The sequence below is a fragment of the Acomys russatus genome, chromosome X (assembly GCF_903995435.1).
Source record: "Acomys russatus chromosome X, mAcoRus1.1, whole genome shotgun sequence".
In the NCBI taxonomy this organism is placed as follows: Eukaryota; Metazoa; Chordata; class Mammalia; order Rodentia; family Muridae; genus Acomys; species Acomys russatus.
Window position 1 is genome coordinate 123,777,589 of NC_067169.1, and position 230,774 is coordinate 124,008,362.

Sequence of the window (230,774 nt, forward strand, 5' to 3'; positions counted from 1 at the left end):
TCTCAGTGTTGCCCTGGAGAACCAATCCTTCGCTACTTCTGGCTTCTATGGTACTTTCACCGCCCCTACCCATGAAGCATGTACTCCCTTTCCCTCTCCCCAGTACTCCTGGCACCTCTGCAGACCTGAGGCCGTTCCTCCGGTTTTGCGTGTGGAGACTCAAACTCAGCGCCCTGAGCAAGTGTCCCACACCAAGCTACAGCTTTGCGGGTCTCCGGTGCCCCGGAGCCACTAATCTGCTTTCTGCCAAGGCGGCTCGTGCCCAAGCTGGACAGGCCCTGCAGGTGGAATCCTTCAGTAATGGGTAGCCTCTTTTGGGTACCCGTGTCTGCCCCTTTCACTTAGCGTCCTGGATTCAACACGTTTCCCCCAAGGGACACAAGTTTCTTGGGGCTCCCCCACGCAGCCGCTTGAACCAGGGCTCCTGCATTCCTCTCCACAGCCCAATAATAGGGCACTGTACACACGGGTCACTTTACTCCCTCATCTGACAGTCGACACTGGGGTGACTTCCTCCACCTTTGGAGAACAGCACAAAGATTTATTTCTCTGTCTGCTTAGGAGAAAAGAGAGCTTCATAGCTACCGAATTGGCAAAAGAATATTTTCCAAAAAGTGCAGCAGCGGGAAAAGAAAGTGGCAGTGGTGCTGTCCGGAAGTGGACACATGGCATGATGTGGAGGAAGGGAACTCCTGTGGTAATTGTCGCTGTCACAGAAGTTACAATTATCTGGGAGGTGGTGGCCCCTCTGGGCCTCTCTCTCTCTCTCTCTCTGTTTGTGGGCAGTTTTCTAGGTTATGCTAGGTGATGTGAGCACACTTCCTGCCCACTGTGGGCGACACTGTTCCCTAGGCGGGTGATTCTGTGTGGTATAAGAGTGGAGGATGGCAATCCCAGTACAAGCATGAACGGATTCATCGCTCTTTTCTCCTGGCCGAGAACACAGCGTCATCCGCTACCTCAAACTCCCCATACGAAGGAAGCACTTTTGCAACATGGTGGACGACAGTGGTGAGCAGAAATGAATCCTTCTGAGAGTTGCCTCTGTCTGGGTATCTCGTCACAGCGACGAGGAAATCACTTAGAAGGTAACCCATGGTATTGTAGCCTTCTCACAAGCTAGGTCCCACCATGAGGAGAATGCTCTGAAAATAATTTCAGAAAAGAAACACTGGCAATCACATACACATTGATTTTGACAGACTTTTCCTTTAAGGAGTTTGTCAGGACATACCCTACTCAAAGGTACTTTAAATTAGCTGTTGTTAACACACGTGTTTATACCTGTTCATTAGCACTCTATTTATTTATTTATTTATATTCGAGTCAGAGTTTCCCTGTGTAATAGCCTTGGCTGTCCTGGACTCGCTTTGCAGACCAGGCTGGCCTTGAACTGACCTTGATCCTCCTGCTTCTGCCTCCAGAGTGCTGGGATTAAAGGTGTGCGCCAACACTGCCAGGCTTAGTGCTCTTCTTGAAAACTCTACTTTATTTGGGGTCTTTAGGCCTCAACCTCCCTTCCAACCTCTCACTGCTATCTGGGAGAGAGGAGGTTACTAGGGAGTGGGGGCCCCTTTACTTCTTCTGGCTGTTTGAGGTCGAATGGTCTTTGGGGCTATTCCGATCTCTGCCACAGTAGACACAGCCAGCCAGCAGTCTCCTAAAGGCCGCTGTGTTCCTCTGCTCCAAACCACCACACCGTCCGTCCAGCTCTGGTCTCTTCCTACTGCTACGGGCCAGAGGCCGATACCTCCTGCCTCGCCAGGCTCTCTCTGGGCTCTCATGTATATCCCCAGAGCCTTAGACCACGCCCTCTCCATGCAACCAGAGGAGGAAGGCCTTACCAGCTGGCTAAAGCTGCTCTAGCCAGGAGAAGGTTAGCAGCTCTGCCCAAACTGAAATCCCACACCTGGGATTAAAACAAAAACATATTTACATAACACAGCTGAGTTTACAAAGAAACCAAAACTCCCACTACAATAAATAAGGAAGGAATTGCTTTTACTTCATTTTGAACTATTACAGTTCGTCCAAATGACTAACCAGAACTTGAACAAAGCATGTGTGAGTTATCACATTCGTATGCAAATAATTATAAGCTTGCACCTGGTAGAGATCTCCCTGCTTGAGGAGAACTTGCCAAGATGCACAACACTAGCTAATTCCTATGTCACAAATTCTCTTGTCTTTTCCTCAGTTTTTCATGGTGCTATACACTTGGGCCCTGTCTTCCAAATTCTAAAAAAGCAGTCCATCGCAGATTAGCTATACAAAAATAAAATATGCTCAGCAGGTATAGGATGTGTAAATTTTCTACTCTCATGTTGAACAACAAAACAACAACAACATGGGATTGTATAAGGAAGGCCTATCATTTGAAAGCCTCGTTGGAGGCTTGTGAGAAACCTTAATGTTTAAGAGCGCTTGTCTCTCTTGCAGAGGACCTGGGTCCATTTCCAAGAAAAACACAGATACACACATAAAATAAAAATTAATGATTATTTTAAAAGTCTCTCTCTCTCTCTCTCTCTCTCTCTCTCTCTCTCTCTCTCTCTCTCTCTGTGTGTGTGTGTGTGTGTGTGTGTGTGTGTGTGTGTGTGTGTGTGTCTCCTATTGTCTCGGTCTCTCACTCTCTCTCTCTTCATTGTGTGTTTCGAATCTTTCCAGTACACCAACTACTGTTTTAAAGGTCACCCCTTCCTATAGAACAGTGATCTATGGTTTGGGTTTCAAATGGGTGTGTTTATTATGTACATAGCAAACAAAAGTAAATATATATATATATTTATATATAAAATATATATATATTTGACCTACGGCATATAAATAGAAGAAACGGACAGCAACACATCATCAAGTCAGGCACTTAGAATATTTAGTCGAAAAGAGTAAGGCAGCCTGGTTAAGAGAACAGAGGTAACATCGTTAAACTTGGCATTTAATACACCCACCAGGAATGATTGGAAAGACCTGCTGAAACAGGCTGGAGTTACGGATCAAGAGGGTCCTGGGCAGAACATCCTTCCCACAGACCAGTTTCCATGTTGCAGGCACTTTATACCGTGAGGGGGTCAAACGTGGTGTTACTATAGTAACCCTTGTTGGGCATGCTTCCCCTTGTAGCTATCTTAGGGATGCACGCGTTGTTTTGGTTTTTTGTTTTTCCGAGACAGGGTTTCTCTGTGTAGCCAAGGCTGTCCTGGATTCGCCCTGTAGACCAGGCTGGCCATGAACTCACAGAGACCCGCCTGTCTCTCTTTGTGCTGAGTGCTGGGGTGACAGGTGTGCACCACCCCTGCACGCGGTGGTCAAAGGCGCTGGATTAAGGATGCATGCTTTTAAGCACCCACTGCTGTTTGTTGCTCTCTTTTTTCCCTGACACAGAAGAAGGGTATCTAAATCAAGGGTCTCAGAGGACACTTGACATAAGCCCTGGGCAGTTTTATTTTAGACTTGGCTAAGTACAGTACAATTTTGGGGGAAAGTTCCCAGGTAGCAGTCATCTCCATTCCACGTGTAGAAGGAAGATTTGGGCCTAACTGCTCAGAAACTCCTTTGTAGCGTGCATGTGACCTCTACCAGGAGGATGGGTTCCCTAGAGTAGAGGCTTAGGGTCTGCTGTGGTTTCAGTCATACAGACAGTATGGAGGTCACCAGGAGATAAAGTACATTTTGACCTCTGTCCTGAGGAAGGGTTGTTCTGACTGAGAAATAAGACTAAGGAGGAAGGTCTAGGGAGGGAGGGTGTGAGGTAAACATAATAGCCTGGGAGAGTCGAGTGTGGCCTGGCCCTGCAGGTGGCACAGATCACCAGGCTATTAACCACAAGCAGGCCCAGGCTTCCATGTGGAAAACAGGTACACACCTCCCTTCTGTTGAAGAGACAAGCCAGCATGCATCACACTCCTGGCTTCTATAGTGCTTGTCAGGGACTGCAGAGACCTTGTGCCCTCTGCTGCCTGCTTTGCCATTTTGGGTGAGTGAATCTCTGCACTTACCTCAGGTGTAATTTTTTGGTCTCTCCTGCACAACTGGTCTCCCAGGTTGCTTCTGAGGCATCCAGACTGAGAGTGGGTAGGGATTTCACCTGACTGTGCAGCAGGGCTCAAACATGAAGTGCCCAAACATGGCTCCAGTGAGCTTGTTGGCCACCAGTGGGTTGGCGTTTGTGTCTAGACAGCAATATCGGGTCACTTGGTTTGGGGGCTAGCCCAAGTTGGTCCTATGCCAGGGACAAGAACTCAGGAAAAATGGCTGAGATTGAATGGCCACTGGGTTGTGGAGAGCTCTGCATTTGGCCAGAGGAATGGGGCAGAATGTGACTGCTCCTGGTGGGCTACTGATGTCCCCGTCCCGCCTCCTCCTTGCTCCAGCACTAGAGCCAGGACACATGGCTGCAGGCTGTGGAGTCCTGGTCCCTGTGTCCATTGCAGTCATGAAATTCTTCTCTGTGTCTTTACTATCCATTCACTTCAGGAGTCCTGTCTGGCCCAGGAAGGTTCCAGGCATGTCAACCAAGGACCTGGAAGGCCATACAGAGAAGTGCCAAGCGCCCAAGAGTAGATTGAACTCTCCCATCAGATGACTTTCAGAACTGTGATGCTGTTACCCCTGGTAACACCTAATATGGGGCATATAGGGCTGGGGACAACAGAGGGGACATCCCACTACTCTTGGGCAGGTGGAACACTGGGGCAGTGGGGAGAGGCAGGGAAGACAGGACACAGGGATATTCTGACACTGACCTCTAGTACTCAACATATGCTGTTCTGTATGGCAGAGATGCAAGGCTCACAGAGCTGTTGGTCCCAGCCAACATGTCTCTGAAGAAGCCTGTGGGTCAGAGGGAATATCCCTGTGACCCTGGTACTGAGAGAGAGAATTTTTAATTAGAATTAAAGCAACCAGAACAACAGAGCTTTCTAACTCATAAGCTCAAATAGTTGAGATGCAGGTCAGCAGGTTTGCTAGCCCAAGGCCCCAGATGATAAGTCACAAAGCTAGGAAACAAAGACCTATTGAGTGTTCCAGGGACCTGTTGGCCATAAAAGATAGGGAGGGTACACAAGGGCAAATTCCTGAGAGATACGGGTACCGGACATGATCGAGTGAGTAATGAGCCAAGACCCCTCATCCAATCTTATGGTGTTTGCTTAATCCCCTTTGAGGCCCGCACACAATGTTCCACGTTTGAGTTTAACCAGATGTGTTGTTAGCTCAGATAAACACCTACCCTCGGGTTCCGAGGAAACAGGAACTGAGGACTGCTCCTGTGTGACTAAGTCCGACCTTACCTCAGATCTGCCTACGCAATTTGCTGATGTTCAAATGTTTAAAACAACCAATCGTGTGTGGCCGTGCCAAAACTTCCCACTCCCCCCAACCTTTGTCCATATAAACCCCAAACCCCTGGGCTTCTGGGTCAACCCCTCTGTCTCCTGCGTGAGATACGTGTCGACCCAGAGCTCTGCCAATAAACTACCTCGTGCGTTTACAGCAAGACGGTCGTTTGTGTGTCTTTGGGTGCGCGCCATTCCAAGGCTTGAGTGAGGGTCTCCTTTCGGGGGTCTTTCAGTACAAATGAGTGTACCCTAGACTCGCACTGAGCTGAGTCTCCGCTGTGTCTAGTGGAGAGCCATGGGAACATGAGTTCCTGGGGGGATGCTTTAGAGCCGTTGGTGGCCATGGGATCTAGAGTGAAACTGTTTCCTGTGTGGGCTGATGAGCGCAGCACACTTCATTTACAAAGGTTTGCCCTTTCTTCTGGATGCAGAAGACAACCCAGCAGATGATATCAGTGAGATGGGCAGCTGTTCCTCAGGATCAGACTTACAAGAGGCCAGGTGATGTCTTAAAGGAACATGGGCCTGTCTGACCCATGAGGTAGTTTCAGTGTGGTCATGTGCAGGCATACAAAGAAAGAGTTAGGCCTTTGTTGGAAAATGGATCCAAGTGGAGACCGTGGTGCTAAGCAACACAAGGCAGCATCAAAGAGACTGCTGTCACCTGTTTTCTGTCACTTGAGCATCCTAGATTACAGATAGGCCCATACAATGATACAACCTGAACTCAGAGGGGAGACTGGGAAGAGGCAGGCAATACACAGTTGAGGGGAAGCCTTGGGGGCCAGGCGTTAGAGGCAGACTCTGGAGTTTGCACATGGTCACATGGCATGAAAGTTGAGGAGACACTGTCTTGGTGATACAGGAGGCATAGCAGGTGGGTACTGAGGAAGGATGGCGTGCAGGATCTTGGGTGGGTACACCTTTATGGAACCCAATGCCGCCATCGGGTGAATGGGTTCCGGTAAACAGTCAGTATAAAAACCCCTAAACTGTGCCAATATGTTCCAGGCTCTTCCCGGCTTTTTCCTCTAACTGATTTAATGTCTCTGGTTTTATGTTGAGGTCTTTAATCCACTTGGACTTGAGTTTTGTGCATGGTGACAAATATGGGTCTAACTGCATTTTTCAACATGTAGACATCCAGTTAGACCAGCACCATTTGTTGAAGATGCTACCCTTTTTCCATTGACTAGATTTGGCTTCTCTGTCAAAAATCAAGTGACCATATGGGTGTGGATTCATCTCTGGGTCTTTGATTTGATTCCATTGATCAACCAGCCTATTGCTGTGCCAGTACCATGCTGTTTCAATTACTGTTGCTCTATAGTACAGCTTGAGATCGGGTATGGAGATTCCTCCAGAGGATCTTTTATTGTATAGCATTGTTTTTGCTATTCTGGGCTTTTTGTTTTTCCATATGAAGTTGAGAATCGATCTTTCAATGTCTTCAAAATATTGTGTAGGTATTTTGATAGGGATTGCATTGAGTCTGTACATTGCTTTTGGTAGGATGGCCATTTTTACTATGTTAATTCTCCCAATCCACGAACAAGGAAGATTCCTCCATCTTCTGATGTCATCTTCAATTTCTTTCTCCAGAGATTTAAAGTTCTTTTCAAACAAGTCCTTCACCTGCTTGGTTAGAGTTACTCCTAGATATTTTATATCACTTGTGGCTATCATGAAGGAATACATTGGCACAGGAGACAACTTCCTGAACAGAGTACCAACAGCCCAGGCCTTAAGGTCAACAATTAACAAATGAGACCTCATGAGGCTGAGAAGCTTCTGTAAGGCTGGAGACACTGTCAAGAGAACAAAGTGACAGCCTACAGACTGGGAAAAGATCTTCACCAACCCTACATCTGACAAAGGTCAAATATCCAAAATATATAAAGAACTCAAGAAATTAAACACCACCAAACCGAATAACCCAATTGAGAAATGGGGCTTGGAACTAAACAGAGAATTCTCAACAGAGAAGTATCAAATGGCTGAGAAACACTTAAAGAAATGCTCAACATCGTTAGTCATCAGAGAAATGCAAATCAAAATGACTCTGAGATTCCATCTTACACCCATCAGAATGGCTAAAATAAAAAATTCAAGTGACACCACATGCTGGCGAGGATATGGAGAAAGAGGAACACTCCTTCATTGCTGGTGGGAATGAAAACTGGTACAACCACTTTGGAAATCTATCTGGCGCTTTCTCAGAAAAATGAGAATAGGGCTTCCTCAAGACCCAGCTATTCCACTCCTTGGAATCTACCCAGAAAATGCTCCACCACACATCATGGACATATGCTCAACCATGTTCATAGCGGCCTTATTCATAATAGCCAGAACATGGAAACAGCCTAAGTGTCCCTCAGTAGAAGAATGGATAAAGAAACTGTGGTACATTTACACTATGGAATACTACTCAACTATTAAAAACAAGGAATTCCCGAAATTTGTGGACAAATGGATTGAACTAGAAATGATCATACTGAGTGAGTTCATTCAGAAACAGAAAGAGTCAAATAGTATATACTCACTTATATCGAGACACTAGCCCAAGGGGCATGTCCCATGAAAGTCTTCACTTACCAGGAAAGTGGGTCAGAGGGGAGGACATCCTATTGGGACTCTAGGTGAGAAAAGCATGGGAGAATGGGGAAATGGAAGGATCCAGAGGATCCTAGAAATCCCAAAGAAGAACATTATGATGGGCGGATCTATGGCACCAGCCAAGGACAATATGTGCAGTAAACTTCGAACCCCTACCCAGACCTACCCAATGGACAGGACATTCTCCACTGTTGAGTGGTGAGTGAGGTCTGACTTTCATACAAACTCTGGGGCCCCATTTCTGATCAAGTCCCCTTGATGGGGAGACCTGGTGGCACTCGGAGGAAGGATAGCAGCCTACCAAGAAGAGACTTGATGCCCTATGAGCATATACAGGAGGAGGAGGTCCCCCTCAGTCACAGTCATAGGAGAGGGAAGTAGGGGGAAAGCGGGAGGGAGGGAGGAATGGAAAGTTACAAGGGATGGGATAACCATTGAGATGTAATATGAATAAATTAATAAAATATTAAAAATAAATAAATAAAAATCCCTACACTGCCAGGACAGGACACAAAGCCACTGCCTGAGGAGAGGAGACACTCCCCTGGATCTGCCTGCACCTGTCAGGAAACAACACCCTGGATGAGGTTGTTACAAGTTGCCCTACACCCAGCCTGGGGTGTGTTTCCTGGGGATACAGCTGAATTTCTGTCACCCATGCTCCACGAAGTAACCCTTACCCATGTGCCCCTAAGCATCTGCAGTGAACTTGTTGGCCCATGGTGACAGTGTGAGGAAAGGAATAAAAGCAGTGACATAAAGAGAGGAAATCCCGACTTCCCTCCACAGGAGCTCTTGTCTCTCCCATACAGCATGCCTCCCCTAGCCTTCAAAGCAAGCTTGGGATGTTTGTCCGCAATCAAGGGTTCTGTGTGCATTTTCCACAGGGAGTCCGTTGAAAAGAGGATACAAGATGTCAAAGGTATGCCTGAGCAGATCTTGGCTGGCCCAGGACTTTCTTTCCAATCCCACAGCCTATGTGTGCATGGTGAGAACGTGGTCACTGAGAGCCAGCAGGACTCACGTGACAGTTATGTCTCTCAGACGATGTTTTTGAAGGGTAAATTGTCATTTGGCCTTCAGGGGCTACCTTTAACTGAACACTGAGGTAGCTGCTGTGAGTAGGGGAATGCTGTAGCTGTGGGCAAGGTGGTGGGGGAGAGTTCCCTTCTTCCTGCACTGCTGAGGAGTGGGTGTCAGTAGAGAGAAAGGGCCAGCAGGTAAAGCTCTGCTCCTTGACTTACTGCACAGGTGGCACTCTGCATTTCAACAGCTGGATTTCCAGTTGTGAATTAAGTCATTTTTCCCGCCTTGGCTTTCCAAAGATGCTCTCTTCCAGGAACCCCTGCCAGAGGAGGGCATGGAAAACAGCCTTTAGTCTGTATGTATTTATGAGCCTGTCAGGGGACGCTGAAGGCAGCACACCATGGACCTGGAGGAAAAGTGTGGTCACATGCAAACACCATACATGCCACACTGGTTTGTTTTCTGTCCTCCTCGGTAGCCAAGTCAGTGGGTCACGTGCCCCTCAAGCCCGGGCACCTTTGATTCACTCCTATAGGTGGCCCTAAGACAGCATTAGTAGAGAGGCATCGTCAGTTCTTAGCCAGTGTGCACAGTGTGCGAGGATGTCTGGCAGCACTGCTCTTTCTGATGCCGAAGAGCTGCTTGGGTGGGTGTTGAAGTTGCCTATGCAATTCTTTGTCAGCGGTGGTCGTCAGTCAAGCACGATGCCCCATCATGATGCACTTAGGAAGTGGAGGCAGGAGAATTAGGAACTTTAGGTTGGCCTCAGTCACCTATCAAGCTTGAGACCAGCCTGAGCTACACAAGACCAGTATTGCCTTTTCCATAGATATATTGTAAAACTCATGCAATGGTATATTTCTAAAGAGTAGATTGTCATGTTAAGAGATATATTGAGATCATCTGGGAAGCAATAAGACGGACTAGACAATTGTATTGTGCATTTGGGATGCAACTTGTAATATGAGCACCTTTGTTTTTGAAATAGAGTTCCTTAAACCATCTCATTTACCTACTGTAATAAGTACTGATAATTATGTGGCTGCAGTCTTCTGAAGATTTTAAGAGTGCAAACTCTGACCTTTGAATGCAAGGGATATATATAGCTTCTATTCCATGAAGATATGGACCTGTAACGTGCAATACACTAAACTTCAGTTTTCACATTGCCTTCCTCCAATTTGTGATAATGATACATTAAGTAAATTCTTCAAAATATTTTGCTGAATGTTTCAAAAAACACCCAGTTAACAATTCATAATTATGATTATAATTATGTTATATATTATATATAATTTATAATTAATAAGTTGTTATTGATATTGGTCCTCATAGGCTGTCTCACACCAGGCTCAACCACTCAATAAGAAAATAAAAGATGTTAAACTAATAATGGAAAGCACAAAACTGAGGTCTATTTATTCACATTGGGAAGTGTACAAAGAGATTCAGTCAATCCACCATTCCCAGGTAATGTTGGGGTGCTGAAGTGAGATTAAAGTTTATATAGAAACCTAGGTATTCATATCTAAGCAGTGCCAGTTGAGATGTGCCCTTGCCCATTACTGAACCAACATTGTCTACTTCATTCTCATTCTGTAATGTTGTCTGACAAGTGGTTAGAACTCAATGGAATCTCTTTCTTGAAGAGAAATTTCCTTTCTGGACATGGCTTTTTACTTTTTTCACATTTCCATTTCTTTGGTGTTCATTATTTTACTAGACTGAGTATCAACTTGAAAGACACAAGTGTCTATTTAGAATATTTACATTTTTGCCAGGCATGTTAAAATAGGAAAAACATATATATCATGTATCCAAAAATTCAGGAGTAAATGTACACTATTTGTGTATGATGTTTACATCTTCATGTTATTGAATAAATATATAGAAAGTAGTTACAATGTAGAAGCAGATTAACATGTCAACATATAAACGTATCTACTTCTTTGATAACAGCTAAAAGGCTACTTATTAACCAATTTTTATTTTGCACATTAGAACAAACAATTTTACTTTAGTTGTGTGATAATATATCACTGCTCTTAAAATTTAGTGAAACACCTACAAAAAAAAAAAGAAACACCTACCTCAAAAATCTTTTTCATTACACATTTTTATTATTGATTATATATGCGTTTGTGCATGTGTGTGTGTGTTTGTACATGCCAAAACATCTTTGAAAGTCAATGAAACACTTATTAATTTTTTTCTCTACTTCCAACATGTGGGTTCGTGGAGTCTAATTCAAATAACTAGGCTTATCAGCAAGCACCTATACATTCTAAAAGAGCTCAATAGTCTACACATCATGTTTTAAAAGATGAATTTGAACAGTAGATCATGCAGTCCTTCTGCATTGGCAATACATCTCTAACAGAAAAAAATAAGTATATTAACTGTGACATATAAAGATATGAAGGATGAATAATGATGTTTTACAAAAACAAATTTTATTGTATTTGCTTACATATATTTTTAAGTAATGAAGAAGTTTTTTATATGGACATAAAATGTGATATACAAGTAAATAGAACCAAAGAGAGAATGATTTAAGCAATGTGAATAATGTAAATAAGAAAATTGCTTGAAATTTTCATTTGGATTATCACTTCCCAAAAGACATAAGGGTTCGTTCTTTTGAAAGTATTTTTATGCAGTATATTCTGATCATGGTTTCCCTCCCTCATTTCCTTCAATATCCTCCACACCTCACCACCTATACTACTCCACACTTCCACACTTTTTTCTTTATTTAGAAAATAAACAGGTCATTTAAAATGAACACATAATACATATATAAACAGAGATAAACAAAGAAAACAAAAGAAACACATACACATTCAGGCACACACACACATAGAAGTACATAAAATCACATAAAAACAGAAAATTGGAAACTGTAATAGGTAAGCAAAGGACAAGTAAGATTTTAAAATATGCTTATTCCGAAAACACTATTGAGTTTATTTTGTGTTGACCCTCTGCTGCTGGGCGTAGGGTCGCCTCTAAGGGTAGTTTGTACACGAAGGGTCAGTCTGTATATAACACAATAGGTGGCTTGTTTCATGTGGCTTGTAAGGTAATAGGAAGTTCTCATGTGCCTAAAAATCTTCCCTCTCCTTTGGGGAGGTGTTGTCCTTCTCCCTTCCAGAGACCCTGGTTCTCCACTTGAAAGTCTCTGCTGTCACTTAAAGACTCTCAGAAGAACAAAAATCAGTGGGGTGGGGGGCATCCCTGTGACAGGGCAAGCTCCCTGAAGTTTATAGGGATGACCCTGCTGAGACTTCTTGCAGTGGGGACTAAGGAGCTACTTCTTGTGGCCAGGAGGTACTTCCAGTGGAGCGACGGGGACAACACCACACCATAAAACCTTCAATCTAAACACTGTCTTGTCTACAGTAAGTGTAGGGATAAAAATGGAACATAGACTGTGGGAATTGTAAACCAATGACTGGCCCAACTTGAGACCAACCCCATGCAAGAGAGCCAACCCTGACACTGTTAATGATACTCTGTGCTATGCCTGCAGACAGGAGCCTAGCATGACTGTCTTCTGAGAGGCTTCATCCAGCAGCTCATGGAAACAGAGGCAGAGGCCCACGGCCAAACAATAGGCTGAGCTCGGGGAGTTTTGTGGAAGAGTGGGAGAAAGGACTGAGGGAGCAGAAGGGGTCAAGGACACCACTAGAAGACCTACAGAGTAAACTCTCCTAGGCCCATGGAGGCTCACAGAGACTGAACCACCAACCCAAGAGCATGCATGGGCTGGACCTAGTCCCCCTACACATATGTAGCAGATGTGCAGAGTTGTTAACATGTGGTTCCCCTAACAATGGAAGTAGGGGCTGTCTCTGACCTATTACCTGTCAGTGAACCCCTTTTCCCTAGCTGGGCTGCCTTATCAGGCCTCAGTGGAAGAGCATGCTCTTAGTCTTACTGCAACTTGAGGTGCCAGGGTGGGTTAGGTATTCCTTGGGGGGTACTCTCCTTCTCTGAGAAAGAGAGGGAGGGTGGAGAAGGGAGGCATTAGAGTGGGACTGAGAGGAGAGGAGGTAGGTCACTGGGAACAGGCTGTTAAGAAATTAAGTTAGTTAAAAAAGAATCTCAGAACGGGTTCTTAATGTGGCGTTCTAGAGCCAAAGACTATAAACGTCCTCAAAATGTATACATAATTATGTATGTCCTCTCCCTGTTCGGGAAAGCAGGTACTGTATTCTAATCAGATGCACAGGAAGATCCTGCTCTCACCACTAAAGAGTTAAGTAGCACTTCAAAAGGAAGATAAGTAGCCCCTCCCAACAGCTGTTTGTTATGTTCCTATTATTGAGATCATCACCATCATCAGCCATATACAAATCCTCCAGACCGGACTCAGGCGGACTTTTCAGGGTAGTACCACCTTGTGAACACCCAAGTATCAAATTTTGTGATCCGAATCTAGGTGTAGTTGAGCCTGTCTATCAACGGGCCCCACCTAGAGTTACAGCCCTACTTTGTTCTGCACACCATTTATGGTGGTGGTCTGAGCCACTGTCATCTTCTGCCTCAACCCTTGCAGTGGTCCACTGCAAAAAGGACTGAGCTCCTTGCTCCTGATTTAGCTCTTCTGCGGTCTATTTTCAAAGCAAAAGCACACAGCCAGAGCAATCCTTACAGGAACCCTGCCTTCTCCTTCCACAGTTCTACCCTACTTCCAGCTACAGTGAAGGCTACTAAAAAGGAAAGGGGTCACAAGACATGCTGGTGCACTTCCCTTTTCTCTCACCTTCTGGTCCCATCTCCTATGCTTTCCCCATCCCTCAGATTCCCCTCATCTCCTACTCTGTTGTTTTGATGTTGCTTGAAGCCAGAGGTTCCTTCAACTGGAACCTTAGGATCCTCTCTGTCTCTCTATGTCTCACTGTCTCTGTGTCTCTTAGTCTGTCTGTCACTGTGTCTCTGTATCTCTCTGTTTGTCTCTGTCTCTCTGTGTCTCTGTCTGTCTTTGTCTGTCTGTCTCTCTCTGTTTGTCTCTCTGTCTGTCTATTTCTCTGTTCCTCTGTCTGTCTGTCTGTCTGTGTCTTTGTCTCTCTGTCTCTCTCTCTGTCTCTCTCTGTGTCTCTGTCTCTGTCTCTGTCTCTGTCTCTCTCTCTCTCTCTCTCTCTCTCTCTCTCTCTCTCCTCTCTGAATGTACTCCTTGTTCCTACACAGAGAATCTGTCCCTCAATTTGTTTTTGGTTTCTATTCTAATCCCTAGTTTGCAACAGTGCTCCCTTATAATAACGTCCATGACAGATTCTATTCTTGAACACTGTCCCTTTCTTTAACTCTCTTTGTCACACATCTGAGTCCTAAAAATGGACATGGAACCAAGTTCAGTGTGTTTAGATCTACACATAACTTTCCAGTCATATAAAAAGAGGCAATTACTTCATAACATAGAGGTAAAAAACAAATGTTTTTGGTTGTACTCAGAAAACACGATATTTATTATTTTAAAAAATCTAAAAGAATGTATTGACAGCCATAATATATCTAACCTGAAAAACTTTTTTCTTAAATAACAAATATGTATTTATATACCCTAAAACATTGTTTGTAAGTATATTTTGTGCTTGTGTGTATGTATGTGTGTATGCAGGTGGTATGTATATACTTGTAAATGTGGGTGTGTGTAGGGGATGTGCACATGTGTGCGGACCTATGTATGTATGTGTGTAAGCATGAAGTAATTATCATGTGTCTTTCTTTGACTGCTTTTCGCCTTTAGTTTTTAGACATGGTGCCTCACTGAGTCTGAAGCTTATTGATTCAGGTAGGAAAAAGAGTCAATGGGGTCAGGACTCTGCTTGTCTCTGCTCCTGCCCTTCCACCTCATGAATCTGAGGACCTAAAACTCAGGTCCTCACTCATGTGTAGCAGGCATCTCCCCAAGCCTTTGAATATAATTTTTAATTATTATTTAATATTCCATTTAGTTAACAGACCATAATTTGTTTAACCATGCTTTTATTGTTTAAAATGTAGATCGAATAACATTCTTTTTGAATAATAAAATATGTTGAAATTTAAAAAAAAGGGAGGGGGGTGGTTTGTAAACCCAGTGAGACTCCATTGGAGAAAAATTTTTTTTCCTTTGCAAGTGCTTGTCAACTGGAAATAGATTCTGAATTAGGGATGAGGGCTGATGTCCACTTCCCCTCACAGCACTCAGACCCCATCTGCCTTGGAGTTGTGCAGGTCTGTGCGTGCTGCCATTTTCTATGAGTTCATATATGCATTAGTCCTTCTCTGTCTGGAAGACACTTCTTCCTTGGTGTCTTCCATCCCCATTGGTTCCTATACTCAATACACCTCTTTTATCACATGGTTCCTTGAGCTCTGAAAGGATAAATTTGATGAGGACATCCCATTTAGGATTGATTATTCCAAGGTATCTCAATACGTGCATATTGTTTAGTTGTGGGTCTCTGTATTATTTCCCATTTCCGTTAGGAAGAAGCTTCTGTGGTCCAGGCTGAGTGTGATGGCTATTCTTGATGGTCAACTTGACTACATTCTATTATCCTGGAGGGACCATGGCAGTAGACAGGTAGACGTGGCACTGGAGCAGTAGCTAAGAGTTTACATGTTGAGACACCCACGAGGCAGAGACAGAGCCAATGAAATAGTGTGGGCTTTTAAAACCTCAAAGCCTGTCACTAAGTGATATACCTACTAATCCTTTCCAAATGGTCCTACCAAATGAGAAACAAACTTTCAAACATATGAGCCTGTGGGGGCCATTCTCAATCAAACTACCATACTACCTATAAATATAGCTAGAAAAAGACAAATTGACTTTTAACATTTGTGAGTATTAATTCTTCCATTGAAAAGACATAATATCCTACTGTTCAGAAGTATTCATAATGACCCCTTTAAAGTTAAAAATGTGTTTTGAAAATGTCAATCCTGGGATCCAAGATGGCGGCGAGCAGTGTGGACCGTGTTTGGAGGCTCCAGTGCACAATTCAGGGAATTGCACAGATTTCTGAGCCAGGAACACCAAGGTCCCCACACCACGGCAGCAGGAGTGCTCCACGGTTCAGAGGGACCAGGGTGCGGAGGACCTGCGTGCCCCTGCACACGGGAGGAGCGCGGATTTTCTCGGATCGGAGCAGCAGCAGCAGAGGCAGCAGCAACAGCGGCGGCAACAGCGGCAACAGCGTCAGCAGTGGCAGTGGCTGAGGTTTGCAGCTCTGAGCCTTCCAGTGGAGGCGATTAGTGTGGTGGCTGGTGGGAGTTGCTGCGGGAGAGGGGACTGTGGATGGGATTTGGGTCACGTGGTGCCTTGTGACCCAAACTGGACTCGGCAGAATGTTCAGCCACAGAGTCCCGGGTTCAGCTCAGTGTGTAGTGCTGTGGAGACGCTGTCTCAGCACAGCAAGCAATTCTGCCCTAGGCACTAGCTCAGCTCAGCAACAGCTCCCCTGCTGTGACACAGGCTGGGCGGGCACTCAGTTCCACCCTAGGCGCCAGCTCAGCGCAGTCGCAGTTCTCCAGCTGTGACACAGGCTGGGCGGAGCACTCAGCTCCACCAGAGGCACTAGCTCACATCAACGAGCAGTTCTGCCCAAGACACTAGCACAGCTCAGTGGGCAGTTCTGGGGCGCTAACACAGGCTGAGGTCAGCACGCAGATTCAGCCCAGAGGCCCTAGCTGGACTTGCCGGGCAGATTGGGCCCAGAGATTCTAGTTGAGCTGTGCACACAGGCTTGGCGGCTCCAAGACTCTGGCTGGACTATCCACACAGTATAGGCCCGGAGTCCTGGGCTGAATTCAGCATACAGTGTGAGTCCAGAGTCCCTGGCTGAGCCCGGTGCACAATTACGCCCCAGAGACTCGGGTGGAGCTTGGCGTGCAGTTTGGGGCCTGTGATACTAACTGTGCTTAGCAGACAGATTGGGCCCAGAGATTCTAGCAGAGCTTTTGGCACAGTCACAGCTCTAAGACTCTGGTTGGACACAGTGTGCAGTTTTAATCCAGAATTTCTGGCTGAGCTTGGCGAACAGTTCAGGCTCTGAGTCAATAACTGACCACAGCACACACTTTGGACCAAAGGCCCCTAGCTGATCTTGGGGCGCAGTCCCAGCCCCCCAAAATTCTGGCTGGACCCTGTGTGCATTTTGTGCCCAGAATCCCTAGCTGAGCTCGGCAGACAGTTCAGGCCCTGAGAATCTAGCTGAGCTCAGCGCGTGGTTCGGGCCCAGGGTCCCTGGCTGGACTTGGCAGGGAACCCAGAAGGCTGTGGATACCTTGGCCTGACCCAACGCTCATTCAGAGACCCAGAACGATTGCAGGACCCACAGCACAGGAGAGCTGAGGATCACGGGCTGTGAGGGACCAAATCGACAGTGCTAACCTCCTGCCATCAACACCAGTGAGGTATCAGATATTCCAGCCTATGGAAATCATGAGAAAATAAGTGAATCTATCATCAGATTCCCTCCATCCAACCTTGGAAGCTACCCAACAAAAACAAAGACACCAAGATGTCTAAAAGACAGCGTAAAAGCATATGCAAAAACCCCAAAAACAACATGGTGTCTCCAGTTTCCAGCTATCCCAAAGAAAACAACCCAGAGAACTCAAATACAACGGAAATACAAGAAAATGACCTCAAATCCTTAGTAAAGAGGATATTAATGGAGGAAACAAATAAAATTCGTAATCAAATGCAGGAGGACACAGCCAAACAGGTGAGAGACATAAAAGAAGCACATAGAGTGAAACTGGAAAATTTTCAGGAAAATGCAAACAACCAGATGAAAGAAATCAAAAAATAAGTTCAAGATCTGAAGACGAAAATGGATTCAATGATAAACACACAGACAGAAGAAAAATGAGAATGTGAGACCTCAGAGAAGAAGGCGAGCAACACAGAGGTGAGCTTTTCTAACAGAATCCAAGAGATGGAAGAACGAATCTCAGGTCTAGAAGATACAATCACAGATCTTGAAGCAACCATTAAGAAAAATGTGAAATCTGTAAAACTCCTGACACAAAACATCCAAGAAATTAAGGACACCATGAAAAGAAGAAATCTGAGGATAATAGGCATTGAAGAAAGAGAAGACATCAGACTCCAGGGCCCAGAAACTATTCTCAAGAAAATCATAGAAGAAAATTTCCCCAATCTAAAGAAAGAGATGCCTATAAACATAAAGAGGCCTACAGAACACCAAATAGAATTGACCAGAAAAGAAAAACTGCTCCTCACATAATAATCAAAACACAAAACATACAGAACAAAGAAAAAATACTAAAAGCTGCCAGGGAAAAGGGCCAAATAACATTTAATGGAAAACCTATCAGAATTACACCCGACTTCTCAGCAGAGACCATAAAAGCCAGAAGGGCCTGGACAGAGATCCTGCAAACCCTAAAAGACCACAGATGCCAGGCCAGACTACTTTACCCAGCAAAACAATCAATAACCATTGATGGAGAAAACAAAATATTCCATGACAAAAACAAATTCAAACAGTACCGATCCACAAATCCAGCTTTACAGAAGGTACTAGAAGGAAAACTCCATCCCAAAGGGTCAAGCTACAACCAAAACTACTCAGGAAATAGATAACTATCCCATGGCAAAAACACAACTACAGAAACGCTCAACTGGAACCAACATCAAAATTAAGACTCTTAACAGTCACTGGTCATTAATATCTCTCAACATCAATGGCCTCAATTCTCCAATAAAAAGACACAGACTAACTGAATAGGTGCATAAACAAGATCCAACATTCTTCTGCATTCAAGAAATACATCTCACCCATAATGAAAGTCATTACCTCAGGGTAAAAGGTTGGAAAAAAATACTCCAAGCAAATGGTCACAAGAAGCAAGCAGGCATAGCCATTTTAGTATCGAACAAAATAGACTTTCAACCAAAATAAATCAAAAGGGATGAGGAAGGACACTTCATACTCATCAAAGGTAAAGTCAACCAAGATGACATCACAATTCTGAACATCTATGCTCCCAATACAAGGGCACCCACATTTGTAAAAGATCTGCTAAAAAAGCTTAAACCACACATCGATCCCCACACAATAATAGTGGGGGACTTCAACACCCCACTCTCACTGAAGGATAAGTCATTGAAACAGAAACTAAACCGAGAAATAACATCATTAACCAATGCCATGGGTCAAATGGATCTAATAGATATCTATAGAATCTTTCACCCAAACAAGAAAGAATATACCTTCTTCTCTGCACCCCATGGAACTTTCTCCAAAATTGATCACATCGTAGGTCACAAAGCAAGCCTCAACAGATACAAGAGTATTGAAATAATACCTTGTATCCTATCAGATCACCATGCTCTTAGGCTGCAATTCAACAACAACAGAAATAACAAAAAGCCTACACGTATGTGGAAACTAAACAACTCTCTGCTAAATGACACCTGGGTCAGGGAAGAAATAAAGAAAGAAATCAAGGAGTTTCTGAAATTCAATGAAAATGAAGAAACAACATACCCAAATTTGTGGGATACATTGAAAGCAGTGCTAAGAGGAAAATTCATAGCACTAAGTGCCTTTAAAAAGAAATTGGAAACATCGCACATAAGCATCTTAACAACACAACTGGAAGCCCTAGAAAAAAAAGAAGCAGAAACACCCAAGAGGAGTAGACGCCTGGAAATAATCAAACTCAGGGCTGAAATTAACAAATTAGAAACTAAGAAAACAGTCCAAAGAATCAACAAAACCAAAAGCTGGTTCTTTGAGAAAATCAACAAGATAGACAGACCGTTAGCCAAACTAACTAAAAGGCAGAGAGACAGTATTGAAATCAACAAAATCAGAAATGAAAAGGGAGACATAACAACAGACACTGAAGAAATTCAAAGAATCATAAGATCCTACTTTGAAGGCATATATGCCACAAAATTTGAAAATCTAAGGGAAATGGACGATTTTCTTGATCAATTTCACTTGCCAAAGTTGAATGAAGAACAGATAAACAAGCTAAATAGTCCCATTTCCCCTACAGAAATAGAAGCAATCATCGATGGTCTCCCAACCAAAAAAAAGCCCAGGGCCAGATGGTTTCAGTGCAGAATTCTACCAGACCTTCAAGGGCGAGCTAATACCGATAATCTTCAAGCTACTCCAAAAGATAGAAATGGATGGAATATTACCAAATTCATTCTATGAGGCCATAGTCTCATTGATACCTAAACCTCACAAAGACTCAACAAAGAAAGAGAATTTCAGACCAATTTCTCTTATGAACATCGATGCAAAAATACTAAATAAAATACTTGCAAAACGAATACAAGAACACATCAAAGATATCATTCATCATGACCAAGTAGGCTTTATACCAGGCATGCAGGGATGGTTTAATATACGGAAATCCATCAATGTAATCCACCATATAAACAAACTGAAGAGAAAAAAACCACATGATCATCTCTTTAGATGCAGAGAAACCATTTGATAAAATCCAACACCCATTCATGTTTAAAGTTTTAGAGAGATCGGGGATACAAGGCACTTTCCTCAACATAATAAAGGCTATATACAGCAAGCCAATAGCCAAAATCAAAGTAAATGGTGAGATACTCAAGGAAATTCCTCTAAAATCGGGAACAAGGCAAGGCTGCCCACTCTCTCCATATCTCGTCAATATAGTACTTGAAGTTCTAGCCAGAGCAAAAAGGCAACAAAAGGAGATCAAGGGTATCCGAATGGGAAAGGAGGAAGTCAAATTATCCCTATTTGCAGATGATATGATAGTGTACATAAGTGACCCTCAAAATTCCACCAGAGAACTCTTACAGCTGATAAACACCTTCAGCAAATTGGCTGGATACAAAATTAACTCAAAAAAGTCTGTAGCCTTCCTATACACAAATGACAAGCTTGCAGAGGAAGAAATTAGGAAAGCCACACCCTTCACATTAACCACAAGCTATATAAAATATCTAGGAGTCACTCTAACTAAGCAAGTGAAGGACTTGTTTGAAAAAAATTTCAAAATTCGGAAGAAAGAGATTGAAGATGACCTGAGAAGACGGAATGATCTTCCTTGCTCATGGATCAGGAGAATTAACATAGTAAAAATGGCCATCCTACCAAAAGCAATCTACAGATTCAATGCAATCCCTATCAAAATACCTACACAATTTTTTAAAGACATTGAAAGTTCAATTCTGAACTTCATATGGAAAAACAAAAAACCCAGAATAGCTAAAACAATCTTGTACAATAAAAAGTGCTCCAGAGGAATCTCCATAGCTGGTCTCAAACTGTACTATAAAGCAATAGTAATTAAAACAGCATGGTACTGGTACAGCAACAGGCTGGTTGACCAGTGGAATCGAATTGAAGACCCAGATATGAATCCACACACATATAGTCACTTGATTTTTGATAAAGAAGCTAAATCCATTCAATGGAAAAAGGATAGCATCTTCAACAAATGGTGCTGGTCTAACTGGAGGTCTATGTGTAAAAAAATGAAACTGGACCCATATTTGTCACCTTGCACAAAACTCAAATCCAAGTGGATTAAAGACCTCAACATAAAACCAGAGACACTAAGTCACTTAGAGGAAAAAGTGGAGAAGAGCCTGGAACATATTGGCACAGGAGACAACTTCCTGAACAGAACACCAACAGCCCAGGCCTTAATGTCAACAATTAATAAATGGGACCTCATGAGGCTGAGAAGCTTCTGTAAGGCTGGAGACACTGTCAAGAGAACAAAGTGACAGCCTACAGACTGGGGAAAGATCTTCACCAACCCTACATCTAACAAAGGTTTAATATCCAAAATATATAAAGAACTCAAGAAATTAAACACCACCAAACCAAATAACCCAATTGAGAAATGGGGCTTGGAACTAAACAGAGAATTCTCAACAGAGGAATATCAAATGGCTGAGAAACACTTAAAGAAATGCTCAACCTCCTTAGTCATCAGGGAAATGCAAATCAAAACAACACTGAAATTCCATCTTACACCCATCAGAATGGCTAAGATTAAAAACTCAAGCGACACCACATGCTGGCGAGGATATGGAGAAAGAGGAACACTCCTTCATTGCTGGTGGGAATGCAAACTGGTACAACCACTTTGGAAATCTATCTGGCGCTTTCTCAGAAAAATGGGAATAGGGCTTCCTCAAGACCCAGCTATTCCACTCCTTGGAATCTACCCAGAAAATGCTCCACCACACATCATGGACATATGCTCAACCATGTTCATAGCGGCCTTATTCATAATAGCCAGAACATGGAAACAGCCTAAGTGTCCCTCAGTAGTAGAATGGATAAAGAAACTGTGGTACATATACACTATGGAATACTACTCAGCTATTAAAAACAAGGAATTCCCAAAATTTGTTGATAAATGGATTGAGCTAGAAATGATCATAATGAGTGAGTTAACCCAGAAGCAGAAAGACTCAAATGGTATATACTCACTTATATCTGCATACTAGCCCAAGTGGCATGTCCCACGAAAGCCTTCACTTACCAGGAAACTGGGACAGAGGGGAGGACATCCTATTGGGACTCTAGATGAGAGAAGCATGGGAGAATGGCAAAGTAGAAGGATCCAGAGGGTCCTAGAAACCTACAAGTAGAACATTATGATAGGCAGATTTGGGCCCAGGGGTCCCGCTCAAACTAAGGCACCAGCCAAGGACAATACAGGAGGTAAACTTTAAACCCCTTCCCAGATCTAGCCAATGGTCAGAACAGTCTCCACACTTGAGTGGAGAGTGGGATATGACTTTCTCACGTACTCTGGTGCCTCACATTTCACCATGTCCCCTGGAGGGGGAGACCTGGTGGCACTCAGAGGAAGGACAGCAGGTTACCGAGAAGAGACTTGATACCCTATGAGCATATACAGGGGGAGGTAATCACCCTCAAGAACAGTCATAGGGGAGGGGAATAAGGGGAAAAGGGGAGGGGGGAAGAATGGGAGGACACAAGGGATGGGATAACCATTGAGATGTAACAAGAATAAATTAATAATAAAAAATTAAAAAAAAAAGAAAATGTCAATCCCTCTCTGTGACTTATCAATGTCTATGTTAAGATACCCAAATTCTTCATTTTGTTCTAATAAATATTACAGTTATTCTCCTGGCTAAAGTAGAATTTCTTTTTTTCTACAACATGATATTTGTATTGTTTCTTTGGGGCTTTGGCATAACACACCCCTATCACAATCTCTTACCAGTTCTTGCCTGTATCCCAGCATCCTGTCACAGTTTTAAAGAGTTCTCCTCAATGGCTTCCTGTCTAGGCTGTTACTATTTTTATGTGGGTGTGGGATGGTTCAGAGCAGAAGTAGTAAGCATTGTCACAGAAGTTTTCAATGTCCTTCTTCTCAAATGTGCATCTGCAGTCATAGATATCACTGGAAAAAATAGCTTATTTGCTCTTTGTGAACCACAGGAGCATGGATTATGAGCTTCCACATGGTTTCTGGCTAAGCACATACCATGAACAGGGCTTCTGGTTGTCGTAGGGCCAGGACTCAGATAAGGCCCTCTGATACAGCGGTAATCATGGACATCAACATGGCTTCCAGTCACAGCCCAACATACTGACATCCACAGAGCATTAGGTGGCAATACAGGTCATGGACATTAATATAGACCTGGCCTCTGTAAGACCACATAACCAGACATGGCCCTCCTTGCAAAATAGACCAGTACATCAACATGGTCTTGGGTGGCAGAACAGGCCACTCAGATTAACGTTGCTGCACAGACCACAGACATCCACATGGCTTCAGTGATAGCGTAAGACATCAACACTGATCAAGTTGCAAAAGACCATGTACCCAGCCAGACATGGCTCTCTGTGGCAACACACACTCAGACATAACCATGGACCCAAGTGGCAGTGCAGGCCACCTACATTGATATGGCCACTGGCAGCAGCACTGCCATGTGCCACAACATGGCTTTTCGCTATAGCACAGACCATGGACATCTATATTATTTTTGGTGGTAGCTCAGACATGGCCATTAATACAGCCACATTAATGCCTTGTACCCAGACACGGCTTTGGCAGCAGCCTGGGCCTGGTCACCACTATGATCTCAGAGTGGCAAAGGTCATTCACATCAGTATGGACCCCTGGGGAAGTGTGACCCATGGACATGAACATGGACTCTGGCCATAGCACAGGCCATGAACATCCACATGCCTTGAGGTGACAACATGGTCTGGAACATCAATTTGGACCTTGGCCACATCAACACCACTGACCCACACTTGGCCCTCAACTGCATCATGGGCCACAGTGGTCTTTTCAGGAGGTCTAATCTGGAAAGGGGACTGTTCCTCCCTCATGTAGTGCTTCCATCATTGCCAAGATACAGGGTGATCCCACATTGTGGAGTGAACCTTAAATTCAACCAGAGAGTGATTATTCCACAGCCTTTTTGTCACCTTTGCACTAGTGCATCACAGAGACAGGTAACTCTTGTAGATTGAAGGGTTTGTTCTGGCTTGGTATCTACCTTTCTACTCTGATAGCATTTAGAATATCTCCCAGTACCATGAACACTATTCAATATGGGTGAAAGCACTAGTTAGGAACAAGCTCAAATTCTCCATGTTCAACATGATATGCAAGTCATCTGCTGTCTTCAACAATAGGGCCTTACCATCAGTTTGTGGAGAGAAAGTAATAGCTTTGGAAATAGCCTGAGCTGCTTAGGGGTTTCCATGGGATCCCTTTGGCCAACAACTCGATTAGATGTAAGCCATTCCAGGCAGTAGAAGTTTCACTTGGTTGCATGAGAAGCCTAGTAGGTGTTTTGTCTCTTCTGCTATTTGGTGATTTCACTTAGATTTCTTTTCTCCATGTAGATATTTGAGGAAACTTCTTCTATTTGTGGAATTTGAGGGGTAGTATGCTAGGAAGGTGAGATTTTCTTTTAGCATTTTATATCAAATATTTCATGAAGTATATATTTCTTGTTTCTGTTACATTAACTTTGGACACTTGGTTAAGGCTATTTTTTATGGATTTCTCCACAGTAAAGCTATCATAATTTTTGGATTAGAAAATGTCTTGCATTGTATGCTGTGGGAATATGCTTTAATTTACTGTGCTGTGCCTGTGCCTATTAAGTAACCTTAGATGCCCTTCTCTCTCTCTCTCTCTCTCTCTCTCTCTCTCTCTCTCTCTCTCTCTCTCTCTCTCTCTCTCTGTGTGTGTGTGTGTGTGTGTGTGTGTGTGTATTAGAGAAACAAACATTACTCTTTCAATTCTCAAGTTTTATCAATACCCTCATTTTATCAAATAATGCATTATTGCATTATTAGAATGATTTGTTTTATTTGTTATGTTGTTATATTTGTTATATTTACACAGACTATGTAGATATAGTTTTGGTGATTTATTATCAGTTAACATTAAAACTCTATTTTAGATAGCTGTTATGTTTTGGACTTATATGACTATAAATACATAGTCAAGAGCTGCAACAATTGAATATGAAAAGTTTCATAAATTATTAAAGTCAAATTCTTCATGAATATATAATAAGAGTATTATATAATTTTATTTTTAAATATTACCATCCAGAATAACAAACCAGTTATTTTTAGTTGAATTTAGAAATTATATCTAATGTGATACTGTTATTTTATTTGTCTGACATGCTAGTGAACTGTTAGTTTCCAAATAATCACATGTAAACAAATAAGCATTTAGAAAAATTCCCTGAATAGCTCTCCTGTTCTCTCATTATGCCAAACATCTGTGAGTCAAGACAATTTGTTTTCTTAGCTCATCACCACTATCTGGAGTCATACTCAAAACTTTTTTGTAAGTCATAATATAAACTATTCATTGGTGACTAATTCTAGCCATTTTCATTAACAGGTGGAATGGCACTTAGTGGTAAGCTTGACTGAATGACCCTTGGCTGCAGTTTGAAGTAAAGGGTCACCTAGCAACACAGTTACATCTTGAAAAGTTCATTCATAAGGAAAATAAAAACAAAGATGGAAAGGGAAAACATTCAGAAGAACAGTCAGGATGTTCCCAAAACAATGAGTGCTGTAATCCATTACTGCTGGCAAGAACATCAGACCCGTCCCAGGAAGCTCTCTCTGTGAGTAGGGGTCGTCGCCTCGATTCCATGGTAACATTTGTCACACAGACTCCCTGGAGGGGTCATGACAGAGGAAAAGGAGGAGAAAAAGGAGGAGGAAAGAAAGGAAGGAAATATTTAAAATTTTTCTGGGCCTTGAAGCCAGGCATCTTCCAATCTGCTCTTTCCTCAATCCCTGTTATCCTTAGGTTTTGTCTTTTCGTGGTGACTTCTTGGATGTTTTGTTTCAGGAATTTTTTGGACTTAACATTTTCTTTGATGTTTGCATCAAATTCTTCCATTGTATCTTCTACACCTGAGATTCATCCCTCCATCTCTTGTATTCTGGTAGTGATGTTTACCTCTGTAGCTCCGGTTTTCTTCTCTTAGTTCTCTGTTTCCAGGCTTTCCTCGATTTGTCCTTTTATTATTGCTTCCATTTTCATCTTCAGAACTTGAACCATTTTATTGATTTACGTCACCTGATTGTTTGCATTTTTCTGAATTTCACCCAGTGATTTCTTCATTTCCTCTCTATAGGCCTCTGTCATGGCCTCTCTAAGGGCACCAATCTTTTTGGCTGTATCTTCTTGTATTTCTTTACGGATTTTATTTGTTTCTTCCACTATCTTCTTCATAAGGAAAGATTTGAAGTCATTTTCTTGTGTTTCAGTTGTGTTTGAGTTTCCAGGACTGATTGCTTTGGGATAACTGCGTTCTGGAGATGCCATATTATTTGGCTTTTGCTGTTTGTGTTTTTACTCTGGCCTTTAGCCATCTTGCTATCTCTGGCATTGTGTGTTGGTTTCTGGTGTCCTTCACCAGAGCTGGTGAGCTGGTGAGAGCAGCTCATAGGTGAGTAGCTATAAATTGAGACACGTCACCTGTGGGGATCAGGGAATCCTTCCATGCATTAGCTGGGTGACTTGAGGTCAGATCTACTTGTATTCCACACCATGGAGTCTCCTCTAGGCTAGAAGACCTAGACTCTGCTGTTTTGTGGCCCAAAGTTCAGGCTCAGACCCAGAGCACAGGTGCACTGCAGGCAAATGTTTAGCTAGATTTTAAAGACTGCACCTGTACCTCTGTCTCAGCCTACGTGGACTCAGCAACTTTCTGTGGATTGGCTGGGTGACCCGAGGTCAGGTCCACTTGTGTTCCACACCATGGGGGTATCCTCTGGTCTAGAAGATCCAGACTCTGCTGTTTTGTGGCCCACAGTTCAGTTTGAGACACAGAGCACAGATGCAGCAAGCAGGCAGACTGCTGGCTAGACACTGGAGACTACACGCATGCCTGCAGAGACTCGGGGACTTTTCTGAGGATTAGCCAGTTGGTCTGAGGCCAGACAAACCTGCATTCCACATAGGGTGGACCCCCCTCACCTGGAAAACACCAGCACTGATGGTTTGTAGCTCTCAGTTTAGTCCTTTGGTTGTTGTACAGTCACTGCTGTGCTACTAATCAAACACAGTGTGTGATCGCTGCCATCTTGGATTTTTCTCCTTTCAGTTTTTTATGTGGTGGATTACGCTGATGAATTTTCATATATTGGACCACTCGTACATCCCTGAGATGAAGCCTACTTGATCATGGTGGATATTTTTTATGAGTTCTTGGATTTGGTTTGTATTTTTACATCAAAGTTTGTAAGCCAAGTTGGTCTGAAATTCTCTTTCTTGGTGGGGTCTTTGTGTGGTTTAGATATCAATATGACTGTGGCCTCATAGAATGAGTTTGGCTATGATCCTTCTTTCTCTGTTTTGTGGAATAGTTTGAGGAGTATTGGTACTAGGTCTTTGAAGGTCTGGTAGAATTCTGCACTGAAACCATCTGGCCCTGGGCTTGCTTTGTTTGTTTACTGTTAGGAGCGTTTCAATGACTGCTTCTATTTCCTTAGAGGATATAGGACTGTTTAACTCATTTGCCTGGTCTTTTTTTTTTTTTTTAAGACTTATTTATTATGTATACAGTTGTCTGCCTGCATGTGCCTACACACCAGAAGAGGGCACCAGATCTCATTATAGATGGTTATGAGAATAATCAGGCTACCAAGATGAGACTTGATGGCCTACGACCATATAGTGGAGGAGGAGGTCCCTCTCGGTCATAGACCTAGGGGATGGAAATAGGGTGAAAGTGGGAGGGAGGGGGGAACGGGAGGATACAAGTGATGGGATAGCAACTGAGTTGTAATCTGAATAAATTAATTAAATAAAAAAATAAAATTAAAAAAAGATAGATGATTGTGAGCCACCATGTGGTTGCTGGGAATTGAACTCAGGAACTTTGGAAGAACAGGCAGTGCTTTTAACCTCTGAGCCATCTCTCCAGCCCATTTACCTGATCTTGATTTAATTTCAGTAAGTGGTATCTATCAAGAAAATCATTTATTTCATTTAGATTTTCCAATTTTGTGGAATACAAGACTTTGAAGTAAAAACTTAATGAGACTTTGGATTTCCTCCGTGTCTGTTATAATTCCCCTTTTCATTTCTGATTTTGTTAATTTTGATATTGTCCCTCTGCCTTTTAGTTAGTTTGGCTAAGGGTTTGTCTATCTTGTTGGTTTTCTCAAAGAACCAGCTCTTGGTTTCATAGATTTTTTTTTGTATTGTTGTGCACTTTGTTTCCAATTTATTGATTTTAGCACTGATTTTGATTATTTCCTGTCATCTACTCCTCTTTGGTGTTTTTACTTCTTTTTTCTAGAGCTTTCAGGTATACTTTTAAATTTTGAGTATGAGATCTCTCCAATTTCTTTATGAAGGCACTTTGTGCTATGAACTTCCTTCTTACCAATGCTTTCATTGTGTCCCATAAGTTTGGGTATGTTGTACCTTCATTTTCATTAAATTTTAGGAAGTCTTTAATTTCTTTGTTTCTTCCCTGACCCCATTCAGTTTCCATGAGGTTGTAGGCTTTCTGTTGTTGTTGAACTCCAGCTTTAATCCATGGTGGTCTGATAACAGACAAGGTGTTATTTCAATGTTCTTTTATCTGTTGATGCTTGCTTTGTGACCAAGTATATGGTCAATTTTGGAAAGAGTTCCATGAGGTACTGAGAATGAGGTATATTCTTTTATGTTTAAGTGAAATGTTCTATAGATATCTGTTATGTCCATTTTATTCATAATGTCTGTAAGTTTCATTATTTCTATCTTTAATTTCTGTGTTGATGACCTGTCTATTCTTTTTATTTTTAATCTGTACATTTTGCATCCTGATTGTAGGTCCTCCCTCATTGCCTCCCAGTCCTTCACTCCCTTGCTCAGAACTCCCCAGCTTTGTCCTCAGAAATAGGGAGCCCTCCTCCCCTGTCATCTGACCCCAGCCTATCAAGTCTCATCTGGACTGCCTGTATCCTCTTCCTCTGTGGCCTGGCAAGGCTGCCCTGCCAAGGGGAAGTGATCAACAAGTGGGCACCAGAGTCCATGACAGTGATAGCCTATACTCCCCATTTAATAGGACCCACAAGGAGACTGTCCTGCCTGTGGACTACATCTGAGTACAGGGTCTAGGTCCTCACTATGCATAGTCGTTGGTTGGTGCATCAGCCCTCATTGTTCCGGACAGATTTGTTCATTTCATTGATCTCCTTGTGGAGCTCCTGTCCCCTCCAGATCCTTCTAACCCCCAACTCTTCCATAAGACTCTCTGTACTCCACCCTGAAGTTTGGCTGTGAATTTCAGAATCTGCTTTGATCCCCTGTTGGATGGAGTCTTTCAGAGAACCTCTATGGTAGGGTCCTGTCATGTTCCTTCTCTTTAACCACTTCCAGTGTCTAATCTGCAAATTAAAACAACTCTGAGATTCTACCTTACATCTGACAAAATGGCCTAAGATCAAAAACTCAAGTGACAACACATGCTGGCCACCATGTGCAGAAAGGGGATCATTCCTCCATTGCTGGTGGGAGTGCAAACTTGTACAACCACTTTAGAAACCAATCTGGTGCTTTCTCAGAAACTTAGGAATAGAACTGTCTCAAGACTCAGCTATTCCACTCCTGGGCATATATCCAAAAGATGCTCCACCATACAACAAGGACATTTGCTCAACTATGTTCATAGCAACCTTATTCGTAATAGGCAGAATCTGGAAAAAACCTACATGTCCCACAACTGAAGAATGGTTAAAGTCACTGTGGTACATTTCTACAATGGAGTACTACACAGCTATTAAAAGCAAGGAAATCTTGTAATCTTCAGGCAAATGGATAGAACTAGAAACTATCATTCTGAGAGAAGTAACCCAGACCCAAAGTGACACTCGTGGTATATACTCACTTGTAAGTGAATATTAGCCACATACTACAGGATAACCACACTACAATACACAGACATAAAGAAGCTAAATAATGAGGACCCTAGGGGCAATGCTTAATTCTCATTCAGAACAACCTGTCCATTTTTTAGGGTGGGGTGCTGAAGTCTCCCACTATTAGTGTGTGAGGTTCAATTTGTGACCTAACATTTAGTAATATTTCTTCTATTAATGTGGGTGCCCTTGCATTTGGGACATAGATGCTCAAAATTGAGGCTTCACCTTGGTGTATTGTTTTTTATGAGTATGAAGCATCCTACCTCATCTCTTTTGATTAACTTTGGTTGAAAATCTATTTGATTAGATACTAGAATGACTATTCCAGTTTGCTTCTTGGGTCCTTTTGCTTGAAAAGCCTTTCTCCAGCCCTTTGCTCTGTAATATTTATCTTTGTCACTAAGGTGTGTTTCTTGTATGCAACAGAATGACGGATCCTGTTTTCATATCCATTCTGTGCCCAGGCACTTCTGGCTTTCAGAGTTTCTGTTGAGAAGTTATGTATAATTTTGAAAGTAGTGCCTTTATATATTACTTTGCCTTTTCCCTTGAAGTTTTTAATATCTTTTCTTTGTTCTATACATTTAGTGTTTTGATTATTATGTAGCAGGATGATTTCCTTTTGTAGACCAATCTATTTGGTGTTTTGCATGCTTTTTGTATGCTTATAGGCATGCCTTTCTTTAGGTTGGGGAAGATTTCATCTATGATTTTGTTGAAAATATTTTCTGGGCCTTGGATCTGGAAATCTTCTCCTTCTTCTATTCCTAATATTCTTAGGCTTGGTCTTTTCACAGTGTCCTAGATTTTTGGATGTTTTGTGTTGCAAACTTTTTTGAGTTAAAATTTTCTTTGACCAATGTATCCATTTCTTCTATCATATCTTCTATGCCTGAAATTCTCTCTTCTATATCTTGTACTCATTTAGAGATGCTTGTGTCTATAGTTCCTGTTCTCTTCCCTAGGGGTCCCATCTCCAGGATTTCCTCAGTTTGTGTTTTCTTTATTGTTTCTATTTCCATTTTTCATGTCTTGAACAGTTTTATTCATTTCTTTCACCTGTTTGCTTGTGTTTTCCTGTATTGCTTTAAGAGATTTACTCATTGCCTCTTTAAAGACCACTATCATCTTTATAATGTTGTATTTAAGGTCATCTTTTTGTGATTCTGCTGTGTTACAATATCCAGGGCTTGTTGTAGTAGGATATCTGAGCTTACTGCCCTGGCTTTTGTTGATTGGGTTCTTATGCTGGCCTTTAACCATTTGGCTGCCCCTAGTGCCAGGGGGACACTAGGGATGAAGGCAGAGTTTTTGGTCAGAAAAATGGAACATAGGGGAGAAGGTGTGGTTTACTGCTGTTGGGTTACTTTAGGGGGACTTGGCAGGCAGGGGATTGTGGTGGAGGTGTCTAACCTGGTTGTTCCTGGGAATGGCAGGCCTCCTTGGGAAGGCATGCAGAGCCCTGGCCGGGAGGATGGAGGTCAGGGGACAGAGTGTAGCTCACTGCTGATGGCTGTGGGACCGGGGGTGAGTGGCTAACCTGGAAGTTCCTAGGGCCAGCAGGGCTCTTTAGGAAGTCAGGAAGAGTGCTGGGTGTTCCTGGGGCTGGCGATCTGCCTCTGTGGCTACCAGGCACACGTGTGTTGCACACACATATGTGCAGAAGTCTCATATGCATCAAGTAAAATAAAGCTAAAAATGAATTCCAACATAATTCTTCACATAAATATTTTTTTAAACCAATCAAAATTCATATGGAAGCAAAATGACCCTAGATAGCCAAGAAAATCCTGAGAAAAAGAATGCTAGAAGATCCACATATGATTTTAAATCATACCACTGAGCCATAGTAAGAGAGAAAAAGCATCATATTAGCACAAAACCGTGTGTGTGTGTGTGTGTGTGTGTGTGTGTGTGTGTGTGTGTACATTACAAAGACCCAGATGTAAATTCAAAGCTCCTTTTTGATTTTTAACAAAGATGCCAAAAACATACACTGTAGAAAGCACAATATGTTTAAGAAATAGCGATAGAAAAATTGGATATCTTTATGTAGAAGAGCATTATTAGTTCCTTATCTTTCACATTGCTCAAAACTGAAACTCTGAATCTTTTAGCAAAATCAGTTGGGGAAACACTTCCTAGTAGGCATAGGCCAGGATTTTCAGAGAAGGATTCCAACTGCTTAGGAAATACTGCCAATAGTTGAAAAGCACTATTTCAAGAAAATTTAAAGCTTTTGCACAACAAAGAACACAAATAACAAGGCAAACTACAGAAAAGGAAAGAATCTCTGAAAACTATATCTCTGACATAAGATTATATCTAAACTATACAAAGAGCTCACAAAACTAAGGAATAAAGCAAATGGCTCAATCTGTACATGGACTAATTAAATAAGCAGCTATTTCTCAAAAGATGGAGTACAGTCAATAAATGAATAAAAAAAATCCAACAGCACTATCTGTGAGAGAAATTTTAATTAAAGATGTATGGAGATTCCATCTTAATCTAGTCAGAATGTCAACCATTAATACTAAATAGACAGTCACAGTGGTATAACCCTTTGATTCCAGCACTCAGGAGTCAGACACAAGTAGAACTCTCAGACTGAGGCCAGCCGGGTCTACATAGGGAGCTCCAAGCCAGCCAGAGTTACATGGTTGGAACTCATCTCAAAAACCAAAACTAAATAAATAAAACAGATAGGGAATGAGGGGACAGCTCAGTGGCTGCTTTTCCAGGGGAACCATGTGCAATTCCCAGCACCCATATGGCAGCTCACATCTGTCTGTCACTGAAGTTCCACGGGATCCAGTACCTTCACACAGACAAACATGCAGACAAAACACCAATGCACGTGAAATAAAAATAAGTAAATCATTTTTAAAATAAAACAAACAATAACAAATGCAGGTGAGGATGTGAACAAAGAGAACCTATATTTAATGCTGGTAGGAATGCAAATTAGTTCAACTTCTATGGGAGTTTCTCAGAACACTAAAATGAGATCTCTCATATGCTCCATGCATTCCTCCTGAAAGCCTCTAAGTCACATATCACAGAGATACTTGCACATCAATATTAATTGCCACACTAGTCACATTAGCCAAGTTATGAAACCAGCATAAGTGTCCAACAACAGAGGAATGGATACTGAAAATGTGGTGTATATATACACAATGGAACTTTGACAGCCATAAAGAACAGTGAAATTATGTCAATTGCAGGAAAAGGTATGTAAAGGGGGATTGTCAAGTGAAGGGAATTAAGTCAGTGTCAGACAACTGTCACAGGTTTTCTCTCAGTTGTGGATCCTAGACTATATATAGGTATATAAAATCATGTATGTATGAATGAAATATAAGTAGAAGCAACATATTATAGGGGAATGAAAGAGACAGTGGAGTGTATACAGGGACAAGGATGAAGTCATGGAGGAAATATAATCAAAGTACATTGTATAGTATGAAAATGTCCTTATGTAGCAAAGTACCCTATGCAACAAGTACACATCAATTAAAAAAGCAGGAGAAACAATGAAAACACAAACAAACCCAAGGTTGGAAGTGAAAAGACATCTCAAAATGTAGACTGTGGTTCATGCTGGAGGACAGCACAGAACTGAGTTCTTGTATTTCCTGACATGCCTTTTTGGAAACTACCTGAACATCCTCATTCTGGCACTTCCCTCCAAATCAAGGGAAACTCCAAGAAAATATGGAGGGCCAGAGGCTGAGAAAAAAACTCAGGTACAGATAATTAGCCCAGTTTTTGTTTTATTTTATTTTATCTAGGTTAGCAAATGTGTAAGCACCTCCCTCTTCCAACCATAATAGGGTAGGGAGTCCAAAAGGGCCAGTGCAATCCAGCTATTAGGCCTCCAAGATGCGGTTGCAGACAGATCTTAGAATCCCCTGGTGGGAAATGTTCAGTCAAAGGTATGTTAGGTCAAGCATAGCTGAATCTGCCTGGATGAGGCCTAGAAATTAAAAACAAAAACAAAAAAATGAGAAGACAAAATGCTGCATGGTCTGCCCCAACAGAACAACCTGGTCCAAAGAGGAGGAAAGGGAAATTCCCAAGTCTTCGGAGTCTTCAGCAGTCAGTCAGTTAAAAGGGAGGGGGAGAAAGGTAATCAATTTGCATTTTCTTTTGATGCTGCCTTTGGTGGGAACAGGCTCCTGTCAGACTGGGACCTCCAGAGAGATCTCTAGTCTATACCCGGAGTCCCCAGAGAGAAATGGAGTCCGATGTCGATGCAACACACACAGGGATTTTATTGAGTCGATGCGCATCGAGGTCTGACAAGCTCTCTCAAGCTGCTGACCCCTGAAAGCAGGCGCAAGTGCTTTTTATATCTTTTTGTAAAAGCAGAATTTAGCAGGCTAGCTAGGAGGGGTAAGTACATTCCAGGGGTAGTGGAATATTTTTAGATACAGCTGGACCCTCAGCACAGGCTGGCTGGCCTTGAGTCAAGCTGGACCCTCAGCACAGGCTGGCCGGCCTTGAGTCAAGCTGGACCCTACAAGGGGGCCAATTAGCTACAGGACACACATAGTAATTTGATATTGATACCTTGGTTCAATAGCAATATTGCTTCCTGGACCCTCCACTCTTTACATCAGGGTATGTTCTTAGATACTACCCCTTCTTTTGTGACCCCATTGCCGTGTCATAAAGATCTTGCTGACCCAGAGTTAACTCATCCATAGGCCACCATGGCTCACTGAGACCCCTTTGTGTTCTAACATCACCAGTATGCCACCAGACCATGTGAGTCCTCTCTCTACTGCACTTTGAAGGGGCTGGTCCTGTAGGACCAGATACTGGAAGGCTGCCTCTTATGGAAAAGGCACCATGAAGAGGATGGTAATGAAGGTCTGGTTAAGGCGCAACCTGACACAGGTGCTGCCTGTATCTCGGGCCTCCCTATCACCACAATGCCTGGATAACAACTTCCTCTGATATAAACCTCCATCTTGTAGGGAAGCTTGTTGAGGTACAGGATGTTAAAAAAAAGAGAGGTGAAACATTCCATCTTGCAAGGAAGCATCTTAAGACCAGGAAGTCAAAAATAATAAAACCTTTAGACTTTCCTGAAACTGCCCAGGTCCTCTCCTCCCTCAAACGAACGTAAACTGTAAAGATTGCTCAGAGAGTATCTCAAACAAGCCAAGCCACATAGAAGAGGATCGGGCTAGGTGAGCCACATAAACGAAGCACCATGAAAGAAAACAAACAAACAACAACAACAACAAAAACCACCTGGCACCTTGAAAGAAGCTAGAGCCACCTGGTTAACTAGAAAGAGACACTTCCTAGCTTATTAAGACGAGACTACAAGTTGTGAAGTGCACTTCAGGTTTCCAGACCCGTCACCCGCGCTGGGGTGGGCTTTGGGTGGCACAGCTGTCTTTGAGTCATTTCTGCTCCTGTAACTAACCCCCACCCCAGTAAATTCACTTGTTGGTTCACCAAGTTGGATTTTTGTGGTATCCTTACTTTGATCTTTGTCCACTCCCATCTGTGGTGGAAGATGTTTATCCACATGTCCCCAGTAACAGTGTCACACCACATCTAGATACCCCAGAGCTGCACTCAAGTTGTCTGTGCCAAATTTAGCACCACCAAAGTCTGACCTCTCATCCCCACTGCACCAACGCCCACTTGATGGCTTTTCCATTGTTTCCCTGGATGAGTTCCCCCAGGACCCCCCTATGTCTGGATGAGTTCCTCCAGGACCCCCCTATGTCTGGATGTGTTCCTCCAGGACCCCCCTATGTCTGGATGAGTTCCTCCAGGACCCCCCCCCTATGTCTGGATGTGTTCCTCCAGGACCCCCCTATGTCTGGATGTGTTCCCCCAGGGCCCCCCTATGTCTGGATGTGTTCCCCCAGGACCCCCCTATGTCTGGATGTGTTCCCCCAGGACCCCCCTATGTCTGGATGAGTTCCTCCAGGACCCCCCTATGTAGTTGATAAGCCCCACACAACAGCAAGCATCCCCTGCTCCCATGACTATGCTTGACTAGGATCCACGTAAAGAAGCCTTCCTCCCAGCCCTCTGCTGCGGGCCTAAGGCGTCTATCCAGGTGGGACTTGGCCAGTGGAGCAGACTACCTTTGAGGATGTTCACACCAGCCTGGCAAAGCATGTCCCTAGGGGCACTGGTTCACCCTGCCCTCTAGACCCTGATGGGCTATCTCCACTCACGGCACGGACGTGCAGGACCTCTGAGCACCGCAGTGTTGGGGTCCGCAAATAGCCCACTGACCACTCGGACACCAGCGTCGATTCAAAACAGACGGCTTATTGTATGCACACTTCCAAACCGATCGATCCGGGACGCAGCCCAGACTGCAACCCAGGGCTGTTCCCCGGGCTAGCTAGCTTTTGCAGGAAAAGACCACCAACGTGTGCCATTTGCAGCATTCTGGCTATGTAGAAAAAGTAGCGCTGCCTGACCTTTAAGTTCGTTGGCTAAGTCCAGCTGAGGGGAACTGAATTCTAATTGTGTGTGTGTGGGGGGGGGGGTTTATGGATCCAGGCAGAAACCTTTGGGCGGGGCAAGTGGGCAGAACCACCATGGCAAGATTTTAACATGTCGGGGAGTCACTGGCCACTGAGCTCGCGCAGCTTCTCTCAATCCCAACCACTCCTGCCGCCAGGCTGAGCTTCCCCAAGCCGCGAGCTTGTTAGGATCAGTGCCACTGGCGGTGGGAACAGCTTGGAGGAATCCTATATTGAAGGGTCCCATTAGTACAGGCCACCTGGGAAGCCGCTTCGTGAAACAGCAGTCCTTTTCCGGGTCTCACAGACGCCCTCCCGCACCCCCTCCCCGAGACGCCCTCCCCCTCCCCCGTCTGGTTTAGCGGGAACCAAGCCTCGCGAGATCTTGCTTGCACATGCGCAGTGGGCCCCACGTGCTGTTCCCTGTATAAACCTACTGCGGCTTGTCGCGGCGGCTCCCTTTCCTTCGTTGGGCTGTGAGTTGTACTGTGGTGTTAGGGTCGCGGTTGGCGGCCCTGACGGCGAGAGCCGGAGTGGTCATGCAGGACCCCAGTGAGGGCCTACATGGGAGAGCAGGGGTTGAAGAAGGCGAGGATGGCGAGCGCAGCCCTCGCACCCCCGGGGCCCAGCCTAGCGCTCAAGGTTCGGCGACCGAAGGTGACCGTGGCAACTCTTCTCAGAGCGGCCTGCGAGATTCCAGTGGCCTGGCTGCTCCCGGGAGCCCGGCTGCTCCGGGGAGTCCCGCTGCTCCCGGGAGCCCGTCTCCTCCTGGGAGCCCGCCTGCTCCCGGGAGTCAGGCTGCTCCGGGCAGCCCCAGCCCAGGGAGCCCTGCAGGGTCCGGAGCAGCTGCTGAAGAGGCAGCTGTGGGTCCCCACAGCGAGCAGGTGCCACTTCTCCCTGGGCCCAGTGGAGACACTACCTCGGCAGCGACGAGCCGGCTCCTGGAGTTGTATCCTTCCCTGGGAGAGGCCCTCGGCAGGGGCTACGGGAACAGGGGAGGGCTCAAACTTCCATGGAAGGCTTTGGGGGCACGGTGCGCATCTGACTAGGGAAAGAAAGGACGGGCAGGCCCGGTGTGCGCAGGCGGGCACAGCAGTGGATGGCCACACAGGACACAGGGACTCCCTGCCTGGCGCCTGGAGGGTGTAGGAGAAGACCTGAACCACTGCGGAGGTGGGAGGTGACTGGGCTTGGTGGCAGGAGGGCTCGCTGCCAGGCAGGCCTAGGTAGGCAAAAGTAAACTAAGCAGTGGATGGATGGTGCCTTAACCGTGTCTCCTCCCAGCTCTGTAACAGTGCCTTTCCGGTCTGCGGTGGAGGCAGACATGGCCCGCAGGTCCCTGATCGCCAGTACCCGACGCCAGCAAGTGATGATTCAGCAGGAGTTCACAGTGACCGACAGTGTCCTGGCTGTGTCAGTTTCCCCCCAAAACTCTGCAGTAGGGGCGGCCTTAGGCTTGGGAGGCAGTGAGCACTCTAGGGGTGCCCTGATGGCCTCACTGGTGGATTCCCTGGAAGCAGGCGGCATGGGCCTGAACAGATCCCTCATCACTTCCCTGATGGTGTCTCTTTCTCTCTCCATTTTAGTAGGTGGACTACTGAAGACCCTGTCTTCTTCCGGATTTCCATCAACACTTTCCTTGACCACCTCTCCCTCGTGATGAGAAACATTCAGCGCCTGGAGTTTGTGGCTGTTGTCAAACGGGGACGGGGAAGGAGTCATGAACCCTAACATGTTACCAGATACAAGAAAAGTCAGAAGCGTTTTGTGGTTTGAGTAATTGTGTCTTGGTTGGATTGTTTCCCACTTCCTGAAGGAATGGGTGTTTAAATATTACCAGACAAAATAAAAAAAATCAAATATTATATTTTTTCTCTGACTTTACTTTGGACTATGGCAGAAACCTCCAGGTTGTCTTATCGGTATGCTTCTATGGAGGAAAAATTCTGGAATTTTTTTTTTTTCAGTTTTGAGGCAGGGTCTCTCTGTATAGCCCTGGCTGTCCTGGACTCACTCTGTAGACCAGGCTGGCCTTGAACTCACAGCGATCCGCCTGCCTCTGCCTCCCTAGTGCTGGGATTAAGGGTGTGCGCCTGTTTGAGTAGTCCAAAAATAATTTAAGACACTCTGGGAAATGGAAGAAAAATTTAATCACATAAGACTGGTCATGCATAACAAATCCTTGACAATGTTTTTGAAGCGCAGGTGTTTGCACGTGTATGCGCTATGTTGCGAGGGTCACACGTTTGCACATGCCTTTGTGGGTATACACATATTATGTTCTGCATGTGGAGACCAGATGTCCACCAGGGATGTCGATTCTTGGGACCTGTACACCTTGTTGCTAGAGGTCCTGGGTCTCAAGTAATACAAAAAAAAAAAAAAAAAAAAAAAAAAAAAAAAAAAAAAAAAAAAAAAAAAAACGTAGTAATAAGGTTTTCTTCATATATTATGTATGTAAATAGAGCTATAATTTATTGTATATTTTTCATATCTATCTGTTAGACTTAGGTTATATATTCTTGTGTTAAAATCTGACAGGCATTTGACATGCCCATGATTTGTATCAATATACTAAATTCTATAGCCATGACTTAGACATAATCTTCATTATAAGTAACAATTAAGGCCTTGAGTTAAGGAGTAGGTTCAATCATCTAGCTTTTGTTCTGTCCTCCCTCTATGTCCCTAAAGCTCCCATCTCCTTGCCTACGTATGTAAGATAAAGGCAGAGAGAGACATTCCTGCGTTTCCCCTAATTTTTTCTCTGTATAAGACCAATAATGACTTATAACCACCTCCCGATGAGAATAAGCATTTGTAGATCAAGTGAGCAAACAGCAACCTATACAACCCCTCTTTGAGGGAATGGGGCATCGTTCTCTTAAGGTTTCTTCAGGTTCAATTGGGGCACATAATGCCCTGGAGTGGGCCCCAAAAAATTAGAGGGAATGGTTAAGCCCTCTAGTGATTGCATTTGTGGTTCAGTTTCTAAATGTTGAGAGATTCCAGGCTTAATAGGAGATTGAAATGGTGGTCCAAATTGGATCCAAAATTTTCTACAATGTTGTCCAGGAAGCTGTCCAACTCTGATGAGTAAAAGCAACAGAGTCATCCGGGACTGGAACTAGGAGGATGCAGGATGTCAGTGTCCATCGTGCTGGGAGGAATGATTCCTGTCAGGTCTGATCCAGTAAAGTAGTTTTTTGTTTTGTTTTATTTTGTTTTTTGTTTTTTAATTTTGTAAAACTCCACATGAAAAGAAGCACAACACTGTTTAGTACTTTCCATATTATTTTCCCTATGATAATTAAATCTGTGCATGAATACTTATTCTCTTAAGCTATACTCTAGGAGGGATGCTCACTAAGTTAAGTATTTATCCATTTATTTTTTTAAGCTGCTGCATCTATAGAATACAAATGTTTTATGTACAAATGGTTACACATCGTCACCACCACTGAACTGTCTTCCTGCCCAAATTAACGATAGAATTCATGTGTGAGCCTTAAGGACAGACAAAGACCAGAGTGGGAATTTTTTGGCTCCCTGACTTTTCAGATTCGTGTAGAATAGCAGTGTGGTAATTGTTTGTGTTTCCGAAGTGGTGCCTAGATGTGCCCAAACAGCCTGCATACAAGAATCTTGCTAAACTAGCTCATTAGTTGTTATGACTGTTTTGTAGGCAACATCAGATTTCTCTCTCTCTCTCCCTCTCTCTCTCTCTCTCTCTGTCTCTCTCTCTGTCTCTCTCTCTGTCTCTCTCTCTCTCTGTGTGTGTGTGTGTGGGTGTGTGTGTGTGTGTGTGTGAAAGTCAGTAAAGGCAATTTTAATTTCTCTCGGATCTAATACCATTTCTCGATTTGTTTCTGTTCTTCGCTTTGTCTTGGGTGTCCCAGCCTATCCCTGGTTTGTTTTGGGTGGGTGTCGGGCCCTCTGAGAGACTTCCTTGCTGCCTCCTGAACGAGGAGGCTCTGTGTGAAGATGGGTGGGCACAGACTTAGGCTCCTGTCGCGCTTAGGTCGAGCAGTTAGTTACCTATGATCCTGTGGGGATTGTGTGCAGAGTGGCCTGTTCCTGGTGTCAAGTAGTTTCCTCGCATGCTAGGCTTCCAGGCCTCCAGCTGGGTCCTCTGTCCCTCTGCAGCCTCCTCATTCTACCCCGCAGGCTGCAGCTGCCCAGATGCTCACATCCATCTCCTAAGCTCTGGGTGTCTCCTGGGGTCCACTGACAGTCTCTCCCCGCAGGAGATGGGGCGCATGGTATTGCTCACCTCCTCTGTGTCCACTGATCAGTGTCCCTCTCTGACGCATATCCTGTGACTTTGTGTCCTGCGTCCCATATACTTTATGTGAGTTGGGGCTTCTTTCCAGTGGGTGGGTAGATCCAGTTCCTGCTCGTCCATATGTGTGCACAGTGCCCACTGCAGTCCCGGGGCGCCCTGACACTGGATGAGAGGAAGAGGCTCTCCGTCCACTGGCAAAGGCCTTAGTAACTGGCCTGAAGAGAATGGCATGACCCGGCTGTAGTTCCACTATATTTCGATTTTTGAGAGAGATCCACTCATCTTAGGCAAAAATTGCATTTCCCTCCGCTTGGTTCAGCTTTGTTAGTGTCGCACAGGTGACGTTTCAAACCGTTACTGCCTTCTCTCCTCAATGTGTGTCTGGCTGCTCCTCTGCCAAAGGCTGTCTATGTGGCTGTCATCCTAGCACTAATTCTTCCCCGGGTCTTGGGTTGTATGCCTTCCCTACGACATTCATTCTCTCCCAGGCATATTTCCTCTGTTTACATCTGAAGGGAAGATTCTTGCAATGTAATATCCTTACCGAGGACTCTTCTGCCCTGACTTGACATCCCTCCTACAGTCACCTGGCTGCCTTGGAGGGCAGGGGGAAATTGCCATGGCGGGACGGGAGGTTTCAAAATGCACAGTAAAAGAGATCCAGAATTTGAGGATGTTGGTGGGCGGGTGTGGGGGCGTGAGGGTGATGAAGTCCCCGGGCTGTTGAGCACAGCAGACACACAGAGAGCCATACCATTCAATAGCTTCTCTCTGCCTCCCCGGCTGGAGATAAACTGAGGCGGACCAGAGAGATGGTGAGAGACGTTGACAGCATCCTCTGGAAATGGAGGGAGAGTTAGGGTTAATCATGGTGCAGCTAGAGCATGAACTGCAAGGACTGTGTGGCCTCTCTCAACACTGGGGAACCGGGCAGGCAGGAGAAGCGTTGCTGATACTCGTCAGGGAAGGTCTTGCTCTGTGATGGCCCTGCCCCACAGGGCCCAAGGCTAGGTACTACTGAAGAAAGCCCAGCGTTGCTGAGAGCATCTCGACCTGATAATCTCCCCCATGACACTGGATCTGGGGCTCGGCCCTGGTGAGCCGGTCTGGATCCAGCCACCGCCAGGTCTGGGAAGATGGCTCAGAAGCGACAAGGCCATCCTCACTGAATCTACACTCACTGTTGTGGACACCAGGCCGATGGTGTGCTACAGCTTCTGAGTCACGTAGGTCTGTGAAGTTGAAGACCTGGGCACTGTGGCAGGGGCCCCGCATCTTCACACATCCTTTGAGTCCAAGCTATGCTCTCTTGATTCCCACAGGCTTCAGAAGCACCAGCCTCCTGTCCCCTGAGTAACTCAGGCCCAACAGGCTCATCTCCCATCTTCAAGAGGCTTATGGAACTGGGAGTGGAGAGATGGTTCCGTGGTAAAAAGAGCACACGTTGTCCTTGCAGAGGTCCTGCGTTTGGTTCACCGTGATGAGGACTAGCAACCATCCACAATTCCAATCCATGGGTCTGATTTCCCCCTTTGGCTGCTTTTGGGCATCGGGTATGGATGTGGTAGACAGACATGCAGGAAAAACACATGTATAAGATAAAATCCAAATAACAACACTCAAGAAATTGGGAAAACTAGCCTTAAGATGGATTCTCAAGTTTTTTTGAACCTCCCATAGTTGTTTATTCTGCTAAATTAGGAAGTGAGACAACTAGTAGGGCCTAGAGAGTTAGCACAGCATTGACGAGCACTTACTATAGGTGTACTTTTTCTTTTTAGTTTGGTTTCTTATGTCATTTTCTCCCTTCTCCACCCCAATCCCTTCTAACACCCCAAAACCAGGTAGCAGAAAAAGAATGTTAGTAAGAAGAAGGGTTTAGTTCTCTTTGGCTACACCCCGATTTTAGGGTCATCAGGTTCTTTGGAGCAAGGCTGAAGCCCTAAAAGAAATAGGGTTTGTTTTCTATAGCCACCTAACCTCTTAACTAAACCCTCTAGACTTACCCGAGGGTGGGGACTCTCTAGGTCTGACATCACCCTGGACCTATTTGACATGCCTTAATCTTTGAGTTTCCAGTGTTGTCTACTCCTTGCATAAGCCAGAGTTCTTGGGAGAGCAGCTCAAAGAGAAGGGAAACGCAGAACAGGCATCACCACAAAGAGGAAGTTATCCCACTGCAGGTGTTATCAGGCCCCTTCTGTCACTACCACAAGCACATGTGATATAACTTGTGTTCTATCTCAGGTTATCATGGACCACCTGTTCATCTTTCCCAGCAAGAAAACCGGCTGCATCCTGAAGCACGGTGCTACCCTCGGATAATCCCCTTTAAGATAAGCAGTGGGGTCTGACTCCAGGCTACACTGGCTCATGTGAAATAGCAATGAAAATAACCTGTTGACAGGGTTGGATTTGGAATTCTCATCGTTTGAGTTGAGGAGCTACGGCCATGCTAATTCCCCTTTCTGCCCACATCTCCAGGTAAAGCTCTGCTGTGCTGTTCTGGCTCACTTTTCCTGACAATGACTTTTGCCCCTAACCCACTACAAATTTGCAATTAGAATACTCAGATTCTGCTCTTTTCTCTGTTGGGGAGGCCAGGACATTTTATGCGCAGAAGCCCTAGAATCTGATGGTCCTAGTCACCCGGAAGTAGAGGCTACCTGGCTCTAGAAGATTCTCCATGCGCTATGCTGCTCTTACATTGTCTCTCTTTTTTGGGTGTTATACTCCCTCATCCATCGCTAACATCTTCTACCTTCTCGACAAGCACAGACCCTGTTGCTACAGTTCCTGCCCAGGGGGAAGACGTGGGCAATATCTACCCCTTCTCCAAAGGCCCCGAGGACGAGCCAAGGTACGATGCTAACAAAGTTCACTCTAGACTTGACAAACAACGAGTTTACTAAGCTTACAAACAGGTCATGGGTGAGGGGTTACTTACGGGAGTGTGGGCACTCTTCTTCAACCAACTGGACCTGGAGAGCTTTACCCAGCAGGAATGAGGACTTTCCTGTAACCACATAGATGGAGCTCCTGCTCTAATTTCCCCCAACTAGACAGATGTAAATATATAAACGTGTGGGTGTGTGCGTGTGCACATGTGTGTGCACATGTGTGTGCACATGTGTGTGTCATATCTCCTCCCTGCAAGCCCCAGCAGAATTTCTAGTTGGTAAGGAACATCTGGATGCTGTGTGTATGTGTGTGAGGGAGGTGATAGCATTCGTTTGTGTGTGTGTGTGTGTGTGTGTGTGTGTGTGTGTGTGTGTGTCAGAGGCAGGGGCTTGCCACTGAACACAGCATGTTCATCATGTGTAATGGAAAGAAGCTTCATTAATGAGTCAGGCTCTCCCTAAGTCAGGGTTTCCGTTGCTGTGATAAAACCACCATGACCAAAAACAGCTTTAGGAAGAAAGTATTTATTACAGCTTACACTCTATAGTCCATCCTGGGGAAAGTCAGGCCAGGAACTAAAGCAAGGCCGCGGAGGAACACTGCGTACACGCGTGCTCCCTGTGGCTAGCTCAGCCTGTTTTCTTAAACAACTCAGGACCACCTGCCCTGGGGGTGGCACCTGGGGAGAGGGCAGTAGGCTGGGCCCTCCCACATCAATCATTAATCAAGAATCTGCCCTAAAGATTTGCCTACAGGCAGTTTAGTGGACACATTTTTTTTTTCCTCAATTGAAGTTCCTCTTCCCAGATAACTCTAGCTGGTGTAAAGGTGACAAGAATGAATGAAAGAAAGAAAGAAAGAAAGAAAGAAAGAAAGAAAGAAAGAAAGAAAGAAAGAAAGAAAGAAAAGGCAAACCTGGTCAATGCCTGCCTTGAACTCTGAGTCCTCTTGCCTCAGGGTCCCAAGTAACCAGGGTTATAGTCAGGCACCACCATAGTGGTCTGCAGTGCATTTATTCTATTCACGTATGTGGACATGATTTAGAAAGAGGGCAACACGTGTGTTTTATGTATTTCTTATTCTTCTCTTTGTATACTGCAGCTTGCCCTCCCCCCAGTCCTTCCGTTCCCTCTCCCACCCCGACTCCCTGTCCCACAGACCCACTCCTCCTCCTCCTCCTCCTCCTCCTCCTCCCTTCAGAAAAAAGAGCAGGTCTCCCAGGTGAACATGGCATGACAAGTCACCACAAGACTAGACTCAAACTCTTGATTTTAAGCCAGTGCAGTAAGCCTTTCCTACCCATGGCACGCCTAGTCACATCAGGGGTGCCTTCGACTTCAACAGGTCAAACACGTTTTTAAATGCTGGTGGTAGCTAACACTGAATGACTGGCCCCAACTGATTTCACGTTTCCTAAACCATCTGCAATCACCTTGCAGAACTTGAGCATCTGAGAGCCAGATGCTGGCCTGCAATGCAAGCAGCCATAGCTAGACACAGACAGGCACAGACGACACGAGCACGGACCAGTCCCTCAGTCTTACTTGATTTTCAATGTTGGCAAACATTTAGCCACCCGAGGGCAAGCACAGAGACACAGTTACCACCAACAACCTCCCCCTTCCCAGTAAAGCAGCTGCTGTGGGAGTCTTTGCCCTAGGCCAAGTGGCTAGGCCAAGTGGCTAGGCAGCAGGACACACGGTGAGAGCCCAGGCCCTCTATTCCTGCTGAGGCCTGAAGAACTCAGGCACAAAGAACCTCAGGGCAGTCACCACTGTGGAAAGCTGGCTGAGCAGGGAGGAGACAGAACTGTGGAAGAGGCTGGAGTTTTCAGAAGTTACCCGACTAAAAGTGAGGGGAGAGGAAAAGTCACACTAGAACCACTGAATGCTCACCTGGGCCCACTCCTCCTCCATGCCTCCCCTCCCACGCAGCCAGCGGGCTCAGCCCCTCCTGGACTCCCTCAGGCTCCCTATCAGGCTGCCTGCCACAGGCTCAGCTCAGAGCACCCCATCCTCACAGTGGCTCTTTAGGTGTCAGCCTATGTACAATGGGGTGGGCTCCTCACAGGGCCAGGGACAGCTGCCTACTGGCCCCAAGCACTCTCCTCCCCTTCTAGAACTTACATCAGCAGGTCACTGCCAGTCACTCTGAGCTCCCTGTGAGCGGCTTCCTCCAGGGACCCCTCAGCCTGGGCCAGGTACATACGCGCCATCTCTGCATCCATGAAGGACAGGAAAGGCACTGCGAGGTCACTGGTGGGGGATACTGTTCAGGTGACTGACTTGTCTTGTTGGCCTCGGGTGCTTTCCCCACCGGCTGCCTTCTCCAGGGCCCTCGGTTCCCCCATTCCTCCACCATCCCTTCCTCCAGACGCCCCCGTCCATGCTGGGGGGACATTCCCCCAACCCGCTCCCTGACCATCTCAGGACACCCCTCGGCTGCTGTCACAAACGCCACAAAGGATACAACTCCAGGTGTTGGCTTTCCTCGTCCTCTTCCTCCTGCTCCGGATCATCCCCAAGGGCAGCTTTCTCCACCAACGTACCCTCCTCTTCAGTGCCTCCGCAACCTCGGGGGATGCCAGAGCAGCCAGAACCACGGGTCACACGGGCTTTTCTCTCGGCTCTCTCCGTACCATCTCTGCTGTCCTGGACACCAGAGCTTGGGAGGCTACTCTGGCCTCCTCTGCAGCTTGGTGTGCCAGCCGCGCCTCTGTCAGGTTCCTTCATGGCTGCTCAGGGAGGCCCAGAACCCACCACTGACACTGCCGCCCCCTGTTGGTTCTAGAATGGACTGAGGTGCCTCTGCCAAGCCTCGCCCCAGCCCTCCTCAATGTGTCACGTGAGGCGAGGCACAAAGAGCTTGGGAAAACAGGGCCTCGCGAGAATTGGTTCTGCCCAAGCTCTTCATCCCCGTAGACCTGGGGACCTCTTGATGGCCTGCGGTTGGATTGTTCAAGTGGACCCCACATCGTCCATTCCCGATAAGCTGGCCCACTCACAGGGGTCATGGAACCCCAAAGCTTTACGTAGATTAGCATGACAGTGACCATGAGTGCTGCACTCCACTATTCACGCTGCCTGTGAAACCAGGCCTGGTCTGTGTTCCAGACACCCTGAGACCTCGAGACCCTGGTAGGTGCTTTATTCAAGCTGCCTTGCCCAAACCATGTTTCCATGTTTCCTCTACACACACACGCACACGCGCACGCGCATGCGCACACGCACACGCACACACACACACACACACACACACACGCACACACACACACACACCACCTCCACACTCCACTTTCCTCTCCAGATGGGCATCACCCAAAGACGGTGCAGCACACCCCATCACAGCCCTTGTGTTTGCTGAGTTCAGAGAGACTTATCCCTCCCGGCATGCTCCAAGGGCTGGACACCGCATGGACAGCAGGAAGGGCTTGGATGGCATTGGCCCAGAAGAATCTGACTCCATGTCAGGACTGGATTCGAGAGGACAGCCAGCAGGATAGGGACAGGGGAGCTTTTCGCTATGACCACCCCTCGTGTGTGTTCTGGGGCTAGGGCACTTGATGTCACGGCAGGAGTGACTGGCAAGAACCATCTTCCAGGACAGTACAGGCTATATAAAGAAGGACTCGATGGACAGCCTGGGCCTACAGTCACAAAGGGCCAGGAGAAAGATGCCTACATTTCTGTCAGATCCAGTCCAGCCAATAACAGGTCTATGTTTGTGGCACGTCTGTGTGTCTGTGTATGCGTGTTGTGGTCTTAGGGGTTGCTTCTGGAGGGCACCGAGGAGTCACTTCTGGGTAAGGCACATCTCTGTCAGTAGTGAGAACACAGAAGGCTGGTGGAGATGGTCCAGTGTGGACAGACCCTGGTGTTGCAAACTGTGGGACGGTGGACTGATCCCAGGTGCTGGTGGTGGTGGTGGGGTGGGTGTGTTGATGCTAGTTTTTTAAACTCTATCTTACTTGGGGCATTTACTGCCTCTACTGTTTATCCCCTCAGAGTCCTCAGAAGTAAACTAACTGCAGTGAGCAAAGACCACGCCCCTCTCCGTGCCCCAGGAGACAGGCTGTTACCAGCTGGCAAAGACCACGCCCCACATGGGGCAGTTATCAGCTGTGGGACAAACTAGAGCCCAAACTAAAATCCCACACTTGGGATTAAAACAAAAACATGTTCACATAACGTAACGGGGTTTTTAAAGAAACCAAAACTTCCATTACAGGGGTCAGTTTATAGGTTCATGGCTCACACCTGTAAGTCTACCAGTAGACGCAGGAGGCTTGGTAGTTTAAAGTTTTACTTGGCTACATGCTAATTTTGAGGCCAGCCTGTGCTATGTGAGGCCCTTTCTCTAAATACAAGCAACAGAGAAAAAATTCTGTTTGTAAAGAATGACACAGTTCGACACATGAGTTCTCACACCTAGCTCAGTCTAACTTTGGTTATTTGCATATGGTTATGTAGTTGCTAATGATTGGGAAAACGGGAAAATTGGAAAGAGAGTGAGAGAGCCTGTTCACCTTGTTCTTCTGTCTGTGTGTATGGCTGTTCACTACTACACACCCTAAGAGATCGACAGTCCCTTGCTCCATGAGTGCCACCATTTAGCAGGAAATAGAATACTAGGAGACCTGCTGAGTAGAAACATTTGCAAAGCTCTGTCAAGTTATTTATTTCTCAAATTTATTATCAAAATACATTTCAAATGTATTATATTACATTAAAGCTGTAAAGAAAAAGAGAACCAAAACCCAGTTTGTTCCTTCACATGGCATCTGGCAACTGCTACTAGTGAGTTTCAGGTTCGATATGCAGCTAAGTGACTGGTGGCATCAGTTTGGCACTTTTTCCCTTGTCAAAAGTTTAACTGACATTGGGCTGACATCATATTCTATTCTTTGGACATCCCTAAGCTAGGATATGTGTGGGTAAAAAAAGAAAGAAAGGAAGGAAAAGTACAAAGCTGGTGGGGAGCTACAGGCTGAATGATTCCCAACGTTAACATATGTGGAAAGTCAAGTTATACTGACCAGTGGAGCAAGAGAGACACTGTAAAATGTGCACTCGAGAGGCAGATGCAGGCAGATCTCTGTGAGTTCGAGGCCAGCCTAGTCTTCAGAGTGAGTCCAGGACAGCCAGGGCTACACAGAGAAACCCTGTCTCTAGAATAAAAGCAACTAATAATCTTACGAGGGAGATTTATTATAGAGCTCATCTATGTCAGACTTATAAATCTGAGAGCATTTTTTAAAAATGGCACTGGTGGCAAGCCAGATATTCCATCATCTCCCTGAAAAGAAAATGGCCCTTTCTGTTGACTTGGTCAGGTTAAAATCGGGCTTTCTTTTTCCTGCCAGAGACTCCCTCTAGTGGTACAGCTGCTGTCTTGCCCATCTTCTCCTGATTGATGTGGGCTTTTCAAGTGGTGACAGTTTCTTTGGGCAGAAGACTCTGCAGAGGGAGATGTGATGAGCTTCTGGTCAGACATAGCATTCTACAATATCAGGGCTCTTGGCTCAAATATTGATATTGTTTCAGGTGAGGCTCTGCCAAGACTTAGTTGTTGAAAGATTATTAATATTTAATATTGAATTGTTATTTTAGTAAAATCAGCAGTTAGTCCTTAACCAGCTTTATACCCAAATAGCCACACAGAGTCCAGGATTTATTTAATTAGCCGATAGCACAATGCTGCGCAATAATTACTCCATCCTAAACCTCCAAGCTAGTATACTTTCCTCTCATTCTGATTTCCCACTTTATACTTGCTTTTTACTCATATCCTGTTGTGCTCGTTTCTCAAGAACCCAAAAAAATCACCAGGAGATGAAACCAATGCAAGCACATAAGGATCTTTATTTACAGCTCAAGTTGGGCTGAGACCATCATCAAGCAGTAGTATACAGCGGTGACCTGGGGCTCTGATCTGAGGGCATTTTATAGGGCCCTTTCCCCCAGCACCCCTGAAGTGGGGTTGGGGGGTGGGGTCCCAACTTGGCAAAGGCTCATTGGTTAGGATATAGAAGGGGGTCTTGTGGTTCAAAGTGTTAGGTTATGAGAGGGTCCCAGGACCTTAATGGTTCTGGCCTTCTTTGTTCTCTCTGTGGGTCACTTCCCTGGCAACCTTATCTCCTGCCGGTGGCAGGGAATGTGGCTATGTGACTCAGGCTACGGGTCCTTCAGGCCAGTCACTTAGCAGCTCTATCTCTGGTGGGCTGGAAGGAATGTGGCAAGGTCGGCCCTCCCTGCAGCTGTGCCCAGGCCTTTAAGCCTATTTTTTAAAACCTTGCCTCAGTGACCCTGAGATATAGATTTTAATTCTTTTTGGTTTCTATATTCTAGGTTTGGCTCATTCTTCCTGGTGCTTCCTGGCAAAACAGAGAAGAAACATGTTTACATAAACCTGAGACAGGAGATACTGAGAGTAAATATCACAATGCAATGTCCAGATTGAAACCAGATACTGGGGTAGAGAAATCAGCATTTGACTGAACCAGGATAAACTGTACACGGTCCACAAGAACATTATGCCAACCCTTAGTGCTTGACTCCTGCTTTAAAAAGGGGCTTCAGGACTAGACAGAGTAACTCTTTTCAGTTTATTTCCGAAAGGAGTTATACCAGTCCAAGTAATAGCAGACCCCACATTGTTACATTATACAAGCTGTGAGGTTTTGAGTTGTGTGATAAGACACTGAAGGGAAATTTTGCTCATTGCAAATAAGTCCTCATTTAAGCTTCAGAGAGTCAAAATACACCAAAATTCCACGAGCCTTCAGCTGATTATCCTTAGCCAGTTCTGTAGGCTTTGATTTTTTAAAAAAGCCTACTTTATTTTGGGTTCCTTAATGCTCCCTTACAACCCACGGACTCTAGGTAAGAGAGAGCGAAGGTTAGTAGAGACGAGGGAATTAGACCTCTTTAGGCTCAGTTCCTTAGGGCTATAGTCTTCATTGTCAGGGTTTCAACAACAAACACAGCAGCAGGAACAAGCAGCAGCATGTATCAATAGCAGGGACCAAGAGCAGCCTCTTCAAAGTTTTCTCTGCAGTGTCTCGCTCTAGGAGAGTCTAGGAGCATCTTGAATTGAAGAGAAGCAATGCAAAGCCAAGTAATGGGAAGGATGCAAAGCAATGTCTCTCTGTTTTGGGGCTCAAATATATATATACATACAGTTCATCGGTTAAGCTGCTGTGCTAAGCTTAGGAAGCAGAGGGTGCAGGCAGATGGCTGGAAGACAGGTCTGGGGAGAAGCATGCCCAGTGGTGCTTCACTGGTGGTCAGCACCAATCTTGCCTCTATGGAGCAGGCTTCAGCAGATGCCAAGGCAGCTTTGCCATCTCTGCTTTGACTGCCTTGGCTTGGAATCAAGGCCTGGCATCCAGCAGCGATTCTTCCACAGAATAAATGATGAGGCTCAGATGGTCATAGTGGAGGCATGGAGTGAGAGGGTAAGCCAGTCAACCTATATTTCTGTAAATCAGGGATTTATAAACCTTGGGCAGTGGGGAGAAGTTTGAGGGTGAATATGTGTGATTCATTGTGGGTCTAGGGGTGCCAGGATACTTAATCTACATGCAGTGGTACAATCCCTCATTTACATGCACTAGCTCCAGGCCCTATCACAAGAAGAGAACACAGTATTTAATAGTCCTATGGGTGGGGGAAGAACTTCCAGGCGTGACTAAAGGTCATTTGCTGAAGGCTAGGAGCTCCTTAGCATAGGGGGGTATTTCCAGGAATCTCCAGGTGCTTGTTGAACATGTTCTATCAGGAAAGGGTCAAGCCTGTAGCCTTCAGGCAAAGAGGGAGCCCTGCTGAGAAAGGGACTCCATTGTAGTAAACCAAGTTCAGTTGGCTATCCAGATACACCAGACATCAACTTTTCTAGCAGTCCCACACATTTATATACATATACACACATACATATTGGGTGGATGAACCAAACTCAAACAAGTGAGCTCCAACAATTTTATTTTTCTCCCAAAGCTTATATATCCCAGCAAAATCTTTCAAGCAGTACAAAAATCACAATGTGGTTTCATTCTAGTTTTCTTTCACGTGAACAATTACAATGAGTATACATAAGAAACCCATGTTCTCCAGTACCCTCACATGATTAAATGTGTTACAGATTATGGGTGAAAAACAAATTATTCCCAAGAACCCAAATACACTTGTAACCAAGCAACTTGTTATAGATTAAGTGTAAACAAGCAAGGTAAAACTTTCAGCAAGTTTCACTTTACTGGCAGGCTGCAATTTGTGGTTACAAAGAAAGAATTAATTATCTTAAAAATTAATCTTATAAAAAATCTTAAAAGGATCACAAATCTAAACTTTTATATATAAAAAAAAAAATCAGCCATCTCTACTTTAAATCCTCAAGCTGCACATCTATTCCTTACCAATTTTTATTAAATCCTATCAGAAAGCTGAGGGATGTGGGGAGCCATGCCAAATTCTGCCATGTCAGAAATCCTGTGCTTAGGCTGTACGCGGTGACCTTTGAATTGCTGAGCTTTGCCAGGTGAGGTCTTTGTGTTCCAGGCTATTCTTGGACTATTTACTTTTGAAAGAAGTAGGGAAATCCCAACTGAGAGACAGCCAGAGGATTAAGGAAGTCCTTACAGAGAGCTACTCAGTAATAGGAAGTTCTTACAGGGAGCTATTCAGGCTATTGTGTTCTTCTTGCCTTGGGAGCTAGGGAGAGAGGGATCAGAATAGATCCTGTTGACCTTGCTATATAAAGTCTTACTCCGCATTAAAGAGAGTCTTGATCAGAAATTTCTAGACTTGACTCATTATTTCTCGCATCTCTGTACCCTACTTTCAATCCCCACTCCCTCTTTCAGGTGAACCCTGATTCGATTTGTCCTGCAGGCTGGGACATGTCATTTGGTATCCAACGTGATAGAGAGAGAATTAGAAAGAATAAGGATTGATGGCGATGTTGAGAAAAGTCGTTGCGGACAGAGAGGGAATGCTTCCAGTCTAGTAAAGAGCCCTCAGAGTATGTATCCATTAGAGGCTGGAATGCCAAGAGTTGTAAACACAGGACAAGAGATGAGCAGTGAGCTCCCTTCTCCGCTTGTAAGAGTGCTAGATTTTCAGGGCAGCCTCTATAGAATGAAAACAAATCAAATAATTAAAGACTGCTTATGCTCAGTATGGACCTACTGCTCCATTTATCAAAGCTATGGTTGATGCAATAATGAATGCTAACCTTGCTCCCTGGTGACTGGGATACCTTAAGCAAAGTGTGTTTAGATGGAGGAGATTATTTGTTATGGAAAGCAGAACTCATGGATGCTGTGAAAGACTGCAGAGCTTAATGCTCAAACAGGGAATCCTCAATGGAATGTTAACATGTTAGCAGGAGAAGGGCCATTGGAATGTAATCCTAATCAAGCTAATTTCCCTCCTGGAGTGTATGCACAAATCACTGCTGCTGCTCAAGGAACATGGAAGAAACCACCTAGCAAGGGAGATCTGAGCATTAGCTTATCTAGTATTAAGCAGGGATTGGATGAATCATTTAAGGAGTTTGTGGATAAGTTACTTTAAACAGCAGAGAGAATTTTTTGGTAATCCTCCAAGTGGAATTTCTTTTGTAAAGCAATTAGCCTTTGAAAATGCCAATGTTCCTTGTCATACTGCAATTAGTTCCTACAGAAATAAAGCAGAGTTGATGGAATATAATAAATTGTGTGCTGATATTGGCCCATGCTTTAATCAAGGAGTGGCCATGGATGCAGCTTTTCAAGGAGTAACAGTACAATCCATGCTGGCTCAGCAGGCGAATGGAAGGCAGGGATGTTTTGGGCGTGGTTGGCAAGAACATCAAGTTAAGAATTGTCCACAAAGGCTTAAAGACCATAACAAAGGGAGCAATAAAACTGCCCCTGGACAAATATGAGGCATCAGAGTATGTGAGAAAGTCATACCCCACTCTCCACTCAACTGTGGAGAATGTCCTGTCCATTGGCTAGATCTGGGTAGGGGTTTAAAGTTTACCACCTGTATTGTCCTCGGCTGGTGCCATAGTTTGAGCGGGACCCCTGGGCCCAAATCTGCCTATCATAATGTTCTTCTTGTAGGTTTCTAGGATCCTCTGGATCCTTCAACTTTGCCATTCTCCCATGCTTCTCTCATCTAGAGTCCCAATAGGATGTCCTCCCCTCTGTCCCAGTTTCCTGGTTAGTGAAGACTTTCATGGGACATGCCCCTTGGGCTAGTATGCAGATATAAGTGAGTATATACCATCTAACTCTTTCTGCTTCTGGGTTAACTCACTCATTATGATCATTTCTAGTTCAATCCATTTGTCCACAAATTTTGGGAATTCCTTGTTTTTAATAGCTGACCTGGTGGCACTCAGAGGAAGGACAGTAGGCTACCAAGAAGAGACTTGATACCCTATGAGCATATACAGGGGGAAGAAGACCCCTCAGTCACAGTCATAGGGGAAGGGAGTAAGGGGAAAATAGGAGGGAAGGAGGAATGGGAGGATACAAGGGAGGGGATAACCATTGAGATGTAATATGAATAAATTAAAAAAAAAACTGCCCCTGGAGCTTGCCCTCACTGCAAGCAGGGTAAAACATTGGGCTAATGAATGCAGATCCCAGGCCCTGCCTAAGAAGCAGGGAAAAGAGAATCAGGGCCAGCCCCAGGCCCCAGAAAGCCTGAGACAAGTTGTTCCTCAGAGCCCCACAAATCTATTTCACAACCATTCAGGGCAACCCCAGGAAGTGTAGAACTGGACCTCAGTCCCACCGCCTTCACAGCTTTAACACCTGAGATGTGAATGCAAGCCTTACCTAGTGGAGTTTATGGACCTTTACCTCTAGAAATGATAGAACTGATTGTGGGGAAAGGCAGTATTGTTATGAAATGGTTACATGTACCACCAGGAGTCCTTGACTCTGATTATACAGGAGAAATAAAAATTATGACTAGCTCGCCTACTGGCATTTCTATTATTCAGTTTAAAGACCACATAGCTCAGTTAATATTGATTGCTATGCCTCAACTACCCAACAAATCTGCTAGAAGATACAGAGAAAATCGAGGATTCAGGTCATCAGATGTTTATTGTGTGCAGCCAACAAGTAAAGAATGTCCTCCGTTAAAGCGTTCTCTAAATGAAAAAGCATTTTGGGGCCTTATGGACACAGAAGCCAATGCAACAATTATTTCTGGACAGCATTGGCCTGCCCATTGGCCTAAAAAATCTACCTTTACCAGCTTGAGGAATTGATCAGTCTCAAAGCCTTGAGCAGTGCGCTGATCTGCTCATGTGGAGAGATTCAGGAGAGAATCATGGCATTGGCATGCCATATAATGTGGAAGGATTACCAGTAAATATATGGGGAAGAGACATCCTGGAACAAATGAGGATTATGATGTGTAGTCCAAATGAAATAGTTATGCAGCAAATGCTGCAACAAGACTATCTGCCAGGAAAAGGGTTAGGAAAGCATGAAACAGATATTATTCACCCTGTCTGAAATAATAGAAATTTAGGGACTGCAGGATTAGGAAGTTTTTCCTAGGGACTATTGACCACATTACATGGCATGCTGATGGAACAATCTGGGAATCAGATGGACCTGTATGGGTAGGTCAATGGCCGCTTACTACTGAAAAATTCAGGCAGCACAGGAGTAAGTGCAAGAACAACTGGCTGCAGGAGACATTGTGGAATCTATTTTCCCTTTGAATACTCCTATTTTTGTACTTAAGAAAAGACCAGGGAAATGGAGGTTGTTACAAGATTTAAGAAAATTTAATGAGACTATGCAACTTATGGGAGCTTTGCAGCCAGGATTTGCTACTCTTGGAGATGTTTCCAAGAATATTTTCAAAGTTGTCAAAGACCTTAAGGATTGTTTTTTTTACCATTCCCTTGTATCTGAATGATTGCCATTGCTTTGCTTATAGTGTGCCTTCTGTTAATTTTAAATAACCAATAAAGACATATCATTGGTGGGTTTTGCCTTAGGGAATCTCCAACAGTCCCATCCTGTGTCAGAAATTTGTAGCTACAGCTTTAAAAAGGTTAGAGAAAAGTATACTGATTCATATATCATTCATTACATGAATGATATACTTATTGCTGGAAAGGATGGACAACAAGTGCTTTTATATTATGCATTTATGGAGACCCAGTTATCTCAGTCTGGTCTGCACCTAGCTCCTGGAAATGTTCAAAGGGTGGATTCATATTTGTACTTGGGATTTTGGCTTTTTCATTGTCAGATAAAGCACCAATAGATCACATTGAGAGTGAATCAGTTTAAAGATTTTAAGTGATTTTCCAAAGCTGTTTGGTGATATAAATTGGTTTTGACCTTACTTAAAATTAACAACTGGAAATTTTCAGCCTTTATTCAAAATCTTACAAGTAGACTCCACTCCAAATTCACCCCGTGGAGCAAACAGCTGAAGCTAGGAAAGACTTGGCATTAGTGGAAGAGGCTATCTCCCATCAAATCATAACCTACGTAGATTATGACAAGCCTCTAGGGTACATTATGTTGGCCACCGCCTACTGCGGTGGTCCGGCAAGGTGCTCCCATTACGTGGGAACATTTGCCATCTCCCAATAAAGTAATAGTACCTTATTATTTGGCTGTCGTAAAGTTGATTCATATAGATCGAATGCAAGGAAGAAAGTAAAGAACCTGATTTTATTATTCAACCATATTCAAAGGTCACAGTGTGCAGCCTAAGCACAGGATTTCTGACATGGCAGAATTTGGCATGGTTCCCCACAGAGGACAAAAATGAATACAAGACGTTAATCATCAGCTTACGATCACCAGTGCAGCTTCAGCGAGAGTCACGCAGCCAGTGCTAATCTGTTCTTGCTCCCTAACCTCAAAGGGTCCCTAGCTCAACTATTAAGAGTGAGCCTTTCTGAATCTTAAATTGTGCCTCAAGATTTTCTACATCAGAGCCACTGATAAAACGCATCTTAACCTAACCATCTGAAACTATATAAATTAAATAAGGAATTCTATGAAATCATTAATTCATCTGAACAATATTATTTTATGAAAGTTCATCTGCATACTGATTTGCAGGAAAATTGCCCAATAGAATGGACTGTCACAAGAAATATAAAAGTATGGCCTAATAAATGTTTGTTATTGGGCTTACAGTTATTATGGCAGTATTTTCTAAACCCCTATCAATCAATAAAAGATACAGACACCTGTTGTATTTTAGAATAGCCTCCGTTCACCTGGGTCAGGGCAGATATTAATCCCTTAAACTACTTTCCATCTCCCTGTATCCATCCCATACCATATATTTCTAATAATTTCTACTGGGCTACCTCCCACCCATAATCCATAAATACTTGCTAATGTTGTCCATTTCCCTAATCCACGCTGATAGGGCCATGTGCTCTCTCCCTCTAACCCAGCATGGCTGTTCCATTTCCTCCCTCCTTGCTGTCAAGTAGTTACATTGTTAATTCCATAACAGCATTTACAATACCATTACTGTTGTTTTTCAGGGCTTGGACTGCTTTTGCTCTGAAGACATTTACTTAAGATATGACTAATTCTAGGTCCTTAAGTTCCACACCTGTTTCATCAACCTCTTTCTCTTCACTCTGCTTTTGGAGATTCCTGCTCCTAGGTAGGGAGCTGTTGGCAATTGATGGTTATTAAAGAAGGAAGAGTCATTTTCTTCGGGAGTGTGGCCCCTTGTAGATTGTTCATGATTTGTTGGATGGCCTTATATACTTGAACATATTAGCAGCACTAAATAGGCTTAGTGAGTTAAAAAAAATATACACAGTGTGAAGAGGAAGTGCTGGGGGATATGTGAGGAATTAAAGGTTAACAAGTGGGGGTGGATTTGATCTTAAACATATTATAACCGCGTATAAAATTCTCAAAGAAATACATTTTTTGCATTTAAAAATATTTTATTAATTTATTCATATTACATCTCAATAGTTATCCCATCCCTTGTATCCTCCCATTCCTCCCTCCCTCCCATTTTCCCCTTACTCCCCTCCCCTATGACTGTGACTGAAGGGGACCTCCTCCCCCTGTATATGCTCATAGGGTATCAAGTCTCTTCTTGGCATCCTGCTATCCTTCCTCTGAGTGCCACCAGGCCTCCCCATCCAGGGGACATGGTCAAATATAGGGCACCAGAGTTCGTGTGAAAGTCTGACCCCACTCTGCACTCAGCTGTGGAGAATGTCCTGTCCATCGGCTAGATCTGGGTAGGGGTTCGAAGTTTACTTCCTGTATTGTCCTTGGCTGGTGCCATAGTTTGAGCAGGACCCCTGGGCCCAGATCTGCCCGTCATAAAGTTCTTCTTGTAGGTTTCTAGGACCTTCTGAATCCTTCTATTTCCCCCATTCTCCCATGCTTCTCTCACCTAGAGTCCCAATAGGATGTCCTCCCCTCTGACCTACTTTCCTGGTAAGTGAAGACTTTCATGGCACTTTCTCAGAAAACTGGAAATAGGGCTTCCTCAAGACCCAGCTATTCCACTCCTTGGAATATACCCAGAAAATGTTCCACCACACAACAGAGACATATGCTCAACCATGTTCATAGCGGCCTTATTCATAATAGCCAGAACATGGAAATAGCCTAAGTGTCCCTCAGTAGAAGAATGGATGAAGAAACTGTGGTGCATTTACACTATGGAATACTACTCAGCTATTAAAAACAAGGAATTCCCGAAGTTTGTGGACAAATGGATTGAACTAGAAATGATCATACTGAGTGAGTTAGCCCAGAAGCAGAAAGAGTATAATGGTATATACTCACTTATATCTCGGCACTAGCCCAAGAGGCATGTCCCAAGAAATAAAAATTTTTAAATCTCAAAATCAAACAAACTCTCTAACTAGACAGGACTCCTAGTGGAGGGAGGGAAACACCAACCCACCCACAAAAACTTGGACCCAAAATTTACCCTGCCTATAAGATATGCAGGAATAAAGATAGAGCAGAGATTGAGGGAATGTCCAACTAATGCCAAGCCAGCCTGAGATCCATGCCATGGGAGAGAGCCAACCCCTGACACTATTAATGATACTCTGTTGTGCTTGCAGGCAGGACCCTAGCATAGCTGTCCTCTGAGGGGCTCCACCCAGTAGCGGATCCAAACAGATCCTGAGAATCATAGCCAAACATTGGGCAAACATTGTGGGACAGTGGGAAGATGGATAGACAGGGACATCACAAGAAGACCAACAGAACCAACTAAACAGAGACCAGAGATGTAATAGAAGTTTAGGTTTCTTTGTAAACTCAGTTATGTTGTGTAAATATGCTTTTGTTTTAATCCCAAGTGTGCGATTTTAGTTTGGGCTCTAGTTTGTCCACAGCTGATAGTTGCCTCATGCGGGGCATGGTCTTTCCCAGCTGGTAACAGCCTGCCTGCACAGAGAGGGGCGTGGTCTAGGACCCTGAGGAAGATAACTAGGAGAGCATGGAGAGGCAAGGTGTGGTGTGCAGTGGTGACGTGAGGCCTGTAGCAGTTTGGAGAGACCAGTGTGGCAGGCGAAGAGAAATGTTTCAGTGCAGCGGCTTGGAGGAGACTGCTTGCTGCATTTGCTGTTGATGGACATTGGTATTGTCCCCAAAGAACCTAGGCCCCCTACACAGATATAGCCAGTAACTCAGGCTTCATTGGGCCCCCTAGCAAGGGGAGTAGGGGCTTCCTCTGACATGGACTCTGTTGCCTGCCTTTTGATCACTTCGCCCTGGTGGAGCTGCCTTCCCAGGCCACAGGGGATGAGGATGTGCTCAGTCCTGATGTGACTGGATGAGCCAGGGTGGAAGGGTCCCCTTTTCTGAGGGGGCAAGAGGGAGGGAGGGTGGGACCAGGAGGAGAGAAGGGAGGGGCTATGATTGGGATGTAAAGTGAATAAATCAATTAATTAATTTAAAAAAGAAAAAAAATGAAGAAGTCAGGTAGTCAGGTTAGCACATTTGTTAAGAGTAAGTATTATATCTGTAACATTACATAACATATTACCAAATATATAGCAACTAATGATAAAAGTTAAATTTTCAATCAATTATGTAATATATATTTATATTCAAATTTTGAAAAACAATATCTTGCTTAGTAAAAAGAAACCCAACCACTTTGTATGGTTCCAACATATAATAGCACAAATGGGAAAAAAACAGGATATAAAGGAAGTATTAGAACAAAGAAAAACCAAAACAAAGCAGTGGAAAACAACCTAATTCTACTGCTCTGTGTTCAGCATCTGGGTCAAATGATAAAATTGCCCAGGTTCTTAAAGGCTTGCCACCTGCAGCACACACTTGTCTTTAGAGTGCTCCACACCATGCCTACAGGTCTCCTTGGGTGATAACCTGGTGTCTCCATTTCAATGTAGACTTTACCTTCAAACTTCACAGTCGCATCTTAAGGACTCCTTGCTAGGCCTTATTTGAGACCCAGTTATTACAAATAAGGAAAATAAATATTTCAGCAACAGAGGAACCCACCATTTGAAATCCAGAATTGCCTTCTCAGTTTGATCTCGGAAAGTCAGTGACCTTATCACATGGGCATAGAGTCATGGTGAAGCTATTACATAACCAGAGGTCTCCACCTTTTGAAAAAGGCACTTGATTTGGGTTCGCATGGTTGTATCAGTAAGCAGATGTACAACTGGAACAAGAGGGACTTTAAGGCATGTAATCCCCAAATAAGAACATAATGGTGATCTGTTGGGGGATGGTCTGATGTATTTTGATGCTAATTACTGCTTGCTGTCTCTGTGACTTTTTTGCTTAATAAAAAGCCATCCTACCTGGGCAGGGCAAAGGAGATAGGTGAAGCTAGGAGAGAGAGAGAGAGAGAGAGAGAGAGAGAGAGAGAGAGAGAGAGAGAGAGAGAGAGAGAGGAATTCTGGGAAGAAGAAAGGCTGCCACAAGGAGAAAGGAGAGAGACCTGAAGAAAGAGAGGAAGGCTGCCATGGGTTAGATGGAGGAGAAGCGCATGGCCGGCATGGATGGAGAATCCAGCCCCGATGAAGAACATTAGCAAGTATTTGGCATTATGGATGAGAGGTATCTTGATAGAAGTTATTGGAAGCAGATGGCATGGACTTGCGGCAGGGCTCCCATGCCTGCCCCACTATGGGAGGTAGTTTGGAGGATTGATATCTGCCCTGCCCCAGGTTAACTAAGGCTATTTTAAAATATAACAAATGTCTGTATCTTGATTGATTGCTAGCCAGATATATAGATAATATAGATAATACATGTAATTTAAAAACAATAGTGATCCCACAAGTCAGCATCCATTATCCAGTAACCCATCCTGGCCAAGATGTGTAGCTTTTGCTCAGTTGGTTTCCTCCTAGTCTCTCGAGTCTCGTGCAGGAAGGAAACTTACGTTGTATTTGAAAGAGATTGTAGTGGGTTGAATTTCAAATGTCCTCCACTGGCTTATGTGTTTAAATACTTCATTCCCAGTTGGAGGTACTGTTTGGGAAAGTTGGGAAACGTTTAAGAGGTGGGGTCTCACTGGAGGAAGTGTATTGCAGGGTGAAGGTGTGTTTTGCCTAGCCTCATCTCCTCTTTACTCTCTGTTTCCTAACTATGGATACAAGGTAACCCAATACTTCCTCAAGCTCCTGCTATGATTTACCAACAATGATGGACAATAAATTTTGAGTCAAAATAAGTCTTTCCTTTAATTAGTTGGTTTTTATTACGTATTTTTCCAGCACCAGTAAAATTAATTAATGCAGATGCCATAATATCTTTAATGTGTACCAGAGGTGTTTTTTTTTAATGTAAACTTTTCTGTCAGCCCCGATGTTTCTGGAATCAGGCAAAGTATGCTATACCCGATTCTTGGGCTCCTGAGAAAAAGTATAAAACTCTTGTTTTATAAGTGGCACTTGGCTCTCACAAGCCAAGAAAGTTCTAGAATTGAGCAAGGTGGCTCCTGCCAGCTAAGACTACTTTGTAATCAGGAAGACATACTATTCAGCTGATAAAGCTTCCCAAGCAAAAAGAAGATGCCCAAATCATTCACTACTGTTTTTGTCTCTTTGTTTTTCTGTATCTGCGTGTTTTGCTTTTATGTATGTCTGTGCATCACAGCATGCCTGGTGCCTAAGGAGGCCAGAAGACGGTGTCAGATCTCCTGAAATTAGAGTTGCAGACAATTCTGAGCCACCATGTGGTTGCTGGGAATCAAACCTAGATCCTCTGGACGAGCAGCTTGTGTTCTTAGCCACTGAGTTACTGCTCCAGCCTCAATGCACTGATAGATTTGATAAAGTTTAAGTCGAAGAGGTGCCGCCCCATCCATGAGCTCCCTGTGTTTTTGTCCTCTAAATGAGTTAACTTCCTTTCAATTTCTACTGGCTCAATTCTCTGGTGCATCATGCATAATTAGAAAAAACTTGGTCCTTAAAAAGATAATGATACTTTTTCTGTAGGATCATACAGTCTGCTCATAAACCATGAGGAGGTAGTGGTTGGGTAGGCAAGACAGCCAGAAAATGGAAGTATTTTTATAATCCTGTTTTACAACTAGGTCTCTTTCGTAGATAACTAGGCAAAGGCCCAAGATATATTACATATGAATTTTCTTCACTTTAAGAGAAGACCCAGATTTATGCCAACAAGGTAAATTAGATCCAAGAAGGAAGACACTCATAAATAGGATGGAACCATTCAATTGAGTAATGGAAAAAACGAAAACCTTTGCTAACATTGCCACCTAGTGGACAATAAACAGCCAGTGTCATTGTAGTGTCCCCCACCTCCCTACTCCCACCCGCAACCAGTTGCCACCCCAGGAACCTGTAAATGTGTCATTTCCAGGAACTTGTTAGGGACACAACTTTTCTCTGTGTAAGACATTAAGCAAAGTAGGTTTGTAGAAGCTTCTTAGATGATTCTGAGAAATATATACATAATTTTTGATATTCTTCCAAAATGATGAGCTTTCTTGGAAGGATGTCAATGCTATTGTAAGACAGAACTTAACTGATTCTGAGAGAACTAACTCCAAGGCTTAGGCATTATGTAGATCAGTTACATATGTTAGAGCCTAAGTACCCCACGTGACCTGAAGCATTCCTGGTGGACTCTCAGAGATGGGGTACTGAGGGTGATATGTGGGGAAGTTGTTGTTCGTGTGCTTGAGGAACTAAAAAGCAGTAAAGAAAAAAAAAAAACACTGTATTATGATGAGTTGGCAATTCTTGAACAGGAGGAAAGTGCAATACAAATCCTATTGCTTTTTTTAAGAGAATCTGTAGAAGAACGTGTACTAACACTTCCTTTAAAGGAAAAATACTTCTCTGGAGCAAATTTCTACCAACCTGCTCCAGACACGAAAATGAAATTGCAAACCTTGTCATTAGTACCCAGATGCCTGCTGACGATGTTGAACAATATAGGAAATTCTGTTCTCAGTAGGCAAAGGCCAGAGGGGGCAAGAGAGAACACATGGCTTAATACTACCAGGGAAGGAAAAAGTAGGAAAGGTATGCAAAAGTTCCTTCACCCTTACAGGGTTGCTTAAAATCTCCTGCTGGCTTCTCTTTCCCAAAGGAAAAAGACTCTCAAATAAATGCTGTCTGTTAGCAGAAGGGCCACTGAAGAGAAAATGCCCAATATTGGACAGCTTTCTAATACTCTTTGCCCTCAATGTGGTAAACAGGACACTGGTTGGCTTAGTGCCACAAAGATTAAAGGGCTTCCAGACCAGAGCCCCAGATGTTGATCTTGGAATGAGGAAACCCTTAGTCCAGTTGGCCTTTGACTTAGCCATACCGTGAATAGGCTAAAGCTTCTAATCTTATGTTTCAGGTATTTTTTTTTTTTTTGTAGAGGTGAGGCTATCAACAAGACTACTGTGACAAAAATCTTGTTCTGCCTTTATGCTGTATATGGGAAATATTTATCCATACTTTTCTAATAATGCCTTAATATCCTATCCTTTTATTGGAGCAGAGATCTATTAAGAAAAATAGGAGCTCAAATTGTCTTCAACACATTACAAAAACCTCATAATAATGTCCATAATCACCTCTCCTGAAGGCCAAAACAGTGATTTAACATTTTAAGACATCCCCATTATGTCTTTTGGCTCTCTACTAGCTATCCTGTAATATTTCAGGGTTGAGTGTTTTCAAAAAATCTAGTGGAGACTATTAGATGGTATAATGCTAAGAATGAAATTGTTAATCCTATGTACCTAGTGGCCCTGAACTCCTGTACTTTGTTAAACTCAATTCCTTCTGATACAAAATGTTTTATAGTCCTAGATATGAAAGATATTTTCTCCCTAAACCACCTCCCAAGTCTCAATTTCTTTTTTTGGCTTTGAATAGACTGGTGGACAAACTTGGAATAAAAAACTAACTTGGACTGTTCTTGGGGCTTTATAGTAAGCATCCATATTTTTAGATAGGCCCTACCAAGAAGCCTAAATGACTTAAACTGTGACAATTATTACAACTTTAGATAGTAAGTTTACAAATATGTGATGATCTCTTTCTTAAAAATAGGCTCTCCTTCCTAAAAATAGGCCACCAAATCTCCTAATATAAACTTTAAATTTCTTAGGTGACAAAGGATATCTAATTTCTAAGCCCACAGCCCACTTATTGCAGAAAGCATTATATCTAGGATTCATTTTCACTCTAAGCCATATGTTCTTTGGGGGGATTTTATTTAAGACATTCAGTCCCTTCCAATCCCTAGTGCTAGAAAACATCTTAGGATTTTTTGATTAATAATTTATTTATATTTTATATACACTGGTGTTCTGCCTGCATGTATGTCTGTGTGAGGGTATCAGATCCCCTGGAACAGTTGTGAGCTGCCATATGGGTGCTGGGAATTGAACCGTAGTCCTTTGGAAGAGCAGCCAGTACTCTTAACCACTGAGCCATCTCTCTAGCCTCATTTTTTTTAATTAATAGTCTCCTGTTGTTTTTTGATTCCTGAATACTAAGCTTCTGTATGAATGCCTAAAGGGACATAATAACTGAGCTCCCCATAGCTTGTGAAGAAAAAGAAGAACTTGTTTTATTATCAAAAGCCATTCTTGCTCAAGACTCCAGCTTTAAAGTTGCCAGAACATGACAGGCTTTTAAAAGAAAGCAGCATGGGGCTGGAGAGATGGCTCAGTGGTTAAGAGCACTGCCTGTTCTTCAAAAGGTACTGAGTTCAATTCCCAGCAACCACATGGTGGTTTGCAACCACTTGTAATGTAGTCTGATGCCCTCTTCTGCCCTACAGGTGTACATGCAGACAGAACATTGTATGCATAATAATAAATAAATAAACATTTAAAAAAAAAAAAAGAAAGCAGCATGTATATGGATTGTTTTCTTACATGTTTATATGTGTGCCACCTATGTGTTTAGTAGCTGCAGAGGCTGGAAAAGGGCATTGGTTCCCCTGGAACTGGGATTAAACAGTTGTGAGATGACATGTGGGTGATGAGAATCTAACCCAGGCCCTGTACAAGAGCAGCCGGTGGTCTTGAGCACTGAGACATCTCTTCAGGCCCCTTTTCAAATTTGTGATTCTGAATGCCATGGTTTGGCCCAAGCAGTCAAATCATGAAACAACCTGCCTCAGAAGCTCAAGGAGCACCAGGATGTGTGAAGACAATAGCTGACTCTGGTATCTTAATAGAAAAATCCCTAAAATCTCTCTGGGCTCTTATTTGCTTATTTCATACCAAATAATCTCCCTGTCAGAAGGGGAAGGATCCCATTGGCTTACGTAGGTCGCCTTTTACATTATCAAGCCTCACTGCTTGACAAATCTGAAGTCTCTTTGCATCATTATTCCATCTTCAACACTTATTTTATTTCATACCTGAAAGTATATTTTACTTAGCTTAGAGGAAACTACTGGGGAGCAAATTCATGGTTAGCCAGATGTTATAAATCAATTTTTTCTCTAGCAGGTATAACCCAAGTATTGTATGTCTAGAAACTAAAACATCCTCCCCGAAGGCATGGGCAGGCTCAAGAGACTCGAAAGAGAAACATTTTGGTGATGCCGCTTTTCAATCATTCATGCCCCAGTTAAGCAGCCCCTTGCCCACACTGCTGTTAGTATTCTCAGTAAAAAATTAGCTCACCGAGTTAGACTGTCGTGCAGTCGTGTGCTCTCTATCTGGGGTGAGTGCATATGTGTATGCTGCATCTTCCCAGGAAAAGTTTTTCATACATTATGATATAATTCCCTTGGTAGCCTAGGGGTGATATGATTCATTGGTGACAGTTCCTATATGAAACTGGAAATAAGGAGCCTATGCAACTTATCACAGAGGCCATACATCTGCGTCCCGGAACCTTGTCATAGAAGGCTGAATTATAGTCTTAACTAGTGCTTTGTAACTTGGGCAAACAGGTGACCATAAACACTGACTGTAGATGTACTTACATATTGCCATCTAGAGACAAAGTTACCTTGGTGGTGAATGTAGTCCATCAAGTATAGGTCCCAGATCTTAGCTTCACTACAGGTAGTGCATTTGCAGTGGACTGCTACCATCTAGGCAACAATCAGGAGGAACCTATGAGGTGATTTTAGGAAATCAAAGAGCAGATATGGTGCCAAAACCATGTCGCTTTTAATTCCCTCCATAGGATCTTATCTCCCTTTCTCAATTTACTCTCTGAAAGAAATTAATTAAGCTTTATGCAGAGGGTATAAACAAGAACCAGATAATCTACTTTAAATCAGAGAACCTCTGTGGTGGTTTGAAGGAGATACCCCCCCTCCCCAGAGTCTTGGGCATTTGCACATTTAGTCCCTAGTTTGTGGCTCTGTTTGGGTAGGCTTATGAGGCGTAGCCTTACCAGAGTAAGTGTGTCACTGGTGACGCTCTTTGAGGTTTCAAACGTTATGTGCTAACTACTTATCATTTGTTTTCTCTGCTTTGTGCTTACAGTTCAAGATGTGAGCTCTCCACTTGTTGCTCCAGCCACCCTGCCTGTTGTCCTGTCTGCCACCTGTGATGGTGATGAATTTTTATCCCTATGGAACCATAAACCTAAACAAACCCTTCCTTCTGTAAATTTCCTTGGTCATGCTACTTTATTACAGTAAAAGAAAAGTAGGTAATACGACATCCTCTAACTTTCCCAAACTCTTCAGTAGAAAATCATTATACAGAATTACATGAGTCTGGCATCACAGCTCATACTGAATGTAGGAAATTTGTAAGTGTTTGGTAGCACAGGAGGCTAGAAGACCTGTGATGGCTACTATTGGTCATCAACTTGACTACATCTGCAAATAACCAAAACCCCAAAATGGAGGGGCACACATCTAGGGGTTTTTGCTTAATTTGAAGTGGGAAGATTCATCTTTAATCCAGATCTTTTGAAATGGGAAGACACAGCTCTAATCCGGATCTTTTGAGGTGGGAAGACACCTCTCTAATGTGGGCCGCACCTTCTGCAGGAAGCCTATATAAGGACATGGAAGAAGGAAGCTTTTGCTCTTTGCCTGCTTGCCCTTGCCCTTTGGCAAGTCCATTCCCTCACTGGCATCAGAGCCTACGTCTTCAGGAGTCTGGTGTGTACTGAAGAGCAGCTGAGACATCCAGTCTCGCAGACTGAGCAACAACGGGATTCTTGGACCTTCCATTGGTAGACAACCATTGTTGGACTGCTGGACCACAGCCTGTAAGGCATTCTAATAAATTACTTACACACACACACACACACACACACACACACACACACACACATGTTCATCTTATAAGTTCTGTTATTCTAGAAGATCCCGACTAATACAAGATCATTGGTCAAATTCTCTGTGCTTCTACTCTTCATGCTAGTCATCCTTAGGGATCTGAACCTCCTACTTTATTGGCTCCAGCCCAGTGGCATAAGCAATAATCTAGTAAAGATTAACACAGAGTTTACATAATTGCCTCTTTCACAAAATGCAAATTATTAGTGGTACTTTTATGGGATGCATAGGGGCATTCCAAACTCCATTTGAAAAGGCCCTGAAGTATCCAAAGCCCTCCTTCAGGACATTGTTCTCTCATTTGGCTTCCTGAGATCTCATCAAAGCGAAAATGGCCCATCCTTTTAATTTTTAGATCATTCATGAAATTAAACACCATCTCCATTCCTCTTGGCGACCTGAGTTGTTTGGAAAAGTGGAACATAATAACCCTACAGCTATCCATTTAAAAAGCTTTGGCAGGGGCTGGGGAGGCGGTTCAAAGGTTAAGAGCACTGGCCACTTTTCCAGATGACTCAAGTTGGATTCCTAGCACCCACATGGCAATTCACAACTGTCTGTAACACCAGTCTTAGGGGATTCAACTACCTATTCTGGCATACATGCAGACAAAACAACCAAATGTTAAATAAATAAAAATTTTGAAAAAGCTTTGGACGGAGATTTATCTTCTTTGGAGGTCAATATTACCAATAACTTCTTTAGATTCTATATAGTCTCTCAACCACTAATATACAGAACTGATTATAGATGATGAAGCTCTGTCTTTAAGCCACATTGCCAACGGCACGTGGTGGCGCACGCCTGTAATCCCAGCACTCAGGAGGCAGAGGCAGGCAGATCGCTGTGAGTTCGAGGCCAGTCTGGTCTATAAAGTGAGTCCAGGACAGCCAAGGCTACACAGAGAAACCTTGTCTTGAAAAAAAAACAAACAACAACAACAAAAAAGCTACATTGCCTATAGTCTCAATCAATTCCAACAGGTTATCAAGAATATGGGTTACAGAGACTGCATAATAAATTAAAAAGAGGATGGTAGACACATAATCACCACTAGTTGAGGAAAGACTGCCCTTTGATAAGGTACTGGGAGAAGGAGTCAGCTTTTTTTTTTTTTTTTAATTATTCAAGCATTGGTTGGCTCACACCAGGAGAGGCCCCATCACTAGTTGGACAACAAAAACTGAGAGGGCAAGAAGGAAAAAAGTAAATAATCTCAGAGTTGAATGAGAAGGGATGGGAGCATGGAGAAGGTGGTAAGTAGGGAGCTGAAGGAATATGCTCAAAATACATCATCATTTTTTCTTAAGGAATTAATAAAATTATTGCAAAAGAGATGAGATAAACTTTTAATTTAACCAGGACAACAGGTACTAACTAAAAGGCATAGGAGAAGCAATCAGGGCCAATAGCTAACTCCTTGGAAAGGCCTTGTTTTGTATTTTCATCTTCTACAGCCATCAAACTCTGGAAATCTTGAGCTGGATTTATCACTTCTGATTTGAAAGAAAATTCCCCAAAATACTCACATGAGTTCTTGGGACAGCAAACACTAAGTGACCCAAAGTACTTGTTCAAATGAACAGATGAGTAAAGTTTTTACTGCTTGCTCCTCCCTCATTAAAAAGTCATATGGTGTTGTTTGTCTTTAGTTCTGGGAGTTAATATATGCCCATTTCTTATATGGGTCCAGACTATGCCCGAGGAAGTACACAATTAATTGTTGAATCTATGGACTCTGGAATTTATGGTACTTCTTGACTTCTGTGGTTGGTATCCACTCTTCCAAGAGATGGTTAAACCCAATAACAACAGTGCATTAGGAGGTTTTTCTTTTATCTCAAATGTGGTTGATGAATAGGATGTTTTCCAATGACCTATTACACCAAAAGGGACCAAGAAAAAAGTTTGCAAAGGAAACTATGATTGTAACCAGACCTTGTGGTTACTTTATTGGGTTCTTTCATGCACCACTCTTCTTCAGCCCAATCCCTTCCAACCCACAACACTAGGCAGGCAAGAATGTTAGAGGGGAAAAAGGGGTGCAGACCTCTTTAGACTAATTCCTGCTGGCTAGGGGCATCCAGTTCCTTGGGACAAGTCCAGTGTTCATCGAATATCTCTAACAACCAGGAATCCAGTAATAGCAAAAGCAACAGCAGGGGCCAGGACCAGCAGCAGCCACTAAAGGCCCTCTTGGGGCTCTCACATTTATACCCTCTCAAAAGTCCCCAGAACTCCAAATGTAAAATATCTTCAGCTGGCTCTATTGTGCTAGAGCACAAGACACATTATAGTCAGCTGCTGTGGACAATCTGAAGCAGCCCCATTTCCCACACCTGGGATTAAAACAAAAACATATTCACATAACATATGTGTTTTTAAAGAAAACAAAATTCTCACTTCATTTCCCCTTTCTGTTTTAAGCCATGAATTGTACTATGTTTAGTGAGAAATTATAAAGAGACATTTTCAATACACTAAATGCTTTTCAGATGAGTGGTCAAGGTTTTTTTCTATAACCTAGTGACTCTCAGCTGCTCTTATTTGAAATGGTTCATACTTTTTTGCTGTGGGGCCCCATTTCATTTCTGCAAACCCCAGGAAGCATAGGTGTTCTTTTTTAAAAAAAAACCCTTGCCACCAGAAATGGCTTGTTTGATTCTCCAGAGAAAAGTACCCATATATCTCACAGTTTCTGCACTGGACATTTTTGAGATCTGAGGCTTTTAATGGCTTGGTCTCAATTTTTTTGTAAATGGCTGAATTTACCACAATTAAAGCATTTTGACATGAAAGACATCTAGCTATCCTTATCCACTCATCCATTGGCCCCACTCATTCCTTTAATGGTCTGATAACTTCTTCCATTCAGTATCCACATTTCCAAAACCCAAGGTCTCTTCAACACTTGTCTTGCATCAAGGTCTGATACAGCTTTGTTTACAGCTGATACCAATGTTTACAAAAACCTACAAAGGCTTCTCCAGAGCCTAGTACAATTTTAGTAAATGAGGTGGACCTTTTCCCAGGTTCCTCAACTTTGCCCCAAGCTCTTATAGCTGCCAAGCGACATTGTTCTATAACAGAATTATCAAATCAAAGCTGTTATTATAGGCCAAGCAATTGATCTTTAACACTATTCATGCCCTTATTCTATTTCATTGTTCAATATTCATGAATTCCTTGCTCCACCACATTAACCATTGAAACTGCTGACCAACCTCTAGCACAGCTGTTACCAGTCTCGAGGAATAACTCCATTTTTGGTAGCCTAGTTCCTTAATATTTGTTTTACATAAGGGGAATGCATTCAGGAAACAACAGGCCTTTAAATGCTTCAGATCTACCATTTCTATCATCATAATCAAGATCAGCACCATTAACAGAAACGTGCTGTACAATTACTGGGAAAACTGATGGCAGAGCAATTGGCTCAAGATTTTCTCTCAAAACGGGCTGTTTTTCATTAACCCTGTCACCCTGAATAGCCTCTCCCTCCTCCCAGCTCCCCAACCCACTCAGGGGCTTGGGGACTTGAAACTGAAAGAGTGCAGTGCTGGGTGGGGTTGTGATCTGTCTTCTAGCCCAGTTTGCATCCCCTCTTTCATCCTTTGGGAAGCTCCTGGTCTCTTGCTCAGTCACCAGGTCTGAGCCCTTTATTCCTCCCTTTTCCAGTGCTACTCATTTTCCAAGCACTTATTCCTCTATCAGTAACTTTTCCAGTTCATAGTCAACTCAGCAACTTTTTTAAAAATGAGAGAATAGAGTAACTCTTTTAGCTTTCCCATTTCAGCCATTTTGTTTCTCAGATTTCCTCATTTCCACCCATAAAGTTTTCAAACTGCTCATCCATTCTCTCAAAATTTTTTTGTTTGTTTTTTGTTTTTGTTTTTCGAGACAGGGTTTCTCTGTGTAACAGTCCTAGCTGTCCTGGACTTGCTTTTGTAAACCAGGCTGGCCTCAAACTCACAGAGATCACTCAACCTTTTTTGAAACATAATATATGAAGAAGAAAAAGAAAAAACAAAAAAAAAAAACCCCAAAAAATCCCCTCTGGAAGCAGAAGAGAACTCAACAGAAGCTCACAATAGACTTTTAGTTGATGTCCTGAATACGAATATTCATCCTTTCTTCCCTTGCCCCTTCCTCTATGGTATTAGAAGCTAAGTTTCTCATTCTGCCTAGCCACATGTCTGGGTGCCACTTGTAACCAGGATTTTTGGCTACTTATTTGAGTACCTATATCTACCACCTTTTTCCAACCCAACCCCTTCCAACAGTCAGCTGCTATGAAGCAGTCTCATATCCCATGCCTGGGATTAAAACAAAAACATAGTCACATAATAGAACTTGGTTTTTTAAGAAACCAAATTTTTTTTACTACATATGATAACTAAAAGAAAACTCTCCATTTTATGCTAGGCATCCATCTTGGTACCCACTAGTCTCTGACTCCAGGCCCTGGAACCTAAGTTTCCAGTAACCCTGACTCAGTGATCGCCCCAGCCCATCCAGAAATGGACAGACATGACCATTTACCTGTCATGTTATGAGTAACTGCTTTTTGTCTTCTGTAACCTGCTTATGAAAACATTCAGGTTGCCTTGACTACTTAATCTTGGCAGAGTAAAACAGCTCTTGGCTTGCTTTTGTAAATACTCAAGGTCTTCTTGTAGTTTTTGTCTTTTAAAATCCTTCACTTGTCCTCCTTCTCCTGGCAATCTCAATTTTGGCTCAGAGATTGTTGCTCCTCTAGCAGTAACCAATAAAGCCTTTAATTATAATTGTATTGAGTTTATCTATGGTCTTTTCACAGGGATCAGGAACTTCATAAGAGACAAACAACACAGCCATAGATAGATTTGTTAAGCCTTCTCTTTCTAGTACTTCTCTGCCAACAATTAAAAAATTAGATATCAAGATGGATATTTTCAAATCTTCTGTATATGGTTCCAACAAAAAGCCATTTAAGCCAGCTAGTCCTCTTATGCTGTAAACAACAAAACCATACTCATTGGATGTATCGTAGATGATCTGTATTTAAGATGTATACCTCCTGACATATCAAAGCATTGTCACCACTAGGAAGATAGATCAGTCAGTAAAGTACTTGCCATATAAACATGAGGATTTGAGTTCGAATTGCTAATACCCACATAAAAGCCAGGTATAGTAGCATGGGCTTGTAATCTCAGCACTAAGGAGATGTAAATAGGCAGATTCCTGGGTTCTCTAGCTAGCCAATCTAGTCTAATCTGTAAGTCACAGGTCCTAGGGAAAGACCATGTTCAAAAAAAAAAAAAAAGTAGACAGCACCAAAGGAAGAACACTCAAGAAGGTATCACCATCACTGATTTCAAGCTGTACTAGAGAGCTATAGTGACAAAAAAAAAAAAAAAAAAAAAACCAGCATGGTAATTGGCATAAAATAGAGAGGTTGATCAATGGAATTGAATCAAGGACCCAGAAATAAACACACACCTATGGACATCTCATTTTTTTATATAAAGAAGTCATAATTATACAATGAAAAAAGGCATCTTCAACAAAAGGTGTTGGTCTGAGTGTCTGCATGAAAAATAATGCAACCAGACCCCTATCTATCACTCTGCACAAAACTCAAATCGAAGTGGTTCAAAAACTTCAGCATAAAACCTTATATACTAACCCTGATAGAAGACAAAGTGAGAAATAGCCTTGAATGCATTGGCACAGGAGACAACTTCCTGAACAGAACACCAATAGCTCAGGCACTAAGATCAACAATTAATAAATGAGACTTCATAAAGCCGAAAATCTGTAAGCCAAAGAACACTATTAATAGAACAAAACAGCAGCCTACAGAATGGGAAAAGATCTTCACTAACCCTACATCCAACAGAGGACTAATATCCAAAATATATAAAGAACTCAAGAAACTAGACATCAAAAAACAAACAATCTGATTAAAAATGGGGTACACATATAAACAGAAAATTCTCAACAGAGGAATCCTGAATGGCTGAGAAGCACTTAAAGAAATGCTCAATGTCCTTAGCCATCAGGGAAATGCAAATCAAAATGACTCTGAGACATGTTATACCCATCAGAATGGCTAAGATCAAAAACTCAAGTGAGAGGACATGCTGGCGAGGATGTGGAGAAAAAGGAACACTCCTTCATTGCTGGTGGGAGCGCATATTTGTACAACCATCTGGAAATCAATGCTTTCTTAGGAAATTGGGAGTAGTTCTATGTCAAGACCCAGCTAAACCACTCCTGGGCATATACCTGAAAGATGCTCCACCAAACTACAAGGGCATGTTCATAGAGGCTTTATTTGTAATAGCCAGAATCTGGAAACAACCTAGATATCCCTCAACTGAAGAATGGATAAAGAAACTGTGCTACATTCACACAGTGGAATACTACTCAGCTATTAAGAACAAGGACATTATGAAATTTGCAGGCAAATGGATAGAACTAGAAACACTCATCATCCTGAGTAAGGTAACCCAGACCCAGAAAGACACACATGATATGTAGTCACTTATAAATGGATATAAGCTGTTAAGTAAATTATATGCTACAAATCCACATACCCAGAGAGGCTAAGCAACAAGGAGGGCTCAACACAGGGGGTGGGGGATACATGAATCTGCCTGGGAAAGGGAAATAGAGTAGATATCATGGGAGGACTAGGGGCATATAGGACTAGGAACAGGAGGGATCAAGTGGGAGGAAGATGGAAAGCGAGAATGCTGGGAGAGACTATTGGAGTTGGGAGCATTTGAGGGGCAAGGTAGAAATCTAGCACAATGGAAAGTCCCAGAATCTATGAGGGTGACCCCAGCTAAGACTCCTAGTTAGAGGTGATATGGAGCCTGAACCTGCCATCTCCTGTACCAGGCAATACTTCCAGTGGAGTGATTGGGACACCAACCCAGCCACAAAACCTTTGACTTACCATTTGCCGTGCCTACAAGATGTGCACAGGTAAAAATTGAGCAGAAATGGAGGGCATGGCCAGTCAAGGAGTCGTCCAGCTATAGACTCATACCTTGAGAGGAAGGCCACCCCTGACACTGCTATCCTTGCAGACAGGAGCCTAGCATAATCATCATTAGAGAGGCTTCACACAGCAATTGATGGAAACTGATGCAGAGACCCACAGCGAAACATTAAGCAGAGCTTGGGAAACCCTGCAGAAGAGAGGGAGGAAGGCCTGTAGGAACCAGAAAGGTCAAGGATATGTCCACAGAACCAACTAACTTGGCCCCACAGACACTGAACCTAGGCCCTCTGCATATATGTGATGGATGTGTGACTTTGTCTTCTTGTGGGACTCCTAACAGTGGGAGCAGGGACTGCTTCTGATCCTTTTGCCTACTTTGGGGACCCTTTTCTTCCTACTGGGTTGCCTTAACATGAGGGAGGTGCTCAGTCCTATTGCACTTGATATGCCAAGGCTGGCTGACATCCATGGGAGGCCTGCCCTTTTGTGAAGAGAAGCGGAGGAGGAGTGGATGGGGTGGGGAGGGAAGGACTGGGAGGAGAGGAGGGATGTAGGCATTATTTTTTAAAGCTATTTTATTTGGGTTCTTTTATCTTTCTCCCTTCCAACCCTTACTCCACCCTAACCCCTTCCAAGCCCCCAACACTAGCTAAGAAAGAAAGGTAGAGGGGAAAGGGGGTGTGGACCTCTAAAGGCGACTTCCACTGATTAGGGGTTAGGGTCCCTTCGGCAAATCCAATCTCTGTCTCGCACGGTATCTCCAACTTCCTCTTCTTGTATCTTTTCTCTTGACCACTTGACAAACCAGCAACAGCAGGAGCAGGAAGCAGCAGGAGGAACAGCCATGCCCTTCTCTTGGGGCTCTGGTCCTTTTATACCCTCTCTCCAGTCCCCAGATTTAAACTATGTGCAGCTCTGCAAAGATCTCACCCTTGCTAACACAAAACAGTAATAGTTAATGGCTGTGAACAAACTGAATCACCCCATATGGCATTAAAACAAAAAAACAGTCACACTACAGAGGCAGGGAAAGCTATAGTTGGGATATAAAAAGGTGGACAGCACTCAAGCAGTGATCGAAGTTGAGCACTGCTCCCCAGAAACATTGCATATTCATACACTTAAGCACAGACAAGCCGTTATTGTCTTTCTTTCACCAGAATCATTTGTTACTGAGTGGGTCATGAGGTCCCAGGGGTATGTTGGGGAGTCCCCAGTGGCACTTACCTTTGGCCCTGGTTATTCCCAGGATAGACTGAAAGATGTCCTTTAGGATTTCTTTGTGTGCAGAGGTAACAGATTAAGATCTCTGGACCTTGAAATGGTTTCTATTGCTGTGAGCACCTAGCTTCCACTTTTATTCCATCTTTAGGTATAGACTATGCCATTTGGCACACTGAAACTCTTGCGAAACATACTCAAAAGGCTTCAAATTACACAACCTAAGGAATTCCTCTTCTTAATTCTAAAGTTGAATTGAATGTTATTAGATTATCTTCATGACCGCTCAGGGAGGTACTTGTGCTATTATCAAGGTTAAAAAATGTGTGCTTCCCTGTACTCTCACTAATGTCTCATCTGCTTTACAAAATCATATACAAAATATTTCAAACACCATTACCTTCTTTGGCAAATGGCTTTGAAATTGGGCCTCTGAATTGTTGTGGTAGACATGGGTTATATATATTATAATCTTAGTTGTCATTCCATCAGTCTTTGGATCTTGTGTGCTTAATTTTATCTCCTCTCATTTACAGTCAGTTCATCTCTAGATGGCCCTATGGCAGTCTAACTCCACGTACTTACAGCCCCTTCATCAAGGAGCCAGAGCAAAATCCTGTGACATAGGGAATGTGTCTTGAACTGGAATTCCTGAGCTGCAACTTTGAAATAGTATAAACCCAAAGACTGAAAGTCAGCAAGAATGGAGACCCTAACCTTTCTATATTCCATTTCAGCCAGAAGTAACTGGCTTGGCACTAATCTCCTAAATGATTTTTGAGTTTCTGCTTTTGAGGGGTGGGCTGTTAGGCAGCTAGTTAGATATTAACAAGTTTACAAGACAGCAGGGCTGGGTCCCTCCCTTACAATTATCAATTTATAAAACTAAAGATTGGAATGATAGTATTTAAATTGCTACTTGAGTAATTAAAAGGGTGATTTGAATCCTTTGGTTGGTCTTGGAAAGTGATGTGACATCCTGAATTACCCAGAAGGTCACTGATGGCTCTACTGGCTAGTTTTATGTCAACTTGACACAAGGTAAAGTCATCTGAGAGGAGGGAACCTCAATTAAGAAAATGTCTCCATAAGATCAGGATATAAGCAAGCCTGTAGGGTGTTTTATTAACCAGTTATTGATGTGGAATGACAGTCCCTTGTGGGTGGGGCCATCCCTGGGCTGGTGGTCCTTGCTTCTATAAGAAGGCAGGCTGAGCGAGCCACGGGGAGCAAGCCAGTAAGCAGCACCCCTCCATGGTCTCTGCATCAGCTGCTGCCTCCAGGTTCCTGCCCTGTTTGAGTTCCTGTCCTGACTTCTTCAATGATGAACAGCAATGTGAATATGTAAGCCAAATAAACCCTTTCTTTCCTAGTTGTTTTTGGTCCTCACCGCAATAGGAAGCCTAACTAGGATAATAACTATCTAACCCTGCTTCTAGCATCCCTAAACCTTATAAGATTACAGTGCAGCATGAAGCTTCTGATAAAGAATAAAGAATATACCATGTCCCTAGGAATGGATTCTAGAAGACAAACCTGTGTCCTCTTTAAGAGCAGCAAGTGCTTTTAACCACTGAGCCATCTCTCTAGGCCATTGTCTGAATTCTTTTGACCAAGACCACAAAGACCAGAAACCCAACAGGGAGGCTAGAACAAGATTCTGGTGACATTAGGAATTTTCCTGTATTAAAATGCCAATTTTGCATCAAATACACAATGGAGGTCACAGGAGAGCAAAATGAAAGGAGAGAAGCAAATAGGAAGTTATATTGCCTTGTATGACCCTGCCTTAGAAGTCAGTGTCCCCTCTGGTGTTTGCCGGACCAAGGTAGTGACTGTCTAGTCCTATCCAGTTCCTAGGTAGATACAGTTTCCACCACACAATGAAGAGTGACTAGAGTGGCTAGATTCTAGAAAAGTAGGCAGACAGGAAACATTGCTATGGCCATTTCTCAAGAAAAGCATGTATTAAAATTGGGTTCTATAAATTGGGAGAAACAGAATAAAATCAAGAGTCCCAGGAATGCTGATTCTCAGAATCAGTACCACAAAACAGTTTTCGGAAATTTGGTAAAGCCCTATGAACGCCCACCATATCCTACAATGTAGGTGCCTTCATGAACGAATATTAATTCAGTTACTAATATATCTGCCATGTCTTCAAGGATGCCTGTCATGAATTCATTCTTCTAAGCATACTGGATGCTGACATCCTGCATCCTTCATGTACCAGCCCCAAGCGCTTCAGTTGCTGTTCCTCATCAGAACAGGACAGCTTCAAAGAAAGCTTCCAATCCCAATCCAGCATTTCAGACTGGCCCACACAGGACTTCTTTTAAGCCTGGAATTTCTCAACATTTAGATGCTGGACCACAAATGCTATTCTTAGCTTGTCTAACCATTTTCCCCAATTTTATTTGGGCCCCTTCAAAGGTATTACTCATGCCAAATCAGCCTTAAGAGAACGACTCCTCATTTTCCTTAAGGGGGTTTGGGTAGGTTTTTGGTTGCTTTCTTGGACAACAGATGTTTATTTTCATTGGGAGTTGGTTATAAGTTGTTATTGGTCTTATTTAGAAAAAAAAAAAACAAGGTTGGACTCAGGGATGTCTCTCTTTTCCTTTATCTTTCATTCTTAGCTTTGGAGATAGAGGTTGAAAAGAAAGAAGGGGGAATATAGAAATACGTAGGGATGATAAGACAAAAAGTAGATTAGTGAATCTACTCAACGTAAGGCCTTAAATGATGCTCTCAAGGTTATCTTTAAATCATTGGTATAGAAATTTGTATATTGATACAAAATAAGTTTAAGAATTCAAATTTAAGATTGTTCTTCCCACATTATGTGTATTTCTACTCTAATACGAGGTCGTGTACCCATGCAACTCCAGTAGAACACAAGGGTTACTTCCAATACCTTGAAAGTGCTACTGCACGCCGTTCAGGATAATTAAGTAATACAAGCTGTTAGTTGATCAAATCATGCTGATATCAATCACTAGTCTATTTCCAGCATGAGAAGATCATCCTAGGTGTAACAGATAGATATGATTCTATAGAAATATAAGGTAAAACAGCAAGATAATGTCTTCAAAAGCCTCAGAGATCTACAAATATGGCATTTAAAGTTGTTCTCACAATCCTAAATTTCTTCAACAACAAGACAAGTTAACCCCTGACAACACACAGTTGACCTCAAAGAGGATGATGAGCATCAAAGATCCTCCTTATGGAGATGGCTTCAAATATGGCAAACCAGCCACTGGGCAAAACCTCCTTGTTTGTTCCACAGACAGAATTCTGCCTAAAAAAGGGCAAGCCTGGATGCAGGCAGAGTCAACAGCCAAACTCTGCCAAGACAGAGTAAGCAAGTCCTCAATAGCTCCTGCCTCACAAACATGTCTGCCAGATATATTGGGCCAGAAGGCTGAAGATGAGGCTTCACCATTATAGAGTTTTGGGTGACTGTTCAGGTAGAAAACTGTCTCTGTCATCTTCTCATTTGGGAAACTGCTAACCTGCACTTCCGGTTTACACAGGCAATTAATTTTATTCCTTCTCAAGTCTCTGATGGGGTTGAAGACCAGATAGTTTAGTCTTACAATTAAGCTTAGTTGTTTAGGGGTTAAGATGTATTTAGGTCTAGATAGATGTTTTAAGTTGATAGAGATGAGATATGAGATACTGATTTACCCTCAGAATTGTAAAAAGATGTTTCCTCAAAGTTGCCAAATGCAAATAGGCAAAACACTATGGATGATACATTTATATAATTCCTAATTGTTTTGTGGTCCTTCTTGCTATGTGTAGTTTAAATATGTGTGTGTGTGATAATATAAATGTGTATGTAAAAATTAAAAATAAAGAGTGCCTGTCGCATAGTAGGTGGTCACTAAAACTTGTTGAATTGAGTGGGACTGCCAATAAAAATGAAAAAGTATTAATGCCTTGCTGCTTAATGTCTTCTATATCCCAGAGAGGAAGGGTTTCCTGTGTCACTTAGCTGTTTTATAGTGTATCTTATAGGAACTTGCTAATGTCCCAGGAGTCTTTTTTTCCCTCCTCCATGGAACTGTTTTGTCATGGTATACTTTACATATAAAATATGTACAAATAGGGCTGGAGAGATGGCTCAGAGGTTAAGAGCACTGGCTGCTCTTCCAGAGGTCCTGAGTTCAACTCCCAGCAACCACATGGTGGCTCACAGGCATCTATAGTGAGATCTGGTGCCCTCTTCTGGTTTACATGCGGACAAAACACTGTGTATATATGACAAATAAATAATCTTTAGGAAAAAAGTACAAATAACAAATTTATAGACTGGCCACTTTTTGTGTGTATATATGTCTATGTAACCACCCATACTGAGAGTCAGAACATTTCCCCCATTCCAGAAAGTTCTTTATTCCCCTTTCCAACCAATAATAGTTCCCTAGGAACTAGAAAAACGGTTCAGTAGTTTTAACTTTTAGTGCACTTCTAGGAAAATTGAGTTCAGTTCCTAGAACACATATTATGTCGCTCACAACTGCCTAAAACTCCAAGGTGGGTTGGTACCCATGGGTGGGGAGGGGGCTCTCCTTTTCTGAGGATAAGGGGGTGAGAAATTGAATAGGGAGGGAGCTGCAAAGTAAATTTTAAAAAAAATTTTAAGCAGGCCATGTGGCACACGCTTGTAATCCCAGCACTTGGGAGGCAGAGGCAGGTGGATCGCTGTGAGTTTGAGGCCAGCTTGGTTTACAAAAGCGAGTTCAGGACAGCCAGGGCTACACAGAGAGACCTTGTCTCGAAAAAAAAATTTTTTTTTTTTGCCGGCATGAAGCACACCTTTAATCCCAGGACTCCAGAGGCAGAGGCAGGTGGATCGTTGTGAGTTTGAGGCCAGCCTGGTCTACAAAGCAAGTCCAGGACAGCCAAGGGTACACAGAGAAACCCTGTCTCAAAAAAAGACCAAGAAAAACAAACCAAAAAATATTTAAAAACCCTATCAAACCCTTCTATTTACTTCTGTGAAATCAAATTAAGTATATATATTACTTTTTAAAATGATGAAAATACAAACAGTGGGGAGTAGAAGCAAACTGGGTTGGCAAGTGTGAAGCTGATCACTCCTTTCCCATTGCCATCCACCTGGATGTGAGGTGTGTGTGTGTGGAGGTAGCACTAGGAAAGGCCCATTTTGTCTATCTGGATGTCCATCCCATGATGGGGCTCCCTGTATTGGGAAAACCATCCTATTCCAGTGGTTCTCCAGCAACCCCCCTCCCCCGTGTCATAAATGAATCTAGGATGTTATTCAAAACATTTAAAAATTTTTCTTTGTTCTCTATGCAAATGTGGATGATGTATATGTGGGAGCGCGTATGCACATTCACGTACCCGTATGTCATGCTGTCCATAAGCGGTCAAAGGACAACCTTGGATGTCAGTCTTTGTCTTCCAGCTTGCTGAAAGAAGGTCTCTCTTTTATTGTTCACCATTGTGTATTAGCTGGCTTGTGAACTTCTGGGCATTCTGTCTCTACCTCCCATCTCCCCTTCCTGGGATTATGGACATGAGCACCTGTGCCCAATCTCACATATGTAAAGTGTCCTCACTCAGGTCTTCACATGTGCAAAGTAAGTATTTTATTGATTGCCTTCTCCACAGGCATGAATCTAGTTTTTGATGGAAAAAAAAGTGTCCAAGATTTGCCTGAATAGAAGCACTGGTTGTGACGGCCATCTACTCAACTATTTGCACTCAGATGACACAGGTCTGCCATTATACCTGAGTGTGATTGTCTGTCATACTTGAAACCTATAATGAAACCTTCTTTCAAATGCCCAGCTTTCCAAACATGTTGCCTATTTACATCTATTACCAGCGCTTCACATTAACGAGAGAAATTCAGTCACAACTCCTCCTTGTAAAATTTTTATTAATGCCAGAAATGAAATAGTAAAAAGGAAATAAAATTGAAAACTCAGTGTCATTGTAGGTACAGAAACGATATGATTGGGGGGACTAAAGGATCATTAAGAAGAGGAATGTTTGTGGGGCTTCTTCAGTTTGGACACTGAACTATAGGTCATGATGGTTCAGGTGACTCCAGCTCTATAGTTAAGCAACTACAGCTAGGTGGTTTCATGCCTTTATAGGCAGGCTGTGTGTGCCTCAGGCATCCGTCTTCCCTAAGAAAAGCTTAACTCCTCACAGGTCCTGGATTTGCGGCTTTCCCACCTTGCAGGCTGAAGGTCTCCTGTTCCCCATCCTGCACTGAGAATAAAATAGAAAGGAGCTACAGAAAACAGAGTGAAATTAGTAACAGCGCTATCCTGTCAAATAGTTTTCACAGAAAAGTGTCCATTGAACAGTGTAGAGCTAAGCCATGTGCATGTGACTCAAACGTCCTCTGCTACCATTCCTATAGCAAACACAGACCTCTTACTTAGACGCTGCTTCTGCTAGAAAACGAGATTTTGATAGTAGTACTTTGACTCAGTGGTCACATTTCCAGGAGCATTTGCTACTTCCAGCTTACAAATTCCTTGTCCTGGACATTCTCCACAGTTGAGTGGAGTGTGGGGACTGACTTTCACACGAACTCTGGTGCCCCATATTTGACCATGTCCCTGGAGGGGGAGCCCTGGTGGCACTCAGAGGAAGGACAGCAGGCTACCAAGAAGAGACTTGATACCCTATGAGCATATACAGGGGGAGGAGGTCCCCCTCAGTCACAGTCATAGGGGAGGGGAATAGGGTAAAAGTGGGAGGGAGGGAGGAATGGGATGATAGAAGAAATGGGATAACCATTGAGATGTAACATGAATAAATTAATTTTAAAAAGTGATGATACAAAGGATAGAACGCAGAGAAAAAAAAAAAAAAACCAAACAAATTCCTTGTCCTTTGTTTCACTGTGCTCTTATGCAGCTACCCTTTAGCAGTTTTATCCAATCAGGGCAAAACTGTATATATGCTAGAAATGACATCATCTTTTACCTCACAAAAGAGTGCTTACTTTAGGATATTCTTGTTTTTAATATATCTGAAAGGGTTGTATTATTTATGTACTAATTCTGACAACACATTCTTAGAAATGTTTTGTAGGTAAAGTAAATTTGTATATTGAGTTGACATTCCCTGCTGGCAACCTGAGCTATAAGTTCGATCTTCATCCTTGTATAGTTCTTGACCCTTGGGGTTATAATCTTCTGCACTAGCTTATTCCAGGGAATCAAGGATCCAAACACAAGTATTTTATATCTGGGGAGGCTTGGCTGCTGTCTCTAAGCATTGATAGTCTGTAGCCTTAGAGTCCTGTGATTGTTTCTCAGTTACAGGTAGAAGTAAACTTCTCACGGGCCCTGGCCTATGTGTTGTGGCATGGGGCTGGATATGAGGCCCAAGTGTACTAAGGTCCTTGAATTTGTTTAAAACACTTGGTAATTTCCCCATTTTCCACATGAAAAAAGAAATGATGTAACCAGAACCTACTGTTTGGAAAATCAAAGTGATTTCTTATATGGCATCAAGAAAAAGGATTGTGCCATTTATTGGCATTGGAAGTAGTATGGGATGCTGACACCCTGTGACAAAGCTTGGCTACAGTGACTCTCAAAGAGCTGGGGGCCTATTTGATCCGTCCTCATATGTCAGACACAACAGCCATGTTGAAGTGGTGGAGCTGAGCTATTAATTTCCTAGTTCAGTTCTATCTTCTAGCTGATCTGAAAGATCTGCTCTAAAAGATCGGAAGGAAGGTAAGGAACACTACATTCCCTACTGAGACCTTTGTTTTGGGTTCCTTAGCCTCCAGAATCATAAAGGAACCAGGCAAATTTTCAGTCTTAGGAGCTAGCCATTTCTCACGTGTAAGAGAAACACGGTCAGGGAACCTGAGAGCAGATATCTTCATTAGATTTTTTTTTTCAGGTCATTTCTACACTTAAAAGCTTGAGTCACTCACAGGGAAACCATTGACAACCCTGAGGTGCCAGCATCAATCAGCTCACAAAGCAAAGAAAAATGTTGATTGCATATGTGTTTATATGGCTAAGAATGGATTCCAGACTGGCCACCAGGAGGTACTATAACATTATACAGAGACCCTCACTGGAAATATTTCCCTTTTAAATATCAAAGCATCTGTGCAAATCACCCTGAAAAGGTGAGATGATGGCTGATCTTATGTCTGAAGGTAGTTCCTACAGGTCACCATGACTAACTCCATTGTTGGAGCTCACCTGCCTTCTCAAGGTAATAAAAGCAAAAGAATAAGGCTGCAGCTGATACGCTGGACAGCTCTAAGCCTGACACTCAATGCTGTGAGTGGTCTTGGGCAATATGTTTACTCTTCGGCTTCTCAGTTTTCTTTTCTTCAAAGTGAGAGCAGCCGTCTCTTCATGCCTTGTTTCTGAAGTCTTTTCGAAGATATGAGATGATACATGCAAAAGCATGCTAGGCAAAGGGCAACAGCAGCAGAATAGCAAGCTGAAGCCATGTTTTCAGTGCTACTGGTGCCATCTGATATGCTCATCATGGAGCCTTTAGCTCTGGCCATTCTCCAATGTCTAGACAGATCCACTACCTGTCACTAGAATTGTACTGCCGTGGAACAGAAATGATGGGCCAAATGAAATCTTTGCTGTAAAGATTTAGAAGCACCTGCCACCACTGCTAGGCTTGACCTCCTCAGCTATGACTTCGGGGGTTGTGGCAAGACCGTAACTAAGTCCTCCTTGCTAGGGTAACTTATTATGATGATCAAAGTACAGGAGAATGGACAGGATTGCAGATACTAAAAGCAAATGGCCTTTTCCTGTTCATATCAATACTAGTTCCAAATTTTGCTCCAAAGACTTCATTTGACAAAACTTGAATAGAGTATTTGGAAAAATACCTTTGTAATCCTTTGTTGTTCCTACTCTGCCTGAATAAATGATATTTTAAAAAAAAAAACATTTCCATCTGTGAATAGCATTCTTTCTCTTTCACTCTGACTGTGGAATTAATGGCAAGCATCTCTGACACTGGAAAAATGAGCCTCTCCCATAGGCCTTGGCGTTGGAGACTAGACTCCCTGAACTCAACGTCTAAAGGGTTTTCACAAACCATCTGTACTCTGGGGTTTGCCCTATACTAACCACTGGTGTAAACATATTCCCAAGCCTCCTGTTGCACACTTCGCCCAAGCCCACACCTCTCACACTTTGTTGTTGCACACTTCGCCCAAGCCCACACCTCTCACACTTTGTTGTTGCACACTTTGCCCAAGCCCACACCTCTCACACTTTGTTGTTGCACACTTCGCCCAAGCCCACACCTCTCACACTTTGGATTGTCTCTCATCGGTCCACTCCTGCTTGGTGCTCTGCAGAGCTTGGGTCTTCTGCTCATCCACCTGGACATAGTCCACTCTCTGCTCGTCTGAAAGGAGAAGTTTCTGAGGGGAGAGCAAGATCGGTTTAATTTTTTCTTAATTTAAACATTCGTTGGCAAGTAACATTTGCTTCCTTTTCTCCCTATAGAAACTTGATACTGTGTGTGTGTGTGTGTGTGTGTGTGTGTGTGTGTGTGTGTGTAAGCATCTCTTTAGTTGTTTGACTTGCTTAGATCAATACAATGCAAGTGGATGAATACTAACACTATAAGAGGCATGCTGGAATTCAGTTATCTCTCTTTTTTTCCTCTGCCAAGAGCCCTGGATTGAAGTCTGTAACACAAAGGCCCTGGCCTGCAATAGTCTTTCTTACAAATGATATAGCTAAATTCTCCTTTGTTACTGGAAGCACCTGAGATTGTCTGCTTTGAGTGGATAACAATACTCAAACTGACAAATGTGTCTCCTGTACTTGTTGCTCTCATGTGTCTCACTGACTTGTCTTCAATGTCAGAGCAAGGTTTCGGAACGTAGACAGACACACAAATAGACTCATTCTCTACAGCCGATCTGATGGCTTGCCTTGCATCCACCAAACAATACATTCTTAGTACGAATCATGACCACCCCTCGCTTACATACCGTCATCCATTTTATGACTGCTGCTGTCAAGTGAGTGCTATCACTTATCAGTCACTCAATCATCACAGTCCTGATAATCACTACTGTACAGAGGACAATATTACCAACTGGAGTTGAAGCTGCATTCAAGGATCTTCGCTGAGATCCACTTCAACTTAGAGCTGCTTTGATCATTCCTTAACAACTGGATAAACTAAGCTATTATTTGTTCCCAAACTAGACCTTCCTATGCCTCCAGAGGCCTCATCTCTGCCTAAGGAATTTTTCTATAACTTTTGGGGTTTGAAAAGTATGAGTATTACATGTATCTATACACAGGTACCCCAAGAAAATATCCTAAAGGAAATATAACGGGACTTCTTTCTGGGTTGCAAGGTTAAGGCTAATTTTAGCATTTTAATTATATATATGGTTTGATCATTGAAAAAAATCTAAGTAGAATCACCTGGGACTTGTTCTTACCTGCTGCACAGGAGCTGGTGATGATGAATTGAAGTCCAGGGCCAAATAATCCAGGCTGAATTTCTTTGTCCAAGTAAGAGCGCTACTGCTCAGGGAACTGACTGCTCTATACTCCTCCTGGGAACCAACATCACAGACTGAGATAGATAACAAATAGCTAGGCTGCATTTGGGGGGTAAAAGCTAGTTTGGGTGATCTGGGGACTGCACATTTGAGTAACAGTTGACATTTTAAACACAACAACCATATTTGGCTAGGTTCCAGAGTGGGTAACAGCAACCGAATGGAACATCCACTCAGTAAAACATCATTAATCAGCTGGACGTGGTGGCGTACGCCAGTAATCTCAGCACTTGGGAGGCAGAGGCAGGAGGATCTCTATGAGTTCAAGGCCAGCCTGGTCTACAGAGTGAGCTCCAGAACAGCCAAGTCCACACAGAGAAACCCGGTCTCAAAAAACAAACAAACAAACAAAAATCATGAATCCAGATGCCTAGATCCCAGTACAAAAACACAAACAACAAACAAAACAATACGCCTCCTCCAGAAGCCAGCAACTCTATTGCAACAGGCCCTAAGAAAGGCCATTTAGCTGAAGCACTAAACCAGAACTTCAAAATAAAAATTGTGACTATGTTCAAGGACCTTAAACAGGATATGAGTAAATGCCTTACTTAAGACCATGAACATACAAACAGCTGAATAAAACAATGAAAAGAATTCAAGACATGAAAGTAAAATTGAAAAAAGAAACAGAATCACTAAAGAAAACCCAAATTGAAATAAAACTGGAAATGAAAAAACTCAAGATGTCAAACGAAATCACAGAAACTTTTCGTAGTAGATGGTAATTAGCAGAGAGCTCCCCAGCTGGACAATGTTCAGAGCGTGAATAGACATTAGAGCACTCAACCCTAAATGGGATGTCGTCATCAAGCCCATCCCCTTAAGGCTCAGGGATCTATGCAGAAGAGAAGGTGAAAAAATTCTAAGAACCAGAAATAATGGGTGGCTCCAAGGAAACAGTATCTTCCAGACACAAGGGGACTGATGGACATTATGAACTCACGGAGCAGCACTCAGTGCAATACACACAGCCCTGTGCACATGGAGTCCCGGCACTGACAAAGGGAAGTGAACACGGGGTCCTACCCATAAGCAAGAAGTTATTTGCAATTGTTATTTGCTGGCAAAGGGAAAATCAGTCTTCTCCAATGGAGTGTCAATGGGTGTATCAAACACATTCCAGGGTGTCAGTTCATGGTCAAAAGAATGACCCACATGGAACAATGCCTTGGGGAACTGTGAGAGGCTCCAGAAAAAAGGCAGAGGAACTTTTACCTCAGGTGCATTTTGTTTCCCGGATTGTTCTTAGATGTGATTCTGTGCCTCCTGTGACAAGCATTTACATTCAATATATATCTTGTTGGATGTCAGAACATAGCTATAAAACCCAACCTGGTCAGTGTACCCTGAGTCTGGATATGGCTTTCTGCCTTGCTTTTGTGTTCTCCCAGATATAATCTATAGTATGTACCAGACAACTGTGTTTAAATTAGTCTGTCCTGACACAGTTCTGGGAAAGGGCTACTCTGTTAATAATTAATATGTGCTTACTGATGTTTATTTACATGTTTTTCTGATCATGTTTTTTTGACCTAGAACAATTTTCCTTGGATCATTGCTTTCTTTGTTAAATTTGTGTATAAAAGTAAAATGAAAGTGAAGGAAGAGTGTCTATAGCATTAGACTATAGTCTGCCCCGTGCTTTCAGATCCTCAGATCCCAGGTCTAGAGACAAGATCTGCATAGGTCCAGCAGGAAGTCGACATCAAGGCCATCCCTATGCCCAGGAATCATTAACCAGCACAACATGAATCCCATGGTTTGTACACGTGTGCCTTTTGTTTTGTTTTGGCATTTTTTTGTCTTACTGTTTTTTCTTTCTTTCTTTCTTTTTTTTCCTTCTGTTTTTGTGTCTTTGTTTTTCTGGGGGCGAGCAGGAGTGGGGTTTTGTTTGTTCGGTTTGGTGTTTTGAGACAGGGTATTTCTGTGTAATCCTGGCTGTCCTGGACTCACTTTGTAGACCAGGCTGGCCTCGAACTCACAGAGATCTGTCTTTCTCTGCCTCCTGAGTGCTGGGATTAAAGGTGTGCACCACCACTGCCCGGCTTGTCTATGATTTTTAAGAGAGGGAGAGAGAACATAAATTTGGGTAGGTAGAGAAGTGGAGAGGATCTGGAAGGAGCTAGAGAAGAAAATAATGAAAAAAATACATTACATGATAAAACAACCTAAACTAATAAAAAAGAATAAAGATTTTCTTCAAACTAGAAAAAGAAAGTATGGGACAGGAAGCTATCTCAGCAACTGCTTGCCTTTCAAGCATGAAGACCTAAGTTTAATCCCCAGGATCCATATAAATAAAAGCCAGGCATAGTGATATAAATTTATAACACCAGTACTAGGGACGTGGAGACAGGTAAAAGCCTGAGGCATACTTCCCAGCCAGCTTAGCCTACTTGGTGAGCTCTATCCCAGTCAGAGATCCTATCTCAAAAAGCAATGTGGATAGCCTTTGAAGAATGACACTTCCATATGCATGTACACTGATACACACATACACATGTAGAAAGTATTGCATGACGCGGGGGTTAGTAATAGTTCAGTTGGTACAGTGCTTGCCTGGCACTCAGGAAACTCTGAGCTCAATTCTCCAGCACCAAATATACCTGGCATGGTGGCACATGTGTGTAATCCCAGCACTTGAGAGGTGGGGCCAAAACGATTCGAAGTTCAGGGTCAACTTGGGCTATATACTGAGTTAAGGCCAGCCTGAGTTACAGGAGACTCTCACCAGAAAGGGTATTATAATACAATAATAAAAATTAATTACTGTGAATTTTAATACTATAGTATTCCATTCCCACAAGTTGTCCTCTGATCTCTACATGTGCACTGTTGCATGTGCACACAAATGCATGTGCATACATGCACACATAAATACATACAATTAAAGCCAATTGTTTACATTATAAGGTTTGAAAAATTGATATGTAAGCTGGGCATGGTGGCACACGCCTTTAATCCCAGCACTCGGGAGGCAGAGGCAGGCGGATCGCTGTGAGTTTAAGGCCAGCCTGGTCTACAATGTGAGTCCAGGACAGGCAGGGCTACACAGAGAAACCCTGTCTCATAAAAAAAAAAAAAAAAAAAAGGTGATATGTAGAAATAGCATTAAAATTATGTTTATTCTTCTCAACTTTCATTTCACAAGTATTTGAAGGATATATAAAAACATTTGCATAGCAATAAGACAAAACCTGTATTTCAATTCCTGGCCTCACTTTTCTAAAAATTAATTTTGTTTATGTATATGAAATTTTGTTTCCATATGTGTCTGGGCATCACTTCTGTGTCTGATACCAGCAGAGGCCAAGAGGGCCTGAGCCACCATGTGGGTGACGGAAATCAAGCCTGTTCAGCGATCTTAACTGCTGACCTGCTCTCATTTTTAATAATAAGATCAGAACTTTTCTTGAGTGAAAAAAACCCGCATGTGATTATTGTTAAAAATCAATATAAATCATGTTAGTTCTGACTATCATATTTGGCCATTGTGTGGCACAAAGTAAAGACTATAAACAAGTTATTTCAGAGTATATTGGTAACTACAGTTAAACCCAGCTCTAAGGCGGCCCGTATCTTTTTCACATAGTGCTTCACATGTCTACCATCAAACAGTGTTGGCTGCTGTTCAACGGCTGCGTCACATTGTTCAGTAATACACATTCATTGACCAGCTATACACACTTAGGCAAGCAATCAATATTTAACTGTGTTGTCTCACTGTCTGAAATATTAGAAGCAAACTGTTGGTGTCTGGAATAACTTTGCACTTGCTTCCATAATGTTTTAGGTTTACTTCCTTTTTCTGCTCTCCAGAGACAGAGCACAGCTGTTCAGAATCCTTTATAGGAATGTTTTCTTCTAGAGGTTTCCCAAGGGCCATTACTAAGTGTAAGAAATATTGGGAAGAACACAGCAGATTTATAGATGAGTCACTTCCCACCTGCATACAGTTAAGAGCATTTCAGCACAACTTTTTTTTTTCAGCACAACTTTTATCAAAATAAGACAAATGAAACATTCAGCTGTTGCTTTCCTAGTAAGTAGTAATTCATTTTAGACTTTTATTTTTATATAATATTTTAATATATTCTTTGAAATTTCCATAATGCACACAATGTGTTTTAATTTCCTTATATTTAATTGCCTCGTGTATAGGAGAATGAGAGTATCTTCTCAAGAGCATATTGTCAGGGCCTTGAACATCATCCTGCTAAGACATTTTTAAAATCTAATGTTCATACTGAAGTTCTCTCTGGATCTCTCTGTTTCTGTGTTGTGAATAGACATAGTTTAGTGTAAAGGGCTCCCTAATTGCTAGAAATGCTAAAGGCATTTTCATAGCTCATGAATGGCTAATCAAAGGACAAAGGTGTCACATCTCTACCCACTCAAGTCTACAGAAAAACCCTAAAACATGAATGTTAGAAAGTTCAAAGGCAAGTGTTCCTATAAAATAAAGCTTTCCAATAAATGTGTTTTCACAGTCTGAATTTTGGACATTTCGAGAATTACAAACACACAGAATCAGACAGAACATCAGTTTCTGAAAAAAGAACTGGCTACCATTTCTATCTTCCGTCATATGGCTTTAGTCCTGGGCTCTCCTGGAATACTGCAGCTCTCACCTGGTGTAAGGAGCTGAATCATGAGCCGAGCAGGCAAGCTCAAGCTTGCTCAGAGCGGTCAGGAGCTAAAGTGCTTTGTCCTCCAATGGGAGGATCTGAATGCAGATCTCCAGAGCCCACATAAAAGCTGGGCATGCTTACATACATCTGTAATTTAGGTTCTTTCTGGGGAGGAGAATATAGGCGAATACCTGAAATTCTCTGTCCAGGCAGCCTAGCTAACCCTAAAATTAACTTAAAGGAACAAAATATAAGGTGAAGAGAAATAGTGGAAGACTCCTGATGTCAACCCTTGGCCCTCACACACGTGTGCATATACACCAATATGTACATATACAGACTTAGACTACACACACATGCACGCAGTTATAATATAAATTAAAAAAACAAAAAAGGAAGTTGGCTTCAAATTGATTTTCTCCCAATCTAAATAAAATGGGGACCTGGTTTTATAATCAAGCACAGAGACGTTTAAGGGCTAATGCTTTCATCATAGTGAACTCTCAAGATTACAGATTTGAAGAAGCAAAAGAACACAAAACCCAAGATTACCATTTGGATGTAGTTTTCTTCTTCTTTGGAAGAAGGAGTGGCAAAAAATCTTGCAGAATTAATACCATTTCTTTGTGGAGAGAGAAAGCTGGTTCGATTGCTAAGACGAAAAAATACAGATGAGGTCAATGCAATGTCTTACAGCTGCCCTGTAACATAGCCAAGAACAGACACAGTCCTGTGGGGTTTGAGCCCTCCCCTTCCAGACATAGCTTCCTTTTGGACTAAGCAATTTTTGAAGAAGACACTTCCCAGCAGTCCTGTCCCACTTTGTAGCAAATGCTTCCCAATTGCTTTTTCCTAAACCTTCCATGTAACACGGACAAATGAATTGTATTTAGCAAACAACAACAAATTAACAAAAAATCCCCAAAGTAATGAAGCAGGCTGATAGAATAAAAAAAAAAACCTCTAAAAGCAAATTCTAATCAACCAACCAAACAAGAACCCTCCCCGCTTATTTGAGGTGTTTTTGCTTCCAACATAGACAGGAGACTTAAGAAAATGTCATTCATCAGACAGGACAAGAAGAGACAGTGTGTTAATTTCCATCGCCCTCCTAACATGGAAGAATGGTGTCTTTGCAGTTTGGCTGGGAAATAAAGTTCTTTGCATAACTCTGTTTTACAAAGTTAGCAATGTCCCCATCAGTATAGTGGTACATGCCTTTACCTTTAATTCCATAACTTTGGACAAAGGGACAGGCAGATTTCTGTGAGTTCAAGGCTTTCCTGGTTACATAGTGAGCTCTAGGCCAACCAGGTCTACATAGACACTGTCTCCAAAAAGACCATGTCTTGTGGCATTTATCATGTGCCAGGAAATTCATAGGCCAGCCTCAGGATCTAAAGTGTGGCTTTTAGAAGGTAAGAAGAGCAGCCACAGATATGTTGAGGTTTGTACATCCAGCCTATAAACTATCCCACTTTCTCTGAGAGCTCTTTTTTCAGCTCAGAGATTCTGGAAGCCTTGTTAGTAGAACTGTCTTTGCAATCTGTATCATAGTTGATTCCAATTTGACAGAATCCCAAAATTTCATCTCCCTTGGATATCTGCATTGGGATTGAAAAAAATCTGTCTTTGTTGGTGCTGGAATTATGTGATGGATAATCTTGGTTGTCAACTTAACCACATCTGGAATCAACTAAAGCCCAAGCATTTGGGCACAGCTTTGAGGGATTTTCTTTATTAGATTATTTGAGGTAGGAATATCCACCCTCAATCTGGATCACACCTTCTGACAGCAGCTCACATAAACAGACGTAGAAGAACACTTTGCCTTTTGCCTGCTTGTCTTCACAGTCATTGGCAAATTCATCTATCTTACTCCTGAGGTATTCCTTTACTGGTGTTAGTACCTATTTCCTTGGGATTCCAATGTAGACTAAAAATCAGCATCCCTCTGGGAATTCCCTGAGACACCAGCACCAGAGTGGAGCTGTTGAAACATCCAATATCACAGATTGAACAACTACTGCATTCCTGTCCTTCCCATTGAGAGACAGTAAGACTACTCAGATCCCAGCCATCAAGCCATTTTAACAAATCCCCATTTAATATGTACCTATTAATTCTGTCCGTTCTGTTTCTTTAGAAAACCCTGAGTGAAACAGAACATGATCATGCAACGAAGAAAAGAGTTCTGTAGAGAACAGGTGCAGCAAGAAGAAAAAAAAGTTTCCAACACTGCTCTATTTCCGGGCTTCAGAATCCAGAGAAACCCAGTCACACACTTTCCTTTGTGGTGTAAGAACCACTTGTGGCTCTTGGTAACAAGACCAACTCCTCATTTGGTTCCTTTAAGCAAGATGAAATGAGCTTCAACCACAAGAGATCTAAGGTTTGAGGCTTACCAAGGCACAGTGTGAGTCCTGGTTAGAGATGTGTGTTCTCGGATGGTAGAAAGGTTTCTCAGGTCCAAGGGAGGTGGCCGTGCTAAAAACAAACAAACAAACAAACAAACAAAACAAACAAAACCAATGCACAGTATTCAGTATGATTAGTACTCAGGAGCTTTAAAAAGGGAATAAAAAATTATAAAAACCATTATTATTCATTTTCTTTACATGCCAAATACAAATGTACTAATGGGAATGAATTACTGGTGATGAATGAGAATTTCAACATCCAATTCTTGCCTGGTTCCCTGGAGATAAGGCCAACTATTGAACAAATGGCCTTATGGCATGCTAGAGGTAACAAAATGAAACCATACATTTAGTCAAGATGCAGTCTATCAGTCATGAATCAAGTATTAGGAATACAATATTAGGGGGCTAGAGAGATGGATGGCTCAGAGGTTAAGAGAACTGGCTGCTCTTCCAAAGATCCTGAATTCAATTCCCAGCAACCACATGGTGGCTCAAAACCATCCATAATGAGATCTGATGCCCTCTTCTGGCCTGCGGGTGTACGTGCAGACAGAGTACTGTATTCATAATAATAAATCTTTTTTAAAAAGGATTTATTGATATAAGTAATTTTATCCACAGAGTATAACGGTAGAAACATCAGAAAAAGCCAGACAGAGAGGAAACCAGGGTATTGGTGTAGATAATTTTCATAAAAGATATGAAAGTACAAGGTTTGGATAATTAGTAGTTTCAAATGGTCACTTAGTGACAGAAATGTTGACCTTACAATTTATCAATATATCTTCCAAAGGGGATAATATTACTTATATCAATAAATCTCAACATAGTTAATGTTGTAAATCAGTATCTCTTCCATGGGTGTCTCTCCCGATCTCCAGACCCATATCCACTTCTCTGTTGAGCTTAGTATCTGTTGTGTCAGCCAATATGCCTTTGAGCCTATAGTACTGTATACAATCCTAGAAGTATTTAAAGCAAATTCTGTTCCGTAGTATCTTAAACCCAGCTTACCACACTGGAAATCTTCCAGGTTTTTTTTTTAATGTTTAAATTGACCTTATAGTAGAATTTTAGTTAAAATACATCATGTGCAATAATAACATGGGACAATTAGCAACTTTGCTGTTCAAGTAAGATGGGTAATTATCCAGGTATTGTCAACCTTTCCTTTGAGTTAATGAGTAATTACATTTGAAAAATTTCTGCAAAAAAAAAAAAACAACCCAAAAAAACAAACAAACAAACAAACAAAAAAACGAAAAGAAAAGAAATACTGTTTTTGTGCCCTGGGAAATCAGATACTGCCTGCCAGCCCCTGGGGATGTGCGCACACCCAGGATCTTGGCGGCTGTTTGGCCATCAAATGTGTATTTAAGGTATTTAAGTTTTATCCCTTCTCGTCTCTGATGGGTTTGAAGACAAGATAGTTTAGTCTTTCAATTAAGCTTAATAGGATGTTTTTAGTTAAGATGTTTTTAGATCAAGATAGATGTTTTAAGTTAATAGAGATGAGATATGATAGATATTAATCTCCATTCAGAAATTTAGATTCAACAAGACAGGAAAGATGTTTACTTCAAGTTTGCCAAATGCAAATGGCCAAATCACTATGAATGTAACATTTATATGATTCCTGATTGTCTCATGCTTCTTCCTGATGTCTGTAGTTTATTTTAGTTATGTGTGATAGTATAAATCTATATGTTAAAAAGAAACATAATAAAAAAACTGAAAAAAAGAAATACAATATTAACCAAATATACAGAAATCTATAGCCTCAGGAAGATGAATGTCTACGTGTCTGAGAGGCAGAGCTGATCAACAGACCCTAGTTTCTGTGTCTCCACCAAATGGCCCTTCCACCTAAAATATTCTTCCTTGGGTTGCTACCCAGTTACTCATCTTCACCTCTCAGTTCAATGTCCTCTGGCCTCCAGATAGCGTCAGATCCCTCATCACAGCTTGATGCTTTTGTTTGCAGCATCCATGCACTCCTCCCACAGTTTATGATAAAAGAATATCTGTGACTATTTGACCGTAGTCTAGACCTTGACCCCAGTTGGCAGGGTTTCCTTTTGGCTTGCCACCCTTTTACCTACCTACCAAGTCTTTACCCCTAAGTCCATCAAATAGCTTCTCTTTGTTTAAAATGGTCTGATGGTCCTAACTAAAATGACTAGTTACTTCCTCTGTATTCCACAAGATAGAGTCTGTTATATTTAGTACTGACTTTGTAATGCTTCTTGCTTCTTCCAGGTGGCTTTAGTATATGATCCTCCTCCTTAAACCAAAGATCCTCTTCAATTTTCATTCCTGCATACTCTCCAGTGACTAACACAGCACACTGCATGCATGGCATGGCTAACAGTCTACACATGTGGCTGTCTTAAAACCAAAAAGGTGTAGCTGGAATGGACTAAGCCTGAGTAAAGCCTCAGCAGCTTTGGGCATGACCACCAGAAGGGGTAGTTTTTTCCAAAGACCAATGAGAGACAGAAGCAGACCATATCATGTGCCAGGGATCATAGCTAGTGTACCAAGTGTTTCCTTAAATAAGAATAAAGTTAAGAATTCACTTTCAGGGAGAGATGGCACAACGGTTAAGAACCCTTGCTGTTCTTTCAGAGGATCTAGTTCTGTTCCCACCACCTACATGGAAGCTCACAATCATCTGTAATTCCAGTTGCAGGGGATTTGATGCCCTCTTCTGAGCTGTATGAACACCGAATGCATGTGGTACACAGACATAAATGCAAGCAAAATACCATCAGACATTCTTACTTCTGGGACCTCATTACGGAAATAGGCAAAAATGAGCCCTGTGGAATGAACTTGGCTTTGTAGGATGCATTTGCAGAGCCACAGTACCCTTAGGTCCCCTGACTCTTTTTATCATAACAATCTTGGAACGCAAGGTACCCCCAACTATAGCAGGACTTTTGGGCCCACAAGCAGTATAAAAATGACAGAGGCTTTTTAATATTTTAAAGTTTATGCCTTTTAGCTAGGGCAGTCTTCCAGCCAACTATCCAGCTTAACCCAACTAACCCTGGTGCCAAGTCCCACCTCTCTACTCCACTCGAGTCCTTTTGGTCACCTTGTGTCTGCTGGTGTAGCTCTTGTGCCTCTTCTCCCAGTCTCTCTCTCTCTCTCTCTCCTCCCACCCACCTCCACTTCCTGCCCAGCTATTGGCTGTCAACTCTTTTGTTTTGTTTTGTTTTGTTTTTTCGAGACAGGGTCTCTCTATGTTAGCCTTGGCTGTCCTGGACTCACTCTGTAGTCCAGGCTGGCCTCGAACTCACAGTGATCCGCCTGCCTCTGCCTCCCGAGTGCTGGGATTAAAGGCGTGTGCCACCATGCCCAGCTCATTGGCTGTCAACTCTTTATTACAACCAATAGACAAGTGAGGAAGTACAAATATTACAAAATATAAGACGAGTGGTGAGCCATAGAAATAACAATACCAATGCCCTGCTAGTACTTAGCTCTCTGCTGGTTTAGCAATAGACAATTGAATATATAGGGACACACCTTCACACAATGTACCCCAACACCCAACCTCCTAATTCTTCCCCATCTATTTCTTTCGAATAATTATAAGGAAGGAGCTTGCCCTCCCATCCAACACAGCAATCCTAGTCACACGCCTTACATTTTCTCTGGGGCTTGAGATCTCTGTTCACTGGGGGTGGCTCCAAGTCTGCAGGTAGCTCAGGCAGCAAGCTTGAGTTCATTGGGATGTAGTCATCGTGGCTGTAGCGGGGTATGAGACCAGAAGCAGTGCCTTTGGGGCTCATGGGCACATAGCTGTCTTCAGCACTGGGTGAAGCTGTGGGAACCATCGGTGAAAACTTACATGGCTGCAAGACAGAACCATAAATGCAAAGTATGACCAGTAGGTACTGCAGCTGCAATACAGTTCAGTTCAAAGAAAACCCAAAGGAACTCGGAATTTCCTCAGGGAAACTGGACAAGCCTCTAGTTAAAGTTTGCCTCCGAACTCACATGGGGATTGGTGATAACTCCCCCCAAGATCTAATGCCAGAACATTAAAGGTCTTAAATTAATGATTCGCTCGGTGATAGTTAACCTGGCTGGACTTGGGATCCCCTGGAGACACATCTTTGAGGGCATTTTTAGAGAGGCTTAACTGAGAAAGAAAGTTCCACTCTGAGTATAAGTGGTACCAACCTCCTGGCTGGAATCCTGAGCTGAATAAAAAGGAGAAAAGAAAAAATCTAGGTGAGTGCCAGCTGCAAGCCCTCATTACCATGAACTCTGCTATGTCTTCCCTTTTAAAGCATTAGGCAAAATAAACCCTTATGTGGCTTCTGTCAGATGCAACGGAAGTTTTAGTTTCTTTGTAAACTCAGTTATGTTATGTAAATATGCTTTTGTTTTAATCCCAACTGTGGGATTTTACTTTGGGCTCTAGTTTGTCCACAGCTGATAATTGCCTCATGCGGGGCATGGTCTTTCCCAGCTGGTAACAGCCTGCCTGCACAGAGAGGGGCGTGGTCTAGGACCCTGAGGAAGATAACTAGGAGAGCATGGAGAGGCAAGGTGTGGTGTGCAGTGGTGACGTGAGGCCTGTAGCAGTTGGGAGAGACCAGAGACCAGTGTGGCAGGCGAAGAGAAATGTTTCAGTGCAGCGGCTTGGAGGAGACTGCTTGCTGCGTTTGCTGTTGACGGACATTGGTATTGTCACCAAAGAACCCATTTGACCCTAAACAGCCAGGAGAAGTAAAGGGGTCTGCACCCCATCTCCCCACTAACATTCTCTCTCACACCCAGGGTTAAGGGGCTGGTGGAAAGGAGGAAGAGATGGCAATACCCCAGATAAAATAGAGTTTTAAAAAGAGCATCAACAGTGAGATATTTTGTCATAGCAATGAGAAAGTAACAATACAGTGCTTTAACAGCTACCCCAAGTAAGTAAAAGTCTAATTCATTGGCTCTGAAGGGTCCTTATGAAACACTAAATCCAATAGTTCCCAAATCAGTTCAAATCTAGAGGTTACTCCACAAGTTCTCAGAAATTCAGAGTGCTGAATCTCAGAAGACTTAAAGGAAACATCACATACAGGTCAGGTTATTTCTGGTCAAATTGAAATTTAAAGGAACGCAAGGGCCAAAACATACCAGATTTAAACTGAGCCGCTTATCTCGGTGTCTTAAGGAGTGGCTTTGTACATCACCTGAAAGACAGAGGCTGGAGTGATGAGGGCTGCAGGACAATATCCATTGAAACTAAAGTCCAAGTCCCTATACCCCCCAGGGCCTGTCCCTATAGCTCTAGGGAGGCAGGGAAGGATAATCCATAATTTCCATACAAAAGATTTGCTATTGAATGTAGCTGGAAGTCAGAATTCACATCCCAAGAAATGGAAAAATCAGCTCAGATTCTAAAGCAAGTTATGTTGTCTGATATTTTTTGTTCTCTTCCTTCGTAAATCAGAAGGAGACACAGAAAGTAAATAACAAGCGTTTGCTGAATTTATTTTTTAAAATCTTCTGAGCTTAGAGACAGTGGAGATAGCTTTGTGGGTCTCGGGAGAAAATGTTTGAAATATTCACTGTAGCAAGTAAGAAAACAAGCTTAGCAGCATTGTGGGCAGCATTGAAGGCCCAGTTGAGTTCTGCTCCCATGAGTCACTGACTGTGATCTTTATGCCGCAATAATCAGACTCAAGTAGAGGCATGAGAAAGCAGAGTATTTGAACTAGTCTAGAATCAGGAATTTGTTATACAGATGTGAAAATGAGACAAAATTTAGAATAATTGTCAAACTGAAAGAAGAAATGTCCATAGGCATATTGAATATGTAACATATTCAATAATGCTAGAATTACTCTAACAGAAAGCCAAAGGTATTCCAAGGAAACTACAGATCAAGATATTTCATGAATGTAAATGCAAACATTGTAAAAAATATTGATAAACTTGATTTGATGATGCTTAAAACAAATTATATAATGACCAAGTAAGAGTTATAATAGTTATGCAACATTTGAAAGTCAATTACCATATCGCACATTAAGTCCTAGGAATACTGTGGGGCTTTGATCTCTTTATGAAATTGGGTTGTGTGCATCTTAATATGAAATTTTTTGCTAAATAAACTTTTTGTGATACTCAAAGAAAAAAGCTGGCAAAATTACATTCACAGATGCAAAAAAAGTATTTGACAAAATTCAATTCCCATTTCATGACTTAAGGGGGTGGGTGTTGAGATGGTTGAGTGGTTAAGAGCATGTTTCGATGCAGCGGCTTGGAGGAGACTGCTTGCTGTGTTTGCTGTTGAAGGACATTAGTATTGTCTCCAAAAGAACTCAATGACCCTAAAGAGCCAGGAGAAGTAAAGGGGTCTGCGCCCCGTCTCCCCACTAACATTCTTTCTCATACCCACGGTTAAAGGGTTGGTGGTGGAAGGGAGGTAGAGGCTTCAATACTCCAAATTAAAATAAGAGTTTAATAAACAAGCGCCAACAATAAGGAATTATGAAGGATAGTCTTTGCCCATAATTATGTACCTAAATATTATCACCCAACACTTACCTTTCCAGGATCCCACATGGTCTAAACCAGACAGAGAGATTCTTCTTGGCACCATCGTGTACCCTGGCTTCTTGTTACTGCTATGCCCAGTCAACAGAAGCTGATCTTGGCGCCGTTCAGAGAGATAACTTGGCTTAGGCGGACGAGGAGGCGGAGTGTTGGACATAATGTTTAGTTCTTTTGCCCCACTGGGTAAGGAACCTTGCTTTTTTTCTACATGAATTGTGGGGTTTAAGGAAGATTCCAGCAATGATGACGAAGACACATGGTTCCTGGATGGGCCACTGACTTCTCTATTCCAGGGTCTTGTGGAAGGCACATCCTGAGATCCATTCCCATGGTGCAAAGGGTGGACCAAATTATTAGAGGTAAATGGCTGCAGACCATCAAGAAAAACATCATCAAATGAAGTCTGTTCCAACGAGCGGTCTGAATTTGACCAGCTATCACATCTGGTAGGAAGACTAAAGGAAAAAAACATGAACTTGATTGATATGTAGACATCCACACATAAAATCCATATGTGCCTGATTCTACGTTTCCATATACCGCCTTTTGTTCTATTAGTAGAAATTTATTCTTTCTACAACCCACAGTTACACCAACTTCTTAGTGCAGAAAAGTCTGCTGGTTTTTTCATCCTATATAGCATCAAAAGAGTGTAGAAACGCAATGTTAGAAATAAAAGCCACAATGCTGAAACTCATGACTCATCATCTTTAACAGTGATATTGATAATCATCTGTCCTTTTCCTTGGCATCAGTAAGAAAGAGAGGAGAGTAGATCCACCTACTTGAAAACATTCTTGCTAAACAGACTTACTCGGCTATGTGCTTTAAGCACATCTCATAGACTCTGCAAAAGGCAATGTGAGTTTTGTGAACAGAGAGAGGGCCCAACTGAGTCCAAAAAGTCAGCATACCTGGCATGGTGCAGGCTTCCCGTCTCACAGTTGGACAGGATCAGGTAATCAGGAAGGAAGAGAAACTCGGCCTCACTTCTGATCTCCTCAGTGGCCACAGAGTTAGTCTTTGGGTCATCTCTTGCCAAGGGAGAGTTGGCAATATGGGCACTATGAAGTGAACTGGCAGGGGATGGCTGAAGGGAGGAGGGCATGTGAGACAGACTCTCCATGGAATCTGCTGGAAAAATCATTTCCCAGGTTAGTGTTTTAAGAATGGCTATAACACTTACTCAAAAGTTTCTCAAACAGCATCCAAGAACCAAATAAAAGATGTGAATCACAGCTGGTGTTTGTACAGGTGTAGGCAACCATATAAACAAGCTATAAACAATGTCTGGGAAAGAAGACGAATGTCCCAAGAGTGAAGTGTTGAATCAATTAAGAGTAAAACAACAACAACAACAACAACAAACAAAAACCCCAAGCATTCTTGGCCTGAAAACCTACAGTTCAATAGTCTACACAGCTTAACAGTCCTCAGCAGCAGCCTTTTATCATTGTTTTATTTACTCAATAAATATGCACATATCTGTGCATATGTATTTATGTATAACAAGTCTATATGTATATACTTACATATGCATTAATGCATATAAATATTATGGTTTGAATATGATTGAAGGCTTTAACACTGACTAATGAATCCAATCACTTGAAAGGTGACTGGATCATGTATACTTTCAGTTAAGAATGGATTAATCTACTGAAGGATTGATAATTTGGTGGCATTATTTGGAGATAGTGGAAAGTTTTGAAGGAAGGGTCTTTTTGAATGAAAGAAGTCACTAGGGAGACATGTTTTGGGGGACTGCATCCCATCCTGCCCCCACCTCTTTCCTCTGCTAAACTCTTCTACTGCTGTAATATTCTGTTTTATCTCAGGCCCAAAGCAATGGAGCCAGTTGACTATGGTTGGAAGCTTCTGAAATGGTAAGTAAAAAATGAACTATTCTACTTCCAAATTGTTTCTCTCATGCATTTGCCACAACAACAAATATCTGGCTAACACGGAAAATGGGCACCAGGGGTGGGGCTGTTGCTATAATTATCCCTGAATATGTGGTTCAGAACCCGTTGGAACTGGTTTATGGGAAGAATTTGGAAGCTTTGAGACCTTAGCTAGAGAATATCGGGAATTTTGTAAGCCGAACTTAATGATGACTCTGGTGGGAACTCAGAAAATCTCCAGACAGAAAAGACTGTACTCTTGAGGTATCACATGACAACGAAAATTCTTCTGGGGATAGAATTAGAGGCAGTTGATGCTGCATAGTAAAGAAGAATTCTACTACTATTTTGTCATTCCCCGAGACTTTGTGGAAGACTGAACACAAAAGGCAACACAACTTTCAATTTGTTCTACAAGGGTTGCTATCTGATTTTAGTCATGTTTACAGTGAGAATCGAGTGGCGGGAGGGAGGGGCAGGGGAGGGGGAGACAAGCAAAATGCAAGGACTGATTTTTTAATTTTATTTTAGTATATAGGTATTTTGTCTGCATGTATGTGCAGTACTCAAGAAGGCTAGAAGAAGATGTCAAATCCCTGCTGAAATTGGAGTTACAGGCGTTTATGAGCTGCTATGTGGGTACTGGGAATCAAATCCGGGCTCTCTAGAATAGCAGTCAGTGCTCTTAAGTGCTGAGCCATCTCTCCAGCCCCAAAATGCAAAGACTTTGAAAAATGCTTCAGTTGGGCCTGGAAAACACATATAAAGTTGTAAGTAGAGAAGTCATGGTTACCAAGTGGTGGTGGTGGCAGTGGTGCTCGCATTTAATCCCAGCACTTGGGAGGCAGAAGTGGTGAATCTCTAAGTTTGAGGCCAGCCTGGTCTACAGAGCTAGTTCCTTAACAGTCAGGACTACACAGAGAAACTCTGTCCCAAAAAACAAAAACAAGAAGTTAAGCTGACTATGTATCTCAGTGACGGAGCCTACCACAACCAAGGCTCTCGGCCCAATCTCAAAATGTGTAGCAATGACAGCAACAATATTAATAATGTGAAGCACTTTGTACCAGGAAAATAGGAAAGATGTATTGATGACACATCAGGAATCAGTGTGACCTTACCCATTACAGGGCTAAAGTGTTAAAGTGTGAACTAATTTCACAGACTTTCGCTTGAGAAGAGAGTGCTGTCATGGTACCCTATTTCACATGATGCCTTGCTTACAGAAGTCTACCCAAGTTCAGTTGCCCAGATATTTGGATGTTCTAGCAACTACGGTAGGCACTAACATAATTTATAAGATGCTGGTTTTACAAGGATGCTGAATCTAAGAGTCTCAAGGGCTTAGAGGTGATTTATTTAGATTTCCAAGGAAAGTCTGAGAAACCAGACAATATGTATCAGGGTCAGATTCTTTGGGAGGAGTCATGAGAGGGCACTGTATAAAGCTGTGAGAATGAAACTAAAGCTACAAGGGAGAATCCAAGAAGCTAGAAATGTCAGGAACATGGGGACGGCAGTTGGTTTTTTCAAGACAGGGTTTCCTTGTGTAACCTTGGCTGTCCTGGAATTCACTACGTGGATCAGGCTTATAAAAGTAACTTTTATTTGCTTGATGTAATTGACATTTGGGAGGCTTACTGCCTCCTTCTGCTAATCTAGGACTAGATCTAGAAGCTTCTAGCCTCTATATAATCTAACCTATGCCTAGAATGTTTTCAGCCTCTGAGATTTACTACTTAATAAGCCTTTAGTATTTTGGCTTTTCCTCGTGGGCTGTCACTGAACTAGCAAGCTTCTGACTTTGGGCTTTTTGGGTTTTCCTCTGGGACATGAGCTGAGTGGGAAGGTCAGCTGGGTGCTTTCTCTGCCTCTCTAAGCAAACAGGTTTTCACTACCACCACCCGAGAGAGAGAGAGAGAGAGAGAGAGAGAGAGAGAGAGAGAGAGAGAGAGAGAGAGAGGGAGGGAGAGAGAGAGAGGGAGAGAGGGAGAGGGAGAGGGAGAGGGAGAGAGAGAGAGAGATCCAAATGAAAGGCACGACTTAAGGAAGACACACAGAAAGACAGCAATGCAGAAGATGCAGAAAGCAGATCCCCTGCATGGGGACAGCTCAACAAACCAGCTGAAGAAGGACAGCTGAAATGCACTGTTGCTGAAGGGCAGACAAAACAAAACAAAAACCAGCAAACAAACCTGATCACTGTGGTGTCAACTAAATTGATAACAAAAAGGGCTGTTAAATCCCTAATGGGAAGATAGTGTAGACTGTGCATACGCTGGACTGAAACCATCAGCAAAAATAAATCTGTCCTCTCTTGTTTTTTGACACTGTATCAAAAGCCTAACATATTGCTTATGCAATGTGTGTATTTTCATACTTACATAGAATACCCTGTAGTGCATCTACCTATGTGACTGGAACATTTCTTACTCTGATGATGTAGCTGAAACAAAGATCCTGCCTTTACTTAAACTTACGCTACACAAGAAGAGTCACATAAGCAACACATAAGTACAGTGGTGTTAATAATTGTTATATATAAGAAGAAAGAGGTTTTTAGTATTTTAAAGATTCACTGACAATGAGACAAGTTAGCTCCTGGCAACACCCAGCCTCCCTCAAAGAGGATGATGAGCATCAAAGAACCTTCTTATGGAGATGACTTTAAATGTGGCAAATCAGCCACTGGGCAAAATGTCCTTGTTTCTGCCACTGACAGAATTCTGCCTGAAATGGGCAAACCTGGATGCAGGCAGAGTCAACGGCCAAGACACAGTAAGCAATTTTAGACACGCCAAGATAGGAAAGATGTTTTCTTCAAGGCTGCCAAATACAAATAGCCAAAACACTAGGGATGTAACATTTATATAATTCCTGATTGTGTCATGGTCCTTCTTGCTGTAGGTAGTTTATTGCATATTTGTGTAGTAATATAAATGTATACGTAAAAAATAAAAAATGTTTCATAAAAAAGAATACAGGAAGCCAGGCAGTGGTAGCACACACTTTTAATCCCAGCACTGGGGAGGCAGAGGCAAGCAGATCTCTGTGAGTTTGAGGCCAGCCTGGTCTACAGAGTGAGTCCAGGACAGCCAGGACTACACAGAGAGACCCTGACTCGAAAAAAAAACAAAAGAAAAAGAAAAAATAAAGAAAGAAATAGGAGACATCTTATTGACATTTCATATAAAATGTTTTGAAGTTTGAATACTATTGTCATTGATGGTTTCTTTGTATTTAGTAAAAAAATAAAATAAAATTGTAGTTCTGTTGCAAAAAAGAAGAAGAAGAAGAAGAAGAAGAAGAAGAAGAAGAAGAAGAAGAAGAAGAAGAAGAAGAAGAAGAAGAAGAAGAAGAAGAAGAAGAAGAAGAAAGAAAGGAATAGTGTGTTGTAATAGCTGGGTAACCCATGTTTCCCAAGAACACTAATATTATCACCAAAGCCTGAGAACAGGGCTCAAAATGAATCAGGACTAAGAACTAATGTGAACTCCAGATCATAAAAAGCCAATGAAAAGCTTATTACCTATAAGCAAAGGGGGCTGCTGCATGTGGAAAACTGCAAGAAAGCCTTAAAACATGGATTTCAGATGAAAAAAACTTGGCCTTTACATTCTCCTAAAAACTGAGGGAATTAAAGAAGTTGTTCAGAAGTTTCTTGGTTTCTTCCAACTTCACAACAGGGCAGGGTTTTCTAGTTTCTTCCTGGTGCTTTACTCCTGCTCCTTTTGAGCCACTGGGAAATATACTACATAGATACATTTTGGGCCAACTGCCAGATGAGAAAAGAAGAGGACACATATAACAGGGTGCATGAAAAAGATCTTTGGAAAGGTTAGTTGAACGCAGGAATTAGGGTGGTGGAGCGTGTAGCAAGGACCACTGGGTTAGCTCTAGGCATGATGGATGTACTGCTGCTCTGCAAGCTCTGTCTGTGGCACCAAAGATAAAGTAATTGCTGTCACCTCATTTCCTTTTATTTGAGTGCTTTCAAAGCTCAGCAATGTTACTAAATAGTATCACTTAATAAGCTTTGCTGGCTCATGTTAAAAAAAAAAAAAGGAAGTACACATGCATATTTGCCTTAGAGAAGCAACCCTGACTCTCCATTGCCACCTGGTGTTATAATGTGGATATTTTCTTAGTAGGTGGTAAAAAAAAAACAGTAAAGAAGGTATTGAAGTGCTGAAGTATGTGCCAAGATTAGGGATACAATTTTTGTCTACTAACCAAAGAGATCAAAAGAAACCAGATTAAAAATTCCCTATTCTAAGTATCAGAATATGGGGAAATAATATTAGGGAAGGCTTTGTGATGACTAATCTTGGTCGTCAAAATGACTACATTGAAATCAACTAAAGCCCAAGTGGCTGGATATGCCTGTGAAGGAGTTTGATTGGATCATTTGAGGTGAGATGCCATACCCTAAATCTTGGCCACACCTTCTGGTAGCAGCCACATAAAAGAACATGGGAAGAGAGAGCCTTTGCTTTTTGCCTGCTGACCCGCAGTCTTGCTGGCAAGTTCATCGACCCTGGGGCTAAGGCACTCCTTTGCTGGTATTACAACCAACTTAGTAAGGATTCCAACTTAGAATGAAGATCAATTGAGACATACAACCTCATGGACTGAACAACTATCTGAGTCTTGACCTTTCCGTCATGAGACAGCTATTGTTAACCTGCCCTGTAATAAACTGTCTCTCTCTGTGTCTCTCTCTCTGTCCATTTCTCTCCATCCCCCCTCTCTCTCCTATTACTTAAGAGAGACCTAGACTAATATAAGTACAAAAATAAAATCTACAAAGGGAAGTGAATTATAACCCAGGCTATAACCATCTTGTATATTACATGGGAATGGTAGTGTGTGGAGACAAGGTGAAAAGGAGGAAAGGAAGGAGATGGAGGAAGAGAGGAGTAATTAGGAGGAGGAAGAAAGGGGGTTAGGAGGGAGGATTTGAGTCAATTGCTCAAAACGCCCAGAGCCAACTTCCAGGTTGTTTACCAGCAGAGATCTCTAACATTTTGTGCATGGACAAATTTTGCCTTTCCACATTTGGACTCGAATCTGACTATCAAGTGAAAGACAGTGGTTTTCAGTATTGTACTGAATTTAGTAGCAGTAGCTCTGATGAGATACACTAGATTGCAAAAATACCTCGCACCACTTATCTGCAGTAGCTTTCCAGCACCAGCAAACCATCTTGGAACAACCCTTTGTTCACAGGAGTTCCAACCCCGCTCTTACCTGCACCATCTTCCAGATGACTGAAATTGCAAACTTGACTGATGCTCTGTACCCACACCTGCATTTCTTCTTCAGTCTTGGCTACTAGGTAAAATGTACGGGAAGTGGTCTTGACAATGAACACAAAATTGTTCTGAAATTCCTTCCTAACAAAGCCAGGGCCTGCATGCTTCCACACCGTGCATTCGCTGAGGTCTATCACACGGATGGGCTTGCTGGAGTGCTTGGTGCGGTAGTATTCTAACACATCAGGGTTGCCACTCATGCGGCCCCGCCGGAGGACAAACCAGCGCTTGCGCCAAGCCTGCAGAGGAAATTTGACATGAAGTCATTAGACCAATTGTTTATTTTTTTTTTTCAAAATCTGCCAAGAACCTTATAGCAGGGACAAGGACAGCAAGAAAGATGGAAAGACTGCCAAAAACACTGTTTTTGAGAGGGTGGGAGGGTCTCATAGAGGCCAAGCTCAAACTCATTGTGTAACCAAAGATAACCTCACATTCTTGAAGGACCTAGGGGCTGGACTGCTCAGTGGTTAACAGCACTTGCTGCTCTTGTAGAGAACCTGGGTTCAATTCCCAGCATCCACATGGCAGTTCACAGCCTCCTGTAGCTCTAGTTTCCAGGGGATCTGATGCCTCTTCTGACTTCACGGGAAACTGTCATACATATGGTGCACAGATTTACATACAAGCAAAACATTCACACAAACACATACATTACATAGATACAATAAATAAGTCTCTCTCTCTCTCTCTCTCTCTCTCTCTCTCTCTCTCTCTCTCTCTCTCTCTCTCTCTCTCTGTGTGTGTGTGTGTGTGTGTGTGTGTGTGTGTGTGTGTGTGTTTTGGATAGTTTTATGTCAACTTGACACAAGCTAAGAGTCATCTAAGAAGAGGGAGCCTCAATTGAGAAAATGCCTCCATAAGTTCAAACTGTAGGCAGGTCTGTAGGGCATTTCCTAATTAGTGATTGATGAGGAGGGCCCGGACCTTTGTGGGTGGGACCATGCCTGGGCTGGTGGTCCTGGCTTCCATAAGAAAGCAGGCTGAGGCAGCCATGGAGAGCAAGCCAGTAAACAGCACCCTTCCATGGCCTCTGCATCAGCTCCTGCTTCCAGGTTTCTGCCCTAGTTGAGTTCCTGTCCTGACTTCCTCAGACTATGAACACTAATATGGAAGTATAAGCCAAATAAACCCTTTCCTCCTCAACTTGCTTTTTGGTCCTGGTGTTTTCATTGCAGCCTTAGAACTCTAACACTATAGTTTCTGATTCTCTCTTGCCTCCATCTCCCAGATGCTAGTATTACAGCTAATAACCATACCAAACTTTTACCGGGCAGTGGTGGCGCACGCGTTTCATCCCAGCACTCAGGAGGCAGGCGAATCTCTGTGAGTTTGAGGCCAGACTGGTCTACAGTACAGAGTGAGTCCAGGACAGCCAGGGCTGCACAGAGAAACCCTGTCTCAGAAACAAACAAACAGACAGACAGACAGACAAAAAACGATACCAAACTTTCTAATAATACATTTGGTACTAAAGGAAAGGTGTACAATCTTCAAATCTGCTTTACAGCATAGTTTGAAAGAAAGGTCAATATTAGGGAGTCTAATAATGCAATTTATAGCCACATTTTGGAGAGAGAAATGAGGAGCCTGAGTTCCCCATCCTTTTATGCTTAGGTATGTACCCCTTAATCATCTCCTGCAACTGGGCTAGCCCACACAGATAGCATAGACTTACTTTCTGTTGCAGAGTTTGGAGGCATTAGCACCAAATGGGAATGAGCACAGAAAAGTGCAACAGGGTGACAACAAATGCAAGTGGAAAGATTTATAACTCTGTGGTTTTCTCTCCCATGCAATGGCATGGGTGACAGTCCATGTATTTCTGCCAGGTGGCATGGTGACTGATAGAATAGAAAGTCTTCTGTATCTCTAGCGTATAAAAGATTTGGTTTTGTTTGTTTGTTTTGTGTGTGTGGGTGTTTTGTCTGCATACCAGAAGAGAGTATTGGATCCCATAGAACCACAATTATAGATGTCGGTGAGCCACCATGTGGTTGCTGGGAATTGAACTCAAGATCTCTGAAAAAACAGCCAGTACTCTTAACTCTGAGCCATCTCTCCAGCCTCTGTATCTCTAGCTTTCAAGCCTACCCTGACCAAGAAAGTAGGGGGTGGGCGGAAGAAGGCATCATTTGGAGTACGCTCAGCTCTCTCCCCCCAACCCAATGACAAGAGAGTCAGGACAGCAGAGAATCCAGAGATGTACTGAAAAGCAAAGACCAGTTGCCATAAAAGATCTGCAAGTATACCTCAGAATCAAAAGCCCTTCTAAGGAAAAAAGTCCTTCTAGGCTGTGGCAAGGGACACCAAGCAAGAGGATAGTGACTAAGTTGGATCAAGGGAGGTAAACCATTCCCTGGCTCTGCCTTTACATGCATGCAAAGCTGTGAGAAGAGATTTGACGCTCAGCAGATGAAGGAGGCACTATGATTGTCTGTGCTTTAAGACAAAAGAAATAACAGCATACATGTATGCTTATGGGGATGATCTAGGAAGAAGAGAAAAATGAATGCCTCAAATGCCTGTTGCCAAAATATTAAAAAATTTTTAAAATGAAGGCATGGTGATGATGCACACTTTAATCCTAGAACATGGGAGGCAGAAGCACATGGGACTCTGTGAGTGCACAGCTATTCTACCCTACATGGCAAGTTCCAGTTCAGTTGGGCAACAAAGTGAGATCCAGTCTCAACGATCAATCACAACAACCACCACCAGAAACTATGGCACTGAATGGAGTGGGTCATTAACAAGGACAGGAATTCACCTTGTTCTGGGGTTTGGAATGGAAGAGACAGGAAACTTCAGCGTTGGGATCAACAGGGACAAAGAACAGGATGATATCATGCATGCCTGCTAAGAAAAGCTTCCATGGAAAGCCTGGAGTACCCCCAAGCTTTCCAAAGGCCACTTTGGAGAAAATGCAAAGAAGAACTTTGTTTTAGTTCTTTAAAAAAGAATGTTTCCAAAAGAGGAAATCAAATTGAGCACAGAAGCACGTTTCATGTTCAATGCTTTTAACACAGGGGCGATAACATAGACAAGTTTATAATTCATTCACTCAAAAAGTACCATTTGATCTAATATGCTGGGCACTGTCACATACTGGAGAAGCCAAGTTGAGCAAGTCACACATTATGCCACTCCCAGTCTTGTGGGTGGCAGGGGAAGTGGGCAGATGGATAATCAGATAATTGTAGTCGATGAGACAAGTGTTATAATTTTTTTTAAAGGCGTTAAAGGCACACATAAGAGAAAGACTGCTGCTGGATGAGGTGTAGGATGGCTCCAGGAAGAAGTGATGACTACATTAAGACTAAAGCAGCCAAGAGAGAGAAACATGCACAAAGAGGCAAAGAAGGAAAAGACAGGAACCTATCCATAAGTAGTTCAGCAGGATTGGAAGGAGAAAGAAGCGTTACATAATAATTTGAGAAGGCTATAAAACAGTGTTAATGCTAAGTCATACAAGATTACCATCCTGAGTTTCCTTAGGTTTTAAAATGTCTATCTGAGAGCTATGATTGTGCAAAAGCCAAAACAATGTGTTCTAGGAGTTGTTTCCTAAGTAAGTAGGTCAAAGACCAAGGTTCAACGCATAACAGAGAAGAAAAAGCTTCTGTACAGCAAAGGAAATGACAAAATGAAATGGCAACTGTGAAAAGGAGCCTTGGTGGGTGGAGATTCAAGCCACACTTCTGATTAGATTGGGTTTGGTGGGTTTTTGTTGGGTTTTGTTTTGTTTTCAAGACAAGGTTTCTCTGTGTAGCCTTGACTGTCCTGAAATTCACTCTGTAGACCAGGCTGGCCTCAAACTCAGGGATCTGTATGCCTCTGCCTCCTGAGTGCTGGGACTAAAGGTGTGCACCATCATGCTCAGCTGAATAGATTTAACTTCTAAAATTTATAAAGAACTTTCAGTACTGGAAAGATAATTCATTGTTTAAGAGCGCATGCTGATCTAGCGATCTAGCAGAAGACCCAGATCTCATTTCCAGTGCCCACACCTGTTCCATCTAGTAACCCTAGCTCCAGGGCCTCTCCAGATAGTCCTCTTTTGGCTTTCAAGGGCACCTGCACTCAAGTACACAACCCCCAACATACATACACATAATTAAAAATAAATCAATATTTTAAATGAATAAAGAATTTAAATGGAATGTTTACTACTCAGTAGCAGGGCAACAAATAACACCACTTAAGCTGGATGGTTTGTGGCATCATTTTAATCCCAGCACTCAGGAAACAGAGATAGGGGGAGCTCTGTGAATTCAAGGCCAATTTGGTCTACAGAGTGAGTTCCAAGCCTTTCAGAACTACATGGTGAGACTGTCTCAAGGGGAAAAATAGTGAAGGATCTGAAAAGAAAACATACAAACAGCTAAGATAGATCTCAAAATGTTCACCATCACTAATATTAGGGAAACACAAATTAAAATAGAGGGACATCACTTCACTCCAGTTGGTTTATCTATTATCAAAAAGAGAGAATAATTATTTGTGAGGGTGGAGAAAAGGGGGTGCCCTAGTATACTTTGTAGGAAATGTAAACTAGTATGACCACTATGAAGTTAAACCTATAATATATGACCCAGAAATTCCTTTTGTGGATATACACCAAAAGAAGACAAAAATCAACATTTTGTAAAGATTTCTGCACTGCCATTTATGTTTATTCTAGAATTATTTGTTTAGCCATAAACAAATGGTTAAAGAAAATGTGGTGCTTCTACGCAACAGAATGCCACTCAGTCATAAAAAAAGAAAGGATTATAGCATTTATCAGGTGTATTTGGAAAATATGCCAGGCAAAATAGCCAGACACAAAGAAATGGTAACCATTTCACTACCATAATATGTTATGAAACTAAAATATACATAATAACATTTATTTTAAAAGGCAAAGAACATGATAGGAAGGTGATCTGGGACTCACATGACACTGACGAGATATAACCCAGTCTTCAGTATTCGCAAAGCATGTTCTTTTCATTTGAGATAAGGCTTTGTTGTCTAGGCCAGGCTGGTCTAGAGTTCACCCAGTCTGGTCTCTAACTCATGATACATTCTCTAGGGAAGAGGGGTGGACACTTCAACCTGTTTTTCTGGCTGTGTAACTGACACTTCACCTGTTATAGGTGAATTGTATTGCCATACCCATATTACTGTATTCCCCTTCTCAAAACAGGGGGAATATCACCCTGTTGGGAAACAGAATCTTTACCAAGTTAAAATAAGGCCATTGGGATGGGCTATAATCACATGACTTCAAAAGGAAGTACTAGGCCCCAACTCTGTACAAAAGAAAAACCCTCAAGAGACATGGAGATAAGATAACTACTCAGCCAACAAGAATTCTTCCCCCATATTCCTCAGAAGTAACGGGCTATGCTGGTGCCTTAATTTCAGACTGTAACCTCTCAAACTTGGAATTAATGAAATTCTGTTAAGAAAGTCTTTTTCTGTAGGAGTTGTTCCCCCCAAACATTAGCATATATGTATCGTCTGCTAGCCATATTGGTATACCTGACATGGAGCTTGCTTCCTACCACAAAACAGTTTTTTTTGGTTGTTATTAGTTTTTGTTTTGTTGGTTTTTCAAAACAGGGTTTCTCTACTGGCTGTCCTGGACTTGATTTGTAGACCAGGCTGGCCTTAAATTCACAGCGATCCACCTGTCTCTGCCTCCTGAATGCTGGGATTAAAGGCCTGTGCCACCATGTCCACCCACAAAACAGTTTTAAGAGATTCCCAAACAAATAATGCTGTGTGAAAGGCATACAGTGCAGGGCTGAATACTATAATATACAATGAAACTCCATGATAAAACTCTTAAAAACTATTACAAGGGATTCACAAAATCTATTAGAACTCAACATAAGATATTTTGTTGTTCAGTATATTTCTTTCCGTAAACCAGCCTTGCCCCAACTACCCAGTTCAAATCACCACTGTCTCCTACATGGGTAATGGAAATAGCCTTTTGCTTTCCCATAGCCACTCTTAACTTCCCACATAAATATATTCTCAACAGAGGATTGATACTTCCTGAAAATCACAAATCTAATCACCTCCACCTTGGTTAGCACATTCCAAAGGGTTAGGGTAATACCGCAGCACAGCTCTTCACTATTTTACCTACCGCCTCCTGATGCCTAGTTCCTTCTTGATCACTGCTTTATTCTCTGGACCGTGTAGGAATGGGCACAAAACAGTTGTTCAAAAATATTATTAAATGATTGAGCTACAAACACGGTGCTATAGACCCAGGTTTTAAATAACACTCTCAAGAGATATGGCTTCTTTATGGGTTATAATGAACTCAATAGCCATGATTTTCTCATCATAAACTTAATTGCTAGGAACAACTAGATACACGTTGTCTCTAACCTGGAACTTAGGCTACCAGGAAAGGTTTAGTTCCAGGCTTTTAACTCAACTAAGACAAATGCTCTATCCAAACATTATAGTACGTGCTTGGCTGTGAGAGTGACTGGATAGTGACTTTAACACCCAGCATAGCTAAGATGTATATTTATTACTCAGTAGGGTGGGACATTGAGGCTGAAGTTGAACCACTCTACTCCTGGACTCAGTCATACTTGCACAATAGAACAAACCTGGCAGGGTTATACGAAGTTTCACTTGTTTGCCTTTAGAACTCACTCTAATAAAATGAAGCGGCCGGTCTGGATCGTATCCATTGTCAAAAGACACTGACATGTCCTGGGAAACATCCTGAAAGTATCTGAGGCTGTAACGAGACGCCTCTGATTTAAACTGCTTTTCTGGCAAGAGTGATTACTGTCCCTTTGTTTCAACGGAATTGGCCCCCTGCCCCTCTGCAGTGGTGAAATCCCTAAGCTATGAAATCATTTCCTTCACATGTGCACAGGATGGGTCAGTAACCTGCCTCCACAACCAGGCACTGCAGCTCAGACTGAGAGGGCAAAACCCACAGCCACCTTGATTTCAAGCTCTAGGGTTTGATCTCTTAGTAGTGTCATTTCAGCGAGAGCAGTTTTGGTTTTGGTTTTCTTACTTAAATGGTTTTTTTAAAAACCTATGTGGGCCTCTTGCTTTCTTGACCCATCGATGTGCTACACACTGTCCTGCCAGGGGTATCTAGAACTCCAGGATTTGTGTGTTTATATGCTGATTGTTCTGATTGCTTACAGACACTGATATCCCTCTGAGTTGCTTTTTAGTGGCTTTATAAGACATCTTTAGGAGATGCCTCAGCTTAGGAGAGAATGAGGAGAAGAACTGTTCCTATGAACCTATCTTCAAATAGCATGTGATCTAGCCCAATATTTCTCACCACTACATATAAAGACAGGTTAACTGGAAGTAGAACTAACTTGGAAACATCTGCAGTTGTAAGTAAAATCTCAGAAACCAAGCTATAGCCAATGAACACCAACTGACATCCATTGCTTTTTGGAAACTTAACCTATGCTGACAAAGATTATATGCTTTATCACAGCAGGAACATTTCCTATCTTGGTCTCTAAAGTCCAGCAGGTATTTTTGGCATAGAAAACATTCTCAGTGCATCACTGCTCATCAAATAGTAGACTGAAATGGGTTTTGCTACACAAGGACAGCATGAAGGATTACTGTGGTGGTACAATTCTGTATATGAGCCTTAGACGTAGCTACAGGAATCGGCATAGTGGTGAGCTGCCCTTATGCACACCTGTATACACAAGTGTGCATGCAGCTGGAGCTACCTACAGTAGCTCTTAACTGGTACCAATGTCCTTTGCTTGTTGTGGGAGTTGCTGATACTAAGGGAACTGGGGTAAGGTTACACTGAACTCATTTTTACAACTCTCTGTGAATTTAATGATTTTAAAATAATGAATGTAAAAAAGAAGATACACCATCCAAAATTATCTTAAAATATGGATTCTATATTACAGAAGAACCCTAAAAGATGAAACAAGTAAAAAAGCATAAAATACAAATGTTGGATTTCAATCCGAAAGCACCAAAACATTATTTTAAATGGAAATTTACTCAATTCTGTAGTGAAAACGTACATATTATATGCCTATTATGGGCTAACCCTTGGGGGGGGGGCAACTGCAGTGCTGACAGCAGTTCAGGGAGCCAAGTTCATAACTACCAGGAGGTTTGAAGTTAAAGAGAATAAAGTTAGAGAGATGGCTGTGGCCAGAGGAAGAAAGACAATAGCTAACAGAATTGATAGGACTTGGTCACCAGTTTCATGTGTGTCACAAGAAAGAGAAAGAGATCCGGGTGGAAGCAGGGGTATCTGGTTTGCATTTGGCAGATACTATTATTATTTAACATGTTATCAAGGGTACAGTGTCTCTTGCTGAACCCAGAGCTTCCTAATTAGTGTAGTCTACCTAAACAGCTTGCTTTGGGGATCCCGTCTCTGCCTCCTGAGTGCTGGGATTACAGGCAGGCCACAGCAACCACCCAGCTGTTACGTGGGTACCAGGATCTGAACTCCAGTTCTCGCACTTGTGTGGCAAGAACTTTATCCACATCCTATCCCCTTCTCTTATTTTTAATTTTCTCATTCATTTGAAGCAAGGCTCCTGAATGCTGAGAATACAAAAGAAGGACATCCGCTATCAACTTCTGGCCTCCACACACATGCACACACACATGCACATGCACTAGCATACATATGTGCACACACCACATACACACACATGAAAATTTTAAATTAAAAATTAAATAAAAACAAGGGGGAACCAGAGGTACTTTAAGAAGACGGTACATTCTTTAAGTTAGTTAATGAGCCTTCAAGATAGCCTAAAAGTACACCAGAAAGGGTTTCAGGCTAGTTGCTCTTGTCCGACCCTGAAGTTCACTGGGAAGCACTGGTATTCAAATGCAGACAAAGCAAGACATCCTCAAAGCCACGTGTTAGAGCACTTTCAGCAACTTCTGCTCTATCACGTAGAACTATCAAAGCTGTTTTCCAAAATTTACTACTATACTTCAAACATTTCTTTCACGTCACCTAAAAAGTTTCCTTTGGACTTAAGACGCAGTGCAGCAAAAGACAGGAAAGAAGAGTAAGGTTTGCTCTTGCCTGATTTACTGACTCTCAAGTTCCCTTTTAGGTCCTTTCTCATTCTTGTGCCTCTGACTCTGATCAAGTTTTCCCTATTCCATTTCTCTTACTCTTGTGCTCCTAATGATACATAGTTAGTAAATTTTGGTTACTGTTTAGGAAACTTAACTACTCAATTACTGACTGCAGTTTGTAAGGCCTCCAAGAATCTTGGATGTGATCCCAGAACATGAAATGAAAGAAAACATTTGGCAACAACTTAGAGGTTTTTAGTAACTTCCAAAGACCTGCTCCTCTACACTGAGCTCCCATTTTCTTTCCAGTGGTTGCACCTTGAATACACTTAGGAAGTTTAGGGATATTTATAAGTTGCATGAGGTATTAAAAAAAAAAAATCACTGAAAAAACAGAATTCTAGTTAATCCTCTGTTTTCTGCTGAGGTTTACTATATTTCCTTGCCAAAAGGGGTCAGAGGATCCAAGAGCAGAAGGTTGGGAATTTCCAGGAGCAGGTTGCATTGCTCCTCTCTGTCCTGGCTGACGTCCAGTAGTCCAGGGATTGCTGGTGACCCTTCAGCCTGATGGTCTGTAACCTTCTGCTCCCTTACAGATAGAGCTGGGACTCGTCCCAAGCATAGGATAACTTCCTGTGATTGTGCTGGAGATGATCTGGCCCACAGGATCTACTTCCATGGTATGTCAACAGAGGCAGAGAATCTTGTATCTCTGTAGTGATGTGGGACTTTGGAGGAGGAATCCTGAGACTAAATGTTCAGCAGAAATAAAGTGAGCCAAGAGGGCTGTGTTCAAGCACAGCCACACTACAGGACATGTATTTGATCTTCCTTATGCACTGTTTCTCATTATTTCTTAAGTGGTAGGTAGTCTTAACAGTCGATAAGAGCTGCTCCATAGATGTACAGAGGCTGCAAAGTTGTGTCACCAGTCACCAATATATTGTGTGATCAAGATGCAAAGTAGGTTGGAATGATGAACTAAAGCCAACTCAGGAACAACCTCATTTGAAACTCTGATAAATACTATGATTGAGTCTGTAGTACAATGGAAACACAAAGGAAATAATCAAGCTTGAACGGATTCAAAGATGGATAATACAGAGACTATGGTGACAGAACTGACCTTACCAGAGACACTACCAGTGTGGGAGAGGGTAAGATCCTCTAAACAAAGGTACTTTCAACGGCATGAAATCATAAGAATATGCTTTCTTGTGTGGTACATGTATGTGTGTGAGAGGTTGACACTGGAAGTCTTTCTCAACTGCTCTCCACCGTATATTTTGAGACAGGGTCTTTCACTGAACTTGGAGCTCATAAATTCAGCTAGGCAGAAGCTATAATAAATTAAACAAGCAGTGTTTGTTATTGTTGTTGTTGCTGTTTTTCGAGACAAGGTTTCTCTGTGTAGTCTTGGCTGTCCTGGACTCACCTCTGCCTCCTGAGTGCTGGGATTAAAGGTGTGCGCCACCACGCCCAGTCCTAAACAAGCAGTTTAGAAGCTATTATTTCAAGGTTTGCTTTGGTGCAAGACAGTCCCTGATTTCCACTCTCTTTCCCTGTCCTAGCTTTTTCATCAAGCTCTGGTCTTCTCTGTCTCACTGCCACAGGAAAGATGATTATTCATGACATAGTTAGCTGCTCTCCAGGTTAGACATTTTTTTTAACTAAAATCCTTCAGAAATCTTTCTTATTTTGTCAAATTTGTCTCAATTCTAAGGGAAGATGAGATGTGTAATTAATCTAAGGTTTCTTCCCACAAACTGATGGGATTTTTCTTGATTTTAGATAGTTTTTATTCTTTTCCATGAAACCACAGAGAGAATTTATACAAAGATATATTTAAGAGTCTAGAGTAATTTTATTTTTGCATCTCTCTCAAAAACATCTTTTTAAGTTTCCTCCATCACGTAGTAAGCCAAACAAGAGTATCTTTTTTTTTTTCAAACAAGAGTATCTTGCTTAATTTTGTATTTATCTGATGCCTAATAAAGCTAGATATTATTTCTTAAGTATGGAGTCTTTTCAAAGACATCTGCAAAATGTTAGTCATATGTTTTGCAATTATGTTTATCTGTTTACAATACTTGATAAGTATTATTCCTTATTTGCTACATATGATATGGAAAGGTTTTCATACTTTATTATGCACTTTAAAGTTTATATGACCTTGAGAAAAAAAGTTTATTATATCTATTTCTATATCATCTATATCTATATTTGGGGAGGGGAACCCAGAGTAATGCACACAGGTGTGGGGGAGTTCCATAACTCAAGGAAGAATATGGCTGCTTTCTGCCCTTGTCCCAAAAATCTGCCTGAAGCAAGAATGAGGAGTATGTCATTGGCAGACGAGATTTCAAGACAGCTATTAATTGACTCTGTCCTGTGGTTATTAACGTTCATTCTTACACAGATCTATAACGAAAAGGAGCAAGCTGAGCAAGGAAAGATAAAAATATACAAGAAAAGGAGCACCAAGAAGTATAACGGAGCTAAGTGCCCTGCTCAACATGATAAAACGGTTAAAGAAAATCCTGATGCTAAGTGAAATAAATGGAGTGGTGATTTCAGGGCCAGAATACACCTGGCACTAACTGTGACAAGAACTCTATTTGACCACTTTGCCTTCGTGAGGAGCCTGGTGTCACACAGAGGAAGGCAATGCAGGCTGTCTGGATGAGACCAGATAGGCTGTGGTCATACGGTGGGGGAGGAGGTCCCCTTCTGCCACAGGCCTAGGCGAGGGGAGTGGGGTGAAAGAGGGAGGGGGGATAGGAGGGTACAAGTGAGAGGGTAACAATCAGAATATAATCTAAATAATAAAAGTTAATACATTTTTAAAAATTTAAATGAATACACCTAGCTAAACTTACAGGTTGTGAAAAGGAATGAAAGGAAAGCTTAGGCAGCCAAATGAATGGAACTAGAAAGGATCATCTTGAGTGAGGTAACCCAGACCCAGAAAGACATGCATGGTATATACCCACTTTCAAGTGAATATTAGCCATATAGTACAGGATAACCATACTATAATCCACAGACCCAAAGAAGCTAAGTAACAAGAAGAAAACCATGAAAACCAGAGAGCTGGTGGAAATATATTTGAATGAGAGGGCCAAGTTCCAGCCCCAGCAAGCAGAAGAACTTGGCCACCTCAGCCACATGGCTCTGGCTTTACAAAGACAAAAGAACGGAGTTGTGGAATCTCCCTCTGCGACTAAGGGAGCCCCCGAGGCCAGGCATACACCAGGAGTGTACCTGCATGGAGGCCCAGAGGGGCCACTGTGCGCAGCTGTGAAGGGGAGGCCTGGATTCTGTCAGACATCCCGAGATGCCAGAGCTGTGGGGTACCCGCCAAGGAGAGCTGCAGGCTAGGCCTGGAAAGCTGGAGGAGCTGGAGGTCAGGCACCGAGATGCAGAGTTTGGAGTTGGCCCAGCCGGGTTTTCAGTCTTGCTTTGGTGTCCAGCATTTCCTCCCCTCGCTCCTTTTCCTCCCTTTTGGAATGGTAATGTGACAGTGTATGTTGGGAGTGTGTGATTTGCTTTCTTTTTTAATTTTGATTTTACAAGGGTTAAAGTTAAGAGAGTGCCGTGAGTCTTAGAAGAGACGTTGGACTTTAGACTTTTAACCAGCGTTGGGACTGTTGTACACTATGTGGACTTTTGAAGCTAGAGTGAACGCACTCTGCGCTCTGCTATGGCTACAGGTCTATGGGAGCCAGGGAGCAGAATGCCGTGGCCTGAGTAAGAATGCCCCCACTGGCTCATAGATTTGAATACATGGTTATCAGACTACTTGAGCAGGATTGGGAGGAGGTGTGGCCTTGTTGCAAGAACTGTGTCACTGGGGGTGGGCTTTGAGGTTTCAAAAGCCTAAGCCAGGCCCAGTGTCCCTCTCTTCCTGCTGCCCGTGCATCTGGGTGTAGAACTCTCAGCTGCGTCTCCAGCACCATGTCCGCCTGAGTGCTGCCGCGTTTACACCACGATCATAATGCACTAGGCCTCTAAAAGGATAAGCTAGATCCAATTAAATGCTCGCCTTTATAAGAGCACCCTGCTCATGGTGTCTCTTCACTGCAATAGGACACTAAGACACTACAAGAAAGAAAGGTCAAATCATTTATAGGTAGGCTTAACAGTAGGAACATTAAATTCAGGAGAGGCTGAAAAGATGCATTTTACATTTTGAAAGACCACAATTACCAACCCAGACTGTTATTCTCAGCAAAACTATACATTAAAATTTAAAGTAAAATAAAAGCTTTTCATAATTAAAAAATCATATTAAAGGAATTTGTGACCATTAAGCCTGTAGAGAATACTGGAAAGAATACTAACTATACCTAAGAGGTTACACTAGTTAAACAAAAGCTTATGGTGTTAAGTGCCTACATAAAAAACCTCAGAGAGAACCTAAGTAAACAACTTAATAGTTCACTGTAAGCCCATGGGATTGAAAAAAAACAAAAAACAAAAAAACAAACAAGCAATACCCCAAACAGAAGATGTGGAGAACTATTCAAGATCAGAGCAGAAAGTAATGAACTAGAAATGGGGAAAAAAGCAATACAAAGAGTCAATGAAATGAAGAGTTGGTTCTTTGAAAAGAAACAAGATTGACAAAGAGAGAAGAATCAAATTAATAAAATTGACATAAAAGGGAGCTATTGCAATAGTATCAGAGAAATTCAGAAAATCGTAATAAAATGCCTTAAACACATCTCTTCCACTAAATTAGAAATGGATAAATTTATAGGTGCATATATCTACAATATTAAGCCAAGATGAAGTAAATATTTAAACAATTCCATAACTACCAAAGATATTGAGGCATTATCATTATACCAACTTAAAAAGAAAAAGAATACAACAAAAATAACAACAACAAAACTGGGACCACATGATTTCAGGGCAGAATTTTACCAGAACCTCAAACAACTAACACTAATACCATTCAAATTATTCCATAAAATAGAAAAAGAAAGAAGGCAGTTAAATGTTTTTTATGAAGCCAGGACTATGCTGATACCAAAACTAAATACACACACACACACACATACCACGAGAGAGAGAGACAGAGATAGAAACAGACAGAAAGACAGAGACAGAGAGAATTAAGCCATTCTCCTTACTGAACATAGATGTAAATTTTCTGAATAAAATATTTACAAACCAAATTGAAGATCATTTGTCATAACCAACTTGGCTTTGTTCTAGAGATTCAGGAATATTTCAACATATGTAAATCTATAGATATTACTATCACATAAACAGATGGGAAAATCACATAATTGTCTCTATAGATGCACAGAGTCTCTGACAAAATTCAACATCCCTTCATGATAAAAAAGATTGTGGGCCAGGCGTGGTGGTGCTCGCCTTTAATCCCAGCACTTGGGAGGCAGAGGCCGGTGGATCGCTGTGAGTTCCAGACCAGCTTCGTCTACAAAGTGAGTCCAGGACAGCCAGGGCTAGTACAGAAAGACTTTGTCTCGAAAAACCAAAATAAAATAAAATAAAAGATCATAGAGAGGCTAGGGATGGAGGGAATATATCCCAATACAATAAAAGCAATAAAAAGCATCATTCTAAGTGGAAAAAAGTCAAAGTTTTCCAACTGTATATGGTATGATTCTATACATAAAATAGCTTAAAGACCTAACTAAAAAACTTTTAGATCTGATTAACATTTTCACTAAAACTACAGGATACAAAATTAACATACAAAAATCATCAACCTTCTTAGAAACCAGTAATAAACATTCTGAAAAAAGAAATCATTGAAATAATTTCATTCAGAATGGCCATAATAAAGTAACAAAATACCTGGAATAAACATAACCAAGGAAATGAAGGACTGCTACGATAAAAACATTAAGACACTGAAGAAAGAAATCGAGGAAGACACCAGAAGATGGAAAGACATCTCATGTTCATAGATTGGTAGGATTGCTACTGTGAAAATGGCCATCCTATGAAAAACCATATACAGAATCAATGAAATTCAAGCCAAAATTTCAGGAGCATTATTTACAGATAGAAAAATATCTCAAATTATATATAGATGCACAAAAGAGTAAAGATAGTCAAAGCAATCCTTTGTGGAGGTATCACCAATCCTGTGAGAGGTAGCATACTTGATTTCAAAGTACACTTCACAGCTACAGTAATAAAAACAGCATAGTACTGACACACAAATAGATGCATAGATCAATGGGATAGGATAAAAGACCAAGATATAACTAACTCCATGTAACTATAATTTTACAAAGATGCTATAATGAACATTAGAGAACAAACAGCATCTTCAATAAATGGTACTAGAAAACTTGGATTTTAACATGTGAAAAATGAAATTAGATCTTCATCTCTCATCCTTCACAAAACTGAACTCCAAAAGGACCAAGGACCTCAGTGTAATAATACCCAGTATCCTGAAACTACCAGACAAAAAAATTAGTTGAAGTATGCTTCAACTTAAAGGCCCAGCCAAGTAAAGGCTTTCTGGATAAGACTTTGACAACATAAAAAAATAAGACTAATAATTGAGTAATGGGATCTCATGGAGCTTAAATCTTCTGTAAAGCAAACTGTCAATCAAGGAAGAGGCAGCCAACGGAATGGAAGAATGGTCTTTGCCAGCTATACATTGACAGAGTACTGGGGACTAGAATACACAAAATGCTCAAAAGACTAAACATCAGGAAAACAAACAACATTTTCTAAACATCTATGTTTATATGTATAGATTTGCACTGCACTTAACCTCGGTCATAGAAGTTTCTATTTGTAGTAGGCAAAAGCTAATGTGGAAACTCATAAGCAGTCAAAGTGCTGAGAAGTGGCTGTGAGCACTCAGTCATAGACAGGACAGCTCTATAAACCTGCTTCCCTCACACCTTGGCTCAGCGAACAAGAAAGAGAAGGTGAAAGAATACAAGAATAGGAGCATGGGGAGGAGCTCTTTGAAATGATGTCTTCTGGAAATGACATAGGCATTGTAGACACGAACTCAAAGCAGTTGTGGCTACCTGTGGTAGGCCTACATCAGATCAAGCCAGGTCAATTTCCAGTATGGATGGAGGAAAGCGCCTAAGACTCCATCGGTAGCTGAGGAGTTATAGACCCCAATGGCTGCTGGGGAAAGGAGAGTCTCTGTTCTCCGGTGCTGTGGCAACTGGTGGGTTTCACCTGCCCCATCAGATGGACCTACATGCTTGTGCATATAGGCAGCACTAATTGAATTCAGTGGTTATTTTTTCCAAAAGTGTAATTGGAGGTCTTGGGAGGAGTTGTACGGGTGAAGTAGGGAGGAATGCAACCAAAACACATGGCATAAATGTATGACATTTTCCAACAATAAATAAATACTATTTTTACAAAAGTTGTGTTCTTGAATAGCAAAAAACTGAAGTCTCTCTAAAGCTTTTCTTGTACTATATTCAGAAATGTTCTGCTAAAGATTATATAATTTCATTTTTGCCTTTAAATAAGAAAGCTGTAATCCATTTCTCATATTTATATTAAATTTTCTGAGTCATATACCTTTATTTGAGATCATCTCATTTATATTTACTTTATGATATGGATTGTGATTAGATTTTAAGAGATAAAGATTTTGAAATATATACATTTATGTCAAACAAGGAAGTCTCATTTGGTATGAAAAATGGATTGAGCTTACTCAAAAGGCCCCAAACCACTGTGTGCTTGTCAGCACTGAAAGCCACAGCGTAACAGACTCACTTGTTGTGAAATAGGAAGTCATGACCTGTGCTGATGAACTGAAATAAGGATGCATCTGCAGGCGCGAAAAAGCAGCCTTGCTCTCCCCTGCTGCTCTTTCTGCCTTTTAGAAGGCATAAAAGAAGATAAATTCTCTCTTTTTTTTCCAAGACAGGGTTTCTCTGTCCTGGACTCGCTTTGTAGACCAGGCTAGCCTCTAACTCACAGCAATCCACCTGCCTCTGCTTCCCAAGTCCTGGGATTACAGGTGTGTGCCACCACTCCCGGCTCGAAGATAAATTCTTATCCTTGGAGAAGATAAACACAGTAAACTGTGCTACTCTGATAGAAAATCTTCAGTGAAAGGCTTGCTTAGTACTAAGGTTGCAGATACGAATAAGTGAAACAAATAATCACAATATATCCTGATAGGCATTGTGACAGAGAAGGGCCAAGGGCTTGTGGTGGAGGATAGGAATATGTTTGCCCACATACTTTGTAGGTATTGGGACATTTTTATAAAGCTCTATCTGGAAGAAAAACAATATTTTTCTGGGGTACTGGGTACAACCTACAAGGGAAGGAACCCCGACTTTGGTGTCATCCGCTCTGGGACGTGGTGAGACAACGGCATTGAGCAAATCCATCAGAGCCCCTGTGCTCACAGGCTACCAGACGGGGGGAGGGGAAACCCATAAACAGAAGGGTGCTCCACAAGGGAAGGAAACCAACTTTGATCCCTGTTTCCACTCCAGCACCGCCCTGAGCTCTGGACACAGCACATCTGCGTTCTGCGTTCATCCTTTCAGGGCCTTACAGCACTCTTCAGGCCCGCCTAGCCTGACTGAGTTAGGGGGTACCCCACGAGTTATCTCTGCTTCAGACTATAGAAACATTTTTTAAACTTTCATAGTCAAGTGTTACGTGAATGTCATTATAAAGGGCTAAACAAATCAGAAGAACTATAAAGGAACAGATTTACTAAGAGTAAAAATTATGAGCTGGGCATGGTGGCACACGCCTTTAATCCCAGCACACGGGAGGCAGAGGCAGGCGGATCGTTGTGAGTTCAAGGCCAGCCTGGACTACAGAGGGAGTTCAGGACAGCCACAGCTACACAGAGAGACCCTGTCTCGGAAAAACAAAAACAAAAAACAAAACAAAAAATTATATGATGAGAAACTGCTATGGACAGAGTTGAAATGATAAGTGCACTAGTAATTGTACAGTCTAGTAAGTGAAACATGCAAAGAGCTTCTGTGTCACACCATGATAAATATAAATGATCTATTAGAAAAAGGTCAAAAGACATGACTAAGCATTTCATAGAAAATAAAACTGAATACAATTAAATATTAAGAAATGTTTTATGCCTTCAACCTGCAAACTGTCCTGCATGAAAGATGTACCGGGGCAACGGTGGCACTGAACTTGTGAGAATGGCCAAGCGATGACTGGCCCAACCTGAAGCCCATTCCAGGAGAGGCAGCCCATGCCTGCCATTGCCTGGATGGCCAAGAACCAGGGGCAGGATAGTCCAGAGACCTACGATAGAACCAAACATGACTGGAAAAAAAAAGTCAATGAAATGATTCCTAATAATACTCTGCTGTACTCAGAGATTGGTGCCTAACTCGATAGTCATTAGAGAGGCTTCATCCAGCAACTGATGGGAGCAGATGCAGAGACCCACAGCCAAACACTAGACAGAGCCTGGAGAACCCTACAGAAGAGCAAGAGAAAACATTGTAGGAGTCAGAAGGGTCAAGAACACCATGAGCACACAGACCACAGAATCAACTAAGCAGCGTTCATTGGGACTCACAGAGACTGAAGGAACAAGCATGGACCCTGTATGGATCTGAGTTAGAGCTTCTACATATACCACGTGGTTGTGTGGCTTGGTATTTTTGTGAGGCTGGAGTGGAGGCTGCCTCTGATTCTTTTGCCTGCTCATGGGACCCTTTTCCTCCCACTGGGTATTGTAACTTGTTAGGCCATGTCTGGTGGATATCCCTGGGAGGCCTGCTCTCTTCTAAAGAAAGGGAAATGGAGGAGGAGTGGATCTGGGGGAGAGGGGAGGTTGGGGAGGGCCGGGGAAGAGTGGAAGGAGGGGAAACTGTGGTCAGGAATATAACGCATGAGAGAAGAATAAAAAAATTTCAAGTATTTTGTGGAGCAGGGCAAGGGTGGCGCACACCTTTGATCCCAACAGTCAGGAGGCAGAGGTAGGTGGATTTCTTTGAGTTCGAGGCCAACCTGGTCTACAGAGCAAGTTCCAGGACAGCCAAGGCTACACAGGGAGACCATGTCTCAAAAAAACAAAACAAAAAAATGTTGTATGAAAAAAATCTTTGTCATATTGGCAAAACATTTCTTATATGTACACATGGCTAAGAATGAGAGACGTTGTGTCTATGTAAAGAGTTAAATTCTGGTATGAATAAGGAAAGAACATTATTTCCTTTTATCTTATTCTGTTCTTATATTTTTATGCCTTCAAAATGTCAGTGCTCTTGTATGTAATGAAAGACCCTTGAATTATAGTTTCCTTATCCTAATTGTCAGTCTGAGTGAAATGGATGGTGGTTTGGGGTTTTGGGGTTTTTTGGAGTTTTGTTTTGTTTTGAGACAAGGTTTCAGTGTACATCCCTGGCTGTCCTGGACTCACTCTGTAGACCAGGCTGGCCTCAAAGTCACAGAGATCCGCCTGCCTCTGCCTCCTGAGTGCTGGGATTAAAGGAATGGGCCACCAAACATGGCTAAAGGTGATTTTTTAAAAGCAGACTACTCATAAGATAACTTTCTAAGCTTCTACTGTATCTACGCACTATACCATCTTCTCCCTGGTAGGAATCATCACTGTCTCTCACCCACATCACCGCAATCATCCCTGACCCAGCCTCTCTGTTGCTGTACTAGTCTTTACGGTCCATGCAGCTGCCATCGTGGTCCTGTTATTCTGCTCACAGAATAGTATCGATTTCCTCTCCTAATTAAGGGATGGTGCAGAAAAACTGGAACCAATCACATTTATAGAATACTCACCAAAGCCTTTTAGAGTTGTCCTTCCTCCCAACCCTGCCAGAAAAAAAAAAAATCTGTCCTGCGGAGAAAGCACGTCACGATCCTATTCTTCCATGGTCTAGGGTTCTAAATTCAAAGGAAGAACCATACAGAGGCTTTTCAGGACACTGCCCCATTAAGGGGCTGTCCTCAGGGTCCCAAGGGCCTCTAAGCAGAAATCATTAAAGCATGTGACTGAGGCCCTGAACACACAGCTAACCCACTGGGAATTGTTTTGCTCTCTGCTCATCACTTGACTGTATTTCTTTCTCTGAATCTTGTCACCTAGGTCACTGACATGTTATTTAGTGGAGATGAAATGCCCCCTCTCTCCTCTCCTTTCTCTTTTTGACTTTGAACTATTACCTAATCTTTTCTTTCACTGACTTCACTGATCTTTCCATAAACAGCTAATTTCAGTTTTACCAGAGAGAAAAAGAAACCCTACTTTGGCTGAAGGTTCAAGGACCTTCTAATGCAGCTTATTCTGGGTGGTGCCTGTGTCTTGTCTCACCCTCCTTCTCAGTTCCAGCAGTCAAAGCTTTGCAGGAGGAAGGGGTAACTAGCTACCTTGATAATGCATTCCCTCTTACTCTTTACCTGTGGGCATCTCCCAGAATTTAGGTTCTTTTTTTTTTATCTTACATATTCTATCTTGCTTAGGTTATTCCATATGCAGCCATTATTTCACATGCTCAAAGGCAATCAAAATTCCATTTGGAGCTGAGATCCTTCTCCACATGTTCTCCAGTTATTTCAAACTCATATGCTCTGGCCTGAATACACCCGTCTCACCCAAATCAAGCCTTCTTTCTAACACGCTCCTTTTCCAAGTGCCTACTGTGACATAATCAGTGTCCAAAGTAATTCTGACAGACTGGTGAAAAGAACCAGTGTGTGTGTGTGTGTGTGTGTGTGTGTGTGTGTGTTGATGAGAGAGAGAAACAGAGACAGAGACAGACAGACAGACAGACGAAAGAGAGGAGATTTAACAATGTGACATAAGATACTGTTCCCTGTCTTAAACAAAACATCAATAGCCCAAGGACAGTTTGGAGAATAGATAGCTTAGCAAAAGCACAGAGGAAAACTAAGTTGACAGGAAGCTCAATGTGAGTCAACAGTATGGTGTAGCTGCCAGAACAAAGCTAATGGAATCTCCAGCTGCCTTCTCAAAAGCAAAGTCTTGATTAGGAGTGATTGTCCTGCTCTGCCTGCCCCTGACAGTCTAAGTCTGGGAGAGTTTACTCAGCTCTGGTATCAGTTCAAAGGAGGCAGACAAGGGAGTGAGGAAACTCATAATGGCTGCTGCTCTATCCTAAGGAATAGCTGCATATACTGGAATTATTTAGAACACATAGTTACAGAGCTTTCAAACTAAGAATTCAATGTGATCTGTATCTCCTAAAGAGGTAACAGCAGGACCAATTTCTCATGAACAGAGCTACTCCACAATTATTTGAGAAGGACGTTATTATCACTGCTCTCTTGCCACTGAATATATCCAAATAACAAATGGCTAGGGTAAAAAAAAAAAAATGTGTCCAATACTGGAATCGCTAAAATTCACCCTGGGATAATCCTAATTTTCAGTCTTCCTTCTCCTGTTTCAAAAGCTTATAATCCCTCCCCCATACCCTGTAATAGAGCAATCAACAAGTCTCACTGATTATTTCTCTAAAATCACTCTCATCTTTTCTTTGTGCTACATCCAGATTAACATGTTGGACTAAGGCATCTTGAAAAGGAAACGCTGTCGGAAAAAAAGAAAGAAAGAAAAAAGAAAAGGAAAAATAATAGAAAGAAAGATGCTTTCCAGTTTCATCTCAATTGATCTGATTTCCAGACTGTAATCAGCCATCTGTATAAGTAACATTGTCTTTTGTTTTAGTGACCCCAAATCTGCACCTTTTTATGAATCCCTTTCCTTGTACGTTTTTAGTAAAGAAAAAGTGAACTGCAGTTATAGAAGCAAAAACTGAGAGAAAGTCTTTTCTAGTTTCCCTTACAACTAGAATTCTAATTTTAAGAGCCTTTGCTGATAGCTTTTCCCTAAAGCAGCTGCTCTGAACTTGTGGATCACTACTGCTATGAGCATTGCATATCAGATATCTGCATTACAATTCATAAAAATAGCAAAATACCCAAAATAATTTTATAGTTTGGGGACACCACAGCATGAGGAACTGTATTAAAGGGTCACAGTGCTAGGAAGGTGGAAAACCATTGGTCTAAAGCACAGTTCTACAGACCTGACAGCAGTTCTTAGCTGCCTAAAAAATTACATGTGTGAAATAATATGTGAATTAAGGAAAATGATTCTATAGGTGTAGGGTCCCTTTGTCACTACCACAGAATAATAACGAGATCAGTAGACATTCTTGGACTCTGAGACATCTATTGTTTCCAAAGAAAAAGGACAGTAAGTTCAAAGGCCAAAGCTCTTGGCTCGATGCATGGATTTTTAAAAAATGGACTTTTTATCTCTTATCTTACAATAATATGCTGAAATTGTACAAAAGCAAATTTCAGTGTTTAATATTTCAAGTAGTCAAATTATTCTGCCACATCTTACACGTGAAACAGCGAACATGCTGAAGAAGGCCTGGCGTCCTGAGAACTGGACTAGAGAACCCTGATCTCCTAAAGCCTGAAACTCCTAGATGGCCTCTGCATTGGTAAACAGCCCTTTCTTTCTTCTTTCTCATCCACGCGACTTTGTCTAGGTTGTGTTGGAGCTAGTAGTTATTTATAACTGAATCCACAGCACAGACAAGAGCCATCACTCAGACCATCCCATCGCCTTTCATACAAAAGAAAAGGAACAAGTAGGCAGTAGATTTCTCACCAGCACTCAGACCTGACATGTGGTTTGGGGTGTTTTTTCCTGGCTGTTTAACCTCAAAGTTTGTTCTCCAGCCCTCTCAATACTTCGGTGAACTACTCGACATTGTTTTGATGAGTAACTTCTTGCTGTTGTTTAAACTGGTGAAGATCAGCTTGCTTGCGAAGTAAAGCCCTAACTAGCAAATGCTCGGACCACATCCCTCATCTCTAAGCACGGGGGTAGATTTAATAGTTTTTAAATAAAAAAATGAAAGATTCCAAAACATTCCAGGTTTTGTTTTGTTCTTGTTTTGTTTTTGAGACAGGGTGTCACTGTGTAGCCCTGGCTGTCCTGGACTCACTTTGTAGACCAGGCTGGCCTCAAACTCACAGCTATCCACCTGTCTCTGCCTCCCGAGTGCTGGGATTAATAAAGGTATGTGCCACCACTGCCCAGCTCCAAAATAAATTCTTAAAACATAATTAATTTGAAGGCTGGAGAGATGACTTGGTAGTTTAGAGCACTTGATGGTCTTGCAAAGGACCCAGGTTTGCTTCCCTGCACCTATATGATAGTTGGAAATTACCTGTGACTCCAGCTCCAGAGCATCCAACACCCTTTCCTAGACTCCACAGGTACCTGAACCCATGTAGTATACATCCAGACAAGCAGACAGACACATAAACTAAAAGTAAATTAATGTTAAAAAAAAAAAAAAAATATATATATATATATATATATATATAGCCAGGCATGGTGGCGCACGCCCATAGTCCCAGCACTCAGAGGCAGAGGCAGGCAAATCACAGTGAGTTCGAGGCCAGCCTGGTCTACAGAGTGAGTCCAGGACACAGCCAACGCTACAGAGAGAAGCCTTAGAAAAAGTACCAGCAAACTTAGTTCATGGCAGTGACAATGTCAATAAAAAAAGTAAAACAAAAAAAAATCATAGAAATTGTTTTGGGAAATTACACCTAAAACTGAAAACCAGGATGATATAGGCATGTTTTTAAAATGGCATAGTTTGCCAAAAGTGACTTAGAGTGGCTAAACAGATTAATTTCCATAAAAAAAAAAAAAAGGTAAAGTTGACAAAGCTCTAAACACACAAAAAAACTAGCAGTCCAGTTTTAGAGAAGACTTCTACTAAACTATGGCCAGTTTGTAGTTTTTATAAACTAATATAACATTTATCACAAAATCTTCTAAAGGTTTACAGAAAATAAAACCAAAGATTAATCTCACTTATGAATATAAATATTCAGAACTAAAATTTACTCCCAAAATGTACAAGTAGCTCGGGAAAATGTGATAAAATATTTTGTATGAAAATTGTAATTAAAAGTTTATTTTGATAGTTTTCTTCATATTGACTTGTGTGCATTTTTAAAGTTTATGACCAGCATTTTTCTTTTTTTTTTTTTTTGACCAGCATTTCTCAATTTGGTTGTTTGTAGTTGAGGCCTTTCTCCATTATATCTGCTAACTGATACTTGTTTGACTATAAAAGCTATTGCTTGTGTCTTCAGCTGGGTTTCCTAGAAAATAGAACTTCAGCCAATGTATTGTTGGATACATTGTGAGGATAATGAAAAATAAAAACAAAAAAAAATTTAGATAATCAGTTCGCTACAGCTTTACAAGAAAATCGAGCTAGCCATTAAGTTGTGGAGGATCTACTTGAACAGGCTCTATAAAAACCACTGTCACTCAAAATGTTGTTTTGCAACAAGGAAGGAAGAAAAAAATATCTGCCATTTCCCTTAGGGCTCTCATCACTGGGGAAGCCAGGTCTCACTTGCTGTATCAAGGACAGCAGGAGGAGTAAGCAAAGCTTTTGAGGATTTATTTGGGGTAGGATAGGGCATATGTATTGTTGTGGCTTCTGCCATGAGATGTGGCAGAAGCTATGTCAGAGGCCAGCCTTTAGTCAGGATAGAAGGGACTGTCGCTTTGATAGGTCTGCTACCCATGTTTTCCTACTATGGAGGATATTGGCTTTAGGGCCAAGAAAAGAAGCATTTTTCCCCATTAGTGAAGCATTTTACTGATTAAAAATATTTCAGCATTTCTAGAGATGATCATCTGATTTTCCCCCCATTTTAAAGCAATGATTCTTTTCATAGATTATTAAATCCCGAGCTACTTGTACATTTTGGGAGTAAATTTTAGAACTTTCTTTGCTGTGCTGGAACTCAATCTGTAGATCAAGGTGGCCTTAAATTGACAGAGATCCACCTGCCTTTGCCTCTCAAGTGCTAAGTGCTAAGATTAAAGATGTGAGCCACCATCACCTGGCAAGAGACACTGTCTTAAAAAATAAGGTTGGGGGTAATTAATGACACCCAATGTTGACCTCTGGCCTCTACACACGAATATAGACACACACGCACGCACACACACACGCACACCCCACATACATACATACATACATACATACATACAATTCTAGATACTATAAAAGAAAATATTGGCAACTTTTATTAAGATACAATTTGCGGAAGCATGCGTACACACTCAAAACAATTTAAGAAGTCGAAATGTGCCAGTGAGAAGGCCCAGCATTTGCCACCAAAGCTGATGATCTGAATTTAATCTCTAGGACTCATATGTTAGAAGAACCAATTCCTATCCCCTTGTCTCTATACTATGTCCATGGTGTACCCCCGTCTTAATAAATAAATGTAATAAAAATTTACAGTAAAAATAAAAAAAGACAAGTGGAGAAAATCTATGTACAATGCTTCTCTTTTTCTCCAAAATAGAGACCAAAACATGGAGGAACAGGACACAGGAAATGGTAAATAAACATATCAAGAAATGTTGAGAAATCATTTGGCAAGCTGAGGGCAAAGCTATAGTAAGCAACTTTGTTGTGACCTTACTCCAAGAGAGAACCTCTTTATAGAAAAGGTTCTGTGGCATTTGAGTTCCTGTAGAGATTGCAGCCAGGCACTGCGTGACCTCTCTGTTGCTTACTGAGCTATAGGTATTTATTACTGTTTCACTCCAAAGCCCCCATAAGCACAGTTAACATACACAAGTATGTAGAGCTGAACTCTGCAGAGCATTTAACAGGAGCTCCAGCCTGTATGGGGTAACCCTCAGTGCACATCTTTGCAGTGCCTCAGTGCACTGGAATGAAGAATCACTGCTCCTCCTTAGGTAGCAAGGCTCATTCCCCTGCCCCCAATTTAACACTCACAGCACTGACATTTCTAAGTGCAGTATACTGTAACTGACTTAGGTTTTTTTTGCATCATTTCTGTATTAAATTTTTATAAGTTGTTTCACAAGCCTATTGAGTGTTTTTAAACTAAATTACATGACTTGAATGAACATTCTGTTCCAGTGAAAGTCACATACAAAGCCATAGGATTCCTTATTATACACCAGCCACTGACACCTTAAACACATAGTTACCATAACAGTAAGAGCATATAAATCAACCCATGATGCTTTTGTGGAGAAAGGTGTTCACGTTGAGCGGCCACCAACCAACCTGATTGTCAACAGCTGGTTAAGTATCATACCAGTTAATTTTTGCGTTTAGCAAAAGACTTTCTCTGGTTACCATTCTAAATGTTACATAGTATTAAATTATGTATTTAAGTCTATTCCTATGCCAGAATCTTATTAATATTTAAGAAATGTAGAAAAACTAGGTGTTTGAAAATTAAGCATAATTGTGCTATATTTTTAACATTGGACAGAAGTAAAATTCTAGAAACTAAGAACATTTTCAAACCTATGTGGTTTGTTCCTTCAGGTATTTCAAACACTGCAGGGCCTATATGATTATTGCCTGCCCCATTTATGCTCACGTCTCCCACAATCATGCTGGCATACAGCAGTTTTTGTCAACCATTTTTTAAAACCAACTCTTATATTGATTAGTTAACTCTTTTTTCTTTTCTTTTTATCTGTCTCCCTCCCTCCTTCTCTTTCTTCCTTTCTTTGCTTTTTTCTTTCTTTCTTAGGCAAGATGACTATGAACTCCTTTTTTTCCTTGCTTACTTGCTTGCTGAGAAAAGACCTCATTCCATAATCCACCCTGGCCTGGAATTCACATAGCCCATGCTGGCCTCACACTCACGGCAATCCTCCTGCCTCAGCTTCCCAAGTACTGCAATTACAGCTGTGAGCCATCATGCCTGGTTATTTAATGTCTTTCCAGTGTTGCTATGTGAAACCTCAAATTTGAAAATATATATTGTTAGAAAAGTAGACATCTTTAACCCAGTCTTCTAAAGACTGGCAAATAGGATTTGTGAAAGATAATTCCCCTACAGAGTAATCTAAACATAGAAGCCTCCAGCTGCTGTGTGGCCCATAACCCAAGAAATAAGCTATTATTTAACCCAACCCAAGGCCCTGGCCTTCCTCTTCACCATAACCAAAAATATGCTCATGTAATTAAAATGGATACCTGTCACCACACTTCTTACTTAAGCTGAGGAAACCCACTGTTCCATGTACAACAGCATTTCTCACATTCATCACTATTGGCCTGAATTCTATTTTTATTTGTTTGGTTCTTTTAATTAGCAGACAAAGCAATTGGTTTCAGTACAGCACTTTCATTTGTACTTTGCTGGTATTCTTCCCCATACTCCCCTGCCCCTGCACCCTTCCGCCACTTCCATGTCACATGTGTGCCCTCCACATCCCCTTTCTTAACATCTCTTTTGCTTCCTCTCATGATCCCCTTTCTAGTTTCCTGACCTCTACTCACACTCATACCCACATAACTAAAACTTAAAAACTAGGATTGATATATGAAACAGAATATACACTATTCATATTTGTGAGTCTGGATCATCTCAGTTAATATAGTAATTTCCAAATCCACTCATTTTCCTGCGCATTTTATAATTTCATTTTTCTTTATGGATGAATAAAATGACATTGTGTATATGTGTAACATTTGTGATGGGGGCTGTCTTATGTGTTGTAGGTTATTTGACAGCATGCCTGATCTCTACCCACTAGATGCCAAAAGCATTCTCAAGACCAATTTTAACAACAAAAACATCTCCAAGTATTATTAAATGCATCTCTTTTTCCAAAAGATTAACACATTTATAGTTAACTAATACTAAAAAGGGGTTTGATTTTATTCTCTGAAACTCGAACTTAATTTTTATCTTATTTTTTTCAAATGGCCACCCTGCAGGGGCAAAATCTACTCTCATGGAGAGCCCTGACAGAAACAAACGCAGATAATCAAGAGTCATCAAAAACCTATTCCTCAAAGCCACAAACACGTTCCTTCTGCCTCAAGAGCTTTGCACCTGCTGTTCCTTCTTTCTAGAAATCTGTTCCTATAAATATCTCAGGCTGGCATTCACTCAGCAGTCCTACCATTTGTGGTGAGAAGTGGACCCTGCTGCCTTGTATTATTGCAGACAGAGCTCAGGGCCTTGTTCAAACTTCACGGCTGCCTCCTGTTGCAGGTAGCTTAACCCTGGGCAGGACTGAGGGCTGTGAGATCCAGTACAACAGATCACTTAATTTCCTTGGCTTCCTCCTCTCATGGAGGTAGGATGAGGATGGAGATAGAGGGATTATTTCTGGGTGTAGTCTAATAGCACTAAGCCCATCAAACAATGCTCAGTTTCTTCAATTTTCCATATCTAATGAAGAATTCCTAACTTTATAATTACTCAGATCTGATGCATTGGGGGAACACTCTAAGTTGGACATTTAGAGATCCGAGGTACACAACAATAGTTCCTCTGAAGTGAGTGAGAACCTGCACAACCCTCAGAATTATAGGAGCTTCTCAGGCCCAGGAATGCTTGACAGGCTAATCCTCAGCTTTCATATATTATCAATCACTGCGATAGAAATAGAGAGGAACCACAATAGACCCCACTTAAGACATAGCCCTGGGGCTGGAGAGATGGCTCAGAGGTTAAGAGCACTGGCTGCTCTTCCAGAGGTCCTGAGTTCAATTCCCAGCAACCACATGGTAGCTCACAACCATCTATAATGTGATCTGATGCAATATTGTATACATAAATAAATCTCTTTTTAATGTGACGATGTGTGGCTTACTGTTCTAAAATATATATATATATATATATTCCTTCCTTATATTATTTGGCAGATTCCAGTGTTAGAGAACCTAGGAAAAAAACCCAAATTCTTTTTTTTTTCCTATTTTGACTATTTCCAGTATAGTTTTTGTTTCATTTTTCAAAAATCACTTATGTCTATTTTTTTTTTTAGACAAAGTCTCATGTATTTTACATTGGCTTTGAACTCACTATGTAGTTGGTGCTGGCCTGGAAACCCTGTTGCTCCTCCTGTTTCCACCTCCCAAATGCTGAGATGGCAGGGGTGCATCATTGTGCCTGTCTCATGTGTGTAGAGTTTGGAGTTGAATACAAACGAGGTTAGGCCAGGAGGTGGTGGCGCACACCTTTAATCCCAGCACTCGGGAGGCAGAGGCAGGTGGATCGCTGTGAGTTCAAGCCAGCCTGGTCTGCAAAGCAAATCTAGGACAGCCAGGTCTACACAGGGAAACTCTGTCTCGAAAAACAAAAAAACAACAAAAAAGCAAGCAAGCCAGGCTAGCATTCTACCAGTCGAGCTACAGCCTTGGTCCATTTATGTTTTTATGTTTAATCTCTGCTTACTTTTACCCAATATTATTTAGGCATATTTCTTTATTTTATAATTGGGTGCTTTTTTTTCCTTTCATTGAAAATAATTTTTCCTCACATAATACATCCTAATTACAAGTTTTCCTTCCCTCTACTCCTTCCAGTTTCTCTCCACCTCCCCTCTCATCTGGATCCACTCCATTTATCTCTCATTAGAAAGCAAACAAGTTTCAAAGGGATAATAGCAAAATATAATTAATATATAATTTAAAATATAATATAATGGCAAAACAAAAATTAACACATTGGAATTGGACAAAACAAAGAAGGAAAAGCCCAAGAGAAGGCACAAGAATCAGAGACCCACTCATTTGCACACTCAGGAATCCCATAAAAACACTAAACCAAATGCCATAACATATGTACAGAGGACCTGGTTCGTACCCATGCATGTCCTGTATGTGATGCCTCAGTCTCTGAGTTCATATGAGCTTTGATTGTATTTATTTGGAAGGCCTTGTTCTCCTGCTGTCCTCCATCCCCTCTGGCTCTTACCTCTTTCTGTCTCCTTCTCTGTGGGGTTCCCTGAGTCCTAAGGGAAGGCATTTGATGGAGACATCCCATCTAAAGCTGGGAGTTCCAAGGTCTCTCACTCTGCATGTCTGGCTGTGGATCTCTATATTTGCTGTCATCTGCTGCAGGAGGAAGCTTCTCTGCTGATGGCTGAGCAAAATACTGATATGTGAGTAAAACCTTTATTGCTCCCTCTCTCTCTGTCTCTCTGTCTGTCTCTGTCTCTGTCTCTGTCTGTCTCTGTCTCTCTCTCTCTCTCTCTCTGTCTCTCTCTCTCTCTCTCTCTCTCTCTCTCTCTCTCTCTCTCTCTGTGTGTGTGTGTGTGTGTGTGTGTGTGTGTGTGTGTGTGTTTAGACCAGGAGTATTTAGTTTTACCCTAGGTCCTTGGGCTATCTAGTCTCAAGTTCTTGGTCATCCAAGCAGTGTGTGATATGGGTTCCACCTTGCGGAGTGAACACTAAGTCAAATACGATATTGGTTGGTTATTCCCACAAGCTTTGTGCCACCATTGCCCTAGCATGTCTTGCAGGCGGACACCATTGTAGACGGGAGGATTTGTAGCTGGGTTGGCATTTACATTTCTCATTTGGTAGCATGCAGAATACCATTCTGTATCAAAGGCAATAGCACATAAGTGTGAAGGCTCTGTGTAGGAGAAAGCTCAATTTCTCCGTGTTCAATGAGTTGTGAAGATGTTGTCTTCATCAATGGGGCCTTGCTGTCAGTTTGTGGAGAGCAACCTATAATCTATGCAACAGCCAGCTTGTTTGAGGATTTCCCTGGGGCCCCTTTGGCCATCAACTCAAGTAGATGTAATCCAATCCTGGTACTGGAAGCTTCATTTGGTGACAAGGGATGTCCACTTGGGGCTGTCTTCCCCGTTATTTTGTTGATTTCATTTAGATTGTCTCTGTGTGTATATTTCAGGAAGCTTCTACTGTATTAGGTTTCAATACTACCCCTCAAATCTCCCTTAACTTTAGCTGCCCTTCCTAGCCACTTACTGGTGAATTTCATGATGATAGTATTTTAATAACTGAGTAATGCTCCATTGTGGAAGTGTACCACACTTTCTTTTTTCATCATCTGTTGAGAGACAGCTAAGTTGTTTCTAATTTCTCGCTATTAAGAACAGTACAGCAGGGGCTGGAGAGGTGGCTCAGTGGTTAAGAGCACTGACTGCTCCTCCAGAGGTCCTGAGTTCAATTCTCAGCAACCACATGGTGGCTCACAGCCATCTATAATGTGATCTGATGCCCTCTTCTGGCCTGCAGGGGTATAAGCAGGCAGAGCACTGTGTACATAAATAAATAAATAAATAAATAAATAAATCTTTAAAAAAAAAAAAAAAAGAACAGTACAGCAAACAAGTGTCCTAGTTGTATGGGGGAGCATCTTTTACGTATATTCCCAGGAATGGTATTAACTGAGTCCTGAGGTTGAACTATTCCCAAGTTTCTGAGAAAGCACCAGATTGATTTCCAGAGTGGTTGTACCAGTTTGCACTCCCACCAGCAATGAAGGAGTGTTCCTCTTTCTCCACATTCTCACCAGCATGTGCTTGAGTTTTTTTTATCTTAGCCATTCTGATGGGTGTAAGATAGAATCTGAGTTGTTTTGATTTGCATTTCCCTGGTGGCTAAGAATGTTGAGCATTTCTTTAAGTGCTTCTCAGCCATTTAAGTTTTCTCTTTTGAGAATTCTCTGTTTAGATCTGTGCCCTGTTGGTTTTTTTTTTTTTTTAACAAAATCTCAAAAGCTCTATTTCATAATAAAGACTCATGAGCCAGATGCTGAGGTTCAAAGCCTACAAGCTCAGAAAAGCAGAGAAAGCACCCAGGCTGATATTCCTACTCCACTAATATCCCAGAAAAAAAAAAAAAGTCCTCTCTTCCACGCTGTGTTTAAAAAAAAAAAAATCAAACTGTAAGTTCCTCCTCTCTTCTTCCTGTGCATCTCTCTATCTGTCCTCTGGACTTCCTCTCACTCTCTACGTTTTTTCCTAATGTTCACTTCCTGTCAACTGGTTACTTGCTCTACCTCTTGAGTTAGTGTTAACTTTATTTATCTTGTTTACACAAATCTCTTGGGTTAAAGATGTGTGCTAGAGCTGAGCCATACCACAACAAGAAACAGGTTTTCCCAGATAATAATCTTTGGGTTCACAATGTGATCAAATATCCTGCAACAGTACTCCATTTTTCAGTTGGGTTATTTGTTTTGATGCCTAATTTTAAAAGTCATTACATATTTTAGATATTAGCCTTCTATGAGATGTGTAGTGGACAAAAATCTTTTCTCATTTTGCAAGCTGCCACTTTGTCCAAATCATGGTATCTTCTGCCTTACAGAACCTTCTCAGTTTCATGGAATTTCATTTATTAGTTGTTATCTTAGTGTCTGTGCTAATGGTGTTCTGTTCAAAGGCTTTATTTCCTGTGCCAATAACTTCAAGGCTATTCTTTACTTTTTATTCTATCAAGGTCAATGTCTTTGCTCCATTTGGAGTTAAGGTTTTTGGAGGGTGATAAGTATGAATCTATTTGGACTCTTCTACATGGAGCTATCTAGTTTGGCCAGCATCATTTGTTGAAGATATTGCCTTTTTCCCAGTATTTCAGTGTATGAATTTATCTGAGTCCTTAATTTTTTAAAGAGTTATTTATTTAATTTATTATGTATACAGTGTCCTGCCTGCATGTAACACCTGCAAGCCAGAAGAGGTCACCAGATTTCACTGTAGATGATTGTGAGCCACCATGTGCTTGCTGGGAATTGAACTCGGGACCTTTGGAAGGGCAGGCAGTGCTCTTAACCTCTGAGCCATCTCTCCAGCCCCCTGAGTCACTAATTTGGTTCCAATGATCAACATGTCTGTTTCTGTGCCAATACCATGCTATTTTTATTATTATAGCTCTGTAGTGCAACTTGAAATTAGGGTTGCATTGAATCTGTAGATTGCTTTTGGTAGAATGGCCACTTCTACTATATTAATCCTATTGATTCATGAGCATGGGAAATCTGAAGCGGACCCTGTAGGGAGAATGTTTTTGTGCATGTGTGAGGATTATCCTTATATCTTCAAATGCTAATTTTGTTCCAGTAGAGATCTGATTATAGTCTGAGACTTTGGAATTATCATTATTATGAAGCATCTCTTGTGTTAGTATTTTGCAAACACTGTTCTCCATCACCTTCTGATTGGTTAAATAAAGAGCTGAACAGCCAATAGCTGGGCAGGAGAGGAACAGGCAGGACTTCTGGGCCCAGAGAGAGGGAATCATCATTGAGACTTGCAAGGCACTGGATGTTTGAAATCAAGGAGAGGTTAAGAACCATGTGGCAGAGGCTGGAGAGATGGCTCAGAGGTTAAGAGCACTGTCTGCTCTTCCAGAGGACCTGAGTTCAATTCCCAGCAACCACATGGTGGCTCACAACCATCTGTAATGAGATCTGGTGCCCTCTTCTGGCCTGCAGGTATAAAGTACTCATATACATTAAATAAATAAATCTTAAAAAAAAAGAACCATGTAGCAGAACATAGATAAAACATAGGTTACAAGAGCTAGTTGGGAACAAGAGTAAACTAAGGCCTAAAGCTATTATAAATAAATATAATCTCTGTGTCATTATTCAGAGGTAGGGTGGACATAGGGAAACCGTGCAGTTACAGTATCCCCTTGCTCTCCATCACTTACTGATCTAACTCAGACTTCTAGCTCTATATTGGATATATATGGCAAGAATGAACAAACTTGTTCTTTATTTTAATGGAATCACTTGAATTTCTCTCCATTTAAACTGTTGCTGCCTATGGGCTTACTGTAAACTGCCTTGATTATGTTGAGGTGTGTCTCTTCTATCCCTCATCTCTCCAGGACTTTCATGAAGTGCTGTTCAATTTTGTAAAAGGCCTTTTCTGCATCTAATAAAAAAGAGAATGGGGGTTTTGTTTTTAAGTGTGTTTATCAATTATGTGGCGCCATCCCTGGATGAATGGATTTGGAGGAGTGGAGGGTAGATAAAGCTGTGAAGTTATCTATCCTTCTGGTTTCCCTGGCCTGAGTGGCCTGTGCTTTCCCAGGAAATGAATGAAAAACAGAGTTAAATAAAAACTAGAAATAAAAAAGAAAAGAATGTAAGGAAGAGGGAAAGACCAAACATTTTTTAAAAACCCACAGGGAAACAAGTAGGCTAACTGTGGATCTTCACGCGCCCTCCACTCCTCCGCGGCTACACAGAGAAACCCTGTCTCAGAAACATCAACAGATGGCTAACTAAGGTGCTTATTTAACATATCAGAGCAGGCCTGGCTGCCAGGGTCTGGCACAGTCCCTACCTGTTACAGGGTATGGCTGGCTTCCCCACTCCCTACCCTAAACTTCTTCAGCCCAGAGGCTGAGCTGCCCTTCCCCCAGGCACTTTAGTTACCCAGTCCTTTTGGGCTACCCTTTACAGTCCAGGCCTCTTAGTCTCCTACTCTTCAGGCTCTCCCTCTCCCCTCCTTCCTCTCTTCACATGGTCTGGCTCAGGGTCATGTCCACTCTGGACTGTCCCAGATGTCTCTGTCTCTGGCTATGCTCTCCCTCATATCTAAAATAACGCTTCTCCTCCATCATCCCCAGGAGCAGGGTGATGGAATAGTACACTTTTATGGTTTTTTAAATGTATTTGTTTATATTTTGGCTTTTCGCAATCAAGGTCTCTACCACTGACCTATAGCACGCCTTTGGGGGTGGGGGAGGTGTGGCGGTGGAGTTGAGACAATGTCTTGTTTTGTAGCCCTCCCTGCCTTAGTACTTGTTATTTAACCCAGGCTGGCCTCGAACTTACAGCTATACTCGTTCCTTGTCTCCAGGGTACTAAAGCTATATGTGTGCACCACCATGCCCTGCTAAACAATCAGTGTCTGGAAGAAAATTTAAAATTCTTAGAATCCAATGGAAATGAAAACACAACGTATCAGACTCTTTGCATTATTGCAAAGTCAACTCTAAAAGGAAAGTTTCTAGCTATAAGTGCTTATATCAAAATGTGAAGAGGATAAAGAATATGATCAAAATACATTGTACAATAAAATTTTTTAAATCAGACAGAGTTAGTGTTAACCATGACCCCAAATAGTTAACCCAAGATATACCAGAAAGTTTTTGAATAATAAGAATAAGCCAAACTCAAGATCAATGAGTTAAAGATTAGAACATTGATTAATTAATACAAAGAAGGTTTTGTAAATTTTTTGTTTGTTGGTTGGTTGGTTTTTTCCAGACGGGGTTTCTCCGAGTAGCCCTGGCTGTGCTCACAAGAGATCGGCCTGCCTGTGCCTCCTGAATGATGCCACCACCACCGCCACCCGGCAAGTTCATTTTTTATTTGTTTGTTGATTGTTTATTTTTCTTTTTCTTTCTTTTTTGTTTTTTTGTTTTTCAAGACAGGGTTTCTCTGTGTAACAACTCTGGCTGTCCTGGAACTCTCCCTGTAGACCATGCTGGCCTCGAACTCACAGAGATCCTTCTGCCTCTGACTCCCAAGTGCTGGGATTATGTTTATTTGGTTTTTTTATAAGTTAAGCAAGATTGATAAATCTTAGGCAAACTAAGTGAAAGAGCAAAAAGACCCAAAGTAATAAATTACAGACAAAAAGTGGACATTACAACAGATTCCACTGAAATACAGAGAATAATTTTTCAAAACTATTTTCCTATAAATTGAAAATTCTAAAACAAAAAAAGCTAAATTTCTAGAAACTTACAGCCTACCAATATTGAGCCAAGAGTACATGAACATCTAAATATATCAGCTGGGGAGATAACTCAGTAGGTAAAGTGCGTAAGGACCTGAGTTTAAAGGTACCCAGTGTCAACCTCTAGCCTCCACATGAACACATACGTAAGTGCACCTGCACAAGCATGTGCATATACACATGAGCATGTACAGACAAGGACAAAAAGTAACACTAAACAGATTAACAAGCAGTGGGATTTGAATAGTAATTTTATTTTTATTTTTTCTTTTTTTTTTTTGTTTTTTTGAGACAGGGTTTCTCTGTGTAGCCTTGGTTGTTCTGGACCCGCTTTGTAGACCAGGCTGGCCTTGAACACAGTGATCCACCTGCCTCTGCCTCCCGAGTGCTGGGATTATAGGCATGCGCCACCATGCCCGCTGAATAGTAATTTTTAAAACTCAACAACAACGACGACAACAACAACAAACGCCCAGGACTTCGTAGATTCATACCCAAATTATACTAGAGTTTTAAAGATCAAATATTAATGCCTTTTACATTACTCAATAAAATAAAAAGAACAGGATGCTCTCAAGTTATTCTACAAATAATAAAAACCTAGGTACACAACAAAAAAAATAATAAAACTATGGACTAATTTCTTGATTAAACACAGATGTAAAGGGAGCTGAAGAGATGGCTCAGAGGTTAAGAGCATACTATCTGGTCGTCTAGAGGTCCTGAGTTCAATTCCCAAAACCACATGGTGGCTCACAACCATCTATAATGTGATCTGGTACCCTCTGCTGATGTGCAAGTGTAAAATGCAGGCAGAGAACTGTGTACATAACAATAAATAAATCTCTTTTAAAAATAAATTAATTTTAAAAATACAGATGTAAAAATCCTTAGCAAAATACACTTAAAAGATGGTGACACAGTCTTTGAATGTTTTGAAGCAAAAACAAAAGGTTACTTCATAATAACAAATGGGTCATATGTACTCACTTATAAGTTGATATTAGCCCAACATAGATGTCTTTTGAAAGACTCCACCCAGCACAGGATCAGGACAGATGTGCTGCTGGACACCAAGTGGAGTGCTGAGAGTGGAAGGACCCAGATGGTTCAGGAGCCTCACAAGGAGACCATCAAGGCTGGTGGATCTGGACCCAGGGGGGCCTGCACAAACTGTTGCACCAACCAAGGACAATGCATGCAGTAAACCTAGACCCCCTGTTCGTATGTAGCCAATGGACAGCTCAGTCTCCACAGTTGTGTGGAGAACGGGGACTGACTCTGAGATGATCTCTGGTGCCCCCGATCTGATCGCTTCCCCTTGGCGGGGAGTCCTGGCGGGCACACAGAGGAAGGGGATGTAGTCTATCTGGATGAGACCTGATAGGCTGTGGTCATATGGTGGGGGAGGAGGTCCCCTTCTGTCACAGGTCTAGGGGAGGGGAATAGGGCAGAAGAGGGAGGGAGGGAGGGTGGGAACAAGAAGATACAAGTGAGGGGATAACAACCAGGATGTAATGTGAATAAATTATAATAAATTTAACTTTTAAAAAGAGAAAATAATAAATGGGCCAATTAACCAAACAATTATAAAAGATCTCAGGTTATAAAGCAGCCTGTGAATTGGAAATATGTGGGGAGACACAGAAGCCAGGGAGGAACAAAAAGCAGCATTTGCTTCCTGGTTAGTGAGTTACTGGCAGCAAGAAAAAATCAGCTGAAACAGTAAGTTGGAAGCAGGAGGTAGTTCCGTCCAGGACTTCTTAAAATATTTTTCTACTTGTGAGTCCCCCCTAATCTGCCCCTCATCCTAGAAATTTTTATTAAACCCTAGCACATAAATATATAGAATAGGTACACAAATCAATGTCCATTAATAATAAGTCATAAAGAAAAATATTTTTAAAGTTTTTGTAATGTCATCTTACTTTGATAAAAGCAAAATTTTCATACTAATAAAATGTATGTGTTTACTTATTTTTAAATAAAGATAATTAAATAAGTTAAACTTTGGGCCTACTTTGTGGGTAAAATCACTTGTCACTAAGCTTGAAGACCTGAGTTGGATCCCTGGAAACCACATAGTGAAAAGAGAGAAAAAACTTTTGCAAAGTATACTTTGATCCTCATATGTGTATTATGGTTCACGTGTGCATATACTATTATGCACTTGTGCACGCACACACACAACAAATTAAATATAAAAAGTAAAGTTACTCTGAATATTTGATTCTGCAAGACATAGAACATTAATATTTTTCAGAGTTGATTGATGCTTTGATTTTAAAATCATAAATGTTGAGAATACTGCTTTGCATAAATTATGTAGTTTTAAAAAAATGACAAAAGTTTAGGGCCATTCCAGAAATTGTTGGAAATTTTGTACTAATCCTAAGTCTTACTGATTTCTTTATGAAATACAAGCTAACACACAGCAATTTTAAGAATCAAACATTCTAACCAAACATTCTAACATAATACAATCCAAAGACACACACTAAGGAATAACAGTAAGAAAATATTGAAAGTGAAAATATTGACCATTTCTGTCTAGGCCATTATCTTTCTATAAGAACAAAATTGTATGTACTATAGAAACAACAGAATTTATAACATAATAACCCATGCCAAGGTATTTTAGGAAGTGTTTGTTGGTATGATGGCTCACACATGAAAAATATGCATGTTGTGTGGTCAGAGCCAAGGTTTCACTGTTGCTAAATTTTGCTCAACATCCACATTCAGTTTACAACCCAAATTGTATGATAACCCAAGTTTAAGAAAGCTGTGCACATTGGAAAAAGGTGGAACTCTTGGACACTCTATGGAGGAGTTGAACTCTTGCAGGTTTTTCCTCTACAATTCCTTTCAAGTGCTTATCAGACCAACAACCATAGAGTAAAACCAACAGTGAAACACTGCTTTGGGTACTACAAGAAACTAACTCTAGGAGGAACAGCACAAAAACTTGTAAATTTAGGAGCTACAGCCTAATAGCCCTGGGTACCTTTTCTTGCATCACAAACAATATCATATTTTTTGAGTTAAATTTATTTTATTTACAAAACAAACTAGAAAGAGAAATGGGCAATGTGGCCAGAAAGTGGTGACACATGGCTTTAATCCTACCTTTCAGGAAGCAGTGGCAGGCTGATCTCCAAGTTCAAGCCTAGCCTGGTGTACAGTTCCAAGATAATCAAGGCTACACAGAGATACCCTGTCTCACCAAAAAAAAAAAAAAAAAAAAAAAAGGAAGGAAGGAAGGAAAAAAGAAAAAGAAAACATTGGCAAACTGTTGTCAGACACAAAAGTACTAAATGGAAATGCTCACATGCCTCTCTATATAACTGTAAAAATAAGCAGGAAAATCAGTAAGAATATGGAAAATCTGAGCAACAGATGAATCAAACCGGACTAATTAACATCTTTTGAATATTCAACCCTGTAAAAGAAGATCCATCTATTTTCATTCCAACATATAATATTCACCAAGTGAAACTATATTGTGGATTATAGTGTAATCTTTAAATTTTTTTTTCTTTTTCTTTCTTTCTTTCTTTTTTTTTTTTTTTTTGTTGTTGTTGTTGTTGTTTTTCGAGACAAGGTTTCCCTGTGTACCCTTGGCTGTCCTGGACTCACTTTGTAGACCAGGTTGGCCTTGAACTCACAGCGATCCACTTGCCACTGCCTACCAAGTGCTGGGATTAATGGCATGCACTACCACACCCAGGCATCTTAACACATTTTTTTAAATTTTAATTTATGTGCCTTGGTGTAGGGGTGTCAGATCTTGGAGTTACAGACAGTTGTGAGCTGCCATGTCGGTGCTGGGAATTGAACCCGGATCCTTTGGAAGAGCAGGCAGTGTTCTTAACCACTGAGCCATCTCTCCAGCCCCCCCCTTAACACATTTTTTTAAAAATATAAATCATATAGTTTGCTCTTGAATCATAATTTAGTTAGAAACTAATAAGAAGAAAACTACAAAATTTAAGAATATTTGGAAATTAAACAGGAAATTTTTATGCAGTCTTTGGCTCAAAAAGGGAAAACATACAGAAAAATTGACAAATGTTCACAGTGCGTGAAAGTAAAAACGTTTCCAATCTTGCAGAATATACCTAAAGCAATACTTAAAAGTTTAGTCTTGACTGTGCAGTTGTAGCACACGCCTTTAATCCCAGCACTTGGGAGGCAAAGGCAGGTAGATCTCTGTGCGTTCAAGGCCAGCCTGGTCTACAGAGTGACTTCCAGGACAGCCAGGGCTATACAGAGAAACTTTGTCTCAAAAAACAAAACAAAACCAAAAAGTTTAGTCTTAAACACTTGCTTTAGATGATAAGAGTTGGGCCTGAGGGTGCAGGCCTATAGTCCTAGCTAGAGGCAGGAAGAACAGAAGTTCAAGGCCATCTTAATCTACAGTCTCCTTGAGCCCAGGACCCGTGGGATAAGGGACGCATTCCTTTGCAGGGACAATCAGGATGTTTGCCACAAGCCTGAGACTCCCACAAACTGCTTCCCTGGTTTACAGACTGCTAGCCAAAGCTCAAAGGTCAACAACTAAAATTAATATTTTATATTTAAGAAATCAAACTAAACGCAAAACAAACAGAAGGAAATAATAAAGACGAGGGAATGAACCAATAAAATTAAAAGCAAAGGAAATAATGGAAATCAATGAAAATGAAGTCTAGCTCTTAGAAAATATCAGAAAATTTAATAAAACTATAGCTAGAGTGACCAAGAAAACAGAAAAACAGATGGCCTAAGCTACAGAATAATAAATGAAGAAGGAAGCACTGTTACAGATACTATAAAGGAAAAGGACAAAAAGGAATACAGCAACTAACTTTATTTAAATAAATCTGGCAATTCAGTAAAAACTAAGAATAGCCTTGACAAGCTAAACTACTACAGATCATTCAAGAAGATATGGATCTTCCAAATAGTTCCTTAAAGGAATGGAATTCTAAGTTCAAAACAGCCTTCCCAGGAAGAGATGATCAATTTCAAATTGTTTCAATGGTGAATTCCACCAGATGTTTAAGGAAGAATACTAATTCTATGCAATATCTTTCAGAAAATGCAAAGGAAGAGAACACTTCCTTTTTCATTTTACATGGCCAGCATTATGCTAATATCAGAACCAAAGATAGTCACACACACACAAAGGAAAATTATGTCCGTATCTTCTATGAACAGAGGCACAAATGCCATCAGCAAACTACTAGCAAACCAAGTCCAAGAGTACATGACAACCACATGAAGTTTATTCTGGGAGTGCAAGACTGGCTCACCATAAACAAACAAACAAACAAACAAACAAAATACAAAACCCCAGGCGTAGTGGCGCACGCCTTTGATCTCAGCACTTGGGAGGCAGAAGCAGGAGGATCGATGTGAGTTCAAGGCCAGCCTGGTCTACAAAGTGAGTCTAGGACAGCCAAGGCTACACAGAGAAACCCTGTCTTGAAAAACCAATAATAAGCCGGGCGTGGTGGCGCACGCCTTTAATCCCAGCACTCGGGAGGCAGAGGCAGGCGGATCGCTGTGAGTTCGAGGCCAGCCTGGTCTACAAAGTGAGTCCAGGATGGTCAAGGCTACACAGAGAAACCCTGTCTCGAAAAAAAAAAAAAAAAACAAAAAAAAAAAAAAAAGAAAAACCAATAATAATAATAATAACTGAGTTAATAAGTTAGCATAGTGTGGCATTTGCACATATGTACCATGTGTGTGAAGTCCAGAGGTTGACATTGGATGTCGTCCTTCACTCACCTCTCTACTTTTCTTGACAGTGCCTCTCACTGAGCTTGGAACCCAAGTCTATCCAGCAAGCCCCAAGTTCCTCATGTGTCCACCTTCGCATTGTTGGGATGATAGGTATTTATCACTGTGCCCTAAACTCAGGCCTGACTGAGCTATCTCCTCAACTTTCTATCATTACTTAAACCAAAGAAGCAAAGTAAGCTAAAAGTTCAACAACAGAAATATTGTTGAATTATGATATATCTATTATAAGGAATATTGCACAATGGTTTGGAAATGAAGTAAGTCTATTTGCACTAAGTTGGGAAAAAATGTATAGACTAGTTATAAAAAGGAAAATTATTCAACAATCCCGTTTATGTGAAAAGAAAATTACATATTTTCTAGAATGATCCCACACATCTACCAGCTCTTGTCCTTAGGGAAGACCCTGAGAAGGGTAGGATGTGGGGGAACTTTTGTTTCTATTCATTCCTAAAATGTTTGAATTTTGATAAGAATAAATGTCTTAGGGGGAAAAAAAGGAATCAACTTTCTTTTAAAAGGGAGGAGAGTAATGATAAAAAACTAACTTTCTGTTGGCCTTGGCTCATGTAATCAAGTGGATGAAATACACTGTACTGAAAAATTTGCCTGTAAACAGACTGTGCTTCCATTTGTTACTACAAACATAGAAGATGGTCTGCCAACACAAAGAACTGAGTTGTGGCCAGTTGTGTTAACTGGCTTTATTACATTACTGTGTTGAATATATTATCACAATGGAATTTATGAGAACTGGAATCAAGTCTTTCTATTTGTTCCAAGCACCAAACACGGAGCCTACTTTAGAGATGACACCCAGTTAATGGAAGGAAGTAGATTTCAGCCAAACAGCACCATTGCCTGACCTTGTCGAAGTGTCTCATTGTTTCCCTCTAGTGGCAAAAGGGATTCCTGCACCCCTTAGTGGTCAGAGGAAACAATCTTCTTTGAGGTATTTTCCAGGATTGAAAAAAAAAAGCAGTCTCAGGCCGGCTCTGTGGGCATGTCTGAAATCCTAGCACTCAGGGAGACAGAGGCAGGCGGATCTCTGTGAGTTCGAGGCCAACCTGGTCTCCAAAGAGAGTTCAGGACAGCCAAGGCTACACAGAGAGACCCTGTGTCGAAAAACCAAATTAATTAATTAATCAGTAATAAAAAAAAAGCAGTCTCATTAAAAGAAAAAAAGTTCTTTTTTTCTTTTTGGTTTTTCGAGACAGGGTTTCTCTGTGTAGCCCTGGCTGTCCTAGACTCACTTTGTAGACCAGGCTGGCCTTGAACTCACAGCGATCCACCAGCTTCTGCCTCCCGGGTGCTGGGATTAAAGGCTTTCACCACCACTGCCCCGCCTGTTTGTTTGTTTTTCAAGACAGGGTTTCTCTGTGTAGCCTTGGCTGTCCTGGACTCACTCTGTAGACCAGGCTGGCCTTGAACTCACAGAGATCCACCTGCCTCTGCCTCCCAAATGCTGAGGTTACAGGCGTGCGCCACCACACCCAGCACCAAAGAAATGTTTATATTTTTTCATCTGTGATGACTGCATGCTAAGTAGAACAACATTCTTTGTTTCAGCATCATGAACAACAAAAACCTTACCAAAGACTCCTAAAAGTTAGGCACTGCCTAACCCAGAATTGGGGACCCCCCCCCCACTGGTCAACTTGATATTCAAGAAATTTTTCTGTTACAAGTTTTAGAAATATCCATACATTATTGATCTCTTCTTATAATTCTCCTCCTTAACTTCTACATAATATGTGTTCCTTAATATGAAAACAAAAGTACAGGCTGGTGAAATATGGCCAAAATAGGGACACCAGTTGGAAACCTATAGAGACGCAAGTACCAGGTAGAACCCCATTTGGGATGGGATGTCTCAGCTGAGAGCAAACCTGGGCGGGGTGACTCCCTCAAGCATGCTTTGATTTCGCAGAGAAATTAGGAATTACAAAAGACAGGGATTCATCAAGCTACTTCCAGCCCCTCCCTCCCCCCAAAGGCAAGAAATCCTAATATCTATTTATATGCAGTCCCCTGGGGACTCAAGTGGTTCTTGCTGAAGGCTAAGGACAGCTCAGTAGCATTCAGGTCTTTTGTTTTGTTTTTTGCTTTTTGTTTTTTTTTTTTTGTTTTGTTTTGTTTTTTGTTTTTTTTTCCGGGATAGGGTTTCTCTGTGTAGCCTTGGCTGTCCTGGACTCACTCTGTAGACTCTGCTGAGATTACAGGCTTGCGCCACCACACCCGGCTAGCAATGAGGTAAAAGCAGAATATTTTTAAGATGTTATCGGGAGAACACTAGATATACTGAACGTTTGAGTGGTGTGCAGCTTATTTAAAGATGGTCATATGATGTGCAGAAAGATGCACTTTTCCGAGTGTCCCTTATTTCATAATAGTACATGTCAATGGTTCCTGTTGTACTGGAAAAGCGCGGTGTCATCATAAAGAATATGCTGAGAAGGGACACGATGAGAAGAGTTACACTGTATGGTGGGCTCCCAGCAGGAGTGTTCTCTAATAGCTACAACGACAGTACTCGGTACAGTCCAAGAGGAATGCAGCAGCTTCACGGAGTGGCCCACGCACGTTTCCTCTTACTGTCCACTTCCCTGTCCCTCGCCCTGTACTCCTCGCTGGGAAATGGAACTCCAGTCAGAGGCAGGGCACCCTTTAGAGATGTGTCTCTAGTTGCCCCAGCATACAAACTGGTGTTGGGGTTTTCAGCCCCAACCCACCTCCCTCTACCGCTGACTGTGGCTGTGTAGAGCCGCCGAACACAGCGGGCAAGAGGCACCAGGCCAGCCTGCTCCCAGGCTCAGCAGCAGCACAGCTCGACGTGCGATTTCACTTTCCGTCGTCCATCGGCCTCGCCTGCAGCTAGGGCGCTGGGAACAGCTACGTTTGGCGCGCCTAGAGCCAGGGACTCCCCAGGACCACGCACAGCTACCCCATGAGCAGAGAGCCGAGGACACGAAGGCTAGGGGTGAGTCGGCGCCCCTACTCACATAGCGCTGCAGCTTCCTCTCGGGGGGCGACTTGACGAGCCAGCCCGTGCACACGGCGTCGCCAGTGCTCATCGTGGCCGCTTCTGCCGCTGCTGCTGCTGCTTCCTCCAGCTGGGCTGGCTGCCTGCAGCAGGAGGAAGTCTAGCCAAGGATGCCGCGGGGCGGACCCGTCCGCATAGCGCCGCCCCAAGCGGCCGAGCGACGCCCCCTCCTCCGGCCCCCTGGACTTGAGGAAGGAATAGTAGCTGCGGTTCTTGAACCTAGACGGCTGGGGTGGGGGTGGGGGGCGAAATAAGCAGGAAAGTTAAGGAAGCCCCTTCGAGCAATAGATGTGCCTAAGAGGCTCTGCCTCTGGAGACCCCAAGCAAGGCGCCCTGCTGTTGTATCCCAGGTGCCCAGAATGTTATCTTCATAGGAAGGAAGGAGCCTGCCCAGGAGGAAAACATTAAATGAACCTGTTGCCTTCATCACCATCCCTAACAGCCATGTCAACAAGGCTTGGTCTCCTGACCTCAGGGGCTCAAGAACAAAAATCTAGGGCCCACATCTGTCATGTATATAGTTCAGAGAGGAAGAAAGACTCCTCTTCCACTTCCCTGTTCCACTTGATTGTTTACAGAGTACTGTGATTTTTATGCCCCTCTTCCAAAGATCAGTGTGCTCAGTGACTAGCTGCCAGGACAGAACTGCTTAATTCTAATGAACACAAATGACCTGAATTTAGCAGTAGTACTATCTGCATCCTCTTTGACTCTGGAGCGTTAAAACGTGAATCTAAGGTTGGGCGAGGTTGTATGCTGGGTACTTTAATAACAAAAATAAACAATTAATATTTATTGTGACTACTGAGTACGAATATGCCACATATTATCATAAGTGCTTCACAGCATCCACGCAAGCTATATTGTTAAGATTAGAAATGACAATAATGCCCCCTGTATAGAGCACACACTCAAGCAGTCACCCATAGCTGTTAGAGTTACTTGTCTAAGAATCAATCCCTCAGCTGGGCAGTGGTGGTGCACGTCTTTAATCCCAGGAGAGGCAGGCGGATCTCTGTGAGTTCGAGGCCAGCCTGGTCTACAAAGTGAGTCCAGGACAGCCAGGGCTACACAGAGAAACCCTGAAGGGGAGATAAACCTATTTTTGTTTTGATCCCAAGTGTGGGTTGGGGAAGAGAGTAGGATGTTTACCACTTAGATGTGAGAGAGTAGGATGTTTTTCCACTTAGAAGTTATACCACTGAGGGTATACATATATCCAAAAACAGACGTGGGGAACAATTGTTTGGGACTTGGTTTTTGGCTGTTGATCCCTGCACTTCGAGATGCTCCTAGAGAGAACTGCTCCTGGGAAAATTTCAAGACTTTGGACTCCAACTGAGGAGGCTTCAGGTTCCAGTTGCTCCAGGTTCCAGCAGCAACTTTGGTAAAACTGATAGTCTGCTGAAGCCCTGCTGACTACACCAGGAGAATTGTTCCTAGGAACTGATACCCAGGTTTCATTCCTGTTTTCCTTAATCTCATTTTCCTCTTATTTAGGCTAGTAGGATTACAAGGGAGGTACACTCGTTTAATAAGTTCAAAATAAAGTATGATTGTTAAGGTAATTGAGCCTACAAAACCCTTTCTCAAAAAACAAAAACAAACAAACAAAAAAAGAGTCAATCCCTCTAAACACCATGCACTCTTTGTGAACACTTTAAAAACTGGAAATCACCAGAAAAGTTAGAATTAGCTTCCAAGATGTGAATACAATCCATATGATGTTTGGTGGCATCTGGTTAGCTTCCTAATCAGCAGTGGTCATTTTCCCTACTGTGGTGCCTCTCAATTGGAAATGACTCCTAGAAGAAATAAGACATTTACAAAACTACTTCTCACCATGCAATATTCACAATGTCTAGGGAGAAATGACCATCTATAGGGCAGGGTTAATTATCATCGTACAGTCAGGGGTCAATGGACATAAAGTTCATTCTAGGTGTCTCAAGTGGGGAAGGATTAATTTCACAAAGGCAGTACTTTGAAAACTCATTGGCAGTACAGGAGCAATGAAATCAAGGAGTCCCACTAGCCAGGGCTTCAAGTCACACCCAGAGTACAAAGAAGAGGCTGTCGCAAAGCTGGATTCCAGTTCCTGACAACTCATGTCTCAGACTGCATTTCACTCTGACTATCATTGCAACTAGCTGACTCCTCCCTGATTTCCAAGTCTTATACTATGTCTATATAATTAGCCAAACACAAATCTTATAGAAAAATAGGAGAATGCTAAGGAGCTCTATATAGCTTTCCTATCCCTCCAAATTTAGAGAGCAATATAAGCAAAGACACACAGAATACTCCTCTCGCTACTCAACACACACACACACTCATTGTACACAAAATAAACTTATTATAGAAATAACATTCACACAAAGCAATGCCACTATCCTTCCTACAAACTAAGAAAATACGCCTAAAACAAAATAGCAATGGTCCCACTGTGTTGTATGCCGAAGCAACGTAGCCATGTCTTCGGAATAATTATTTCTCTCCAAGTTCAGGTACCATCCTGTATCAATAGCTACAAAGTAAAGAAAAAAATTATAAAGCTAAGCTTTATGTACTTTTACTTGACATGCACAGAATACAGACAAAAGGAGACAGGAAAAGTTAAGGAGAGAACACAACCACAATATTTCTGTGACTTGCTCATGAGACTATAATTGATGTGTCTAATTCAACTAATCAAAAATCTTTGGGGGCTGGAGAGATAGCTCAGTGGTTAGGAGCACTGCCTGCTCTTCCAAAGGACCCGGGTTCAATTCCCAGCAACCCACATGGCAGCTCACAACTGTCTGTAACTCTAAGATATGACACCCTCACACCAATGCACATAAATTAAAAGTTAAATAAAAAATATTTTTTTAATACCTTGAATTTATTTGATTGAAGGGATGGCTCAGAGGTTAAGAGCACTGACTACTCTTCCAGAGGTCCTGAGTTCAGTTCCCAGCAACCACATGGTGGCTCACAGCCATCTATAATGTGATCCAATGTCCTCTTCTGGCCTGCAGGTGTACATGCAGGCAGAGCACTGTATACAAAATAGTAAATAAAGAAATCTTTTTTAAAAAAATCTTTGTCTAGTACAGTGGTTCTCAACTTTCCTAATGCTGTGACCCTTTAATACAGTTCCTCATGTTGTGGTGACCCCCAACCACAAAATTATTTTTGTTGCTACAGCATAACTGTAATTTTGCTACTGCTACAAATTATAATGTAACTATCTGATATGCAGAATATCTGATATGAGACCCATAAAGGGGCCATGGCCTGTAAGTTGAGAATTGCTGGCCTAGTGAGTGAAAAAAAAATGCTTCTTTTTGGTAAGTCTAAATCACCAGTGGTCTTGCCTGAACATATCACTGTCAGGAGATGCCCCTAGAGGACCCTGTGGATTCAAAACATAGTCCTTCTGATCTCCTTGTTTAAAATCCACCCTTGAGCTGGGCACAGGCCTTTAATTCCAGCACTCAGGAGGCAGAGGCAGGTGGATCACTGTGAGTTCAAGGCCAGCCTGGTCTACAAATCGAGTCTAGGACAGCCAAGGCTACACGGAGAAACCCTGTCTCAGAAAAAAGAAGAAGAGGAGAAGGAGGAGGAGGAGGAGGAGGAGGAGGAGGAGGAGGAGGAGAAGAAGAAGAGAGAAGAAGAAGAAGAAGAAGAAGAAGAAGAAGAAGAAGAAGAAGAAGAAGAAGAAGAAGAAGAAAGGGGCTGGAGAGATGGCTCAGCGGTTAAGAGCACTGACTGCTCTTCCAGAGGTCATGAGTTCAATTCCCAGCAACCACATGGTGGCTCACAGCCATCTATAATGAGATCTGATATCCTCCTCTTGCCTGCAGGTGTACATGCAGGCAGAGCTCTGTATACATAATAATAAATAAATAAATCTGAAGAAGAAGAAGAAGAAGAAGAAGAAGAAGAAGAAGAAGAAGAAGAAGAAGAAGAAGAAGAAGAAGAAGAAGAAGATGATGATCAAAAGGCCAGGCTGTGGTCTCAATTTTCAGTGTGTTAAAACCAATGTCTCATCCTTGAAAAAGCATTCCTCCCATTGGGAAAGAAGACCCTCTAGCCAGAAGAGCTCAAAGTTCTGGTTCTGGAAAGAAACACTTGCTAGAGAGTCGTTTGTTATGTGTGATCATAAAAGGAGCTAATGTAGACTGAGTTCTTAAGTCCAGACTCTTATCAGTCCTGACCTTGGGGAAACAATGTTGTATGGTAATCACTAGTACAAAGTATTACGATGATTTCCTTGGTGAGAAGCGCTGTTACATGAAGTATTGGAAATGTGAGTAGATAGATGATCCATTAAGTGGGAGAGCCAGCAGAAATGTGGCTTTGAAAATAAATCCATAGCCCTGCACGATGGCACACATCTTTAGTCCCAGCACTTGGAAGGCAGAGGCAGGCAGATTTCTGTGGGCCTAGGCCATTGAGGTCCACAGGTCCTGAAAAACCGATAGATGATAAGTAGATAGATAGATAGATAGATAGATAGATAGATAGATAGAAAATATTTTTTAAAATTAAAAGAAAAGAAATCCATGAAAAAATAAGTGTCTATTCAACTGAAAACAAATTGCTGCCCCTCCAATGGATGTGGTCCAATTTCTGCTGCCAGGGTCCTGATTGGTCCCTCCAGAGAATGCAACTCGTTGTTGGTCTTTGTTGTGGAATATTGAGCAATGAGCATTGATTGTGAACATATCAACTGTTTCTAGGAGTCTCATCATTTATGACTGGTTCTCAGCCTTGTTCACACTTCTGTAAGAAGGATCACTCTAGACTTGAGAGGGAGGAAGTTTCTGGAACCCGAGTTCACTTTGTTGTCTCCCCAGTTACAGTTTTCTTAAAATACGTCTAGAAAGCTGGGTAGGATAGCATTGCACTCATCCCCTGGGTTTAGTTTTGTAGTTCATTCAGTATCTTAAATCTTATAACTAGAAGGATTTATAGAAATGAATGATCATAGTTACAGAAGAGTTTCTTTGTCATTTATGTCAAGAAGGACATGTGGATGGCTCAGTGGTTAAGAGTATGCACTGTTCTCATAGAGGAATTTAGTTCAGTTCTGAGCACCCACAATCGTGTAGCTCACAGCTACCCTTAATTCCAGTTCCAAGGGATCTAATGTCTTGGGCATCTACAGGCCTCATTTTTGTAATTTTTATTTTTTATTTTTATTATTATTATTATTATTATTATTATTTGGTTTTTCGAGATGGGGTTTCCCTGTGTAGCTTTGGCTGTCCTAGATTCATTCACTTTGTAGACCAGGCTGGCCTTGAACTCAGAGCCTCTGCCTCCCAAGTGCTGGGATTATAGGCGTTTGTCACCATGCCTGACTACATGCCACGTTTTTAAAATGGTCATGGGGATTGTGCACCGACTCATTGAGTAGAGAAGAGGGGAAAATGGCCATGAAATTCTTTTCAGAAGAAATATTGGAAAATCCAAATCATATTCAGACTTGGGAAGGTACATATCTGTACGAATGTTAGCAATAAGGTTGGAAGGCTTGCCTTTCCATGTCACCTACTTCCTGCTCATTATGAAGCATGGAAATTAAAAGCCTGAAGTGCTAGGGTTACATTTAGGTAGGATAGCTCAGTCTTTGTGAGTGAAGGCCACCTTCAAATTTCCATCTTAAGTTTGAAACTTGGCTTTAAAAATTTTTGTTTGTTTGTTTGATTTTTTTTTCTAAGATTTATTTATTATTATGTATACGGTGTTCTGCCTGTATGTACACCTGCAGGCCAGAAGAGGGTATCAGATCACGTTATAGATGGTTGTGAGCCACCACATGGTTGCTGGGAATTGAACTCAGGACCGTTGGAAGAGCAGGCATCTCTCCAGCCCCTGTGTGTTTGAGTTTTGAGACAAGGTCTCTCTGTGTAGCCTTGGTTGTCCTGGACTCACTTTGTAGACCAGGTTGGTCTCAAACTCACAGAGATCCACCTGCCTCTGCCTCCCGAGTGCTGGGATTAAAGGCTTGTGCCACCAGCCTGGCAGCTTTTTAAAATTTTGTTTTTCTCTTCTAACACTCCGTTTTCAAGTCCCGAACTACAAAGTAAAAAATCAGACTACTGTAAGATCAACCCATTAGAAGAAGTCCAGGGTTGGAGAGATGGCTTAGAGGTTAAGAGCACTGTGTACTCTTCCAGAGGACCTGAGTTCAATTCCCACCAACTACATGGTTGCTCACAGCCATCTGTAATGTGATCTGGTGCCCTCTTCTGGACTGCAAGGGTACATGCAGGCAGAGCACTATATATATAATAAATAAATAAACATTAAAAAAAAAAAAAAGAGGTCCATGCAGAAAATCCTACAAAGTAGGTGCTACATTACCAGTAGAAGCTGGCCTTTCACATCTACCCCAGTGCAGAAGACAGGCATGTTAGGGAAGGCGCTTCCGGAAGATGATAGCTTATAGCTATTCCATCACTGCTAATCATCAATTCATCTCAGCCAAGGCCTCAAATATGGATCAGGAGAAACCATTCCCATTTTTACCCTATCTGAATTTCTAGCATGAAGATCTCTTCAGCACAATGAAATGCATTCTTAACATTTCTAAGTTTATAATGATTTCTTATGCAGCAGTGGGAACCTAAATGGAGGGCATAAATGTTTGCAGATTGCTGTAAGCTGTGATATTTCAATCTTTATCTTTCATAAATAAATGATATGGATAAAAATATCTTCCTTTTGTATGTGCATGGAATTGATTCCAGAACCTACTCACATCCTTCTGTATATTTTAAACAATTTCTGGATCATTTATAATACCTAATACAATGTCATGTTAATGGTTGTTATACTATACTTTTTAGAGAAAATGACAAGAAAACAAGGTCTATACATGGTCAGTAAAGCCAGGCATGGTGGCGCATGCCTTTAATCCCAGCACTCGGGAGGCAGAGGCAGGTGGATCCCTGTGAGTTCGAGGCCAGCCTGGTCTACAAAGTGAGTCCAGGACAGCCAAGGCTACACAGAGAAACACTGTCTTGAAAAACAAAGCAACAAAAAAAACAAAAAACAAAAATATGGTCAGTAAAGAAAGATATAATATTTTCTCATTTATTTTTTAGTCTTCAGATATGGAATCAATTAATAATAAAGGACAGCTCTATATATCATACTTAGTCTTTAAATTTGTCATGTTTTAAAATCCATGAGCCAAATTCCACCTAATAAACTTTGGTTTTGGTTAAGAGACCAGGTGCTGGGGAGATGGCTCAGTGTGTGAGAGTGCTTGCTTTGACAGCTCAGGGACCTGAGTGGAAATCCCCAGCACCCCTGTAGAAAAGCCAGGCATGGCCGGGTATGACTAGAACCCCAGGACTTGTGAGGTGGCACAGAGATGGGTAGTGACTCCTGAGAGATCTCTGACCAAGCAGCCAAGCTGAAATGCGGTTCAACGAGAGATCCTATCTCAAAGCAGTAAGACAGAGAACGATAGAGGAATACATCTGGTGTCCTGGTCTCTGCATGCACACACGAGTGAATGCACCCTTGCGTACACCACACATGAAAGAACATAATGGAGCTTGAAAATTTCTATTGCCAAAAAAAATTTTTTTTCTATTGCCTAGTGATCTCATAAAGCAATACATTAATCATGTTTTTGTGGTGATGTTGGCATTAACAGGTCTACATCATGGTACAGGCATGGAAATACAGCACAATTACAATTACATACAATACATACTTGATCATAAAAGACTTATTGGATCATGTTTATATATATTGAATCATATATATATTCATTTAAAAAGCATACTATAAACTTCATTCACTTTGTGATTGCACAAGGAGACCACACTATAATTAACCTATATACTCCCTAGGTTTAGGCTATGTAAGTGCATTCTGTGAAGTTTGTCTAACAGCAAAAAGAAATTGTCCCACCAATAAGTGATGATGCATGACATCATTTCTAACTAGGAAAGGATTTAGTACCAGAAGCAGTCACCTATGTTCAGTGATGATTTCTCAGACATTGTAGGAATATTGTTTTGGAGACTGGCCAGATTGTGGTAAAGATAGTGTAGAAATACAGTCTGGGTGGAAATCTAAAAGCCAAAAGAATATACTAGCAAAACACTTTCTTTTTAATTTTTATTTTTTTGTTTTGTTTTTGAGACAGAGTTTCCCTATGTAGCCCTGGCTGTCCTGGAACTAGCTATGTAGACCAGGCTGTCCTCAATCTACCTGCCTGTAGGATTAAAGGCATGTGCCACTATGCCCAGCTAAAACATTTTCTTTCTTCTTTTTTTTTTTTTTTAAGATTTATTTATTTAGCCGGGCGTGGTGGCACACGCCTTTAATCCCAGCACTCGGGAGGCAGAGGCAGGTGGATCGCTGTGAGTTCGAGGCCAGCCTGAGTCCAAGATGGCCAAGGCTACACAGAGAAACCCTGTCTCGAAAAACCAAAAAAAAAAGATTTATTTATTTATTATTCAGTCCTCTGCCTGCATGTATGCCTGCCACCAGAAGAGGGCACCAGATCTCATTATAGATGGCTGTGAGCCACCATGTGGCTGCTGGGAATTGAACTCAGGACCTTTGGAAGAGCAAGCAGTGCTCTTAACCTCTGAACCATCTCTCCAGCTCCTAAAACATTTTCTTTCTTTCTTTCTTTCTTTTTTTTTTTTTTTTTTTTTTTTTGGTTTTTCGAGACAGGGTTTCTCTGTGTAGCCTTGGCCATCTTGGACCCACTTTGTAGACCAGGCTGGCCTCGAACTCACAGTGATCCGCCTGTCTCTGCCTCCCGAGTGCTGGGATTAAAGGCGTGCGCCACCACTCCTGGCTCTGTTTTTGTTTTTTACTTGCTTACTATGTTTTGAATCCACAGGATCCTCTAGGGGCATCTCCTGACAGTGTTTATTGTCATCTGGACACCATTGTCCCTTTCATGTAAAGGTCTGGGATAAAATGGTATCATCAAAAATATGAATGACAACAAATGCTGGTAACAACCTAGGGAAAGAGGAACCCTTATTTATTACTGGTAGGAATATAAATTCGTTTTTTCAATTATAGAGTTCAATATGGACTTCCCCCCCCCAAAAAAAAAAACCCAAAAAATAAAAAAAACCTAACACTACCATATAACTCAACTATCCCACTTGAGAATATACTTCAAGGAATCTAAGTCAATATACCACAGATATAACTAAACACTCATGCTTACTGTAGCAGTATTTATAAAAGTAAAATTATGGAATCAGCCTAATATGTACCTAACAGAGGAATGAATAAAGAAAAAGTGATTTGGAATTTTATTCAGCCATAAGGAAGAATGAAATGGAACTAAGGCATTTGCAGGGAAAGAAACGCAACTGGAGAGCAGGGAGAGTACTATGAGAAACTAGGACTTAGACACCTTGGGTTGGCACACACCTAGGGAGTGGCCATGGCTAGACAATGAAAGTGTTAAGTGTTAAATTTCCAAGATGGCTAGTTTTGTTCCTCACATTCCTGACTTGAGACAAAGGCCTGACAGTTTCAAACAAAGACCTAGTAAGCCTTTGTCTCTCTCCAGCAGGCACCCTGCTGATGGACTGGCTCAACAAATTCAAGGCTGGCTCAGGGGTGCTGCAAAACAGTTGGGGGCCAATCAACCATCCTATTTTTCTTCAAACTGACCAACCCTAAATTAGAGGTGGACTTCTTTCTTTCATTCTTTTCCTCCCTGAGGCCTGGCTCTGTTTTGCAGAGGGTCTGTTTCTGTCTGTGTCCTCTGCATTTGTATGTCTCCTCTCCCACAATAAATGCCTTTCTGTAACTGCTGATTCTACGTGCGGTTTCCCCACTGCCACCTGTTGCCCTGGAGATTTTTTCCTGCCATTTAGTTCTTTAACTGGCATAGAAAATGAACCTGATTCAGACCCCTAGAGTATATAAATCATGTTTCATAAAATAAGCCAAACCCAAAGACAAGTGTCAACAGGTGAGCTAGCACATGCCCACAATCCTACCATTTGGAAGAATGAAGCAGGAGAGCGGTGGGTCTGAAGATGGCCTGGGTTATAAAGCCAAACCCTGTATCCAAACAAGAACAAAAGAACAACAAATGGCATGTTGTATCTTGTGAGCAGTCTAGACATTTGTCTATTATAAACATGTTGGGACAAGGAAAGGGACAAAGAAAAGGGAGAAGATGGGCAAGAGACAGTTTTATGATTAATATATAAAAAAATGATAAGATACCAGGCAGCAGATATTACATTATATGAGGTTTATTAAGTGAGCATGGGTGAGAAGGAAAGGGGGAAGGGTGCCCGAGAGCAAGAGAAAGAGAGAGGGGGGGAGAGGAAGAGGAAGAGGGAGGAATAAGAGATAAGAGAGGGAGGGGCGAAGTAGGCAGGGCCACGCCCCCATGGCAGGTAGGCAATGACATCACAGGTAGGTCGACTGAAGTAGAATTGTAACAGACATAGGAGTGAATATGTGCAAAATATAATTATATATGTATGAAAATGTCGTGATAGATCCCATTTTTGCATACTAACTAGATTTTTAAAATAAATAAAATATAGATTTGATTTATTAATTAGTCCTGAACATGGTGATACACTCCTACTACTTGGAAACTGAGGCAGGAGGATTGCTTAAAGTTTGAGATCAACTTTGACTACTCAAGGACACTTTGTTTCTTTCTTTTTTTTTTTTTTTTTTTAAAGATTTTTATTTATTATTATTATTATGTATACAGTGGTCTGCCTGCATGCACACCTGCACACCAGAAGAGGGCATCAGGTAACATTATAGATGGTTTTGTGAGCCACCATGTGGTTGCTGGGAATTGAACTCTGGACCTTTGGAAGAGTAGGCGGCGCTCTTAACCACTGAGCCATCTCTCCAGCCCCCAAGGACACTTTGTTTCTAACATAAAATGTCTTGTGAGAGACTTCTTCCTCTAAGCATCACCTCAACTCCAACATCTATATTATATTAATGTCAGCCCGACTTAAGTTATATTCTTAATTGTGTTAATCAAAAACCTTGAAATTTCAATTATATAAATATCCCCTGTGTACAGACACACATTTACAAACTCTTACTATTGTTTTTAAATACAAGTTTTTCTCCTGTGGCTTCTAGGTTTTTAAACTGTCTGCTGGGGCAGTGCAGAGGTTAACTCTTGTTACAAATTCTAGACCCTGGTGTGAGAAAATCAGCCTGCTAGGAATGAGTCTCCCTTCTTTGCTGCCCTCACTGATTATGGAGAAAAAAGAGCTACCATTGGTTAGACAAAACCCTGAGCTGTTTATTCGAACAATGGAGGCTCAGTAGGCTGACTCCCAGTCCTCCCTTAATTTCTTTTAGATAACCAACAAGGCTATAAATTCACTGAAGTTTAGATACAATTTGGATGAGTAATAGATCAAAATTTAAGCTTTTGGGATTTGTAATCTTTTCCTTGTGCTCTAAAGAGGTAAAGTGAACCTTTGAGCACGGTTACAGAAATTCTGTCCACAGCCTGAACCAAAAGTTTAAGGAATTGGATTGTTAGTTCAAATGATCTAAAACACAGTTGATTATACCATTCTACAATTTCTGAAATCTTGTTCAACTGGTAAGGTCTAGTGGTATTGGTTGAATTTGTTTTCTCTGACAGTAAAAGGATTAAAAGGTAGGAAAAATCTGAAGCTCAACAGGTAGCAGCAGAAAAATCTCATGCAAATCTCATGGCAAATAGATCAGCAGTTAAAGAAAGGTGTTTACTGGGTGTGAGGAGACACACGTGCGGCAGAGGCACTGAGAACGCAGGGAAAAAGACTTGCAAATGGAGGAGAGGAAGAGGTCAGGGAAACAACTACAACAACAACAACAAAAAACCCCAGTCTTTGCTCCAGGGCTGGTTTTTTTTTTTTTTTTTTTTTTTTTTTTTTTTTTTTTTTTTTTTTTTTTTTTTTTTTTTAACCTCTCTGAAGTTCTCCTTGCCTAATTTAGGGCTGGTTTGATGAAAGACAGGATGGTTGATTGCCCTGCAACTGTGATGTGCCCTGTCCTGATCTGGCCTTGAATTCGTTGAGCAGGGGGCCTGCTGGAGGGAGACAAAAACCTACAAAGCCTTTGTTTTTAGCTGTCAAGCTTTTGTTTCAAGCCAGGAAGTCAAGAAGCTGGCCTTCTTGGAAATTCACCACTTTTATTGCCTATGGCCCCTTTCCCTATCAGTATGCCTACCAGTGAGTCTAACTCCCAGTCTTTCACAACCTTAACCGTAATGCCATTTTAAAAAAACATTTCTGTCATTTAAAAAAACCCTAAGCACCTGCCTTTGAAGGTAGTCAGGCAGGTCTCTGAGTTCAAAGGTAGCCCCAGGTTATTCAGGGTTACATAGTAAGACTATATAACAAGTAACTTTTTCTTTTTTACTTTCTTTCCTTTTCCTTCTTTCTTCTTTTCTCTCTCTCTCTCTCTCTTTTTTTTTTTTTTTTTTTTTTTTGTTGTTGTTGTTTTGTTTTGTTTTTTCGAGACAGGGTTTCTCTGTGTAGCCTTGGCCATCCTGGACTCACTTTGTAGACAGGCTGGCCTTGAACTCACAGCAATCCGCCTGCCTCTGCCTCCCGAGTGCTGGGATTAAAGGCGTGCGCCACCACTCCCAGCTCTTCTTTTCTCTTTTTGAGACAATGTTTCTCTATGTAGCTCTGGCTACATAGTTTCGCCCTAGAACTCCCTCTGTAAACCAGGCTGGCCTCAAACTCACAAAGATCTGCCTCCTTCTGCCTCCCAAGTGCTGGGATTTCAAGTGTTATATTAAGTGACTTAAACGCCAAAATTTAGTCTTCCATAGCACTTATGAGGAGAAATCAGAAAGGATCTTTGCCTTTTGTTTTGTTTTGTTTGTTGTTTGTTTTGTTTTTTCGAGACAGGGTTTCTCTTGTAGTCATGGCTGTCACTTTGTAGACCAGGCTGACCTTGAACTCATGTTGATCTGCTTGTCTCTGCCTCCCGGTGCTGGGATTAAAGGCGTGCGCCACCACTCCTGGCTGTGTTTTTGTTTTTTACTTGCTTACTTATTTAGTAATACTGAGGCTCAAGCCTAAGGCTAAGGCCTTGGGTATGCTGGGCAAGCACTCCACTGTCAGTCTTGCTGTCTACCTAGCAACCTATGGTGTCATTACCTACCTGCCACTAGGAGTGCCCCTGCCTGGCCTAACCCTAACCCTAACCCTAAGTCTATAAAAGGGGAAACCCAGCTCTCTCTTGTACCTCTCTTTCTCTCCTCTTCCTCTCTGTCTCTCTGTTTCTCTCTGGGGTTCCCCCTCCCACTTCCCTGCTCTCCCATGCTCAGATAATAAACATCTCCACATCATATCTGTTATGTGGTGCATATTTCATATTTCACTTATCACCAATCCTTAAAAAGTATTTTAACCAAGACAGGACCTGAGTTTAATGGCACTTTCAGGCTGCTGCGCTAAGACAATGTATTTAGGAAAAAATAGAAAAAGGTAAAAAAAAAAAAAAAGTTGCGCCTGTAGGAGGCCACTGGAGAAATAGAGATATTATAATGACGGTGAGAGAAGAGTGAAGAAAAAGCACCAATTCAGGAATTCTCTCTCAAAGCAAAATCTTTCATAAAAGATTTGAACATAGATATAGGACAAAGATGAAGCCAGTGGACAAATGGCAGATGAGTAATTCAGATTTACTCAGCCAAACATTTACCACTGTAACATTATAAAATAATATTTAATTTAAGGACCTTATCTGTAAATAACAATTCTGATCATTACCGAAATAAATTCCAGACAAACAAGTCATAATAAAACAAAACTAAAAAAAAAAAAAAAAAAAGTCTGATCTTGGTATTTGTAGATCAGAAGAAAAGGAATAAATACTTTTTTTCTGGTCAGCAGCAACTGGAAAACTATCGGCAAACGAGACCATCTATCAAATTCACTAGAGCTAGGTTAGAAGCCAAAAGAACCCACAGAGGTAGAGTAGGAAATAGGGTGGAGGAGGATGTTTCTGAGATTTAACCCAAAAGGCAGTAGCTCAGATTAACAGTCAAAAGAATCTACCAGAGTCAGGGCACCTTCCAGGAGCTGTTACTTCCTGGCTGTTACATATTGCAGCCACTAGAGCTCTGCACTTGACGCCCCTGCTGTGGAATTCAAAGCGAGGTGTACAGGTTAAGCGTGAAACACACCCTGGAAAAACTTCATGTAGAAATACAATATTACATATTGCTGCATATTGCTTCCGTGTTAAGATAAATCTTCAGATGTGCAGGGTTATGTATTGTTACCTACTAGAATCACTTTCATCTTTTTTAGTTTGATGTAGCTGCGAGAAAATTTAAAAGTCCACAGCAGGCTCGCACTCAATTCCTATTGGCCAATACAGCCATAGGTTGCTAGGGGTTTCAAGGAGTAAATGGCCTTCACTTTCACACTTTTTGCACCTCAATGCCTTTTTCAATTGAAACTGACATGAAAAAAAGCAGAAAACGTCAGTGTGAGTTAGCACTAGATACTTTTTATAGAGCGCTAAGTAGGATGTCCAGCTGCTGAAGAAGAATACAAGTTGAAACCGAGAGGATGGTACAGCAGAGGCCACGCCCACCCGCTCCAGACTGCTGCTGCGGAAGCCTCTCCGAGGTTCCACAGCCCAGCGCTTTGGCGGGCTGGGGGTGGGGGGGGGGTGGGGGGGGGTGGGTGGGGGGGGTGGGGGTGGGTGGGTGGGTGGGTGGGGAGAAATGGCATACGCATGCGTAGTCGCACTTCAGTGGCCGAGTCAGCCAATGGGATTAAGCAGACAGCCCGCGCGTCCCTCTACACCCCCCCCCCCGCCTTCCATCGCCCTCCTCCCGGCGCGCAAGACCCTCCCTGGTACGTCCTCCCCTTCCTCGTCCCAGCCAGCCAGCCAGCCCGGGGGCGCGGTGCAGCGGTGGGCGGGCCCTGGCGGCGGGGCCTGACCTGGCTCGGACGGCGGGAGTCGGAGGCTGCTCTCGGCCTGCGGCGGCTAGGGCGGGACGCACGCGGTGCGGTGCAAGATGGCGGACGCGGGAGGTAAGGGGCCCTGAGTGGCCGGGCGGGGAGACCTGCGCGGCCTCCTCCGGAGCCGGGAGCTAGCGGTAGGGAGGTTGCACCGTGACGCGGGGCTCTGTGCGTTCCCGCCCGCAGTGTGGCCGCCTCGCCTCCCCGCGCTGGCTGTACTGGCGAAAGCACAAATGCTACAATCCTCCAGTAACTAGGTTTCCTTAGGTCCCGGCCTCGCCCAAAAGACTCCACTCAGGCCCCCTTCAAAGGCATCAGCTGTGGAGGCTACTCTGTTGTGATTAAGGAAACATGGTAGCATTTCTGCCGCCACTAGATGGGACTTGCTGAAATGAGGGTAGCATAGGTGCGGGCAGAGGAAGGGTGGGGAAAGTAAGGGTCAGAGGAGTTGGGAGCAACTCAGACTTACAAGACAAATTTAAGAGATCACAAGCCCTTATGGATGGCGCAGTGGTCTTTGGTGTGGTGGAACTTTCCAGCCTGTGGACAAGCGCTTCCCTAAGTATATTTGGCCTTGCCACAGCCACGTGGAGAACCCGAAGGGAAGCCAACACGTGCTAGAGTCATTTACCAGCCAAGCCAGCCTTACAAACCTAAGTTTTCTCCAGCAATGCCAGACTTAAAAATCTTTTGTTTTGTTTGTACTGGTTTTAGACTTAATTTTACGTTTTGGTTTTAGTTTTCAAGGAAATACCCAAATCTTGAGTTTGTTTCTTGTAGTAATTACTTTTCCAAAGAAGCATAAGAAGAAGAAAGATCGGAAGCCATTACAAGAAGACGACGTAGCTGTGAGTAGGAATGCTTTATCTTACTTTGACAAAGAGAGGTTAGAGAATTGAATCACGGTTAAAAGGAAAAATACTTTAAAATATTATCAAGAAATTTGCTGACACTTACTGGTAATTATGTAGAACCAGCAAAAACCGAAAATAATACAACTCCCAGAGAAGTTTTCTATCATGCAGGTCATACCAAATGGTGAAATGTTCGCCCTGAATTCCTTCTCTCTTCCACCAGCAGACCCACGGTTTTGTTAAAGTATTTGCCTTGAACTTGATGTCTCTAAAGTTTAATGAGCTCTTTTCAGTTCAGAAGTCCCAGTGACCTGGGCTTCAGAAATCACATCCCTTGTTTGTTTAAAAGGCATGTACTTCCAAAGTCACATGGGAAGATAATGTGTTTTCTCCTCTATTGAAGGAAATACAACATGCTGAAGAATTTCTTATTAAACCAGAATCCAAAGTGGCCCAACTGGACACTTCTCAGTGGCCCTTGTTACTAAAGGTATGTACTCTGTGTATCAAATAAATGCTTGAATTTTACATGATTTCTAATCAAACAGCTAATGCTTACTGCTGGGCTGGGACATGGTGTTAGTGTGCCTTTAATCCCAGTGGGCCAGGCTAGCCTGGTTTACATAGACCCTATCTCAAAAAAAAAAAAAAAAAAACCAAAATAAAACAACCAATGCTTACTGCTGGCATGTTTTAAATTTAGAAAACTTCCAAATGATGCAGCATTAAGACAGTTTTTCCGCAGCACTCGGGAGGCAGAGGCAGGCGGATTGCTGTGAGTTTGAGGCCAGCCTGGTCTACAGATTGAGTCCAGGACAGCCAAGGCTACACAGAGAAACCCTGTCTCGAAAAAAGGACACTTTTTCCAGGCTGAAGAGATGGCTCAGAGTTAAGAGCCCTGACTGATCTTCCAAAGGTCATGAGTTCCCAGCAACCACATGGTGGCTCACAACCATCTATAATAAGATCTGATGCCTTCTTCTGGCTTGCAGTCAGAATACTGTATACATAATAAATAAATGAATCTTTTTTTTTTTTTAAAGACAGTTTTTAATGTATCTTGTGATGAAGGGCTCAGTTATGTAAAAAAAATTTAATTCATCCAACATTGTTCTGTAATATAGTATGTCACCAAAATGTTAATTGCTGTCAGTTATTAGATAATTGTACTTCTGAAAGTAAACTGCATATTGTTTCAGTGCCTAGGAGTTTTAAAGCCAGACACCTTTGAATCAAGATTGTGACCGTAGGCCAGTCATTTTTGTTGTTGTTTTCTTTTGGTTTTGGTTTTGTTTCTCCAGACATGGTTTCTCTGTGTAGCCTTGGCTATCTTAGACTCACTTTGTAGACCAGGCTGTCCTTGAACTCACAGAGATCGCCTGTCTCTGCCTCTCCAGTGCTGAGATTAAAGGCCTGCGCCACCACGCCCAGTTTAGGCTGATCATTTAACCTCACTGAATCTATTAGTTGCTCATATTTTCTCTTAGGATGATGTGCTGGGGTTATTCTATGAAGCACGTCATAGAAATTATAGGTTATTATTTAGGGATTTAAATGGTGGAATTGAATAATGGGCTGAACTAAAATTTATAATTTTTACAAAGTGGATGCCAGCTATAAATTGAGGCATCTCTTAACGAAGAGGTGCTTTTAATATAAACTTTAATTTATTACAGTGTGGGTGGGATGTGGGCGCATGACACACTTGAGGTGTGTGTGGAAGTCAAAGAATAATTTACAAAAGTCTGTTCTCAACTACAGTGTGAGTTCTTTTGTTTTTCTGTTTTTTGAGGCAGGGTTTCTCTGTGTAGGCTTGGCTGACCTGGAACTCGCTCTGTAGAGCAGGCTGGCCTGCCTCTGCAGCCCAAGTGCTGGGATTAAAAGCACAAGCCACCACTGCCCACTTAAAAAAAAAAAGATTTATCTATTTAAGGTGTATGAGTGCCCTATTTGCATGTACACCTGCAGGCCAGAAGAGAGCATCAGATCCCAGTATAGATGGTTGTGAGCCACCATGTGGTTGCTGGGAATTGAACTCAGGACCTCCAGAAGAGCAGCCAGTGTCTTAACTGCTGAGCCATCTCTCCAGCCCCCATCTATATTTCGTATGTTGGCCCTGGAAAAAGAGCTAGCACACACGGTAGACATGGACTCTGCTGTGAGAAATCTTAGCCAGAGATGGGAGAGACAGTTAAACAAATACTGCTATTTGTAGTAGGCACAATGAAACTAAATTGATGAAAGATGGGCTTCGGTTGGTGAATTCTTACTAAATGGTGGCTAAACCTTAGGCAGGAGTCTGAAAAGAGACAGACAAATGAAGAGCAGAGGTAGAGATCTGGAGCAGCTGTCCATGTTGAAAAAAGTTGCCAGGTGTAGTCAGTTTGGGTGATCAAGAAATTTAAAGCTGTTAGGTGGTTTTTTGTTTGTTTTTGTTTTTAAATATTTTATTTAATTTTAATCTATGTGCATTGGTGTGAGGGTGTCAGATCTTGGAGACAGCTGTGAGCTGCCATGTGGGTACTAGGAATTGAACCCGGGTCCTTTGTAAGAACAGGCAGTGCTCTTAACTACTCAACCGTCTCTCCGGCCCCAGCTGTTAGGTGTTTTATAGTACCTTCAACAGGTCTCTTTTTAAAGCAGCGACTATAAATACTCAGATTTGACTTTTTTTCACTAGTATTGGGAATTTCCCCAGTATTTAAGAAGGCTTAGTAGTGTGTGTTACACTAATTACTGTGTTAATGGGAGCAAAACTATACATTTATGGGCTTGAAGGGCTACCATGGTTGGTGGTGGACCTTTTGTTTTGTTTCATATTTTGATTTTTCAAGGGTTTCTCTCTGTAGCCTTGGTTGTCTTGGACTTGCTTTGTAGACCAGGATCTGCCTGGGATCACAGGCATGTGCTACCACACCCGGCTCTTAATGGTGGTACTTACTGACTCATTGTTTTACTTCTGTCAATGTATTATTAAGGTTATGTTTTGCGATTTATGTTATTGCTTTCTAGAATTTTGATAAGCTAAATGTAAGGACAACACACTATACACCTATTCCTTGTGGTTCAAATCCTCTGAAGCGGGAGATTGGGGACTATATCAGGTAAGCATGATGAAAAAGCTGTGTTCAAACTTAAATTCTATTGAAACTGATGCTTTCATATTAGTCATTCAATGACGTAGTGGCAGCTTAGAACAGCTTTACCCATATGTGTGATTTTCTTTCCTTTTTAACTCTGCACGCTGTCTTTTAGACCGGAAGGACAGGTGGTATACAATTACTTCTTTTTCTATTCTAGGACAGGTTTCATTAATCTTGACAAGCCCTCTAACCCCTCTTCCCATGAGGTGGTGGCCTGGATCCGACGGATACTTCGGGTAGAGAAGACAGGCCACAGTGGCACACTGGATCCCAAAGTGACTGGCTGTTTAATTGTGTGCATTGAAAGAGCCACTCGTTTGGTGAAATCACAGCAGAGTGCAGGTTTGTCAACGAGAGTAGGGGGCTATCTCTTTAGACAGTTCCAGACACTAAACATGTATATATTGAACCAACTTGTCTGTTTCCTAGTGCTGGAGCTGCTCTTTGCTGTTGTTGTTTGTTTGGTGTGGTTTGGTTTTTTGGTGGTATTTTGTTTTATTTTTTTGGTTGTTGTTGTTTTTTTGTTTTTTGAGACAAAGTTTCTATGTATAGCCCTGGCTGACTTAGAACTCTATATCAGGCTGGCCTCAGTCTACCTGCCTCTGCCTCTCAACTTCTAGAATTAAAGGTGTGTGCCACCATTGCCTGGCATGCTGGCTGCTGTTTAACTCTGGTCGTGCCTCTATCTCAAGTGTCTTGCCCTCATTTTCATCTAAGAAACTTATGCTTAGGTATTTTCTAGTGATTCTAGTCAGATTCTACAGAAGGTATTCCATCTGTCTCTGCCATCACATTGGGCAGTAAAGTATGTGTGTGAATGTGTGTGCTTTTTCCTTTCTTTTTTGGTGAGTAGGTCATGCTGCTTGGGAAATCTCAGTCCTCCCTTCTCCGCCACCAAACTGCTGGGTTTGAGTTATAGGCATGTGCTATGACTGAAGAAAAAGTATTTCTTTTCTCTATCTACAACATGAAGTCTGTTAGTACAGATTTTACTGAAACATGATGTTGGAGTCCCAGCTATTTCTGCCACGTAAAATGGCAATGGTAGAACATTTGTAAAACAGAAAACTCAGTGGCCACACCTGACTACTCTTTTGTCATTTTTCAGGCAAAGAGTATGTGGGAATTGTCCGGCTGCACAATGCCATTGAAGGGGGTACTCAGCTTTCTAGGGTAAGTCTATAACTGTAGGGAGGATACCTTGGATAAGTTGAAGTCTTCCTGGCTAGTACCTCTTGTGCCCTTTCAACAGGCTGTCCTAGCTTCCTGGGTGGAGAACAACCTGGTGATAGGGATGTCTTCCAGCCATGTCTTTTCTGAGAAGGAAGTGGCTGAAAATGAGGGAACTGAACTAAAGTTAAAATGATGTCCCTTAGACTCCCTAAAATGCCCCTTTGTCTTATTTAAAAATGAGTCCACATAATAAATTTGTTTTTGTTTGTGTGTTTGTTTGTGGTTTGTCCTTAGGCCCTAGAGACTCTGACAGGTGCCCTGTTTCAGCGACCCCCGCTTATTGCTGCAGTAAAGAGGCAGCTTCGAGTGAGGACTATCTACGAGAGCAAAATGATAGAATATGATCCTGAAAGAAGATTAGGTGGGTCATTGGGCCTATATCAAGCTGAGTTGCTTCTGATTCTGCTATTAGGGGTAGAAGCTCTGAGCATATTGTGTAGTCAGTCGTACTCTATTCCTTATGTCTGTTAACTCTAGTCTTTTTTGTTAGTTTTTAGATAGGGTCTCTCCATTACATGTGTCTAGTGTTCTGGAAGTTGCTATGTATGTAATCCAGGCTGGCCTTGAACTCATAGAAATCCACCGGTCTCTGCCTCCTGAGATTGAAGTTGGGGTACCATTATGCCTAGGGTTTTCAGTAATCTTGATGATTCAGTTGGAGGAGGAAATCATGTATTTACTCAAGAAAATAGGTGCTGTGCTGGGCGTGGTTGTCATGCCTTTAATCCCAGCAGAGGCAGAAGGATCTCTGAGTTTGAGGCCGGCTGGTCTACAGAGTGAGTCCAGGACAGCCAGGGCTACACAGAAACCCTGTCTCGAAAAGCCAAAGCTGGCAGAGGCAGGCGGATTGCTGTGAGTTCAAGGCCAGTCTGGTCTACAAAGCGAGTCTAGGACAGCCAAGGCTACACAGAGAAACTTTGTCTCAAAAAGTTAAAAAGTTTTTTAAAAAAAAAAAAAAAAGGAAAGAAAGAAAAGCCAAAGTTACTTGTCTGTGTGTCTTATCTTAGGAATCTTTTGGGTGAGCTGTGAAGCTGGCACCTACATTCGAACACTATGTGTACACCTTGGCTTGTTGCTGGGAGTTGGTGGTCAGATGCAGGAACTTCGGAGGGTGCGTTCTGGAGTCATGAGTGAAAAGGTATGCAATTAATTATAGGACTAGAGGTTTTGGGTTTTTTGTTTGTTTGTTTATGGACAGGGTTTCTCTGTGTAGCCCTGCCTGTCCTGGACTCACTGTGTAGACCAGGCTGGCCTTGAACTCATAGGGATCTGCCTGCCTCTGCCTCCCAAGTGCTGGGATTAAAGATGTGCTCAGGACTAGAGAGGGCTTTAGAACTGGTTCTTATACTCTGTCCTTGGTAGAACTCTGTCTGCTTTATATCTTTTTAGGAAAGACTCCAAAGTGTTGAGTTCAGTTCAGGGCAGCTTCCCTGTTCTGTTAATTAAACTTTGGGACATTGAAATTGGCTAAAGGAAATGATTGAGTAGAGCGTAATTACTCTGTTCATATGCTTCCTAGTCTACACCAGTCTTGCTTAGAGCTAGAGGAGGTGACTCAGTGTTAGAGCACTTGGCAAGCATTTGCAAATACCTGGGTTCCATACTAAGCGGTACCAAAAATGGAGTGCCCTGCTTAGATCTAATATGGCGACGTGTACAAATGCCTTAAAGGAGATTCTTAAAAACTCACGATGAGCCTAGACTAGAAAAGAGCGTATAGTTACATTCAGTTGTTAAAAGCTTGGGGGTCTGATGGATGGATGTGTAGTGTGAAGACACAGAATTTAATGTCTGATTGCCTTTCAGGACCACATGGTGACAATGCATGATGTACTTGATGCTCAGTGGTTGTATGACAACCATAAGGATGAGAGTTACTTGCGACGTGTTATTTACCCTTTGGAAAAGCTGTTGACATCTCATAAACGTCTGGTTATGAAAGATAGTGCAGTAAGTTATGGGTTAAGAGTCTGTGTTTGCAGAGAATGTGGCTTCAAAGATGAAATGTTATTGTGAAATGATATTTATGTTTTTGTTTTCCTTGTGGTTACTCCTCTCCCCCATTGTATAGGTTCTCTTTCTGCCATTAATAATGGAAACATATACTGCTAGATTTGTTAAATTAGGTTAAAACCCGGTATATCACTTTAAAGTAAAATTTCAATTCTAGGTCTATCTGCATTTCAAAATAAGGTAAATTTAACATTGAGTTAGTATTCTTTCTCAAGCAACTTTGTTCAAGTAGTAAACTATCAGTGATATCTAAAATTTGCCCTCCTCTAATTTGTGGTTCTGGCTGTGCCTAAAATAATCTTGATTTCTTTAAGTTACTATAAATGATTATTTCAATGGGACTGGAGGATTTCAGAGGTATGCTATTTACTCAGTAGGGATTTCAGTGAAATACTGCTTTCTGTTGAAGTACAATATCATTTGAGACAATATAATCCAGACTTCACTGAGCTGATCATCAGCTCTTACTGTGTATTCACTGGATTACCTTATAATGTAACTCCCGCAGGCCAGAAGAGGGCGCCAGGTCACATAGATGATGGTGAGCCACCATGTGGTTGCTGGGAATTGAACTCAGGACCTTTGGAAGAGCAGGTGGCACTCTTAACCACTGAGCCATCTCTCCAGCCCCTTGTTTATATTGTGGATGTCTTATGATATATGTATGTATGTGAGCACATGCATGGTGCAATGTGTCTTTGACCTCAGGGTAATTCTGTAGAGTCAGTTTCCTCCTTCTGTCTTTATGTCTTTTGGCATTGAATGTGGGCCATCAGACATGCTGAGTCATCTTTAAAGTTTTCTTTTGTATTTTGTAGCTAATGTGAATTCTTTAGAGCAGTGCTAGCACATAATAGATGTTTGCTACTGTTCTGTTTCTCTTTGTCCTCCACTGTAGTCAATGGGCTATCAGTGCTATTAGTCCTATTTCCCACTCTCAGGCTACCTCCCCCTTCAGTCTTCCTCTGTTCCGGGATGGAAGTGGAACAGGCATGATGAATAACATCTTGTGTGATCCTGTCTCCGTAGGTGAATGCAATTTGCTATGGGGCCAAGATCATGCTTCCTGGTGTTCTCCGATATGAGGATGGCATGGAGGTCAACCAGGAGATTGTGGTCATTACCACCAAAGGGGAAGCTATATGCATGGGTAAGGAGGGGAGTAGCCCTCATTATTTCTTGAATTGGGGCTGTGCATCACCAAAGCTAGGTTCATTTTCAGCCAATCCCATGTCAGAGTCCCTTGATTTTATATATTCATGGTGTCTTCTGGGGGTTTGTATGGATAATTTATGAATAATTTAGAATTTATTAGGTTAGTTGGATATAGATTAAGAAGGAAATATTGTATGCTCTTGACTAGTGAAACTCCAAGATTAAGAGTAGTGATGGTTGTCTGTGATGATTAAAGGAGAGCCTTTTAAGAAAAATATTTATTTTATGTATATGCACACCAGAAAAGCACATCAGATCATATTACAATGGTTGTGAGCCACCATGTAGTTGCTGGGAATTGAGCTTAGGACCTCTGGAGGAGCGGGCAGTGTTCTTATCTTCTGAGCCATGTCTCCAATTCCTTTTTGGGTTTTTGTTTTGTTTTGCTTTTTTAAAGATTTATTAATTATGTTTAGCGTTCTGCCTGCATATATACCTGCAGGCCAGAAGAGGGCACCAGATCTCATTATAGATGGCTGTGAGCTGCCATGTGGTTGCTGGGAATTGAACTCAGGACCTCTGGAAGAGCAGCCAGTGCTCTTAACCTCTGAGCCATCTCTCCAGTTCCCCTTTTTGGTTTTGGAGACAGTTTCTCTGTGTAGCCTTGGCAGTCCTAGAACACTCTTTGTAGACCAGGCTGGCCTTGACCTTATATAGAAGTTCATCTGCCTATGCTTCCTGAGTGCTGGGATTAAAGGCCTGTGCAGTCACTGCCAGGTGTATTAGTGACTTAATTTGTAAAAGTTTAGCTAGCTACTATTGGATTGATTATCCCATACAACCTATAGTGCTCTGTGGCCTTCTCCATAAGTCCAAGCTATTCATTTAGTAACTCTAATTTGCACCAGAAGTAAGTCTCGTCTCAGTTCTGTGGGCAGGTATCTGTGAAAGGTTCATTCTGATTTATAGCAGAACAGAGATTCTTACAACTTTAAATTGTAAGTTTGAGGGTGGTATACACATCATTCATGCATCTCTGTAGAGGTACATGTCTTCTAATGTGTTTCTTCAGTTACTTTTGTTGTCTTTTAATTTGTTAAGTTTAACATTACTTCAAATGACTCTTGTTGTGGTGGGGACTTTTCTATATCCTAAGGAAAGTCCAGTGTTCTAAAAAGGCATACATAAAAGAGTAGAACTCATCTATTACCAAAACATTCTTTTTTCTCTTTTTAATGCCTGCAGCTATTGCATTGATGACTACAGCAGTGATTTCCACCTGTGACCATGGTATAGTAGCCAAGATAAAGAGGGTGATCATGGAGAGAGATACTTATCCTCGCAAGTGGGGTTTGGGTCCAAAGGTCAGTGACACTAGGTTGTATCCTTTGCTTGGTTATATTTGTCTTAGTAAGTACTGACTAGTACAGCCCTGCTACAGCCTTTTATTACTCGGGGCTCTAGATTATTGATGGTGAGCAGAGGCATGCCCTGCCGTGGACTTCAGAGATTCTCACTCTAGTTGGAGCATTATTTAAATAATTGCACTGGGGTGGTGAATTATGAATGTCAAGAATGTGGAGAAGTTTCTTGGTCCCCGGAGTATGCACAGTGAAAGTTTTAACCCCATCTTGAGGCTGGGGGCTTTTCACTTAAGCCATTGTGAAGATTTAAGTTTGATATTGATGACAATAAGGGGAGAGGGAAGGATTCAGGACAGTTTTATAAGGGGCATGAGGTCCTGCTGAGAATATGTGAAAGTCTATACAGACTTGGTCTAAGCCATGATGTGTGATCGTAATGGCTACTTCCTGAATTGATAATAGTTTAATGTTTGAAATGCTTCCAGGCAAGTCAGAAGAAGATGATGATCAAGCAAGGACTTCTAGACAAGCATGGCAAACCCACAGACAACACACCTGCCACCTGGAAACAGGATTACATTGACTATAGGTAAAGATGGGTTTGTTTGTTTTCAATTGTCTTTTTTTTTTTTTTTTTTTTAATTTTTATTATTTCTTTGTGAAATTTACATCACACACCCCAATTCCACCCATCTCCCCATCCGTTCATATCCACCCTCAGCCCTTGCAACCTTCTCCCCAAAAGAAAAAGAAAACTCTCATTGTGGAAGCTGGAGTATGTCTCAGTGTGTCCCACAGTATACCCTTCTGTCCACACATGCAGATGTTCATTACAGTGAGTCATTGGTCTAGTTCAAGGCCTCTGGCATCGATTACAAGTGAGGACAGGAGACTGCACAGCCACGGGGAGGTGAAGGTTTTATTTGGGGCAACTGCTAAATACTAGGCCATACACAGGCCCTTATGTTGTAGTTCAGTTTTCTTTTTCTTGCTTGGCTCTTTGAGGCCTGGGCCAGGTAGTAACTACTACTGTACAGGCCCGAGCTTATTTACTAGCCAAGGCATGGGCTATGAAGAGAATCAGTATCATGCAGAAACAACTGGTGGATTGAGCATCAGTATTTCATGGAGGCTTTAGGATTGCCCCATATCAATGAATAACAAGACATGGCAGGACGACTGTGAATGTAACCTCATGTTACTACCTCTTTTCAGTGATTCTGGCAAGATTGCACTGGTTGCTGAAGTGGTACAAGCCCCCCAGTTAGCTGATGACACAGTACAAGTCATAAAAGTGAGTGGTATGATCTGTTTGAAATGTGTTTCAGAAAGAAAGAAAGAAACATGTTTCAAGCTGGGTTGTGGTAACGCATGTCTTTAGTCTCAGGTGGATCTCTGAGTTTGAGGACTGCCAAGGCTACACAGAGAAACCCTGTCTCAAAACAAATAAAAGAAGGAAAGAAAAAAGAAATCGCCTTAAGAGATAATTCTAAGATAGACTCGTATTTAACAGTGTAGTCCAGTCACATGTCCTAGCTAGTAAGGCTTTTATCCATGCTGTGGTCTACACACATGTGGCTTGTTGGGTTCAGTGGCATTTGTGTTACTGTGTCTGCTGTAGCGGGAGTGTGGGCTTAAGAATCAGTTACCTTGGACAGGCAGTGGTGCACATCTTTAATCCCAGCACTCAGGAGACAGAGGCAGGTGGATCTATTGAATTTGAGGACAGCCTGGTCTATAGAGTGAGTTCCAGGACAGACAAGGCTGTTACACAGAGAAACTCTGTCTTGAAAAACAAACAACAAAACCGTTACTTGGCTCCTACCTCTGCTGTGGCAATAGCCTTGTGTGGAATATGTGTCACATATATTTTGATTCTACCTTGAATCTTAAGTGCTGAAATCAGAGGCCTATAGTAAACTCAGCAGGAATAGAATTGTCAGACACTAGCAAATATCGTCAGTTAATACTAGCTCACTGTAAAGAAGCTATGTGGGTGGAACTTGTGGTTTGTCAAATGTGAAAGCACCTAAGGGAACATTCGCAGGCCTTGAAGTTGGTTCACTAAGACAGTTTCTCAGGCCTTCTATACCCCAAGCTGCTTTGGCACACCTATACTGCATGGTCCATGGCTTTTATTTTTCTTTGGTGAGATACTGTCTACAAGTCTTTAATAAATCAGCTACTATTCAAGTTTGTAGACACAAAACTGTTGAGTTTACTGGGGATCTTTTGGGATAACTGTCCACATTTCTAACTTGGCATGAATTACTATTTTTTTATCTCAGAGGAAGCGGGAGAGTGAGAGTGAAAGTGATGAGATCCCCCCAGCAGTTCCTCAGTTGAAGAAAGAAAAGAAGAAGAAGAAAGACAAGAAGCCCAAAACTGTACTAGAAAGTGGGGGCGAAGCTGGAGACGGGGTATGTGTGAACTATGGGTGCCTTTGTGCTAGCTGAGTCCTTGCCAGGAATTGTACAAGAGTGGGGTTTCTACCATTGCCTCTTTTGGTGCTGCCCTGTGCTCTGTCCACCCTCCTTGGGCAGAGAAGTAGGGACACCCAGCATTTTAGAGCTATGGATCATGGTTGGAATTATTTTGCTGGTGGATGGAGAAGATATGTAAGTAGACACCTAGTACTTCACTGAGGTCACAGGCAAACATTTGTTTAACCCCAAATGTCCTTAGAGATTTTGAATAGACTTGACTGCAATTTGCCAGGTTTCTTTTGCAAACAGTCATAAATGTTTTGTCAGTGGGTGTTTGAACTTACTTTCTCTTTCTTTAGGACAGTGATACCACCAAAAAGAAAAAGAAGAAGAAAGTAAAAGTGGAAGAGATGTCTGAATAGTAAAAGCCACTTCTTCAAGTCTTATATCCAGCTGGGAGGAGAAATGAAAGCCTTATTGAGAAAACTTGGTTGAGGGAAAACAGAGGTCCCAAACAGAGTTCTGGGACACTTTAGCTGCATGACCTCAGTGGTTAGCTGGTGTGGCCATCTCATCCCTTCCTGTCCTGTTTTAAGGATATGACAGATGAAAGCAGATTTTTGCCACCACTCCTTCTGCTTGCTTTGAGTGAGGAAGCTGCACGTTTACACATGTCACTGCCTAGTAGCTGTCTGCAGCTGTTTATTAATGGCCATTTTAAACAATGCCATAGATAGTCCTCTCCTAGTTTACTTTTTTTAATGTTTGTAAAAATGAATTATGCTAAATAAAATGGTATAGAACCTCCCGTGATTAAAAGAAGAATGTAATTGTACCATGTTCACTGGGGAAATCCTAATCTCAGTGTCCTGTGAGGACTGCTTTATTCTGGTATTGGGTATGCCTGTTGGTGTCTGTGGTGTTCAGGCCAGTACTCCATGCATTGTTATGTACAGCAGGATTTATCCAACTCTTTTCTGGCTACTTGTGTTTGTGGTAGAAGCCAAAGCATTCCTATATATCCTCCTGTTTTAATGTTCATTTTCCTTTGAATAATGGAACTATTCACTGCTGAGAGAATGTAATTTGTTGCTTTTCAAAGTATTCTTATTAGTTGTTAGGTTTACTAATTGGTAATCTTGGACTGGCAGGGCAAAAATGAAAATATTTTTATAAAAAATCTGGGGATTACCATGTCCTATTTGGAATTTGTGTTTCCTTTGAGTAGTTTAAAATTTCTTAATTCTGTGTGCTACATTGGCATTGGGGCCAATTGCCTGCAGTCAGCTACTCTCAAGGGGAACATTACTAATGGAGTGTTCTCCAGAAAAGAGAGGAAAGGTAGATCTATTACATACTGTGCTGGGGGACAAATGGGCTTGTAAGATATCAAGGTTGGAGGTATTGCTGCTAGGAAACTACCAGTTTTGGAGTTGACTGCAGGCCGAGCAGGGAAAAGGGGGTGGGATGTGTTACAAATTTGAAGATTTATTCTTGTGACATAGTAAAAGAGTCCAGGATTGTTTACTGTGTGTCCAAAGAATATAAGCAGAAGTTCTAAGGGAAATTTTGGGATACACAATAGGCAAGTATGAAGTGCTGCAGCCCCATCTACTGTAATCTGTATAACTCAGAGAAGACAGCTTTCTGCTCCATGAACACCAGCCCTTATAGACCTATAGTGGCAGTGACAGCTTTTCCAAGGACACTGTTGTAAGGAACCTAGGTTGTATGCCGGGTGGTGGCGTATGGCTTTAATCGCAGAGGCAGGGGAAGCCAGCCTGGTCTATGGAGTGAGTCCAGGACAGCAGGAAAGCCAAGACCACACAGAGAAACCATCTTGAAAACCAAAAAAGAACCTCGGCTGTATGTTAATCCCAGAAAAGCATCTTGTATTGATGCCATTATCTGGGACATTTAAGAAGATAACACTTGGCTTTTTAGGGGATTGTGGTGCAGATGGAATTACAAGGTCTTAACATCTTAACACAGCAACACTTTTATTGCTTTGAAAGGTTTCCCTACAGCAGACGTCCTATTGTAGAGTAGTTTGATTTTGGCATTTTAGAAAGTTTCTGAAGATGCTTATTTTAGAATAAAAAGACAAAAGATAGTCTGTATGGTTGAAGTAAAGGAGCTCAGGCTTCAGAGGGACGGGACAGTTGCTTTTTTTCTCTGCCAATTTTCAGATATCATTTGGAAATCTAAATAGTAAGAAAAGTAAAGTCCAGCCCTTTAGGAGCCTAAGTGAGAAAACTTGAATCCTACTGACATACTTAGGACAGTTGCAGAGAGCTAGAAGTTGAAGCAACCCTTTTAGTTTAAGCAAGGGGATGGCATTCCAAATGCTGGGGAGGGGCTGGAACAGGTCGCACAATCCAGTAAGCTTAGTAAACCCAGGAGACAGGCACCCACTGCGGAGAACTACAAGCCCGGTCAAAGGCTTCTTGCAATTTCTTAAGAGTTTCGTCAACACTATTATTCACCAAAGAGAAGTCAAAGTAGTGAGCATACTGACTACGGATGGCCTCAGAGTCCTTTTGCAGCTGCTGCAGGGCTTCAGTCTGTAAAGAAGAAAGCCAAAGCTGAGGGAAGAGTTTAAACAATTGGTTACATTAACTGGCTCCCTATCTACTATTTTTTTCTATGTGGGGTAACCGCTCTGTGGTGCAGTATTGGCTAGACAGGCCCTCACCTTAACTGAAGACAATCACTGCTTCATGGACAACCAATTAAGAACACTGCATCCTAGCACAGTGGTTCTCAATCTCCCAATGCTGTGACCCTTTATTACAGTTCCTTATGTTCATGAACCCTCCAACCATAAAATTTCTGTTTTTACTTTTCAATTATATTTTTGTTACTATTATGACTCAATGTAAATATTTTTGAAGATAGAGGTTTGCTAAAGGGGTTGTGACCCACATATTGACAACCACTGTACTAAAGAATCTCAAATTAACCATTATAGAGCTTTCCTCAAGACCAGCAGCTGTGAAGCACAGGCTTTTCCAATGTTACGTTAACTACATAAATGGAAAAGTGAATAGAGAGTGCCCTAGTGGTGTGCACTCTTATGTGCAATATATATAATTTGTGTGCACTGGTGTGAGGGTATCAGATCTCTTGGAACTGGAGTTACAGACAGTTGTGGGTACTGAGAATTGAACTCTGGTCCTTTAGGAAGAGCAGACAGTACTCTTAATCGCTGAGCCATCTCTCCAGGCCCTAAAGCAAAATTCTTAAGACATGGATGAAGCCACTAACTCAGTGGAAACATGTACTAAGGACATGACCAGATAATTCACATAACAAGCAATATAAACAGCTAATTTGCTTGACTGGCTTTCAACTCTATCCCAGGCTGGCCTCAATCTCTGATATTTTGAGATAGTACCAGGTAGTCCAGACTGGCTTTGAGCTTGCTATGTAACTCAAACACTGGCCTTGATCTCATATCCTTCGTTTGACCTTTGAGGTGCTAGGATTGTGACTCAAAAGTAAGAGACAATTCAGTAAAACAAAGTGAAATGCCATTCTTCTAAAATATAAGCCAAGATTCTCTTAAATATGACATTCTACAGAGGGATCAGCCACTCTTAGAAGCAGGCTACTTTCCCACTGTAACAACGCTGTACCCATGGTGGATCTAGTACCACTTCTGTCCTTCACAGCTCCATCTGCTGCCTTCATGTGAGTCTACGTCACATCAGAATTTATTTAACTGTTTGTTCATCAGACCCATTAGGTCTATCTCATTCAGGACAATGACTTGTCTAATAACTGTCTCTTCAATAACTATCTCTTTAGGTTGTTTTTGGTTTTGTATTTTGCTAGACAAGAGTTTCTCTGTAGCCTTGGCTGTCCTGGACTCACTCTCTAGACCAGGCTGGCCTTGAACTCACAGCGATCCCCCTGCCTCTGCCTCCCGAGTGCTGGGATTGCAGTTGTCCACTACCATTCATGGCTGAATAACTATCTCTTGAATGAATAAAATACGCATGCCTTGGGGGAAACAGTTGCTAGTGACCCTGAAAGCATGAACCTCCACCCATGACCCCTTTCCCACCTGTGTGCCCTGGTCAGTAGGTGCAATGAACACAATGAAAGGTGAAAGCTCAGCTGTTCGAACAATCTTCAGGGTCTAGGAAAAGAAAAACGAAAGGGAAATAAAAAACCCAGCTGTCTGTCAGAATGTATTCCTTCTAATAAGTGTTGCCAATGTCAATACCACTTGGCACTGTTCCAAGTACTGCTGTTCTTGCATCATGCTGACCCTACTAAAACTAGGAAGCAAACCTGAGCTCCGAGGTTTCTAGGAGCTCTGCTTTTCATTATCCCCTTCCCCCACTCCATGGCTAAAACCATTCCTCCTACCTTTGAATGCCTACCCACCTGGGGCTCAATGTCAAGGATGGCAATCTTGCCCTGCTTATGAATCTGGTGCACTGTTTCGAATTTGGTGCCAAACATGTTGCCCTGATAGCTGCCAAACTCCAAGAACTCATTAGCAGAAATGTTCTTTGTCATCTCCTCTGTTGAGATGAAGTGGTACTCCTTCCCATCTTCTTCGCTCTTCCTTTGCGGCCTTGTTGTATCTGTGTACAAGGACTCAAATCCTTGACAAGCTCTTGGTCCTGTATAGAAACCCTACCCATCTTTGGGGCAGATAATACAATACAGATGTTCTTCCCCTGAACTCCTGAAGGGCTGATGCTGGGGGGCAGTACTGACCACAAAGTAGCCCACCTATGCAGAATGTATCTAAATTTCAAGAGACAGCCCAGGTAGAATAATCACACCATTCTCACATAAAACCCAACAAACCCAGGAATACTGAAACTCAGAAATGACAACTAAAAATGTTTTAATAATAGATCTATGAGCTGTGGTAGAAACTTTCTAGAAATCTCTTTCCTTAAATAACTTGTGGATATGCGTGTGGGTGTGCATTCTGACCACAGAGGCCAGAAGACATCAGACCCTTGGATGTGGAGATACAGGTGGTTGTGAGCTTCCTAACCCAATCTCAAAAAAATTACAATGTTAAGAGTAACAATCTAGTGCAGAGATAAATTGTATCTTTTTCTCTTTATCCCCTGATGGGCCATTTCCTTTCCTTTACCATCCACAGCAGCTACTTGTCTCTAAAATGGTTCCATCCCCTCAACTTGCACATCAAAAAGCCTGGCTCTGTGTGTGTGTGTGTGTGCGCGCGTGTGCGTGCACGCACGCGCGGATGTGTGTTTGTTTCTTGAGACAGAGTTTCTCTGTGTAGCCCTGGCTGTCCTGGAAGTCAAGATTCATCTGCCTCCCTGAGTGCTGGGATTAAAGGTGTGTGTCACCATGCCCAACCAGGCTTTTCAATGTTGATTCAAAGACTAAAATCAGGACCTCATACTTTCCAAGAACTTTACTGACAGAATTATCTCCCCAGCCCCCCAAATTTCCAGCTTTCATAATTAAGCATTTAAAATAAAGCTTGTGTGACATTTCAGAAAAACACTGATGCTAAATTTTGTAACATGACATTTCTGCCTATCCCTTAGGCATAATGTTCCCCTCCAAAGTACCTGAGAAATACTTACATGGGGCAGGGTACACAAACTTCTCTGGATTTTGACTGAGCAGAGCATTTTTAATATGGCTGCGACCCACCCCACTGGCTCCTGTTTGAGAATAAAGAAAGGCTTCCATCACTTTCACCCAGAGACATTGGCAGGGACAAGGCAGGAAATCGGAGATGAATTTCTACAAAAAAAAAAGTGCTGTATTCAGGCAGCAACTGAGTCCTTAGAACTGCCAATAATTTTGGAGGCCACCAGATAGCTTCAATTCTTTTGTATGCATTTGGGTGCAGAGAAGTCTTTCTAAGGTCTAAGAGTTAACATATAGAACACAGGGGGCTAGAGAGATGGCTGGGCAGTTAAGAGCGGTGGCTGTTCTTTGAGAGGGCCATGGTTTAATCCCCAGCACCCATATGGCAGCTCAAAACTGTCTGTAATTCCTGTTCCAGGGGACCCAACATCCTCACATAGACATACATGCAGTCAAAACACCAATGTACATAAAATAAAAGTAATTATACAAAAAAGAAAATCACACTTAAAAAAGAATATATAGAACATAATTGCTATTTCCACAGAGGAATAAGCTACTGTGGAGTTTTCTGTTTATTTTGTAAGCTAGCCAAACAGGTGGACAAAGCAAACAAAATCTAAAAAAATTAGGTGCTAAGTAGAGGAAAAACTTAGGTGAAGTGGATTCAGATAGATTATTTGTAGAATCCAGGAAGTTCCTTATAACTAAACTACATGAAGTATGACGTATCCACGATAGCATACTCCATTTCTTCCACATCTTTCCTGAAGAATGGTGGACACATAAAACAGGCATGGAAATAAGGGCAGAACTGTGCTCTTGAGTTAGCAACAGTGAAAATATACCAATTAACACCAGAGTCTTCCTCTTGAAGGCAGGGAGCCGAACAACTTCCTCATAGGAAACAACATCCAATTGGTCAAAAACTAGAGGTAAAGAAAAATGAAACCATATTAACTTTCAGAGGTAGAGAGATAAAGCACTGGCGGGGGTTTAAGGAGCTGACACTTGATCTAGCAAGGAGAGAAAGTTGAGCGTGGTGTTGGATATTTTTATGTGATGAGGGAGTGTATAGGTAATAAAGCAAAGCAGAGAATGTTTCCTGTGAGAATTCTGAGGAAAGGACTGACCCCATTTAGATTTGGAAACAAACTATCTAGAATGGTGGATAAGAAACAAACTGCAGGGGCTAGAATTTCAGCAGTGAGACTAGGTCATACCAAACTCCAGCTCAATACCATGCCTCATTTCCATGTTACGGGAAAAAATCAAACTGAGTCAAACTTACCAACAAATGAAAAATCATTGCTAATTGAATATGCTAGCACAACGGCTACAGCAGGTAGCAGAAGTGCTGATAACAAACTGAAGAACAGGCTGTGAGAGGAGGCGCATTCTGTATTGCAGACGCATGTGTTCATTTTAGTCCTTGATTTGATTTTCCCAGAATCCTCCATCTGAATGTTTCACTTGGCTCTGTAGGCCAGTCCTTAGGATTCTGGTTATATATATGTGTGTGTGTGTGTGTGTGTGTGTGTGTGTGTGTGTGTGTATGTATGTATGTATGTATATATATATATATATTTTTTTTTTAATAACTCTATGTTCTCCTCTGTATCCCTCTGACCTGACCATTTTAGTCTGTTGCAGTCTCAGTAATGTAATGGTTCTCTATCTCCAACATAGATTCCAGCTTTCTAGAACATGGAACCTGGCTGTCTCATGGCCACTTAGAACTTATTAATATCAATATCATTACTGCAGTCCTTCAAACATCCCTTATTTTAGGGAATAGAACCAATATTGACTCAAACATTCAAGATGGAAAAGGTTCTTAGGAAAACACTCCACTCCTTCACAGATGTCTTGGCCATGGTGACTTCAGGATCTTTGATTTGCTTATGTACTTGTCATTGTCTTGAATGCTCCCAACAGGATGGAAACACTGAATAAATGGTAGATTAGTATTCATTCATTATCAGCAACCCTCCATATTAATGAGCCCTGTATCCTCAGAGTTAATCAGCCACAAATTGAAATACTTTAAAAATTTGCAACTGTATTGAATATGTATAGACTTTCTTTTCGTTATTCCCTAAACAGTATAGTACGACTATTTATACAGCATTTTCATTGTATTAGAAAATCAAGATTTTCTTTTTGAGTCAGGGTCTCACTATATAGTTCGCCTTGCTAGAATTTTCTAAGTAGGTCAGGTTGGACTTGTACTCAAAGAGATGCCTGTTTCTGCCTCCTGAGTGCTGAGATTAAAGGCATATGCCTACCACACCCATTGTACCTATCAAGATGGTTTAAAAATGCACAAGAAAGGCTGGACGTGGTGGCGCATGCCTTTAATCCCAGCACTCAGGAGGCAGAGGCAGGAGGATCTCTGTGAGTTCAAGGCCAGCCTGGTCTACAAAGCAAGTTCAGGACAGCCAAGGCAACACAGAGAGACCCTGTCTCGAAAAACAAAAAAACAAACAAACAAACAAAAAAGCACAGGAGGATATAAAGAAGTCCTAAGGGGTCCCGCTCAAACTATGGCACCAGCCAAGGACAATACAGGCCATAAACTTCGAACCGCTACCCAGATCTAGCCAATGGACAGGACATTCTCCACAGTTGAGTGGAGAGTGGGGTCTGACTTTCACACGAACTTTTGTGCCCCATATTTGACCATGTCCCCTGGATGGGGAGACCTGGTGGCACTCAGAGGAAGGACAGCAGGTTGCCAAGAAGAGACTTGATATCCTATGAGCATATACAGGGGGAGGAGGTCCCCCTCAGTCACAGTCATAGGGGAGGGGAGTAAGGGGAAAATGGGAAGGAGGGAGGGAAGAATGGGAGGATACAAGGGGGGGATAACCATTGCGATGTAATATGAATAAATTAATAAAATAAAAAAAATAAAAATAAGGAAAACAAAGAAGTCCTATGTGAAGTCTACACCCTTTTACTTGAGGTTCTTGAGCTTCTGTGGATTTTGATAACCATGGGTTACCGGAAGCAGTCCTTTGTAGATACTGAATTTGGTGATGGACAGAATAAAGGTAAATATGGAGAAAAGACTGGAAGACTTGATCAGGTGGTTACCTGAGGGGTGAGGTGACAAGTAGGTGTAGGCAGACCACTAGCCTTCCTGACCATGCACTGGCCTAGTGTCTCTGACTGAAGTGAGTTTATAAAGATGAAATAAATGAGTAAGGGAAAACTAAAAGAAATGGCATCCTTTCTATACTATACAGCCTACTGCATAGTGGATCCTTACCTCTTTCCCTCTGGTTAAAGAGGTGGAGAAACACAATGTTAGTGTGGCTTTGGAGGAAGGGGACACAGAAAACTTACTTGAACTGTGCTTAGCTAGATACTTGTCTTTACACTTCTTCTTCTTTCCAAAGGGACTGCAACTTGGAGCTTCACTTGGAGCAGATTGAGCCACACTTGCCACTCTCCTGTGAGGAGCAGATGAACAAAGCCCGTGACAGACTAGGCTGCCTCCTTTCTTGTCTGTAGTTAAGTTTGAGACTTTGACTCTGTAAGATTCTTCAAGCAGAGATGCCCTCACCCGCTTCCTCTCTTTTCTTCATTATATTTTTCTGTGATCACCCAGGCGCATGGCAATGGAAGTGTTTTCAGGAAGAAAACATAATTTCCTCCCCTTAGAATAGTCTGACTGTTCTTTCACCTTTGACTTGAGACATGGAAAACTGGGCTGACATTCACTTCATCATAAAAAGTATATTATCCACAGCAACACTAATCCATAATAAAGCACAGGCATGCACATATAACCACATATAAGACTACTGTGTCATCTATGCTGGTGTTTCAATGCATCAGCTCATGTTTTGAGACAGGGTCTTGCTATGTAGCCCAGGTGGCCTTGAACTTGCCTCAGCCTTCTGAGTACTCTGAATTACAGGCCTGAGCCACGATACCTGACTCTCACTTAAAAATATACTTGTTGCAGTCTACTAAACTGGTTTCATGCCTCATTAATAAGCTATGAGCCACAGTTTGACTTTGTGCTCTCCTGAGTCTTTATCAGCTATCTTCCTTTCCTGATCTTACAATGTTCTTCACTAGATGTTAGCTTTGAAAATGGGCCAGAAGGTACAGACAGCATGCTGAAGGTTTTGACCAACATCTTCCAGGTCTGCACTGCATTTCCTCTGTTGTCCTAACGTTAAACATTTATTTCAACAAAACATATCCTGTGGTTTGGTGCTATTTACAATCGTTGGAAATAGGATCAACCCAGGGTGCTGGCTTCTAACTAAAGGTCTGTCTGTTTGCAGGCAGGGCTGACTATTTGGTATCAGATAGACAACTGAGCAGATTGCCCTACATATTTATATTAGGAACATATATTCAACAGTTAATGAGAAAGAGGGCATAGATTTCTAAGAAGGCAAAGAGGGATATATGAAAGGTTTGGAAGGCAGAAGGGACAGGGAGAATTGATGTAATTATGTTATAATCTCAAAAAACCCAAATAACTAGGTCTGCTACAGGAACTAACAGTCTTTGAGGTTGGGATATTATTTTTCACAAGCAGAAGGTCACCAGTGGATACTGATTTTTCTACCACTGTAATGATCATGTGTGGCAGACTAGGAATAAGTGAGCAATCTGACTGGAGGACAAGAATCTGCATAAAAGACCTGGTGTGGTGGCACATGCCTTTATACCAGCACTCGGGAGGCAGAAACATATGGATCGCTCTGAGTTGAGGCCAGTGTGGTCTACAAAGCAAGCCTAGGACAGCCAACGCTACACAGGGAAACCATGTCTCAAAAACCAAAACAAAACAAAAAGAGTCTAAATAAAGAACACATACTTAAAATGTGACTGTTTTCCGAAGTTTTCTTAGAAACAGTACTGAGTGGTTGAAGTGATACAGGAAGCACAGAGGAGTGCTCTGTAACTGGTGAGACTGTTTGAGGAAAGAGGCCAATAAAAGCCTCCTTTCCCTGCAAAAAATGGCCTTTGAACAGACCATACCAATTCCTGTGGACCTTTCTTCATCTATTATATAAAAGAAACTAGAACAATAAGTTTAGGAGATATGGAAAAGATACACAGAACAGCAGATTTCTGAAGCTAAGCAATAAGCTACTGCAGAACTTTCCAGCACAAACATGGCTCACCATTCCTGCAGCTCAGGAGAAGGGATCAATCCTGCAGACTCCTTGGAGGAGCCCTCTACCCGTCCTTGCCACCAATTGCTGTCATCTTTGTTGATGATCTGGATAATGTCTCCAGTAACAAACTTCAGTCCTGCCTCCTTGCAAGGGATGAGATTGTCCTTTTTGGGGTCGTAGTCAAACTGTGCTCTCATGAACATCTGTAAAAGCAGACAATGAGGATCTCAGGAAAAACACTAGAGCACTGCATAAAAAAGTTCCACTGTAAAAAATGGGAAATGAGGCCGCATGTGGTGGCGCATGCCTGTAATCCCAGCACTTGGGAGGCAGCACACGCTTTTAAGCCCAGCACTCAGGACACAGAAGCAGGTGGGTTGCTGTGAGTTCAAGGATAGCCTGATCTACACAGTGAGTTCAGGACAGCCAAGGCTACACAGAGAAACACTGTCTCAAAAAAAAAAAAAAAAAAAAAAAAAAAAAACCAAAACCAAAACCAAAACCAAAAACAAAAAGGGAAATGATCAAGAGTGAGACAAGCATGGTGAGGAGAGCATGGTGAAGAGAGCTCCCAAACACGTGCAGCTGGAATGTTAAAGTGTTGTTAACTACTTATTGTTGTATTTGCGGAAGAATCAAAATTGATTCTTTTAACAAGAAGACATTTCCCATGAAATGTGTTTCTGGATCAACATGTTTCCATTTTTCTGAGTTGTCTGTCTCAGAGTAGAGAGCTGCTACCATCCATCTGAAATGGATCTGTTTCCTTGACAAGATACTCTCACAAATACGGTAAAGCTGATAACCCTTTCTCCAGACACAGTCTAGCAATATGACTATGTCCATCATCTTTATATGCTGACATTCTTTGCACCACTTTCTATAAAACTACACATTTATCTTACATAAAATATGCCTAAGTGGATAATCATTTCTATTACAGCATTATTTATGAGTGAAGTATTGAAAACAATTTAATTTCCTAAGACATTCTTATTTATCCATGATGAATGGTTAAGTACTTGCTGAGTATATTACCATGTAACACAAAATCCCAATTATCTAATATAATATATAATTATATTATATTATAATTAATATAATTATCTAATAAAATATCTAATGCTCTTGGCAATCCTGGTGATATTATATGAGATAAGAACATTATTAAACAAAATAATACCTATAATGGTCAAAATTAAAAAGAAAATTTTATCATAGGAAAAAAATGAGTAAAAGAAATTATACCAGAATTTAATACTGATTTTCTTGGTAAGTTTTGATATCAACTTGACACAACCTCGAGTCATCTCAGAAGAGGGAACCTCAAGAATGGCTTTTGCCGAGTGTGGTGGTACAAGCCTTTATTCCCAGCACGTGGGAGTCAGAGGCAGGCAGATCTCTGTGAGTTTGAAGCCAGCCTGGTCTACAGAGTTAGTCCAAGGCAGACAAGGCTATGCAAAGAAACCTTGTCTTAAGAAACAAAACAAAGGCCGGGCATGATGGCACACACCTTTAATCCCAGCACTCGGGAGGCAGAGGCAGGCGGATCGCTGTGAGTTCGAGGCCAGTCTGGTCTACAAAGTAAGTCCAGGACAGCCAAGGCTACACAGAGAGACCCTGTCTCAAAAAACCAAAAAGATCTGACTTGCCTCAAGGACTCAAGGAACTCTACACCCCTAACCAGCAGGAAGTAGCCTATAGAAGTCTATGCCCCCTTTCCCCTCTTTCTCTCCTTCTTTCTCTCCTACATAATGCTGAAATGGTTGGAAGAAAAATTAGGGTGGAATAACGGTTGAAAGGCAGTAGAAGTATAAGAACCTAATAAAATAGGTTAAAAAATTCATCAACAGCAAGCCAGTAAACAGCATCCCTCCATGGTTTCTGTTCCATGTTCCAGCCTCATATTCCTGTTTTGAGTTCCTACTCTAGTTTCTCTCAGAGATATACTGCGATCTGTAAGTGTAAGCTGAAATAAACCCTCTCCTCACAAGTTGCTTTAGATCAGAGTCTTTTATCGCAGCAACAGAAAGCAAACTCAGACAGTAGTTATCTGTGGTAATAACATTAAGGAGCATAAATATAGGTCAAACAAGTAAGAAAAGAAATAATAAGGACCTGAAATAATTGTAGCCCACTCACTCTTTTAATCCCAGCAGTCAGTCTCTATGAAGGCCAACTTGGTCTACATAGTGAGCTCCAGAACAGCCAGAAGTAAGACCCTGTCTCCAGAAACAAAAACCTAACTCACCAGTAAAGTTCCTAAAGATATTTAAAAGGCTTTCATAAGATATTGTGACAGGTTGAAATGGTGAGCTTCAGGTTTAGTAAGAGACTCTTTCTTAAGGGAATAAGACCGTTAGTGGCAAAGCAGGACACCCATATCCTCTGTACTTGAGAGTACACAAAATTTCACATACTTGTGCATATGAATATAAACACTCAAAATAGCTTATCATGAACAACTTCACACCAATACATTTGGTAAGACCTGATGGTTCTTCTTTGGTCAAATTTCAAAACAGCTGAAAAAAATGAGTTATTTTCATACAAACACAAATAGCAGAAAATTCTACAACTTCCCAACTCATAACCATAATATGCAAATCTAACAAGAATCTTCAAAGTCTCTGATGATCAGGGATATAAAAATCCAAAATGAGTCAGACATGGCAGCACACACCTTTAATCCCAGCACTCAGGAGGCAGAGGCAGGTGAATCAAGGCTAGCCTGGTCTACATAGTGAGTTCCAAGACAGCCAAGATAACACAGAAAAACCCTGTCTAGAAAATAAAAAGCCCCAAACCGAAAAAAAAAAAAAAAAAAACAACAACAACAAAAAAAAAAACTAAAAAACAACAACCACAAAAACCCAAAATGAAATATTAGTAAAACAAACACAACAATTTATCATAAATATAAGTCACAGTCAAGGAGTATCTAGTTTAGCAAAACAAAGTCTGTGACATAACATAAAAAATAAAATCACATGATCTTGTCACTAGGTAAACAGAAAGATAAAATTTAACACCCAATCAGTATTACAATTTTAATGAACTTGGACCAGAAAGGAGCTCCTTGCACTGAGTGTGACTTCCAGCACCCATATCAGGTGTCTCACAACCAGCTCCAGGGGAATCTTGATATCTCTGGCCTCTGTGAGCACCTGCACTCAAATGCACATACTCACACAGAAACACATAACTAAAATAATACAAACAAAATTTTAAAAACCCTATAGCCAACATACTTTACAATGAAATACTAAAAGATTTCTCTTTAATACTGAGAAATAAAGAAGGATCTTGCTGTTACTGCTTCTATTGGGATGTTGTGAAAATATCTCTTTTCCCCAAAATGATATGGAATTTAATGCAAAATAGACCAAGTACATAGAACATGCCTACATATATGACTTATGATAAAAGTGGTGGTGTATATAATATAAACAGGATGTTTATTTCAATAAATAGTATTAAGTACAGTGGTATTCATATGGAAAAATTGAACCTTTGACCTCTTAATTTATAATCTCCTATATAAAATCAATTCAATTCTACATGTGTTTAGAATAAAATATAGAAGAGTGTCCTTTTGACCCTGTAGTAAGCAAACAAAAAATTAAACAATATACAAAGTGCTAATTATATGAGAGAAAAAAGTAGTAATTTGAAATTCACTCAAAATCTTATTTATTCATTAGTAATACCATGAAGAAAATATAAAAAGATCATATTTGAGATACACATGACAAAAGACTCTTTGCTTATGAAAATATGAGGGACGCCTACAATTTGGCAAGAAAAAACTCAAGCTCTATCAAAAATATATTCAAGTGAAAAATATAAGTGGTCAATGGAGCATTCCATAATTATCCAAGAAATACAAATGGGAATCACAATGTAATACCACCCAGATAATGGCCAAACAAACAAAACCAGTCATTCTAAGTTTTGGTGAAAACATGGGATAAGTAGAAGTGTCATACAAACACAGTTGAGAATATAAAACGGAACAACTGCTTTGAAAGCAGTGTCTCCTAAAAGCACCCATGCCTTAATATCCATCAATTCTACCCACCAAAGTAAAGGTATAAAACATATATCCAAGAGCATACATGACACTTCCTATAAGCAAAAAAGCTAGGAATGCCAAACAGCCCATCAATATCAGAATAGATGAGAATAGATGAGTAATTGCAGCACACTTATACAATGAATCAGAAGAAAAGTGCTCAGTACAGATCAGCACCATATACAATGAATCAGAGAAAACCATCTATTACTACAAGTAACCTGGATGACTCATTTATATGTAGTACTGAATAAGTGCAGCGACACACAAAAGAATTCCTACTATATAGCTCAATTTATATATAACTTCAAAATGGGGCAAAAGTTTTCTTTTGTACAGGTCAGGGTTGTGGTGAGCCTGGAAGAAATAAGATAAGGAGTCATAGGTGCTGAACATAGTCTGCCTTTTGACTTGAGTGCTGTTTACAAGGGTGTGCTCAGTTCATGAATATTCATCCAGTTTTATACTTGCAATCTACCCACTTCGTTATACATATGTACATAAACAGCAAAACCTCAGCGTAAAAGTTTAAGGCTATACTATCACAGTACAGGTAACTTATGATATAAATTTCAGGTTTCATATCTTAATATTTATTTTGATTTCTTTTTTTTACTTATGTATATGTGTGTTCAATTGCCTGTGGAGACCAGAAAAGGGCATCAGATCCCCTAGAGCTAGCACTGTAGGCCACTGTAAAGTACCTGATATGACTCGGGGCCCCTGGAAGAGCAAAGCTTTTTTTGTTTTTTTAGCTAGTTTTTTTTTTTTTTTTAAATCACAAAGCTATCTCCAGCCAAGGTTTGGTGTTTTTTTTGTTTTTCTGTGACAAGGTTTCTCTGTGTTAGCCTTGGCTGTCCTGGACTCACCCTGTAGACCAGGCTGGCCTTGAACTCACAGAGATCCACCAGCCTCTGCCTTCTGAGTGCTGGGATTAAAGGCGTGCGCCACCACGCCCAGCAAAGTTTGGTATTTTAAAAACCTTTTTGCCAAGGTCCTGTCTCATCTATTCCTCTGCTACTGATAACCTGTTCCTATCACCTCCATCACTGTCCTCTTCCTCAAAGAAAAAGGAACAAAGGGCTGATGAGACTGCTCAGTTGAGTCGGTAAAATGCTAAAAGGAATTGAGCTTGATCTTCAGAAGTCACATTAAAAAGCTGAGCTTGAGCTGGGCGTGCTGGCACATGCCTGTAACCCCAGCACTCGGGAGGCAGAGGCAGGCAGATCAGTGTAAGTTCGAGGCCAGCCTGGTCTACAGAGTGAGTCCAGGACAGCAAGGGCCACACTGAGAGACCCTGCCTCAAAAAACCAAAACAACAACAAAAACAAGCAAACAAATACTCCCTCCCCACCCCCCCCCCAAAAAACAATAAACCTAGAGCTAAAAAGGCAGAGACAGGATGATTTCCGAGGTTCACTAGCTTACTAACCTAACCTAATTGGGGAGATCCAGGATTGGGTGGGTGAGGTGGAACTTCAAAAAAAGAAAAAGGATGGGGACTGGTGAGATAGCGTAGTTGATAAAGTGCCTACCAAACAACCTTGGGGCCCTGAGTTCAGATGCCCAGAATCCACTTAAAAAGCTGGGCGCAGTGCGTTGCCTGTAATTCCAGTACTGGGGGAAGAGAGCCAGGGAGAGGGCCAGGTTAATCCCTGTAGCTCATTGGCCAACCATCCTACCTGAATCAGTAAGTGTCAGGTGCCCTGAGAGACCCTGACTCAATAAATAGAAAAATAAGTAAGTAAATAAGGGTGAAGTGAGGTCAAGAAAAGATATTTAATAGCAATCTCTGGCCCCACACTCATACACACACTTGCGCATATACACATCCAACTTATAAGCACACAAAGATGGAGACACCCAACTTTGTCCTCTGCTTTCCACACATGTGAACTTGAACACACATGAACAAGCACATACAGACGAGAGGGGGGGGAAGGAGGGAGGGAGGGAGAGAGAGAGAGAGGTGATGAGCTCTTTTATTTTCATTGAGATAAAGGGTAATAGGATAATAGGACCCCAAGCCCAGTAGGTAAACACCTGTGAGCGATCACAACTTAAAGTTATAGAAACATGTCATTTTAAATAAAATTTCAAAGAACACAAAACAGCACAATAGAGAAAATGGTACTACATACCTGTAGTGCAGGAAGACGGCTTTGTTGATTAGGAATTACTTTTAATGAGATCATTCCTTTGGTTTCCTTCTATTAAAAAAAGATAAATGAGACTGTAAAGAAAACTAATTTGGGCAATTTAGAGTTTTGTAAAATCAGGGTTTTCATTATTTTCACTACAGAACCATCTTTATACTTTGAGATCTGGCTATATATTACCTCCTGAACCATGAGAGTGACATGTATTTCCCACACCAACATAACTAAAAAATAAAGCAAAAGCACATTATTTCCTCCTCTTCTGCTCTTGTTCCCTCAAAGGTCCCTTACAAATTCCTAAAATGAACACAAATATACCCATACTTTTCCTATCCCAGTGAGACCATTGGAAATATTTATAGTCATGGGGTTGGGTTTTTTTTTTGTTTGTTTGTTTGTTGGTTGGTTGGTTTTGGTTTGCTTTTCTGGATAACTGAGGCTGGCCTTAAATGATGACCCTTCTGCCTCAGGCTCCCAAATGCCACCACAACTGGAAGTAGATACAAGTTTAAGTTGTTATTTTTAAAAATTAGTTAATTTGGTTTAATTTCCTAGTTTTAGGCCAGGTATCACTCTGAAATACATCCTATAAGTCACTATGTGGTCACGGCTGGCCTAGAACTCAAGGGATAGTTTTCTGTGGCCTCCTAAGAGCTGTTATTACAGGCATGAGCTATTGCACTCAGCTCAATGATTTATTTTGAAATTTTGTCACCATAACCACAGCTGATCATCATCTCTTTCTCTTGCAATTTGAATAACAAAAATACATATAATTATCACACAAATGTTTTAAAGTTATGTATATATTAAATAATGATACAGTTAATTAACATATGTATTAGCTCACTATTTATTTCTGTTGTGAGAATACTTGAGATATACTCTCCAGCATTTTTTCAAGAATTAATTCGTAGTTAATATATATATATCCATGATTCCCCACCCATGCCCAGCCCCTGATCAGCACCATTCTGCTCTCTACTTGTATAGGTGTACGTTTCTGGATTCCACATATATAAGAGTTTATGTGAAGACTATCTTTCTGTGTCTGGCTTATTTATATAATGTCCTCCCGGTGCACCCATGTTTTAATAATGGAATTTCCTCCTTGTACAGAACAGGAGAGTATTGCATAGTATGTATATTCCATGTATTTTTAGGCCATAGCCTGGCTATGATGTTTATTTGGTTGGTTGGTTTTGGTTTTTGGAGACAAGGTTTCTCTGTGTAGCCTTCACTGTCCTGGACTCACTTTGTAGACCAGGCTGGCCTTGAACTCACAGAGATCTGCCTGCCTCTGCCTCCCTAGTGCTGGGATTATAGGTGTGGGCCACCATGCCTGTCTTGCCTGGCTATGATAAATTGTACAGTAGTAACAGCATATTTTTAAGAGGTTGGTCAGCAGCTTTATTTCTTTTGCCCAGTTTCCTATTTGCTTATGTTTTAAAATACAATTTAGACTTCTCTAGAATTATTAGCTCTTTTCTAGCGTACTGTTTTTTTTTTTTCAGCATATGCTCATTTACAAGCAGCTCAATGTCAGAAGCATACTTTAAGGCCAATTTTCTGACATCACTCCTAATACTAACAATGGTATCACTGGGGAACCCAGTAATAGCTAGGTAGCATATTCAAGTAGGGAGTTTGAAGAGTTTCCTGGAGCATGTGTTCACTCAAGTGTACACATCCTTGGGAAGAACTCTCTCCCTTCTTGTATCTTTTGAGGATGCCTGTATCTGTGTGAAAATGGTAACTACAGGAGCAGGTTTGACAAGTAAGAGTAGGAACATAAAAGTTTTTACTAACTGCAGAATCCACTGAAGCCCAGCTGATATAGACATTAAAATCAAGCCTGCTGAGGCACAAGACAGAATCAAGAAAGATGGGAAAGAATCAGGAGGGGGCAACCAGGAGAAGCAGCACAACACCAAGCATATTAACAGACTCTGGGACTACAGACTGAGAGAACCTAATCCACCTGCTCAAAGCTGGAGAGCAAGAGTAAAGCAAAGCAGGGGTTCGGAAATACCAGTAAACACCACATACCCAGGTCAATATTCTTGTCATTTTATCAGGTTGATGCTCTCAGTTATTGGCCCTGCTTTGCACTTTTACTAAAGGAAAGCAGAGAAATATCACTTCTTGGACAGAATATCTATCAGAAGGGATAACTGCCCTCTCTGCTTTTGCAGAGAAATGAGATACAGTGACACCAGTGCCCTTCATGAACACATAAAACAATATTTATCTAGTGCAGAAAAAAATACTCACCATTGCCTTCTGCAGCTGGTCTACTGAGTGATTAGTCACATTTGTCCCATTGATTTCTAGAATCTCATCCCCCACATGAAGGGAGCCTGCCATTAAACAAACAAAACACTCAATTTACAAAAGAATGAAAATTCAAACAAGAGCTGTTAGTATACCTCAAGAATACAACACAAGCAAAACTACAATTTCGGGCATTTTTCTTTCTTTTTTAAAAAAAGATTTATTTATTTATTATTTGTACAGTAAGTATTCTGTCTGCATGTACACCGGCAGGCCAGAAGAGGGCACCAGATATTAGGAATAGCCAATTAAGAGAGATTAAAAAATAAACATTGTTCTGACTCCATCTAGGCAGTTCAGTACTGCCTCATCCTTCTCGATATAAGTCATCCAAGAGCTGTGTAAAATCATCTCATCCTTGAATTCTTGGACTTAGAATAGTCGCCAGCTCCAGGAGAATTGGACATATGTACATACTAAAAAGAATAACAAAGCCAGGGAAAGACCTCAGTACCCCCATTATCCAGTGAGTCCGATGTTTCTTTGTTATTGTTAAATTAAATTTCCAATGTGCTCTTATGGTTAGTCAATGTTAAAATTCTATGTGAAAAGCTGGATGTGGTAACACACACCTGTGATACTAGCACTGGGGAGGCAGAGGCAGGCAGATGGCTGTGAGTTCGAGGCCAGCCTGGTCTACAAAGTGAGTCCAGGACAGCCAAGGCTACACAGAGAAACCCTGTCTCAAAAACAAAACAAACAAACAAAAACCCACCAAACAAACAAACAAAAAACCTGTGTGAAGCACGGTTACCAAATTCATGTCATGTTACCTTGAACTTAAAAAAAAATAGTTAAGGGGCTGGAGAGATGGCTCAGAGGTTAAGAACACTGACTGCTTTTCCAAAGGGTCCTGAGTTCAATTCCCAGCAACCACATGGTGGCTCACAGTCATTTATAATGTGAGCTGGTGCCCTCTTCTGGCCTGCAGGTGTACATGCAGATAAGGCACTATGTATTTAATAAATAAATAAATAAATAAATAAATGTTTTAAAAAAAAACATAGCTAAACATAAAAGGGTAGGAGGTGATGAGAGAAGAGACTTACTGGAATAACCATAACCCCAATAATAGTTTTTAGTGCCATATGAGCTATCACCAGCTGCTGAAAATCTGTAATATTTTAACTTATTAGTCTGTTCTCTCATTGCTCCCTAAAATATATTTTAGTAAATGATGCATCTGACAATTGTTGGCACTTTAGCATTAGGAAAATACAATAGTTAATACTAATTGCTTAAATTTGGTTTCCTCATTTAAGCTGTCAGCTCCAGGATGGTTGAGATACAGCTTTCTTTACAGTTACATATCAGTCATATGTAATGGGCACATGAGTCACTTATTAACTAAATAGGAAAATATATAAGAAGGTGCAGAGGAGCTGGGTGTGGTGGTGTACAGAGGCATGCAGATAGATCTCTATGAGTTTGAGGCCAGCCTGGTCTAAACAGAGCTCTATCAAAAAAAAAAAAAGAAAAAGAAAAAGAAAAAAAGGAAGAAAGAAAAAAAAGAAAAAGAAAGAAAGAAAGAAGGGGTGATACTAAGTAATTCATACTAAGATCCTATCATGACATTGTCTAAAGAGTCCAGTAGGGTGTTTGTTTTATTTTTGTTTTTTCAAGACAGGGCTTCTCCGTGTACTCGTGGCTGTCCTGGAACTCACTCTATAGACCAGGCTGGCCTTGAACTCAGAGAGATCCACTTGCCTCTGCCTCCCAAGTGCTGGAATTAGGGCATGTAACACCACACTAGGTTTAAAGAGCCAATTGTGGGCTGGAGAAATGGCTCAGAGGTTAAGCAAACCGACTACTGTTCCAGAGGTCCCGGGTTCCCAGCAACCACATGGTGGCTCACAACCATTTATAATGTGATCTAATGCCCTCTTCTGGTCTGCAGAGCACTGTATACATAATAATAAATAAATGATCTTAAAAAAAGAGCCAATTGTTAAGCCAAAGGATCTCTTGGAACTCTCACAAAAATGCTATCAGTTTTGAGGACTATAAGCTTCATTTCCCACACCACTAAACAGAGTATAAATAATTAATCCCAGGATAAAATTAGACTTCAGATCCCTCCTCCCTGCCAGAGTACCTTGTCTATGAATCATACCACCATGGAGAATTCTTGCCACAGTACATGACTGTTTTTCATTCAGCTTCAAAGTGATTCCCTGGAATAAAGGGAGTGAAAATGTAAACTTTGTTTTAAGCCCTTTCTGAAGATATCGTTAAAGCATCTTAAGGAGATTTTGCAGTGAAAATCATTTCCACCTATATCTCAGTTAGGAAAAGCAAGAAGCTTGCTTTGAAAAGAGCTTGAGATAGCGGAAAAATAAACACAGTAGTGAAGGTGGCCGACTGGACAAGTTGGTGAGTGGCCTTTGGAATATAGTCTTATGGCCTAATGACTTCAACAGTAGAGTGTAAATGATGGCTGACAATAGGATAAGAGATTACCATGGGCTCTTCTGTCATCTTCTCAAACTGTATGAGACGAACTTTTCTTGCTTCCTGACCTTTAGCATGGGCAGGGCTACCTGGAGCGGTGGACCCATTGGTGTACATGTCCTCAGTAGCAACATTCAACTGATTCAAAGCAGTCTGTCAAATAAAAAACAGATTAGTGGACAAAATAAGCAGCAAAGGCTGACAATCAATCAATAATCTGTAAGTAGAAGGCTTTGAAAAACAAGTTCTTTTATAAGGTTGACATCTACTCTCATTTGGATACATGGGAAGCTGTTTGTAAACATTACTTATTCAACTGAACATACACACACATTTTACTAAGTCATTGCAGATAAAGGAATTATTTTTATTAAAAATATTCTGAGGTACTAGAGAGATGGTTCAGCGGTTAAGAGTACTGGCTGCTTTTTGTGAGAACATGGGTTCATTTGCCAGCACTCACATGGCAGCTCACAACTCTCTGTAACTTCAGTTGCAGGGGATCTGATGTCCTTTTCTCACCTCTGCTGATACAGACATGCATGCTATAATCAGACATACATGTAGCCAAATCAACCATACACATAGAAATGAATTTAAGTTCTGAATCCTAAAGTACTTCAGGCCCGAAGGGCTTCTAATATGGTATGCACAAATGCATACCTAAGACAGCAAAGATCCTGAGTGGGTATTAATTAACTAAGGTGGGAGGAGGAAAAAGAGGACAAGTGCAGAGAGGAAAGTAAAGTAAGCATGAATATCAAGAGCCACTTCCATTCCCCACAGCATCAGGCACTTTGAGCAGTTTAAGACCTAGTTGCTCTTTCTTGACATGATAAACTGTGTGATCAATCAGGAAAAGATCAGAAAAAAGGATTTTAACCTGACTCATAACTCAGTTCACATACAAATCTCAGTTCCAGATGGGTTCTTGATACAAATGTGAAAGGTAAAGCAGATGGCCTTGAGCAAAAAACATACCTTTAATACCTTAAAGTACATAAAAATATTTCATAACACATGACATGAAAACTTCTAGCCATAAAATAAAATCTGAAAGATAAATGATTTGAAAGTTAAGAAATGTGTTCACAAAAAGATTCCACTGAATTATGTGAAGCATTAGTAAATTAGACACAGAGGTCAGTAACCAGAAAATAAAAGAACTCATTTTTATCAACCTAAATTTTTTTTATCAAAAAGCACATAAGGAAGCAGAGGCTAGACATTCATGAGCTTGAGGCCAGCCTGGGCTGCAAAGCAAAACACTGAATAAAAAGTGCCATTTCCTGTAAACAGAGGCGCAAACATGAACAAGCAGATCTTAGTGGTAGACCCTGTAATCCCAGCATTTGGGAGGAGGGGGCAGGGGTTTGGCTCCAGCTTGTACTACAGAGCAAATTCAAGGTTAGCCTAGGCTACAAAATAAGACCCCATCTCATAACAAAAAAACAAAGCCAGATACATAAGAGCTAAGCACACTACTCCCTTTATTTAGGAGGCTGACACAGCAGAATGGCTTGAGCTCAACCAGGAATTTGAAGTTAGGATGAGCAACACAGAGACACCTCATCTCAAGAAACAAGAAATTGGAAAGGCATGGTGAGGCCTAAGAGTAAAAGTTTGCAATCTAACAAAGGACTTGTATGCAGAATATATAAAAATAATTACAACTCAATAACAAGACAATAAAAGTTCAATGATATGGGTGTGGGAGTGCACACCTTTAATCCCAGCATTCAGGAGGCAGAGGCAAGTGGATCACTGTGAGTTTGAGGCCAGCCTGGTCTACAATGTGAGTCCAGGACAGCCAAAGGTACAATCCCTTCCCCCAAAAAAGTTCAATGAAAAGACAAAATATTTGAACAGAGTCCCCATTAGAAAAGATATATGGCTACATATAAACACATGAAAAAGTGATCCACATCACAGTAACCAAGGAAGCATAGATTAAATTAAGACCACAGAGGCCAGGAGTGGTAATACATGCCTGTAATGCAGCACTCAAGAGGCAGAGACAGGACTGCTGCAAGTTCAAGACCAGCCTCAGCTACACAGAGAGTTCAAGTCCGGTCAAGTCTACACAGGAGACCCTGTCTCAAACAATAAATAAAAGCCCAAAACAACAGAATGCCTATACCTGCCTACTAGAAGTCTAAAATAAAATAAAACACCCACTTACTCTATTGTCCAGTAATCCTACTCTTAGGGATTCATTAAAGATGAAAGAAAACATTTGTCCACACAGAAACTTGAATGCAGATGTACACAGCAGCTTATGTTCCCAGTAGTCTACCCAAAAGGAAACAATACAGGTGTTGAAACACAGGAGAATGCACAAGAGAGTTGTCCGTGCATTCAAGAGCTCAAACTACAAATAGGAATGGATTCAGAAACCTGTTGAAAAATGGCAGTCCTATTAAAAAAGAATATATATATAATATAAAATTTATGTGAGATTTTAGAACAAGCAAAATAGGTATAAATAATAAAAAGAGTAGTTGTCTTGAAGGGACAGGACAGCCATGAGACACCTGGAATGCTGGTAGTATTCTATACTGTGATATAGTGTAAAATAGCATATTCTAAATTTGTGCGTTTTACTGTATGTGAATCTCACCTTAAAAAGAAACCACAAACACTACTGAACGCTAGGCAGTGATATATACACTGAAGCTCTTCGGGGTGAAGCACTCTGACATCTTCACCTTGTTTTAAAATGCAAAAAAAAGCGGATAGATAGATGTGTTAAGGCAAACAAAGCAATGTGTCAATTATAGAAGCCAGAATGATAAAAAGGTTTTTTTCCCCCAGTAAGTGTTGGAGATTGATGCATTTTGATGCTGATTACTGGCTCCCAAGGTCTGTTTGCTACATTGACACTGTGTAACCTTGCCTCCCTGTTTGACCAATATAAAGCCAATACCTGGGCAGGGCCAGAGGAAGGTAGGCGTGGCCAAGGTTCTCCTTGGGGGAGAAAAGGATCTTGGGAAGGAGAAGAGACAGCAGAGGAAGAGGAGAAGGTAGGAGGCTGCTGCTGCCATGGATGAAGTGGAGAAGAAACACACGGCTGGTGTGGATGGAGACTTGGCCCAGATGACGATAATGGCTGGGAGGTAGCTTGGTAGAAATTATCAGAAGCAGATGGCATGGGATGGGGGTAGAGAGAGATATGGAAGGTAGTTTAGGGGATTAAAATCTGCCCTGCCCCAGGTGAAGCAAGGCTACTCTAAAATACAACAGGTGTCTGGGTCTTTGATTGATTGATAATGAATTAGAACATACTGCCATAATAATTATACAGCTAATAATAAACATTTATTAGACCCCCACCTTTAAATTAACAGCAACAAGTAAGTTTGAATTTTTCCAAATAATATTGGTGAAGAACAGCATTAACAGCATTAAGAGAGTAAAAAGACCCCTTCCCAGATCTAGCCAATGGTCAGATTATTCTCCACAGTTGAGTGGAGAGTGTGATATGACTTTCTCACGTACTATGGTGCCTCACATTTGACCATGTCCCCTGGAGGGGGAGACCTGGTGGCACTCAGAGGAAGGACAGCAGGTAGCCAAGAAGAGACTTGATACCCTATGAGCATATACAGGGGGAGGTAATCCCCCTCAGTCACAGTCATAGGGGAGGGGAATAATGGGAAAATGGGGGGGGGAGGAATGGGAGGATACAAGGGATGGGATAAACATTGAGATGTAACAAGAATAAATTAATAAAAAAAATAAGTGAGAGAAAAAAAATAAAGTTGGAAACTATGTGAAAAAAAAAAAAGAAATGGACACACCTGTAGCTCTTACTAGGAAAAAAAAAAAAGAGAGTAAAAAGAAGACCTGGAGAGATTACTCAGTGGTTAAGAGCACTTATTGGTCTTGCAAGGGACCTGTGTTTGGCTCCTAGCACCCACATGATGGCTCACAAGCACCTGTAACCCCAGCTCTAGAGCATCTGATGCCCTCTTCTGGCTTCTGTGGGCACGAGACACACAGGTGGTGCACACATGTACACACAGTGAAAATAGCTATATCCATAAACAAGAAATAATTATTTTTTTAAAGAGCAGGACAATAAAATAGGGGGTTGGGGGTTTGCTCAGTAGGTAAGAGTATTCGCTGTCCAAGCACAATTACTTGAGTTGAAATCCCCAACACCCACATAAAAAGCTCAGTATGGTCATCTATAATTCCAGCACTGTCTAGGCATATAAAAGAGAACCAGCAGGGCTTACAGGCCACCAGTGTAGGTCTAGGTTCATCGAGAGACCCTGTTTCAAGGAAGTAATATAAAAAGTGATAGGACATATGTCCTCTGTGTTAGTACATGGTTGCATACATTTATATAACACGTGCATATGCACATACAGAGAGAGAGGGGGGAGGGGGGGAGGATTTTTTTTTTAAAGAGTAAAAAGGCAAGCCATTGAATCTGTAATTGAAACTCTTATACCTGCAGGAAAGCACATAAACTGGAAATTATACTGGGATGTCTCTAGCCCTACATCTTGCCTTTCTTATCCCACAAATGTTTGTGCATAAAATAATAAATCAAAAACAACAAAGAAAAATCAGAGGAAAAAGAACTAGTATAAACAGCTATATACTAACAACATACAGCCCTCAAGGACACCGGTGAGATGTGAAAAGTATTTTTTTACCATTCATTTTTCTGGGGGAAAGAAGAAGCCTTGGGTAGGAATACATATAGCCCTGGGATGAGTTCAGTGACTGGTCCAAAAAGGACAAGGATGCAAAGATGACAGACAAGGAGGTCTATCCTAGAACTTTAAGAAGAGATGTCTTATAACATAGGTGTGATTTACACAAACTGAGACGTCTTAATTTACTGCTTCCTTTCTAACTGAAAGGACAGTGAAGACTGACTCACTGTCATTACTGGATAACCTCAGATGAGGGAAGTGTTAAGAAAGAGAAACTGCCTTGTTTAGCAGCTAAAATGTCCCAAAACTCACATGACACTGTCATATGGCAATTATGTTGCAACAAAATTGTTGAAAATAGGTTGTAATTTGCAAAGTAACTTAGAATACCCAGCAAGACAGAACTTCACATAGTTCCTATGCGTTCCACAGCAAACGATCTAATAATGCTACAGTGAGTGCATAACAAGACACCATGTAGCCATTACAAGGAGGCTCTGGGGTCATTTTAAAACCATCTTTTTATGTGGAAAATACAACAATGTGAAGACAATTATGCTAGCTCCAACATAAATGTATTCACATTTACTTAGACACATACAAATAATCTCGGGAGGTAACAGTGGTTGTTTCTAGGAAGGAGAAATTGGCTGGCACAAGATATAGTGGGAAGGAAATTGCCTTCATGGGCTAACTTTACTCACCATATCTTCCAAATTATGCATTATGTGTTTTAGTTACTTTAAGAAAATAACTTAGCCGGGTGTGGTGGCGCACGCCTGTAATCCCAGCACTCGGGAGGCAGAGGCAGGTGGATCGCTGTGACTTTGAGGCCAGCCTGGTCTACAGAGTGAGTTCAGGACAGCCAGGGCTACACAGAGAAACCCTGTCTCAAAAAAAAAAAAAAAAGAAAAGAAAAGAACTTAGCAAAAAATATTAAGTAGAACTTGAAAACCTGGAACACACATCTTAACAGAAAAATACACTGTCTGGGTTAGATTCCTGGCTCTTTTACTAATGGCTGGGTAACTTTGGATTCTTTCTTTCTTGGTTGTTTTTGGTTTTGATTTTTTTGAGACAGGGTTTCTCTTTGTAACAGCCTTGGTTGTCCTGGACTCACTCTGTAGACCAGGCTGGCCTCGAACTCCCCGAGTGCTGGGATTAAAGGTGTGTGCCACTACCGCTCGGCTAACTTTGGATTCTCGATCTTCTTGCACTTTTCTTTCTTCAACTGTAAAAATGAGGACAGTAACAGAATGTCATAATACTTGAAAGCTCTTGGTAAATATGGGTGTGGTTAGTATGTTGCTACACACAATACTGAAGAAAGCTACTAAAGAACATGCTCAGCCTTCAAATCCTCATGTAGCCCTTTATTTCTATGTCACAATGATTAACTTCTATTCAGAAAAACACATTCCTTTCTATATTTGGCAAGATAAAATTTTCTGCCATGAGTAGGATTTCCAGTTAAGTTGGCAACCTGAGTACTAGTGTGGCTCTCCCCCTCCCTCACACCTTAGTCTATTAGTTTGGACCTTTTAAGATAGGGTCGTATTATGTACCCCAAAGGAGGCTGGAATCGCAATCCACTTGACTCAGACTCCCAAACACCAAGATTATAGATAGGCACATACCACCACACCCAGATTTTCAGAGCAAAGTGGGAGATAGAAAGAGAACACACACTTTCCACATCTACAAAGAAAACATTTTTAAAAATGACCAAGGATAAGATATTTCATTCAATGACTTTCTAAAAGACAGAAAGCAGGCAAAGGAAAACTTACTGATCACTCAAACCTTTAGTTGAGAAGGAGTGCCATACTATTTTACAAAGCATCAGCTTGAGGTCAGAAATCCCAGAAAGAAGGGAGTCATAGGTTGCAAACACATATCCAAAAGCTGTGACTATTCATCAGCTCCACTCTCAAGGTAAGAAGGGCAGAGGGAAGCCAGGTGTGGTGGTGCACGCCAGCACTCAGGAGGCAGAGGCACGCAGATTTCTGTGAGTTTGAGGCCAGCCTGGTCTACAAAATGAGTACAAGGCAGGCAAGGCTACACAGAGAAACCTTGTCTTGAAAACAAAACAAAACAAAACAAAAACAAAAGACGGGCAGAGGGACCAGGTCAATTGGACCCAGCTCAGAACTTTCCCAGAGAAGAGCTTTTCTTGTCCCATTGGCTAGAGCTACAGCCCCACAACCATCTCAAACGGCAATAAATAAATAAATAAATAAATAAATAAATAAAAATAAAATTTGGACAGCTTGCCATCCCAAACAATATCAGGGATCTGGAAAAGTGGAACGTCAGTGCAGCAAATAATTACAACAATGTAAAAACCACTTACTGACTTTCAGATTTTAGAATCCACCCACAGACAAATCCTGAAAGTTATAAAGAGCACATTGTAAATGCAAGCACTATGACACATAAAGATACATATGTGATAGAGGCTGAGAAGGTTAAAAAAATGAAGAAAGCACCTGCTTAGAAAGGTGAGCATCAAAGGTAGTATCTGCACTGCTTGGACAGCAAATTTTAAAAAATAAATATAATTTTCCTTTTCTTTTCTTTCTTTTTTTTCCCAGGGTGTGTGTGGCTCAAGACAGTTTCATTGTGTGGCCCTAGCTGTCCTGGAATTAGCTCTGTAGACCAAGCTGGCCTCAAACTCACAGGGATCCTCCTGCCTCCCCCAATGCTCCCCACCCCTAGTGCTGGGATTAAAGGTTTGGCAATGTCGAGCTATACATTTCTTTATTGTGACTATATATCTTTGATTTTTAGTTTAAACTATCAGGGAACTCAGTCAAGGTGACCCAGCTATCATTTTCTCCACTTCTGCCTAGGACCAGAGGCTGCTGTCACCTGCCGATAACCCAGTACCTAGGGTCTTATTTTTCTTATATATAAGCAGTTTCGCTCACCTGGTCTGTGCAAGTTACACTCAAAGTACCTCCAAACAATTTGACATTTTAAAAATTATAAACATTTGGGCTGGAGAGATGGCTCAGAGGTTAAGAGCACCATCTGTTCTTCCAAAGGTCCTAAGTTCAATTCCCAGCAACCACACAGTGGTTCACAACCATCTACAATGATATCTGGTGCCTTCTTCTGGTGTGCAAAAGTATGTGCAGGCAGAATATTATATACATACTAACTTCAAGGCCAGCCTGGTCTACAGAGTGGATCCAGGCCAGCCAGGGATATACAGGGAAACCCTGTCTCAAAAAACAAAACAAAAAAAACAACAAAAAAGTAAACATAATAGAAGGGCATAGACCTATAAATAGCTAGACTAATTTTGAAAGAGAAGAAAGTAAGAAATATCAGTCTAACCAATTTCAAAAAAGTCTTATTTATAAACTAGGTGTGGTGGCACATAACTGTAATCTTAGCACATGGGAGGCAGGGGAAGGAAGATAAGTCTGAGGGCAACCTGGAATATACAGTGAGTCTGCAACAATCCTGGGCTACAAAGCAAGGACTGCTATCATGTTGTCTTCTTCTTAAACTCTGAAGTCTCTGCTTGTATTAGCTCCTGGAGTCTAAGGCTTATAAATTATTTTACTGAAAATGGTTTCAAAGCCTTATTTTTTGCCTCAAATATTGATCCCAAGGTAGAGATAAGAATTTAATTTTAGTCAGCTAGGCCTGGTGGTACAGGCTTGTAAGCTCAATTGTCAGGAGGCTGAGGTAAGAAGGGCTGCCAAGAGTTTGAGGACAGCCTAGGCTATACAGTGAGACTCTCTTTAAAAAGCAAAGCAAAACAAACAAACAAACAAAAAACTGCCAGGCATGGTAGGATTAAAGGCATGCTTTAAATCCCAGCACTCCGGAGGCAAAGGCAAACAGATCTCTGAATATGAAGCTATCCTGATCTACATAGTGAGTTCTGGGCCATCCAAGGCTACACAGTGAGACCACGTCTTGAAAAACAAAGAAATAATAATAACAAACAGAATGGGTAAATGAGTGTTGTTTTATACACAGTCCCGACACCGCTCTAGCGGCTCTATAGGAACCAAGAGCCAAGTATTTGGAAATACAGTCTGCTGTTGGGTGGAGCGGAGCTGCCTGGGTTTCCTGTTTCAGTTCAGTGGAAGAAGCCTGTGCATCTGTCAAGAGTGCACTGAGCAGATAAAGCCAACCAGCCAAGGACCTGTCAACATGTGGCCTTTGGATTCATATATGTGTTTAGTGCCTGAAAAACAAAGCTCTAGTTAATGTATGATTTTAAGACAATACCTGCCAGAAAATCCTGATTCTTGAGCCTTCCTGTCTGCCCAGTTCTTATCATTTATAGTTAAATAGTTCTAATTTCTCTACTTCCTTACGGAGTTGTAGGTTTTCTCATGGCTTCTCGAACCTTTTTGTTGTAGGTTTTTTCCCTCTCACAAAGTGAAACAGACATGCCCATGTGAAGAGTGGGGACTTATGGACACCACATGGGCCCAGCCAGGGGACAGTGCAAGGCTGCCAGGTGGTATTAAGGAGTTCCTAGGCTCTTCTGTATTTAGAGTCGCTCACTTCCTTGGCCTGGCCATTCTAAATTCTCCATGTGGAAGCAGCTGGCAGAGAGCCTAACAGTAGGCTGAACTCATGTTTCTTCATGCCTGTGCTCACTAGTTCGTGGTCACTTTGTTTTGAAGCCAATTAATTTAAATGAGAAAGTCAACTGTAGTTGCTCTTGCTCTATTCACCCCCACTACCCCTACCCCACCCCTGCCCCCACCCTTGCTGACTTTTTTCATCTATTTTTTTTTTTTATTTCAACTTCCTTTGAGAAACTGTCGCTGCCCTTTGAACTGTGCTGCAGATGTTTCCTGTGAAGGAGGTGGAGGAGGCTGTGGAGCACTGTGGAGCATCCAGCAGTGCTGAAGCGTGCACTTTGGAGAAAGCAGGATGTAAGGGGCAAACAGGACTACAGGCAAGACAGAACAGCTTGTGCAGACACCAAGGTCCAATGCCATACATTCCATATCCAACAGCAGAAGGCAAGGCTTGGGTGAGTAAGTAGGGGACAGGTCAGAGAGTCTGCTCCTGATTACTAGCCTAGCAGAGAAAGGGCTCCTTCTCAGGTCTGCCTGTTTCATTCGAGAAGAGGCTATTTCCACTCAAGGTCTGTCTTTTTTGAGAATGTATACTAGAAAATAAAGTAACATTTTCAAATTATTTAGTCTTTGCTCCAGTTTCTCAGTACCTGCTATAGCCTGTCAGTCTTCCTCCCCTGTCTTTCATTTCTAGGATCCTTGTGACTTTATTTTTCAAAACCAGAAAGACTTAAATACCTCACACACAGGAACTTAGTTTTATTGTGGCCGCAGGGGCCTAGGTAGATTAGAGTTTTGTCACATAAGTTTTACTCTTTGCACTTTATTTGCTCACCTTAAGGCACTGAACTAGAACATCAGGAACAGATGTTTCCTTCAGTAGTCATGACATTTTGGGGTCTGATAATTCCTTGCTGTAAAAAATAAATCCATCTAGCTGTGACATTAAAAATGTCCTGAAGTCTGACATGTTGGCCCATGCCTATAATGCCTATAAATGCAGAACACTGAGGCAAGAGAAGTATCAGGAGTTCAAGGGTAGTCAGGGCAACAGAGTGAGTTACAAGCTAGCCTGGGCTACAGTGTGAGACCTTGTCTCAAAACAAGAAACAAACAAAAAAGGCAAAATGTCTTCCTACTTGCCGGGCAGAAGAGATAAAATTTGCTGACATTTAATTGGTGCACAGGTTCTTCCCCTAAACAGTGAATTGCTCTGTCAGGGTTGATAAAAGAGGACTGGCGCGTGGAACATAGGAAGGCAAGATTAAATAACCGGACTTCCAAAACCGGCTTGGGGAGGGAAAAATGACACTAGAGGTGGGGACAAGGGAACAGAGCTCCAGAATTGGGGAACCGTAACACAGCTGTCATAACATGGGTTTTTTTTTCTTACCAACTCTTCACCTTTTCTCTTTTTCCCTTCATAAAAAAAGTGATCAAAGTCCACAATAGCTACTACCTCTGCAAGGCTCTTTTAATGTCTTTTCCTCACTCTCACCTAGCATCATCTTTGAACATTTTGTCTAAGTAATGTATTCTGTTTAGTAGCTGTACATGCCTGTCACAAAGCCAGCTTTCCAGCTTTGCTGTATCACAAGCAGCACCATAAATCTCCCAGGAGAAGGGACTAGAGAGTAGAGGGAGCAGGGTCAGGAGGGGGTTCAGCATTATAAGCTGCTGAATTTGGGGAGATGCTACATAGAATACATAGACCCTATAATCACAACCTCCTCTGGGGACCTCTTTGACACCGGAATTAATAACTATTTACTATCTGACACTGGAATGTGAAGGCTACCCTAATTTACAACATAGCACCAGGGGACCTGCTGAAATGCAATGCAGAGGGACACCACTGAGTGAGCTTTACAGAGCCTGAAGTTGGCTTTCACAGCCATATCTGTGAAACTGCACACAAGCGCTCAAAAGCAACCAGACACATCTACTCTTGGATATGTTGCTTAAAGTCTTTTATTTTTCTTCTTCAAGTCTTTCTGTTACTCGACTTCAATCCATGAGCAAGTTTTTTTTTTTTTTTTTTTTTTTTTTTTTTTTAACCTCAGTCGCATTTGGTCCGGAGCACCTCTCAGGATTTTCACCTATGAGGGCTGCCCGAGGCAACTATCCACCACACCCAGCATGAGCCCGACCCAGTGCTAAGGCCTCCACCCAGGGGACAGGACACCGAAGATCAGGCCGTCCGGGGACAAACCACCTGGAAACAAGGTCATAGATAGGACAAATCAAACAGCAGATGGAAAGGCCTGGAGCAGAGACCCAACCTGAACCCTGAAGACCCCAAGGATCCCACTAACCTCGGGTCGGTTGCGCTTCTGTAGCAAGTGCTCCAGGTACAGGTCCGAGAGTGCGGTGCGCATGCTGCTCCCACCTTCGCCTTCGCTGGACTTGAGCGTCATCTCCCAGGAGCAGGGCACTGAGATACCAGAGCCGCAGAGGTTTAAGCCCGGGAATCACAAACCAGGGAACCGCGGCCTGCTCTGAGGCATGGGAGACTGAGGCGGCGGAGGCGGCTGAGAAGGCAGGGACTCAGAGCTGCGCCAGTCACAAGCCAGCAGGCTGGGAGCCCGGAGGGCTAGGCTGAGCACTACCCACGCCCCGCCTACTTCCCGCCCTGGCCCGCCCCTAAGCCCACCCACGCCTTGGCCTTCCTAGTGCCTAGCGATTGGAGAAGACGCAATTTAGTGCTGTTTGGAAGCTCCGCTCTAGCCACGCCTTTGCGGGCCCTGACACACCGCGCAGCCTGCATCTCAGAAGGATAGAATCAGCAGACAGGAGCTTCCATCTAGCTCTTATCAGCCTGGCCTGTGAACTACCAGAGCGGATCCCGAAATATCCAGCTGCTGCAACTGCCACCTCTTTCCCACCCACGAGTTGCAATCAGCAGGTACCTTGGTTGCTAGCTGAGGCAACCCAGGCATGGATTTTATATCAAGCTAGCTCGGGGACATCAGGAATCAGCCAGCTGCCCAATGGAGCCTGAAGAATGTACGGGTTGATGAGATTCAAGGCTCTTAAATCAGTGTGGTCACAAGACCAATGAACCATTCCAGGTTTAGACTTGTGAAAATGCCTTTAGGCTCATGTGCTGCAGGTACCATCATTTATATTGGTGTACGAGGTTCACTGAGGATTGCCCTCAAGACCAAACTGGTTTTACTTACCTTAGGCCAGATCTCCTGCTGCTAATGCCACACAATTTCTAGAAATCAGTGAAAGCAAATGGAACAAACACTCTTTAGGAATCGAAGTAAGACCCCTAAACATCCAATGTCCTGGAGACTAATGAAAGGCTTTCTGAATAAAATGAACGCTGGGCCTAAAGGCTCCTTGGAAACCCTGTCCTAAAACGCTGAGCTCACATGATTGATAACATACCCTCCCCCTCCCCCTAGAGGAATTACTTTTAGGTAGAGAAAGAGAAGAAGAGAAGACAGGAGAAGTGAGAAGGGGGACAGAAGGAGAGATTGGTTCAGAGAAAGGGGATACATTGAGCAAAGTTACAGACCTGTGCACATATACAAAGGTACCAAAGCAAAATAGCTTGGTGAGTACAGTGAGCCTTTCAGCTGAAGTTAGAACTGGAAAAGATGAAACTGGAACCTTGCTGGATGTGCTTTGCCATGGGGCTGAGCCTCAGTGGATGGACTGCCTATCTAGCTTGCAAAATCCCTAGGTTCAACTCTCATTACTACACACAGTACTCGTGACAGTGCATGCCTATAATCCTAGCATCTGGGAGGTGGAGGTTAGACAATCAGAAGTTCAAAGTCACATTCAGTCACTCAGTAGGTTTGAGGACAACCTGTGATACACAATACTTTGTCTCAAAAAAAAAAAAAGGAAAAATAATTTAAAAAACAAAACTAGACAAAGTGTAATCTTAGTACCTGAGTGGTAGATACAGGAGAATTTTGAATTTAAATCCAGCTTCTGCTACATGGTAAGTCTGAAGCCAACCTGTGCTACACCAGACACTTTCTCAAAAGGAAACTAGTCCCAAACTCTGAGGGAATGGGAATATGACACATTGGTTAAGGTCACTTACTGTTCAAGCATGAGGACTTGAGTTTGAATTCCCAGAGCTATGAGATCTGTTGGCAGCCAGGATACCTCCAGATTCAGTGAGAGACCCTTAAGGAAAATAGGGTGAAGAGTGATAGGGCAGAACACATAAGGTCACCCTCCAATTTTTATATATTCACTGTATAATATAGTGAACCTACATTAGCAGGATTCCTAGTATTTCTTTTAAAGATTTGTTTATTTTATGTATATGAGTCCACTATCTTCTTGTATGCCAGAAAAGGGCATCAGATCACATTATAGCCACATGTGAGCCACCATGTAGTTGCTGGGACTTGAACTCAGGACCTCTGGAAGAGCAGGCGGCATTCTTAACCACGGAGGCATCTCTCCAGCCCTCAAGATTCCTATTATTAATGTATAAAGATGTTGCACAGCGCTATCCTCTGAGCCAGACAGCCACCACCATCATCATAACTGGATTTGTTGACTGTTAACCCTCCCTTATCGAAGGAGGGCACATGGGAGGTCACAGGACTCCCCCTTGAGTATGTAGCCATTCCTCTCAACCAGTTGTATGTAATTTTGTCCTAATATTTCAGAGTCTTGGGGAGGGACTAGAGTATATGGACTGGGGAAGGTTAGCATTAAGAATCAAGTTCTATCTGTGTGGATATAGGGAAGCCATAATCCATGTGGGGTAAAGTCTTTCCAGGATGGCTGGTTTGCTTCAATCAATGACCTCCCACCCATGCTCTGTAAGTAAGACCAATAAACTCATTGATTTTTCAGGAAGAACTTCCATAGACTACAACTTTGGTTTGTCATTGGGGCCTTAGAAGGAATAGGGGTAGACAGTTCATGAAAACAAAAGGACTACAAATTAACAAGAAAAACCACAATCCAGTAAAGAACTAAGCAAAAGATATGACTAAACATTTCACAATGGAGGAAACACAATCAATGAGGTGGGTTGGTTTTCTTTTTTCCGAGAAGGGTCTCTCTGTGTAGCATTGGCTATCCTGGACTTGCTTAGTAGACCAGACTGGCCTCGAACTCATAGCAATCCTCCTGCCTCTGCCTCCTAAGTGCTGGGATTAAAGGCGTGTGCCACCACACCCAATATGGTGGTTTAATAAGAATGGCCGCCATATACTCATATATAGCCAGCAGGGAGTGGAACTCTTTGGTGGGATTAGAAGAATTAGGAGGCATGGCCTTGTTGGAGGAAGTGTGTCACTAGGGTTGGGCTTTGAGGTTTCAAAAGCCCAAGCCAGGCCCAGTGCCACTATCCTTATCTCTGTCCATAGATCAGAATGCAGCTCTCAGCTATTGCTCCACTACCTGCCTGCATGCCACCATCCTCCCTGCCATGATAATAGACTAAACCTCTGAAACTGTAAGCAAGCCCCCAGTCAACTGATTTCTTTTATAAGCGTTCCCTGAGTCATGGTGTCTCTTCACAGCACTAGAACAGTGCCTAAGACAGCATACAATATACAGATGAAGATACGCATTGACTGTCAATTAAGGTTGTAATGAAATGCTGTTGTATTCCCATTCATTACCAAATTTAAAAATGAACAATATTAATTGTTGGAGAACGTGTGAATCCATACAATCTCCTGAAAAGATACTGTCTTGGTCACTGACTGCCATGACCACAGCAACTTTTTTGTTGTTTTTGGTTTTTTGAGGCAGGGTTCTTCTGTATGGTCTTGGCTGCTGGCTGTGAACTCACAGAGATCTGCCTGCCTCCTCCTCCAAGTGCTGGGATTAAAGGCGTGTGCCAGCACGTCCAGCTGCACAGCAACTCTTATAAAGGAAAATCGTCCACTGGGCCTGGCTCACAGGTCACCGACTAGTCCATTGCTATTGTTGTGGGGAGCGTGGCATCAGGCTGCTGGGCTATTGTTGCGGGGAGCGTGGCATCAGGCTGCTGGGCTATTGTTGTGGGGAGCGTGGCATCAGGCTGCTGGGCTATTGTTGTGGGGAGCGTGGCATCAGGCTGCTGGGCTATTGTTGCGGGGAGCGTGGCATCAGGCTGCTGGGCTATTGTTGCGGGGAGCGTGGCATCAGGCTGCTGGGCTATTGTTGTGGGGAGCGTGGCATCAGGCTGCTGGGCTATTGTTGTGGGGAGCGTGGCATCAGGCTGCTGGGCTATTGTTGTGGGGAGCGTGGCATCAGGCTGCTGGGCTATTGTTGCGGGGAGCGTGGCATCAGGCTGCTGGGCTATTGTTGTGGGGAGCGTGGCAGCGTGCAGGAAACACGGTGCTGGAGAAGTAGCTGGGAGTTCTACACGCAGCTCCCCAGGCAGCACAAAGAAAGAAAGCAAGCCACCTCGCCTGGCTTGGGCTTTTGAAACCTCCAAGCCCACCCCCAGTGACACACTTCCTCCAACAAGGCCACAGCTACTCTAACAAGACCACAGCTCCTAATCCTTCTCAAGTACTGCCAGTCCCTGATGACCAAGCATCCAAATCTCCGAGCCTACGGGGGCTGTTCTTCAACTCACTACAAATATTCAACCACCTTGATAAGGTAGACTACAATTTAGGACAAAAATGCATTGTTTTTATGAAAGAAGTGCTTGGTTAAAAACAGATGATAGTTACACACTACAAAATTCACCCATTTAAAATTAATCACTACCACATAAATTGTCTTCATCAATTCAAGATGTAACAGAATACTATAAGCAAATGGCTTGTAAATGACATAAATTTATTTTCCATAGTTCTGGAGAATGGCGAGTTCACCATCAGGGTGCTGACCACTCTCATGTCTGTTGAGGGCTCTCTCTACATAGGACTTCCGTGAGTGCTGGAAGGGCACAAACAAGCTCCCTGGCCTCTTTTAGAAGAAGAGAACCTTCAATGCTTCTCTTCTACCAACTCTGTAGACTTATGCCTGATTTCCTCTCTCCTTTTCATCACAAGGTTAATTGGAAGGCTGCTTTGAACGTAGCACTGCACTGTACTGGAATGTGAAGAGTGAAATACATATATTCAGGCAGGCAGATCTCCGTGAACTTGAGACCAATCTGGTCTACAAGCTAATTCTAGGCCAGTCAGAACTGTGTAGAGAGATCCTTTCTCAAAAAATATTCAGCGGGGTGTAGTGGCGTATGCCTTTAATCCCAGCACTTGGGAGGCAGAGGTAGGCAGATGGTTGTGAGTTCGAGGCCAGCCTGGTCTACAAAGTGAGTCTAGGACATGCAAAGCTAGCACAGAGATTCTGTCTCAAAAAACCAAAGGAAAAAAACAAAAGTCTTTAGATAAATAACAAACAAAAATAAACTACCATTAAAGCTGCCAGCACCCAACATTTGTGTTTATATATACCAAAAATAATAATTAAAAAACACACCATCTCATCCAAGCATCGTAGCATATGCCTTTAATCCCAGCACTCATGAGGCTGAAGCAGGCAGATCTCTATGTGTTCAAGGCCAGCCTGGTCTACATAGCAAGTTCCAGGACAGCCGTAGTGAGACCCTATCTTAAATAAAATAAAATCAATCAATCAAACAAACAAACAAAATACATACCATTTATTGGGTTAAAAAGATAATTCAGTGATTAAGAATGCCTGCTGGAGCCAGGCATGGTGGCACACGCCTTTAATCCCAGCACTCGGGAGTCAGAGGCAGGCAGATCAATGTGAGTTTGAGGCCAGCCTGGTCTACAAAGTGAGTCCAGGACAGCTAAGGCTACACAGAGAGACCCTGTCTCGAACAACAACAACAACAAAACCAAAACAAACAAACAAACAAAAAACCACACAAAAAAGAATGCCTGCTGGTCTTCCAGAGGACCTGAGTTTAGTTCCCAATACCCACACAGGGTGGCTCCCAATGCCTGCAACTTCAGCCGCAGAGGATCAACGTCATGGTCTGTACCCTGAATACAGATATCCACATAACCCCACACACAATTAAAAGCAAAAACAAATATTTTTTTTCTTTGTGGTTTTTCGAGACAGAGTCTCTCTGTGTAGCCTTGGCTGTCCTGGACTCACTTTTGTAGACCAGGCTGCCTCTGCCTCCTGAGTGCTGGGATTAAAGGCATGTGCCACTACGCCCGGCGCAAAAACAAGTCTTTTTTTTTCCTAAAAGCAATAGAAATTTAATGTAGAAGAATGGATGAAGAAACTGTGGTACATTTACACTATGGAATGCTACTCAGCTATTAAAAACAAGGAATTCCCAAAATTTGTGGATAAATGGATTGAGCTAGAAATGATCATAATGAGTGAGTTAACCCAGAAGCAGAAAGAGTCAAATGGTGTATACTCACTTATATCTGCATACTAGCCCAAGGGGCATGTCCCACGAAAGCCTTCACTTACCAGGAAACTGGGACAGAGGGGTGGACTTCTTACTGGGACTCTAGGTGAGAGAATCAAGGACGAATGGGGAAATAGAAGGACCCAGAGGGTCCTAGAAACCTACAAAAACAAGTCTTAACTAAACAAAATCCTCATTTTGATATCTAAAACAATCAAATATCTAGAGATTAATGAACTATACACATGTGCTTCATGGAGAGGACTGTAACACTTTACAGAATTAAAGAAGAGTTCTGAATGAAGACATAATTTATGTCCATGATTGAGAAGACTCCGCTGTTGTAAGTTGTTAGATCTCTTGAATCTGTTTTAGAGATTCAATGCAATCGTGGAAAGTTTATGAAACTTACCGAGTATTTTTCATATGTATGAAGTTGTAATAAAACAAGACTAGCCAAAGTGGCTACAATTTCAAGGTCAACATGGAGTACATGGTGAGACTATCACATAAAACAAATAAAAAGAAGAGGAGGAACTGGAGCTATGTCTTAGTGGTTGAGAGCATTTGTTGCTTTTCCAGAGGACTAGCACCCACATGGTGCCTCACAACCATCTATAACTCCCCTTCCAGGGGATCTGATAACTTCTTCTGGCTTCCAAGGGTACTAGGTACATACATGGTACATATACATATATTCAGGTGAAACATTCAAAGACATAAAAATAAATAAATCTAAATTTTAAATAAACACAGAAAATGAAGAAGAGGAAGTGGAGAAGCAGAAAGGGTGAAATAGAATAAAATAGTCAGAGTGCTGTAGAGAAACAAAGCTGGAGAATCCAGCACCTTACTGTATGGTAATAAGGCTTAGGCATGCAAAGTGAGTCAATGAAGCAAGGAGGGGTTGGCGACACATCTACACATAGTCAGACACTTGATAATATGGCAGAGGTGGCTTTGCACAGTAGTAGGGAAAGGACAGTCTCATTGAGTAGTACTAGACACACAAGGTACCCATATAAAAACAGAAACTGGGATTAAGTAAAGGTGAAGCAAGAACGAACTGAATCCAAAGTACTGTAGTTGGAAGAACTAAATACAGAGTGACTCCTTGAGAAAAAAAATAGCTGATGTGTTTCCTGGGGCAAAGGTGAGAATGGAAAAGTACTGGAGGGCAAGGTGTTGACTGAGAGCACAGGATAGGTGCTTACACAGCTGTCTTTCAACATTTCCATGCCTTTTTATGGCTGGCTGGCTTCAGTTCAAGGTATTCATTGTTCAGAATCTGCTTTTGCTCCTTGGAATTTATTGCTTCTTGGAATTTATGAAAACTATGTTCTCTTCTTGATTCCTAGAACTGCCTTTAGGTACAGAAGTTCAGTTCAAAGTTCATAGGTGGAAAATTATAACTTTGCACAACATGAAATATGAGATAGAAATCATAATACAAAAATTCCGAGTTGCTTAAGGATATAGCATGAAAGGCAAAATTGGAAACTTGCAGAAAAACAATATTTTAGAATTCCTTTATGACTTTGGTGGAGAAAAGGATTTTGTAAATACCAAAAGCAACAATTATCACATTAAATTCTTCTCATTGAAAGAAAAAAATCACTGGGCATTGTGGTGCACAAGTTTAATCCCAGAACTCAGAAAAAAGAGGCATATCGATGTCTGAGTTTGGGGCCTACTTAGTCCTTAGATTGAGTTCTAGGACACTACTCAGCTATTAAAAATCAAGGAAACACCTGGCTGTAATGGTGCACACTGATAGGATTTGCTGAAGGAGATGTGGGGGTGGGTAGGGCAGGAGGATCACAAGTTCAAGGCCAACCTGGGCTACACATGGGGCTAGAGAGGTGGCTCAGAGGTTAAGAGCACTGGCTGCTCTTCCAGAGGTCTTGAGTTCAATTCCCAGCAACCACATGGTGGTTCATGACCATCTATAATGTGATCTAATGCCCTCTTTTGGCCTGCAGGTGTACATGCAGATAAATGCTCATATACATTAAATAAATAAATAAATCTTTAAAAAACAAAGCAAAACAAAACAACCCCCCAAAGGAAAGCGTGGAATTTTCAGGCAAATGGATGGAACTAGAAAAGATCATCCTAAGTGAGGTAACCCAGACCCAGAAAGACATGCATGGTATATACTCATTTATAAGTGAATATTAGCCATATAGTACAGGATAACCATGCTACAATTCATAGACTCAAAGAAGATAAGTAACAAGGAGGGCCCAAGTGAGGATGCATAAATCTCACTCAGAAGGGGAAATAGAATAGACATCTGCTGTACATGGAGGGAGGGAACAGGGTGGAAGAGGGAGTAGGGGGAAGGACTGGGAGATGTACTCACCTTTGAGTCAGCCACATTCCTGTAAGTAACTTTTTACCAATTGTGATGAATAGTCTTTTTTGGTTTTTGTTTTTTCGAGACAGGGTTTCTCTGTGTAGCCCTGGTTGCCCTGGACTTGCTTTGTAGACCAGGCTGTCCTCAAACTTACAGAGATCTACTTGCCTCTGCCTCCCAAAGTGCTGGGATTAAAGGCTTGAGCTGGATAGTCTTGTTAACTTGATACATAAACTAAAGTTTTTAAAAGTGGACCTAACATTAATTGAAAAAATGCCACCACAAGATCTAGCTGTAGAGCATTTTCTTAATTAGTGATTGATGGAGGATCATTGGGGGTGGTGCCATTCCTGGTCTAGTGGTCCTGGGTTCTATAAGAAAGAAGGCTGTGGAAGACATGAGGAGCAAGCCAGTAAGCAGCACCCCTCTTTTGAAGTTATTTTTATAAAACTGTATTTGTTTCTCTTAGCTTACTTCTTTTTTTGTCTAATTAATTTATTCAGATTATATCTCAATTGTTTATCCCATCACTTGTATCCTCCCATTCCTCCCTCCCTCCTGCTTTCACCCTATTCTCCTCCCCTATGTCTGTGACCGAGAGGGACCTCCTCCCCCACTATATGGTCACAGCCTATCAAGTCTCATCTTGGTAGCCTGCTTATCCTTTCTCTGAGTGCCACAAGCCAGTAAACATTGAACCCCTACTCAGATCTAGCCAATGCACAGGACAGATATTAGCTTATTTCTTAACCCAGTTATCACAGAAATAATTGAGACTCTTTTATAATACAAGGCTTACAACACAATCTGAGCAGCTTAAGCCTGTGCTTAACCCTCTACGCTATTTTGTCTTACTCCAGCTAACATCCCAGCAATACTTGCACTTTGTGGCTTTCCTTGGTTCCAGCTCCTTCCTCCTGATCTTCCTTGGACCTCTACCCATGGCTGAACCCTGGCTGAATCCCCTATTCTTCTCCTAACTCCTCCCCTGGCTGGCAGGGAGTCCAGGCCTATTCTCTCCCCTGCTCAGCAATTGGCTATAAGCTGCTTTATTGACATATCAGGGGGACAATTGGGGGAGCAGAGTTTACACAACTTTTAGACAGGAAATTAGAATTTAAACTACATAATAACCTTATGCCTACACTCTTCATGACCTCTGCATCAGTTCCTGCCTCCAGGTTCTTTGTTTGCTTGAGTTCCTGTCCTGACTTACTGTGTTGTTTGAAAAGAAAAATCCCAATTGTTCAATTTTACCGATAACAACTCAGGAGCAAGATGCTGGCCTGAAAACCAGCTAGTTCAGAGAGACAGAGGAAACACCCAGCTGACCTTCCTACTCAGCTCATGTCCCAGAAGAGAAGACCCAAAACGCTCACTAGCTCAGCTGACAGCCCAGGAGGAAAAGGCCAAAAATTCCAAAGACCAAAGGCTTGCTCTCCCAAAGCTCAAAAAGCTAAAAAATCCAAAGGCCAAGGAGCTAAAGAGCTAAACCCCTTCTACTTCCACATGCTGTCTTAAATACCCCTCAACCCAAAGTCCCTCCTACTCTTCAATCCCTGTCAGCTGGTCTCTTGCTCCACCTCTTGATCTGGGGTTAACTTTATTAAATCCTGTGAGCAGAGAGCTCTTGGATTATAGGTGTGTGCTTGGCCTCAACCATGCCAAACAAAAGACAGGGATCACAATGGGATCAAATATCCTGCAATATTCTTGGATAATGAAGGAAGGATATGGAATTGTAAGCCAAATAAATCCTTTCCTCCTCAATTTACTTTTCAGTTGTGGTGTTTCATTGCAGCAATAGAAACCTTATCTAAGACACCAATTCTCCCGTAAATAATCCCAATAATCTCACTAGTTCACCAAGATAATGAGGCTGGGATTATTTCCTTGGTTTGTCATTAGTGCTTTATCTGTAGTGACTAGGTGTTTGTTTGGGTCTCCTCCCAAAAAAGTCACACAACAACACACAATAGAGATACTTACGTAACCACGTTTATTGTGGCACAATGCCAAGTCATAGTAGCATCCTAGTTTCACACCCATGGATGAATAGAAAAAGAAAATTGTGTTATCTATGCACAACAAGGCTTTGTTTAATCATAATTTTGTAAATTTTGAGAAAGTGGATAGAATTGGATATCATCATGTTAAGCCAAAGAAGACTCAGAAAGACAAGTATTGCGTGTTTTCACTTATGTGGAATTGTCTTGGATATGCATGTGTGTGGGAGAACTATCAAGGATATGGGTGTGGGAAGGCAAAAGGGAAAAAGAGAGTAAGTATTGGGGGGTAAAATGATCAAAAGGCTTCATGCACGTATGTAAATATTTTACAGTCGTTGCAGGTATTGGTGGTGCATGCCCATAATCTCAGAATTTGGGAAATAGAAACAGAAGGATTTCTCCAACTTGAAAGTCAACATGGTCTACATAGTTTCAGGCTAGCCAAGGACTACATAGTGAGACCTTGCCTAAAAAACAATGAAAAATTAATAACCAAACTCATTTTATGTAATTAATATATCCTACTTAAAAAGTATTATTTAAAAAACTGGAGGGAGCCAGGCAGTTGTAGAGCATGCCTTTCTTTAATCCCAGTACTCAGGGAGGCAGAGGCACATGGATCGCTTTGAGTTCTAGGTCAGTCTGGTCTAGTAAGTTCCAGGCCAGCCAAGGCTACACAGTGAGACACTAGCCTCAAATTATTTTACTTTAGTGAAAAATTATTTTATGTCTATGGGGTTTTACCGGAATGTATGTCTGTATACCATGTGTATGCCTGGTACCCACAAAAGCCAGAATGAGGGCATCGTATGTCCTGAAACTGAAGTTAGGCAGCTGTGAGCCACCATGTAGGTGCTTGGAACTGAACCCATGTCTTCTGAAGAGCAAGCAAGTGCCCTTAACCTCTGAACCATCTCTCATCTAAAATAATGCAATAGCAATCTCGCAACAGGGAGGGTCTCACTATGTAGCTGTGGCTGTTCTGGAACTCACTCTGTAGACCAAGTTGTTATCTAACTCAAAAAATCACCTGCCTTTGCCTGCCTGCTGCTGGGATTAAAGCTCTGCACCGGCAAGTCCAGCTAAAATAACAGAGTCTTAAGAGCACCTTTTGGAGAGCTGAGGGCTTAAAGTGCAAATAGGTAAAACCAGTTGGTGAAATATTTTAAAACCTTAATACGATCAAGGAATATAACCCAACAATTCTACTTTTAGAAATCGAGGTTAAGGAACAGAATATAACAAATAGAGCATCTGGCTCTACCAAGTCCTCTAATAATAATATTCAGGGCTAGTATTACCTACTCGGAGCACTGCCTTGTTTATAGAAAATAGCCAATACATATCTCTGGTATGAATGATTTAAAATTCAACAGCACGAAGGAAAAGAAAAAATTTTTTAAACTCTGAATTGCATTACCTTTACAATACCAAAACCACAGAAAATCTTAAATACTGTATTTGGAGGTAGTTAAATCATTTATGTTAACTATGTTAAAAAAAATCAGTGTAAAAGCTGGGCATGGTGGCGCAGGCCTTTAATCCCAGCACGTGGGAGGCAGAGGCAGGTGGATCTCTGTGAGTTCGGGGCCAGCCTGGTCTAGAGTGAGCCCAGGACAGCCAAAGGTACACAGAGAGAAACTCTGTCCTGAAAAAATAGTTTTAAAATGCTTCTTATTTTATACTTGTTGAAGTTTCTATTAGTTTATCAAAGGTTCTTAGAAACATTTTCATGTGATTAATCCAGCATCTACCTAACCTAATTGATGACAAAGTCCTATTGTTTCATAACATTTATTTAAACAGAACTATTGTTTTACAGACTTTGAGAAATAAGTAATATATACATTGATAAAAATCTCAAAAGAAATATGATGGTTTGAATAAAATTGGCCCCCATAGACTCATAAGGAGTGGCACTATTAGGGGTGTGGCCTCGTTGGAGGAAGTGTGTCACTGTGGGGGGGCAGGCTTTGAGGTCTCAGCTGCTCAAGCCAGGCCTGGTGTCTCTCTCTCTTCCTGCTGCCTGTGGACCCAGATGTAGAAGATCTCTCAGCTCCTTCTCCAGCACCATGTCTGCCTGCACACTGCCGTGCTTCCCGCCATGATGATAATGGACTAACCCTCTGAACCATATAGACAGCCCCAATTAAATGCTTTCCTTTATAAGAGTTGCTGTGATCATGGTGTCTCTTCACAGCAATAGAAACCTTAGCTAAGACAAGGAGATATATTAAATTTTAATAGCCTTTATGTCTAAGTACTATAATTCTGAATACCTTTTCTTCTTTTTGCATTTTATGAATTTTTGTAATAAATATTATCTTTGTAATAAAATATGTAGTAAGGTTATTTCTGTTTTTCAACTGTATCTTTCAAAAGGAAAAATAAAAGCAAAGATAATTTAAGATGGAAAAGTAATTTAATCTCACTTGAAGCGCATAATACATTCTCCAGCTCTTGAGATCTGTTGAGTCAGATACCACAATTCCCCCATTAAGTCTTCTAGTCCTTCACTGGACTGGTTCATCCACAAAAAAGCTAAGAAAAGAACATATTATGGTTAATGCTGAACTGTTCATGGTCCTGTCCACTCTCTTGGTCTGCACAGTATTACTATATAATCATAATCTGTTCCAACATGGTATGTAGTTTGAGTGGGTGGTGCACACATATGTGTACATGTATTTGGGGGTGAATACTCTTGTGTAAATAAGTGTCTGTAGAGCCCAGTGCCGAGTGCCGAGTGCCGAGTGCCGAGTGCCGAGTGTCTTCACCAATGATTCTCCATTTAAAATTTTTTTCTATGTGCGTTTATGTATGTGCCTGTGGTATATGTGAACATGTCCAAAGCCAAAGAGGCTTTGTTTAAAAAATTAGCCAGGCATGACAGCACACGCCTTTAATCCCAGCACTCGGGAGGCAGATCTCTGTGAGTTCGAGGCCAGCCTGATCTACAAAGTGAGTTCAGGGATAGCTAGGGCTGTAACACAGAGAAACTGTCTCGACAAACAAAATACATAAATAAAATAAAATAAAACAGAGGGTCTGGAGAGATGATTAAGTTGATAAGAGTGCTTACTGCTATGCAAGCTTAAGGAGCAGTGGTCACATTCCAGGAGCCATGTAAAAAGATGGGGATAGTCATGCTCCCCTGTAAGCCAGTGCTGTGGGGGACAAAGAGAGGGAGACTCCTGGTCTTGGTTTCTAGCCTTCCTCACATTCAGTGAGAGACACTGTCTCAACAGGGATAAGGTGGAGAGTGACACAGTGCAGCATCTCCTATTCGCCTCCACATAGACATGTACCACACTCACATATAATAACACCCACCCACCCAGCGGTAGTGGAATTTAGGGGTTGTGGCAGAGTATGGTCAGATAACTTTATTAATTATGCCATCTCTGCAGCCTCTACATTTAGTTTTTAGTTTTTTGGTTTGTTGTTGTTGTTTTTCGAGACAGGGTCTCTCTGTGTAGCCTTGGCTGTCCTGGACTCACTTTGTAGACCAGGCTGGCCTCGAACTCATAGTGATCCGCTGCCTCTGCCTCTCAAAGTGCTGGGATTAAAGGAGTGCGCCAACACGCCCTGCCTACATTTAGTTTTTAATAACAATTTGGGTTAAACTGTACGTTTATTATGTTTTTTTCTTCAATACTGTCTCATAAATATGATTTCGCATTAAGTATCCTTTCACATGAACATTATGGTGTCTATATGCTTTATATCACCAGCTCAGAATGGTGGACATTTAAGTTGTCTCTGTGGCTTTTTCTCTACATTATAAACCATGCTACAATTCCTTGCATATGCATGGTTGTATACTTGTTGGTGCTAGTGAGTCCTCTTGCTTGCCAGCATTGTTTCCAGAGCACCGGGCGATTTATCAGGTTTCCCAGGTGATTGCCTCAGGTAATGAGCTACTGGCTCAACCATTCAGTACAGCTGCAGCTGGTGGTAAATAGAGGTATACAGGTTGAAGAAGGGGAACAGAAAGGCTATTGCAGCTCCTACTGTAAAATGTCCTAACAAGCATTCCACTGTGTGCTCACTACCATGCTCCCTTTATGGCTATAGACTCAAGACTTCCTTTATGTCTTTTGCTCTCTTCATCAAAAAAATAACTTATCTCCTGAATCTATCACTTTTTTAAAATGTTACTTTCACTAAACAATTTATCTCAGATGGGCGTGGTGGTGCAGGCCTTTAATCCCAACACTCAGGAAGCAGAGATAGGCAGATCACTGTGAGTTAGAGGCCAGCCTGGTCTACAAAGTGAGTCCAGGCCAGCCAATGCTACACAGAGAAACCCTGTCACAAAAAGAAAAAGAAAAGAAAGAAAAAGAAAGAGCCGGGTGTGGTGGCACACACCTTTGATCCCAGCACCTGGGAGGCAGAGGCAGGTGGATCTCTGTGAGTTCAAGGCCAGCCTGGTCTACAGAGTGAGTCCAGGACAGCCAAGGCTACACAGGGAAACCCTGCTTGAAAAACTAAAAAAAAAAAAAAAAAAATTAAAAAAAAGAAAGAAAGGAAGGAAAAAAAAAAAAAAAGAAAAGAAACAACTTATCTCCATTAAATTATTGCTTGCTTTTAAAATCATGTATGCCATATCTTTTATATATTTTCATCAATGTCTTTTGTGTTTCATTTATGTGAAGTTTTGCTTTCAGATTGTCACATTTTTCTTGAGAAGTAACAAGATCTTTCTTTAGTTTTTTTGTTTTATTTTGTTTTCCCCGAGACAGGGTTTCTCTGTGATAGCCTTGGCTATATGCCACCACTGCCTGGCTTAACAACGTCTTTCTTACCACTCAATATCTGTTTGCTTTTCATTTCATACAGGGAATATAGCTGCCATGTGCTACATATGGAAACTTGCCACTGAGAAGCTCCCTTGAGAAAACACTTGTAGATCAACAGGCTCTAGAGTTAACTCCTTCAGAGCTTGCCTCTGCTGCAGAGCTGCCTTGTACTTCTTGCTGCAGCCCTCATCCAATAATGTTCAAAATGGGGTTATTATGATCTTTTCAGGGCACTATAGGACAAATCCAGTGGGGTCAACCAAGGCTTGCTGAGATTGTAAGGAAGTTTATGTTACTCACTCTACCTTTTACAGGCATCAATACGTAGCTACAATACCAAATTCCTGCCTTCCTGTGTGCTTCTAGAACATCTAACCTATAACATACCCTTTTCACAAGATTACAATTGCTGTCATTGTTGTCCAGTTCAAAGCGCAGAGTATCTGTATAATCGTTGTATTTTCTAATCTTGTAATGTTTCTGCTTTGTTAATTAATCTATGAACTAAAATCAAGTTATCTACTCCAATCACCATACCCTATAACAATGATGACTCAGGAAATGGTAACCATTAGAAACATTGCCATTTTGAAAGGGGGTCAATGAGAGACAAAGGGAGTAAGAATGTTGGAATTAGGCTGATATTCTGCACTCCAGGAGGACTTCTCTGATCAATTGTCCATTGTCTAGGAGGCTCTCCAAGAATCTCTATGGCTGCCTCTGCAGCAACCATTAAGAAACATACTCTCCCTAGTCAGTCTTCAAAGATGGTGGGCTACTGGAAGGTGAAAGTATTTAAATAACAACTCATGGCTCATTTAATGCCAACTTGTTTTTTCCTTGGCAATAAGTTTCTCTCAGATTCATAGCTAATAATGAGTGAATTTAGAATTTGACTTTTTGACTCTACATTGCTACTTTTTACTCGTATGTACTTAATCCTGAAAACTGGACAACTAGCTCTCTGGCCTGATCTCTTGAATATGCTTGGCTGCTATCACAGGTTCTTTCTTGCGCTCAGTCTTTTATCATATACTGAAGCTCTTTAGAAGGGCCTTTCAGAGTTTGGCTACTGGAGTGATTTTCCTTGAAACTCTCCCTTAATCTCAAATGAGCAGCTGATAGGGAGCCTGAATGCTTCTATCTCCCCACCCGCCACATCCCCTCTCTTCTCCTTTCCTCATTGTATAGTGGCTTACGTGAGGCAGCAGAGGATTCCCATTAGTGCTACGGTGACAAAAAAAGCAAACATGGCTGCTGGAGGTATGGAGCTCTTGAAGACATCTGATAGGTGATTTTTTAACTTGGTCATCTGAGAGCTCTGGGGTCCTGTAGAAAGAGGATATGCATTCACTGAGGAGAAGTCAAGGCAGTCAAATAGTTGCCTTGGATATTATGGTCTTGGAGTTGCCCAGAACTTATGTGTACTTTGCTGTGCTGTCTCAAACTAAAAACATTATGGATCTAGACACTAGCCCAAGCGGCATGTCCCGTGAAAGTCTTCACGTACCAGGAAAGTGGGACAGATGTGAGGACACCCTATTGGGACTTTAGGTGAGAGAAGCATGGGAGAATGGGTAAATGGAAGGATCCAGAGGGTCCTAGAAACCTACAAGAAGAACATATGATGGGCGGATCTGGGCCCAGGGGTCCTGCTCAAACTATGGCACCAGCCAAGGACAATACAGGAAGTAAACTTTGAACCCCTACCCAGATCTAGCCGATGGACAGGACATTCTCCACAGTTGAGTGGAGAGTGGGGTCTGACTTTCACACGAACTCTTGTGCCCCATATTTGGCCACGTCCCCTGAATGGGGAGGCCTGGTGGCACTCAGAGGGAGGATAGCAGGCTACCAAGAAGAGACTTGATACCCTATGAGCATATACAGGGGGAGGAAGTCCCCCTCAGTCACAGTCATAGGGGAGGGGAGTAAGGGGAAAATGGGAGGGAGGAAGGAATGGGAGGATACAAGGGATGGGATAACCATTGAGATGTAATATGAATAAATTAATAGAATATTAAAAATAAAAATAAATGGGAAAATTTACATTCACCCCAAATACCTGAAGGGCTGCTTTGTGAAAGAGAAGCATAAACTGATAATAAGATAATCTTAAGTCACTGTCACCTAGAGTATGTTTGGAAATGTTAAAGGAGGCTGACCCAGAAGAAGAAAGGGGAGGCCACTAGCCCTGTGCATAGAAGAGGAAGGGGTAAAGACAACTGGGAAAAAGAACTTGTGGCAAAGCCTGCTGAGCAGCGTGAGGTTGGAGATGTTGAGTTTTCCCTTTAGAACGTTTGAAGTGGGGGATTTGATGTGGCTCCAAGGAAAGAGGCTGGAGAAAACAGAACTTTCTACTGCATGGAGTTCAGAGGACACACCAGCACGACCATTTATAGAATTGGAACCCAGGAGAAATGAGAGCGGCCTGTGTGTGGTGGAAGTGGAACTCTGAGGGTCACCCGCTGTGGAGTAGTTGCCTATTATCTTTTTTTTTCTTTTTTCTTGAGCAGGGTGACAATCATCATTTTTTAAGAAACAACTTTACTATTTTTATGAACCTTCTCTTGGCCCACCCAGAAAATTTTTAATTGCTCCCTTGTCCTCAGGGAACACTTGTCAAAATATCATGGAAGCAATCTTTTTCCTGACCTGAGACTTGAGTCTTTTGGCTTTTGAAGTCAAGAGCATTCATCCTAATGGCAAATATACTCACTGCACCTGATTTCAAACCTGCTTTTTCTTTCACTTCAAAGGTAAGTAAAGCTGATGGAGGAGTAGTTGTCTCTAAGAAGAGACAAAATAGAAGGCACAAGGACAGTCCAACGCAGAACAGCTTCAGATGCTTCATGGATTCCTGCTTTGTCTGAAAAGTCAGAACAGAGTCTCATTCAGTTCTTATAGCGAAAAGCTTCCTGGCTGCCACACACAAAGGTAACTAATTGATTTATACCAGTGAATCCTGAACACAGTCTGTGCGTCTCTCAAGCAAAATGTACTCCTTTCTCCAAAACAATAACCTTCCCACAAAATTATGTGCTGTTGGGTGCCATTCAAATATACTTTCTCAGAGGAAGGATAGCAGGTTGCCAAGAAGAGACTTGATACCCTATGAGCATATA

At 41.9% G+C, this 230,774-nt stretch overlaps 5 protein-coding genes and 1 non-coding gene across 6 annotated transcripts; 3 read left to right on the forward strand and 3 right to left on the reverse strand.

Annotated features, from left to right (window-relative positions):
- The first annotated feature begins 37,475 nt into the window (after positions 1-37,475).
- Positions 37,476-38,667, forward strand: LOC127185538 (EKC/KEOPS complex subunit LAGE3-like). Its single transcript, XM_051141965.1, has 3 exons — positions 37,476-37,885; positions 38,221-38,349; positions 38,523-38,667. The coding sequence occupies exons 1-3, from the start codon at positions 37,476-37,478 to the stop codon at positions 38,665-38,667; spliced, it is 684 nt and encodes a 227-aa protein (XP_050997922.1).
- A 43,342-nt stretch (positions 38,668-82,009) lies between these two features.
- Positions 82,010-152,078, reverse strand: Gab3 (GRB2 associated binding protein 3). The gene is made up of 11 exons (XM_051141708.1): positions 151,960-152,078; positions 107,477-107,780; positions 101,237-101,456; positions 100,314-100,777; positions 98,898-98,953; positions 97,408-97,615; positions 93,735-93,816; positions 91,882-91,981; positions 86,573-86,689; positions 85,412-85,531; positions 82,010-82,362 (listed from the first exon to the last, which is right to left on the reverse strand). The coding sequence occupies exons 1-10, from the start codon at positions 152,029-152,031 to the stop codon at positions 85,415-85,417; spliced, it is 1,740 nt and encodes a 579-aa protein (XP_050997665.1). The 5' UTR covers positions 152,032-152,078; the 3' UTR covers positions 82,010-82,362; positions 85,412-85,414.
- A 19,087-nt stretch (positions 152,079-171,165) lies between these two features.
- Dkc1 (dyskerin pseudouridine synthase 1) lies at positions 171,166-180,567 on the forward strand. Its single transcript, XM_051141697.1, has 10 exons — positions 171,166-171,305; positions 172,431-172,557; positions 173,204-173,334; positions 174,003-174,146; positions 175,239-175,359; positions 176,610-176,728; positions 177,214-177,317; positions 177,944-178,022; positions 179,017-179,148; positions 179,514-180,567. Exons 2-10 carry the CDS (start codon positions 172,527-172,529, stop codon positions 179,574-179,576), a joined length of 924 nt encoding a protein of 307 aa, XP_050997654.1. The 5' UTR covers positions 171,166-171,305; positions 172,431-172,526; the 3' UTR covers positions 179,577-180,567.
- LOC127186020 (small nucleolar RNA SNORA36 family) lies at positions 173,592-173,724 on the forward strand. The gene has a single exon (XR_007830276.1). It is a non-coding gene; the product is annotated as a small nucleolar RNA SNORA36 family (small nucleolar RNA).
- Positions 180,568-180,922: 355 nt separating the features above from the next.
- Positions 180,923-212,751, reverse strand: Mpp1 (MAGUK p55 scaffold protein 1). The gene is made up of 12 exons (XM_051141687.1): positions 212,463-212,751; positions 200,931-201,074; positions 200,566-200,644; positions 198,411-198,496; positions 196,119-196,187; positions 189,909-190,105; positions 188,104-188,210; positions 185,601-185,681; positions 184,743-184,823; positions 183,550-183,752; positions 183,224-183,298; positions 180,923-181,718 (listed from the first exon to the last, which is right to left on the reverse strand). Exons 1-12 carry the CDS (start codon positions 212,562-212,564, stop codon positions 181,542-181,544), a joined length of 1,401 nt encoding a protein of 466 aa, XP_050997644.1. The 5' UTR covers positions 212,565-212,751; the 3' UTR covers positions 180,923-181,541.
- A 15,469-nt stretch (positions 212,752-228,220) lies between these two features.
- Smim9 (small integral membrane protein 9) lies at positions 228,221-230,503 on the reverse strand. The gene is made up of 3 exons (XM_051141966.1): positions 230,305-230,503; positions 228,849-228,978; positions 228,221-228,395 (listed from the first exon to the last, which is right to left on the reverse strand). Exons 1-3 carry the CDS (start codon positions 230,501-230,503, stop codon positions 228,221-228,223), a joined length of 504 nt encoding a protein of 167 aa, XP_050997923.1.
- Between the last annotated feature and the right edge of the window lie 271 nt (positions 230,504-230,774).

Excerpts from the sequence above, each read along its gene's own strand:
- LOC127185538 (XM_051141965.1), top strand. The coding sequence starts at position 37,476 with ATGCAGGACCCCAGTGAGGGCCTACATGGGAGAGCAGGGGTTGAAGAA. Across the intron at positions 37,886-38,220 it reads ACGAGCCGGCTCCTGGAGTT|CTCTGTAACAGTGCCTTTCC; the intron begins GTATCCTTCCCT and ends GTCTCCTCCCAG. Across the intron at positions 38,350-38,522 it reads ACCGACAGTGTCCTGGCTGT|TAGGTGGACTACTGAAGACC; the intron begins GTCAGTTTCCCC and ends TCTCCATTTTAG.
- Gab3 (XM_051141708.1), bottom strand. The coding sequence starts at position 152,031 with ATGAGCACTGGCGACGCCGTGTGCACGGGCTGGCTCGTCAAGTCGCCC. Across the intron at positions 107,781-151,959 it reads AGAGGAAGCTGCAGCGCTAT|GCTTGGCGCAAGCGCTGGTT; the intron begins GTGAGTAGGGGC and ends TTTCCTCTGCAG. Across the intron at positions 98,954-100,313 it reads CCATGTGGGATCCTGGAAAG|GTGATGTACAAAGCCACTCC; the intron begins GTAAGTGTTGGG and ends TCTGTCTTTCAG.
- Dkc1 (XM_051141697.1), top strand. The coding sequence starts at position 172,527 with ATGATAGAATATGATCCTGAAAGAAGATTAG. Across the intron at positions 175,360-176,609 it reads AGGGGAAGCTATATGCATGG|CTATTGCATTGATGACTACA; the intron begins GTAAGGAGGGGA and ends TAATGCCTGCAG. Across the intron at positions 177,318-177,943 it reads CAGGATTACATTGACTATAG|TGATTCTGGCAAGATTGCAC; the intron begins GTAAAGATGGGT and ends ACCTCTTTTCAG.
- Mpp1 (XM_051141687.1), bottom strand. The coding sequence starts at position 212,564 with ATGACGCTCAAGTCCAGCGAAGGCGAAGGTGGGAGCAGCATGCGCACC. Across the intron at positions 201,075-212,462 it reads AGAAGCGCAACCGACCCGAG|ACTGCTTTGAATCAGTTGAA; the intron begins GTTAGTGGGATC and ends TTTATTTGACAG. Across the intron at positions 183,299-183,549 it reads TCCTTGACATTGAGCCCCAG|ACCCTGAAGATTGTTCGAAC; the intron begins GTGGGTAGGCAT and ends TTCTTTTCCTAG.
- Smim9 (XM_051141966.1), bottom strand. The coding sequence starts at position 230,503 with ATGAAGCATCTGAAGCTGTTCTGCGTTGGACTGTCCTTGTGCCTTCTA. Across the intron at positions 228,979-230,304 it reads CCAAAAGACTCAAGTCTCAG|GACCCCAGAGCTCTCAGATG; the intron begins GTCAGGAAAAAG and ends CTCTTTCTACAG. Across the intron at positions 228,396-228,848 it reads GGAATCCTCTGCTGCCTCAC|AGTATGTTTCTTAATGGTTG; the intron begins GTAAGCCACTAT and ends CTGACTAGGGAG.